This window comes from Oncorhynchus clarkii, chromosome 16 (genome assembly GCF_045791955.1).
Source record: "Oncorhynchus clarkii lewisi isolate Uvic-CL-2024 chromosome 16, UVic_Ocla_1.0, whole genome shotgun sequence".
Classification (NCBI taxonomy): Eukaryota; Metazoa; Chordata; class Actinopteri; order Salmoniformes; family Salmonidae; genus Oncorhynchus; species Oncorhynchus clarkii.
In genome coordinates, this window is record NC_092162.1 from 35,859,264 (window position 1) to 36,147,621 (window position 288,358).

At 41.8% G+C, this 288,358-nt stretch overlaps 5 protein-coding genes across 11 annotated transcripts in view; 3 read left to right on the forward strand and 2 right to left on the reverse strand.

Moving 5' to 3' along the window:
• Positions 1–19,553: 19,553 nt before the first annotated feature.
• Positions 19,554–150,213, forward strand: LOC139368348 (espin-like). Its single transcript, XM_071107112.1, has 15 exons — positions 19,554–20,411; positions 28,419–28,612; positions 41,500–41,686; positions 48,955–49,137; positions 53,348–53,479; positions 60,039–60,288; positions 61,084–61,358; positions 66,183–66,344; positions 74,094–74,313; positions 75,139–75,198; positions 99,702–99,847; positions 113,047–113,400; positions 143,796–143,874; positions 144,227–144,248; positions 149,801–150,213. Exons 1-15 carry the CDS (start codon positions 20,118–20,120, stop codon positions 149,946–149,948), a joined length of 2,706 nt encoding a protein of 901 aa, XP_070963213.1. The 5' UTR covers positions 19,554–20,117; the 3' UTR covers positions 149,949–150,213.
• Positions 150,214–174,882: 24,669 nt separating this feature from the next.
• On the reverse strand, positions 174,883–184,368 carry LOC139368349 (Y-box-binding protein 1-like). Of its 4 annotated transcripts, none has more exons than XM_071107116.1 (8): positions 184,101–184,368; positions 180,005–180,068; positions 179,687–179,720; positions 179,430–179,519; positions 178,854–179,129; positions 177,447–177,532; positions 175,977–176,257; positions 174,883–175,233 (listed from the first exon to the last, which is right to left on the reverse strand). In XM_071107116.1, the coding sequence occupies exons 1-7, from the start codon at positions 184,207–184,209 to the stop codon at positions 176,011–176,013; spliced, it is 906 nt and encodes a 301-aa protein (XP_070963217.1). In that variant the 5' UTR covers positions 184,210–184,368; the 3' UTR covers positions 174,883–175,233; positions 175,977–176,010. The 4 variants fall into 4 exon arrangements, with proteins under 4 accessions (XP_070963217.1, XP_070963215.1, XP_070963218.1 ...); XM_071107114.1 differs by having other exon boundaries at positions 175,977–176,254; positions 178,791–179,129; positions 184,101–184,361; XM_071107117.1 differs by having other exon boundaries at positions 175,977–176,254; positions 184,101–184,360.
• Positions 184,369–226,909: 42,541 nt separating this feature from the next.
• LOC139367578 (probable G-protein coupled receptor 160) lies at positions 226,910–238,736 on the forward strand. The gene is made up of 2 exons (XM_071105833.1): positions 226,910–226,983; positions 237,719–238,736. The coding sequence occupies exon 2, from the start codon at positions 237,768–237,770 to the stop codon at positions 238,734–238,736; it is 969 nt and encodes a 322-aa protein (XP_070961934.1). The 5' UTR covers positions 226,910–226,983; positions 237,719–237,767.
• A 793-nt stretch (positions 238,737–239,529) lies between these two features.
• LOC139368350 (transcription initiation factor TFIID subunit 10-like) lies at positions 239,530–241,510 on the reverse strand. Of its 2 annotated transcripts, none has more exons than XM_071107119.1 (5): positions 241,172–241,510; positions 240,713–240,867; positions 240,386–240,450; positions 240,140–240,254; positions 239,530–239,794 (listed from the first exon to the last, which is right to left on the reverse strand). In XM_071107119.1, the coding sequence occupies exons 1-5, from the start codon at positions 241,299–241,301 to the stop codon at positions 239,705–239,707; spliced, it is 555 nt and encodes a 184-aa protein (XP_070963220.1). In that variant the 5' UTR covers positions 241,302–241,510; the 3' UTR covers positions 239,530–239,704. The 2 variants fall into 2 exon arrangements, with proteins under 2 accessions (XP_070963220.1, XP_070963219.1); XM_071107118.1 differs by having other exon boundaries at positions 239,530–239,797.
• A 13,781-nt stretch (positions 241,511–255,291) lies between these two features.
• Positions 255,292–288,358, forward strand: part of LOC139368351 (ubiquitin conjugation factor E4 B-like) — a 96,603-nt gene continuing 63,536 nt past the window's right edge. The window contains exons 1-4 of one of the 3 annotated variants that reach the window (XM_071107121.1): positions 255,292–255,576; positions 256,401–256,599; positions 260,296–260,425; positions 279,882–279,969. In XM_071107121.1, coding sequence (XP_070963222.1) covers positions 255,556–255,576; positions 256,401–256,599; positions 260,296–260,425; positions 279,882–279,969 — 438 coding nt within the window. In that variant the 5' untranslated portion in view covers positions 255,292–255,555. Of the gene's footprint in view, positions 255,577–256,400; positions 256,600–260,295; positions 260,426–266,531; positions 266,738–279,878; positions 279,970–288,358 lie in introns of those variants that run through there. The other 2 variants (XM_071107120.1, XM_071107122.1) reach the window with 2 other exon arrangements.

A 288,358-nucleotide genomic window follows, 5' to 3' on the forward strand; every position in this document is an offset into this window, starting at 1 on the left:
GTTAAGAGCATCAAATGACTATTTTGCACATTGAAGATCTAAACTATTTAATTTAACCATATTCAATATTTATGAAATTGGCATATTTTCATTATCTAATTCACGTCAATGTGGTACAAGATTACACAATGAAAATATTAGAATTATTGTTCTATTGGCCTATTATGTTGTAAATAAGATCATGCTATGCATCATAAATGGTGAGAATCTGGGTTTGAACGGGTTCGCAGACGCAGTGCACCCCCTCATTGAACTCGTTATGAAAACGGCATGAGACTGACACGAGCCAACCTTTCAAGACAGATGGGGGTCAAGTGAAAATTCAGTGAAGCATAAAATGGAACATCAAGCTTCTATTTGGGGTAGACTAGCCTTGTTGGAACAGTTATTTGAATATTATAAGAATGCCATGGATTTGCCATCATGAAATGTATATTTCAATATTAAATGGATCCAGATGTTAAATATGTATAGGCCTACATCAAAACTGTATTTGCTAGCATAAATGAACTATAGTGGTATGATGGATTCATTGTTGTCCATAACGGATATTGATTGCCTTTCTAGTGGCATATAGAGTTATAGGCTACCCTCCCTATAGGTCTTTAGCAGAACGATGGAGTACTTATCTATATCCAACACCCTCGTGATGACCAGCCAATGAGTACTGTTACATGCACACAATAATGATTTACAAGCTTTACATGCTTTAAAGCATGCTTTACAAGAATGATACATTCCCTAATAATCCTGTTTACGTACACATCTGAAGCCGGGCTACCTGATGGCACTCTGGTAAGTGCAGAAAACCTCAAAATGAACAGCGACCATGTTACTTTTGGGAAGCATATTTGATTCTGAGATGGGACATATAACGTTTTAATGTGAAAACGACTTCTAAGACACATACATTCAGTTGATCTGAAATGACTTCACTCGCCCTAAAGAGGGAGGCTCACTCGGCTGGTGCTGGCACATGCGCAGATTAAATACATTGCTGAAATGCCCAGTAAGGTGTTTACATACCCTAATAATTCTAAAGATTGCTCAGAAAACCAGATGTTTTAATCGGCATATGCTTACTCCGATTTTGACCGTACGCCGATTCAGATAGGTAGAGTAAGGTGTTAACATGACTTTTGCGTAATCTGCCTACTGATACTCAACACGGGGGCCCCTCAGGGCTGCATGCTTAGTCCCCTCCTGTACTCCTTGTTAACCCACGACTGCGTAGCCAAACACCATCAATAAGTTTGCTGATGGCACAACAGTGGTAGGTCTGATCACCGACAATGATGAGACAACAAATAGGAAGGAGGTCAGAGACCTGGTGGTGTGGTGCCAGGACAACAACCTCTCCCTCAATGTGATCAAGTCTAGGGAGCTGATTGTGGACTGCAGGAAAAGGAGCACTGAGCACGCCCCCATTCTCATCGAAGGGGCTGTAGTAGAGCAGGTTGAGCTTCAAGTTCCTTGGCGTCCACATCACCAACAAACTAACATGGACCAAGCACACCAAGACAGTCGTGAAGAGGGCATGACAAAACCTATTCCCCCTCAGCAGACTGAAAATATTTGGCATGGGTCCTTAGATCCTCAAAAGGTTGGTTGCATCTTTGCCTGGTATGGCGACTGCTCGTCCTCTGACCGCAAGGCACTACAGAGGGTAGTGCGTATGGCCCAGTACATCACTGGGGCCAAGCTTCCTGCCATCCAGGATCTCTATACCAGGCGATGTCAGAGGAAGGCCCTAAAAATTGTCAAAGACTCTCTGCTACCACACAGCAAGCGATACCGGAGCGCCAAGTCTAGGTCCAAGAGGATTCTAAACAGCTTCTACCCCCAATCCATAAGGCTACTGAACATCTAATTAAATGGCTACCCAAACTATCTGCATTCCCCCCCTTTGACGCTGCTGCTACTATCTGTTATTATCTATGCATAAGTCACTTTAATAACTCTACCTACATGTACATATTACCTCAATTACCTCGATTAACCGGTGCCCCCGCACATTGACTCTGTACCTGTATCCCCTGCATATAGCCTCGCTATTGTTATTTTATTGCTGCTCTTTAATTATTTGTGACTTTTCTTCCTTTTTTTCTTAAAACTTCATTTTTGGTTAAGGGCTTGAAAGTAAGTATTTCACTGTAAGGTCTACTACACCTGTTGTATTCAGAATTTCACTGTAAGGTCTACTACACCTGTTGTATTCAGCATTTCACTGTAAGGTTGTATTTACCTATTCTATTCTATTTTTCCACCAAAAAGCCAGCCTTTCGGGAGTGCAAGTGGGGACACTTCAGGCTATGGAGTGAGTTTCACAGATCCTCATCTACTACATTTAGTTCCGTCTGACCATCTTTTTTTTATTTTGATCATGAAAAACTCCCCAGACCCTGCCCTTGACAAGCACTCATAACATAATGCAGCCACCACCATGATTGAAAATATGCAGGGTGTTAGTGATAGGATTTGCCTCAAACCTAGGCCAAAAAGTAAATTCCTTTGGCGTTCTTTTTCTTCAGTAACAGTTTTACAAACAGGATGCATGTTTTGGAATGTTTTTTTTTTCAGTACAGGCTTCCTTTTTACTCACACCAGTTTTGTGTAGTGACCAAGACATTTTTCTCCCATCTAAGCCATTGAACGGTTTCCTTCCTCTGGCAGCTCAGTTAGGAAGGACATCTGGATATGTGTAGGGTCTGGGTGGTATGATACACCATCCAATGCTTAATTATTAACTTGACTGTGCTCAAAGGGATATTCAGTGGGTTTGTGTTCATTTCGTCAACAATAACTATGATGAAAAATACTTTGCAATTACCTATTTTTCCTGACAAAAACTATGACGATAACGAGATGCCCTGGGGAAAAAAACGATAACTATTACAAATGACTTTACATTTTAGTAGAAAATATGAGTCGAGACTAATGGACATTTTATTTGACATGAAGCTCCTTTTCATCTGTTTTGTCCAATCCTAAACATGCAGGATATTTCATGCAATTTGCTTGATCTGATCTGCCCGGCTCTCCCACATAGTTTCCAGGCGGTCACTTCAGTCACTCGTCCGTCTTTTTAACTGATGCGAAGCCAGGACACTTGACTTGTAACTAACCTCAACTAGAAACAATGTTTACTCTGACTTTCATGTAGGCTATTTTCCATTGATCACATTATAAGCTCAATTTTCCCATGTGTTCTGTTATTCATTCATCTGTGTTGCTGCTCTCGTACTGCCGTTTTCCTATGGGAAAAACCAATGCTATTTGTTGAATATTACACTGAAGAAATTATTTGAATTTACTTCATTCAAATGTGTACATCGGTTCCACATGAATGAAACATGTTGGCTAAACAGTTTACTTATTTTCTTTTTGTCAAGCCAATATAATTTGTTCAAGTAAATGCACTGTAATGGAATACAATCCATTTAACATGATTTGGTGAAGCACATTTTATTTGAATTAAATGTGTAGCTTCAAATGCATTTTATCATGTTCCCTAAACCTGATCACAACTTGATAATTAACATTTTATTGTTGATTTTAATCATAATCATGTAGAACTTTGTCCATACTTTATATTATAGACAAGGTTCTACATAATTATTCGTGGAAGCACAAGATGAAGTGCTGCCATTTTCTACCTTAGTGTTTGTATTTACAAAAATAAGGAAATAAAAAGCATATGCTAAAGATGTGTAACCAAGGAGCAAGATACCATTTGCATCAGTGACTAAGAAGACATAAGGCATGTGTTTCAAAAATTACTGTTTTTGTAATAGTTCAGCTTTTTGGAATGACAAATGTCCATTCACTGACATTCAGTGTTCAATGAATTGCACAGGTCTAAATCACATTAATGTAGTCTATACAGTGGCAAGAAAAAGTATGTGAACCCTTTGGAATTACCTGGATTTCTGCATAAATTGGTCATCAAATTTGATCTGATCTTCATCTAAGTCACAACAATAGACAAACACAGTGTGCTTATTAAACTAATAACACACAAACAATCATATGTTTTCATGTCTTTATTGAACACACTGTGTAAACATTCACAGTGCAGGGTGGGAAAAGTATAAGTATTTAATAACTGTTTGGCCATCTTTTTGCAGCAATAACCTCAACCAAACTTTTTCTTTTGTTGCGGATCAGACCTATACAACGGTCAGAAGGAATTTTGGACCATTACTCTTTACAAAACTGTTTCAGTTCAACAATATTCTTAGGATGTCTGGTGTGAACCGCTCTCTTGAGGTCATGCCACAGCATCTCAATCAGGTTGAGGTCAGGACTCTGTGTGGGACATTCCAGTAGGCATATTTTCTTCTGTTGAAGGCATTCTGTTGTTGATTTACCTGTGTGTTTTGGGTCGTTGTCCTGTTGCAACACCCAACTTCTGTTGAGTTTCAATTGGCGGACAGATAGCCTTACATTCTACAAAATGTCTTGATAAACTTGGGAATACATTTTTCCGTAGATGATCGCAAGCTGTCCAGGCCCTGAAGCAGCAAAACAGCCCCAATGCTCCACGATGCTCCCTCCACCATACTTTACAGTTGGGATGAGGTTTTGATGTTGGTGTGCTGTGCCTTTTTTTCTCCACACATAGTGTTGTGCATTCTTTCCAAACAACTCAACTTTAGTTGAATCTGTCCACAGAATATTTTGCCAGTAGCACTGTGGAACATCCAGGTGCTCTTTTGCGAATTTCAGACATGCAGCAATGTTTTTTTTTGGACAGCAGTGGCTTTTTCTGTGGTGTCCTCCCATGAACACCATTCTTGTTAAGTGTTTTATGTATCGTTGTCACGCCCTGACCTTGGTATTCTTTGTTTTCTTTATTATTTCGGTTAGGTCAGGGTGTGACATGGGTGATGTATGTGTTTTTTGTTCCTGTCTAGGGGTTTTGTATGTCTATGGGTGTTTACTAGTCTAGGTGTTATGTATGTCTATGGTTGCCTAGATTGGTTCTCAATTAGAGGCAGCTGTTTATCGTTGTCTCTGATTGGGAACCATATTTAGGCAGCCATAGTGTATTTTGTGGGTTATTGTCTATGGTTAGTTGCCTGTGTCTGCACTTGTTTATATATATATATATAGTCACGTTTGTTTTGTATAGTTTGTTTAGTGTTTCTTTGTTAATAAATAGAAGAATGTATTCACATCACGCTGCGCCTTGGTCTCCTCCATTCAACGAACGTGACAATCGTAGACTCGTCAACAGAGATGTTTGCATGTAACAGAGATTTCCGTAAGTCTTTAGCTGACTTTAGCTTTCTTTAAAAGTATTTATTAATGAGACATATGCATTTTGATTTAGTAAATGTTCCATTTCATCTTACAGTGGTTTAAAAAAGTCAAACTCCTATAGGTCCAGGTGCAGAAGAAATTAAGTACCAAACTTCATTACTGTTAAATGTTTTAGTGGTGAAGCATTGACAGAAGTCTCCCCTATCATTCTAGGCATCATAATGGTTCAAATGTATTTCAGGCCAACTTGAATGGTCACTGTCAAGAAATTGTTGATACATGGCACTGCAAACCTAAGAGTATATGTGTTAGTCTGTGTAGCCACTCTAGGAAAGACAATGGTCAAAAAACGAAGTTCAAATGGACTGAGACATGGAATGTTTTTCTCTTTATAGGGAAAAATTGAGTAGTTGTATTATAAATGATCAGTATTGTGGAATCCTATAAACCCAAACAACCATAAAGTAATTCATCCTCTGTAAATATGGGTACTTTACAATATAACTGCATTGCTTTGATCGAAATGTATAGTCCTCTGGATCTGTACAAACTAGTTCCTCTTTATACATAATTATCAGAGTTTCATTAGATTGTAGAAATGACAATACTGTAGTTTGGTGAAATGCTTTTTACACTAATTATCAGATGATAAATCTCAATCAAGTACATTTTATATAGCATTTAAGTAAATTACACCCTAAACAAGCCAGATCTGGTGTGTACAATGTTACACTGCCCTTTGTGGTGCATCATATATTTACCATCTGTTTTTGTGAGTGCAATGTCAATCAGAATATGCCTCTGGAGGTGTTTGAGCTTGCAACAAGAAACTGGTATAAGAATGTATAAATCAGCTTGCCAAGCATAAACCAACGTCATTTTCATGAAGCGTCTGCCACTTAGAAGCGCAAACATAAAGTAACATTTTTACACTGTAGCGAAGGACTCGAGTCAATACGACCAGGTGACGCGTCTCCTGGCCACAAAGCTTCCGCATCATTTCGAGTCCACAGGGGAACAACAAAGCGACACGTGACTAATGTATTACTGTATAGACATGTTTATTTAATAACAAAATAAAACATTATTTATCAACTGCAATGCTGAATAAAATATGATACGAGAGTGGGTGACACTGTAATATCTCATTTGTAGACTGATCAAATCATAATTTGTCTAAATATTTTTTGTTTTGGATTGTGCCATGAATAAACAATAAACGAATTCGAGTGACCTCCTGAAACAACGATTCCTAATTGAACTGACTGTAGTCTAACTGATCGTAGGTTCTTCAGAAATCTATGGTCAGTGTAGGTGAGGACAATTTTAAAACTCCAATTTAACTCGTTCGTATCTATTCTACAGTTGTCCATAGACTAAATTTATCTGAATTGAATGATTGAGCACCAAATGAAGGGTCGTATTGTCTACGTAATGAATGTCACGAGAACTGCACGAGCCGGGTAACTCGGGCACCAGTTGGTTGCGCAAGTGTGTTTTTGACGCACACAATAACCTACAAGATAAATGTAACAAACCCAAAAGACTGTCTCAGTATTTTTTTACATTTAGCCTTTTTGACAACTTTATATTCTTTGTAGTTTGTAGGCTCCGAACTACCTGAAAACATAGCATGCGTAGCATTCATTCTAACGAGACTTAGAAAAACAAGTCAAAATGTTGTATTGTGGATTCATGCATAATATGTTTGGCTTACATGTCACCATCAAGTCAAATAACGTTCACTTCTAAATCATGTAATAGTATAGGCCAAGGCACCCTTTAGTCCCCAAGCGTGGACAGATTGTAAACGCGTCTGAACTTCATCAATGACATGAAATGTAAATACCCAAGCCAAAATCCAAGCTAAAAAGGTACACATCTGGTGCCTCAACTTGAGTTTTCCCTTAAACCATGTCGAATGGCTCTATGGCGTCACATTCGACTCAAACTGTATTCCTAATTTCCTCCAACAGCATTCTCTCTGACGCACCAGCCTGTATCAGACACGAGATCACGGTAGTCTGCATTATTCTAGGTAGTAATAACTACAATTTTACTCGTATGGCCTTTTTATAGCCTATGCTTCTATAACTGAAATTAAAGAGATCATGCAGTATTTCATATTTCAATCCTATGTATTGGACATTGTCTTTCGGTATACAGAATTACAAGTGGGCTAAGCTGCAATCAGACATAGTCAATGTTATTGGACAGACGGCTCGATGGCGCGTTTTTTGAATGCACGATTTCATATGTGCATTGAGGGGTCTTCATTGTGCGGCCCCTGTAGATATGGGGGGCACGAGAACGACACGAGCCTGAGGAACAAAAGGACAGATGGCCCTCCGGTCCATCTAATGAATTATGGAGAATTTGAAGGAAATTGGACCATCAAATAGTTCATGAAGGGTGAAGTATCTTTCTATTTGATAATGTTGCATTATATTGTTATATTAGACCTATAGGCTACTGAAACTAAATGCAATACTCAATGCTATGGGCATCCAACGATATGATCATATTAATGATAGCCATCACATCTTTAAAAGAAGGTCTACCTTATAACATTATTTTACTGAAAATAGTGTGCGAAGGAAAGAACTGGATTAATAAACTATATTGAGCTCATTTTGTAAAATAATCCATCGATATGTATGTTTAACATTAATGTTATATATGTTTAACATTAAACAAATCATAAAACATGTTTTATGTTTTGATATGGTAATATGCATACGGTTAGACTATATTCCAGATATTAACCTTTGATGCTGAGGGCTTAGTCAAGCCTTAGAAGGCGTGGACCAATCGCCTCCGCCCACAAAGAGCACCCCAGCCACACTGGTTCACCAGCCTCGTGCGCTAAAAGGGCGCTCAATACAATCCACTGTTCCAGCCATCCACGCGCAAAGCCACGCTCCTGCTCCATCGAAGCTCCATCAAAGCAAGGAGGCCGATTTCTGGTATGTAATCATCAATAATATCAGAAATAGTATTATCAGAACATGCTGTCTGTCTGTTTTGGGAAAGAGTAACACGCTTTCCTTGAACGAATGTTTGTTTATTATTTGGAGCACTCTCGAATTGGCAGAGCAGGTCCATTATGTTGCACCATATAAACAATAATGTCATTAGCATTTATCAGTACATTTGTAAATGCATTAAAGTAGTTTCGTAATCATATTGGTATGAAAGTAGCCTATTGTATCGATACAATGTAATATTGTGCTTGTGCATGATTAAGTAACACGCATATCGAGAGCGTTTAATGTTACTCTATTGAATGTAGAAGGTCTGTTCTATAATATCTGTTGTTATTAGTCATATTCCTATTGTTCACTCATGTCAAAATGTCATATTATGTCAAGTTAGTGTTAATTCAACCATGGATAAAGTGCTGTTGTTAATGGCATCCGTGAATTGTAAATGGAGGACAAGTGTGTGAGGAAAGTTCGACCATGTAAATTCTCACCAGCAACTCACGGATGACTGCATTGCTGTGGTGTGGCAGAGGAATGGTAAGTTGGTGGTCATTAAGAAAGAATGTGTTGTCTCAAGGTTATATGGATGTTGGAATTGCTTGTATCTACAGTAAATGGGTTACATCTGTCTGCTAAGGTAACATGAAACCCAATTGTAGTTCAATCCATGCAGTGTCAATAAGTGCATTTTGAATTACATAGTTAGCCTTAAGCTACTGACCATACTATAAAGTGTTTAAGTCAAACAGTGGTTTTGTCTTTAACACACTTGGCAAATACATAAAAGCAATGTGGTATCTCAATAAACAGCTCAGATACTTTTGCTTTATGAAATGGTAATATGTCAAAGAAATGCATTATTAGTACAAAAAAATTAGGAAATAAGAGTTAGGTCTACAAGGAGTTTACAACACATTATGCAGATTATTTTAATTGGAATTTGAGATTGCATTGAGATTCAATTAATATACATGTATATATATTTATATTATATTTATAATTGATCTGTAAAAAATCTGCATGAATCATTTACTCACTAACTGTTTTTAAATAATTGGAAAACTGTCAGAATCTCAGTCATTTATAAACCCCATAGTTATTTGGAAAAGTGGTTAATCAAATGTTTCATTAAAGCGGCACTCATATAGTTTTAACCATGTTTAAGGCTACATGGTGTTTGTTTAAATGTACGTTGTTTACAACATTGGAGTAAAACAAGCGTATATTTTGGGTTCTGATGATTGAACTAAGCTCATGAGGCATTTATAAGTAATATTTTTCAAAAATCAATAGGTTGGCATACATATAATTTATTCACAAGTCCACAAATGGTTGTAGCAACAGCAGATTGCCCCTTTATGGATCTTCAAGTGAATTGACTAGTCTTTATGAATATATAATATGCCATTTAGCAAACGATTTTATTCAAAGCGGCTTAGTCATGCGGTCCCGGGAATCAAACCTGCCATCCTGGCATAGCACCAACCTAAACCAACTGAGCTACAGAGAACCACATGAATGTAGATTACAGTGTTACCTTGTCCTTTTAAACCCCATATAGAGAACAAAAACCCATTGTTTCTGGTTGACTAATTCCACTGGGCACACTGGTTGAATCAATGTTGTTTACTTACGGGTCATTTCAATAAAATTACCTTGAAACAATGTGGAATAGACGTTGGATTGACGTCTGCGCCCAGTATACCTGTTAGATATACACAGTTAGGTATTGCTTCACAACGTGTGTGTGTACGCGTCTGTATGTCAAGAGAGAATTCACCATTAAAGTATTCAAGAGGATCAAACCGGACGACCAAATAAAGTGATCTCTTGCCGTTTGTGTCTTATTCAATTGTGACAATTTCACATGATGTAGCTACTCCTCTAAACTGATACGCACATACATGCTGAAATATTAAAGTTTTTGTGTCTGGTCTGGTTATTTATGTATGGTACGCTATGGATTGGGGTTATAAATGCGGCATTTGTAGATTGCAGAAAAGTATGGTGTTGGGATGCATATAAATCCTATTTGTCAATTATCTAAGAACATTTAGTTGTGATTTGCTTGAGAACATGTTTACATTAGATTATTTTATATGTGAAAATTCCAATTGGTCAAGGTATCGGTTTCCTGAGAATAAATCTCTCCTTAGAGACTAGATGATGACGCACAGGACTGTGCCAAAAGACATGTAAAACGGTAGGCGTCTTGGAGGTGGGATAATAATGAGCGTCACAAAGGTTTAAAAAAGAAAAGTGTTGAAAATGGAACCATAAAAAACGACAATAAACACCCAAATTAACTCTGAATAAAAAATAAACAAGAGCACGTGGTGGCCGTTTTATTTGTATTTGATTTCAAAATCGAATTTAAAAGCCATTTATTTGTAGTTTGATTTCAAAATCGAATTTAAGGTGCTATATGAGAGGCTCTTGATTTAAGAAGCGAATCGTCCTCCAATTGCACGCGTGCTGTTTGCTCAACCGAGGTTAATTGATGGCACGCGCCACCCCGCTGAACATTTGGACAGATGGGCCAAGCTCTCTCTGCGGAGGCTGTGTGGAGGCACTGCCATTAGTAAAGGAATTTGGTAACTGCAGAAGACCTACACTGGAAAATGTATTTAATAACATGTTTATATTTAGCCATAAAATGTAAATACGTGTTTTCATTTTAATGTAAAACACAAACATACAATATAGGCCTAGGCCTAATTGCAGGGTATAATATGCAGGGATTTGTTGCTCATGTTATTGTTGTCATTGTTTTTAATTCGAGTCAATTTTGTTATTTTTTTATGTATTTTTTATTTGATCTGTCTTATAGATTTAGCTATTTCCACCCATAATTTTGGTTTAAATTGCCATTAAAATCTATTTGTAATATCCTACATTGTTAATTTTCACAATTTTCAATAGGTTACTAAAATGTTGAAAACAAATAGGCCTATATTGGAAACCAAAACGTCACTGAAGTTCCCCTGGGAGAAGCAGCGTTCCTGATTTGAATGTTCCCGCGCAGGCAAGCAGCAGATGGCCATAACAACGAGCCTTCAGTTTGGCTCTGAATGGAATTGCAACCAATTTGAATAACTGTCACACGTCAGACGCGTGCAAGGAATACCCCCGCGTTCCCAGACGTCGTCGTCAACGTTCACATTGAAAATCCGTTAGAAAGCCTGTTCCAATTCAATCGGGATTTCCAAACATTTGGGGTAATAGGGGCGTTTAAAATGACCATGGAAACAAATACCCATAAAAGACTAGTCTAGCGCTATAGTGCTTCATTTCTCTATATAGCCTTATTACTCGAAATGTTTGTGCTATAAATGGTAGACTATATACAGCAGCTGTTCTCTACAACAATAAAATAAAGCATATAGGTTTAGGTCTCTTTTTTTATAGCCTATGTGTTCTAGACATTTTAGACTAATAATTACGATTGCGCAAAACATATCAATTTATTTCTGGCAATAAAACTATTGTTCCTTATTTGTGCCATCAATTAATTGTCAGTCCCTCATGGGGTTTTAATGGTCCAATGCAGCTTTTTTATTTATTTTTATCTCAATATCAAATCGTTTCTGGGTAACAAGAGGCTGACTACCTTGCCGAGTTTGTTTTCAATTAAAAATATAAAAAAAATAACAAAAATAGTTACTTAACAAAGAGCAATTTCTCAAGCAATAATTTTGCTATGACTGACAGGGATTGGTCTGAGTGGGAAAGGGAAACTGAAAAGTAGCTGTTATTAGCAGAGAGGTTTGTAACTCTTTCTTATTGGTCTATTAACTCATTTACAGCCTCCATCCAACAGGCGGAAACTTCAGGCAGAATTTTCAAACAGCTCTTACACTAAAAGGGCATTATCCTCATTTTCACAATCTCACAGTATTATTCCAAACTCGTAGTGTGGAAATATATAGAAAACACGGGAAATCACGTTTTTGACCGCACTGAGCATTTAATAAGCACCTCCTCTTAGCAAGCAACCGCATGGTGTCTATAACAATTGGGCTTATGGCAACAGATTGTCCCATGAGGTACGAGTGAAGCACGGGGCTCAACCCATAGAGACCCAAACAACAGAGTGTGCTTGAGCAGAAAGTGATAAACCAGATAACATGAGAAGTAAAATAGACATGTATGCGTGCTTATGACGCAGCAACAATGCTCATATTTATGTGCTTAAAACCGTTTGTTAAATCATCTTAAGCGCTGGAATTCCATTAAAGTCCATTACATGATTCTTGCAAGTCTAACTAAACAAAACGAATAGAATATGATTCAAGTCTCTGAAAGAATATCATATATAGCCTACAAATATTATATTAGGCTATAAAAATGTTAGGAACTATAAGACCTCAATAATGCTTTTGGGGTAAAGAGCAGCCTAACATACAAGTCTCACTTAAAGGTCCAATGCAGCCGTTTTATATTAATATCAAATCGTTTTGGGGTAACAGTTAAGTACTTTACTGTAATAGATTTCCATTAAAATCGTTTAAAAAAAGGTTTTTGGCAAGAAAACATCTCTCAGGCAAGAATTTTGATAGGGCTAAGACTGAGTGGGGAGGTGGAAACGGAAAACTAACTGTTATTGGCAGAGAGGTTTGGAACTCTTTGTTATTGGTCTTATTAGCCAATTTCCCCCATGGTGATGTCACCATGGAAACCCTAAACTCATGCAAGCCTGCTGAATTTGAATTTGTTCTTACGAATTTGTTCTTAACTGACTTGTCTAGTTAAATAAAGGTCAAATAAAATTGTATTTTCAACCAGCAACTATCAGGAAATAACACTGATCACATTTTTTCTCCCTTTTACACTTCTAAAACTGAAACTAACAGTGTTAGTTTCCTCAGCTGTTGTACAATATGATATAAAACACAGGAACATCATTTTGACTGCATTGGGGCTTTAAGGCTATATCTTATTCACAGATTGTTGTTTTATCCCATATTGATGCATACCCAGCTAGGTTGCTTGTGTGAGCTGTGGTCCAACATATGATGATTTCCTGTCACCCTCTGGTGATGAAACATATTGCAATTTATCACAGTCAACCATGGAGAGGCATATGCACAGGTATACATGCTATGGAGAATCAAATAAATATATATATATATATATATATATATACACACACACACACACACACACAGTGGGGCAAAAAAGTATTTAGTCAGCCACCAATTGTGCAAGTTCTTCCACTTAAAAAGATGAGAGGCTTGTAATTTTCATCATAGGTACACTTCAACTATGTCAGCCAAAATGAGAGAAAAACAATCCAGAAAATCACATTGCAGGATTTTTAATGAATTTATTTGCAAATTATGGTGGAAAATAAGTATTTGGTCAATAACAAAAGTTTCTCAATACTTTGTTATATACAGTGCCTTGCGAAAGTATTCGGCCCCCTTGAACTTTGCGACCTTTTGCCACATTTCAGGCTTCAAACATAAAGATATAAAACTGTATTTTTTTGTGAAGAATCAACAACAAATGGGACACAATCATGAAGTGGAACGACATTTATTGGATATTTCAAACTTTTTTAACAAATCAAAAACTGAAGAATTGGGCGTGCAAAATTATTCAGCCCCTTTACTTTCAGTGCAGCAAACTCTCTCCAGAAGTTCAGTGAGGATCTCTGAATGATCCAATGTTGACCTAAATGACTAATGATGATAAATACAATCCACCTGTGTGTAATCAAGTCTCCGTATAAATGCACCTGCACTGTGATAGTCTCAGAGGTCCGTCTGGATATATATATTTGTGAGATGCGCCGAATACAACAGCTGTAAACTTGGCTGTGAAATGCTTACTTACAAGCGTTTTCCTAACAAAGCAGAGTTAAAAGGAATAAAAAAAAACACACAAAGTTTCAGAATTGGTCGGGAGCCTGTAAAACAGCAGCTATCCACTGCAGCGCCATCTCCTTATATTGAAAAGGCCTACAAATGCATGAGACGCACGACTCTCCCACGTGTTGCTCCACCCCTACTTCCAATAAATATTATTGCAGGGTCCCTTTACATGATGCAAGTCATACATTTTGTTTCTGGACTACATCAACAATAAGATATGTTTTTTGATATGAGCAAAAATGATTTAAAACGTTTTCTGATATAGCACGGGCTACCTGGCCTACTGGTTAATGTGTGTCCCCTGATGCAAACCTCTAATTATATTGGGTAATCCTAAGTCTATCTCGTATGTAAAAGGATTTCGGAATTAAAATATACATAGGACTAACTGCTTTGAAAGACATTACAACCCCTTATAAGCAGTGGTGTGTAATGATGGATGTCAAGGAAAGCCAGGCGTTCCCAAAAAATTGACCAAGAAAATCAGAAAATTATCACATTTTCGTTTCTCTGTTTCATAATTTTCCTTCAATTCAATAGGCTGAATGTACACTACATTGTCAAAAGTATGTGGACACCCCTTCAAATTAGTGGATTTGGCTATTTCAGCCACACCCATTGCTGACAGGTGTATAAATTCGAACAAACGCAGCCATGCAATCTCTATACACAAAAATTGGAGCTCAGTGACTTTCAACGTGGCACCGTCATAGGATGTCACCTTTCCAACAAGTCTGTTTGTAAAATTTCTGGCCTGCTAGATCTGCCCCAGTCAACTGTAAGTTCTGTTATTGTGAAGTGGTAACGTCTTGGAGCAACAACGGCTCAGCAGGGAAGTGGTAGGCTACATGTAACAGTGCAGCTTCCGTCCCTCTCCTTGTCCCTACCTGGGCTCGAACCAGGGACCCTCTGCACACATCAACAACTGACACCCACGAAGCATCGTTACCCATCGCTTCACAAAAGCCGCTGTCCTTGCAGAGCAAGGGGAAATACTACTTCAAGGTCTCAGAGCGAGTGACGTCACTGATTGAAACGCTATTAGCACGCACCACCGCTAACTAGCTAGCCATTTCACACCGGTTACACTCACCCCCCTTTTGACCTCCTCCTTTTCCGCAGCAACCAGTGATCTGGGTCACGGCACCAATGTAACAGTATAGCTTCTGTCACTCTCCCCTCCCTACCTGGGCTCAAACCAGGGACCCTCTGCACACATCGACAACAGCCACCATCGAAGCATCATTACCCATCGCTCCACAAAAGCCGCGGCCCTTGCAGAGCAAAGGAAACAACTACTTCAAGGTCTCAGAGCGAGTGATGTCACCAATTGAAATGCTATTAGCGTGCACCCGGCTAACTAGCTAGCCATTTCACATTGGTTTCACACACACAAGATCATAGAACAGGACCGCCGAGTGCTGAAGTGCATAGCGCATAAACATCGTCCTCGGTTGCAACACTCACTAGCGAGTTCCAAACTGCCTCTGGAAGCAACATAAGCACAATAACTGTTTGTCAGGAGTTTCATGAAATTAGTTTCCATGGCTGAGCAGCTGGACACAAGCCTAAGATCACCATGCGCAATGCCAAGCATCGGCTGGAGTGGTGTAAAGTTTGCCGCCATTGGACTCTGGAGCAGTGGAAACGCGTTCTCTAGAGTGATGAATCACGCTTCACCATCTGCCAGTCCAATGGAACGTTACTGGGTTTGGTGGATGCCAGGAGAACGCTACCTGTCCGAATGCAAAAATCTAATCACATTTTATTGGTCACATACACTTGCAATAACATATGTTAACCAAGTGTAATGAAATGCTTGTAATATAGTGCCAACTGTAAAGTTTGGTGCAGGAGGAATGGTCTGGGGCTATTTTTCAAAGTTCAGGCTAAGCCCCTTAGTTCCAATGAAGGGAAATCTTAAAGCTACAGCATACAATGACATTCTATACTTCCAACTTTGTGGCAACAGTTTGGGGAAGGCCCTTTTCTGTTTCAGCATGACAATGCCCCCGTGCACTAAGTGAGGTCCATACAGAAATGGTTTGTTGAGATCGGTGTAGAATAACTTGACTGGCCTGCACAGGCCTGCACAGAGCCCTGACATCAACCCCATCAAATACATTTGCGATGAACTGGAACGCCGACTGTGAGCCAGGCCTAATGGCCCAACATCAATTCCCCACCTCACTAATGCTTTTGTGGTTGAATGGAAGCATGTACAGGCAGTAATGTCCCAACATCTAGTGGAAGCCTTCCCAGAAGAGTGGAGGCTGTTATAGCAGCAAAGGAGGGACCAACTCCATATTAATCCCCATGATTTTGGAATGACATGTTCGAAGAGCAGGCATCCACATACTTTTAGCAATGTATCTCACCGGAGAAAGCATCTGAGTGAGCAAAACAGCACCCCTCTGTCTCTGTATGTGTATCCCATCTAGTCCTATATGATGCTGTCTGGTCAAAAATATTATTACATTTTTGCTGCCCGTAGCATTGAATGCAAGGGAAGCTAATAATACCCAATCAGCGTTGAGCTAAACTGAGTGAGCTCAACTGTGAATGGCCCTGGCGCACCCAAAAAATAGTGTCAAGGAAAGCCAGTTTGGATTTGGCTTCACACCAATCACATCAGGAGCAAAACATCAAATGACCGAATAAAATGTAACTGTTGCATCTCATTGTGTTGTTGTCCTCTGGTGGCTAGCTAGCTAAAAGTGTCCCTTTCCTAAATTAGCCATGGATGGATGTAGGGATTTGGACTTGTGGGTTTTACTTAATTCTCTGTACAAGCCAATGATTATGACGGTGATTCTGATCCAACCATTAATTCATACATTGTTGTGCCCCTGGCCTGAGGGGATGGAAGATCAATATCTAGCTAACTGTAGTAGGCTAATGTAAACTAGCTGGGTCCTCGTAGCCCATGAAAGGAAGTTAGGCTATCAAGCAAGCATTTCAGCCAGGTAGCCTATGACAACAAAAACTAAAAGCATACTGTATGACGGAGTCATAGATCATTTTCTCAACATGAAAGAAAGGATGGCATTACACGAACGCATGCACAAACAGAAATCACAACCATGGACAGCCAAATCATATTTAGGTTACGTTGATTGGACTGTATTAGACTAAACATATGTGATTTGATGATGTTGAAATTAGAGGTCGACCGATTATGATTTTTCAACGCCGATACCGATTATTGGAGGACCAAAAAAGCCGATACCGATTAATCGGCCGATTTTTATTTATTTATTTGTAATAATGACAATTACAACAATATTGAATTAACACTTATTTTAACTTAATATAATACATCAATAAAATCAATTTAGCCTCAAGAAAATAATGAAACATGTTCAATTTGGTTTAAATAATGCAAAAACAAAGTGTTGGAGAAGAAAGTAAAAGTATGTGCTATGGAAGAAAGCTAACGTTTCAGTTCCTTGCTCAGAACATATGAAAGCTGGTGGTTCCTTTTAACATGAGTCTTCAATATTCCCAGGTAAGAAGTTTTAGGTTGTAGTTATTATAGGAATTATAGGACTATTTCCCTCTATACCATTTGCATTTCATTAACCTTTGACTATTGGATGTTCTTATAGGCACTTTAGTATTGCCAGTGTAACAGTATAGCTTCCGTCCCTCTCTTCGCTCCTCCCTGGGCTCGAACCAGCAACACAACAACAACAGCCACCATCGAAGCAGCGTTACCCATCCACGTTACCCTATGCAACGCAGGACACGCTAGATAATATCTATATATTATCTATCTATATCATCAACCATGTGTAGTTAACTAGTGATTATGATTGATTGTTTTTTATGAGATAAGTTTAATGCTAGCTAGCAACTTACCTTGGCTTACTGCATTCGCGTAACAGGCAGTCTCCTTGTGGAGTGCAACGAGAGAGACACAGGTCGTTATTGCGTTGGACTAGTTAACTGCAAGGTTGCAAGACTGGATCCCCCGAGCTGACAATGTGAAAATCTGTCGTTCTGCCCCTGAACAAGGCAGTTAACCCACCGCTCACAGGCCGTCATTGAAAATAAGAATGTGTTCTTAACTGACTTGCCTAGTTAAATAAAGGTATAAAAGAAAAAATAAAATAAAAAATTTAAATCGCCAAATCGGCGCCCAAAAATACCGATTTCCGATTGTTATGAAAACTTGAAATAACAATCACTGCCTGGTATGGCAACTGCTCGGCCACCGACTGCAAAGCACTACAGAGGGTTTAATAACTCTACCTACATGTCCATATTACCTCAATTACCTTGACACTGGTGCCCCCACACATTGACACTGTACCAGTAGCCCCTGTATATAGCCTCCACATTGACTCTGTACCAGCACCCCCTGTATATAGCCTCCACATTGACTCTGTACCAGTACCCCCTGTTTATAGCCTCCGCATTGACTCTGTACCAGTAGCCCTGTATATAGCCTCCACATTGACTCTGTACCAGTAGCCCCTGTATATAGCCTCCACATTGACTCTGTACCAGTAGCCACTGTATATAGCCTCCACATTAACTCTGTACAGGTACCCCCTGTATATAGCCTTCACATTGACTCTGTACCGGTAGCCCCTGTATATAGCCTCCACATTGACTCTGTACCAGCACCCCATGTATATAGCATCCACATTGACTCTGTACCAGTACCCCCTGTATATAGCCTCCACATTGACTCTGTACCAGTAGCCCCTGTATAAAGCCTCCACATTGACTCTGTATTGACTCAATAGTTGCTTGACCATGCTGTAGGTCATGTAACTGTTTATTACATGCAATATGCTTTGTGGCAATCACCAGACAAGAAGTTGCTCTCCGGTTTTGTGATGAATAAAGGTGTGGCTGAACTTATTCTGCCGCTGTGTCTCATTATTGTCTCGACCTTATCACGGTCGTAAGGCATATTAACTAACAGGTTATACAGCAAACAATCCAATTATCAATGCCCCATAAGTTGTAATATGGCTTTTTTTTGCTTAGCTTCCCCATTGATTTTACCAAAGCACTGCTACTGCTTATAAGGGTGGATAGATTTTTCTACAATGTTATTTATCGAACACTGAAATAGCACAATCACAAACTAAAAAGTGGTCAAGTCTCCTCCTGCAGACCAGCTGGGGTCTGGAGGTTTTGGTACCAACCCTTTCTCTAACACACCTGATTCTGCTAATCAAGGTGCTGATTAATATTTGATTAGCAGTGTCAGTGTATAAGGTGCAAAAACCTTGAGAAACAAGTATCTCTCCGTGAGGACTGGCCACCCCTGACATTGGCTACTGTCTCCTTAACTACTGATCCGATTTCTAGAGACCAACCTGTTACTGCAGGAGTGATCTTCCCCTGATGGATTATTTAACAGGTGTTGAGTCCCAAATCGCAATCTGCGGCCACAGATACATGAGCCAAAACAGCCGTGCGCAATATTCTCCGTAGCTAATTCAATGGGCTACAACTTCGATAACGTTCTCAAAGCGGAGTAATATCTAAGAAAGAAGGCGATATTAAGACCAGGGAATATCCCTGCAGCGGGTGTTTGAGCTATGGTGTGGAGGCAGCGGAGGACATGGTAGCCATCAGTTGAACATTATCGCCGTGCGCAATTACAAATCACCGGTACGCAATAATGTTTAACTTCATTCGCTCAATTACACGAACACGACTGGTACTTGGTCAAGTCTGTGGATATAAAGCAAAACAATGTTTTTAACTAGAAAAATGACCAAATTCATGCGCACTGAAAGACATGTCCAAAGAAATAGGCTTTTTGTCGTTCTCAAAAAGTAGGCTTACTTAGAGATGCATTTAAATATGTCAATTCAGCAGGATAGGCTTCTAAAGACTGGACATGCATTTGTGTTCCTGTACTGAACACATGATTTATCTGCGAAGAAAATAGTTCTAGAGTTAAATAGAGATTAACCTCATTTAGAGGGTGCGTTTATAAATACTGAGGAGTTGTCGAGCCGCAGTTATGGTGGTGGAAAGGACACTGATTGCCGCAAGGCAGGGGGATGTCCAAACTCTGAAAGTGCAATTAGCGGAGAATGTACTGACCAGCGGAGTAAAGGACCTTTTGGGAGCCTCACCTGTCCACCATGCAGCCCGTACTGGAAAACTGACTTGCCTGCGTTTCCTCGTGGAAGAAGTGGGTCTACCGGGCAACGGTTTGGCGAATAATGGCGCCAGCCCCGCACACGACGCGGCTGCCACTGGTAACCTGGCCTGTTTACAGTGGCTATTGACTCAAGGGGGATGTCATACCGCGGTGAGTCAAGTTATTTTCTCGCCTCAGGCATACAGTACAGTAGCTTTTTAAATGGTCTGATTAGTTCCCTAAAGTCATCACGTAATTCATCACAGGCCTATATCCAGCTGAGATTGTTATTAGTGATTACACTAATTATCACCAAGCCCCATTCAAAGGGAAGTGTAGCATTACTCACCACAGCAGGCACTCCAGTGTGCTAAGTTCCATACTTATAGTGCATAACAATGTCACATATCTGCTGGAATAATTGTATATGAGCTTTACAACAGCTTGAGAAACAGTTATTTGTCTGAACCCTTTCTCTGATTTTGAAGTGTTACGGCCCCAGGCCCCAGGTACCCATGAGAGAGAGAATGAAGTAGACGGTATGTGTCAAAAAGTGATTGATTGAGCTATTCCTGTGTTCTTCCTTTTTAAGGGTGTGCTTATGTGACATGATAGTGCAGCTGTTTCTTCCAAGTAAAGCAAAAGTAATGGCCTGATCGATGTGTAGTGAGTGAGTGACCTTGTTGAACTGAAATAAAATGTGAAACAGTTGAATTTTTGTAGTGAACTTATGAAGCTGTTGGGTAGTGAGCTTGTGACCCCGTGTATAATTAATAAGTAATTTCTGGGGTTGGTCTGCAGTAGAGGTCGACCGATTAGTCGTAATGGCCAATTAATTGGGGCCGATTTCAAGTTTTTATAACAATCGGAAATCGGTATTTTTGGACACCGATTTGACCGATTTAATTTTTTTATTTATTTTTGATTATTTTTTATACCTTTTGTTACGAATCCCTTTTGGCCCGACAGTCTAGGGGGGATGGTAGTGAGACCCGTAACATAACTCATGTAAATTATAATTGTGACAAAGTAAAAGTGTGAACGTAATAACCAGGACAACTGAAATTATACCGTCAAACTCAGGGTTTATTGTAAAACACACGGTAATGGGGGGAGCAGGAAAAAGGGGCTGAGCTGGACCCAAGGAAAGAAACAATAAGTATTCAAAACACCCCTAAGCTAGACTAGCCTATTTCAACAACAGCTAACTAACCAAAATACAGTGGGTGGTCCGCCCAGTTCTAACTAGTGTGTTTTAACAAAGTTTACCTACGGGTAGTGTATGCCCATGGGCGACTTGTCTTGGTTTCCCCTTTTCCCACCAGCAAACACCATAAGCAAAAACAATACTCACAGGAGATGACAAAGTGATATGGAGGTGCTCAAACAAAAGAGAGGTTAATACGGAAAGAGAGAGATCTACATACATGGCATTTCAAAGAGATTGTGCTACTGAAATTTACCAAGAACAGCTATCTACCAACATGGCATTACAAAGATTGAGCTCTTGAACAAACAAATGATGGGGTTTTTAAACCATGGGGAAGGAACTGTGATAGGGTAGGAAACAGGAGGAGGTGTGTCTTCTGATTGATGGGTTGATTGTTGACTGATTGGGGAGTGATGATTTTCACCTGTGAGGGGAGAAGGAGAGAAAAGAAACACACACAGGATACACACAGACACAGGATACCTGTATCCGTAACACCTTTATTTAACTGGGCAAGTCAGTTAAGAACACACTCTTATTTTCAATGACGGCCTAGAAACGGTGGGTTAACTGACTCATTCAGGGGCAGAACGACAGATTTTCACCCTGTCATCTCGGGGGATTCAATCTTGCAACCTTATAGTTAACTAGTCCAATGCTCTAACCACCTGCCTCTCATTGCACTCCACGAGGAGACTGCCTGTTACGCTAATGCAGTAAGCCAAGTTGCTAGCTAGCATTAAACTTATCTTATAAAAAACAATCAATCATAATCACCAGTTAACTATACATGGTTGATGATATTACTAGTTTATCTAGCGTGTCCTGCGTTGCATATAATCGATGCGGTGCGTATCGTTGCTCCAATGTGTACCTAACCATAAACATCAATGCCTTTCTTAAAATCAATACACAGAAGTATATATTTTTAAACCTGCATATTTAGCTAAAAGAAATCCAGGTTAGCAGGCAATATTAACCAGGCAATATTAACTTCTCTTGTGTTCATTGCACGCAGAATCAGGGTATATGCAACAGTTTGGGCTGCCTAATTTGCCAGAATTTTACGCAATTATGACATAACATTGAAGGTTGTGCAATGTTACAGAAATATTTAGACTTATGGATGCCACCCCTTAGATAAAATACGGAACGGTTCACTAGTTAACTGAAAGAATAAACGTCTTGTATTCGAGAAGATAGTTTCCGGATTCGACCATATTAATGACCTAAGGCTCGTATTTCTATGTGTTATTATGTTATAACTAAGTCTATGATTTGATAGAGCAGTCTGACTGAGCGGTGGTAGGCAGCAGCAGGCTCGTAAACATTCATTCAAACAGCACTTTAGTGCGTTTTGCCAGAAGCTCTTCGTTGTGTGTCAAGCATTGCGCTGTTTATGACTTCAAGCCTATCAACTCCCGAGATGAGGCTCATGTAACCAATGTGAAATGGCTAGCTAGTTAGCGGGGTGCGCGCTAATAGCATTTCAAATGTCACTCGCTCTGAGACTTGGAGTGGTTGTTCCCCTTACTCTGCATGGGTAACGCTGCTTCGAGGGTGGCTGTTGTCGTTGTGTTTCTGGTTCGAGCCCAGGGAGGAGCGAGGAGAGGGACGGAAGCTATACTGTTACACTGGCAATACTAAAGTGCCTATAAGAACATCCAATAGTCAAAGGTTAATGAAATACAAATGGTATAGAGGGAAATAGTCCTATAATTCCTATAATAACTACAACCTAAAACTTCTTACCTGGGAATATTGAAGACTCATGTTAAAAGGAACCACCAGCTTTCATATGTTCTCATGTTCTGAGCAAGGAACTGAAACGTTAGCTTTCTTACATAGCACATACTGCACTTTTACTTTCTTCTCCAACACTTTGTTTTTGCATTATTTAGACAAAATTGAACATGTTTCATTATTTATTTGAGGCTAAATTGATTTTATTGATATATTAAGTTAAAATAAGTGTTCATTCAGTATTGTTGTAATTGTCATTATTATAAATAAAAATCGGACGATTAATCGGTATCGGCTATTTTGGTCCTCCATCAATCGGTATCGGCGTTGAAAAATCATAATCGGTCGACTTCTTCTAGCTCAGACACCCATGCATGCCCCAAAAGACATGCCACCAGAGGTCTCTTCATAGTCCCCAAGTCCAGAACAGACTATCCGAGGCACACAGTACTACACAGAGACATGACTACATGGAACTCTATTCCACATCAGGTAACAGTAGAATCAGATTTTTAAAAACGGACACAAATACAACTTATGGAACAGCATGATCTGTGAAGACGCATGAACTGACACTCACACGCAAGCACGCGCACTCTACACACACGTACGTTGTTGTATGGTGGTATTATACAGTTTGTTTTGTAGATGTGTAGTAATGTTATAGGATGTACTGTTTTATGTGTAATCTTAATGTGTTTGGATCCCTAATAAATACAAACCTGGGAGAAGTTGCAACTTAACATTCTGAATGCACTGCAGCCTTACTAGCTAACGTTAGCTTAATTGAGTCTGCAGTACAGTCAGAATATTAAGTAACAGCCTACCTGCTGGGTGTTGGTCGTTGGAACCTATCCTTCTTTAACTTTTGATTCCGTCATTTTAATTCCATTGATTAGATAGATACAGTGCCTTGCGAAAGTATTCGGCCCCCTTGAACTTTGCGACCTTTTGCCACATTTCAGGCTTCAAACATAAAGATATAAAACTGTATTTTTTTGTGAAGAATCAACAACAAGTGGGACACAATCATGAAGTGGAACGACATTTATTAGATATTTCAAACTTTTTTAACAAATCAAAAACTGAAGAATTGGGCGTGCAAAATTATTCAGCCCCCTTAAGTTAATACTTTGTAGCGCCACCTTTTGCTGCGATTACAGCTGTAAGTCGCTTGGGGTATGTCTCTCAGTTTTGCACATTGAGAGACTGAAATTTTTTCCCATTCCTCCTTGCAAAACAGCTCGAGCTCAGTGAGGTTGGATGGAGAGCATTTGTGAACAGCAGTTTTCAGTTCTTTCCACAGATTCTCGATTGGATTCAGGTCTGGACTTTGACTTGGCCATTCTAACACCTGGATATGTTTATTTTTGAACCATTCCATTGTAGATTTTGCTTTATGTTTTGGATCATTGTCTTGTTGGAAGACAAATCTCCGTCCCAGTCTCAGGTCTTTTGCAGACTCCATCAGGTTCTTCCAGAATGGTCCTGTATTTGGCTCCATCCATCTTCCCATCAATTTTAACCATCTTCCCTGTCCCTGCTGAAGAAAAGCAGGCCCAAACCATGATGCTGCCACCACCATGTTTGACAGTGGGGATGGTGTGTTCAACTGTGTTGCTTTTACGCCAAACATAACGTTTTGCATTGTTGCCAAAAAGTTCAATTTTGGTTTCATCTGACCAGAGCACCTTCTTCCACATGTTTGGTGTGTCTCCCAGGTGGCTTGTGGCAAACTTTAACCAACACTTTTTATGGATATCTTTAAGAAATGGCTTTCTTCTTGCCACTTTTCCATAAAGGCCAGATTTGTGCAATATACGACTGATTGTTGTCCTATGGACAGAGTCTCCCACCTCAGCTGTAGATCTCTGCAGTTCATCCAGAGTGATCATGGGCTTCTTGGCTGCATCTCTGATCAGTCTTCTCCTTGTATGAGCTGAAAGTTTAGAGGGACGGCCAGGTCTTGGTAGATTTGCAGTGGTCTGATACTCCTTCCATTTCAATATTATCGCTTGCACAGTGCTCCTTGGGATGTTTAAAGCTTGGGAAATCTTTTTGTATCCAAATCCAGCTTTAAACTTCTTCACAACAGTATCTCGGACCTGCCTGGTGTGTTCCTTGTTCTTCATGATGCTCTCTGCGCTTTTAACGGACCTCTGAGAATATCACAGTGCAGGTGCATTTATACGGAGACTTGATTACACACAGGTGGATTGTATTTATCATCATTAGTCATTTAGGTCAACATTGGATCATTCAGAGATCCTCACTGAACTTCTGGAGAGAGTTTGCTGCACTGAAAGTAAAGGGGCTGAATAATTTTGCACGCCCAATTTTTCAGTTTTTGATTTGTTAAAAAAGTTTGAAATATCCAATAAATGTCGTTCCACTTCATGATTGTGTCCCACTTGTTGTTGATTCTTCACAAAAAATACAGTTTTATATCTTTATGTTTGAAGCCTGAAATGTGGCAAAAGGTCGCAAAGTTCAAGGGGGCCGAATACTTTCGCAAGGCACTGTACCTGTTAACTTTTGCCACACACTGTAGCCTATTGCTGCTTTCACTTATGATTGGCCAACGGCAAAATACACACGCCACGCTCCACTCTTGTGAAAAGCAAGAGCAGCAGCATAAATTATAAAAATGATCTCTTTCGACCAAAGCTGTCACGTTCGGATCTGTATTATTTAAGGTGTACACACCCATGCTCCTTCATTTGAATGGCGGGATTGACGCTAGTACTGAATTTGCATAAATGTCTGAAAAGGAAGTAATGGTACCTCTCTCTCCTCTGGCTGTTCTCCCATGCGTGTCTCAGGCCTTAGAGAGAGGGTACATGGAAAGGAGGGATGAGTGACTCCTCTGGCTGTTCTCCCATGCGTGTCTCAGGCTTTAGAGAGAGGGTACATGGAAAGGAGGGATGAGTGACTCCTCTGGCTGTTCTCCCATGCGTGTCTCAGGCTTTAGAGAGAGGGTACATGGAAAGGAGGGCTGAGTGACTCCTCTGGCTGTCCTCCCATGCGTGTCTCAGGCTTTAGAGAGAGGGTACATGGAAAGGAGGGATGAGTGACTTGTATGCCATCATTCTCACTAATACTATGCATCATCAAGCAACTTTTAATAAACGCAGCTAAATTCTCATGATAGTCTGTCCACCAACATTTTAGGGGGGTTAAATAAGTGGTTACTCTCCCCAAATCAATGGCACGACTACCAGTAGCGGTGCATGGGTAAGATCACTGGGGAAGCCAAACACCCCCCTGAAAAAAAGCCATATTACAACTTGTTGTGATAATTGCATTGTTTGTTCTATTACCCGTTAGTTCATATGCCTTGCGACCGTGATGTATAGGCCGAGACAGTAAGAAAACAGTGGCAGAAGAAATTCAACCATAACTTTTTTGTTTGTTTTATCACAACACTGGATAGCAACCTCTGTCCAGTGAAGTCCACAAAGCATATTGCATGTAACAGACATGACCTACAGCATGGTCAAGCAAGTTCATGTTTCTGACATTTTCGGACCACTAAACAACTATTGCGTTAGAACCACGGAGAGTTACTGCAAAGAAAACAGGAGCTGCCTCCGCTATTCCAGCACTGCAATGTCAATGCCATTCTCCTCTCATGTTAACAGTCTATCACTCTGTTATACAGTACACTCTTATTTATTTATGTTTTTTTGTCCTAGGCTACCTGCCTAAAATGCTTGCTCGCTAGCCTAACTTCCATTCATGGGAAACGTTAGCTAGTTAACTTTAGCCTTCTATATCTAGCTACATATTGAACTTCCATCCTCTCAGGCCAGGGGCACAACAATGTATGAATTAATGTTTGGATCAGAATCACCATCATAATCATTGGCCAGTACAGAGAATTTAAGTTAAACCACAAGTCCAAATCCCTATCTACATCCATGGCTAATTTAGGAAAGAGCCAATTTTAGCTAGCTAGCCACCGGAGTGCAACACAACGAGATGCAACAATTGTAGTTTTTCTGTCAATGCCGTATGTTCTCAATGAGATTTGATAGATGTGCTGCCAAATCCAAGCTGGCTTCCTTGAACATTTTGTTTTTTGGTGCGTCAGGACCATCCCCAGTTTAGCTCAACGCTGATGTGGCTAATTTAGTTATTTTTTTGGTCAAGGGAGGCCAGATGCTCGGTGGTGTCTCATCCCTTCAATGCTACGGGCCGCAACAATGTCATAGTCGTTAGTCGTTTGGCTGTTCTCCCATGCGTGTCTCAGGCTTTAGAGAGAGGGTACATGGAAAGGAGGGATGAGTGACTCCTCTGGCTGTTCTCCCATGCGTGTCTCAGGCTTTAGAGAGAGGGTACATGGAAAGGAGGGCTGAGTGACTCCTCTGGCTGTTCAGACAGCATCAGATAAATGGCCTACATGTAGAGAGACAGAAGGTGGCTGTTTCACTCGCTTGGATGCTTTCTCCTGTAAGATACATTCGGCCTCTTGCGATTTGAAGGAAAATTATGAAACAGAGACATTGCTTCCCTTTGCGTCCATGAAAACACACTGCTGACGACAACTACTACTATTATTTTACCCGTTTTCTGCTCAATAAACTGGTGCTAGTAACAGGAGCAGCCTAATAAGAGCTCCCTTCATTACCGCTACATGTTCACCATTCAATGCTAGGCTTACGTGGTTGACAGACTATACAGCCACCACAAAGTGTGCAAGTGATAAGCAAATTGGCAAACATTTGTATATGGCCTCTCTTACCATTAGTAATGTAGTCTAGATTAAGTTTGACACGGTGGGTCGTCCTTGTTCGTTTCCACTCTGTGTCATTGACACCTCTTGTTTTTGTGAGTGGTTTCAGGCACAGTGTTACCCAATTCAGATAATATCTTTCAAATTATTTCAGGTTCACCCCATCTCTTTTTAATAATGGTTTCATATCTGTTTTTAAATTACTTGAATGCAGAGTAATGATGTCATCTTTTTTAATACTGTATGGAGCTATTTTGTTGTTTTAGAAATAGTACTCTCTTGTTCCTGACATAAAGGTGAAGTGAGTCCAGTGAATTGATTGGACGATACAAGGCATACATTAGCACAAACCAGACATTGAATAGTCCTGTGTACGTACGTGATGTAACACGTGTCCTTGATCTAGGCTACTACTAGGATGTAACTGAACTAACCCTGATAAGCCCTGATGCCTATTTCTGATATTTTCCACGTTTCTCATCTTTTTCAGGACCGTGATAGTTCCGGAGCCACCGTTCTCCACCTCGCCTCCCGGTTCAGCCATCACGAGATCACTGATTGGTTGCTGAAGAGCGGGGAGGCTGATGCCGGGGTGTCCACAGAGACTGGGGCCCTGGCTGTCCACTATGCTGCTGCCAAGGGAGACCTGCCCTCCCTCCGACTCCTGTTGAGACACATCCCAAAGTAAGAGCGCCAATGCTAATACTAAGCTAACCCACTTACCTAGCTATTATCCACAAACAGCGCTAATGTGGCTAACCCTGACAGAATTTTGGGATGTTTAAATATATATTTTTAAAATCATTTCTGGGTAACAATGAAGTACCTTAGCATAATATATTTCCTTTAAAATGCACAAATAGATTTTTATCCAAAAAACATTTCTGAAGTAAGAATTTTGCTAGGACTTTCTTAGTGGTCTGAGTATGAAGCAGAAAACTGAAAACCTAGATGTTCTTGGCAGAGGTTTTTAACTCTGTCAATAAACACATTTTACTGCATGGTGATATCAAAAGTCACAATGTCATTGGATTTAGTTTGCAATTTGGGTGGAAAATAAATACAAAATTATTTTACATGGACTTTTTTCAAATCCAACCAGTTTTCTTCATTGCTTCAATGTCATCACATTTAAAAAACCTCTCCTCTGTTCCTCTGGTGATGTAGGATAAGGGTACAGCTAAAGGCTAACGGAACTGGTCGTCTAGTACGTTCGGAACAGAGTTAAAGGAGCAGGTTTCTGGGCGTGATAGAATAGGTTCAAAGCATAGTGTACAGACAAAGGGATGGTAGGATGTGAGTACATTGGAGACACAGCGATTCAGACAGCTAGCAGAAGGGCCTTAGAAGGACGTCACAACGCAAAGTCGGTTTTAGCCTCTGCGTGTGTTGACATCAATAGACCAGTTGTGATGGATTAGTAGGGTTCCGAGTAGCAGAGGGGTCCAAGTCCAATTGACAAAATATATAGGTATAGTGGCCCAAGAAATTGGCCGATGGATCTATACAGCTAACAGTCGAATATGCTCTAGACAGCTAGCGGGCTGCGGCTAGCAGATGGGCATAAAGGGGACGTTGCGGCGTAGGGGCCAGTTGAGTACCCCCTCGAGCAGGTTACATCGGTAGTCCAGTCGTGAGGGATCCCAGGATCCCAGTTATTGTAGCCCAGGAGTGGCTGATGGGCCTCTTCAGCTAGCCGGGAGAATGGGCCTAGCATGGGCTAGCTCCAGGCTAATTTTGATGCTTGCTTCGGGACAGACGTGGGACACGACAAGACGAAGGACAAAGACATCTGACTGCTACGCCATCTTGGATGAGCCTAGTAGCGAACTAGCGATATGCTAATGACGGAAACTAATATGGGCATGAAGAACTGGACCGCTTTCTAGGTGTCTCTGGCATTGTTTAACCAAAGCTTTTTGCTGTGGGGAGATAGTATTGTTATGTCAGGGTTTATGATGCAACATATTGTAGAACAGAATGTTATCTTATGGATTTCGAAGGGTAATTGGCCTGTTTGACAGAAATCCCAAGGAAGCATGTCTCCTTTATCATGCAACACCGTTCCTTCATTTGTTTTATTGAGCACTAGTTAGCGAAATGTAAAAAGCTTTGCATTCAGCATCATGAGTTTGCTCCTTATAGTTTCCCTTTTTTCCCCAGACTTAGCTAGCTGCACAGTACGTGGTGAGGATTGGATTTGTCTAAAGCATGTTATTTACAGACCGATGGTTTCAAGGCCTTGGAAATCTACATGCTAAACATTTGCTCAATTTACAGTGCAGGAAAAATGTAAGGCCCTATATTCCCACTGAAATCCATTCCACAGATCAAGTGTTTTGACATTTGACTTCAAGGCAAGACATTCATGTGCAATAGTGCTCACATTTTGTTATGATGTTTTTAATTTGTACACATTTGAGTTAGGCTAACCACTATAAAACTTGTACGTTGACATCATCCATCTAATTCACAGTTCTGACAGCACAACATACTGTTCCACTTTTATAAGCCCGTGAATCAGCTTTTCCCCCCCAAAAAGGGTTTGGAACTCCATCTGAGTCTTAACTTACTGTTGAGGATTAGAGTAGTAAAGTACACAAGGTGCAATTTCATTTTTTATATACTGGGTGTGTCACCATTGAGACCAGGGTCTCGTTTGCAAGGGACCGCTGTGAACATGAACATACAATAAATAATATCAATACATTAAGATTTATTAAACCAAACACCACTCTCTCTCATATCACCTCCCTTAAACTCCATCTAAACTGTTCAATGGTAACAAGCAAATCTAATTTCAAGGTGGCCTGAAGGCGATTCCATGAGTTGGGGTCATAACAACTAAAAGCTTTTTTCCCCCGGTCAGTGTGGGACCTCCAGAACCAGCCAGACGAGAGCGGCTCTGAAAATGACTGGATCTCCAGATAATATGTGAGCTCAGGTAGTGAGTCTCTGAATAACTGTTTTCTATACGGTTAAAATCTGCTTCAATAATCCAGACAGATGCCAAAGGAAGCTCAGGCTAGATTTATTCACCACACTGGGTGTTATAGCTTCAAGACATGATATAAAGTCACAAACGCATATATTTATAATCTCTGACTAGGCCCCCCTTCTGTGTCTAGGATGAACAATCAATCTCTGGGCAGATGGAGTTATCGTCCCAGCTTGAGTCAGGTACTCCTCCACATCACAGGTTTTATCAGTCAGGAGAAGCCTTAAGTTACAGGTAGTACACATTCTTGCAGTCTACCGCGGTCCACTAGATAATTCTCATACACAAAGAACTTAAACCTAACACCACTTTCCATCCCTAAGAATGTATTTTCATATTACGAGAATACATAATGGTATAAAACATTGAAGATATGACCGTAATTACGATCTAACTCCAGACACAGTGCTAAGGCTCCTATTCAACCCTTACAGGCTGACTACGTCGCTCGCGTCGCATGCGCGAGTGTTGCAAGATAAATTTAGATATCTATATTATTCAATTATTGCACCCACACGCCAAGAGCGAAAATAGAAGTCAGTTTGTGACGCAGATCGCGCTACAAGTCCTGCCTCTCCCGTCTACTCATTGGTTTATAGAAGCAGGTACCCACGTGTCATCTCATTGGTTATACCCACGTGGGTGACTGAAAGATGAATGAGGTCGGTGGTGGTAATGCACCTAATTTATTTAAGTTGCCAATTCCAATATAAAGTCCAGAGAATAAAAAGCCTAGAAGGAGAAGAGATATCTAGAAACGAGTCGGTTGACAGTTTTATGTGTGGATTAATTGTTGGAGTAGAGGACCGTGTGCGTTTCAGGTAAAATAACACCTTAATGTTTATATCCCAGGACAAATTAGCTAGCAAGTGCAAGCTAGCTAGCTAAAATGCCATATGTTTAATGCTTTTTGACCTGTCCCCAAATTAATGTAATTAGTTCAGAGTTTGTTTTGGTATTTTAACCTGCATGTCGTGATCGCGTTTGGTGTGGAGGGACAAAATAAATGTGTGCACGATGGCGCACACGTGCAGCCGGTTTGGGTTCCGTGTTATGGAATCATTCTTGCCCGTAGAGACGGGCCCACTCTTGTACTTTACCTCTGCCCAAATACAATGCACATAAACCATTCCATCTAACACATAACACAATTACTACTTTTAGAGTAATTATACAATTATATTGAAACGGGCTTAAGTCTGTATCCAACAATACAAAAAGTAGCTTATGCTGGGCCCTTCTGGTAGTCAGACTCCCAGCCAGCAGAACTATACGAAATGCAGTGATGTGTATGAAAATTGTCCCCAGTGAGAAAACACAGTGCTGAAAACACAGTGCTGAATGACAGACTGAATCTAAAGGTTTTAAAACAGAGGCTGTTGCATGCATGTAGATTATATCCCCATATCAAGTACTGGGAGAAGTGTTCTTTCTTTATTTGATTTGTTTTATTTTTCTAGGAGGTGGCTCAGCTTTAATATTGCAACTTTCATCATTGTAATTGTCTGCATCATTTCCAATCCCCCATATATTTTTGGGGTGTAAATATGTGTGTGTGTACGGACATCTATTTTACAATTGTTATATTTTGTTTGTTTTTAGTCCTGGCCTTCCTCTATTTCTGATGTCCATCCAGTTTGATTAATATTTGCCATATTTTTGTAACTGCTATTTCACAAAAGTTCTGAACCTATGTACAGTCGTGGCCAAAAGTTGAAAATGGCACAAATATTAATTTTCACAGTCTGCTGCCTCAGTTTGTATGATGGCAATTTGCATATTCTCCAGAATGTTATGAAGAGGGATCAGATTATTTGCAATTAATAACAAAATCCTTCTTTGCCATGCAAATAAACTGAATCCCCAAAAACATTTCCACTGCATTTCAGCACTGCCACAAAAGGACCAGCTGACATCATGTCAGTGATTATCTTGTTAACACAGGTGTGAGTGTTGACGAGAACAAGGCTGGAGATCACTCTGTCAAGCTGATTGAGTTTGAATAACAGACTGAAAGCTTCAAAAGGAGGGTGGTGCTTGGAATCATTGTTCTTCCTGTCAACCATGGTTACCTGCAAGGAAACACGTGCCATCACCATTGCTTTGCACAAAAAGGGCTTCACAGGCAAGGATATTGCTGCCAGTAAGATTGCACCTAAATCAACCATTTATCGGATCATCAAGAACTTCAAGGAGAGCGGTTCAATTGTTGTGAAGAAGGCTTCAGGGTGACCAAGAAAGTCCAGCAAGCGCCAGAACTGTCTCCTGAAGTTGATTTAGCTGCGGGATCGGGACACCACCAGTACAGAGCTTGCTCAGGAATGGCAGCAGGCAGGTGTGAGTGCATCTGCATGCACAGTGAGGTGAAGACTTTTGGAGGATGGCCTGGTGTCAAGAAGGGTAGCAAAGAATCCACTTCTCGCCAGGAAAAACATCAGGAACAGACTGATATTCTGCAAAAGGTACAGGGATTGGACTGCTGAGTACTGGGGTAAAGTCATTTTCTCTGATGAATCTCCTTCCCGATTGTTTGGGGCATCCGGAAAAAAGCTTGTCCGGAGAAGACGAGGTGAGCGCTACCATCAGTCCCGTGTCATGCCAACAGTAAAGCATCCTGAGACCATTCATGTGTGGGGTTGCTTCTCAGCCAAGGGAGTGGGCTCACTCACAATTTTGCCTAAGAACACAGCCATGAATAAAGAATGGTACCAACACATCCTCCGAGAGCAACTTCTCCCAACCATCCAGGAACAGTTCGGTGACTAACAATGCCTTTTCCAGCATGATGGAGCACCTTGCCATAAGGCAAAAGTGATAACTAAGTGGCTCGGGGAACAAAACATCAATATTTTGGGTCCATGGCCAGGGAACTCCCCAGACCTTAATCTCATTGAGAACTTGTGGTCAATCCTCAATCCTCAGTTCTGAACCTTTTATATTCTCATAGTTTCTACAGATTTTAAATGAAATAATTTTTTGCTGAAATTAATTATATTATTGATCGATTGACTAACTTTTCAAATCACTCAGTATTGCTATCTGCAGCGTTAGATCCAGGTAAATGTTGCAACTCTTCAGCCAATCCTGGACCTGTGACCAAAAAATGAGCTACATATACATGTGGACAGTACCAAAATAAATTATCTAATGATTCTGCCTCCTCGCAGCAAAATCTGCAGAGCTGGGAAGGTTGTGTAGACTATAGAATGATATATATACAGTGGGGAGAACAAGTATTTGATGCACTGCCGATTTTGCAGGTTTTCCTACTTACAGGCCTACAATTTTACCCTGATGTTCTTACACAGCTCTCTGGTCTTGGCCATTGTGGAGAGGTTGGAGTCTGTTTGAGTGTGTGGACAGGTGTCTTTTATACAGGTAACGATTTGATGTTCCAAACATATTTCTCACTATACAGTAGGTCTGCTGCAGAGAGAGACGAGAGGGAGCTTGAGAAAATACAAAAATAACATTTATCTTTTTAAAATGTTTATTTACTTTTTATGGGCTTGGGCTCATAGGGCTGAAATGGTGAATGTGTCCTCCACTGTCATCCTGTCTCTCAACAAAGCTAACAGGATGAGTCTCTGCTGATAGTGCTACTGGAACATAAAAGACGGGGAAAACCGGCAATAAACCTCTGCGAGATGGTCACACACAGAGTGAACATGTTTCACAATCAATTAGAGCAGATTAAGAGCTTTGCCAGAGCTTAATTGCAGAATGTGGTCAAGGGAGCCACAGCGACAGTGCCATAAAATAAACCTTTTAGACTAAGTGACAGTGGGTGAACTTTCAACTGTGTCTCTCGCTCTCTCTGGGTCTAAAGTGTAGGATTTGGATTAGCCTAATGTACTCCCACTTTTCTGTATTGCTTTTTGTTACAACTTCAACTTTCTAACAAGGTGTATTGTTGTCTGGGTTTATCCAAGTCTGTTAACCACTTGATGTTTATCAATACCTTTTCAATCGCTCTGGATAAGATTGTCTGCTGAATGACTGAAATGTAATATACCGTTTTGGCCAAATAGATAGGCACCCTTGCAGTTTTCTCAAATAATAATTACCTAGTTAATCTAAAAATCTTTTGAAATTGAACATTTTGGTCACCACACCTTATTGGATTTTCTACATTGCAGCACAGATTTTATTTTGTAAACATAAGTTTACAATTTTAATAATATTAAGACAGAATTATTGTCATTCTGGAGCTAGTGCCTGGTTGCACAGTCTTTGGCCAAGAGAACTACAGACAAAATGCATCTTGTAGCACCTTTCTACTGACAATTTGTCCCACTTTTCAGCAGCAAACTGCTCTAATTCTTCAACATTTGAGGGGTGCCCTCCAACATCTGGTGTTTTCAGATCTCGACATGAGATCTGAATCACATCCAAAACTTAACTCATTGCTGGCCACTCCAGAACAGTACAGCATCTTTTTTAACCCTTCCTGGGTGCTTTTTGATGTGTGTTTGGGGTCGTTGTCCTGCTGGAAGACCCACAACCTTCAATGGAGCCCCATTTTTAGACACTGGGTTGAACATAGAACTACAAAACACCTGATAATGTGCCGATTTCATGCCCTGCGCATGTTCAATGCCCCCAGTACCAGAGGCAGCAAACCAACACAACTTTATCAAACCTCCCCATCTTTGATTGTAGGGTCTTTTTATGGAATGCTTAATTTGGTTGTCAGTAAACACACCGCTGATCTGTACTGCCAAAGAGCTCAAATGTTTTCAATGGTCCACTGAACATTTCCCCCCCCCAAAATGTAGGCTTGTTTACTGTTGGTGGGATTTTGAGTGTCTCCCTCAGCAGTGGGATCTTCCTATGTTTACCAATGCCCAAATGAAGTGTTCAAATAAAAGAACACCCTCCCTCAAATATGGGGGAGGTTCAATAATGCTGTGGGGTTTCTTTGCTGTCTCTGGTACTGGGGGCCTTGAATGTGTGCAAGACCAAGGTGTTTTGAAGTGCAATTTTCAAACCAGTGTCCAAAAACTGTCTCTGTTGAAGGTTGTGGATCCTCCAAAGGACAACAACCCCAAACACACATCAAAAAGCACCCTGGAATGGTTCAAGTAAAAATGCTGGATTGTTCTGGAGTGAACAGTGAAGAGTCTAGATTTGAGTCACATCCATAACCTATGGTGTGAGATGAAAACAGCAGTTTGTGGTGGGCACACCTCAACATTGAATCAGAGCAGTTTTCTGCTGACGAGTGGTTCAAATTGAAAGTAGAACATTGCAGTAAGCTCATTGATCGCTACAAGAAGAATTTGTTGGCAGTTACAGTTGAAGTCGGAAGTTTACATACACATAGGTTAGTCATTAACTCATTTTCCACTCCACAAATTTCTTGTTAACAAACTATAGTTTTGGCAAAATGGTTAGGACATCTACTTTGTGCGTGACATGTAATTTTTCCAACAATTGTTTACAGACAGATTATTTCACTTATAATTCACTGTATCACAATTCCAGTCAGAAGTTTACATACACTAAGTTGACTGTGCCTTTAAACCGCTTGGAAAATTCCAGAAATGTCATCATGGCTTAAGAAGCTTCTGATTAGGCTAATTGACATAATTTGAGTCAATTGGAGGTGTACCTTTGAATGTATTTCAAGGCCCACCTTCAGACTCAGTGGCAATTTGCTTGACATCATGGGAAAATCAAAAGAAATCAGCCAAGACCTGTAAAAGACATCAGCCAAGCCAAGACCTGTAAGGAATTGTGAAAAACTGAGTTTAAATGTATTTGGCTAAGGTGTATGTAAACTTCCGACTTCAACTGTATCTTGGCAAAAGGCTAAACAACCAAATAGTAGGAGGATGGATTCCACCCAAATATTTAGGGTTTCTAGATCCTTTCACAGCATTATATGGCTGCGTTGAGACACTGACTAATCAAAGCCCGACCATTGTGTTGCTGAATTGTAATAATGATTGTAAATGTACATTATGCCAGGGCTGTTGGTAGACACACAGTAACCTAATTTGATGTCCCTCTAACTGCTCGGAATACCTCTGCTGATCAAACAGCTATTGTATGCAGTTATGTGCTTATGAACCAGAGTTATACTGTTAGCATTGAGGCCTTAGTAGGAAGACCACTGTGTGCAGCTCACCCTGCACTAACATAAATAACATGAGCATGTCTACTTCTGCTAAGTTTCCCAGTTATGCAATGAAAACAATCAAGCATCCCAGAAAAGTGCTAAAAATAGCCCACGTTAACATATGTAGCATAATAAACAAGGTTCATGAAATCACTAACTTGCTAGTAAAAGATGCAGAAGTAGACATGCTCATGTTATTTATGTTAGTGCAGGGTGAGCTGCACACAGTGGTCTTCCTACTAGAGCACACCGGCAGGTTAGAGCATTTGGACTAGTAACCGAAAGGTTGCAAGATTGAATCCCCGAGCCGACCAGGTAAAAATCGGTTCTGCCCCTGAACAAGGCAGTTAACCTACTGTCCCTAGGCTGTCATTGAAAATAAGAATTTGTTCTTAACTGCCTGGTTAAGTAAAGATGTTTTCAAAAATAGTGTCTCCTTCTTTAAAAGTTGGGTGTGGGGGGGGGGGGGGGGGGTTGGAGCACTCATTATGCTTTTGGGTCCCAAGGATTATATACGACCAATCATATAGAGTGGTTCTAATCGCGAATTTGATGCGAGCCACACGTCCCTGGTGACTTTCTCCAACGAAGATGGCTGAAAAAACATTACATTGGAAGCAAATGTAACTAGTTATAACGTCATAACGAGTCAAGCAAAACACTTACAATTGAGAGGAATATGTTAGTTAATGTAGAGACAAACGATTGTACATATTTGTTTGTCATAAAGGTAATTTACAAAAACGCTATTTCATATCCAATACCAGGTGTATCAAACTCCAGTCTTTGAATGATGCTGTGTCTGCATGCATGTATTACAATTATTCACTTCAACAGTGTTTACCACTCCTGGGACATCAATGATTACACATTGTAACTTTGCAATAGACTAGAAACATGATTTAAGGCTATTTTGTAATTCATATATACAGAAAAAAAACAGTACAGCATGCCCACAATCTTGTTAAATGACGTGTGGAAGAGAGCGAGGAACAAGATGAGAGTAACAATCCAGGCTTTGCTCTGAGACCGGCATAACAATGTAATGAAACAACATGGAGCAGGTTTCAAACCCTCAACATTGTATCCCAAAGTCCAGCACGCTATCGACTGTGCCCAAATGTATTAATTGCGGTTGGGGCCAATTATGGGAGTGCCATAGGGTTGGGACCGTGATTGGGAGTGCCATAGGGCGGCGTACAATTGGCCCAGCGTCATCCGGGTTTGGCTGGTTTAGGCCTTCATTGTAAATAGGAATTTGTTTTTACAGTTGTTTCTCATTTAAAAGTTGCAAGCTTACACCGCGGGACTTTCAGGCACCCAGCATCACGGGTTCATTGAAAATAAGAATTTGTTCTTAACTGACTTGCCTGGTTAAATAAAGGTGTTAAAAATAGTGGTTCCTTCTTTAAAAGTTGCGAGCTTACACCGCGTCACGGCTTCACTGGCTTCCAGACCACTGCGAGGGAGGGGGGGGGGGGGGTTGGATCACTCATTATGCATTTGGATCCCAAGGTTTTTATATGACCAATCATATCGAGTGATTCCAATGATGAATTTGACGCGAGCTATCTGTCCCTGGTGACTTTCTTCAGCAACGATGGCTGACAAAACATTACGGTGAAGCAAATGTAAGTAGTTATAACATCATAACGAGTCAGGAAAAACAATTATAATTGAAAGGAATATGTTAGTTAATGTAGAGACAGACGTTTGCATATTTTTTTGGGGCATAAAGTTAATTGACGAAACTTGCTAAACAGCGATTTATCTGACTAGCTAACATTAGCCAGCTAGCTAGCTAGTGTTATGACATGAGTATGAAGTTGTCATTTGTGTTTAATGTTTTAGGGACTCCTGAGAACCAGTAAACCAGGCTGTCGTCTTGTGAAACAGTGGATGTACACAGAGCTGACATTAATAATATGCATGTAAATCTCTCATGGCTCAAAGTGGAGGAGAGATTGACTTCATCAATACTTGTTTTTGTAAGAAGTGTTGACATGCTGAATGTCCATTTTTTATTTTTTTTATTTTTTAAAATACTAGAACAGTGGTAGCATGAGACGGAGTCTACAACCCACACAAGTGGCTCAGGTAGTGCAGCTCATCCAGGATGGCACATCAATGCGAGCTGTGGCAAGAAGGTTTGCTGTGTCTGTCAGCGTAGTGTCCAGAGCATGGAGGCGCTACCAGGAGACAGGCCAGTACATCAGGAGACGTGGAAGAGCCGTAGTAGGGCAACAACCCAGCAGCAGGACCGCTACCTCCGCCTTTGTGCAAGGAGGAGCACTGCCAGAGCCCTGCAAAATGATCTCTAGCAGGTCTCAAATGTGCATGTGTCTGCTCAAACGGTCAGAAACAGACTCCATGAGGGTGGTATGAGGGCCCGACGTCCACAGGTGGGGGTTGTGCTTACAGCCCAACACCGTGCAGGACGTTTGGCATTTGCCAGAGAACACCAAGATTGGCAAATTCGCCACTGGTGCCCTGTGCTCTTCACAGATGAAAGCAGGTTCACACTGAGCACATGTGACAGACGTGACAGTCTGGAGACGCAGTGGAGAACGTTCTGCTGCCTGCAACATCCGCCAGCATGACCGGTTTGGAGGTGGGTCAGTCATGGTGTGGGGTGGCATTTCTTTGGGGGGCCGCACAGCCCTCCATGTGCTTGCCATTAGGTACCGAGATGAGATCCTCAGACCCCTTGTGAGACCATATGCTGGTGCGGTTGGCCCTGGGTTCATCCTAATGCAAGACCATGCTAGACCTCATGTGGCTGGAGTGTGTCAGCAGTTCCTGCAAGAGGAAGGCATTGATGCTATGGACTGGCCCGCCCGTTCCCCAGACCTGAATCCAATTGAGCACATCTGGGACATCATGTCTCGCTCCATCTACCAATGCCACGTTGCACCACAAGACTGTCCAGGAGTTGGAGGATGCTTTAGTCCAGGTCTGGGAGGAGATCCCTCAGGAGTGATTTTTGCATTAGTATGACCATGTAAAGCCATCTTTCTCACACAAAGGTTGATCTGTGTGTGAGATAATCTATGAAATAATGATAAGATTGGCCTTGAAGGGGAGAAGGGTGTGTATTTGTACACTGTACATCCAGTAATAGTGGAGGCAATTTTAAGTTGACTAATTGATAGCTTGAAAAAAATAGATATATATTAGGTGTGTGCATTTGTGGGATGGTGTCATCTATTGTTGCACTTTGTATTGCTACCCTCTCACAAGGACAAGCCCTTTGAAATCTACACCTGTACTCCAAAAGCACTTCCTTTACAGGAGTGCCTGAGTCTGTTTAGGCTAGAACTCAGTCGTCCCCCTTGTCATGAGGCATCTCAAAAGAGCACATGGACATCTTGGTGCATTTTCTCTCCAGTAGTATTTGAGGGGGGTTGTGTGAATGTTAGTATATAAGCACCAGCCCCTTTCCATAAACCTATGTTGTTCTCCCTCTCCAGACCCCGGGATGCAGGAGAGCTCTTTAGTTACACTTTAGTTACACTCCTGAATAATGCAGTTGTCTGCCCACTTCCTGATGACAGAACTGCAGGTCCCTTTCCTGTGGTGAAATATTTAAGGGGTGATTGTTTTGACCTGGAGCATCACCCCAAATCCTAAGGATGCCCTGTCGGTCACACCTACTGTTTGGAGTTTTGTCATGTTTTTGAGACACAAAACAAAGTGGGAGGCTTACTCGGTCAAGTTAGTTGTTGGCTTGGGTTCTATGTTGTTTCTGTCCGGTGAGGTGAAACGGGGTGTCCTTTACCCCTCCCCCTCTTACCCACTCCACCTGTCTCCCGTCCCTCCCTCCATTTCTGGCCTGTCACCACACTGCTGCCTGGTTAATCCTGGGGTAGTGAGGAGCAGAACCAGCGGGGCGGTAAGTCTCTTAACGGGCTCATTGCCTGCTTGTCAGTCAGTGTCCAAATAAAGAAAGGCCTTATGGGATTTAGAGGGGAAGCACTTGTTCACTGCTTGACCTCCCGCTGTGACTAGGAGATCTGGGGCAAGTGTGGGAATTGTCATTGGATGGTATATCCTGTTGGCCTTTGGGGAACTGTGAGAACATTGAGGGTGGAGTTTGGCTCCAGGGGGTGGAGTTGGCTCGATGTGCTAATCAGAATACTCCCCCAGTCTTGGTGACTTGGACTGGAGCCTCATGGAAAGGCTACTTAGGGTTCCAACTTTGACCAAGCCCAATCTGAGGGTGTTATGAAGTTATTGTTGACCTGTCAGTGATTAGATTAGTTTGGGTATTCAGAACCCCCCCCCCCCCCCCACGAATAGCATTAATGCCCAAGTTTTGGCAACCGAATACATGTTTATACACTCTTCTTGTCTTACAACTATTTTGGGTGTTGTTCAAGAATCACAATGTAATTTTACATGGTAATTCATTCAATAAAGTTGAATACAGGTCTGTTAATCCTCTTTTAGCGTTGTCAATTCCCAAACAAAGAATGGTGCCACACCCCTCTACCTGGCCTGCCAGGAGGGCCACCTGGAGGTCGTCCAATACCTGGTGAAGGACTGCGGGGCGGAGCCGAGCATCAGAGCCAATGACGGGATGACACCTCTGCATGCTGCCGCCCAAATGGGCCATAACACTGTCATTGTCTGGCTGGTAGGTCATTGTCCTGATTCATACTGTCTGCTTTTGTCATTTCTTCTACTGTATTTGTTGTACTATTGTATTATGTGTTTGGGTCCTAGACAAGCACTACATTAATCCACTGTGGGTGTACATAGGGCTGTTGCAGTGACTATTACTGCCACAGCGGCAGTCATGAGTCATGACCGCAGTCAAAATCCACGTGACCGTTGAGTCATGGTAATCTCCTCCTATGCACTCTGGACATGTTTTGGTAGTACCCAACTTTCTAAATACCATCAGGTCCTAATGGCCTGGTAGTCAGGGATCTATTATCCGTCCATCAGGTCCTAATGGCCTGGTACTCAGGGATCTACCGTCCCTCCATCAGGTCCTAATGGCCTGGTACTCAGGGATCTACTGTCCCTCCATCAGGTCCAAATGGGCTGGTACTCGGGGATCTACTGTCCCTCCATCAGGTCCTAATGGCCTGGTACTCAGGGATCTACTGTCCCTCCATCAGGTCCTAATGGCCTGGTACTCAGGGATCTACTGTCCCTCCATCAGGTCCAAATGGGCTGGTACTCAGGGATCTACCGTCCCTCCATCAGGTCCTAATGGCCTGGTACTCAGGGCTCTATTGTCCCTCCATCAGGTCCTAATGGCCTGGTACTCAGGGATCTACTGTCCCTCCATCAGATTCTAATGGCCTGGTACTCAGGGCTCTATTTTCCCTCCATCAGGTTCTAATGGGCTGGTACTCAGGGCTCTATTGTCCCTCCATCAGGTCCTAATGGCCAGGTACTCAGGGCTCTATTGTCCCTCCATCAGGTCCTAATGGCCAGGTACTCAGGGCTCTATTGTCCCTCCATCAGGTCCTAATGGCCTGGTACTCAGGGCTCTATTGTCCCTCCATCAGGTCCTAATGGCCTGGTACTCAGGGCTCTATTGTCCCTCCATCAGGTCCTAATGGCCTGGTACTCAGGGCTCTATTGTCCCTCCATCAGGTCCTAATGGCCTGGTACTCAGGGCTCTATTGTCCCTCCATCAGGTCCTAATGGCCTGGTACTCAGGGCTCTATTGTCCCTCCATCAGGTCCTAATGGCCTGGTACTCAGGGCTCTATTGTCCCTCCATCAGGTCCTAATGGCCTGGTGGTCAGGGATCTACTGTCCATCCATCAGGTCCTAATGGCCTGGTAGTCAGGGATCTACTGTCCCTCCATCAGGTCCTAATGGCCAGGTACTCAGGGCTCTACCATCCCTCCATCAGGTCCTAATGGCCTGGTACTCAGGGATCTACTGTCCCTCCATCATGTCCTAATGGCCTGGTACTCAGCGGTCTATTGTCCCTCCATCAGGTCCTAATGGGCTGGTACTCAGGGCTCTATTGTCCCTCCATCAGGTCCAAATGGGCTGGTACTCGGGGATCTACTGTCCCTCCATCAGGTCCTAATGGCCAGGTACTCAGGGCTCTATTGTCCCTCCATCAGGTCCTAATGGCCTGGTACTCAGGGCTCTATTGTCACTCCATCAGGTCCAAATGGGCTGGTACTCGGGGATCTACTGTCCCTCCATCAGGTCCTAATGGCCAGGTACTCAGGGCTCTATTGTCCCTCCATCAGGTCCTAATGGCCTGGTACTCAGGGCTCTATTGTCACTCCATCAGGTCCTAATGGCCTGGTACTCAGGGATCTACTGTCCCTCCATCAGGTCCTAATGGCCTGGTATTCAGGGATCTATTGTCCCTCCATCAGATTCTAATGGCCTGGTACTCAGGGCTCTATTTTCCCTCCATCAGGTTCTAATGGGCTGGTACTCAGGGCTCTATTGTCCCTCCATCAGGTCCTAATGGCCTGGTACTCAGGGCTCTATTGTCCCTCCATCAGGTCCTAATGGCCTGGTAGTCAGGGATCTACTGTCCCTCCATCAGGTCCTAATGGCCTGGTAGTCAGGGATCTACTGTCCCTCCATCAGGTCCTAATGGCCAGGTACTCAGGGCTCTATTGTCCCTCCATCAGGTCCTAATGGCCAGGTACTCAGGGCTCTATTGTCCCTCCATCAGGTCCTAATGGCCTGGTACTCAGGGCTCTATTGTCCCTCCATCAGGTCCTAATGGCCTGCTACTCAGGGCTCTATTGTCCCTCCATCAGGTCCTAATGGCCTGGTACTCAGGGCTCTATTGTCCCTCCATCAGGTCCTAATGGCCTGGTACTCAGGGCTCTATTGTCCCTCCATCAGGTCCTAATGGCCTGGTACTCAGGGCTCTATTGTCCCTCCATCAGGTCCTAATGGCCAGGTACTCAGGGCTCTATTGTCCATCCATCAGGTCCTAATGGCCTGGTACTCAGGGCTCTACCATCCCTCCATCAGGTCCTAATGGCCTGGTACTCAGGGCTCTACCATCCCTCCATCAGGTCCTAATGGCCTGGTACTCAGGGCTCTACCATCCCTCCATCAGGTCCTAATGGCCTGGTACTCAGGGATCTACTGTCCCTCCATCATGTCCTAATGGCCTGGTACTCAGCGGTCTATTGTCCCTCCATCAGGTCCTAATGGCCTGGTGGTCAGGGATCTACTGTCCATCCATCAGGTCCTAATGGCCTGGTGGTCAGGGATCTACTGTCCATCCATCAGGTCCTAATGGCCTGGTACTCAGGGCTCTACCATCCCTCCATCAGGTCCTAATGGCCTGGTACTCAGGGATCTACTGTCCCTCCATCATGTCCTAATGGCCTGGTACTCAGGGATCTACCATCCCTCCCTCCATCAGGTCCTAATGGCCTGGTACTCAGGGATCTACCGTCCCTCCATCAGGTCCTAATGGCCTGGTACTCAGGGATCTACTGTCCCTCCATCGGGACCTAATGGCCTGGTACTCGGGGATCTACTGTCCCTCCATCAGGTTCTAATGGGCTGGTACTCAGGGATCTACTGTCCCTCCATCAGGTCCTAATGGCCTGGTACTCAGGGATCTACTGTCCCTCCATCATGTCCTAATGGCCTGGTACTCAGGGATCTACCATCCCTCCATCAGGTCCTAATGGCCTGGTACTCAGGGATCTACCGTCCCTCCATCAGGTCCAAATGGGCTGGTACTCAGGGATCTACTGTCCCTCCATCAGGTCCTAATGGCCTGGTATTCAGGGCTCTATTTTTCCTCTAACCACTGACATAAATGCAATAGAAAATCACATCAAAAACTGATCATCAAACAGTATCATGCTTTTAAAACTCACCTCACTGATGATCAATTTGAAAAAGTTCAACAGCCGGTTGAAACTGAGTGGAAAACGTGTGGATGTTGTTTCAATGCCTGACACGGAACCCAAACCGGCAGCGTGCGTGTGCGCCATCGTGCGCACATTTATTTTGTCCCCCTACACCAAACACGATCACGACACGCATGTTAAAATATCAAAACAAACTCTGAACCAAACTCTGAATTAATTTGGGGACAGGTCAAAAAGCATTAAACATGTATGGCAATTGAGCTAGTTAGCTTGCACTTGCTAGCTAATTTGTCCTATTTAGCTAGCTTGCTGTTGCTAGCTAATATGTCCTGGGATGTAAACATTAGGTTGTTATTTTACCTGAAATGCACAAGGTCCTCTACTCCGACAATTAATCCACACATAAAACTGTCAACCGACTCATTTCTAGTCATCTCTCCTCCTTCCAGGCTTTTTCATCTTTGAACTTTCATAGTATCACCACGAAGACCGACAAAACAGTTAATCTTTCAATCACCCACGTGGGTATAACCAATGAGGAGATGGCACATTCTTCTATAAACCAATGAGGAGATGGGAGAGGCAGGACTTTCAGCGCAATCTGCGTCAGAAATAGAAAGGAGTTCTATTTTAGCCCTTGGCATCGCAGACGCTCGTGGGCACAAGCGAGCAGTGTGGGTGTAACAATTGAATAACATATCTAAATATCTAAATGTATTTTGCGCGCACGCGAAGTGTCTGGTCAGCATGATAGACAACGAAATGGACAGCGCTTTCTAAGGTCATGATTAATTGAAAACGCTATTTGCAAATTAGAGATTATGCATACCTCAAGCCTGAAAAAAAAAGTTGAATTAAAATAATTGTGCTTTTTTTACAGTACATAGCCTATGCATGGCAGAAAAACATTTTAATTATATTTTAAGATTTCTTTGGTACATAATTGGTCTAGCCTATATTCTAAAATGAACACATTTTAGTAATCACATTAGTGTCGACTGCGTTATTATGTATACTGGATGGACATCAGCGGCTTGTATGAGTGGAGGCTTGGAGACCCTAAACATGTTTATGCTAATTAAGGGTCCGTTTTTTGCATGCCAATAATCAGTTGACAAAATGTCATGATGCCACAGACCTACATGTACTTTAGTACCCTTTTAACCATAAAGGACATACAGTGCCTTCAAAGTAGTCAGACCCCTTGACTTTTTACACATTACATAACAGCTTATTGTCTACTTATTAGTAAAATTAAAGAGATACAGTACCTTCAGAAAGTATTCAGACCTCTTGACTTTATACACATTTTGTTACGTTACAGCCTTATTCTAAAATTGATTAAATTGTTTTTCCCCCTCAGCAACCTACACACAATACCCCATAATGACAAAGCAAAAACTGTTTTTTAGAAATTGTTGCTAATTAAAAAAAGAAATAACATAACTGATCACATTTACATAAGTATTCAGGCCCTTTACTCAGTACTTTGTTGAAGCACATTTGGCAGCAATTACAGCCTTGAGTCTTCTTGGGTATGATGCTACAAGCTTGGCATACCTGTATTTGGTGAGTTCCTTAAATTCTTCTCTGCAGATCCTCTCAAGCTCTGTCAGGTTGGATGTGGAGCGTTGCTGCACAGCTATTTTCAGGTCTCTCCAGAGATGTTTGATCGAGTTCAAATCTGGGCTCTGGCTGGGCTACACAAGGACATTCAGAGACTTGTCCCGAAGCCACTCCTGCGTTGTCTTGGCTGTGTGCTTAGGGTCGTTGTCCTGTTGGAAGGCGAACCTTCACCCCAGTCTGATGTCCTGAGCGCTCTGAAGCAAGTTTTCATCAAGGAACTCTGTACCTTGCTCCATTGATCTTTGCCTCAATCTTGACTAGTCTTCCAGTCCTTGCTGCTGAAAAACATTTCAACAGCATGATCTTAGTTTCATCAAACCAGAGAATCTTGTTTCTCATGGTAAAACTCCAAGCGGGCTGTCATGTGCTTTTTTACTGAGGAGTGCCTTTCGTCTGGCCACGCTACCATAACGGCCTGATTGGTGGAGTGCTGCAGAGATCTTTGTCCTTCAGGAAGGTTTTCCCATCTCCACAGAGGAACTCTAGATCTGTGACAAAGGCCCTTCTCACCCCATTGCTCAGTTTGATTGGGCGGCCAGCTCTAGGAAGAGTCTGAGTGGTTCTAAACTTCTTCCATCTAAGAAAGATGGAGGCCACTGTGTTCTTGGGGACCTTCAACAATGCAGAAATGTGTCGGTGCCCTTCGCCAGATCTGTGCTTAGACACATGCCTGTCTTGGGAACTCTATGGACAATTCCTTCAACCTCATGGCTTGGTTTTTGCTCTGACATGCACTGTCAACTGTGGGACCTTTATACAGTTGAAGTCGGAAGTTTACATACACCTTAGCCAAATACATTTAAACTCAGTTTTTACCAATTCCTGACATTTAATCCTAGTAAAAATTCCCTGTCTTAGGTCAGTTGGGATCACCACTTTATTTTAATGTGAAATATCAGAACAATAGTAGAGATTCATTTCAGGTTTTATTTCTTTCATCACATGCCCAGTGGTGAAGTTTACATACACTCAATTAGTATTTGGTAGCATTGCCTTAAACAATTTAAACTTGGGTCAAACGTTTCGTGTAGCCTTCCACAAGCATCCCACAATAAGTTAGGTGAATTCTGCCCATTCCTCCTGACAGAGCTGGTGTAACTGAGTCAGGTTTGTAGGCCTCCATGCTTCGGATTGATTTCCACTTTTCGCACCAAAGTACGTTTTAATAAAAAATATATATTTCACCTTTTATTTAATTAACCAGGTAGGCTAGTTGAGAACACGTTCTCATTTACAACTGCGACCTGGCCAAGATAAAGCAAAGCAGTGCGACACAAACAACAACACAGAGTTACACATGAAATAAACAAACATACAGTCAACAACATATTAGAAAAAAAGTATATGTTCAGTGTGTGCAAATGAGGTTTCTTACCTTACCTCCCTTATCTTTAGCCATAGTGGCGAAATATTTACAATTTAGCAATTAAACACTGGAGTGATAGATGTACAGAAGATGAATGGGATGATGTTGTTGGATTGGCTATTTACAGATGGGCTATGTACAGGTGCAGTGACCTGTGAGCTGCTCTGACAGCTGGTGCTTAAAGTTAGTGAGGGAGATACAGTGGGGCAAAAAAGTATTTAGTCAGCCACCTATTGTGCAAGTTCTCCCACTTAAAAAGATGAGAGGCCTGTAATTTTCATCATAGTTACACTTCAACTATGACAGACAAAATGAGAAAAAAAATCCAGAAAGTCACATTGTAGTATTTTTTTATGAATTTATTTGCAAATTATGAAAAGTCTCCAGCTTCAGTGATTTTTGCAATTCGTTCCAGTCATTGGCAGCAGAGAACTGGAAGGAAAGGCAGCCAAAGGAGGAATTGGCTTTGGGGGTGACCTGTGAAATATACTGTTTGTATGTATGTATGTATGTGTGTGTGTGTGTGTGTTTGTGTATTAGCAGCTCACCACCAGATACATGCATGCATGCATACACAACAATAACACATTTGATTTACATGACCACATAGACAGTATATTGGATAGGCAATCACTTGAAAAACTACAAACCTCAGATTTCCCACTTCCTGGTTGGATTTTTCTCAGGTTTTCGCCTGCCATATGAGTTCTGTTATACTCACAGACATCATTCAAACAGTTTCAGAAACTTCAGTGTTTTCTATCCAAATCTACTAATAGTATGCATATCCTAGCCTCTGGGCCTGAGTAGCAGGCAGTTTACTCTGGGCACGCTTTTCATCCGGACGTGAAAATACTGCCCCTACACCAAAGAAGTTAAAGCTCTTTAGTCTACAGAGCAACACCCATCCACTACCAATGGTTGATAGAGAATGCTTAATGTTAGGGTTAATGGATACCGATTTGATGGTGGGAAGTTGAACATCTATAAACTAAGGGGAGCCAACTAACAAAGTGTTACCGAACCAAATGGCAGCTGGCGCTACATACTGTTCAGCCTCTACTATTGTCCGTTGCAGATGAGCTTCACAGAGATCAGCCTGTCAGACCGGGACGGTGACGGTGCCACGGCCATGCACTTCGCCGCCAGCCGCGGCCATGCCAAGGTGCTCAGCTGGCTGCTACTGCACGGTGGCGAGATCATCACCGATAGCTGGGGCGGAACGCCGCTACACGATGCTGCCGAGAACGGGGAGCTGGAGGTGTGTGTGTGGTGGGGGGTTGCCAGTTTATAACCGTACATAGAGAGGGATCTGTAGGAGAACACATGACAATGGTTCAATGGGGTTAGACACCGTATAGTGCTGTGTGTGAGGCTAGTCAAGACAGCAAGGGGGATGGGAATTACGAACAGGTAACTTCATACAAATCCAGAAATAGCCAAGGGAGCCATTTACACCATGCATTTGAGTGAGAGCGGAAAGTTGATATCGTCTCCCTAAGGTTAGACGCACAGTTATTTTTTTTTATGAGCTGACATTCGTCTGTGTTCCTGTCTTTGTCACTGTCTCTCTCTTCCTTTCTGACTCTCTCCTTCTCCCCATCTCTCTCTCTCTCTCGTTGACGATGTTGTTAGTTTGTTCGCCTGCTGTTTTTGGTTTCTGTATGTTTGCTATGAGTATGAGCCGCATGCCTGTATTTGTATTCATTAAGGATCCCCAAGTTACTCTTCATGGGGGCCAGCAACATTAAGGCAGTTATATACAATTTAAAATATGACATTACATTTCAAAACCCTTTTTACAACACATTGTGTGTGCCCTCATGCCACTACTATACTACCACATATCTACAATACAAAATCCATGTGTGTGTGTAGATTGCGTGTCTTATCATGTGTATGTGTAAGCGTGTCTCTTCACAGTCCACGCTGTTCTAGAATATGTATTTTTATACTGCTTGCATCAGTTACCTGATATGGAATAGAGTTCCATGTAGACATGGCTCTACGCAATACTGTGCGCCTGTCAATACTTTTCTGCTTGATAACCAGTGCACTTTTCTGTATGTTGTAAAAGCGTTACATCATCGCTGCCCATATCATTGCATAGTGCAGAAAATACACAAGAGTTCAGGGGCCTTGTTTTCACAAAGTTAACCATTTTCACTGTAGTGTCCAAAACATATTTCAAGTTGTCAGGCATTCCCTTGGCAGCAAGAGCCTCTCGGTGGATGCTGCAGTGTACCCACCTGGTGTCGGGAGCAACTGCTTGCATGTGCGTTACCACTCCACTATGTCTCCCTGTCATGGCTTTTGCGCCGTCAGTACAGATACCAACACATCTTGACCACCCAAGTCCATTTGATGTCACAAAGCTGTCCAGTACTTTACAAATATCCTCTCCTGTTGTCCTGGTTTCCAGTGGTTTTCAGAAGAGGATGTCTTCCTTAACTGACCCTGCATAAACGTAACAGACATATACCAGGAGCTGTCCCAGGCCCGCCACGTCTGTTGACTCATCCAGCTGTAACGCATACTCCCAATATAAGTGAACCCCAAATCACTGTAGTTCTCATCATATGTGCGCCTCTTCGATGGTCCAACGTCCCTGTCTGTTCAGTGCTTTCCCGGGTAAGGGGGCAGTAGCTCTTCAGCTGCATCATATTCCCAACTGCCAAGTGTCCATGCTAGCTGGGCTAATAACAAATGTAGAATTACTGATGCTAGCATTGGATGTAGTCAACTTGTGTGTCATCAACAGGTGCAGGTGTAGTACTGCTGGTAGTAGCAGCATGATGTCCTAGTAGCAGTACTACCAGTATAGCTGGTAGTAGCAGTATGATGTCCTAGTAGCAGTACTACCAGTAGAGCTGGTAGTAGCAGTATGATGTCCTAGTAGCAGTACTACCAGTAGAGCTGGTAGTAGAGTATGATGTCCTAGTAGTAGTAGCAGTACTACCAGTAGAGCTGGTCTGTGTCTCTATGGACTCGGGCCGTACTTTTTTTTAACCATTTATCAATTTTCGAGCAAATGGAATGAGCAGCAGCTATGTTTGGATACATACGGACCATTAGTGGAATTCCCCCGAGAGAGTAACGGTTAATGTGATTGGATGTTAATTATTTGACTAGGCTACCTGTATTTGACATTGTTGTTATTTCGCTGAACACTAGATGGTTTAATTTTATTTTTGGCAGTGAAACGAGGCTACTCAAGCCAGGAAAAAAACCTCACCCAAATGTATAGCCTCGTTGGAAAATATAAATGGACTGTTTGAAAATGTGAAAAAAAAACTACAAATCAAATTTTTATTTGGAGTAGCCCCAACGGCATTGCGCGTATCCCAGTTTGGGAACACCTGCGTTAGGAGATTGTCACGTTCTGACCTTTATTTCCTTTGTTTTGTTTTTATTTAGTATGGTCAGGGTGTGAGTTGGGGTGGGCAGTCTATGTGTTTTTCTATGTTGGGGTTTTAAGTTCAGCCTAGTATGATTCTCAATCAGAGGCAGGTGTCGTTAGTTGTCGCTGATTGAGAATCCTACTTAGGTAGCCTGGGTTTCACTTTTGGTTTGTGGGTGTTTGTTTCTGTGTGAGTGTTTGTTGCCACACGGTACTGTTTCGGTTTTCGTTATGTTCACGTTTATTGTTTTATATTTCATAGTGTTCAGTTTATCTTAAAGTAAATGTTATGGACTCTTACCACGCTGCGCATTGGTCCTCCGATCCTTCTCGCTACTCCTCCTCAGAAGAGGAGGAAGAATGCCGTTACAGAGATAAAGCAGACTCTTCATTTCACCTGTCACAGACCGGATCACTCACTGTTGCAGCACTCCAGGAGATCTACATACAGTATGGAATTCACAACTAAAGGTTTGCTAGCCAGATATTACTAAGTTAACCTCTTGCGACGAGCAATCCCGTATCCGGGAGCGTAATCATAGCCTCAAACACATTAGCATAACGCAGCGGACATAAATACCCCTAAACTTTTCCTATTCATGAAAATCGCAAATGAAATGAAATAAATATATTCAAACACAAGCTTAGGCTTTTGTTAACAACACTGCCATCTCAGATTTTCTAAATATGCGTTACGGCCAATGCTAGACAAGCATTTGTGTAAGTTTATCATGACATAATGCTATGCTAGGCTCTGCTGGCAGCAGGCAACATTTTCACGAAAATAAGAAAAGCAACCAAATTAAATAATTTACCTTTGAAGAACTTCAGATGCTTTCACTCAGGAGACTCCCAGTTAGATAGCAAATGTTCCTTTTTTCCAAAAATATTATTTTTGTAGGCGAAATAGCTCCCGTTTCTTCATCATGCTTGGCTGAGAAACAACAACTATAACGCCAAACTTTTTTTCAAAATTTGCTCCATAATATCGACAGAAACATGGCAAACGTTGTTTAGGATCCATCCTCAAGGTGTTTTTAACATATATATTCGATAATATATCCGTCGAGGCAATTGGTTTCTCATAAGAAGCGATTGGAAAAATGGCTACCTCAGTATTTTACGCAAAATTTTCTGCGGGAGACACCATGTGACCACATGCTATATATGGTCCCTTACGGCCATTCTTCAATGGAAATGCCTAAAAAGACTAATGCTGTAGACACCTTGGGGAATACGTGGAAAACGTAAGCTCATTCGTAGCTCATTCACAGCCGTATAAGGAGTCATTGGCATGAGGCGGTTTAAAAAAATGCGGCACTTCCTGGTTGGATTTTTATCTGGGTTTCGCCTGTAACATCAGTTCTGTGGCACTCACAGACAATATCTTTGCAGTTTTGGAAACGTCAGAGTGTTTTCTTTCCAAAGCTGTCAATTATATGCATAGTCGAGCATCTTTTCGTGACAAAATATCTTGTTTAGAACGGGTTTTTCATCCAAAAATTTTAATAGCGCCACCTAGTCGCAAGAAGTTAATGGTATAAAATGTGCAAAATGCTCTGCAGTTGTGCATTTGGTTAGCAAATTTAGTAGCTAATTATCTAGCTAAGTGGTTAGCTTCTTGCAAAAACAAGCTTCTCTAGGTGACAGCAGAGAATCCCCACCTGGATCAAGAACCTTCTGTCAAACATTTATTTTGTATGAGTAGCATTTTTTGTTGTTGTTACTTGTATAACTTTATGAGCTGGGGATGTCTGTCCTGCAAGTGGTTTGCCAGAGACTGTATAAAATGTTTGCAATGTGCTTGTTAGCATTTAGCTAGCATTCACTGTGGGATTTTACATGTACTTGTTAGCATTGCTAACCTTTGGATTCAGTGGGGTTTGAAAATAGTGGCCCTTGTGTTCAGTGCCAGTATTACCGAATATCCCTGGTTAGCAACATGTCGGAATGAAGGTTTGACAATCTGGATAACGGCCAAACCTACCGATGACATTTGGCTTACTCCTAAAAAGAATGGACAAAGTTTTGTCTGTTCAGTGTGTCCCTCTCCTCTCTCTTTCTCTCCTAGTGCTGTCAGATCCTGGTGGTGAATGGGGTGGACCTGGGCATACGGGACCAGGACGGCTTCTCGTCGGCCGACTTGGCAGAGTACAACGGGCACGTCCAGTGTGCCAAGTACCTGTGCACTGTTGAGAACATGGTGAGACACAGGATGCATTAGACAGGACACACTGTAGTGAAATTGTTTCAACTGAAAATTAAATGTAGTCCGTTTTCTTCCACTGGTGCCTAATGAATACAACCCAGGTGAAATTTGTAGGTAGGGGGGATATCTAGATGAGAGGAAGATTAAGTCTATTCCAGCCAGGGCACTAAATTAACTTTTTTCATTGGTAGCACTGTTGCCCCGAACTTCAAAAGTAAGAAGCACCAGACAAAATGTAGATTTTTATGTTATTTTTTACTGCAAATGACTGTCCTATCATTCATTAATTGTCATCAGCTGTTACCTTGATGTAGAACTCACTAGAGTGGGCAAGACAGAATAAAAACAACTTTTTAATAACAGTATTCAAAAGTGCAACATCAAACAATTTTATATAGGTGAATTAAATAACCTTGCAAACTGTTTGACAGGATACCTAATTTCCATATGTTGGGTTGATTTTGTAATCCATAATTTTTCTGCATGAGTGACATGGGTCTGAATTTGGTAAAAGCCATCTCTTCTTTGGCAATGCAGTAAGCAGTGTTCAATTTAATCTGTAGCTGAGTTAGCTGCCTGTTCACCGGCTTGTTCCCTGTCAAATACGGCTGTCTGGTAGTAGACGTAGTGATGTTGTTCCTGCCCCCTTCCCCCAATGGACTTGTCCAGGAAATTGATGTGCTTTTGGCATACGTTATGTTTTAGCAATGACTTGTGTTTTAGGTTGTTGGACCCAGAAGCAAAATAAGTTTTCCCTGCTGCTTTTACCCCACACTTACGACAGTGTGTAGTTTTATCCCTCCTTAGCCACTTGAATTCATGAAGTCACCCCTCTCGAAACATGTAGATCTTTGACTTTTTCTGAGGTGGATCGGTAGCAGCATTTCCAACATTGTCCATCATCTGGTTGTAGTTGATAATTTCATAATTATTTTTTTGCTAAGGAAAGCTTCAATTCTGCCGCATTTTGTTGTTCTTGCTAGCTAGCTAATGCCATTACTTAGCTGACAGAAAGGGGCGGCAAAATTCTGGGGAAAGTATGCTTGAAAAGGGATTGGTTGTGTGCCTGGCATGTGATTTGATTTAATTAGCTACATTTAAACATTTGTAGCGTTATGATTTGTACACAATGTTTCAGCCTGTCTTGTTTGAGCAGTGAAGAGAAGTGTTGCGGTGTAATATTGTTATGCAATTATAAAAATAAATGATTGGATAATTTTTTCCTCGCACAGTGCTCCCAAAATAAAAGATATTAGTTGCACAGCAACATTTTTAGTTACACTGGGGGAGCCCTGATTCCAGCTTGAATGTAAAGATAGTACACTGCTCAAAAAAATAAAGGGAACACTTAAACAACACAATGTAACTCCAAGTCAATCACACTTCTGTGAAATCAAACTGTCCACTTAGGAAGCAACACTGATTGACAATAAATTTCACATGCTGTTGTGCGAATGGAATAGACAACTGGTGGAAATTATAGGCAATTAGCAAGACACCCCCAATAAAGGAGTGGTTCTGCAGGTGATATCCACAGACCACTTCTTAGTTCCTGTGCTTCCTGGCTGATGTTTTGGTCACTTTTGAATGCTGGCGATACTTTCACTCTAGTGGTAGCATGAGACGGAGTCTACAACCCACACAAGTGGCTCAGGTAGTGCAGCTCATCCAGGATGGCACATCAATGCGAGCTGTGGCAAGAAGGTTTGCTGTGTCTGTCAGCGTGGTGTCCAGAGCATGGAGGCGCTACCAGGAGACAGGCCAGTACATCAGGAGACGTGGAGGAGGCCGTAGGAGGGCAACAACCCAGCAGCAGGACCGCTACCTCCGCCTTTGTGCAAGGAGGAGCAGGAAGAGCACTGCCAGAGCCCTGCAAAATGACCTGCAGCAGGCCACAAATGTGCATGTCTGCTCAAACGGTCAGAAACAGACTCCATGAGGGTGGTATGAGGGCCCGACATCCACAGGTGGGGGTTGTGCTTACAGCCCAACACCGTGCAGGACGTTTGGCATTTGCCAGAGAACACCAAGATTGGCAAATTCGCCACTGGCGCCCTGTGCTCTTCACAGATAAAAGCAGGTTCACACTGAGCACATGTGACAGTCTGGAGACGCCGTGGAGAACGTTCTGCTGCCTGCAACATCCTCCAGCATGACCGGTTTGGCGGTGGGTCAGCCATGGTGTGGGGTGGCATTTCTTTGGGGGGTCGCACAGCCCACCATGTGCTCGCCAGAGGTAGCCTGACTGCCATTAGGTACTGAGATTAGATCCTTTCTCATGCCACCCAGTGGGGCTTTGCCCAGGAGGGCCAGGCAGAGGAGAGGGTAAATGGCAGTAATTGTCATTAGTAGAGCGACAGTTGTCAGTTGGGACACATGCTGGCCTCCGTGGCTACATTCTAAGTTGTGTGGCTTGTGCCAGCTGGGAGTAGGCACGCAAATTATTGTCTGTAATTTGTTGTTGTGGTGTTTTACTACTGACCTGGGACCTGTTCAGGAGGGTGCAATGTTACAAGATGTTACACCCCATTCAGACACAGGTTGTACAACGCATTTGACACAATGGTTGTGATACATCTGATACTGATATTGAAGAGTGTTTGTCTGCACAAAAATGTTTACACAACCCTATGGAGACACCGCATGATGGTTGTGTAAACATTTTTGTGCGGGGATAGGCATGCATAGGAACAGAGGTTTCAAAATAAGAGGCACTTTTTCACCTGCAATATCAGTTGTTATACTCAGACAATATTTTGACAGTTTTGGACACTTTAGTGTTTTCTATCCTAATCTGTCAATTACAGTGGGGAGAAAAAGTATTTGATACACTGCGGATTTTGCAGGTTTTCCTAGTTCTGTAATTTTTATCATAGGTACACTTCAACTGTGAGAGACGGAATCCTAAACAAAAATCCAGAAAATCACATTGTATGATTTTATACTAATTAATTTGCATTTTATTGCATGACATAAGTATTTGATACATCAGAAAGCAGAACTTAATATTTGGTACAGAAACCTTTGCTTGCAATTACAGAGATCATACGTTTCCTGTAGTTCTTGACCAGGTTTGCACACACTGCAGCAGGGATTTTGGCCCACTCCTCCATACAGACCTTCTCCAGATCCTTCAGGTTTCGGGGCTGTCGCTGGGCAATACGGACTTTCAGCTCCCTACAAATATTTTCTTTTTTCATCTTCCCCTCAATAAGGTGCAGTCGTCCTGTCCCCTTTGCAGAAAAGCATACCCAAAGAATGATGTTTCCACTTCCATGCTTCACGGTTGGGATGGTGTTCTTGGGGTTGTACTCATCCTTCTTCCTCCAAACACGGCGAGTGGAGTTTAGACCAAAAAGCTCTATTTTTGTCTCATCAGACCACATGACCTTCTCTCATTCCTCCTCTGGATCATCCAGATGGTCATTGGCAAACTTCAGACGGGGCTGGACATGCGCTGGCTTGAGCAGGGGGACCTTGCGTGCGCTGCAGGATTTTAATCCATGGCGGCGTGGTGTTACTAATGTTTTTTTTTTAGGCTGTGGTCCCTGCTCTCTTCAGGTCATTGACCAGGTCCTGCCGTGTAGTTCTGGGCTGATCCCTCACCTTCCTCATGATCATTGATGCCCCACGAGGTGAGACCTTGCATGGAGCCCTAGACCGAGGGTGATTGACCGTCATCTTGAATTTCTTCCATTTTCTAATAATTGCGCCAACAGTTGTTGCCTTCTCACCAAGCTGATTGCCTATTGTCCTGTAGCCCATCACAGCCTTGTGCAGGTCTACAATTTATCCCTGATGTCCTTGCACAGCTCTCTGGTCTTGGCAATTGTGGAGAGGTTGGAGTCTGTTTGAGTGTGTGGACAGGTGTCTTTTATACAGGTAATGAGTGGATAACAGGAGGGCTTCTTAAAGAAAAACTAACAGGTCTGTGAGAGCCGGAATTCTTTCTGGTTGGTAGGTGATCAAATACTTATGTCATGCAATAAAATGCAAATTAATTACTTCAAAATCATACAATGTGATTTTCTGGATTTTTGACGGTTGAAATGTACCTATGATAAAAATTACAGACCTCTACATGCTTTGTAAGTAGGAAACACTGCCGATTTTGCAGGTTATCAAATACTTGTTATCCCCACTGTATATGCATATTCTAGCATCTGGTCCTGAGAAATAGGCCGTTTACTTTGGGAACGTTATTTTTCCAAGCATAAAAATAGTGCCCCCTAGCTTCAAGAGGTTAAATCTCCCCACTGCCTGGTGTTTACACAACCATCATGTGGTGTCTCCATAGGGTTGTGTAATTACTTTTGTAAAGACAAACTCTGTTGCATAACAACCTTTGTGCATTGTAGATACAGTGGTTGCTCCTTTAAAAGTTGCGAGCTTGCATCGCGTCACGGCTTAATTGTTCCAGACCACCACAAGGGGGAGTTAGATAACTCATTATGCATTTGGGTCCCAAGGTTTTCATATGACCAACCATATCGAGTGGTTCCAATGACGAATTTGACGCGAGCCACCCGTCCTTGGGTGAAGATGTCTGACAAAACATTACAGTGGAACCAAAAGTAAGTAGTTGTAACGTCATAATGAGAATGCTGACGCGTGGAAGAGGGAAAGGAATGAGATGGGAACAACAAGAATTTGTTGCAAGTTGGGGAGGGAGGCTAATAGCTGAACAATAGACTATTCAACCTTTACTAAAGAATTGTCTAATAGCTAAGCTAGGTGTGAAAACCCTCATCCTATCACAGACCAGATTTGTCCTAACGACCAAGGGGTAGCTTGCTACTCAATGTAATAAAGACATGACTTTTAAAATAAGTTACCTTACACGTTATGTTGGCTGACAATTTGTTCGCTACGCTGTCCTTACGAATCACATAGGGTATCATTACAGCAGTATGTACCGGTATGTTAGCTAACTACCTAACATTAGTAGTTATACATCAAACTTGCCTGTATATTAACTATAGGCTATCTAAATACCCAACGTCTATTGACATGATTATTCCCGTCATTCTAAGCTTAGCGAAATGGTATAGTTGTTGTGCGTTCCCAATGGACATTCTGGTGCTTTTGTAAATTCGCTATGGCTATCTACACCAATTTCAGAGCGCGCTCGTCTGAGTGTACCAGAACGCAGAATAAATAATTTACGAGCGCTCAACACAGGTTGAATATGGCCAGGGTCAGTAAATGTCAGCAAAAAGAGTAATTAAATTGTTTCCAGCAGCACAGTAACCAACGGTTAACATGAAAACTGCCTTACCAGCTCTGCTAGGGTGAGTAAAATGGTCAGAGTAGTCTCATTTGTGTCTGCAAGTAGCTAGCAAACTTTAGCTTGGGTGCTTGACTGCCGTTGTAAGGCCAGAACGCTCAAATCAACCCTACTCCTCTGCCCGAACGTCCAGTGTGTGCTACGAGAGCGAAACTGTCTGAAGTTACAAACTGACAATCTGATAATGTGCAGCGCCATATTTTCTGTTCCATCCTAACGGAGACCCAGAGGGTTTTTCAATTATCATGGAATTGAAACACCATAATATTAAGCAAATTAATTAAGCAAGTACCAGTCAAAAGTTTGGACACCTACTAATTTCAGGATCACAACTATGAAATAAAACTGGTGTCCCGCGTGCCCCGTATTTTGTAGTACAGACATGGCCTGCTCTCCCTTATGTAAGGGATTAGGCATTTTCCCATGTTTACTGCAGTATGTATTGTAGACTGCACAGTAGCCTAATAAACAAACACATTTCATTAATAAAATAATGATAAAAAATATTATTTCAAATAGCAGATATTGAGTTAGTTATGGACCCATAACGAATTACCATGGGAATAAATATCACTGATTTACAGAAATAATGAAGGCTTAGAATTTTCCAATCCTGTAACCTACGTTGTGCAGCGTCATATTTTCCATTCCATCCTATCTGTCCCCTGAGGGTTTCGTTTTTCGTTTATCTCTGAATAGAAACAACATAATATTAATCAAATTAATTAAGTCAAATTTCTTCAAATCAATCCCATATACTATGTTATTACAAAAAAAGGTTTTAAATTCTCTGGTAATGCCAATACGGAATACTATCAAATGCTTCTCAAAGATGCCCTCTGGTGGTCAAACTTGCAATAATTTGCAGTAACAGAAGAAATGGTTGACAAATCGATAATGTGCCACAGAATGCTGCAGCAGCATGCAAGGTGTCCCGGAGTGTGACACAACTTTTAAAGGAGGAACCATTGTACAGTAAGTTGTACAACTTGAGTATGTAGAGCAAGATAGAAATGTATCATGTGTAAGAGAAGATTATCGTTGTGTAGAATAGGAAGTCGTGTCAACTCTATTTGTTACATTTCGATATATAACATTCAAAATGTTTGACTTCACTGAACACACCCCAAGACAAGCAAGCACACTCATTTTCTTCAGGAAATGTACCTTTTCAGTCCCACTCCCAGGCTAAGTTAGGTTGCCTTTTCCCTTAGGTTCCTGGATGACCTTGTTTTGTTAACCCCTCGTTGTGGTTGTCTTATCCAGAGTGTGGCGCACCGCGTGCTTTCCAGGGACCCATCGGCCGACCTGGAGTACAGCAAGCAGCCCGACATGGGCCTGTCATCCCCCAACAACACGATGTCCCCAGCGGGGTCGCGGCAGACCCAGCAACCGGCCCACTTCGACATGGGCTCGTCCTCCAGCACCCTGTCCAACTATGACTCAGCCAACTCCAGCCAGTGTAGCATGGGAGAAAAGCGGAGCGGCTCACCCCCTTCATCACGAGCCCCCACCGGTTAGTCACGCACCCCACCCCACACGCACCCCACCCCACACACACACACGCACCACACACGCACCCCACCCCACACGCACCCCAGCTTTCACACACACGCACCCCACACACACCCCAGATGTCACACACACGCACCCCACACGCATCCCAGCCCACACCCCAGATTTCACACACATGCACCCCACACTCATGCACACACACACACTCCCTCACACACATTAACTTTCTGAACTAGCTGGATTGAACTATAGGAAAATTGAATTAAGGACAATAGTTAAGATTACACAGGGGGAAAAAATTGTGGGAAAAATTGTGGGAACTACCTCAACTCATCTGACTGGAACAAATTCCATGTAACAATTTGCATTCCTTTTTATGATGCCACAACAGCGCTCCATACTAGTGCGTCCCTCTAGTGGCAGGTAGGATAAATCATCTGTGAGTCAACCACTGCATCCAAACCAAGTGTCTCCAAATGCAATCCTGGAGAGCTACTGGGTGTTCAGGCTTTTGTTCCACACCTGCACTATTATTTGAAAAAGGTAATGGATTTTATAGTGCTTTTCCAGGTGCACAAAGCATGTAGATGAAACAAAATCCTCCAACAGCTATAATGTGCACTACCCAACCAACCTGGGTGTTTCTATGTCCTTAGAAATAGAACTCCTAGAACAGCCGTTAGTCCACCCATCAACCACCCATTGACTTGAATGGTGATGTCTGTTCAAGGAATTCTAGCTATTTCTATAGCTACCTCATCCATCTCACCCCTGACCCATTGTGTCCTTGTCGCAGGCGGAGGCCCAGCGGAGTCGGACATAAATGACATGCATACTTACACGGATATGCTCAACCCTGACGTGGAGCCCGGAGCTCCCAAGTGCAAGGAGCCCGCCGCCACCGCTCAGCCGCCTCCCCCACCCCTGCTGGCCTTGCCAACGCCCCTTCCCCCTGACTCCCCCTCCCAACCGCTCCTGCCTCCCCCCGAATACCCTCTGCCACAGCCCCCCGCGGACTCAGCCGATATCTATCTGAAGGCGAAGAGCAACCTGAGGCACGTGGAGGAGGTGGTGAGCATTCTCTCTTCCTTTACTGGTGAAAAGCAGAAGGGCACAACTCAGGTTCCTCAAGGGACACAGTCCTGTTGTTTTTATTAACCAATCCCTGGTGTAGAGATTAAAATGCGCGCACACACACTGTCAAGCTCTCACTTGCACACACACAAGGCTTCATGTTGTCTCACACACTAACCCTAATCTCTCTCTCTCTCTCTCTCACACACACACACACACTACTAAGTCACTTGTACATGCAGTCCTATTAATTAAGAAGCTTTTTTGAAGACTTCTGTGTCCATTGAGAGAACATGCCGTAATCAGGAATTAAGAAGATCAATTTCCTCTCAACCTAACCATTCGATGCCATTGAGCCCCCAGTCTAAAAATGGCTGTCCTCTTAACAAATCACATAAGTTAGTGGTTAACAGGATTTTTCATGACTACCCAATCTCTATACCCCACACATACAATTATCTATAAGGTCCCTCAATCGAGTAGTGAAATTCAAGCACAGATTAAACCACAAAGACCAGGGAGGTTTTTTGCCTTACAAAGAAGGGTGGATGTGTAAACATTTTACAAGAAGACACTGAATCTCCCTTTGAGCATGGTGAAGTTATTAATTAGGCTTTGGATAGTTTATCAATACACACAGTCACTACAGAGATACAGGCGTCCTTCCTAACTCAGTTGCCGGAGAGAAAGGAAACTGCTCAGGGATTTCACCATGACGCCAATGGGGATTTTAAAGAGTTTAATGGTTGTAATATGAGAACTGAAGATGGGTCAACAACAATGTCGTTAATCCACAATACTAACCTAAATGACAGTGAAAAGAAGGAAGACTGTACAGAATAAAAATATTCCAAAACAAGCATCCTGTTTGCAACAAGCCACTAAAGTAATACTGCAAAAAATGTGGCAAAGAAATGAACTTTTTGTCCTGAATACAAAGCATTAAGTTTGGGGCAAATCCAACACAACGTATCACTGAGTACCACTCTTCAGATTTTAAACCATGGTGATGCCTGCATCATGTAATGGGTATGCTTGTCTTCAGCAAGGACTAGGGAGTTTTTTGGGGATAAAAATAAACAGAATATAGCTATAAGCACAGGTAAAATCCTAGAGGTTCAGTCTGCTTTCCAACAGACACTGGGAGACGAATTCACCTTTCAACAGTACAATAACCTAAAACACAAGGACAAATCTACAATGGACTTGCTTACCAAGACAACATGTAATCTTCCTGAGTGGCCGAGTTAAAGTTGACTTAAATCGTCTTGAACTTGGAAATGGCTGTCTTGGAAATGGCTAGGTTAGGTTTGGATGTGCGTGAAGCGCACACTTCTCCAGCATGCCAGTGGCCATTGAAGGTGAGTATTTGCCCACTGAAGTTGGTTATGACACCGAACTTCAGTTAGGTCAAGACCCTGGTGAGGACAACGAGCACACGGATGAGCTTCCCTGAGACTGTTTCTGACAGTTTGTTCAGAAATTCCTTGGTTGTTCAAACCCACAGTTTAATCAGCTGTCCGAGTGGCAGGTCTCAGACCATCCCATCCCCATCCCGCCTGTTGTGGAGGTCCCTGGCTGGCGTGGTTATACGTGGTCTGCTGTGGTGAGGCCAGTTGGACGTACTGCCAAATTCTCTATAATGACGTTAGAGGTGTTTTATGGTAGAGAAATTAACAAAATTATCTGGCAACAACTTTGGTGGACATTCCTGCAGACAGCATGCCAATTGCACACTTCCTCAACTTGAGACATCTGTGGCATTGTGTTGTGTGACAACTGCACATTTTAGTGGCCTTTTATTGTCACCAGCACAAGGTGCACCTGTGTAATGATCATGCTGTTTAATCCGCTACTTGATATGCCACACCTGTCAGATGGATGTATTATCTTGACAAAGGAGAAATGCTCACTAACAGGGATATAAAGAAATTTGTGCACAAAGTTTGAGAAAATAAGCTTTTTGTGTATGTAACATTTCTTGGATCTTTTATTTCAGCTCATGAAACATGGGACCATACTTGCTCATATCTTTAATATTAAATTATTTACAATGTATGATGGGACACTTAAATGCTCATTGCTTCTGCAACCATGAGAAGCCAACCGTAGATCTAATCTAGTAGTTGCCCATGCAAACTAGATGTACGCCACAGCATGACCACGCTGACCACAGTAAAGACAAAAGACTGAAACAGCTAAATGACCACAGATAACTGGGTCTGTCCATGTGGTGGGAGGGGTTGAGGGTGGTTATAGTCTTGTCCTGGACGCAGAATTGAGCAATTACCCCTTTAGATAGACCAGCTGCAAAGTCCAAATTGGCTATGTTGTAAAAGGTCTTCACCTGAGCTCACAGATCACTGCACCTGTACATAGCTCATCTGTAAATAGCCCATCCAATCTACCTCATCCCCATACTGTATTTATTAATTTATCTTGCTCCTTTGCACCCCAGTATCTCAACTTGCACATTCATCTTCTGCACATCATACCATTCCAGTGTTTAATTGCTATATTGTAATTACTTTGCCACCATGGCCTATTTATTGCCTTACATGCTGTATATAGATTTTTATATTGTGTTATTGACTGTATGTTTGTTTATTCCATGTGTAACTCTGTGTTCTTGTATGTGTCGAACTGCTTTGCTTTATCTTGGCCAGGTCTCAGTTGCAAATGAGAACTTGTTCTCAACTTGCTTACCTGGTTAAATAAAGGTTAAATAAATAAACAATTCAAATTCAAAAATGTCAAAACAAAAATGAGCTTTTTGGTCTTTAGACTTTGTTGGGGTTAGGCATTAGGGTTTGCAGTGTGGTTAGGGTTATGTTTAAAATAAGGTTTTATGACTTTGGCTATGCCAAATAGTGACCACTCTGCAGAGCTGCCCCAGAACAAGATTCATGATGAAAAATGCATTACCCACTGTGTGTATGCACGGGCACACCCACACTTCACAAAGTGCTGCTTGGGGACCTTGTCTTTGACAACAGACGTGAGCCAACAATGCAGAAACACCCATGAAGCCACAAAGGACAAGAGAAAAGAAGAAACAACAGGACAATACAAAGGGAAGAGGTCACTGACGTTGGGGATGTCGGTCAATTATTTCTGCCGGTCTTAGATTTGACAATTTATTGATCTGTTGAATGTCTCTCTAGCTTTTGCCATGGTTCCTTTTGAAAACTAAATGAATGCAATGCCAATTTAAATGGCGACGGCATTTGTGATGCTTTTGTTTTGGTGAGATTTGACGGGAAAAGTGGGTGTCTGAATTGAAGAAGTTGATCCGATGGCTTCTACAATGATCTACTCAACAGCCATTTTTTTAAAATATGTATTTTTTATTTCACCTTTATTTAACCAGGTAGGACAGTTGAGAACAAGTTCTCATGTACAACTGAGACCTGGCCAAGATAAAGCAAAGCAGTGCGACACATTCAACAACACAGAGTTACACATGGAATAAACAAACATACAGTCAATAACACAATATAAAAATCTATATACAGTGTGTGCAAATGTAGAAGCCTAGGGAGGTAAGTCAATAAATAGGCCATAGAGGTGAAAATAATTACAATTTAGCATTAACACTGGAGTGATAGATGTGCAGATGATGATGTGCATAACACTTAGTAATATTGCATAATCCTGTATCTGGTTGGTTATACTCTGTGTGTGTGTGTGTGTGTGTATATATATATATATTACTGTCTATAGTGATAAGTACAGAACCCATAAGAAGAAACTGTTTTTACCTCAAACTGCTGCTCGGGTGCCATGTGGTTGTTTTGTACAGTGCAACATATTTTTGTGTTTTTGTGATCCTAACTTCAGCAATCACCCTTAGGCTCCCCACATTGAGTAAGCCTGGCCAAAAGTGGCTTAACTGAGTTGAGGAGATGGAAAGAAAGTCAGACGTATCCCAGCTTTTGCTAGAGTCAAACTTGCAATGTAAATAGTTTTAATGAAATAGTTTGCATTAGGTAAATACTCTACCCCCAAAAAGACACAGGTGGAAAAGCACTACATTTTTACTTCCTGAACTGATTAAATTGAAATGGAATTGTCCCCAACCCTGGACTACCATAATATCATGAAAAGGCCTAGCTATCTTTGAAACATGGGTCCTTTCGGATAAACTGTTGTCAGGTGTCTGAGCTTTCTTCTCAACAGGTGGCCTAGAGAGTTAGGAATGGGAAAGGGAGCAGCCCGGAGATGCAGTAGAGGGCCATGTTATACTGATCTCTGTCCCCTCCTGTGAGGTCACAAGGGGGCTCTCATACCTCGAACAGGAACTGTGTAAATGTGAATTCTTATTGTCTTTGATCCCAAAGGCTTTTGTGCAATATTAATGGTGATGCTTTAACCCAGAGGCAAAGACGAAACTACTTTTTGTTCCTGGTGCTGTTAAAGCTGCTTCTGCTCTGAATCCTCCAGAGGTGACACAATATCTTTTTTACCCTCAAATGTCGACAAAACACAATGTCGTTTTTGTGGAGATCGGTTTCATGTTAGGCGATGAAGACTTATTTTTATTTTGTGAATGTTCTGTGGTCTACGCTTTGCAACTGTTTGCCTAAACATATATCATATAGAACAAAAGACTATCTGATCACTTAAAATATCTTACTCCTACTTTTGAACTAGCGTAGCTTTTATAGCTCAGTCTTCCTTCCACACAGCTACTAAACCCCACATTTGGCCACACTGTCGGTATTTCAAAAGACCCAAATGGCAAGCCAAAAAAAACAACACGCAAACCCAAACATATTTATTTACTCACTGCTCATTGGCCCCTCCCTTGTTTCTACCCAGCAACTGACTCCAGAAGAGAACCAGGATAGGCTGCACCGGGTGGACTCCAACCGAAAGTCTCGAAACTTCAACAAGCAGCACAGCACGGGGGACTACTACAAAGCCCTGGGTAGCGACACGGTCGACTACCGTGGGGTCCGAACCATGGTGCCTAACAAGGAGGTAAACAGGACCAGACAACCAGGCTTCTCCAACTTCAGTCCTGCAGAGCAAACTGGATGTGCAGGCTTTTGTTCCAGGCCAGCACTATAGACCTGATTAAACTAATTGTTTTCCAGACCTAAGACCATGATTAGTTGATCAACAGGTGTACTGGGCTGGAACACAAGCCTCTCCAGGACCGTAGTGTTTTCACTGTAGAAGAGGGAGACATTTATTTTGGGGGCTGCAGTAAGGGCTTAAAGGCTGCAGTATTGCTATGCTTTGAATTAGGTATGCACCGATATGAAATTTTTGGCCGATACCGATATCCAATATTTTCCTTGCCAAAAAAACCCTGATATTGTTCTTTTACATTTTTGCGGCCTTTTAAGCATTCTAGTACAGTTCTTTAAAAAATAAATGTTTTACCCCTTTTTTGCCCCAATTTTGTGGTATCCAATTGGTAGTTACAGTCTTGTCTCATCGATGCAACTCCCATACGGACTCAGGAGTGGTGAAGGTTGAGAGCCGTGCGTCCTCCAAAACACAACCCAACCAAGCCGCACTGCTTTTTGACACAGAGCACATCCAACACGCCAACAGCCCACTTAACCCGGAAGCCAGCCACACCAATGTGTCGGAGGAAACACCATACACCTGGCAACGGTGTCAGCGTACACTGCGCCCGGCCCACCACAGGAGTCGCTAGTGCGCAATGGGACAAGGATGTCCCTGTCGGCCAAACCCTCCCCTAACCCGGACGACGCTGGGCCAATTGTGCGCCGCCCCATGGGTCTCCCGGTCCTGGCCGGCTGCAACAGAGCCTAAACTCAAACCCAGAATCTCTAGTGGCACAGCTAGCACTGCGATGCACTCTGCCACTCAGAAGGCCACATTTAAATAGTTAACACACACACATACACACACACACACACACACACACACACAGCGGTCCAAGACACTGCATGGTGATTTGAACTTACAGCTGCAGGAGGATGACTGCCCGCTGGCACCTGGTCATCTTCCATAACATCATTGATTTTGAAATATATCAATTTCCAAGATGATAGCATGTCAAGACGTTTGTCTGTGACTAGTACATTTTAACCTACTAATAACCTAATTATTTATGGTTGCGTAACTTCCTTGTTGTGTAGTGCAAACTATTTTGTTTGTGCTGGTGTAAAGATCACGGGTCCTCCAACTCGGCACTTCATTACTTGACGTTTACCAAAGTAACCCTATCTCTGGCTGGCCTGAGTTCCTCCTTCGTCTGCGGAGTGTCTTGTCCAAGCTACTCCTTTTTGCTCTTCGCCTGGCTGTCAGTGGCAGCTCAACAATCTCAACGTTCTCTCTATCGACCTCAACACCCAATCTATTCACATGCGCAAACACTCACATTGACTCATGCATACACGCTGTCTCTCTCTCCCCGTATGGGAGTTGGCCTCTAATTTTTTATTTTTTTTGTCAGAGAAAATGACAATTTTCGTGGTGTTGCTTTGTGCACTAACTTTACTGAACTCTGGAGAAAACGAACATTGCCGCTGGGTGAGGACATCTGACAATGTGCTCTCCCGTCCATTAGACATTTTGTCTGCAGGAACTCGCTCTTTTTCACTCGGTCCACTCGTCCAAGTGCCGATGTATTTGTGGCATGATGTGAACAGTACGAATTTGTGTCACTACCAAGGTCTAATGGTTTTAAATGACTGTTTTGTATTGTCTGGAAACTCACTTGTAGAATTCGCTTGCGGTAGGTCTTAAAAAAGAGAAGCCGTGCAAGGTTATTAAACCCAGGTGCCTAGTTATTCTTCTTTTGTTGATATCAGGTAACTTGCAACCTAACCCTGGCCCTGATATGCAATGTCTCCAAACCCCCTCTGATTTTAAATCAAGATCTGGTTTTGGTATTTTTCATTTAAATGTACGCAGCCTGTTGTCAAAAATTGATGGGGTTAGGATTTGGGCTAAATCAACAGATGCTGATGTAATTGTGTTTTCTGAAACCTGGCTCAGCAAGTCTGTTTTTGATAAGGATATTTGTAGAAGTGGTTACAATGTTTATCGCACTGATCGAGTTAAGAAAGGTGGGGGTGTGGCTATATATGTAAAATCTAAATTCCCTGTAAGTGTTTCAAAGTCTGAAACTATTTGTAAACAGTTGGAATTTCTTGCTTTGAATATTGAGGTTTCAAAGGGCCTCTCTATAACTGTGATTGGCTGTTATAGACCCCCCCCCTCCCCTCCACCTCTGCTCTCGGTGATGCATTTTCTTCTTTGTCGCACCTTATGTCTTAACTTCTTTACAGTGAAATGATCTTGATTGGTGATCTCAACTGGCGTTGGTTAAAGCCGGTGTCTGATGATTTTAAAATGTTTTGTAATTCTATGAATCTTACCCAGTTGATTAACTCACCCACTTTCCCAAATCTTAAATGCCCAGATCATTCTACCCTGATTTATTTGATATTGACAAATGTTCCAAATAAATATTCTGCGGTTGGTGTTTTTTGTAATGATTTAAGTGACCATTGTGCTGTTGTTGCTGTTAGAAATACTAAGGTTCCTAAAACAAACCCATGTTTTATTCGTAAGAGAAATTTGAAGTGTTTTAATGAGCAGGCTTTCTTTCATGATTTGTTTTATTTTGACTGGAGCAGATTGAGTTTATCCCTGATGTGCAAACTGCCTGGAAATTCTTTCATGATGGTTTTTTCCAAATAGTAAACAAACATGCCCCATTCCACAGGTTCTGAGTTAAAGGGCGGGTTAAACCATGGTTTTCTTCTGAGCTGTCTTGTATTATTCACAACCGTAATCTAGCCTGGGCTAAAGCAAGGAAATCATGTTCTGATGCTGATTGGCTTATTTTTAGGCAGTTACGAAACAAGTGTTATTTTCTTCTCAGGAAGGCCAAGTCTGAATATTTTATGTCTGTTACCACTGATAACCTGAATGACCTTAGAAAGTTTTGGAAGGCTATTAAGTCTATGTCTGGTAACAGTAATGTTAATGAATTACCGTCATGTGTTTTGAAGGACTCTGTTGCTATATATGACAAAACTGAAATGCTGAATTGTTTCAATGAGCACTTTGTATCATCTGGTAGGCTGTTTGATTCAGTGTCCTCTGTCTCTGTACAACCCTGTGTGGATGAACCAGTGAGAGCTAGTCAAACGTTTAGCTTTTTGCCATTCTCAGTGCAGGTGGTACATGAAGCCCTGAAATCCTTAGATCAGATAAAGCCTGCAGGTCCTGATCTTTTGGATCCCTGCTTTTTAAATCTGGCAGCTGATTTCATAGCTAAACCACTTACATATCTGTTCAATCTAACCCTGGAATGTAATGAAATTCCAAAGATCTGGAAATCAGCATTTGTCCTAACACTTTTAAAAGGGGGAGATCCAACTCTTTTAAATAATTATAGGCCAATCTCAAAGCTGTCACCCCTGGTGAAAATACTTGAAACTCTTGTAAGTTAACAGCTAAAATAGTTTTTATTTACTAACTCTATTTTATCAATGTACCAATCGGGCTTCAGGAAGAAGCATAGCACAATTACAGCAGCCATGAAGGTTTTAAATTATATCACTGAAGCCATTGACAAAAAACAGCACTGTGTCTCACTTTTTATTGATCTCTCTAAGGCTTTTGATACAGTTGATCATGTTATACTAAGGCAGAGATTGTCGAGTGTAGGTCTTTCAGAGCATGCAGTTGCATGGTTTACCTAACTATCTGTCTGATAGAACTCAGTGCACTCAATTTGATGGGCTTATGTCTGTTAAATTGTCTGTCTTGAATGGTGTTCCCCAAGGCTCTGTACTTGGTCTTCTCTTATTCACTATTTATATAAATTATTTAGACAAAAATGTCCAAAATGCACAACTTCATTTTTATGCTGATGATACTGTTATTTACTGTTGTGCCTTGTCTCTTACAAAAGCTTTCCAGAACATGCAAACTGCTTTTTATACTGTTCAACATACCTTGTGTCAATTGAAGCTTATCCTCAATACTGACAAAACTAAACTAATGGTGTTTTCTAATGCAAGAAATAGACCTATTACTACCTGTCAGGGCAAGGAGATTGAGGTTGTAACCTCATATCTTGGAATTTGAATTGATTGATGGCCTCTCTCTTAAATTGCATAACTTACAAAAAAATAGGAGCTGAAATTTTTTATTTTAGGAATAAGGCCTAAAAAATAATCAGCTACATTTATGCCTTTACTAGACTATGGGGATATTTTATATATGAATGCTTCCGCTCAGTGTTTGAGATCAATTGACACTCTTTACCATGGCACTTTGAGATTTATTTTAAACTGCAAAACCCTTACGCACCACTGCACTTTCTATACCAGGGTTGGCTGGCCTTCTCTAGTCACTCCTAGGCTCAGGCACTGGTATACTTTTATTTACAAAGCCATTTTGGGTTTACTACCTTTTAATTTGGGCATTTTTATTGTTCAGAAATGTGGTGGGTACTCTCTTCGTTCGCTGGACTTTATCCTGCTAACTGTTCCAAATGTCCAAACTGAATTTGGTAAAAGGGCTTTCATGTACTCTGCGCCATCGTCTTGGAACACCTTACAAAATACTTTTAAACTGGAAGAACTTGTCCCGATTGGTGTTTTTAAATCACTGATGAATGATTTTGAGGCTGTTTCCCTGACCTGTCAATGTTTTTAATTTGCTGTTTTATTCTCTTATGAATTCAATGGTTTTTACTAGATTACTTGTAGTTTTTCATGTTGTCTGTCTGTAATTTTTTTATAATGACTTGGTGCTGCCTATCTTGGCCAGTGCCCTTCCTGGTTAAAATTTTAATTTATTTAACCTTTATTATCTCAATGCAACAGGCATCACTACAGTCCCTGGTTCAAATCCAGGCTCTTTCACATCCGGCCGTGATTGGGAGTCCCATTGAGCGGCGCACAATTGGCCCAGCGTCGTACGGGTTTGGCAGAGGGTAGGCCGTCATTGTAAATAAGAATTTGTTCATAACTGATTTGCCTAGTTAAATAAAGGTTACACACACCACACTGACCAAAAAGTTATTTTGTTTGCATTTAGGTATGTCCCCATTACCAGTGAAACATAATCAAAACCTATTTCTTTCACTTACTTGCTGTGCTGTTTCATTGTTCAGTCCTTTCATTCTCAACCAGGATTTCATCATACATGTCAAGTAGTGAAGTTTAAGCTCTGTCTGTCCGTGGCCTCTCTTCCTCTGTGCGCACTGTCACTGTGTCCGTTTCCATCTTGTCCAGCTGTCTATGTAACACTTCACGTTAACCCTGTTTCTTGCCCGCATCGAATTAGCGGTCCTTGTGCCAAGCATTGAGCATGGTGGCGACAGTAAAGAGGCTCAGAGAACACCACTGAATCCCTTGTTCACAGCCTCGTGTACTTTTGTAGGTTTTACCCCCACGGCCTGTGGGCAGTTTTGTTGAGCAGGCGTGTCAATGCCATGACAGAGGGTACCACGTCTGCTGCAGATGCAGTTGATGAGCTTATTTCTCCAGTCAGTTGTTCAAATGGCGCTAGAAGTGTGTTCATGTTTCAAACATGTTCTCAAATGCCATTGAAATGGCAGCAGCGGTATGAGAACCAGCACATTCTTGAGCATGCAATACAATCTTCCTCAGTACGAAATCCTTGTTGACCCACTGTGCTGTCAGACTCAGCATGCTGATGGGGCTGACATCGCTGGTCCAAATGTCATCGTGACGCCCATAGCAAGTAGCATAATGAATTCCATTATCGTGGCGTTAATGGATTTCACCTTTGCGTTTTCTCGCTCAACTCTTTCAAATGACTGCTCAACTTGAACTTGTTTAGTTGTTGGAAGTGTGCGCTCAGTATTTTTCTGCTTTTGTTCTGTGTAGCACTGTATTTTTCGTGGCGTCATTACGTCATCTACTTCATCTACATTATATCAGCTTTGACATCGGCGTTAAACTAGACATTGGGCGGATGTGTTGGATTTTTTGATAATTCCGATATGCTCACCGATATATCGTGCATCCCTAGTTTGAATTGTTCCCTGGCATTTAATGGATGCCTTCGTGTCACTGATAGGCCAGGGGTATAATTTAGTCTCTGATTTGAAAAGGCAAGGAGGACAACTAGTGTACACTTTGGCCATCAAGGACTGGAGTTGTGCACCTGGGGCTATGTGTGACTACGTAGGGCGAGACAGAGTTAGTTGTATTTTGTCTGTGGCCATCGTGTTTCGTTAGCCTTGGGCCACCACCATAGAAATAGAATTGTTATAGAAAGTCATGTTATTTCTATGGTCACCACAGACAGCAGTGTTTGCCTGTGTCTCACTCTGTGTACCCCTGTTTACCATCCGTTGCCTACTCACTAACTGTGCAAAGTCACCTGCAGAACACAGACCCCAAAAAACATAGTACAATTCCATATCATAAAAAGTGAAGCTAACCAGGACTGACTGTGCTGACTGCACTACCAGGGAAAATAAATGCTTTAAATGCAGACTTGAATTTGTATAAACCTGTGCTTTATCTTTTTAAAGGTAATGTCTTGTTTCAGGTCTAATCTATGTTGGCTTTATGGTTTTGTTGTACTCACTAAACCTAAATAATATTGTCTCAAATAAAATAAGCTAAATGTCCATTTTTGCGGTCAACACAGAAGAAACAATTGAGCAGACAAATAGTTCTACAGACACGGATCAATCAGGTCTTGCACGCACAGTCAAAAGGCCCCCCAGGGAGCGGCCCAAAATCTCATGGGTATCAGTTTGGTGTAATCTACATTGAGCCAATTAGGACCTCCGTGGGGATTCCTAACCCCTACGCGTCCCCAAGGACAGGACAGATGGTGCCCCACGTCGCCCCCGGCTAATCATTATCGGCAGCTGGGGCCCGGCACGTGCTGGAGAGCGACCCCCGTGAGACCCCCCCCCCCTCTGGATGACCCCATCCCCTCATTATAAGGGAAGAGGGGCATAATGACAGGCACGCGTGTAAAAAGAGGAGGAGGAAGGGGGTTAAATGGCACGGTCCATTAACTCTGTAACAGCTGTGTTAGTGTCACTGTCAAGCTGTAGTGGGGGGTGGTGCGGAGGGGTGGGGGGTTATTACTCTATTACTCACAGCAACAGATGCCCCCCACACCCCAGAAGGACACTAGATTAACTCAATTATTATTCCCACTGGGTGTAATGTCTTTGTGTAGATTTAAGACAGCAAATGTTTAATTGAGCCGTCATTTCAGAGTCAACTATAGTACCATACATCTGTCACAGTATTACTCCCCCTCTCCTCCCACTATAATAATGTTATTGGTCCAGCAAAGCACAGCTACTGTGGACTGTCTTAGCAGGTATTTCTGCGAAGACAGGAGTGATATGGTTCATTGGCTCCTACCATTATGACAACTTCCTCTCAGCTGTCAAGGAATGAGATCACAATAAGATCCGGATGGGTGATGTTTTGACTATGCAAAAATGGGGAGATGTTATCAAAAGTCACAATTTTAGTTGCATTTATTCTTTTCACAATGTCCATGGCAAGGGATTGATTTGGGTTTAAAGATAACTGTACCGTGTAGGCAATTCGATGGAAAAATGTGCTTTCAATCAAGTATTTGAAACCTCTGCATTTTAACTCTGTCAAAATGGTGCCCTTTATATTTAAGATGGACAGGCAACCCTTATCCTTTTCCTCATGTTATATGTTTTGGCTGGTGGGATATGAACTAACCCTTTTCTATTCTTTATGATCCAATCAGGGTTCTCTGTTATTGGAGGAGTCAGCTGACAGCCCCGGCCCCAGCCCACAGAACAGCACCACCGAAGAGTTGCCCCTCCCTCCTCCCCTGCCCCCACTCCCCATCAGTCATCCCACCCCGGCACCCCCTCCTCCCCCGCCATTGCCCTCAGAAATGCCCACCTTCCAGTACAGCCCTTCCTCAAGCACCAACCAGCGACGCCCCTCGTCCTCTTCAGGAAGTGAGTCATCACTCCTGCTATCTTTCGATTTTTCTTTTTCTTAATTTTTCTTTCCTCGCTTTCACTTTCTCTCTATTTTTTACTACCCCTTCCTTTCTTTCTGGCATTGTGCTTCTTCTCTCCTCTTGTAACTGCAGTCCATTCTGAACATGTTATTTTTCATGTTACATTTACTAGTTTCACAGATGGCAAAACCAGTGTCAATAGACTCCTTCTCCACTACCCCTGATGGTGCACTAATTCCTGGAAAGCTGAGTTGCGGCAGGCGCAAAACTAGAACAATGTTATCTCATTCTGTAGCCCGAGAGATGAGTCTGGCTTTACCGTCCCAGATAACTGATTACAAATGTATGCCCTCGCTCAGGGCTATCATTACCTTGAGAACCGGTTTAGTGTTCAACAATTTCCTTAATTTCCCCCTCTCTCTCTCTTGACTGACTGGCACTACCTGACATGGTTGCACTTTGCCCTGTCTGCTCCTCTGTTCTAGTTACAAAAAATCGTGGTTGTTTTCTATGGTTGGGGGAAATGTGATTTTAGCAGTATGTTCAATTGTTCCATTCCAGAGCATTGGGGCGTTGCGTCAGCACTATGATGTCAGCCGCTCTATAGTCAAAACCATAGAGATAAAACGTTCTCATATTTGATTTGTCCTGTTGAATTTGACACTCATCTGTCTTCTATTACGGTTGTCTACTAACAAGCTCTCTTTTTCCTCCTTCAATTGTGTCAATGGTCCTATCCCTCTGTCCTCTCCTCTCCTGCCCTCCGGAACACCTGCTGTCTGTCCCCTTCTCGCTCTCCTCCTCTTCTCTCTCTCTAAAGGTGTGGAGTTTCTGTCCCCCTCTCCTCAGCCTGAAGGCGGCCCACTTAGGGTGATAAAGAGTAAGTACTAGTGGCTTCAATTCAACTTTATTTATCCCCTCATGGGCAATTAAGGTGCGTCTCAAATCAACATCCTTGTCGTCCCTCTGGGCAGAAGACTTCTCTTTTAACCCATACAAACCATTTCCTTTATTTTCTTCCTCTCTTTTCTTTCACATCCACCTGCCATGGTGCTTCTCTCACCGTCTGCCTGCTAGAGACTGTTTGTCATTGGCGACACAGTCGATTAGGCAGAAAACTACAAAACAAATAAGTGGTCAGCGGCTGTACCCTGGTTGGTTGATGCATGTAATAAATGGGCAATACATGGGTTATAAAGAGGTAATAAGAGTGAATTAAAGCTGTAATTATAGATGGGTGTGGAACAAAGAGACTAGAGAGCTTATTCAAATTAGGTGTGTGCAAAGTTTAGAGCGTCACAGAAAGACATACAATATAGAGCAGACATGATTCTGGTCAATAACATGGCAGAGAAGCATTGAACATACCCTTTCTGCACAACACATTTCTATCTGAATCTTCCGAAGTAGTCCCAATATGCCCAGCAACACACGTTGAAGGGGAATCTCACCCTGGGGAATCTGGACTTGTGGTCATCATGTCTGAGGCATTTCTAGGACCGTGAGATGTTTCACACATAATTACACAGGAGGAAGGCAGGTCAGGGCTTCCCCCGCAGAATGATGCACCCTATGACGGCTTGCGGTGTATTGATGAAGTCCAGCTCTGTGGCATTTGGCGAAGGCTGTTAAACTGTTTGTGGGTTCAGATATGGTTGTCCTTGTTCGATAGAGAGACGTCTTTCAGCGACGTTCCTATCAGCAGATTCATTGTTAAATATACGAGAAGACGTAGTCTTTCAGAGACTGAAAAAAAAAACTTGTCTTGGGCGGTGCTTTGTGCTCTGGCCCCTGTCCCTCTGGGCTTTTTCGAAGAGGCGGATACAGATATACAACAATCCTCTGGGCAAAACTGAATGAACTGACCAGATGCAATGGCTTCAAGTGATTCCTCTCATCAACACGAATTCGAAGATGGCGCATCTATTAGCTACATGGTGACATTCAACCATACATGCTTCAACCTGAATATAGCAAAGATGATTTGAATCAAAGGGTTGGATTTAGCAAACATTAGAAGCTCAGCTATGGCCGATGCCAGCATGAGGGCAGATGACATAATACGATTTCTAGCTAAGTAAAATATTTTTCCTGCAAGCCACCTAGCTAGCTATCTAGCTAACTTTAGTTTATCTACTGAAGCCCATATTGTGTATTGCTGGCTATCTTACTACTTTGTTATTGTGGGAGGGAAATCAAATTATTTTTCTGTTTATTAACTTCGCTAGCTAGGTAGCTAGCTAACTAAGTTAGCTAAACAACTACCGGTAGCCATAGGTATGACCAAAAATAATGTTTTACAATCTGCAATTTTTTTGTCTCTATTGTTTAACCTATTCTCTTTTTAGTCGTAGATATGGCTAGCTACTAAATAGCAAACTACAACGTTACAACCAGCCATCTAAAACTTGGTTTACTAGCAAACATTAGCACATGACTGGAATTGGCAAACTAGTTAGCCTGAAAAAAAAAAGATGAGAGAGGCCTGTAATTTTCATCAGAGGTACACTTCAACTATGACAGACAAAATGAGGGAAAAAAATCCAGAAAATCACATTGTAGGATTTTTAATGAATTTATTTGCAAATTATGGTGAAAAATATGTATTTGGTCAATAACATGAGTTTTTCTCAATACTTTGTTATATACTCTTTGTTGGCAATGACAGAGGTCAAACGTTTTCTGTAATTCTTCACAAGGTTTTCACACACTGTTGCCGGTATTTTGGCCCATTCCTCCATGCAGATCTCCTCTAGAGCAGTGATGTTTTGGGGCTGTTGCTGGGCAACACAGACTTTCAACTCCCTCCAAAGATTTTCGATGAGGTTGAGATCTGGAGACTGGCTAGGCCACTCCAGGACCTTGAAATGCTTCTTACGAAGCCACTCCATCGTTGCCCGGGCGGGTGTGTTTGGGATCAATGTCATGCTGAAAGACCCAGCCACATTTCATCTTCAATGCCCTTGCTGATGGAAGGAGGTTTTCACTATAAATCTCACGATATATGGCCCCATTCATTCTTTCCTTTACACGGATCAGTCGTCCTGTTCCCTTTGCAGGAAAACAGCCCCAAAGCATGATGTTTCCACGCCCATGCTTCACAGTAGGTATGGTGTTCTTTGGATGCAACTCAGCATTCTTTGTCCTCCAAACACGACGAGTTGAGTTTTTATCAAAAAGTTATATTTTGGTTTCATCTGACCATATGACATTCTCCCAATCTTCTTCTGGATCATCCAAATGCTCTCTAGCAAACTTCAGACGGGCCTGGACATGCACTGGCTTAAGCAGGGGGACACGTCTGGCACTGCAGGATTTGAGTCCCTGGCGGCGTAGTGTGTTACTGATGGTAGGCTTTGTTACTTTGGTCCCAGCTCTCTGCAGGTCATTCACTAGGTCCCCCCGTGTGGTTCTGGGACTTTTGCTCACCGTTCTTGTGATCATTTTGACCCCACGGGGTGAGATCTTGCGTGGAGCCCCAGATCGAGCGAGATTATCAGTGGTTTTGTATGTCTTCCATTTCTTAATAATTGCTCCCACAGTTGATTTCTTCAACCAAGCTGCTTACCTATTGCAGATTCAGTCTTCCCAGCCTTGTGCAGGTCTACATTTTTGTTTCTGGTGTCCTTTGACAGCTCTTTGGTCTTGGCCATAGTGGAGTTTGGAGTGTGACTGTTTGAGGTTGTGGACAGGTGTCTTTTATACTGATAACAAGTTCAAACAGGTGCCATTAATACAGGTAACGAGTGGAGGACAGAGGAGCCTCTTAAAGAAGAAGTTACAGGTCTGTGAGAGCCAGAAATCTTGCTTGTTTGTAGGTGACCAAATACTTATTTTCCACCATAATTTGCAAATAAATTCATAAAAAATCCTACAATGTGATTTTCTGTATTTGTTTTCTCATTTTGTCTGTCATAGTTGAAGTGTACCTATGATGAAAATTACAGGCCTCATCTTTTTAAGTGGGAGAACTTGCACAATTGGTGGCTGACTAAATACTTTTTTGCCCCACTGTAGTTCTTGTCAATAGTAGACCTTGGCATGTCTTTTATGTTTTGAGATTCTGCAGAGAGAAGAATGAGGTGGTTGTCATTACTGTTATAGTCTTGTTTTTATATCTTTGTGTCCCTTGCCGGTTTCTGTCCCTCAATCTTCTTGTGCTCCATAACCGCAAGGTGTATTCGATCCCTAATGTTTGTGTACCCAAAATGCCTCCACTTTGGGGTATTTGTCAGCAGATCACTGTGGAATAACTCCAGATAACCTGAGTTTTACAAAAAGAAAAGGTAAAAAGAGAAGAGGGGTAGACTAAATTGATTACATGGTCTGGAAGGTACTGTGTGGTCCTCGGGCTACCTAACCACCTGTAAACACATAACACAAACCATACAAACACTACTGCTTCTTGCTCTGACAGTGCAGTAATATCTAACAAATAATATCTAACAAACTACACAACATATACCCAATACACACAAATCTAAGTAGGAATGAATTAAGACTATATACAGTGCCTTGCGAAAGTATTCGGCCCCCTTGAACTTTGCGACCTTTTGCCACATTTCAGGCTTCAAACATAAACATATTTTTTGTGAAGAATCAACAACAACTGGGACACAATCATGAAGTGGAACAACATTTATTGGATATTTCAAACTTTTCTAACAAATCAAAAGCTGAAAAATTGGGCGTGCAAAATTATTCAGCCGCCTTAAGTTAATACTTTGTAGCGCCACCTTTTGCTGCGATTACAGCTGTAAGTCGCTTGGGGTATGTCTCTATCAGTTTTGCACATCGAGAGACTGAATTTTTTTTCCCATTCCTCCTTGCAAAACAGCTCGAGCTCAGTGAGGTTGGATGGAGAGCATTTGTGAACAGCAGTTTTCAGTTCTTTCCACAGATTTTCGATTGGATTCAGGTCTGGACTTTGACTTGGCCATTCTAACACCTGGATATGTTTATTTTTGAACCATTCCATTGTAGATGTTGCTTTATGTTTTGGATCATTGTCTTGTTGGAAGACAAATCTCCGTCCCAGTCTCAGGTCTTTTGCAGACTCCATCAGGTTTTCTTCCAGAATGGTCCTGTATTTGGCTCCATCCATCTTCCCATCAATTTTAACCATCTTCCCTGTCCCTGCTGAAGAAAAGCAGGCCCAAACCATGATGCTGCCACCACCATGTTTGGCAGTGGGGATGGTGTGTTGCTTTTACGCCAAACATAACGTTTTGCATTGTTGCCAAAAAGTTCAATTTTGGTTTCATCTGACCAGAGCACCTTCTTCCACATGTTTGGTGTGTCTCCCAGGTGGCTTGTGGCAAACTTTAAACGACACTTTTTATGGATATCTTTAAGAAATGGCTTTCTTCTTGCCACTCTTCCATAAAGGCCAGTTTTGTGCAATATACGACTGATTGTTGTCTTATGGACAGAGTCTCCCACCTCAGCTGTAGATCTCTGCAGTTCATCCAGAGTGATCATGGGCCTCTTGGCTGCATCTCTGATCAGTCTTCTCCTTGTATGAGCTGAAAGTTTAGAGGGACTGCCAGGTCTTGGTAGATTTGCAGTGGTCTGATACTCCTTCCATTTCAATATTATCGCTTGCACAGTGCTCCTTGGGATGTTTAAAGATTGGGAAATCTTTTTGTATCCAAATCCGGCTTTAAACTTCTTCACAACAGTATCTCGGACCTGCCTGGTGTGTTCCTTGTTCTTCATGATGCTCTCTGCGCTTTTGACGGACCTCTGAGACTATCACAGTGCAGGTGCATTTATACGGAGACTTGATTACACACAGGTGGATTGTATTTATCATCATTAGTCATTTAGGTCAACATTGGATCATTCAGAGATCCTCACTGAACTTCTGGAGAGAGTTTGCTGCACTGAAAGTAAAGGGGCTGAATAATTTTGCACGCCCAATTTTTCAGTTTTTGATTTGTTAAAAAAGTTTGAAATATCCAATAAATGTCGTTCCACTTCATGATTGTGTCCCACTTGTTGTTGATTCTTCACAAAAAAATACAGTTTTATATCTTTATGTTTGAAGCCTGAAATGTGGCAAAAGGTCGCAAAGTTCAAGGGGGCCGAATACTTTCGCAAGGCACTGTACATATGGACGAGCGATGTCAGAGCGGGACAGACTAATATGCATTAGAATAATATAGAAAAACTGTATATACATATGAGATGAGTAATGCCTAGATATGTAAACATTATTAAGTGACTAATACCGTAGAATAGTATAGAAAACAGTATATGCACATGAGATGAGTAATGCAAGATATGTAAACATTACGTGACTAAGATACTGTCACGTAGAAATGTCCTTGTTTTTGAAAGAAAAACACAATTTTTTTGTCCATTAAAATAACATCAAGTTGATCAGAAATACAGTGTAGGTATTGTTAATATTGTAAATGACTATTGTAGCTGGAAACGTCTGATTTTTAATTAAATATCTACATAGGCGTACAGAGGCCCATTATCAGCAACCATTACTCCTGTGTTCCAGTGGCACGTTGTGTTAGCTAATCCAAGTTGATCATTTTAAAAGGCTAATTGATCATTAGAAAACCTTTTTGCAATTATGTTAGTACAGCTGAAAAATGTTGTCCTCATTTTAAAGAAGCAATAAAACTGGCCTTCAGACTAGTTGAGTATCTGGAGCACCAGCATTTGTGGGCTCGATTACAGGATCAAAATGGCCAGAAACAAAGAGCTTTCTTCTGAAACTATTCTTGTTCTGAGAAATGAAGGCAATTCCATGTGAGAAATTGCCAAGAAACTGAAGATCTCGTACAACGCTGTGTACTACTCCCTTCACAGAACAGCACAAACAGGCTCTAACAAGCATAGAAAGAGTGGGAGGCCCCGGTGCATAACTGAGCAAGTATATTAGTGTCTAGTTTGAGACACCTTACAAAACCTCAACTGGCAACTTCATTAAATAATACCCGCCAAACACCAGTCTCAACATCAACAGTGAAGAGGCTACTCCGGGATGCTGGCCTTCTAGGCAGAGTTGCAAAGAAGCCATGTCTCAGACTGGCCAATAAAAAGAAAAGATTAAGATGGGAAAAAGAACACAGAGGAACTCTGACTAGTACACAGCATTGTACGAGATCTTCAGTTTCTTGGCAATTTCTCACATGGAATAACCTTCATTTCTCAGAACAAGAATATAGTAATATAGTAATGACTATATGTTGTGGCAGAGCCCGGGTGAAATTCCCCTTTAATGTGGGGGGGGGTGTCAACGAGACTAAAGACTGTTAAATCACCACCCCCAGATGCAGTCTGCAGCAATAACCCTTAGAAATTAACCCTAAACCTGGTGCCATTGGTCCCCATTGCCGACCCATTGTGATCATATTGCTGTTACATTGTGGTCCCATTACCGTTCCATTGTGGACGGCTATTTACTGAGTAGTGCACCTGTCAGTAGTTATTTCACCTACTTATTGCCTTTCTGGCAAACGTCCTATGTCCACACCCTCAGCCTAAACACAACCATGCACATAGTGCTCGCACACACACACCAATCCACACCCGTCGTTCTTGCCTCTAGAGAAAATACCACACCATGCAAACCTAAGCCTGTCTGCATTTGTGAACTGCTAAAGTTTGTGCTCCTCAATGAAGATTTACTAGGACCAATTAGAAGAAAGTAGGCCCAGAGTAATACCATCAGTTGTCAGGGGTTTCTATTTTATGGATATTTTGTCTATGGTCTTTGAGGATTTATATGTAAATAATGTATGAAACATAGTTAATCAGTCCAATTTAAAGAAATTCGGTGAATGTGACGTGTAACTTTTAGTTTTTGAATGGATGATGGTCCGGGTGATGTCTAAGAGCTGAAAGGTGCCTGCTTCTTGATCTCGCCTTATATCAATGGTCAGACTGGCTCTGTGCGCCTGCGCCGGGGTAGGCGGGTGGTCATGTTGCTCATTAGCTTGACTGACTGAGATCACTCTCTCCCTCCCACTAATCCACCCTCAGAGCCTCTTTGAGCATGTGGTGTTGCTGGACCAGGCAGTGTAAGGCAAACGGGAGAAGGGGAAGGGGGGGGGTGAGGCTGGATCTTAAATCCAGGCCCAGTTTGGCAAGCCGCTCGCTGTCAGCGCCAATTACCACTGATTCCTTTATATTTCTCCCTGGTCTTTTATAGATGGCTGCTCTCTTTTCTCTGAGGATAGAGATGGAGAGAGCGCAGGAGGGAGAGAGAACGAGGGGGAGGAGAGGGAGTAAGAAGGGGTGGGTGATTGCATGAAGCTTTGCCCCGGTTGCTCAGTCAGCCTGTTGCCGTTGCCTCCTGTTTCTGTTGCCTCGCAGCAAGTCTTGTTTTTGCCTCAGTCGGGTAGGAATGAATGGTCTAAAGTGAACTGGGTCGTCAAATTCAAAGGAGTTCCATACATAAATTCAGGTAATGTATCTATCCTACTGTTTTATTTATTTGTGTCAAGACTTATGCTTTGTCTGTCATTGGGATATTAAAGATTTTACCTTTTGGTGTCTTAGAAAAGGTATGATGAGTCTGTAGTTATTTGCTCGTGTTCATTTTATCATACAGGTAAGAGTTTCACCTGCTGATTGAGCTGTCAGTCTGAGGCATTTAGCAGGTGATTTTGTTGTGAGGGTTCAGGCAGCCCTGTTGAATGTACCTTTTTAATTGTTAATGTTATTTGAATACGTTTGTGGTATCTGATCAAATTGAGTTGTTTGCGCTTCATTTCTTTACATTGACTTTACGAAGTGCATTTTCCATTTTTATAAATCACTTTAGTTGTTCAATATGGCAGGCATTGCATAAGTATCTTTCCCAGGTCACATAACAATTGTTTTATAACTGTTATTGTGGTAATAGACATTGTCACCTGTTGGCATCGCAGGTTGTGTTCATTACTTCATTACTTTTCATTCATTACTTTACCAGATGGAAACCCCCTGTTGTTTCTCTACTGTCCTTTACACTGTTACAATTTCCAAACAAAGTGCTTTTGTTCCCGGATTTAACAATAAAGACCGCAATTATTAGCAGACCCTATTTTAGGGCACTGTTCTGTTGTAAGGGGATTAGGGCTCGTGGCAGCCTTTTGTTTTAACTAAGATTCCACTTTTATGTCTGAATCTTAGTTTTACACAATGAGCTGTGCCAGAGCATCCCTAACCTGTGCATTTTGATTGTGTTCTGAATTCGTAATGTGAAATAATTTGCTGCCCCTTTCTCTCAATAGCAGCAAATTGGCGGTGTGTAAATCTTATCTCTCCATTGGTTCTAGAGTGGTGCAAAGTCTTGTTTTTTCCCTTGATGCTGCACTCACAGATTATTTGCAGATTTGCTGAAATGTATAATTCGGTGCACATGACCCATCTGCCCAAAATTGTTTTGTTTTAGTTTCTAAACCATATGGCGATTAGTTAAATGGAAAGTGGAGGCCCCACTATAGTCCTTTCACGAGAGTGTCATTTTACTACAAGTGCAGCCAGGCAGGTACTCTAAAAAGACAATAAAACCCACATCAAAAGATTCCTCTCTGCACTCGTCTCCAATTTTGCGTTTCACACATGCCTTACGTCAGTATTATCTGCTGACGAAGAGAAAATATTCAACAGCCAGGTGTCTACCAGTGTCAGGGTCCTTAATTTCAAGGTTCTTAATTTAGAGTATTCTGAACATTAGACCTATCAGAAAGTTGGTGTTCCTATCTCTACCAGTGTAAGAGCAGTGGGCTTCTAAGAATTGCAAAGAGCCTGTGGTATTAGTGGAATGAGGGAGTAGTCTTCAATCTACTATATGTAAATAAACCTTAACCCAACAGTAATTGTAATTTATATATTTAAAAAGGTATGATAATTATTTTGCCACAAGCAGGACTGAAACCCTGGTATATAGGGGTGGAAGCCATTGTCGTTACCATTAAGCCACAGAGACTTGGAGTGTTGGCAGTCTTAAATGGTGGATTTAGAGAGCAACAGGCAAAATGGTGTGTTTTTACATTGTGTCACAGTGAAAACGTAGTTGATTATTTCTGGCTTGCTAGTTACCTTGCTAGCTACATTTCCAGATTAGATTGAAGGATGGCATGCTAGCAAGTTAGTCTATATTTGTTAACACAGTGCTAGCTAGCTAGAGAAATAAGAATGTCATTGTGTGATCAGTAGCCGAGTTAGGGTCAGTAGTTGTGTGGTTGTGGTCATTAGTTATGGTCAGTGGTTGTGTTGCGGGTTCTTTGGGTCCTATAGAATGGACTTGTTCAGTGGTTGTGGTCAGTAGTCATGGTCAGTACTTGTGTGGTTGTGTTGCAGGTTCTTTGGGCCATATAGTATGGACTTGTTCAGTGGGTGTGGTCAGTAGTTATGGTCAGTAGTTCTGTGGTTGAGGTCAGTACTTGTGTGGTTGTGTTGCAGGTTCTTTGGGCCCTATAGTATGGACTTGTTCAGTGGTTGTGGTCAGTAGTTGTGTGGTTGTGGTCAGTACTTGTGTGGTTGTGTTGCAGGTTCTTTGGGCCCTATAGTATGGACTTGTTCAGTAGCTGTGGTCAGTAGTTGTGTGGTTGTGGTCAGTAGATGTGGAAGTCATTAACATTAAGCCACAGAAACTTGAGTGTTGGCAGTCTAAAATGGTGGATTTAGACAGCAACGGGCGAAATTGTGCGTTTTTACATTGTCCCACAGTGAAAATGTAGTTGGTATTCCCGTCAGTAATAACAGTAATTATATTGATAACTAGAAAAGGTAGTCTCAGCTGCCTGAAAGTGTTGTTATTATTATTATTATTATTATTATTATTATTATTATTGTTAGTGGAAGAAGTTTGCAGGTGAAAAGTCTCTGTGCCCTTGAGCAACGCATTTAATCATCATCAATTGCTTCTCTAAGTCACTCTGGTTGAAACACCATGTTAAAACTAATGGGAGTTATTGGAGTTAAAAAGTTGGAGTGTTTAATTTAAAGTTGGTTTGGAGTGTGTATCTTAAAAGGTGTACAGCGGTGTTCCAAAAATTGCAGATTTTGTTCAAAATTAGCATTTTGCTATTAATTTTGTGTGCTTTTTACCCCTTTTTTCTCCACAATTTCGTGATATCCAATTGGTTGTTAGTCTTCTCCCATCGCTGCAACTCCCGTACGGACTCGGGAAAGGCAAATGTTGAGAGCCATACATCTTTCAAAACACGACCCTGCCAAGCTGCACAGCTTTTTGACATACTGCTCACTACCCGGAAGCCAGTCACACCAATGTGTCGGAGGAAACAACTGGCGACACGAGTCAGCGTGTATGCGCCCAGCCCGCAACAAGGAGTCGCTAGAGCGCAATGGGACAGTCATTTTTGTAATTTCTTAGAAGAATTACTCTTGCTGAATAATATTTTTTGCAATGGATTAGGAAGTGCACTGTTTTTTGTCTACCTTTTCAATAGCCAATTGGTGGTCACTAAGCCTGTATTTGGTCAGGATCCGTCTCTGTTTTGTATCTCTGACAGAGTAGAGATATTCTGCCAATTTGTATGATCTTTTTAGAGCCAAATAGCAAATTTTGTGTTTTTGTTTCATTTTCCCAATTTAAAATAGGAAGTTTTCATTTCTGTAACAATCTAATTAATGTTCCTGTGTGTTTGATTGTTTAGTGTTTTTAACAACTGACATAGGGGACTCTTTTCAAGATTCAGCTCTTGGCTTTCCAGTGCTTTGAATTGAAGGGATGTTTTGGGGCTTCATTTTAAATAGTGCCAAAATGTTAGTGTCCTTTTCTTTATATTATCAATTAGAGCAAATATTCCGTCTTCCGCTCTGCACGCATTATTTGGTACTTTCTCTATTGTTTTCTTTCCCTCCCAATGCTTATAATCATAATTGCAGGTTGATCCCTAAACCTCACTTCAATATAGTGAAATTGGTAAAATGACACAATTGAGTATTTTGCACCAGATTTAGATTGGAATATTTATTTTGGAGAATTGTATTTTTATGGAATAAAATGTTTTGCCAGACCAGAGGCACCGATTTTTAGTCCCCGGTAGTTGTAGATTGGTCCAACATCGGTAGTTTGTTGTATGTAGATGTTGAACAGGGTTGGACTGCAAGGCTGTCTCACCCACACCCCTGGCCCCTCTTGTGAAAAAAACTCTGTTCTCTTATAGTTTAATGCAACATTTGTTATTCACATAAATGGATTTAATGACGTTGTGTAGTCTACCCCCAATGATGCTTTATAGGGTTTTGTAATCAGACCTTCCTCACAAAACATAACGCTCTAAGCAAAAAAAATGGTCTTTCTACCCAAACACAGAACATTCACATGCTAATAAACCAGCATGTTCACCAGAACAACAGAGGGAAAGTATTTGCACATTTTGTTGATTTTAAGAATGCTTTTGTTTCATGCCAAATGGAATCAAAAGCATTCTTAAAATGCAATTTGCTTTTACCTCATATGACTTCCATGATATTGATAAAATGAAGCCTGGTTTGTTCTAAGGTAACTTTAATACGGTAGCTAGTGTGTGGCGAAATCTGCACGGAGCCTTCACCGTGCACTGCCACTTTAAGAGCGCATGAGCAGTAAGGAAGGAGAAAATAAAGAGAGCTCGTTCAGCTCTTTGGGGAGGGGCTCTTTGGTGGCGCGACAGTTTGATTGTGTGTGCTGTGCTGCAGAAGTTTTGTTTGTTTTCAGCGTGTGTAGTTTATAGAGTGTTTAACTCAATCATCGGTGTAATCGCTCTAGGTCGTGGTTGTTTTCGTTTGGGACCGCGCCCGTTATGGATCGCATGGATTAGTAGCAACATTGTTGCGAAGCTTTAACATACAAACCATCGGACAGTCAGACAGTACACCTGCACGCCTGAAGACCACAGCTAAGATCTCTCTTTTTCTCTTCCCTCTATCGTTCCAGTGCTTTACCCTGCTACAGACTCTCTATTTTTCCAATGCACTTCCTATTGAAGTTCATTAGAGCTGGACTATTATTGCCCTGCCAGAAGTATTTGGACATTTCAGTTAAAAGGGAGGTTGCTTGCAAATTGTGTATTGTTATGTGAACTGTATTGAGATGTACTAATGACATGTGGCCGAGAAGACTGGACATTTTTAAGGCCTTTGTTGTGTCGATGAACACCCCCCCACATTCATACCCTCTGCACTCATCCACTAGAAAATAATACAGATTATTGCAAATCCTATGTTGATGACTGGGTTCGTTCTTGTATGAAGTTGCTGTTGAATTGCTATGCCATTATTAGTATTAGTATTATTGTATGAGGTATTCTTGTTTGGGTTACCCCTGTGCTGTGATGTGGGTTTTATATGGTGTGTATTCTCTTTTCTCTCCACTGGCTATCTGGTAAACAGGCTACACTCTAGGCAGTCTCTTCTGCTGATGTGTGTGGGTCTGGTAGTGGTTCTCTCTATTCTACTCTTTTCCTTTCGGCATGGTTAATACTTGCCTGGCGCCCGAACAAAAGCTTTCTTTACCCCTCTCTAATAAATACCGCTACAAGTGTAAGCCTAAGAGCGCCTTTCAGCTAAACCAGGGCTCTCCAACCCTGTTCCTGGAGAGCTACCCTCCTGTAGTTTTTCACTCCAACCCCAGTTGTAACTAACCTGATTCAGATTATCCACCAGCTAATTATTAGAATCTGGTGCGCTAGATTAGGGTTGGCGCAAAAGCCTACAGGACGGTAGCTCTTCAGGAACAGGGTTGGTGTGCCCTGAGCTAAACATCAGCATTTACGTAGCTACAGTCAGCACATTTATGTGAGGATGCAGGAATTATTTTGTTTACCAAGTTGTCAAATCAAATTTTATTTGTCACATACACATGGTTAGCAGACGTTAATGCGAGTGTAGTGAAATGCTTGTGCTTCTAGTTCCGACAATGCAGTAATAACAAGTAATCTAACTAACAATTCCAAAACTACTGTCTTGTACACAGTGTAAGGGGATAAAGAATATGTACATAAGGATATATGAATGAGTGATGGTACAGAGCAGCATAGGCAAGATACAGTAGATGGTATCGAGTACAGTATGTACAAATGAGATGAGTATGTAAACAAAGTGGCATAGTTTAAAGTGGCTAGTGATACATGTATTACATAAGGATACAGTTGATGATATAGAGTACAGTATATACGTATGCATATGAGATGAATAATGTAGGGTACGTAACATTATATAAGGTAGCATTGTTTAAAGTGGCTAGTGATATATTTACATCATTTCCCATCAATTCCCATTATTAAAGTGGCTGGAGTTGAGTCAGTGTCAGTGTGTTGGCAGCAGCCACTCAGTGTTAGTGGTGGCTGTTTAACAGTCTGATGGCCTTGAGATAGAAGCTGTTTTTCAGTCTCTCGGTCCCAGCTTTGATGCACCTGTACTGACCTCGCCTTCTGGATGATAGCGGGGTGAACAGGCAGTGGCTCGGGTGGTTGATGTCCTTGATGATCTTTATGGCCTTCCTGTGACATCGGGTGGTGTAGGTGTCCTGGAGGGCAGGTAGTTTGCCCCCGGTGATGCGTTGTGCAGACCTCACTACCCTCTGGAGAGCCTTACGGTTGAGGGAGGTGCAGTTGCCATACCAGGCGGTGATACAGCCCGCCAGGATGCTCTCGATTGTGCATCTGTAGAAGTTTGTGAGTGCTTTTGGTGACAAGCCGAATTTCTTCAGCCTCCTGAGGTTGAAGAGGCGCTGCTGCGCCTTCTTCACGATGCTGTCTGTGTGAGTGGACCAATTCAGTTTGTCTGTGATGTGTATGCCGAGGAACTTAAAACTTGCTACCCTCTCCACTACTGTTCCATCGATGTGGATAGGGGGGTGTTCCCTCTGCTGTTTCCTGAAGTCCACAATCATCTCCTTAGTTCTGTTGACGTTGAGTGTGAGGTTATTTTCCTGACACCACACTCCGAGGGCCCTCACCTCCTCCCTGTAGGCCGTCTCGTCGTTGTTGGTAATCAAGCCTACCACTGTTGTGTCGTCCGCAAACTTGATGATTGAGTTGGAGGCGTGCGTGGCCACGCAGTCGTGGGTGAACAGGGAGTACAGGAGAGGGCTCAGAACGCACCCTTGTGGGGCCCCAGTGTTGAGGATCAGCGGGGAGGAGATGTTGTTGCCTACCCTCACCACCTGGGGGCGGCCCGTCAGGAAGTCCAGTACCCAGTTGCACAGGGCGGGGTCGAGACCCAGGGTCTCGAGCTTGATGACGAGCTTGGAGGGTACTATGGTGTTGAATGCCGAGCTGTAGTCGATGAACAGCATTCTCACATAGGTATTCCTCTTGTCCAGATGGGTTAGGGCAGTGTGCAGTGTGGTTGAGATTGCATCGTCTGTGGACCTATTTGGGCGGTAAGCAAATTGGAGTGGGTCTAGGGTGTCAGGTAGGGTGGAGGTGATATGGTCCTTGACTAGTCTCTCAAAGCACTTCATGATGACGGATGTGAGTGCTACGGGGCGGTAGTCGTTTAGCTCAGTTACCTTAGCTTTCTTGGGAACAGGAACAATGGTGGCCCTCTTGAAGCATGTGGGAACAGCAGACTGGTATAGGGATTGATTGAATATGTCCGTAAACACACCGGCCAGCTGGTCTGCGCATGCTCTGAGGGCGCGGCTGGGGATGCCGTCTGGGCCTGCAGCCTTGCGAGGGTTAACACGTTTAAATGTCTTACTCACCTCGGCTGCAGTGAAGGAGAGACCGCATGTTTTCGTTGCAGGCCGTGTCAGTGGCACTGTATTGTCCTCAAAGCGGGCAAAAAAGTTATTTAGTCTGCCTGGGAGCAAGACATCCTGGTCCGTGACTGGGCTGGATTTCTTCCTGTAGTCCGTGATTGACTGTAGACCCTGCCACATGCCTCTTGTGTCTGAGCCGTTGAATTGAGATTCTACTTTGTCTCTGTACTGGCGCTTAGCTTGTTTGATAGCCTTGCGGAGGGAATAGCTGCACTGTTTGTATTCGGTCATGTTACCAGACACCTTGCCCTGATTAAAAGCAGTGGTTCGCGCTTTCAGTTTCACACGAATGCTGCCATCAATCCACGGTTTCTGGTTAGGGAATGTTTTAATCGTTGCTATGGGAACGACATCTTCAACGCACGTTCTAATGAACTCGCACACCGAATCAGCGTATTCGTCAATGTTGTTATCTGACGCAATACGAAACATCTCCCAGTCCACGTGATGGAAGCAGTCTTGGAGTGTGGAGTCAGCTTGGTCGGACCAGCGTTGGACAGACCTCAGCGTGGGAGCCTCTTGTTTTAGTTTCTGTCTGTAGGCAGGGATCAACAAAATGGAGTCGTGGTCAGCTTTTCTGAAAGGGGGGCGGGGCAGGGCCTTATATGCGTCGCGGAAGTTAGAGTAACAATGATCCAAGGTCTTTCCTCCCCTGGTTGCGCAATCAATATGCTGATAAAATTTGGGGAGTCTTGTTTTCAGATTAGCCTTGTTATTAAAATCCCCAGCTACAATGAATGCAGCCTCCGGATAAATTGTTTCCTGTTTGCAGAGAGTTAAATAAAGTTCGTTCAGAGCCATCGATGTGTCTGCTTGGGGGGGGATATATACGGCTGTGATTATAATCGAAGAGAATTCTCTTGGTAGATAATGCGGTCTACATTTGATTGTGAGGAATTCTAAATCAGGTGAACAGAAGGATTTTGAGTTCCTGTATGTTTCTTTCATCACACCATGTCACGTTGGCCATGAGGCATACGCCCCCGCCCCTCTTCTTACCAGAAAGATGTTTGTTTCTGTCAGCGCGATGAATGGAGAAACCCGTTGGCTGCACCGCTTCGGATAGAGTCTCTCCAGTGAGCCATGTTTCAGTGAAGCAAAGGACGTTACAGTCTCTGATGTCCCTCTGGAATGCTACCCTTGCTCGGATTTCATCAACCTTGTTGTCAAGAGACTGGACATTGGCAAGAAGAATGCTAGGGAGTGGTGTGCGCTGTGCCCGTCTCCGGAGTCTGACCAGAAGACCGCCTCGTTTCCCTCTCTTTCGGAGTCGTTTTTTTGGGTCGCTGCATAGGATCCACTCCGTTGTCCTGTTTGTAAGGCAGAACACAGGGTCCGCGTCGCGAAAAACATATTCTTGGTCGTACTGATGGTGAGTTGACGCTGATCTTATATTCAGTAGTTCTTCTCGACTGTATGTAATGAAACCTAAGATGACCTGGGGTACTAATGTAAGAAATAACACGTAAAAAAACAAAAAACTGCATAGTTTCCTAGGAACGCGAAGCGAGGCGGCCATCTCTGTCGGCGCCGGAAGTAGCCTAATTTATGCAGTAGCCTAATTTATGCAGTAATATGCGGCAGCATATGTGACAAGTCAGAAAGGTTAGTGCAGATAGTCCAGGTAGCTATTTGGTTAACTATTTAGCAGTTTTGTGGCTTGGTGGTAGAAGCTGTTCAGCGTCCTGTTGGTACCAGACTTGGTGCTTGCCGTGCGGTAGTAGAGAGAACAGTTTGGATTGGGTGGCTGGACTCTTTGACAATTTTTAGGGCCTTCTTCTGACACCGCCTGGTATAGAGCTCCTGGATAGCAGGGAGCTTGGCCCCAGTGATGTACTGGGCCATACGCAGTACCCTCTGTAGCACCTTGAGATTGGATGCCAAGCAGTTGCCATACCAAGCAGTGACGCAGCCTGCTACCAATGGTGCAGCTGTAGACAATTTTGAGGATCTGAGGGCCCATACTAAATCTTTTCAGCCTCCTTAGGGGGAAGAGGCGTTGTCTTGCCTTCTTCATGAGTGTGTTGGTGTGTGTGGACCATGTTAATTCCTTAGTGATGTGGACACAGAGAAACTTGATGCTCTCGACCCGTTCCACTACAGCCCTGGATGGGTGTGTGCTCAGCCTTCCATATCTTGCAGTACATGATCAGCTCCTTTGTCTTGCTGACATTGAGGGAAATATTATTGTCCTGGCATCACATTGCCAGGTCACTGACCTCCTCTCTATAGCCTGTCTCGTCATCAGTGATCAGGCCTTCCACCATCGTGACATCAGCAAGCTTAATGATGATGTTGGAGACGTGTGAGGCCACGCAGTCATGGGTGAATAGGGAGTACAGGAGGGGACGAAGCACGCACCCGAGGGTCTCCCGTGTTGAAGATCAGTGTGGCCACCTGGGGGAAGCCGTCAGGAAGTCCAGGATCCAGTTGAAGAGGCATGTGCTCAGTCCCAGGGTCCTGAGCTTAGTGATGAGCTTGGAGGGCACTATGGTGTTGAGTACTGAGCTGTAGTGATGGAACACCATTCTCACATACATAAATATAGTGCCTTCAGAAAGTATTGAATTGGGGCGGCAGGTAGCCTAGTGGTTAGACTGTTGGGCCAGTAACCGAAAGGTTGCTAGATTGAATTCCCGAGTTGACAAAGTAAAACTCTGCCCATGTCATTCTGCCCCTGAACAAGGAGATTAACCCACTGTTCCTAGGCCATCATTGTAAATTAGAATTTGTTCTTAACTGACTTGCCTAGTAAAATAAAGTTTAAATAAAAAATGAAAATGTATTCAATTGCAATTTTTAAAAAATGTTGTCACTGGTCTACACATTACCACAATGTCAGTGTAATTTTTACAAATGAATATAAAACATTAGGCTAGCTAACATTAGGCTCTAACTAGAAAAGCAAACGGCTCTGGGAAACCTATAACGTCAGCTAGGCAGCCAGCTAATGTTAGCTAACAGTACACTAGCTTGAAATGAAATCAAATCAAATGTATTTATGTAGCCCTTCGTACATCAGCTGATATCTCAAAGTGCTGTACAGAAACCCAGCCTAAAACCCCAAACAGCAAGCAATGCAGGTGTAGAAGCACGGTGGCTAGGAAAAACTCCCTAGAAAGGCCAAAACCTAGGAAGAAACCTAGAGAGTAACCAGGCTATGTGGGGTGGCCAGTCCTCTTCTGGCTGTGCCGGGTGGAGATTATAACAGAACATGGTCAAGATGTTCAAATGTTCATAAATGACCAGCATGGTCGAATAATAATAATAATAATAATAATAATAATAATAATAATAATAAGGCAGAACAGTTGAGACTGGAGCAGCAGCACAGTCAGGTGGACTGGGGACAGCAAGGAGTCATCATGTCAGGTATTCCTGGGGCATGGTCCTAGGGCTCAGGTCCTCCGAGAGAGAGGAAGAGAGAAGGAGAGAATTAGAGAACGCACACTTAGATTCACACAGGACACCGAATAGGACAGGAGAAGGACTCCAGATATAACAAACTGACCCTAGCCCCCCGACACAAACTACTGCAGCATAAATACTGGAGGCTGAGACAGGAGGGGTCAGGAGACACTGTGGCCCCATCCGAGGACACCCCCGGACAGGGCCAAACAGGAAGGATATAACCCCACCCACTTTGCCAAAGCACAGCCCCCACACCACTAGAGGGATATCTTCAACCACCAACTTACCATCCTGAGACAAGGCTGAGTATAGCCCACAAAGACCTCCGCCACGGCACAACCCAAGGGGGGGGGGGGGCAACCCAGAGAGGATGACCACATCAGTGAATCAACCCACTCAGGTGACGCACCCCCTCCAGGGACGGCATGAGAGAGCCCCAGTAAGCCAGTGACTCAACCCCTGTAATAGGGTTAGAGGCAGAGAATCCCAGTGGAAAGAGGGGAACCGGCCAGGCAGAGACAGCAAGGGGGGTTCGTTGCTCCAGAGCCTTTCCGTTCACCCTCCCACTCCTGGGCCAGACTACACTCAATCATATGACCCACTGAAGAGATGAGTCTTCAGTAGAGACTTAAAGGTTGAGACCGAGTTTGCGTCTCTGACATGGGTAGGCAGACCGTTTCATAAAAATAGAGCTCTATAGGAGAAAGCCCTGCCTCCAGCTGTTTGCTTAGACATTCTAGGGACAATTAGGAGGCGTACGTGTAGGTATGTACGGCAGGACCAAATCAGAGAGATAGGTAGGAGCAAGCCCATGTAATGCTTTGTAGGTTAGCAGTAAAACCTTGAAATCAGCCCTTGCTTTGACAGGAAGCCAGTGTAGAGAGGCTAGCACTGGAGTAATATGATCAAATTTTTTGGTTCTAGTCAGGATTCTAGCAGCCGTATTTAGCACTAACTGAAGTTTATTTAGTGCTTTATCCGGGTAGCCGGAAAGTAGAGCATTGCAGTAGTCTAACCTAGAAGTGACAAAAGCATGGATTAATTTTTCTGCATCATTTTTGGATAGAAAGTTTCTGATTTTTGCAATGTTACGTAGATGGAAAAAAGCTGTCCTTGAAATGGTCTTGATATGTTCTTCAAAAGAGAGATCAGGGTCCAGAGTAACGCCGAGGTCCTTCAGTTTTATTTGAGACGACTGTACAACCATTAAGATTAATTGTCAGATTCAACAGAAGATCTCTTTGTTTCTTGGGACCTAGAACAAGCATCTCTGTTTTGTCCGAGTTTAAAAGTAGAAAGTTTGCAGCCATCCACTTCCTTATGTCTGAAACACATTCTTCTAGCAACGGCAATTTTGGGGCTTCACCATGTTTCATTGAAATGTACAGCTGTGTGTCATCCGCATAGCAGTGAAAGTTAACATTATGTTTTCGAATAACATCCCCAAGAGGTAAAATATATAGTGAAAACAATAGTGGTCCTAAAACGGAACCTTGAGGAACACCGAAATTTACAGTTGATTTGTCAGAGGACAAACCATTCACATAGACAAACTGATATCTTTCCGACAGATAAGATCTAAACCAGGCCAGAACTTGTCCGTGTAGACCAATTTGGGTTTCCAATCTCTCCAAAAGAATGTGGTGATCGATGGTATCAAAAGCAGCACTAAGGTCTAGGAGCACGAGGACAGATGCAGAGCCTCGTTCCGATGCCATTAAAATGTCATTTACCACCTTCACAAGTGCCGTCTCAGTGCTATGATGGGGTCTAAAACCAGACTGAAGCATTTCGTATACATTGTTTGTCTTCAGGAAGGCAGTGAGTTGTTGCGCAACAGCCTTTTCTAAAATTTTGGAGAGGAATGGAAGATTCGATATAGGCAGATAGTTTTTTATATTTTCTGGGTCAAGGTTTGGCTTTTTCAAGAGAGGCTTTATTACTGCCACTTTTAGTGAGTTTGGTACACATCCGGTGGATAGAGAGCCGTTTATTATGTTCAACATAGGAGGGCCAAGCACAGGAAGCAGCTCTTTCAGTAGTTTAGTTGGAATAGGGTCCAGTATGCAGCTTGAAGGTTTAGAGGCCATGATTATTTTCATCATTGTGTCAAGAGATATAGTACTAAAACACTTGAGCGTCTCTCTTGATCCTAGGTCCTGGCAGAGTTGTGCAGACTCAGGACAACTGAGCTTTGAAGGAATACGCAGATTTAAGGAGGAGTCTGAAATTTGCTTTCTAATAATCATAATCTTTTCCTCAAAGAAGTTCATGAATTTATCACTGCTAAAGTGAAAGTCATCCTCTCTTGGGGAATGCTGCTTTTTAGTTAGCTTTGCGACAGTATCAAAAAGGAATTTCGGATTGTTCTTATTTTCCTCAATTAAGTTAGAAAAATAGGATGATCGAGCAGCAGTAAGGGCTCTTCGGTACTGCACAGTACTGTCTTTCCAAGCTAGTCGGAAGACTTCCACTTTGGTGTGGCGCCATTTCCGTTCCAATTTTCTGGAAGCTTGCTTCAGAGCTCAGGTATTTTCTGTGTACCAGGGAGCTAGTTTCTTATGAGAAATGTTTTTTTAGTTTTTAGGGGTGCAACTGCATCTAGGGTATTGTGCAAGGTTAAATTGAGTTCCTCAGTTAGGTGGTTAACTGATTTTTGTCCTCTGGCGTCCTTGGATAGACAGAGGGGATCTGGAAGGACATCAAGGAATTTTTGTGTTGTCTGTGAATTTATAGCACGACTTTTGATGATCCTTGGTTGTGGTCTGAGCAGATTATTTGTTGCAATTGCAAACGTAATAAAATGGTGGTCCGATAGTCCAGGATTATGAGGAAAAACATTAAGATCCACAACATTTATTCCATGGGACAAAACTAGGTCCAGCGTATGACTGTGACAGTGAGTGGGTCCAGAGACATGTTGGACAAAACCCACTGAGTCGATGATGGCTCCGAAAGCCTTTTGGAGTGGGTCTGTGGACTTTTCCATGTGAATATTAAAGTCACCAAAGATTAGAATATTATCCGCTATGACTACAAGGTCCGATAGGAATTCAGGGAACTCAGTGAGGAACGCTGTATATGGCCCAGGAGGCCTGTATACAGTAGCTATAAAAAGTGATTGAGTAGGCTGCATAGATTTCATGACTAGAAGGTCAAAAGACAAACGTCTTTTTTTTTTTGTAAATTGAAATTTGCTATCGTAAATGTTAGCAACACCTCCGCCTTTGCGGGATGCACGGGGGATATGGTCACTAGTGTAGCCAGGAGGTGAGGCCTCATTTAACACAGTAAATTCATCAGGCTTAAGCCATGTTTCAGTCAGGCCAATCACATCAAGATTATGATCAGTGATTAGTTCATTGACTATAATTGCCTTTGAAGTAAGGGATCTAACATTAAGTAGCCCTATTTTGAGATGTGAGGTATCATGATCTCTTTCAGGAATGGAGGTGGTCTTCATCCTAGTGAGATTGCTAAGGCGAACACCGCCATGTTTAGTTTTGCCCAACCTAGGTCGAGGCACAGACACGGTCTCAATGGTGATAGCTGAGCTGACTACACTGACTGTGCTAGTGGCAGACTCCAGTATGCTGGCAGGCTGGATAACAGCCTGCTGCCTGGCCTGCACCCTATTTCATTGTGGAGCTAGAGGAGTTAGAGCCCTGTCTATGTTGGTAGATAAAATGAGAGCACCCCTCCAGCTAGGATGGAGTCCGTCACTCCTCAGCAGGTCAGGCTTGGTCCTGTTTGTGGGTGAGTCCCAGAAAGAGGGCCAATTATCTACAAATTCTATCTTTTGGGAGGGGCAGAAAACAGTTTTCAACCAGCGATTGAGTTGTGAGACTCTGCTGTAGAGCTCATCACTCCCCCTAACTGGGAGGGGGCCAGAGACAATTACTCGATGCCGACACATCTTTCTAGCTGATTTACACGCAGAAGCTATGTTGCGCTTGGTGATCTCTGACTGTTTCAGCCTAACATCGTTGGTGCCGACGTTTTGAAATGAAACCACTTTGTCAAATTTAGAAACGTGTAATATCTGAAAATGTAGTTAGACTATCTTACCTGTTTACATCAACATGCATCATGGACGCGTTGCCCTGTCAGGAATCCCATTCCACGGTTGCCCTTAGTTTGAAGATGTAATCCGGAGACAGGTGTTTTCTCCATCTCTTTAACTATCATACTCTAAAAAATGTGATCCTCCAGAAAGTGGAGAGCAACACTTATGTAGCTCCACTACGCAATATTTTTTTTTTATAAAGCCACGTTTTAACAGGATTACCAACAGACCGACGAGCTCAAATAGACAGATGTCTTCAATATGGCAGACCAATCCGAACTTGTCTCTTGACATGTCCAGCCCACTCATTATCTCAGCCAATCATGGCTACTGGGAAGATTCACCCCTTTTTCTGTGGCTTAACCAACAAGGCTCGTAATGTAACAATTGTATTCGTATTTACAGATGGCATACAAGTTTGTTATTAAGGCACATGAAATTTCACATGTTCGAGAAGGCATTGCTGCCAAAAAACGCATTTTGCAAAAAAAAATGTTTACGTTCAAACGTCTCTTTTGTGAAGTCGTGACTTGCGACATATGCCTAGTTTCCTGACTCGGGTCACAAATGTGGAAAAAGTCAAGGGGTGTGAATACTTTCTGAAGGCACTGTTAGTGCTCCAGGGTGTCTGGGATGATGGTGTTGTGAGCCATGTAATCTCTGGCCCCGCCTTGTGAATGTTAACCTGTTTAAAGGTTTTACTCAAATCGAACATTTAAGAGCGAGATTAGATGTCCAGAGCAGCTGGTGCTCTCACGCATGGTTCAGTGTTGCTTGTCTTAAAGCAAGCAGAGAAGGCATGAAGGCTTTTGGGTTTCCCTTTGTAACCTGTGATAGTTTGCAAGCCCTGCCACATCCGAGGAGCGTCAGAGCCTGCGTAGTAGGAGTCGATCTTAGATGTTTGACTTGTCATAGGTTGTTTCCTTATAAGAGTCCCAATTGGTGTCCCGCTCCTTGAAAGACGCTGCCTTAGCCTTTAGATCAATGCGGATGCTGCCTGTAATCCACGGCTTCTGGTTGGGATATGTACGTACTATCACTGTGGGGAGGACTTTGTTGATGCTCTTATTAATGAAGCCAGTGCTCAAACTGAGGTTAGTGATTGCTGATGTCGTCATAGGAAATGATGGCAGAGACATTATGCACAAAAATAGTTCAGATAATTAAGATAGATAAAGATTTAAAAAATCACACAAAATAGCAGAATTGGTCAGGAGCCCATAAACTACCGCTATCCACTGCAGCACCGACCTTAACTCAGACTTCTCCGTTAGTGTAAAGGAAAAGGCTCTCCCACACCACATGTCCCTGCAAGAACAACCTTAATTACCTTAATACCAGTAGACAGCATTTTTGCTCTGTTAGCCAAATAAAAAATGAAAGGCTTTTAAAATATCCACACATTTGTGAATCATTACATTAATCAAGTGTGTAACGCTATGTACAATATGGTTTAGATGAGAAGCTCCTGTATAGTTTGAATTGTTATCCTTATTTGTTAGTATATAGACAATGTTATTTATGGTATGCTAATAGCTGCACTCATGAAGCAAGGATGTGGCTTTGGCCACACCACCTCCAAGGCTAGTGTAAACAGAAAAGTAGAACTCACTAGATCTCACTAGATGTGTTTTACTCATGTAAATCCACCCTAAGGCTTTGTAATTTATTTGAAAATTCAGCTTGTGTAATTTGATAGTCAATTGGAAGTGTGTAATTGTGTTTTCTAGGGAGCTGAGTTTTACTGGATATTTATTTGGTTTAAATTCAGATGTTATTATTCCATAGAGATGATCTTTCCAAATGTAGCCATTTTGAATTATCATTCTTCTATTCTCCATTCAGACCATTTCTCCCAGAACTGGTTTCTATCAATAGTTTCAGTGTTTTCAAAATGTTTCCATTTCTTCCATCTAAGGTTATGTTTGTATTCTTTCAATGTGTCACAATTATTCTTGCCGAACATCTGTATCTTGTGGTTGGTAATGTTTTGTCTTGGATAAATATCTAACATTTTTCCCTTGAGCTTACAATTACCATCCAACCATTTCTCTTTTTGAGGTTTCCAATTAGAATTGTTTATTTTTTTGTCTATTGCATAAATGTACTTTTGTGGCTGCTTTATGATAAATCTAATGAATGTATTTCTCGCTTGCTCTCTCTCTCACTTTGTCCTCCCCAGGCAACAAATCCTTCAACATGATGTCCCACACCGGAGACAACACGGAGTTGCTGGCTGAAATAAAAGCAGGGAAGAACCTGAAGCCCACCCTACACAGTAAAGGCTACACAACAGTCTTCTCCAACAGCGGCCTGCCGGGCAATAATGTATGTGGCTTCTAAACTGTCATAACGTGACTATTATTAAATGTGAAGTCTGTTATGTGATCATTTCTGTGTATAATCACGGAATAGTGATTAACTAGGAAGTCGGGGCACCACGGGAAAATGTTTAAAGAGCCTCTATTTCCCAAATGTAACTTCAGATATTTTCATATATAATCGATTAGTCACTTATTAATGTATTATTACCTCATCAGTCATATTCTGAATGTCGCAAACCCTTGGATATCTGCACGAACCCTAACATAGATCATGAATCAGGGATAAACTTTTTTTAAATGTATTTTATTTCACCTTTATTTAAAATTGGCTTATTTATTTACTAACTAAATAAACACACACACTCTATGTCATACGTTGTTTACTAACATGATACAAAGAAAAGTCCCTAGTAGACGAAACCGATATGACAGCTTGGTAGACTAAGGAAAGGGGTGGGGACAGCTCAAGAGCGGGAAACTCAGTGGACCCACGTACATACAATTGATAACTACACTCGCTAATACTTTGAACAAGCACAGCCACTCATTCTAAAAGAAATTGCAATTGACATATTTATGAGTGTATGCCTTTGTTGTACCTCTCTTTAATCGCCGGTCCGTCTGCTAGAGAGGTTTGTCTGGTTTCTCTGGTTTGTCCATCAGAGATCAGTCTTTTGTAGTTGTAGCTTGTTATAATGGATACGTCAGGCGTACCATTCGGTCGTTCGATCGGTTGTGTTTACCAGTCTAAAGTACAGTGCCTTGTGAAAGTATTCGGCCCCCTTGAACTTTGCGACCTTTTGCCACATTTCAGGCTTCAAACATAAAGATATAAAACTGTATTTTTTTGTGAAGAATCAACAACAAGTGGGACACAATCATGAAGTGGAACGACATTTATTGGATATTTCAAACTTTTTTAACAAATCAAAAACTGAAAAATTGGGCGTGCAAAATTATTCAGCCCCCTTAAGTTAATACTTTGTAGCGCCACCTTTTGTTGCGATTACAGCTGTAAGTCGCTTGGGGTATGTCTATCAGTTTTGCACATCGAGAGACTGACATTTTTTCCCATTCCTCCTTGCAAAACAGCTCGAGCTCAGTGAGGTTGGATGGAGAGCATTTGTGAACAGCAGTTTTCAGTTCTTTCCACAGATTCTCGATTGGATTCAGGTCTGGACTTTGACTTGGCCATTCTAACACCTGGATATGTTTATTTTTGAACCATTCCATTGTAGATTTTGCTTTATGTTTTGGATCATTGTCTTGTTGGAAGACAAATCTCCGTCCCAGTCTCAGGTCTTTTGCAGACTCCATCAGGTTTTCTTCCAGAATGGTCCTGTATTTGGCTCCATCCATCTTCCCATCAATTTGAACCATCTTCCCTGTCCATGCTGAAGAAAAGCAGGCCCAAACCATGATGCTTCCACCACCATGTTTGACAGTGGGTATGGTGTGTTCAGGGTAATGAGCTGTGTTGCTTTTACGCCAAACATAACGTTTTGCATTGTTGCCAAAAAGTTCAATTTTGGTTTCATCTGACCAGAGCACCTTCTTCCACATGTTTGGTGTGTCTCCCAGATGGCTTGTGGCAAACTTTAAACGACACTTTTTATGGATATCTTTAAGAAATGTATTTCTTCTTGCCACTCTTCCATAAAGGCCAGATTTGTGCAATATACGACTGATTGTTGTCCTATGGACAGAGTCTCCCACCTCAGCTGTAGATCTCTGCAGTTCATCCAGAGTGATCATGGGCCTCTTGGCTGCATCTCTGATCAGTCTTCTCCTTGTATGAGCTGAAAGTTTAGAGGGACGGCCAGGTCTTGGTAGATTTGCAGTGGTCTGATACTCCTTCCATTTCAATATTATCGCTTGCACAGTGCTCCTTGGGATGTTTAAAGCTTGGGAAATCTTTTTGTATCCAAATCCGGCTTTAAACTTCTTCACAACAGTATCTCGGACCTGCCTGGTGTGTTCCTTGTTCTTCATGATGCTCTCTGCGCTTTTAACGGACCTCAGACTATCACAGTGCAGGTGCATTTATACGGAGACTTGATTACACACAGGTGGATTGTATTTATCATCATTAGTCATTTAGGTCAACATTGGATCATTCAGAGATCCTCACTGAACTTCTGGAGAGAGTTTGCTGCACTGAAAGTAAAGGGGCTGAATAATTTTGCACGCCCAATTTTTCAGTTTTTGATTTGTTAAATTTTTTTGAAATATCCAATAAATGTCGTTCCACTTCATGATTGTGTCCCACTTGTTGTTGATTCTTCACAAAAAAAATACAGTTTTATATCTTTATGTTTGAAGCCTGAAATGTGGCAAAAAGTCGCAAAGTTCAAGGGGGCCGAATACTTTCGCAAGGCACTGTAATTAAACAGCTGCAGACTGAATAATTGTTCTTTAGTTTGTAGATTTCAGCATGGGGATGATCCCTATGTTCTTTGGTCTTGTCCTTAGGTAGAGTTGTAGTTTAAACCATTTTGCAACATCCGGCTCATGCCTTAGTCTGCTTGGTCAATAGAGTAGTAGCCATTTCAACGTGGGGACCCCGTCCCTGCGTTCTCTTGACTAAATGTACATTTTTGTCACAAGTCCTTTTATTAACTCTGTGGAAAGGGGCGTTCCATGACGTTTGGGTACAATGTCTGTGCTTATAGGGGCGTGGCCACTGACTGATCATACGTTACTATGAAAAACCATTCTCATTTAGAAGACTAAGATCACATTATCATCTTTCCAAAAGTATTCTTATACTTAATCATGTATTTCATACAACATTGATACAAACCCAATAATTAGGAAGTGTATACAAACAAAGATACAGTAATGTGGGTCTCTTGTCGTTCATGAGGTCACCAAATGAAACAAATTGAACATGGTCATTCTTTGCTTCCCCACCGACCGGTTCCACATTCTCAAAAATAGACGTTTTGATGGCTTCTCTGTTCCACTGTGAAATCCTCTCTCCCCATACTGCATGTCCAAAGGGGGAGAGGGTCTCTTCAAGGAATTTACGACCTGTCGTTAAGTCATATAACTGTGGAGAGAGAGTGATAGGGGGGGGCACCTATGATCCTCCCCCAAGGGCAGTCATGACAACACCAACACTAGATAGATAAATAGATATGGTCATTGTAGCAGACACTTTTATCCACACACCACAGAATATGCAATCATATTGAATGGGTCAAATCCTAACTCCAATTTAAGTAGAATTTTCACTTAGTCATGCTTTGGTGTCAATAGGAGACAAAGTGAAAATTTGACTTAGGTGCGAATCATAACTTCCACTGAAGTACATATTCAAGGAAAACTGGTGCTGTTCTAAGCTGCAGCAGGCTCCAACCAACGGCTCCAGCCATCAGTCATACACACTTTGAAAAAAGGGTTATTCTCCTGTCACCATAGTAGAACCCTTTCTGGTTCCAGATAGGACCCTGGTTCCATGTAAAAAGGACTCTACCTGAAACCAAAAAGGGTTCTTCAAAGGGTTTGCCTATGGGGACATCCGAAGAACCCTTTTAGGTTGTAGATAGTACCCTTTTTTTCTAAGAGTGTAGATGCAAAGTCCTGTTTTGGTTGGTGATATAGAGACGTTTTTTTGATATATGTTGCTGAGTATTAGCAAAGCAGTTTGACTCATTCACTAATATGTGTTGGAGGTCATATGGGATCACCGGTCCTTCTTAACCTGTTGCGACGACCAAACCCGGATCCGGGATTCTATTTATAGACCTAAGCTCATTACCATAACGCAACGTTAACTATTCATGAAAATCGCAAATGAAATGAAATAAATATGCTATCTCTCAAGCTTAGCCTTTTGTTAACAACACTGTCATCTCAGATTTTCAAAATATGCTTTTCAACCATAGGAAAACAATCATTTGTGTAACAGTAGCTAGCTAGCGTAGCATTTAGCGTTAGCATTAGCGTTAGCATTTAGCAGGCAACTATCACAAAAACAAGTAAAGCCTTCAAATAAAATAACTTGCCTTTGAAGAACTTCTGATGTTTTCAATGAGGAGACTCTCAGTTAGATAGCAGATGCTCAGTTTTTCCAAAAAGATTCTTTGTGTATTAGAAATAGCTCCGTTTTGTACATCACATTTGGCTACCAAAAAAAAAAAAAAAAAACGAAAATTCAGCCCTCAAAACGCGAACTTTTTTCCAAATTAACTCCATAATATCGACTGAAACATGGCAAACGTGGTTTAGAATCAATCCTCAAGGTGTTTTTCCACATATCTCTTCAATGATATATCCTTCGTGGAAGCCTGGTTTCTCCTTGCTCTCAAATGGAAAAATAATTGCACCTGGCTTTACGCTCCAATTTCGACGCAGGGACACCAGGCGGACACTTGGAAAATGTAGTCTCTTATGGTCAATCTTCCAATGATATGCCTACAAATACGTCACAATGCTGCTAACACGTTGGGGGAACGACAGAAAGTGTAGGCTCATTCCTTGCGCAATCACAGCCATATAAGGAGACAATGGAAAACAGAGCTTCAGAAATTCTGCTCATTTCCTGGTTGACGCATCATCTTGGTTTCGCCTGTAGAATGAGTTCTGGGGCACTTACAGACAATATCTTTGCAGATTCTGAAACTTCAGAGTGTTTTCTTTCAAAAACTGTCAAGAATATGCATAGTCGAGCATCTTTTCGTGACAAAATATCGCGCTTAAAACGGGAACGTTTTTTATCCAACAATGAAATGGCGCCCCTAGAGATCAAAGAGGTTAAAGAGGCATTACAACAACATTCTATTATTTGGTCTGTTGACCATAAGACATTTTCAAACAAACTGTGCCATGCTACTGTATCTACTTGCCAAAGCAGGAGTTAGCAGATGTAGAACAGTGGTACACACCCCCTTTGACATTGCCCAATAGTTCTCCTCTTACTACTGACTGTGGGAATCCATGGCAGAGGACAGAAATATTAATATCTGTGACATTTCACCTCATAGACAGTAGTAGAAGTAGTCAGACCTGAGTTTTAGGAGAGACTACCTTTGTAGACATTTCTACAGTGTCATCAAAAGTATTTATCCCCCTTGGCGTCTTTACTATTTTGTTGCATTACAACCTGTAATTTGAATGGATTTTTATTTGGATTTCATGTAATGGACATCACCAATTTGAACTATTTTGGGTAAGTGAAATGAAAAAAATTACTTATTTCAATAAATTCAAAAAATATATATAATGGTAAAGTGGTGAGTGCAGATGTATTCACCCCCTTTGCTATGAAGCCCCTAAATAAGATCTGGTGCAACCAATTACTTTCTGATGTCACATAATTAGTTAGATTGCACACAGGTGGACTATAAGTGTCACATGATCTGTCACATGATCTCAGTGTATATATACACCTGTTCTGAAAGATCCCAGAGTCTGCAACACCACTAAGCAAGTGGCACCATGAAGACCAAGGAGCTCTCCAAACAGATCAGGGACAAAGTTGTGGAGAAGTACAGATTAGAGTTGGGTTATAAAAAAATATCCAAAACTTTGAACAGCCCACTGAGCACCATTTTTAAATCCATTATTAAGAAATGGAAAGAATATGGCACCACAACAAAACTGTCAACTGAGGGCCACCCACCAAAACTGAAAGCTGAAAAGCTCCACACTGTCCATAGAAGTATTAGGCACCATTTTAAAGATAAAATTCTCGTTAATCCAGCCAAAGTGTCTGATTTCAAAAAGGCCTTACAGCGAAAGCTCCACAAACGATTGTTAGGTCACCACCAAGTCACAGAAAACACAGCCATTTTTCCAGCCAAAGAGAGGAGTCACAAAAAAACAGAAATATAGATCAAATTAATCACTAACCTTTGATCTTCATCAGATGACACTCATAGGACTTCATGTTATACAATACATGTATGTTTTGTTCGATAAAGTGCATATTTATATCGGCGTATATTGACATTGGCGTGTTATGTTCAGTAGCTCCAAAACATCTGGTGATTTTCACAGAAATACTTAACATTGATAATAGATACAACTATAATACATGGAACTTTAGATAAACTTCTCCTTAATGCAGCCCGCTGTGTCAGATTTTTTTTTTTACTTTACGGAAAAAGCATACCATGCAATAATCTGAGTATGGCGCTCAGAGCCCAAACCAGCCAAAGAAATATCCGCCTTGTTGTATAGTCAACATTAGTCAGAAATAGCATTATAAATATTAACTTACCTTTGATCTTCTTCAGAATGCACTCCCAGGATTCCCAGTTCCACAAAATGTTTGATTTGTTCGATAAAGTTCATTATCATTTATGTCCATATACCTCCTTTTTTTAGGGCGTTTGGTAAACAAATCCAAACGCGCGTGCAAGACCAGCGGGTCGGACGAAAAGTCCAAAAAGTTATATTACTGGTCGTAGAAACATATCAAACAAAGTATAGAATCAATCTTTAGGATGTTTAACATAAATCTTTCCAAACCAGAGAATTCCTTTGTCTGTTGTAAAGCAATGGAACGCAAGCTAATTCTCACATGACCGCGCGTCACGAGCCCGTGGCTCTCTACCAGACCTCTGACTCATTCCCCTCTAATTCAGCCCCCCTTCACAGTAGAAGCCTGAAACAACGTTCTAAAGACTGTTGACATCTAGTAGAAGCCGTAGGAAGTGCAAGATGACCAATATCCCAGTATCTTCAATATGGGCTGGTCTGAAAAACAACAAACCTCAGATTTCCCACTTCCTGGTTGGATTTTTTTCTCAGGGTTTTGCCTGGCATATGAGTTCTGTTATACTCACAGACATCATTCAAACAGTTTTAGAAACTTCAGTGTTTTCTATCCAATACTACTAATAATATGCATATATTAGCATCTGAGACTGAGTAGCAGGCTGTTTACTCTGGGCACGCTTTTCATCCAAAAGTGAAAATGCTGCCCCTATCCCAATGAAGTTAAAGACAAAAATAAGCAAACACGTTTGGTGTTCGCCAAAAGTCATGTGGGAGACTCCCCAAACATAGGGAAGAAGGTACTCTGGTCAGATGAAACTAAAATTGAGCTTTTTGGCCATCAAGGAAAACGCAATATCTGGCACAAACCCAACCCCCCTCATCAACCCGAGAACATCGTCCCCACAGTGAAGCATGGTGGTGGCAGCATCATGCTGTGGGGATGTTTTTCATCGCCAGGAACTAGGAAACTGGTCAGAATTTAAGGAATGATGGATGGCGCTAAATACAGGGAAATTCTTTAGGGGAAACCTGTTTCAGACTTCCAGAGATTTGAGACTGGGATGGGAGGTTCACCTTCCAGCAGGACAATAACCCTAAACATACTGCTAAAGTAACACTCAAGTGGTTTAAGGGGAACATTTAAATGTCTTGGGATGGGCTAGTGAGAGCCCAGACCTCAATCCAATTGAGAATCTGTGGTATGACTTAAAGATTGCTGTACACAAGCAGAGCCCATCCAACTTGAAGGAGCTGGAGCAGTTTTGCCTTGAAGAATGGGCAAAATTCCAGTGGCTAGATGTGCCAGGGTTATAGAGACATACCCCAAGAGACTTGTAGCTGTAATGGCTGCAAAAGGTACCTCTACAAAGTATTGACTTTACGGTGTGTTTTTTTTGATGGTCGTATTTCTTGCTTGTTTCACAATATAAAATATTTTGCATCTTTAAAGTGGTAGGCATGTTGTGTAAATAAAAGTATGCAAACCCACCAAAACATATTTTAATTCCAGGTTGTAAGGCAACAAAATAGGAAAAATGTGAAGGGGGTGAATACTTTTGCAAGCCACAACTAAGACTAGAGGTTAGTGGCACAAAGGTTCCTCATCTGAAATTGTAAAGGCTGCTGTGTTGGCAAGTATTTGTATCCCCTTCTGGGTTTCAATGAGAAACAATACGCCTATGATATCGTTCATTGCTTCTGTGGCGATGAGTTTTATATTGCTATTACAGTGGGGCAAAAAAGTATTTAGTCAGCCACCAATTGTGCAAGTTCTCCCACTTAATAAGATGAGAGAGGCCTGTAATTTTCATCATAGGTACACTTCAACTATGACAGACAAAATGAGGAAAAAACATCCAGAAAATCACATTGTAGGATTTTAAATGTATTTATTTGCAAATTATGGTGGAAAATAAGTATTTGGTCACCTACAAACAGGCAAGATTTTTGGCTCTCACAGACCTGTAACTTCTTTAAGAGGCTCCTCTGTCCTCCACTCGTTACCTGTATTAATGGCACCTGTTTGAACTTGTTATCAGTATAAAAGACACCTGTCCACAACCTCAAACAGTCACACTCAAAACCCCACTATGGCCAAGACCAAAGAGCTGTCAAAGGACACCAGAAACAAAATTGTAGACCTGCACCAGGCTGGAAAGAGTGAATCTGCAATAGGTAAGCAGCTTGGTTTGAAGAAATCAACTGTGGGAGCAATTATTAAGAAATGGAAGACATCCCTCGATCTGGGGCTACACGCCCCCCATCTAGCTTCAGAGTTTGTTCTGTTAGGTGACCTAAACTGGGATATGCTTAACACCCCGGCAGTCCTACAATCTAAGCTAGATGCCCTCAATCTCACACAAATCATCAAGGAACCCACCAGGTACAACCCTAAATCTGTAAACAAGGGCACCCTCATAGACGTCATCCTGACCAACTGGCCCTCCAAATACACCGCCGTCTTCAACCAGGATCTCAGCGATCACTGCCTCATTGCCTGTATCCGCCACGGAGCCGCAGTCAAACGACCACCCCTCATCACTGTCAAACGCTCCCTAAAACACTTCTGTGAGCAGGCCTTTCTAATCGACCTGGCCCGGGTATCCTGGAAGGACATTGACCTCATCCCGTCAGTTGAGGATGCCTGATCATTCTTTAAAAGTAACTTCCTCACCATTTTAGATAAGCATGCTCCGTTCAAAAAATGCAGAACTAAGACCAGATATAGCCCTTGGTTCACTCCAGACCTGACTGCCCTCGACCAGCACAAAAACAACCTGTGGCGGACTGCAATAGCATAAAATAGTCCCCGCGATATGCAACTGTTCAGGGAAGTCAGGAACCAATACACGCAGTCAGTCAGGAAAGCCAAGGCCAGCTTCTTCAGGCAGAAATTTGCATCCTGTAGCTCCAACTCCAAAAAGTTCTGGGACACTGAAGTCCATGGAGAACAAGAGCACCACCTCCCAGCTGCCCACTGCACTGAGGCTAGGTAACACGGTCACCACCGATAAATCCATGATTATCGAAAACTTCAACAAGCATTTCTCAACGGCTGGCCATGCCTTCCGCCTGGCTACTCCAACCTCGGCCAACAGCTCCGCCCCCCCGGCCAGCTACTCGCCCAAGCCTCTCTAGGTTCTCCTTTACCCAAATCCAGATAGCAGATGTTCTGAAAGAGCTGCAAAACCTGGACCCGTACAAATCAGCTGGGCTTGACAATCTGGACCCTCTATTTCTGAAACTATCCGCCGCCATTGTCGCAACCCCTATTACCAGCCTGTTCAACCTCTCTTTCATATCATCTGAGATCCCCAAGGATTGGAAAGCTGCCGCAGTCATCCCCCTCTTCAAAGGGGGAGACACCCTGGACCCAAACTGTTACAGACCTATATCCATCCTGCCCTGCCTATCTAAGGTCTTCGAAAGCCAAGTCAACAAACAGGTCACTGACCATCTCGAATCACACCGTACCTTCTCCGCTGTGCAATCTGGTTTCCGAGCCGGTCACGGGTGCACCTCAGCCACGCTCAAGGTACTAAACGATATCATAACGGCCATCGATAAAAGACAGTACTGTGCAGCCGTCTTCATCGACCTTGCCAAGGCTTTCGACTCTGCCGATAAGAATATGGTGATTGACAGACTCAGTAGCCTCGGTTTTTCTGATGACTGCCTTGCCTGGTTCACCAACTACTTTGCAGACAGAGTTCAGTGTGTCAAATCGGTGGGCATGCTGTCCGGTCCTCTGGCAGTCTCTATGTGGGTGCCACAGGGTTCAATTCTCGGGCCAACTCTTTTCTCTGTATATATCAATGATGTTGCTCTTGCTGCGGGCGATTCCCTGATCCACCTCTACGCAGACGACACCATTCTATATACTTCCGGCCCGTCCTTGGACACTGTGCTATCTAACCTCCAAACAAGTCCATGCTAGGTAAAGCTCTGCCTTATCTCAGTTCACTGGTCACGATGGCAACACCCACCCGTAGCACGCGCTCCAGCAGGTGTATCTCACTGATCATCCCTAAAGCCAACACCTCATTTGGCCACCTTTCGTTCCAGTTCTCTGCTGCCTGTGACTGGTACGAATTGCAAAAATCGCTGAAGTTGGAGACTTTTATCTCCTTCACCAACTTCAAACATCTGCTATCTGAGCAGCTAACCGATCGCTGCAGCTGTACATAGTCTATCGGTAAATAGCCCACCCAATTTTACCTACCTCATCCCCATACTGTTTTTATTTATTTACTTTTCTGCTCTTTTGCACACCAATATCTCTACCTGTACATGACCATCTGATCATTTATCACTCCAGTGTTAATCTGCAAAAATGTTATTTGCCTACCTCATGCCTTTTGCACACAATGTATATAGACTCTCTTTTTTTCTACTGTGTTATTGACTTGTTAATTGTTTACTCCATGTGTAACTCTGTTGTCTGTTCTCACTGCTATGCTTTATCTTGGCCAGGTTGCAGTTGCAAATGATAACTTGTTCTCAACTAGCCTACCTGGTTAAATAAAGGTGAAATAAAAAAATATAAAAAAATCTCACCCCGTGGGGTCAAAATCATCACAAGAACGGTGAGCAAAAGTCCCAGAACCACACGGGGGGACCTAGTGAATGTTCTGCAGAGAGCTGGGCTTCGTAAGAAGCATTTCAAGGTCCTGGAGTGGCCTAGCCAGTCTCCAGATCTCAACCCCATAGAAAATCTTTGGAGGGAGTTGAAAGTCCGTGTTGCCCAGCAACAGCCCCAAAACATCACTGCTCTAGAGGAGATCTGCATGGAGGAATGGGCCAAAATACCAGCAACAGTGTGTGAAAACCTTGTGAAGACTTACAGAAAACGTTTGACCTCTGTCATTGCCAACCAAGGGTATATAACAAAGTATTGAGGTAAACTTTTGTTATTGACCAAATACTTATTTTCCACCATAATTTGCAAATAAATTTATAAAAAATCCTACAATGTGATTTTCTGGATTCCTTTTTCTCATTTTGTCTGTCATAGTTGAAGTATACCTATGATGAAAATTGCAGGCCTCTCTCATATTTTTAAGTGGGAGAACTTGCACAATTGGTGGCTGACTAAATACTTTTTTGCCCCACTGTATGTAATGTCAGTCCGTGGCCTCTGATAAAAAGATTGTATTCTGGAACAAAGGGTTTTTCAGGCATCAGAAGGATCCCAGATTGAGTGCTAACAGTGCATTTACCTGTGAAACCTCATTGAAGTGACGAGACACACTCGGCAACATGAGACTTTCATTCCACATGATCAACATACACTATGTCAGGGATCATCAACTAGATTCAGCCGTTGGCTGATTTTTCTTCTTGAGCAGATAATTATGTAATTATGTTCTCAATCTGGGAACACAATTACAAATAATTTGTAGACTGTAAATTCACCACAAGAAACCCAAACAGATATGTTGGAATATACTTTTTTTTTAAAATAAAACCAAGCTTACATCTGGTATATGATCAGGTCTCTTTATTATGTGGAAGAATACTCGGGAACAGATTTTCTTAAATTAAAATCACTTGGAGCTGATTTCCTGGTGTTTTTACAGTATTTTATGCCCAACAAAGAAAAACATTTAAAAGTACAAAGGTTTTGCACAGCCATTTGCACCATTTAACAACAAACAAACATGTCACTCCATGGTGGTTTTTAATGCTTTTGACTGTTCACTCTGTCATCGTGGAGAAGAAGTGAGGAGTGCTAACTTGATGACTCAACCCATTGTTCTCCCCCTCAGAGCTGGCATGGCCTTCACCGCCACACTTGGTTGCATTACACTGAATTAGCCCAAAGCTTCCACTCAGTGAAACCAATGAGTAAGCAATTCAATATGAGTGGTGATCTGTGCGGTTGTTGTTTGCAACGTGTGACACACCAAAGCAACTTGTTAGGTTCTCCTTTTATTCTATAGGCAGTCAGTCTTGTTTCAAATACATACGTACATAAGCAAAAGTATATGGACACCTGCTCGTAAAACATCTCATTCCAAAATCATGGGCATTAATAAGGAGTTGGTCCATCCTTTGCTGCTATAACAGCCTCCACTCTGGGAAGGCTTTCCACCAGTTAAATTTCTGCAGGGACTTGCTTCCATTCAGACACGAGCATTAGTTGGGCACTGATGTTGGACAATTAGACCTGGCTCGCACTCGAACCATGAAAAACAGATCATTATTCCTCCTCCACCAAACTTTACATTTGACACTATACATTTGGGGCAGGTAGCGTTCTCCTGGCAGCCAGATAGTGAAGCATGATTCAGGCGTTTCCACTGCTCCATAGTCCAATGGCAGCAATCTTTACACCACTCCAGCCGACACTTGGCATTGCACATGGTGATCTTAGGTTTGTGTGCGGCTGCTCGGCCATGGACACCCATTTCATAAAGCTTGCGACAAACACTAATTGTGCTGACGTTGCTTCCACAGGCAGTTTGAAACTCGGTAGTGAGTGTTGCAACCGAGGAAAGGCGAGTTTTACGTGCTTCAGCACTCGGCGGTCCCGTTCTGTGAGATTGTGGGGCCTACCACTTCACAGCTGAGCCGTCGTTGCGCCTAGAGGTTTCCACTTCATCATTACAGCACTTACCGTTGATTTGACAAACTGACTTGTTGGACGGCCTCCTATGGCGGTGCCACGTTGAAAGCGACTGAGCTCTTCAGTAAAGGCCATTCTACTGCCAATGTTTGTCTATGGCGATTGTATGGCTGTGTGCTCGATTTTATACATCTGTCAACAACGGGTGTGGCTGAAATAGCTGAATCCACATACTTTTGTATATATAGTGTGTCTTGGTTTCTGTCATTCCTCAATGTTGCACATCCTGTGTAGTTCATGTATATTGCAACTGAGCCTATTTAGTTAAAGCCAAAAACATTCCTGTTTGACCTTAATGAACAATGAAGCTTTTGAACTTTATTCCCCTCTTTCTGCCACCCCCCAAGGGAGAGAGCCCCATGTCACCGCCCCAGACCCACACGGTCAGCCCGTCGTCAGCCAAGCCCACGTCTCCGCCCTCCGCCGCCAGCGCCACCTCCCCATCCGCTGCCCCCAGCCCTGTGGGCACCAGCACGCCCCGGACCCTCTCCACCTCCAAGAGCAGCGAGCAGCACCTCAATAAGAACGTCAGCGGGACAGCAAGCCTGATGGGACAGACCCGGAAGGGTAGCCTGGCGGACGTGGAGGCCCTAGTGCCCACACACGACGAGCAGGGCCGAGCCATCCCTGAATGGAAAAGGCAGGTGATGGTGCGCAAGCTCCAGGTGAAGATGCAGGAGGAGGATGAACACAAGCGCAAGGTAGGCGTGAATGGAGAAGGTGTGAGAGAAAGGAGTGTGATGATAAACATTTACAATTTCAGCTCTTTTTTTTGTGCTGCTGTCACAGAACGGGCACTGAGGGGAAAACAAGGGGGCTGAAATGTGGGTTGGTGGGTTTGTTTTGTGTTTTAAACGGGTTTACTTAGCTAACATATGGAATTGTTTTAAGATGGTCATACCTTTTTTTTATTTAGCTATTTTATTTTGAATTTAAGTACCCTAAAAGGGATCCCCCCCATTTGATAAACACAATAACACATTCAAAATTGGCAAATTAAGTTTCTGTCCTAATCTAGGAGAAATAAGAAAGCTCAGGGAGTAATTTAGTTTTTTGGGACACAAAAATACCTTGCGAAAGTATTCGGCCCCCTTGAACTTTGCGACCTTTTGCCACATTTCAGGCTTCAAACATAAAGATATAAAACTGTATTTTTTTGTGAAGAATCAACAACAAGTGGTACACAATCATGAAGTGGAACGACATTTATTGGATATTTCAAACTTTTTTAACAAATAAAAAACTGAAGAATTGGGCGTGCAAAATTATTCAGCCCCTTTACTTTCAGTGCAGCAAACTCTCTCCAGAAGTTCAGTGAGGATCTCTGAATGATCCAATGTTGACCTAAATGACTAATGATGATAAATACAATCCACCTGTGTGTAATCAAGTCTCCGTATAAATGCACCTGCACTGTGATAGTCTCAGAGGTCCGTTAAAAGCGCAGAGAGCATCATGAAGAACAAGGAACACACCAGGCAGGTCCGAGATACTGTTGTGAAGAAGTTTAAAGCCGGATTTGGATACAAAAAGATTTCCCAAGCTTTAAACATCCCAAGGAGCACTGTGCAAGCGATAATATTGAAATGGAAGGAGTATCAGACCACTGCAAATCTACCAAGACCTGGCCGTCCCTCTAAACTTTCAGCTCATACAAGGAGAAGACTGATCAGAGATGCAGCCAAGAGGCCCATGATCACTCTGGATGAACTGCAGAGATCTACAGCTGAGGTGGGAGACTCTGTCCATAGGACAACAATCAGTCGTATATTGCACAAATCTGGCCTTTATGGAAGAGTGGCAAGAAGAAAGACATTTCTTAAAGATATCCATAAAAAGTGTTGTTTAAAGTTTGCCACAAGCCACCTGGGAGACACACCAAACATGTGGAAGAAGGTGCTCTGGTCAGATGAAACCAAAATTGAACTTTTTGGCAACAATGCAAAACGTTATATTTGGCGTAAAAGAACACACCATCCCCACTGTCAAACATGGTGGTGGCAGCATCATGGTTTGGGCCTGCTTTTCTTCAGCAGGGACAGGGAAGATGGTTAAAATTGATGGGAAGATGGATGGAGCCAAATACAGGACCATTCTGGAAGAAAACCTGATGGAGTCTGCAAAAGACCTGAGACTGGGACAGAGATTTGTCTTCCAACAAGACAATGATCCAAAACATAAAGCAAAATCTACAATGAAATGGTTCAAAAATAAACATATCCAGGTGTTAGAATGGCCAAGTCAAAGTCCAGACCTGAATCCAATCGAGAATCTGTGGAAAGAACTGAAAACTGCTGTTCACAAATGCTCTCCATCCAACCTCACTGAGCTCGAGCTGTTTTGCAAGGAGGAATGGGAAAAAATGTCAGTCTCTCGATGTGCAAAACTGATAGAGACATACCTCAAGCGACTTACAGCTGTAATCGCAGCAAAAGGTGGCGCTACAAAGTATTAACTTAAGGGGGCTGAATCATTTTGCACGCCCAATTTTTCAGTTTTTGATTTGTTAAAAAAGTTTGAAATATCCAATAAATGTCATTCCACTTCATGATTGTGTCCCACTTGTTGTTGATTCTTCACAAAAAAATACAGTTTTATATCTTTATGTTTGAAGCCTGAAATGTGGCAAAGTTCAAGGGGGCCGAATACTTTCGCAAGGCACTGTATTTAACCTCTTATTTTTGTTGGCACAAAACTACCTCGATCCTTCCATTCGTTGTATGGGTTACCTTCAGACGAGTCCCATGGCACTAATGGAGTTCGCAGAGTAAAACATCATTGTGTTCGTGAGAGTCTCCCCTTTCCATTGAGTGGTCATAATAGTTTGTAAACTATTCGGAAGTTAGATGTTTTTGTGAGAGGACCACATTTTGGGAAGTCTCATGGTCTGAAAAACACCGCTGTAGCTTGGCCACCTTCCACCGCAGATGATGAAAGGCCAACATAGGCAGATGCAGTGGATTGAAATGCAACCTGATACCTGATGGAATTTTTTTTATTATGCCTGGGTTTGGTTTGAGTAAGAACATTGTAGTTGTAGTGCTTTTCATGTTTTATTGGTGTTGCAATATCTGACTGTTGATTTGATCTATTTCTGGCTCTCATAAGAAGTCGGCCTACGGGTTGTAGTCAGATTGGTTGGTTTTGAGGACTTTTACGCGAGCAGTCTTTTAATTTTTCACTTTTAAGCACTTTTATATCCATGTTTTGTGATTAGAATTAATGATGTATTTTTTTGATGATCATTAGGTTGGTATGTAAAGTTGAACTCTGATCTGCCTGGCTGCTAGCTACTAGTATCTGTGCCCTTATCTGAAACTATTACCTGTAGGAGCTTGAACATAAAGGATGCTGTACATTGGCAGCAGTTATATCATAAAACAAGTAACACACTTGCGTCTTTGTCACGTAGAGTAGGCCAGAAGGCTATACTGGAAAACTTAACCTCTATCAAAATAAAAAAGATGGCGGAGCCGCAAATAGGCTTCTGTGCTTCTGGGTGTTTATTTACAAAGTGATTCTGTAACAAAAACAACAGTACTGCCATCAAACATATACCTTAAGGGACAGCTAAAAACAATGCTGCCCCATTCACATCTCAATCCAAAATGGCCTCTCTATGAACTGAAAGAGAGGCTCCTTTTGTAGGGCTAGCCTCTCCACTCAGAACAATTAACCCTAATTAATTAAGCAATTAACTAGTCAAACCGACATTTTCCATTAACTAAACATACTAAAGGATATACATTGCAACACCTGTTTTTAAACAATATCCCCACATAACATTTACAAAATTACATCACTACTGACAGTGTCTTTTAATATGCCCATTTACATTAATGAGCCATTTGGGACAGGCACTACAAAGTCAGCCCAATTCCCTTTGCTCTGGTCCTTATCCAGCATGCCCGGAAGCTGCAGAGATGGAGAGAGGGGGGAACAGAACAAACAAACAACGCACTCATCCACAACATCTAAGTAAAATACATATTGCTTATATTAAAAATGAAAATTGACAAGTGTGAAATGTATGTACTAAGACAGAGAAGTTAACTTGTGTGTCGACCCACATTGTTACCTTATTGTTACCTGATAATGGAGCAGGGAGGAGTGATGAATGTGTGTGTGCGTTAAAGAACCAAATGCTGCCCTCGGCCAGTGACGGACTTCTACGTCAGAGTCTTGAACAATAAACATGATTGACAGGTTAAAACCCTGAAGCCTATGTATTCCACAGGGAAAATGCCCCTTAAGCAGTTTGAGAGCTTCTTTGCCATTGCCCTTCTTTAAGTGCTATTACTAAGGTAGTCCTATCAGAAATTTGCAATGTGTTTATATAATCTATATTTGATGTAAACGTGTTGCTTTGTTTTGACTGGAATGTTAAATAAGATTTCAGAGTCTTAACAGTCAGTACTTGTTCCATCCAAGATGGTAGACATTGGCTACTATAATATAATAGTGACAGTGATAGTGACAGATGCCTTAATTAAGCCCATGAAGGACCCATACATGTTATGTTGATGTAACAATTTCCTCATTTATCAATGAGTACATTCTAAAAGTGTTTCCCAACTCAAGTCCTCGATTATCCCCAACAGCACACATTTTTGTTTTGTTCTTGCCATAATTGATTTTTACATACACGTGTATTTACTAATATTGATAAATAATTATTTGTTAGCAGTTTATAAGCAGACCTCCAAAAAAGTGTATCTCATAAACCCACATAGCCATGTTCAGGCAGCAGTTGTGTGCTGGTGATTTTGCCACCCTGCTTTCATAAAGGAGAAGGCTGTGCCCTGAATCTCAGCTAATCTAGGAGTTATGAAGTGTGTACTGAGGCAGTGCACCACTAAATCCATGTAAATCATTTGTGATGAAGTTAAACCATGCGCTGTGTGTGTACAGTACACCAGGAAGTGCAAGCTGAAGGAACCTCCCCCTTCCCTCCTCTTTTATGTTATTCTTTGCTGTCCCTTGACCTCTGTTCTAGTTTGCGGCCAGTGGACAGGAGTCACACTACTCTCACGTCCACAATGCCATCCTGAGCCCTTTTGGAGAGCTGATGATGGAGGACGACCTCATCCGCATTGAGAAGCAAATTGAGAACCTGCAGGTCATGCACAAGATGACCGAGGGGGAGAAGGAGCTGGAAGAGCTGGAGCGAGAGCTTCAACACTCCTTTCTGTGTCTGCCGCCCTCAACCAGGAGTACTTCTCCATTAACCCCAAAGTCCACGAGCAGGTGGAAGATCTACCAGCCTGGTGCAGCAAAATCTCAGCCATGCTCTTGAGCAGCGTTATCCTCCTATCCACTCTCGGAGGAAAGACAATAGACCTCTTGGTTTTGATATCTCCCGGATAAGTTCAGTAGGAAGTGAGTAATAATAGGATGGGCCAGAGGGTCCGCTGGTGTCATTGGTAAATCCCAGTCGTTCTCCACCAGGGAGGAGGTGGAGAAGGAGATCAAGCAGTGTGATGTCTCTGTGAAAGAACTGAAGGCCAACTATGAGATTTAGAAACTGTCCTAGTTTGCCTACGACAAAACAAACCGGGTATACATGCGCAAGAGGTTCCTCCCTGTGGTGATTAAGTCCAGTTATCACCCAGAGACTATTCAGAAGGACTGGATTCTGTGCTCCAGTCTCCTAACAACAAAGTCTTTCCTCCAGTCCAGGAATCTCTACCTCTCTAGTGGAGGAAACTGTAATCACACCATCTCATGCTCCTCTTACATACCAGTCTTACAAAGTGATCCCTTAGTCAGATCAGTTCAACCAGGTTCTGTCTACAGACCTTATACTGACCAACGAGCAGCTGATCCGGAGCCTGGAGGTGCAGACAGACATGAGCTACGTCCGGGAGTGCATAGAGATGAAGAATGAGCTTATCGTCTTCCTGTTGCTGGAACACTGGAGAAAGTACACCCTCTGAGTCCTACAGGCCAAAGTACACAGACGGGGGAAGTCTAGGGGTTGGTCTGGATGACGATAACTGGTTTACCCCTGAGAGGGACAGAGACATGCAGAGACAAGATGACAAAACACTCCTCTTCCTGAAGTCCAGGCAAGTGGTGGTGAAGCTGATTGGCCACTGGAGGACAATCATGAGCCAGGTGCCCACACGCCAGATCCGCCAGCTCAGCCAGTCCCAGATGATCTACTGGTCAGAACACTTCCTTCCACACACGAATAAAGCATCGGTCAGTTACGAAACCCAGACCTTAGACCTCTTTATGCTGGTTTACTTCCAGCTCCTAGAGATAACCATGTCACGCAGCGAGCGCAAGTTCCGACACCTGCTGTGCTGCGAGATGTTCGACCGCATCGGACAGCTACAGCTGGGAGCTGAAACGCCAGTTCCACCGCAAGGTCCTGGACATTGAGTGAGGGAAGCGGGACTGGGTGGACAGCTTCGAAGACATTAAGAAAAATACTGTTCATAAAGCTGTGCAAGACTCGGTAGTACAGGTTGTGACAGTAGAGACAACAATACATAGTGTAGGGCAGGGTGTGACAGTAGAGACAACAATACAGAGTGTAGTACAGGGTGTGACAGTAGAGACAACAATACATAGTGTAGTACAGGGAGTGACAGTAAAGACAACAATACATAGTGTAGGGCAGGGTGTGACAGTAGAGGAGACAATACATAGTGTAGTACAGGGTGTGAGAGTAGAGACAACAATACAGTGTTGTACAGGGTGTGAGAGTAGAGACAACAATACAGAGTGTAGTACAGGGTGTGACAGTAGAGACAACAATACAGAGTATAGGGCAGGGAGTGACAGTAGAGACAACAATACAGAGTGTAGTATAGGGAGTGACAGTAGAGACAACAATACATAGTGTAGGGCAGGGTGTGACAGTAGAGACAACAATACATAGTGTAGGGCAGGGTGTGACAGTAGAGACAACAATACATAGTGTAGGGCAGGGTGTGACAGTAGAGACAACAAAACCGAGTTTAGTACAGGGTGTGACAGTAGAGACAACAATACAGAGTGTAGTACAGGGTGTGACAGTAGAGACAACAATAGAGTGTAGGGCAGGGAGTGACAGTAGAGACAACAATACAGAGTGTAGTACAGGGTGTGACAGTAGAGACAACAATACATAGTGTAGTACAGGGTGTGACAGTAGAGACAACAATACAGAGTATAGGGCAGGGTGTGACAGTAGAGACAACAATACTGAGTGTAGTACAGGGAGTGACAGTAGAGACAACAATACAGAGTATAGGGCAGGTTGTGACAGTAGAGGAGACAATACAGAGTATAGGGCAGTGAGTGACAGTAGAGACAACAATACAGAGTATAGGGCAGTGAGTGACAGTAGAGACAACAATACATAGTATAGGGCAGGGTGTGACAGTAGAGACATCAATACAGAGTGTAGGTTAGGGAGTGACAGTAGAGGAGACAATACAGAGTATAGGGCAGTGAGTGACAGTAGAGACAACAATACAGAGTGTAGTACAGGGTGTGACAGTAGAGACAACAATACAGAGTGTAGTACAGGGTGTGACAGTAGAGACAACAATACAGAGTATAGGGCAGGGAGTGACAGTAGAGGAGACAATACAGAGTATAGGGCAGTGAGTGACAGTAGAGACAACAATACAGAGTATAGGGCAGTGAGTGACAGTAGAGACAACAATACATAGTATAGGGCAGGGTGTGACAGTAGAGACATCAATACAGAGTGTAGGTTAGGGAGTGACGCAGGACATTCTACCTGATCCAATTCAAGTCACCATAGTCACATTAATGTCTACCCATAGAAGAGCCCAATGAGGACTCAAGTCAAACTGATCTATGAACTGAGAGTCACTTCCTGTTGAACGCGACATGAGGGAGAGCTCGGTTTGTTGTTTAGAAAGTATATTGGGAAGTTTCTTAGTAGCTAGCTAACTTCTTTGTTTGGATTCCACGTTGCAGTTGGCATCAGTTGCTGGGACTGATAGTATCTGTCCAGTGGTACCCCTCCCTTCTCCAGACGATTTCTGGTGATATGGAGAGGATCTGTGTCTGCAGCAAGTATCTTACGAATCGTGTCCCCAGGTGCTCGGTTCTAGACCCTCTCCTCTTCTCTCTATACACCAAGTCACTCGGCGCTGTCATATCCTCACATGGTCTAACCTATCATTGCAATGCTGATGACACTCAACTACTTTTCTCCTTCCCCCATTCTGACACCCAGGTGGCGACACACATCTCTACGTGCCTGGCAGATATCTCCACTTGGATGTCGGCCCACCACCTCAAGCTCAATCTCGACAAGACAGAACTGCTCTTCCTCCAGGGTAAGGCCTGCCCGCTCAAAGACCTCTCCATCACGGTTGACAACACCACGGTGTCCATATCCCGGAGTGCAAAGAACCTTGGCGTGACCCTGGACAACACCCTGTTCTCTGCAAACATCAAAGCAGTGAGTCACTCCTGCAGGTTTATGCTCTACAACATCTGTAGAGTACAACCCTACCTCACACAGGAAGCGGCGCAGGTCCAAATCCAGGCATTTGTCATCTCTACTGCAACACTCTGTTGGCTGGGCTCCCCACTTGTGCCATCAAAACCCTGCAACTTATCTAGAACGCTGCAGGATGCCTGGTGTTCAACCTAGCCACTTTCTCCCATGTCACCCTGCTCCTCCGCACACTCCATTGGTTTCCAGTCAAAGCTCTTCTCTGTCTTGGCACACCAATGGTGGAACCAGCTTCCCCCTGAAGCTAAGACAGCAGAGTCCCTGCCCATCTTCCAATAACATCTGAAACCCTACCTACTCAAAGAGTATCTTAAATAATCACACAGCACCCCCTCACATCCCCTTCTCACCCCGGACGGGCACAGGCCTATTCGAGTCCAACAAATGGGCTTGTGCAGGATCCTGTGAAAGCTGAAAGTGTAGCACAGGAGAGTGTTCCCAAAGACACAGTTCAGACTTCTGTGCAGGATTTGGCGTAGAACATTGGGCAGGATACTGTTCATGAAGCTGTGCAAGACTCCGTAGTCCAGGCTGTGAAAGCGGAGACCACAGTACAGAGTGTAGGGAAGGGTGTGATGCAGGACATTGCTCCAGTTCAATTTACCATAGTCACACCGGTACATGAATTTCCACCCAGAGAAGAGCACAATTAATACTCAATCAAACTGATCTATGAACTGAAAAAGTTCAGCAATGAGGAGATCAACAGATACATTAAGCTCATCTTTGCCTTCTGGAAGGAAAAGGCTGAACTCTTTATCTGACCATCAGAGTTGGATAAGCTAAAGATATGTGGAATACTCTTTACACAAAAGTGTTAGGCTAAAAGCAGGCAGCAATGCCACGAAGGACGTGGTCAAGGAAACTAACTTCAGTGGCGTATGCTAGGGAGAGAAAGCTAATCTGGGTTGTAGCTTTGAGGTCTCAGGTAACACGTGGTTTTAGTAAGGAAAGGAGCATCCAGTGTGTGATTGGATGTGCGGCTGTCAATGCACTTTTTTATTTGCATATCAGTGGTCGACAAGACAATCTAATGTAATGATAGAAGAGGGCTCTAAATGTGCTTCCAGTAATGATTCCCTGAATTCTGAAGCAGTTGCTTCATCAATTGTTGGGCTGTTAAATAAATGTTATTGCCGTTGATTCTTGAAGAATAAAGCTTGTAAATTTTGGCTTAAATGGTCGAACCCCATCAGAACCCAAACTTTCAGCCTGTTTTACTCCAATGTTTGTAAACAAAGTAAATTCAAACAAACACTATACTGTGGCTTCAAAACATGATGGTCAGTCCTTGCATCCATAGCTTTGTCTATGAATTTGAGTGGTTCAATTTGAGTGGTATTTCTCAAGCCCCATCCCTCAGCTGTTTACCAAAGCAAGTGGTAGGTTGACTGCTTTGTTTAAGTTTCTTATGTGTTATTGGTTTGTATTTCTTTGAAATCCAAAGACCGACCCTAATGTTGGAGAATGTAGTGTAGGAGGTGGTTTGTCATTAAAAACATTATAGAACACATTGTACTTAGGCAATGCAAGCTATGTAACATAATTTGATCAAACCGGAGTATTGCGGAAAATGTTTAAAACTTCTTAGGGATAGGGGATAAATAGCGTGCCCAAATTCAACTTCCTGCTGCTCATCCCCAGAATATAAGATATGCATATTATTAGTAGATTTGGATAAAAAACATTCTGAAGTTTCTAAAACTGTTTGAATCATGTCTGTGAGTATAACAGAACTTATGTAGCAGGCAAAACCCTTAGGACAAAGCATTCAGATTTCTTTTTTTTGAGGTCACTGTCTATTCAATGAGGTTTCATTCGGAAACTAGATTTCGAAGGGACTTGTTTGCAGTTCCTACTGCTTCCACTGGATATCACCAGTCTTTAGAAATTGGTTGAGGTTATTCCTTTGTGTAATGAAGTACGGCCATTTTGAATGCGTGTCATTTGAAGTGAACTTTTTGAGAAGGCGCATGACTAGAAAAGTAGCGTGAGTTTGTTGTCTTCCTGTATTGAACACAGATTGTCCCGTCTACAATTTGATCGATTATTAATGTTTTACAAAAGTAGTTTGAAATGTTTTGGCAAAGTTTACAGGTAACTTTTGAGATATTTTGTAGTGACGTTTCGCAAGTTGGAACCGGTGTTTTTCTGGATCAAACGCGCCAAATAAATTGATATTTTGTATATATATCGACGGAATCCATTTGTGATGTTTATGGGACATATTTGAGTGCCAACAAAAGAATCTCGTCAAAGGCAAGGCGTGATTTATATTTCATTTCTGCGTTTTGTGTGGTGCCTGCAGGGTTGAAATATGCTACTCTCTTTTTGTTTACTGTTGTGCTATCATCAGATAATAGCATCTTATGCTTTCGCCGAAAAGCCTTTTTGGAAATCTGACATGTTGGCTGGATTCACAACGAGTGTAGCTTTAATTTGGTATCTTACATGTGTGATTTAATGAAAGTTAGATTTTTCTAGCATTTTATTTGAATTTGGCGCTCTGCATTTTCCTTGGCAATTGGCCAAGTGGGACGCGACTGTCCCGCCTATCCCAGAGAGGTTTTAAACTTTGAAAATGTAAAATATTGTAGAGAACAGTTGGGTGCAGACAAGGGCCAGGAACATACCAGTATCGCAATATTTTTTCCATGGCAAAAATAAATGTTAAGCAGACCAAAAGTCTTCGGTCCTTTAACTTCTTCGATATAGGGGGCGCTCTTTTAATTTTTGTTATTCACCCTGTCATCTTAGATTTTCAAAATATGCTTTACAGCCAAAGCTAGACAAGCATTTGTGTAAGTTTAACGATAGCCTAGCATAGCATTATGCCTTGCTAGCAGCAGGCAACCTTGTCACGAAAATCAGAAAAGCAATCAAATTAAATAGTTTACCTTTGAACTTCGGATGTTTTCACTCACGAGACTCCCAGGTAAGCGTTGCTTAGAATCAATCCTCAAGGTGTTTTTCAAATATCTATTTGATAATATATCCACCGGGACAATTGGTTTCTCAGTAAAAGCGATTGGAATAATGGCTACCTCTGTACTCTACGCAAGATTTTCTCTCCGGGAGCATCATGTGACCACTTGCGCAATGTAGCCCCCTACGGGTATTCTTCAACATAAATGCATAAAACTACGTCCCAATGCTTGAGACACCTTGGGGAATACGTAGAAAGCATAAGCTGGTTCATAGCACATTCACAGCTCAATGGGGACTCATTGGCACGCAGCGCATTCAAAACCTGGGGCACAGGCCTCCCGGGTGGCGCAGACGAGGAGATCCCTACCGACCAATCCCTCCCTAACCCTGACGACGCTAGGCCAATTGTGCGTCGCCCCACGGACCTCCCGGTCGCGGCCGGTTACAACAGAGCCTGGGCGCGAACCCAGGGACTCTGATGCGCCAGCTGTGCCATCAGAGTCCCTGGGTTCGCGCCCAGGCTCTGTTGTAACCGGCCGCGACCGTGAGGTCCGTGGGGCGACGCACAATTGGCCTAGCGTCGTCCGGGTTAGGGAGGGATTGGTCGGTAGGGATCTCCTTGTCTCATCGCGCACCAGCGACTCCTGTGGCGGCCCGGGCGCAGTGCGCGCTAGCCAAGGTTGCCAGGTGCACGGTGTAGCCTCCGACACATTGGTGCGGCTGGCTTCCGGGTTGGATGCGCGCTGTGTTAAGAAGCAGTACGCCTGGTTGGGTTGTGTATCGGAGGACGCATGACATTCAGCCTTCGTCTCTCCCGAGCCCGTACGGGAGTTGTAGCAATGAGACAAGATAGTAGCTACTACAACAATTGGATACCACGAAAAAGGGGGTAAAAAATATATATACATACATACATACATACATACATACATACATACATACATACATACATACATACATACATACATACATACATACATACATACATACATACAAACATACATACAAACATACATACATACATACATACAAACAAACATACATACATACAAACAAACAAACAAACATACATACAAACAAACAAACAAACAAACAAACAAACATACATACAAACAAACAAACAAATAAAAACCTGGGGCACTTCCGGATTGGATTTTTCTCAGGCTTTCGCCTGCAACATCAGTTCTGTTATACTCACAGACAATATCTTTACAGTTTTGGAAACGTTAGTGTTTTTTATCCAAAGCTGTCAATTATATGCATATTCTAGCATCTTGTCCTGACAAAATATCCTGTTTAAAACGGGAAAGTTTTTTTTCCAAAAATGAAAATACTGCCCCTAGAGTCTCAACAGGTTAAAAATCTGCTCTATATTGTATAGCTTGGAAAATAAATAATAAAGATTTTCCTAAAGTTAAAATCTGCTTTGTGTTTTGTTTCCTTGCAACGATAGTAACGAGTATCGCAATACTGATATCATCCTGGCCCTAAGCCTGACCCCCAAGAAACTGCACCCTTGAAATGCTGGAGTAACATTCTAATGACATTTATACTGATATCATCCTGGCCCTACGCCTGACCCCCCCCCCCCCCCCCCCAAGAAACTTCACCCTTGGCATGCTAAGAGTAACATTCTAATGACATTTATACTGATATCATCCTGGCCCTACGCCTGACCCCCAAGAAACTGCACCCTTGGCATGCTGGAGTAACATTCTAATGACATTTATACTGATATCATCCTGGCCCTATGCCTGACCCCCCAAGACACTGCACCCGTGGCATGCTGGAGTAACATTCTAATGACATTTATACTAGTGTATTTTTAGGGTGTTTCACCTCTGTATGAGTTCAACGTCTACATGAAATGCACTGTGCTGTCATTAGTCAGATATGCATACAGTAACATCACATAGGTTTGACAAATATTCCCCTGATACTCACAATGGACTATCAAACCAATTGCTCCTTACATATACAATTATTGACTATGAAGATGGCTTTATTATCAAGAACGATGATCACTTTGCCGTCTACAAAATTTTAACCAGAACAGAGCCATATTTTCCTCGGTCTCACATGGTGCTGGTTGTTGCATGAGCTCTACGATGAGGAAAGTAGGTCTCCAGTGTTAGTTTCAACTGGGTTATGCAATGGCTTACACGCTATCATTTTTACCCAGTCTGTGACCTTATCAGGATGTAAACAATGCACACCTTTCAGAACAGATTAGGAGCTTGTTGAATAATGATAGCGGGGATTGTATTCAATGGAAATGAATCATGGTTTTTGTTACTGTGTTTTGCATCTACACTTTCACATGTTCATATATTCACATTATCAAATAAACCTTTAGATTGTTGATAATACATACAGTTATATATATCTCATCACACTTTTGAAATGTTTTAATATACTACATAACCAAAAACATGTGGACACCTCGTCGAACATCTCATTACAAAATCATGGACATTAATATGGAGTTGGTCCTCCCCTTTGCTGCTACAACAGCCTCCACTCTTCTGGGAAGGCTTTCCACTAGATGTTGGAACATTGCTGTGGGGACTTGCTTCCATTCAGCCACGAGCATTAGTGAGGTCAGGCACTGATGTTGGGCAATTAGACCTGGCTAGCAGTCGGTGTTCCAATTCATCACAAAGGTGTTCAATGGGGTTGAGGTCAGGGCTCTGTGCAGGCCAGTCAAGTTCTTCCACACCATTCTCGACAAACCATTTCTGTATGGACCTCGCTTTGTGCACGGGGTATTGTCATGCTGAAACAGGAAAGGGCCTTCCCCAAACTGTTGCCAGAAAGTTGGAAGAACAGAATCGTGTAGAATGTCATTGTATGCTATAGTGTTGACATTTCCCTTCACTGGAACGAAGGGGCTTAGCCCGTATCCTGAAAAACTGCCCCTAGACATTTCCATTTCACAATAACAGCACTTACAGTTGACTGGGGCAGCTCTAGCAGGGCTGAAATTTGACTAACTGACTTGTTGGAAAGGTGGCATCCTATAACGGTGCCACGTTGAAGGTCACTGAGCTTTTCAGTAAGGCCATTCTACTGACAAGGTTTGTCTATGGAGATTGCATTGTCTGAACAATGTGTAAACATGGGGCACCCTCCTGAATTACCCCCAGATGTAGCCAATCTTGACATTGGATTGCTTTCGTCATTAGATATCAACAGTGTTAACTTTCTGCCTGTAGCATAAAACGTGTTCTTCAAGAATCTCCTTTAGAGCCTGACATTAGTTCAAGGGTTATTTTTCTTTTTAATTGGACGTTTTGGGAATACATTTTTATAAAAGTGAAGCCGCTCCGAATACCCCAATCAAAAACAACAACCCTCTGTTTGTACTCTGCACTGTCTCCATCCCTCCAACATACCCACCTACTTGCCAGCACATCTACAGACCTGCCTACCCACCACACTTAACCTATTCACCTGATGTGAGTCCAAAACAACAATAGGAAGCAAACATGACACACAAGACAATTATTCAACAGGTACTGGTAGGGACAGGCAGACAGCATTTCATAACAAATTTGACATTGGTCTTTGAGGGAAGTAATTGGTTAATTACTTCCCCCAATAATTGGTTATGTCAACCTGATTAGACACAGATACCATTGTTTTATGATAATAATAATGAGCAAATAAATAGTACTAACAAGTTAGAGGAAACACTAAGATGGCGATCAGCTCATCGGGAGTTGAGTACTGGGGTGCAGTTTGTTGAATGATTTTAATCTTGTCTTTGGTGGATGCTGTAATTTATTCCTTTATGACGTGGCCATTGAAAAACAGAAAATTGGTTTCTGTTTTTCCAGTTGAGTAATATAGTTTTTTTGCTGATTGCTAAGGCGATTAAAAAGGACTGATGATGTTTGGGAGGTAGGTCGGCTGATGAGACATCTCCAAGAAGGTAGAGGGATGCTGTGACCCGAAAGGGTGTTATTTCTTTCCAGAACTGAAGGGTGGTTGGACAGAGCCAGGAAAGTAGTTCTCTGGAGTGTTGTGACTAGTGTGAACAGATGTCTGTGTCAATGCATCCAATTGTGTCCAATTGTTGGGAGTTATGTGCTCTGTGATTTTTGTGTTGAGGGTAATGTGCTCTGTGAATTTTGTGTTGAGGGTTGCATTGAGGGAAAAAAGTATTTGATCTCCTGGTGATTTTGTAAGTTTGCCCACTGACAAAGAAATAATCAGTCTATAATTTTAATGGTAGGTTTATTTGAACAGTGAGAAACAGAATAACAACAACAAAATCCAGAAAAACGCATGTCAAATGTTATAAATTGATTTGCATTTTAAAGAGAGAAATAAGTATTTGACCCCCTCTCAATCAGAAAGATTTCTGGCTCCCAGGTGTCTTTTATACAGGTAACGAGCTGAGATTAGGAGCACACTCTTAAAGGGAGTGCTCCTAATCTCCGTTTGTTACCTGTATAAAAGACACCTGTCCACAGAAGCAATAAATCCATCAGATTCCAAACTCTCCACCATGGCCAAGACCAAAGAGCTCTCCAAGGATGTCAGGGACAAGATTGTAGACCTACACAAGGCTGGAATGGGCTACAAGACCATCGCCAAGCAGCTTGGTGAGAAGGTGACAACAGTTGGTGGAATGGAAGAAACACAAAATAACTGTCAATCTCCCTCGGCCTGGGGCCCCATGCAAGATCTCACCTTGTGGAGTTGCAATGATCATGAGAACGGTGAGGAATCAGCCCAGAACTACACGGGAGGATCTTGTCAATAATCTCAAGGCAGCTGGGACCATAGTCACCAAGAAAACAATTGGTAACACTCTACGCCGTGAAGGACTGAAATCCTGCAGCGCCCGCAAGTTCCCCCTGCTCAAAAAAGCACATATACATGCCCGTCTGAAGTTTGCCAATGAACATCTGAATGATTCAGAGGACAACTGGGTGAAAGTGTTGTGGTCAGATGAGACCAAAATGGAGCTCTTTGGCATCAACTCGCCGTGTTTGGAGGAGGAGGAATGCTGCATATGACTGCAAGAACACCATCGCTACCGTCAAACATGGAGGTGGAAACATCATGCTTTGAGGGTGTTTTTCTGCTAAGGGAACAGGACAACTTCACTGCATCAAAGGGACGATGGACGGGGCCATGTACCGTCAAATCTTGGGTGAGAACCTCCTTCCCTCGTGTCGCGGAGTGGTAGTGGATTTCTCCTTCCCCGATGTATGCGCCGAACCCTCTTAGCGCCGTCTGTGGATAGGAGCCAGTTAGCGCTGTCTGTGGATAGTTGGTCTGCAGTGGGATGAGAAAGCCATGAGAAGTAGTTTAGATCAGTCATGGAATTAAGTGCTGAAAACAAATTGGCTCCCTATTTAAAAAGAAGATGGAGAACAGGCTATGAAGGAAAAATACTGGACTTTTGGTGGAGATACAGCCAACTACCTCATAAATAATAATGTGATATTGTTAAAACGATACAATATATCGGCCAAAATAATATTGTAACTATCAATTTTTTCCCACATCACTACTGTTCATGATTGGCGCTCTACGGTTTTGTAAAAGGTCAAAGGTCATGCAAGGCTCCCCATACCCAATTAGCCCTTTAATTCAAGCTACAGCATAATTTGATCCATGCAGTAAGACAGGAGTATAGTACACTTTATTTTTTTTGCTTTGTCGCACTACTAAAGTACCACACCACAAAAAGCCAGTCAGTCGATGTGGGTATTAACATTCGTCAACCAACATTCCTCTACTGCAACAGACACCCATGACAGCAAAGATACATTTTGTCATAGCGTTTTCTCTTCTTCCCTCATGTCCAGATTACATTTTTCCCCCCTAAACTATTAACCCTCTTACTGTCAAATCAAAAGTCACAGTCAGTATCTGGTGTGACCACCAGCTGCATTAAGTACTGCAGTGCATCTCCTCCTCATGGACTGCACCAGATGTGTCAGTTCTTGCTGTGAGATGTTACCCCACTCTTCCACCAAAGCACCTGCAAGTTCCCAGACATTTCTGGGGGGAATGGCCCTAGCCCTCACAACAGGTCCCAGTCGTGCTCAATAAGATTGAGATCCGGCCTCGTCGCTGGCCATGGCAGAACACTGACATTCCTGTCTTGCAGGAAATCACGCAGAGAACGAGCAGTATGGCTGGTGGCATTGTCATGCTGGAGGGTTATGTCAGGATGAGCCTGCAGGAAGGGTACCACATGAGGGAGGAGGATGTCTTCGCTGTAACACACAGCGTTGAGATTTCCTGCAATGACAACAAGCTCAGTCCAATGATGCTGTGACACACCGCCCCAGACCATGACGGACCCTCCACCTCCAAATCGATCCCGCTCCAGAGTACAGGCTTCGGTGTAACGCTCATTCCTTTGACGATAAACGCGAATCCGACCATCACCCCTGGTGAGACAAAACCGCGACTCGTAAGTGAAGAGCACTTTTTGCCAGTCCTGTCTGGTCCAGCGACGGTGGGTTTGTGCCCATAGAAAACGTTGTTGCCGGTGATGTCTGGTGAGGACCTGCCTTACAATAGGCCTACAAGCCCTCAGTCCAGCCTCTCTCAGCCTACTGCGGACAGTCTGAGCACTGATGGAGGGATTGTGTGTTCCTGGTGTAACTCAGGCAGTTGTTGTTGCCATCCTGTACCTGTCCCGCAGGTGTGATGTTTGGATGTACCGATCCTGTGCTGTTGTTACGTGGTCTGCCACTGCGAGGACAATCAGCTGTCCATCCTGTCTCCCTGTAGCGCTGTCTTAGGCGTCTCACAGTACAGACATTGCAATTTATTGCCCTGGCCTCATCTGCAGTCCTCATGCCTCCTTGCAGCATCCCTAAGGCACATTCACACAGATGAGCAGGGACCCTGGGCATCTTTATTTTGGTGTTTTTCAGAGTCAGTAGAAAGGTCTCTTCAGTGTCCTAAGTTTTCATAACTGTGACCTTAATTGCCTACTGTCTGTAAGCTGTTATTGTCTTAATGGCCGTTCCACAGGTGCATGTTCATTAATTGTTTATGGTTCATTGAACATGCATGGGAAACAGTGTTAAAAACCCTTTACAATGAAGATCTGTGAAGTTATTTGGATTTTTACAAATTATCATTGAAAGGCAGGGTCCTGAAAAAGGGATGTCTTTTTTTGTTGAGTTTATGTAAAAATAGCCTACATACTAGATAACAATAAATATCCTAGAAATCATATTGGCTACACATGGCCTGTCTGCAACAAACTTTAAATATTATATCAACTATTAACTTGGCTCCGGCCTGAAGCTTGCGCTAGCAAACTTGCAACATTGTATAAAATATTCTGCTCTGGTGAACTTGGGACAGACACAGCTGTAGGCTATTTGCGCAAGGGATAAGAACCAGTGCTTGACTTGAACAGGAGCTCACCGGAGCAGAGTACCTGCACCTCAAATTTTCTCCCGCTTGAGCCCCCGTTCCTCTTATAGAATATTAGCTCAAAAGTATTGTGGAGCTCCTGCACCTAAATATAAACAGTACCAGCACCCAAAATGATTACCAAAACCTATTTCAGTCCAAGTCAAGCACTGATAAGAAGCCTATTTTATGACGTATCCACTGTATCGGAGCATGACATTTCCCTCTTTCATTTACCCTTTCACGCTGAGTGGTTATTGAAAGTGAGAGAGCTGGAAAGATATTTCAAATACATTGAGGAACTATTGTCATTCTCAATGGATGTAAAAACAGACCTTGTTTGCTTGCTGTTTGAGGTGAAGAAAACATTACTTTGAGAAGCTCCACAGGTCATTAGTGGTGATGAGTTAAGCCAATCAGAAATACTATCAGCCCCAAATGGGGACATTTTTATGCCTACATTTGCGCACAGGCCAGGTAGCCTATAGGCCTACTTCTATGCGTGCCTGTGTAGCAGTGTGATTCAATTCCTGCATAAAATGGTTGTTATGCCACCTCCTGGTGTATTAGTGTGTTTACAATGTCTAACACAGTGATAAAAGTATGGAATTCTGGGTAATCCACAGCAGATTTATGGATGAGTTGAAAATTGAATGGTCCCGGGATAGAAATGTATAAAGTTGACATTACATCATAAAATCCACATTTTACATAATACATTAGCAATTTATGTTATTCATAACTAATGTTGTTGGTTTGGTGTCAAATAAGCCATCCTTTAAATGTTATTTGCCATGTGGGTTTTATGCTAGCTAAAGTTCCCTCTGAAGTTGGTAGCTATCTCGAGAATGCATCTTTAGGAGTGCTGTTTATATCCCGTCGCACCACTCATCCATACTGTGTGTGGGCCATGATTGCAGGTATTTTGACAAATGTGTAAAGTATATGTGTAAATGTATGAGCACCAGCTAGCAGTGTATTAGCCTGGTTTTGTTAGCTTAGGAAAATGTGGTACTTTCTAGGTGTATTATATTTCTTCACCACAAGAGAGTGACATTGAGTCATTTTTCAGTTAAATTTGATATCTTTTGAATACTAAAATGGATGATAGTTTATTCTGTTGTGAATGAGATTACATGGAAACAATATATATTTTTATTATAGTAAATTAGGAATGATTAGATATTATTAAATCCACTATACGATGACAATGTTCTTTTGTCAATTGCTGTGGGAGTGCTGTTTATATCCCGTCTACTACTAATCATTCATCCATACAGTGTGTCCCATGATTGCAGCTTTAAAAATAAAATAACTATCCATCCATTACTCCTTCCTGTGTTGACTCACGGACTTGAAGGACAGTACCAGGAAGTTTATACAGGATGTACCGCCCCCACCTACTGCCAACCAGTCATGTCAAGCTATACACACCCTTCCGCATTGTTACAACATTTGGGAGGCGCATGGTGATGCGGTAGGTACAGTTGCGTCCATACCCTCCATATGGAGCCTCCGACCACATTTTAGATTCAAGCATAAATTGACTTTTAGTCTAGGCCTCCAGAATGGATTAGTCTAGGCCTCCAGAATGGATTAGTTCACTAAGTTCAATAAGAAATGAGGTAAGATAAGGGCGTTAAGGCAATAAATAGGCCATGGTGGCGAAGTAATTACAATATAGCAATTAAACACTGGAATGGTAGATGTGCAGAAGATGAATGTGAAAGTAGAGATACTGGGGTAAGATACTTGCAAAGGAGCAAGACAAATAAATAAATACAGTATGGGGATGAGGTAGCTAGATGGGCTGTTTACATATGGGCTATGTACAGGTGCAGTTATCTGTGAGCTGCTCTGACAGCTGGTGCTTAAAGCTAGTGAGGGAGTTATGAGTCTCCAGCTTCAGAGATTTTTGCAGTTTGTTCCAGTCATTGGCAGCAGAGAACTGGAAGGAAAGACGACCAAAGGAGGAATTGGCTTTGGGGGTGACCAGTGAGATATACCTGCTGGAGCGCGTGCTACGAATGGGTGCTGCTATGGTGACCAGTGAGCTGAGATAAGGCGGGGCTTTACCTAGCAGAGACTTGTAGATAACCTGTAACCAGTGGATTTGGCGGTGAGTATGAAGCGAGGGCCAACCAACGAGAGAGTACAGGTCGCAATGGTGGGTAGTGTATGGGGCCTTGGTGACAAAACGGAATGCACTGGGATAGACTGCATCCAGTTTGTTGAGTAGAGTGTTGGAGGCTATTTTATAGATGACATCACTGAAGTCGAGGATCGTAAGGATGGTCAGTTTTACGAGGGTATGTTTGGCAACTTGAGTGAAGGATGCTTTGTTGCGATAAAGGAAGCCGATTCTAGATTTAATTTTGGACTGGAGATGTGAGTTTGGAAGGAGAGTTTACAGTCTAACCAGACCCATAGGTATTTGTAGTTGTCCACGCATCCAGAGTAGTGATGCTGGACGGGTTAGCAGGTGCGGGCAGGGATCGGTTGAATAGCATGCATTTAGTTTTCCCTGCGTTTAAGAGTAGTTGGAGGCCACGGAAGGAGAGTTGTATGGCATTGAAGCTTGTCTGGAGGTTAGTTAACACAGTGTCCAAAGAGGGGCCAGAAGTATACAGAATGGTGTCGTCTGCGTAGAGGTGTACCAGAGAATCACCAGCAGCAAGCGCAACAACATTGATGTATACAGAGAAGAGTGTCGGCCCTAGGATTGAACCCTGTGGCACCCCCATAGACTGACAGAGGTCCGGACAACAGGCCCTCCGATTTGACACACTGAACTCTATCAGAGAAGTACTTGGTAAACCAGGCGAGGGAATCATTTGAGAAACCAAGGCTGTTGAGTCTGCCAATAAGAATGTGGTGATTGACAGAGTCGAAAGCCTTGGCCAGGTTGATGAATATGGCTGCACAATAATGTCTCTTATCGATGGTGGTTATGATGTCGTTTAGGATCTTGAGCGTGGCTGAGGTGCACCCATGACCAGCTTTGAAACCAGATTGCATAGTGGAGAAGGTATGGTGGGATTCGAAATGGTCTGCAATCTGTTTGTTAACTTGGCTTTCGAAGACCTTAGAAAGACAGGGTAGGATAGATATAAGTCGGTAGCAGTTTGGGTCTAGAGTGTCACCCCCTTTAAAGAGGGGGATGACCGCGGCAGCTTTCCAATCTTTGGGAATCTCAAACGATACGAAAGAGGTTGAACAGGCTAGTAATAGGGGTTGCAACAATTTCGGCAGATAATTTTAGAAAGAGAGGATCCAGATTGTCTAGCCCGGCTGATTTGTAGGGGTCCAGACTTTGCAGCTCTTTCAGAATATCAGCTATCTGGATTTGGTTAAGGAGAAATGGTGGGGGCTTTGGCGGGTTGCTGTGGAGGGTGCCGGGCAGTTGACCGGGGTAGGGGTAGCCAGGTGGAAAGCATGGCCAGCCGTAGAGAAATGCTTATTGAATTTCTCAATTATAGTGGATTTATCGGTGGTGACAGTGTTTCCTAGCCTCAGGGCAGCTGGGAGGAGGTGCTCTTTTTCTCCATGGACTTTACAGTGTCCCAGAACCTTTTTGAGTTAGTACTAAAGGATACAAATTTCTGTTTGAAAAATCTAGCCTTAGTTTTCCTAACTGCCTGTGTGTATTTGTTCCTAACTTCCCTGAAAAGTTGCATATCACAGGGGCTATTCGATGCTAATGCAGAATGGCACAGGATGTTTTTGTGCTGGTCAAGGGCAGACAGGTCTGGAGTGAACCAAGGACCATATATATTCCTAGTTCTACATTTTTTGAATGAGGCATGCTTATTTAAGATGGTGAGGAAGGCACTTTTAAAGAATAGCTAGGCATCATCTACTGACGGGATGAGGTCAATGTCAATCCAGGATACCCCGGCCAGGTCAATTAGAAAGGCCTGCTTGCAGAAGTGTTTTAGGGAGCGTTTGACAGTGATGAGGGGTGGTCGTTTGGTCGCAGACCCATTACGGATGCAGGCAATGTGGCAGTGATCGCTGAGATCTTGATTGAAAACAGCAGAGGTGTATTTGGAGGGTGAGTTAGTTAGGATGACATCTATGAGGGTGCCCGTGTTTACGGATTTGGAGTTGTACCTGGTACGTTCATTGATAATTTGTTTGAGATTGAGGGCATCAAGCTTTGATTGTAGGATGGCCGGGGTGTTAAGCATGTCCTAGTTTAGGTCACCTAGTAGCACGAGCTCAGAAGATAGATGGGGGGCAATCAATTCACATATGGTATCGAGGGCACAGCTGGGGGCAGAGGGAGGTCTGTAGCAAGCGGCAACAGTGAGAGACTTGTTTCTGGAAAGGTGAATTTTTAGTAGAAGCTTGAATTGTTTGGTTACAGACTTGGATAGTAATACAGAACTCTGCAGGCTATTTTTGCAGTAGATTGCAACACTGCCCCAAATCTACTTGGAGTTAACCAACCAGGTTCAATGTAAGCTAGCTAACATTAGCCTCTAACTAGCAAAGCAAACAGCTCTAGGATACGAATAATAACGTCATACACGTAACGTTAGCTAACAAGCCAGCCAGCTAACGTTAGCTAGTTAAACAACAATGAACAATAAGCCAAATCATGTTCTTACTACTCTGCGTGAATCTGCTGGGAGCTAACCAACCAGGTTCAACGTTAACTGGCTAACAATTAAGCTCTAACTAGCAAAGCAAGCGGTTCTGGCTAGGGAGCCAGCCAGTAACATAGCTAGCTAGCGAACCATACACTTCCGCTTGAAATGAAACCACTTTGTCAAAATTAGAATTGTGTAATATCTATCTTACCCATATACATCATGCATGATGGACACCTCACCCTGTCAGGAATGCCATGCCACGGTTGCCCTTTGTTTGAAGATGTAATCCGGAGACAGGTGTTTTTTCCATCTCTTTGGCTATCATACTCTAATTCCACTGATTTCAAAAAACTCGATCCTCCAGAAAGTGGAGAGCAACACTTATGCAGCTCCACTACACAACACATTTTTAAAGCTGCGTTCGACAGGATTACCAGCAGAGTGACCAGCTCAAATAGACAGAAGTTCTCTATATGGCAGACCAATCTGAACTCCTCTCTCGGCATGTGCAGCCAACTGTTCCTAGGCCGTCATTGAAAATAAGAATTTGTTCTTAACTGACTTGACTAGTTAAATAAAGGTTAAAATAAAAAATAAACTCATTATCTCAGCCAATCATGGCTAGTGGAAAGGTTGATTCTTTCTCTGTGGCTAAACCAACTAGGCTTGTAATTTAACCATTTTATTTGTATTTACAGATGGTATACATGTTTGTTATTATGAAAGTTCACATGTTTCACAAGGAATTTCTGCCAAAAAAATGCATTTTGATAAAATTTCAAAAATGGTTACGTTAAAAAGGCTCTCCTGTGAAGTCGTGACTTGCGACATACGCCTAGTTTCCTGAAGCACACCTGTTAATTGAAATGCATTCCAGGTGACTTCCTCATGAAGCTGATTGAGAGAATGCCAAATGTGTGCAAAGCTGTCATCAAGACAAAGGATTGCTCAAATATAAAATGTATTTTGGTTTGTTTAACACTTTTTTGGTTACTACATGATTCCATATATGTTATTTCATAGTTTTGATGTCTTCACTATTATTATACAATGTAGAAAATAGTAAAAATAAAGGAAAACCCTGGAATGAGTAGGTGTGTCCAAACTTTTGATTGGTACTGTATATATTTTTGTTACTGCTCGACTAAAACAATCTCGGTCGACCAACAGCCTAACAATCAACCAGTCGACTAATTGTGGTCATCCCTACCTCCCACTCACAAGGCAGGCAGTACGCTTGACCTAATCTTCACTACAGGCTGTTCACCTACTATTCTCACTGCAACCCCCCTCCAGGTCTCTGATCACTACTTTGTTTCCTTTTCTCTCCCCCAACCCTACCCACTCAGCCCCTACCCAGATGGTCATGTGCCACCGTAATCTTTGCTCTCTCTCATCCAGTTCTCTCTCCTCTCCTATCCTATCCTCTCTCCCGTCTGCTAAATCCTTCTGTCTCCTGACTCCAGCTCTTCAACCGTACTCTCTTCACTTTCCACATCCTTTGTTTCTCACGGTCCACTTTCGTCCGCGACCTTCCCCTCCCACTCCGTGGCTGATCGACTGCGTGCTAACAGTAGGGCTGCGGGCAGCTGAGCTGAAACTTAACTTCTGGAGGGCCTATTATCCTTCCACTCCCTATCCACCTTCTCTTCATCTGTATCTGCTGCTCTAACCCCCATCCCTGGGAAACCATTCTCCACTTTCCCATACCTCATTAACCATCCACCACCTCCCTCTCTGCTGACGACTTTGTTAACCACTTTGAAAAAAAGGTTGACGACCTCATTCACTCTGCCTACTGAACCCACTGATCCAACTCAAACAGAACTACCCTACACCTTGACCTCTTTCTCCCCTCTTTCTCCAGACGACATCCTGTGACTAGTGATGTTCAGCCGCCCAACAACCTGCCAACTTAACCCCATCCTCCCTTCTCCAGACCATCTCTGGAGACCTCACTTCCCTCATCAACTCATCCCTGACCACTGGCTGCGTCCCCTCTGACTTCAAGATGGCCAGTCGCTCCCCTTGTCAAGAAACTAACACTCGACCGCTCTGACGTTAAACTACAGACCCATGTCCCTTTCTTTTGTTTCCAAAACACTTTAGCGTGTTGTCTCTGACCAACTCTCTCATTATCTCTCTAAGAACGATCTTCTTGACCCTAACCAGTCAGGCTTCAGGGCGGCTCACTCAACTGAGACCGCTCTCCTCTGTGTCACAGATGCTCTGCAAAGCTGACTCTCTCTCCTCTGTTCTCATCCTCCAACATCTTTCCGCTGCCTTCGACACAATTAGATCCTCCTCTCCACCCTCTCACGCTCTGCACACTCCAGGATTGCACACTACCTGGAAGGTTGCTCCTAACAGGTGGTGTGGAGAGGATCTGTGTCTTCATGTGCTCTCACTACTGGTGTCCACTAAGGGCTTGGTTCTAGGCCCTTTTCTCTTCACACCAAGTCACTCTGCTCTGTCATATCCTCACATGGTCTCTCCTATCATTACTATTTGGATGACACTCAACTATTCTTCTCCTTCCCCCCCCTTCTGACACACAAGGTGGCAACATGCAACTCTGCGTGCCTGGCAGACATCTCGGCTTGGATATCGGCCCACCACCTTTTGCGCAACCTCGACCAAACAGCTGCTCTGCCTCCCGGGGAAGGCATGTCTGCTCCAAGACCTCTTCATCACGGTTGACAACTCCACAGTGGTCCCCTCCCAGAGTGCAAAGAACCTTGTCGTGACCCTGGACAACACCCTATTGTTCTCTGCAAACATCAAAGCAGTGACTCATTCCTGCAGGTTCATGCTCTACGACATCCGTAGAGTACGACTTTTCAATGCTAGCATGACTAGGTTTTGTCAATTTAACTCACCCAGTGCATCGTTTGGCCATGTTTTTCACTTTTGGGTCCGTTCCATCAGTCCTAATGTACCAACCCGTATGGTAAAGAATTGTGAAAATCTGATAAGAATCTTGTATGGCAGAAGATGAGTACAAAAATCGATGAAATAATCTAATTATCTGGCAAGTTTTTCCTTATGTCAGTGGCGTATATGTGTTAACTTATTTGCCATATATGACAGGCATGATTTAATTTCCTACATATATATGGTATGACATATGAGACAAAATATGAGTCATCTATAAATATTACAGAAAAGGTATATGTTCTGACAATATAACCTATACAAAATAAATGCTTTCCTTTATAAGTTTCACATTCAATATATAAGGGCGCAGTGGTCTAAGGCAGTGCTAGATGTGCCGCTAGAGATCCTGGTTCCAGGCCGCGACCAGGAGACCCATGGGGCGGCACACAATTGGCCCAGCGTCGTCTTGGTTAGGGGAGGGTTTGGCCGACAGGGACATCCTTGTCCTGGGCGCAATGCATGCCGACACTATCGCCAGGTGTACGGTGTTTCCTCCGACACATTGGTGCGGCTGGATTCCGGGTTAAGTGGGCATTGCAGCTTGTCTGGGTTGTGTTTCAGGGGCCGCACGGCTCTCAACCTTTGCCTCTCCCGAGTCCGTACAGGAGTTGCAGCGATGGGACAAGACTGCTTTCCCTCTTCTTCACCTCCTGATTTCCCCCTTCCTCTTGCTCCTTCTGCTTTTCTCCTCCCTCTCCCTCCTTTTCCCCTTCCTCCTGCTCCGCCCTCTCCCGTGTTCTCCCTCCTTTTCCCCTTCCTCCTCCTGCTGCTCCGCCCTCTCCCCTGTTCTCCCTCCTTTTTCCCTTCCTCCTGCTGCTCCGCCCTCTCCCCTGTTCTCCCTCCTTTTCCCCTTCCTCCTCCTGCTGCTCCGCCCTCTCCCCTGTTCTCCCTCCTTTTCCCCTTCCTCCTCCTGCTGCTCCGCCTTCTCCTGTTCCCCTTCCTCCTCCTGCTGCTCCGCCCTCTCCTGTTCTCCCTCCTTCGGCATTCCAGCTCCTGCTCGTCCTCACGGCGGACTTTGCTTCTTTTTTCAACAAGGGTGACATTTTGTGCGTCAATGTCAGACAGTGCAAGTGCTTTGAAATGTGTATGTCCCATGTATATGAGACCTTGTAAGCTAAGCCTTCTATGTCTTGTATGTTTTTTTTTATACGATACATTTCTGTTCTGTCTAAATGTTACCCACCCATACAAGTCAGATATTACAAGAATATTTTATGAAACTTAATTACAAGTTCCAGGTAGAACATATAGAATAATTTAACAGAATTCTTATCTTTTCCATATGGGAATCCCGCCCACCTGGTGTGCCGGGTGAGCTAAATCTGGTGTGCTGGGTGAGCTAAATCTGGAGTGCTGGGTGAGCTACATCTGGTGTGCTGGGTGAGCTACATCTGGTGTGCTGGGTGAGCTACATCTGGTGTGCTGGGTGAGCTACATCTGGTGTGCTGGGTGAGCTACATCTGGTGTGCTGGGTGAGCTACATCTGGTGTGCTGGGTGAGCTACATCTGGTGTGCTGGGTGAGCTAAATCGAGTCCACCTGCTTTATCTTTACCAACCCAGAGATTCAATGGGAGGAAAATTATGTGTAGTGAGTAGACTCCGCCAAATCATGGGAAAACAAAAATATAATTACTTGACCCCCTGGAAAGAATTTAAAAAACTGAGCAAACTAAAATGCTATTTGGCCCTTAACAGAGAATACACATTGGCAGAAACACTGTGACTGACCCAAAATTAAAGAAAGCTTTGACTATGCACAGCCTTGCTATTCAGAAAGTTCGCCGTAGGCAGACCTGGCTCTCGAGCGGACCAGCTATGTGCTCACTGCCCACAAAATGAGGCGGAAACTGAGCTGCACTTCCTGACCTCCTGCCAAATGTATAACCATATTAGAAACACATATTTCCCTCAGATTACACAGATCCACAAAGAATTTGAAAACAAATCCAATTTTGATAAACTCCCATATCTATTGGGTGAAATACCACAGTGTGCAATCACAGGAGCAAGGTGTGACCTGTTGCCACAAGAAAAGGGCAACCAGTGAAGAACAAACACCATTGTAAATACATATTTACTTATTTTTACTTTTTTACTTTAACTATTTGCACAACGTTACAACACTGTATATAGACATAATGACATTTGAAATGTCTTTATTCTTTTGGATCTGTGTAATATTTACTGTTCATTTTACATGCCAATAAAGCCCCTTGAATGAATTGAATGAGTAGGTCTGAGGCTCTAGGAGAATCTTAATTGAATACTCCTCACGTCCTCTCTCATCTCCTCCTTCTCAAACCCATTGGAGGAGAAGGTCACAGGGGTGGGACCTCTGGCTTTCTCATCCAATGGGTTTTGAGAAGGAATCTTAAGAGAGCTGACACGAGAAATTCTCCCTCTGAGTGGATTTCATCAATTGGGTTTTTGTATCACCTCTAATCTAAATGTCCATATTGTATCATGGCAAGAAAGGGCACCATGTTCAGAGGACCATTTAACAATCCATATTTCAATTTCTTACCAAGTTCAGCTCACACGTGTATATACAATAAGACACAGTATTGGTCTTTGCCTATCAGTTTATAGTATATTAGCTCAAGAGTACTGCCTTGCAACATGAAGACTTCAAGGAATTTCCATGCATTCCCTAAACAGCAACCGTTCTTGTTACTCGTCCAGGTATGAATGGATGCCTTCCGACTGCGGCCTTTTATATGATGCAATTAGCATGCAACCATGTAAATCTACAATGGCTGCTGTGCTGTTGTATAGGTAGCATTAAACTGGCTTTGTCTCACTTTCTTTGCATGTCTATCAAATTACATCACATATTTTTACTCCCATTCTAGAATTCCCAGGGGAACCATAAGAAATGCAATGTGTAGAGAGCTAAGCTTACACGGATACTTTTGGCTAGGGCCAGTGAAACGCTGTGGGGTGAGAGGGATGCGAGGGATAATGGATCTGTAGCCAGGTGAAAATGAGAAATCCAAGATGGCTCCCATCCTCTAATTAGGACCTGAAAGAGACGGGTTTCAGGCAGTGTGTGTGCACTGTCCACAACCTGTCTGCAATGAGCTGGGTTTCAGTCACTTAAAACTGGCTCTCCAAATCTCATTTGATTTGTCACATGCGCCGAATACAACAGGTGTAGACCTTACTGTGTAATGCTTACTTACGAGCCCTTAACTAACAATGCAGTTCAAGAAATGGAGTTAAGAAAAGATTTACAAAATAAACTGAAGTCAAAAATAAAAAGCAACACAATAATGAAGCTATATTCAGGGGGTTCAGGTTAGTTGAAAGTAGGGGTAAAGTGACTGCATAAACAGCAAGTAGCAGCAGTGTAAAAACAAGGGGGGGGGGGGTGTCAATGTAAATAGTCTGGGTGGCCATTTGTTTAATTGTTCAGCAGTCTTATGGCTTGGGGGGTAGAATCTGTTAAGGAGCCTTTTGTACCTAGACTTGGCTCTCCGGTATCGCTTGCCGTGCGGTAGCCGAGAGAACAGTCTATGACTTGGGTGACTGGAGCCTTTAACAATTTTTTGCCTTCCTCTGACCCAGCCTGGTATATAGGTCCTGGATGGCAGGAAGCTTGGCCCCAGTGATGTACTGGGCCATACGTATTACCCTCTGTAGCGCCTTACGGTCAGATGCCGAGTAGTTGTCATACCAGGCGGTGATGCAACCAGTCAGGATGCTCTCAATGGTGCAGCTGTAGAACTTTTTGAGGATCTGGGGACCCATGCCAAATCTTTTCAATCTCCCAATGGGGAAACGTTTTTGTCGTGCCCTCTTCATGACTGTCTTGGTCTGCTTGGACCACGATAGTTTGTTGGTGATGTGGATGCCAAAGATCTTGAAACTCTCGACCCGCTCCACTACAGGCCCACCTTTTCCTGTAGTCCACGATCAGCTCCTTTGTCTTGTTTACATTGAGGGAGAAGTTGTTGTCCTGGCACCACATGGTCAGGTCTCTGACCTCTCCCCTATAGGCGGTCTGTAGTCAATGAACAGCATTCTCACATAGGTGTTATTTTTGTCCAGGTAGGAAAGGGCTGTGTGGAGTGCAATTGCATCATCTGTGGATATGTTGGTGTGGTATTCAAATTGGAGTGGGTCTGGTGTTGATGTGAGCCATGACCAGCCTTTCGAAGCACTTCATGGCTACCGAGGGTGGTAGTCATTTAGGCAGGTTACCTTCACTTTCTTGGGCCCCAGAGTCAGCTGATAAGGTGGGCCTGCTTTTCTTCAGCAGAGACAGGGAAGATGGTTAAAATTGATGGGAAGATGGATGGAGCCAAATACAGGACCACTCTGGAAGAAAACCTGATGGAGTCTGCAAAAGACCTGAGACTGGGACGGAGATTTAGACCTGGGTTCAAATTTTATTAGAAATTGCTTTAGCTTGGCTGGAATGCCAGATGGGCGAGGTTTGCAGTTTTGTGACTACTCTATTTTATACCTTGCAAGCTCAACAAAGCAACAGATAATGTATTTGAAATGTTTTTTAAATGGTATTCGATGCCAGCACTTTACAGTGTATTAACACAGCATTATAAAGGGTCCATAATCAGGTGCTTCACCTTTGTGAGCTACATTATTGGAGAAACAACAAAGGATGGGAAAAGTCTGAGTTCCTTGGAGGCTAATGGGAAGACTGTAGTAGTGGAGTTGGGCAGGGACAGTGTTTAAAGTGTGGGCCCCATTGTGACGGGCTCTTGTGCGTTTGGTCCTCTGCAGGTGGATGAGGAGGTGGCGCGCCTGGCGTCCATGCCAGGATGGCGAAGGGACATCATCAAGAAAAAGCTTGATGAAGAGAAGTGAGTGAGAGGCGGTGCTACCCATCCCATTACTCCAATCAGGAGCTTACACTGTTGCTCCATTATCTCTTCAATGGTCTCTGATTTGTCCTCCCTTCTGTCAATTTCTCCGGTTGTTTGTCTGTTTGCCTTGGTTAATGTTTTTTTTTTTTTATCTTCTCTTTTCCCACCTCAAGTTGTGTTGTGTGGGTTGATAAAAAAAAGTCATGTAGATCCTGAAATATTTAGAGCATATAGCTAGCTACCTACTGTATAACCACTATACACATTATTTCCTGTAGTCGTTAAGTAACGTTTTGAATGTATTAATACTGTATTTCCTTAAATTCCTTTTTGTGCCTAACTTCTCCGGGTCGGACAGGGGGCAAAAAAGGTAAGAAAACATTCTATAAAATGTTCATTTATAATATGCCACAAACTATTATCATGATCTTGGTTTCCATCCAATTTGCAACAGATTTTAAATGCAAATATTCTAAAATCCACATAAAAACAATATGTGCATTTTCCCACAACCTACAAAAGGTTGTGTGTATTGCGGGAAAAAAACTACTTTGGCAGTTAAATTCCAACGTACCGAATAACAATGTGTTAAATAGAGAATGTGCACTGTATTTTTGGATCAAAATTCAAAATACATTTAATCTTGATGTTCTGATGCAGTTTGGGCATTTTATAGTATTGCTTTTTTTGTGGAGTAATGCAGCTGTTTTTCTGTGTGACTTTTGTTTTATTTGTGCTTCCCAGACTGTGTTTTTGTGTGTGTGTATGTATGTATATATATATATATATATACAGTGCCTTGCGAAAGTATTCGGCCCCCTTGAACTTTGCGACCTTTTGCCACATTTCAGGCTTCAAACATAAAGATATAAAACTGTATTTTTTTGTGAAGAATCAACAACAAGTGGGACACAATCATGAAGTGGAACGACATTTATTGGATATTTCAAACTTTTTTAACAAATCAAAAACTGAAAAATTGGGCGTGCAAAATTATTCAGCCCCCTTAAGTTAATACTTTGTAGCGCCACCTTTTGCTGCGATTACAGCTGTAAGTCGCTTGGGGTATGTCTATCAGTTTTGCACATCGAGAGACTGAATTTTTTTCCCATTCCTCCTTGCAAAACAGCTCGAGCTCAGTGAGGTTGGATGGAGAGCATTTGTGAACAGCAGTTTTCAGTTCTTTCCACAGATTCTCGATTGGATTCAGGTCTGGACTTTGACTTGGCCATTCTAACACCTGGATATGTTTATTTTTGAACCATTCCATTGTAGATTTTGCTTTATGTTTTGGATCATTGTCTTGTTGGAAGACAAATCTCTGTCCCAGTCTCAGGTCTTTTGCAGACTCCATCAGGTTTTCTTCCAGAATGGTCCTGTATTTGGCTCCATCCATCTTCCCATCAATTTTAACCATCTTCCCTGTCTCTGCTGAAGAAAAGCAGGCCCAAACCATGATGCTGCCACCACCATGTTTGACAGTGGGGATGGTGTGTTCAGCTGTGTTGCTTTTACGCCAAACATAACGTTTTGCATTGTTGCCAAAAAGTTCAATTTTGGTTTCATCTGACCAGAGCACCTTCTTCCACATGTTTGGTGTGTCTCCCAGGTGGCTTGTGGCAAACTTTAAACGACACTTTTTATGGATATCTTTAAGAAATGGCTTTCTTCTTGCCACCCTTCCATAAAGGCCAGATTTGTGCAAAATACGACTGATTGTTGTCCTATGGACAGAGTCTCCCACCTCAGCTGTAGATCTCTTCAGTTCATCCAGAATGATCATGGGCCTCTTGGCTGCATCTCTGATCAGTCTTCTCCTTGTATGAGCTGAAAGTTTAGAGGGACAGCCAGGTCTTGGTAGATTTGCAGTGGTCTGATACTCCTTCCATTTCAATATTATCGCTTGCACAGTGCTCCTTGGGATGTTTAAAGCTTGGGAAATCTTTTTGTATCCAAATCCGGCTTTAAACTTCTTCACAACAGTATCTCGGACCTGCCTGGTGTGTTCCTTGTTCTTCATGATGCTCTCTGCGCTTTTAACGGACCTCTGAGACTATCACAGTGCAGGTGCATTTATAAGGAGACTTGATTACACACAGGTGGATTGTATTTATCATCATTAGTCATTTAGGTCAACATTGGATCATTCAGAGATCCTCACTGAACTTCTGGAGAGAGTTTGCTGCACTGAAAGTAAAGGGGCTGAATAATTTTGCATGCCCAATTTTTCAGTTTTTGATTTGTTAAAATAGTTTGAAATATCCAATAAATGTCGTTCCACTTCATGATTGTGTCCCACTTGTTGTTGATTCTTCACAAAAAAATACAGTTTTTTATCTTTATGTTTGAAGCCTGAAATGTGGCAAAAGGTCGCAAAGTTCAAGGGGGCCGAATACTTTCGCAAGGCACTGTATATATATATATATATTCCCCAGATGAAGAAGTATTTGGACAAATTCACTTACTGTATTAGTCAAAAGCGTAGTATTTGGTCCCATACTCCTTGCTTGTGACTACAAACTCGGATGCATTTGCGGTTTGGGTTATGTATTGCCCTAGTAACAATGGTGAATTGAGTCATTTTCTTTATACAGTGGGGCAAAAAAAGTATTTAGTCAGCCACCAATTGTGCAAGTTCTCCCACTTAAAAAGATGAGAGACGCCTGTAATTTTCATCATAGGTACACTTCAACTATGTCCAGAAAATCAGAAAAGATTTTTAATGAATTTATTTGCAAATTATGGTATAAAATAAGTATTGTATATATATATACACACACACACGAGTCAAAAGTTTGGACACACACTCATTCAAGGGTTTGTCTTTATTTTTACTATTTTCTACATCCAAACTATGAAACATATAGAATCATGAAGTGACCAAAAAAAGTGTGAAACAAATCTAAATATATTTTAGATTCTTTAAAGTAGCCACCCTTTGCCTTGATAACAGCTTTGCTCACTCTTGGCATTCTCTCAACCAGCTTCATGAGGTAGTCACCTGGACTGCATTTCAATTAACAGGTGTGCCTTGTTAAGTTAATTTGTGGAATTTATTTCCTTCTTAATGCGTTTGAACCCATCAGTTGTGTTGTGACAAGGTTGGGGGGGGGGGGGCATACAGAAGGTGGCCCTATTTGGTCAAAGATCAAGTCCATATTATGGTAAGAACAGGTCAAATAAGAGAAATGACAGTCCATCATTACTTTAAGACATGAAGGTCAGTGAATATGGAACATTTCAAGAACTTAGAAAGTTTCTTCAATTGCAGTCACTTAAACCATCAAGTACTATGATGAACCTGGCTTTCATGAGGACCGGCACAGGAAAGGAAGACCCAGAATTACCTCTGCTGCAGAGGATAAGGTCACAGAGTTCAAGTAACAGACATCTCATTCCCACCGTGAAGCATGGAGGAGGTTGTGTGTTGGTGTGGAGATGCTTTGCTGGTGACACTGTCAGTGATTTATTTCGAAATCAAGCTACACTTAACCAGCATGGCTACCACAGCATTCTACAAAGATACGTCATCGCATCTGGGGTTAGTGGGACTATCATTTGTTTTCAACAGGACACTGACCCAACACACCTCCAGGCTGTGTAAGGGCTATTTTTACCAAGAAGGAGAGCGATGGAGTGCTGCATCAGATGACCTGGCCTCCACAATCACCCAACCTCAACCCAATTGAGATGGTTTGGGATGAGTTGGACCACAGAGTGAAGGAAAAGCAGCCAACAAGTGCTCAGCATATGTGGGAACTCCTTCAAGACTGTTGGAAAAGCATTCTAGCTGAAGCTGGTTGAGAGAATGCCAAGAGTGTGCCAAGCTTTCATAAATATTTTGATTTGTTAAACACTTTTTGGGTTACTACATGATTCCATGTGTTATTTCATAATTTTGACATCTTCACTGTTATTCTACAATGTAAAAAAATAGTAAAAATAACATCCCTGGAATGAGTATTCAGACCCCTTAACTTTTTTTTTTTACATTACAGCCTTATTCTAAAATTGATTCAATTGTTTGATTCTCTCATCAATCTCTGCACAATACCACATAATGACAGACATTTTTTTAAATTTCAGAATAATTTTTACTGAAATATCACATTTAAATAATTATTCAGACCCTTTACTCAGTACTTTGTTGAAGCACGTTTGGCAGCGATTACAGCCTCGAATCTTCTTGGGTGTGACGCTACAAGCTTGGCACACCTGTATTTGGGGAGTTTCTCTCATTCTTCTCTGCAGATCCTCTCAAGCTCCGTCAGGTTGGATGGGGAGTGTCACTGCACAGCTATTTTCAGATCTCTCCAGAGATGTTAGATTGGGTTCAAGGCTTCCATCTGTTCACTCTACTATAAAGGCCGGATTTGGTGGATTGCTGCAGAGATGGTTGTGCTTCTGGAAGGTTCTCTCATATCCACAGAATAACTCTGGAGCTCTGTCAGAGTGACCATCAGGTTCTTGGTCACCTCCCTAACCAAGTCCCTTCTCCCCCTATTGCTCAGTTTGGCCGAGCGGCCAACTCTAGGAAGAGTCTTGGTGGTTCCAAACTTCTTCCGTTTAAGAATAATGGAGGCCACTGTGTTCTTGGGGACCTTCAATGCTGCAAAAATGTTTTGGTACCCTTCCACAGATCTGTGACTCGACACAATCCTGTTTCGGAACTCTACAGAGTTCAATAATAAAATACAAATGATTGAATCCGTAGCCCAATAAACAGCATGCTTTCCCGAGTCGTAGTGGGAGGACCACACAACATATCATTGCGTGACTCCATGTTTACTTCGATATGATGGTTATTATATCAATATTTGCGCATTTACACCACCATTTCTCTCATAATACATTTTACCTAGACAAAAAGATCCCACATTGTCTAGCGTGTTTTGCTTTGTCAACATTTGGAAAGTTTACCAAAAAATGTGCTGTTTTCCATTATCCCTGTTGTGACATTCTTTATCCGACACGTACTTTACTCACATAAAAAGGTTGCATGGGAATCCTGGTCAGTAGTGATGCCATATAGCATGCAGATTTTTGGTTTCACATGGACTGAAAAGATCAAGGTTTCCAACTACTGGTCAGTAATATTAGAATAACACCCATCATTTCATACATCCCCCTGCAGAGTTATAATGAAGCAGTCAAACTCTCATATAATAAATATTCGTAAGACATCACATAAAATGGATAAACTAGAGGCAAGCATGGCATTATATTGACGTATCAGCCCTCAAATGTTGCTGCCTTTTTGATACAATAGGACTCGGTCATTAACAATCAGCAATCAGCGTTAGGTGACTAACTCATTGATCCTGCTCATTGTAATACAACACGTTTAAAAGTGAGTTAAATCCTCCATAAGGCAGAAGTCTCTTTACCTGGTATGTATTTAGAAATGACACCGTAATGTATGTTTACCAGGTGGTAACCAGTTATAGGAGGTACCAAAAGTATTCATTGTGACCAGACCAGGGTCAAATACTTGAGCTTTGGTTTGCCCGGTACAGTGGAACCAATAGAATTGTCCCAAAAGTAAACTCCCATCTAATTTAAGCCCATCTCAAACATTTACATTTGACTGTGGTGACCTAGCCTAAAATCCAGAATCTGTTTTGTGCTTACATTCCACTCATTGTACTGCGTGTCATGACAGACAAGGAGAGGTGAGCTAAACAGACTGGTGCCCAGGGTAATAGTGACCTTTTTAATTTACCCAACAGGGCCAAACCGAGCGAGCTATACTGGTAACACATGCACCATAGTTACCATGTAAAAATAACATATCAGAGACAGCACAGTAGAGTTCGGGTTGGCCCAGAATCAGGCAATTGTTTCTTAATAAAAGCTGAAACAGTCACACATTGAATCACACTGACACCTTGTATTCACCTTCCCTCTTATTGGTGCACTCAGAAAAGAAGAGGAGCTTGCAAACAAGGCAAAGGAGAGCGGGGAGAAGAAAGAGCAGGAGCGACTACGGACCATGGGTTACAATGAGAGCAAGTTGGCGCCATGGCAACGGCAGATCATCCTGAAGAAAGGAGACATAGCGAAACAGTAGATAGAGCCTCCCCATCCAACCCCCTTCCCCTTCAATGTCAACCAACCAACCCCCAACCCAACTACTACCAAAATCCCCTCCCATACCCAACCCTCATCGCACCCCACCCCAATCAGGTTTCCACTAGATAACACAGCCACAAAGTCAGGTTCCAGAGCTACCAAGGCAAAATTAGCTACAAAAATGTGAATTTTGGTGTTAATTTAAGGTTATTAGGGTTAGGTTGAAAATAAACGTGAAATTATAGAAATAGGCAGAGTTTAGCCATATGCCAGCAGCATACCACTGCTGGCTTGCTTCTGAAGCTAAGCAGGGTTGGTCCTGGTCAGTCCCTGGATGGGAGATCAGATGCTGCTGGAAGTGGTGTTGGAGGGCCAGTAGGAGGCACTCTTTCCTCTGGTCTAAAAAATATCCCAATGCCCCAGGGCAGTGATTGGGGACACTGCCCTGTGTTGGGTGCCGTCTTTAGGATGGGACGTTAAACGGGTGTCCTGACTCTCTGAGGTCATTAAAGAGCCCATGGCACTTATTGTAAGAGTAGGGGTGTTAACCCCGGTGTCCTGGCTAAATTCCCAATCTGGCCCTCAAACCATCACGGTCACCTAATAATCCCAGTTTACAATTGGCTCATTTATCCCCCTCCTCTCCCCTGCAACTATTCCCCAGGTCGTTGCTGCAAATGAGAACGTGTTCTCAGTCAACTTACCTGGTAAAATAACGGATAAATAAAAAAATAATTATGACTTTGTGGCTGTGTTAACTAGTGACGACCCACCGAACAGGACCATGCCACCTCCCAACATGCTTTGCAGCTCTGCCATCCTGAAATTGTGTGGCCGCACCAAGGTCCCGTGGACAAAAACTGTACGTATCGCAACGTTAGCGGTGTCTGATTCAAAGGACAACATGAGCACATTAGATGCTCCTACCCCTTTTTGTCCTGTCAAAAAACATTTGGCTAAATTACTGTACGTATCGCAACTGTATGAGACCCTTAGACTTGAATCATATACACTAGCTTTACTTTACATTATTTAACATGACTCTGTAGGAATTTCCCATACAATTCCACACACTTGAACAACCTTTCTCAATGTTGATCTGTTGGTCTGTCTTGTTGGCCATTGTGGGAAAAGTTGTCATTGCTATAGGTTGAGCAGTTTGTCATAAATAGAAAAACTGTCCACGATCTGTTTTCTCTGCATTTGATTCACCCACACTTACATTGATAATTGAGCTCTAAAACTAGACTGTTGTATTCTACTGTAGGTTTGCTTTTAGGATGGAAAATGTTAACATAATAAGCAATGGCATTTTGATACTGTATATATCATCTCCATGTATTGCACAAAGACCTATATAGAACCAGACCATTCTATTTAATGATGCTATTTTTCATTGAGCCCATCTGAACTTCCAGAGATATTGTTGAAACAGGAAATAGATAAAGTCCCTCCTGTATCTGTTATTTTGTACATTAATATCATATGGGTAACTGCAACCATAAGTCATTTAAAATGGGTTTATTAATATTGTTAGTTGTGGATAACGTAATTAAAGTTTAAAAAATAACACTGAACAAAAATATAAAAGCAACATGTAATGATTTCAATGATGTTACTGAGTTACAGTTCATATCAGGAAATCAGTCAATTGAAATGAATTCATTAGGCCCTAATCTTTGGATTTCACATGACCGAGAATACAGACTGGTCACAGATACCTTTTTTTAAAAGTAGTGGATCAGAAAAGCTGTCCGTATCTGGTGTGACCACCATTTGCATTGTGACACATCTCCTTCACGCTGTTGATTGTGGCCTGTGGAATGTCCCACTCCTCTTCAATGGCGGTGCGAAGTTACTGGATATTGGCGGAAACAAACCGCTGTACACGCCAATCCAGAGCATCCCAAACATGCTCATTGAGGTGACATGTCTGAGTATGCAGGCCATGGAACTGGGACATTTTCAACTTCCAGGAATTGTGTATAGATCCTTGTGACATGTGGCCGTGCATTATCATGCTGAAACATGAGGTGATGGAGGAGGATAAATGGCACGACAATGGGCCTCAGGATCTCGTCACGGTATCTAAAATGCAATTGTGTTCGTTGTCCATAGCTTATGCCTGCCTATACCATAACCCCACCGCCACCATGGGGCAGTCTGTTCACAACGTTGACACAACGGAGACATCTGTGGCGTTGTGACAAAATAGCACATTTTAGATTGGCCTTTTATTGTCCCCAGCACAAGGTGCACCTGTGTAATGACCATGATGTTTAATCAGCTTCTTGCCACACCTGTCAGGTGGATGGATTGTCTTGGCAAACTTTTGCATTTAACTTTTTTTTTTACTTTTCAACGCCCTTATTGTGATCATGGTGAATTGTTTGTGTTGCATGTGTCTTATGGATGTCAAAATTGACTGTGTTGTCCAACCAAAAGCACATCTCTTGTTATCTAAGAGGATTGAACACTCCACAATCATGTTAATTAAAAAACACATCATATTTAGCAAATCGCTATGAGTTCAACGGGCAAACATGTTTTCTTTTATCGATGTATAAAATATTAGGAGCACAATCATAACAGAAGTCTCATCAGCACACTGAATATTGCAAAAGTCCCACAAATATATCAGTGTCCTTTATCTGGCTTTCACCAGTAAACCTTGGAATGTAATATTTTATGAGCAGGTCCTTTTACTAGAGGAGAGTTCTCTCTCTCTCACTTACTATATTTTCAATCCACCTACTGGTTTTTTTTCTAGGTAAATGTTGTAGGTTGTTTTTGGTCAGGGGACCAAACTATACGTAACTCGGGCATTCTCTTTTTTTTTTTAAATGACCGTTGACACATTGTTGGTTTCGTAGGAAGATGTGCACTAATGCTGTGGCTGGAGTTGTTGGTCCTCAGAAATGTGCCAGATGTGTCTTTCTGAATGTGTATATAAAACATACAGTATATGGGCATCCCCAATGTCAGAAAATGTGCTACAGGTTTACTTCATATGTATTGGGTGTACATTTTTGCAAGTGTATCAAACATAATATATAATGAAATGCATGGTCCTTGTTGAGAAACTATTTGGAAATATTCAATTCATTGGATGGCATATTGATGTGAAAATGTAAAACTAAGTAAATGTCATTGCCATTCGAAGATTTTCTATACATTTATTACAGTATATAGTAACCCTCAATACTTTGTCGTTTCATTGTTCCCATATTACAGTTCTCAGCCTTGCTTACATAGATTGTTGGTTCATGAATGTAAAACTATATTTTCAGATTGTCAAATGGAATCTTTGACCTTTTGTAAATTGATTTATCTACTGCTTATCGGGTCTGGCAAAATTAAGGCAGCAATACAATTTTAAAAACATTACAATGTAATGTGTTATACAAATCAAAATATATTTTATATTTGAGATTCAAATAGCCACCCTTTGCATTTATGACAGCTTTGCACACTTGGAATTCTCTCAACCAGCTTCATGCATTTAAATTAACAGGTGTGCCTTAAGGGTTAAAAGGCTGACTACACCATTCGCGTGTGCGAGCGTTGCAAAATACATTTAGAAATCTGTTATTCAATTATTGCGCCAACGAGCGTCTGCGTTGCCAAGGGCTAAAATAGAAATCAGTTCTATTTCTGACGCAGATTGCGCTGCAAGTCCTGCCTCTCCCAGCTCCTCATTGGTTTACAGAAGCAGGTACCCACGTGCCATCTCCTCATTGGTTATACCCACGTGGGTGACTGAAAGACGAACGAGCTCAGTGGCGGTAATGTACCTAATTTATGAAAGTTGCCAATTGCAATATAGTCAAGAGAAGAAAAAGCCTGGAAAGAAGAGAGATGACTCGAAACGATTCGGTTGACCGTTTTATGTATGGATTAATTGGCGGAGTAAAGGACCTTGTGCATTTCAGGTAAAAAAACAACTCAATGTTTATATCCCAGGACAAATTAGCTAGCAACAGCAAGCTAGCTAAATAGGACAAATTAGTTAGCAAGTGCAAGCTAACTAGCTAAATTGCCATAAATGTTCAAGGCTTTTTTTTTCAACGCAGGCGCTTGTTGGCGCAATAATTGAATAACAGATTTCTAAATTTATTTTGCAACACTCACGAGCGGTGTGGTCAGCCTGTGAGCCTACAATTTCTCTGAAATTCTGCTGGACAATTGCCGAACAACTGAACGTTATGTCACACTAAGTTGTTTGCAAGAGAATCTCTTTCTTCGAGTTGGACAGGTACTGTACTTTTATGAATAGTTTTTAATTACGTTTTGTCAAGAGGGAATAACACAGCAGTCGTCGACCGTGGGGCGCTACACTCACACCCCTTTCTAATTGATTTAATGGTGGCGTTTTCAGTGTGGGTATATGCAATTGTTTTGTTTAGAGGTGGCACCACTGGTTTCAAAGTGGTGTTGCAAAATTCATACATGTATTTTCTGGGGCCTCATTTATAAACCTTGCATAAATTTCACACAATTTCTGCCTGCGCCATTTCTGAAAGTCTGCCCACGCCATACAAGCTCAAGTTTCCTTATAAAAACCAGACCTTGTCATAAAACTGCGTGAAGGAGCATTAGAACTCTGCCTGAAAAACACCTTCCATTCACTTTTTATGGTGACAATAATGCCCTTATTTGCTATCTAATGTGGAGCTATTGGCATTAGGCCATGGCATGCAGAAGACTAATTGTTGTTTAATATTTAGTTTATCAATATATTATTGGGTTTCTATACCCTGGCTTGGTATAGGCTCAGATTAAATATGCAACTATCTCACACCAATACTGTAGCATACCCATACTGTCAAACATTTCCCATAAACTGCCGGTCTATTTTGTTGACAGGATGATAAATCTTTAGCAGTAATTTATGCTGTATCTGGAAAAGGACCTGCAGGAAGTACGGGGTGCTGCAGCAGCCTCTGATGAATCAGAATTAGCTTTTTTTTAAGGTTGTCATCCATATATTTATTTACAAAGCTAGGAGACTGAATTTCAATATCCACCCTCCGGGAAGACAATCTGTTCCTGTATTGAGTATTTGTGCCACCATAGAAACGGCCCCTCTCAACACATATTGATCTCCAATATAGGCAATGAAAGCCAAGGATCTGGTATCATGTACCACCTCACGACGCCAAATGTGGAAAAGATACAACCAAGAGCAGCACAGTCTAAACTAGCAACAGTCACAGCAAATGACCATTCTTATTTCATCAATACTATCAAGTACAAGTATATTAAGGTTATAATATTGTGGAGAACAATCTAATGAATAATTATATAAATGGAGGATCTTCAGAGGAGAAAGGGGAGGACCATCCTCAGTGAATTTCAGAACAAAATCTAAATAGTGAAACATTAAAGTTATGTTAAATATATTCACGTCACCAACTAATGTATTAAAATACAGTTTTGCAGTGAAGGTCTACAGTAACCTCAACAGCACTCGATAAGGTGGCACACCATGGTGTAGCTTCCGTCCTCCTCTGGGTACATTGACTTCAATACAAAACCAAGGAGGCTCATGGTTCTCACCCCCTTCCATAGACTTACACAGTAATTATGACAATTTACGGAGGACATCCTCCAACCGATCAGAACTCTTGCAGCATGAACTGACATGCTCATAAAAAAAAATATCGTCCTCCCTCATCTTAAACGGCACCAACCGACACTGAATTCAATGTAATTTATGACATAGGGCAAAGAAAAATGGACAAATTGTACCCTCTTGAATTGCTCTGTTTTCTCTACATTGTACATCAGTGTGAAACGCTTTTTTTTTTTTTAAATCTCACAAAATTAGTGCCTTTTTTACTCCTGTATGAAAAGGACTGTCAGTTATTGTATGACTTCTTCGGGAATATGAACTAGAGGTCGACCGATTAATTGGAATGGCTGATTTAATTAGGGTTGATTTCAGGTTTTCATAACAATCGGCAATCCGCATTTTGGGACACCGATTATGGCCGATTACATTGCACTCCATGAGGAGACTGCGTGGCAGGCTGACTACCTGTTATGCGAGTGCAGCAAGGAGCCAAGGTAAGGTGCTAGCTAGCATTAAACGTATCTTGTAAAAAACAATCAATCTTAACATAATCACTAGTTAACTACGCATGGTTGATGATATTACTAGTTTATCGAGCTTGTCCTGCGTTGCATATAATTGGTGCGGTGCCTGTAAATTTATCATTCAATCACAGCGGGTGATTTAACAAGCGCATTCGCGAAAAAAGCACTGTCGTTGCACCAATGTGCCTAACCATAAACATCAACGCCTTTCTTAAAATCAATATACAAGTATATATTTTTAAACATGCATATTTAGTTCATATTGCCTGCTAACATGAATTTCTTATAACTAGGGAAATTGTTTCACTTCTCTTGCGTTCCATGCAAGCAGTCAGGGTATATGCAGCAGTTTGGGCAGCCTGGCTCGTTGCGAACTGTGTGTCCATTTAAGTCCATTTATTACTAACAAAGGCCGTAATAAATTTGCCAGAATTGTACATAATTATGACATAACATTGAAGGTTGTGCAATGTAACAGAAATATTTTGACTTAGGGATGCCACCCGTTAGATAAAATATGGAACGGTTCCGCATTTCACTGAAGAATATGTTTTGCTTTCGAAATGATAGTTTCCGGATTTGACTTTATTAATGACCTAAGGCTCGTATTTCTGTGTGTTATTGTATTATAATAAAGTCTATGATTTGATAGAGCAGTCTGACTGAGTGGTGGTAGGCAGCAGCAGGCTCGTAAGCATTCATTCAAACAGCACTTTCCTGCATTTGCCAGCAGCTCTTCGCTGTGCTTCAAGCATTGTGCTGTTTGACTTCAAGCCTATCAACTCCCGAGATTAGGCTGGCAATACTAAAGTACCTAAAAGAACATCCAATAGTCAAAGGTCTATGAAGTACAAATGGTATAGAGAGAAACATTCCTATAATAACTACAACCTAAAATGTTTTACCTGGGAATATTGAAGACTCATGTTAAAAGGAACCACCAGCTTTCATATGTTCTCATGTTCTGAGCAAGGAACTGAAACGTTAGCTTTCTTACATAGCACATACTGTACTTTTACTTTCTTCTCCAACACTTTGTTTTTGCATTATTTAAACCAAATTGAACATGTTTCATTATTATTTGAGACTAAATTGATTTTATTGATGTATTATATTAAGTTAAAATAAGTGTTCATTCAGTATTGTCATTATTACAAATACATTTGTATAAATCGGCATCAGCTTTTTTTTGTCCTCCAATAATCGGTCTCAGCGTTGAAAAATCATAATCGGTCGACCTCTAATATGAGCCCATCACAGCCAGAAAAGGTGAGGAGTTTGTTATACAAAATAGGAAAAAGATTCCTATGTCGAATTATTTTAGATTCTAAAAATAAATAAAAAATTCGCTCTTCTCCCTAACAGCAAATGGGTGCATTCTTGTTCATATGTTTTCCAGTTTTAAAAAAATAACCTTTTCATCATATCCTCGATTAGCACAAAATACTTACTTGCCAGCTTGCAACAGAATATTTCAGCCACTAGCAGATGTGCGTACGCATGGTCTAAAGTTTGCAGGGAGGTGAGCACATTCTCACGCCAAGTTACTTTTTTATACATTGATAAATTCCTGTTTGCGTGAACTGGCGCACACACATTTTGGGGTATATTTTGTATGTACACACGTAAATGAGGCCCCTGGACATTACACCTGACTGCACTGATCTCATGACCTGGTCATACTCTGGATCCTATTCGTAAGCTATGAGCCTAGGGCTAGGGCTTTTATTGTCGGGTAATGTGAATTGGAAACACTCTTGGCCTAAGGTGTATCAAACCCTTTCAAACCTAGTTATTATTCATCCTGAATCTGATATCAAAGCACCTAGAGACAACTTCAATGGACAACATACTCTGTCGTTTAGTGGACTTATTTTCCTTTGCAAAATGCTTTTCTATGACGTGAAAGAGTGAATGTCTTGTAAACGCATTCCTCTGACAAAGACCATTTGATACTGATGTCTGAATTGGGAAAGACCTTGTACTCAACATTACAATTAAACAAGACACATATTACTTTTTATTGTATTTTATAACTGAATCAAATGGTACTAGTTATTTTACTGTAGTTATTGTATTCTGCCTGCTGGACCCGTGAGACAAACTGTCATATCCAGGATGGATGTACTCCACCCCTCCTGCCCGCTGACTGCACATGTTCATAACCTGTAATACATTACACAGATGGAAGCGGTTTCATCACCCACTGGAGACTTGAACACAGAACTTCACTCAGAGAGCTGTGCATGCCAGTGTGTCAGACAGCCACATCTTTAGATTTGGGCAAATAGACTATAGAAATGCCACTGGTTAGGCAGCTGAAGTTGTACACTAAACAGAACAGATTTTGATTTGTTAGGTAAAGTGTAGGCATGCTGTCTTTAGAAGCACATCAATATGATATGTACAGCAGAAAATGTATCAAGCTGGGCGGCATTTGTGCAATGTCCACATGTAGCCTACACCTCAACAGATAAGTTATAGCCAGTTATACAATATTGTTCTAGGACAGCTGAGCTGACTGAAGACCACGGGCATTCAACTCGCAGTAGTTGATATCGGTTCCACGGTAACATGTATTTGTGCCTAACTGTTTTCTTGCCTGGAAACGGTATATTGATGATATTTTTGTTCTATGGAGGGTGATGCAGAACAGCTCCAGGCGTTCCATGCTTTTCTTAACTCCTGTTCTGATCATTTGAGATTTACTATGCAATCTGATACACGTCAAATCAGTTTTCTTGATCTTCTGATCTTGTGTGAAGATAATGTTCTATACACTGATCTTTACAGGAAGCCTACTGATCGTAACAGTTTGTTGAGGGCTGATAGTTGTCACCCACTTCCCTTGAAAAATAGTTTGCCCTACAGCCAATTCTGTCAAATCAAAAGAATTTGCAAAAAACAATCAGATTTCAACAGAAATATGGCTGAGACACAAAGAAAGTTCAAGGAGAAGGGCTACAAAAATTATTAGATTAATATTGCTTTTGAGAAAATTCAAAACAAAACATGACCTTTTTCAAGGTCAGTCTCGCAAAAAGACGCATTCTTGTGTTCTAACTACCCGCTATTCAAAGCGTTCTGAACAAATTAATGGAATCGTTCACAAACATTGGCACATTCTAAAATCCGATAATAGTCTCGGTAATGTGTTTTCGGACCTTCCCTTGGTCGTATACTCGTGGGGCAGAAATCTGAGACCAATTGGTACGCTCTGATTTACCACCCCAAGATATTCCTGAACAATGTGCTCAATGTAATGGCACTTATAAATGTAGATCCTTCAAACACCCACAAACAGGGAAATCGATCCCAATCAAAGGTGTTATTACGTGCTCCACTAAGGCAGTTATTTATCTTATAACTTGTCCTTGTGGTAACAAATTGTGGGTAAAACAAAGCTTGAATTAAAAGTACGTATCTCAGAGCATCGTAGCACCATTAGGTGTAAAAACTGTACTTACCCAGTTGCGGCCCACTTCTTGGAGGAAGGCCACTTGATTTCGTCTCTGCGTTATATTGGCATCGAACATGTCACCATCCCTAGGAGAGGGGGTGACCTTGATCATTTATTGTTAAAACGAGAGGCTGCCTGGATCTTTAACTTAAAGACCCTTGCTCCCTTCGGTCTCAACGTAGACTTTGATCTGAAGCCATTCTTGTGATTATTGTGACTGCCATTGTAATTGTTTGTAAGCTTGTGTAGTCAAAAATGAATTTATGATCGTATTCTATCCATTTGTTTTTTGTATGGTGTTCTTTATATGCCATTTTAATATTTGAGAATTAACCAATGATATTAGGCCACTCTTGGCCATGATTACAGACGCCTGTGTCTTTTGACACTATATAAACGAGTCATCCCGCAGTGTTTGTGATTATACCCTGACGAAGACAGCTTGGCTGTTGAAACGTTGGTAATTAAATGTTTGCATCCAAGCTCCAAGCTCTGCAGTCGCCCTTCATGCGTAGTACAGAGAATTTTAATTGTCGATACTTCCTCAATTCCCAACTTGGAAGTCATCTAGTCTTCTAAACTTCAATGTCTAGTTTCTGGGGGTTCATTTGAATTTAGAAAGTGCTCCATTATTAAATAAAATAATTGTTTTGCTCCATGAAGTAATTCAACAATGTGTACGCTGAAATCTTGTCTATTTCAAATCTTCTCTCATTGATTGAGACAGGCGGGTGTCCACCCTAAACTGCCGCATGTCATGACACTCACCTGTCTCGATCCACAAGATAATATTTTAAAAAGACAAGATGGCGGCTTACACATTGTTGGATTATTTCTTGGACCAAAACGTTTATTTCATAATGGAGCATTTTCTAAATTCAAACGAACCCCCTGCAACTAGACATGGCATTTTGGAAGACATGTTGTCTTCCAAGTCGGGAATTGAGGAAGTACTGACAATTTAAAAGTTTGGTTAAATTGTCTGTGCTGAGCTTAACATTATCTTCCTAATATATCACAGCGTTGCTGAATACTCATTTCTAATTGGCTAGAAGGACATTCTAGAATGGACATTAAAACCAGATAACAGGACACTTGCAATCATAAGGCAATATGTGCCTACACACGCAGACCGTACTTGCTGCAAAGTTACAGAAAGCTAAACCAACAACCACACAAACTGAATACATTGTAAGTTCAGATCGAATTAAGAAAAAATGTAACTAGTAAGCATTGATTTGTTTTTGCAGAATGCATTTGTCTGGTCCCCTTCCGCTGCTATGCTGTCAAATCATGTTTCTAGTTTCACCAGCTGTTTTCAGCTATTCATATTTTGAATTTAGTTGTCATATTGGCAGGTTCACCAGCAACATACTACTTAGCTAGCTTCTAGTCTAGTGTTTGATATGCAATCTCCTCTTAGTTAACAGTCAGTGTTGACGAGCGTCCTGACGAAGACAAACTTTTCTAGCTATGCCAGGCAATATCGGGGATCATCAGCTCATTGTTATGGATGTATCGAAATGTCTGTCAATAAAACGATACATAAAGGATGAACGACTGGGTTGCATCTATAGCAACCAAAAGATGAGAAAGTATGAATTTGCTTATAAAATATAAACATTTTATTTATTTTTTGGTAACGGCAAATGTTTGCTTTAGTATTGTTTTCTTTGGCAACTGTGGTATAAGCGGGATAAACGACTCCGTTCTGTACACTCGGCTCCGCCGTCCTGCCAACATGATTTTTAATGACTACCCATCTCTGTACCCTACACATACAGATAATTGTAAGGTCCCTCAGTCGGGCAGTGAATTTCAAGCACAGATTCAACGACAAATACCAGGGAGGTTTTCCAATGCTGCACGTAGAAGGGCCCCTATCGGTAAAACACCCAGTCACTACAAAGATACAGGTGTCCTTCCTAACTCAATTGATGGAGAGGAAGGTAACCGCTCAGGGATTTTACCATGAAGCCAATGGTGATTTTAAACCAGTTAGAGTTTAATGGCTGTGATAGGAAAAAACTGAAGATTAGATCAACAACATTGTATTTACTCCACAATACTAACCTAAATAACAGAGTGAAAAGGTGGAAGACTGTACAGAATAAAAATATTCCAAAACATGTATCCTGTTTGCAATAAGGCACTAAAGTAATGCTGCAAAAAATGTGCCAAAGATATTAACTTTGTGTCCTGAATACAAAGTATTTGTTTAGAGCAAATCCAACACATCTCTGAGTACCACTCTTCATATTTTCAAGAATGGTTGTGGCTGCATCATGTTATGGGTATGCTTGTCATCGACACGGACAAGGAAGTTTTTAAGGATAAAAATAAAATGGCGCTAAGCACAGGCAAATTCTTAGAGGAAAACCTGGTTCAGTCTGCTTTCCAGACACTGGGAGAGACACAGGGAGAAAATGCAGGGCTAAATATACACAAGTTACTTTCCAAGACGACATTGAATGTTCCTGAGTGGCGTAGTTAGTTTTGGCTTAAATCGGCTTAAATCTATGGTAAGACTTGAAAATTAACAACCAACTTGACAGAGCTTGAAGAATTGTACAATCCAGGTTTGCAAAGATCTTTAAAAAAAAAGGCCATGGATCAGAAAACCAGTCAGTATCTGGTGTGACCACCATTTGCCGCCAGCGGGACACTTCTCCACATAGAGTTGATCAGGCTGCTTATTGTGGCCTGTGGAATGTTGTCTCACTCAATGGCTGTACGAAGTTGCTGGATATTGGCGTTAACTGGAACACGCTGTCATACACGTCGATCCCAAACAGGCTCAATGTCTGGTGAGTAAGTAGGCCATGGAAAAACTGGTTTCAGATGCCACAAATTGTTTAGAGATCCTTGCGACATAGTGCTGTGACAGCAGTGGATGATGGTGGCGGATGAATGGCACGACGATGGGCCTCAGGATTTCGTCACGGTATCTCTGTGCAATCAAATTGCCATCGATAAAATGCAATTGGGTTCATTGTCTGTAGCTTATGCCTACCCATACCATAACCCCACCGCCACATAGGCATTCACAAGGTTGACATCAGCAAACCACTTGCCCACACGATGCCATACGTCTGTGGTTGTGAGGCCGGTTGGACCTACAGCTAAATTCTCTAAAACTATGTTGGAGGCGGTTTATGGTAGAGAAATTAACATTAAATTCTCTGTCAACAACTCTGGGGGACATTCCTGCAGTCAGCATGCCAATTGCACGCTCCCTCAAGACTTGATATCTGTGGCATTGTGTTGTGTGACACAACTGCACATTTTAGTGGCCTTTTATTGTCCCCAGCACAAGGTGCACCTGTGTAATGATCATCCTGTTTAATCAGCTTCTTGATATGCCACACCTGTCAGTTGCATAGATTCTCTTAGCAAAGGAGAAATGCTCACTACCAGGGATGTTTTGGGGTTTTTGTGAGTGGGAAATTTCGGGGATCTTTTTTTTCAGCTCATGAAACATATCACCAACACTTTAATGTCAAAGTGGAATTTTAATTCATGGAAATTAAAACACTAATATACAGTGAACAAAAATATAAACGCAGCATGTAAAGTATTTTGTGTTGGTAAAAAAAGGCAGGGAAAGTGGAGAGAAAATAGGGAAGTGAGGAGAGTGATGGAGAGGGGAGAGGGTAGAGGGAAATGAGAAAATGTGAAAAGCCAAGGGGTGTGAATACTTTCTGAAAGCACTGTACCTACCATCTCTCTAAAAAGTCAGGTAAACAATACTTTCTGAAAGCACTGTACCTACCATCTCTCTAAAAAGTCAGGTAAATAATACTTTCTGAAAGCACTGTACCTACCATCTCTCTAAAAAGTCAGGTAAATAATACATTCTGAAAGCACTGTACCTACCATCTATCTAAAAAGTCAGGTAAACAATACTTTCAATCCCGCACAAAACAAGGGCGGGTTTACTAGCCTTAAATAAGGAAGCACATCAGGAAAACACAATTAGACACAGGTGCAACTAATAAGACAAAACAAACAGAAAAAGGAAAAGGGATCGGTGGCGGCTAGTAGGCCGGTGACGACGAGCACCGCCCGAACAGGCAGGGGAGCCAACTTCGGGGGGAGTCGTGACACTGTCCCTAAAAATAAACAACAAAAAACTGTAAGAAATAACTATAGAGTTGAAAAATACCTCGGGGCACCACGGAAAATCTTCAAATTACAAAGTTATAATCTTTTAATTTTCCTGATCAAGTAGTCTTCTAATTAATTATTTATTCTTTACCTCACATCAGTCTCATCTGAACGTCGTAAATTGTTGATTATCTGAACGAACCCAGCCTTTACTATAAATCATCCATACACCAATTGGCTCAATTATTTATTCACTAACTAACTACATAATCACAGAAATTCATAAACAAACAAACAGTAGATAATGGTTACTAACAATGGAAGGGAAGATTCCCTAGTGGACTAAACAAAAACAGTTTGGCTATAACACGATAGATTCAGAGAGAAGAGAAGGGGGTTTTGGAAGGAAGAATAAAGAACATTTGTCTTTATCGGAGCTGAGAAGCTATTCTTACATAAATACATATGCCGCTAGGCTCATTTGGAAAAGCAATGCACTGTATTTACGTGAAGCTGTTGATGTGAGGCTCTGGTTTGCTCTGTTCTTTGTGGAATCTTCTGGGTCGTCATGTGGTCTGAGGTTCATCTCGCGCTGGAGATTCGTCCATGTCAGTCAGTGTTCTCCTACTAGATTTGCACATATATTCAGCTACAGTCTGATATATGCTAGTTTAGTATGCACTTCTTCTTTAGGTGATCAATAGTTCAGAGTTCATACCATTTCAAGTGTGGCTTAATCTCTCACGCTTCCTAGCCTGTAGGGTTAAAAAAGTTTAATCTTTACTCATTTATTTTATACAAGAATTAGATGCAAACCTCAACTGAGGCACCTATATAAACAGAGTTAGGGTAATGTGGCTGTATTGTCTTTCATGAGGTCACAAACATGAAACAAAACGGACGTAGCTGGCTTCTCCACCGACCGTTTACACATTCTCCAAATTATGAATATTGTTCCATTCTCAAATTCTGGGATGTAGTAGAATTGGGCCAGAGAATCCCTTCGTCTTATGTCATGGAAATATTCAGTCAATCATATTTCTCAAGTACCGGAGCCTGTGAGTTTAAATAGACTTTTATTACAATATAATACAAGCCGAGCTGGTTCATGAAATCAACTATCTTTCCAGTCTTGGCACATACTTCTTATACATTTTTCCTCCTGACGTCACACAGTAACTCCTCTTAATGACTCATCCCTTCTGGCATTTATCCACAGTTATCCTATTGCCTTGCACTAATTTTTGTTTGGTTTCACATTAGGGCATGGAACCTGTAGAGCCACACCAATAGTTCAAAAATACAGACATGTTCTCAACTAAGACATGTTCATGCATGTAGGACCATAGCAATAGTCCTTGGCACTTTACAGAAATAACCATGTCATCCTGCTAACTCCTCTGAAAGGGACACCCATGTTCTGGAAAACACCCAAGAGACGTAACCATAGCAACAGTACATATTAGGCCATAACACAGTTACAGGAATAACCAGTCGTGTTCACTTCCCAGACATGTCTAATGGTGTCTAATGACCCAGAGCACCCATAGAGAGCACTCGTTTTGCTGACTATCCTGAAATGTATAATGGCCACACATGTTCTGGAAAATTCTCAATACTTACTGTGAAACTCTCTCTCCATACTGCATGGCCAGGGAGAGTCTCTTTACGGAATGTATGACGTGGGTGTTAAGTTGTAAAACTGCCCCTCCTCCCCTCCTAACAGGAGAGGGGGTTTGGTTGTTCACATCTCTGCTAGCCAATTCACTGAAAGAGCTAGCATCATGTCAACCACCTCTTCCAGGGCAATAGAACGTCTCTCTATACTCAGCCAGGGGGCGCTAAGAATCATGTCTAAACCAATTTAAGATGGGATGAGATTGCCTGAAAAGATCTGTACACAATTCCTGGAAGCTGAATGGCCTGCATACTCACCAGACATGTCAACCATTGAGCATGTTAGGGATGCTCTGGATCGACATGTACGACAGCTTCTTCCAGCTCCCGCCAATATTCAGTAACTTTGCACAGCCATTGAAAAGAAGTGGGACAACATTCTACAGGCCACAATCAACAGCCTGATCAACTCTATGCGAAGGAGATGTGCCACGCTGCATGAGGTAAATTTGGTGGTCACACCAAATAGTGACTGGTTTTCTGATCCACCCCCCTACCTTTTTTAAAGGTATCTGTGACCAACAGATACATATCTGTATTCCCAGTCATATGAAATCCATAGAATAGGGCCTAGTGCATTTATTTATATTGACTGATTTCCTGTAACACAGTAAAATCAGATTAATTGTTGAATGTTGCATTTCATATTTTTGTTCAGTGTAGTTGAATAAGGAGTGTTATGATGGAGCAAAAGCCTGCACACCCAGTAGTTTATTGGTCTAGAACAGTGTTTCCCAACAGGGGGTATGTGTACCCCTAGGGGTATGTGGGATGTCCCCAGAGGATACATGGGAATATATATTTTTTTTATGTGAAAAACGAATATTCAGAAAATATATCACCTCCTGATGATTATGATGACTGACCGTGTTAGAATAAAAAAACAAGGCTTAATCATGCTCTCTCTATCGGTCTCTCGTCTGCAGGTATGTTTTGATGTGAGAGACGGTGCCAGTCCCCTTAGCGCCACCTCACCCGCTCTTAAGATAACCTTCGGGCCGACTAGGAGCCTGGTTAGGAGACACCACAAGAGACACTATAATTGTGATGAACTGAGAGAGTATTAGGTAGCATTGGAATTCATTAATCTTATGCTGTCTTCCCTGCTCCTCTGTTCTTACCTCTTTCCTTTTGTCTTCTATACCTCTCCCCACCTTTCTTCCTCTTTTTATAATGCAAACCATATGTGCATTGAAGTACAGATTGAACTTGTATTCATAATAGAATATTGCAATTATAATATTTATAACACCTGGATAATGAACTTTCAATAAAGCGTTTCACATTCTCCGCTGGTTGAAATTAAGTATATCATTGAAATACTATCCTGTGTCCTCAGATTAATGCAGATGAAGGGAGTTAGATATGCATAGGAAGTGTGGTGTACTGTTTTTTTCTGTATATTACAAATCAGCCTTCACTTAAATCATGTTTCTAGTCTATTGATGTCCAATGAGCAGGAGTGGTAAACACTGTTGGTGTATAATTGTAATACCTACATGCAGACACAGCATCATTCAAAGAATGGAGTTTGATACACCTGGTATTGGATATGACTGAAAAAGAATGTCTCAGAGATTCATACCTGAACCACAACTTATTTACCAAGGTAGAGTACATGATCAGTGAATATATTCAATGTGCAGGCTGCAATGTGGGGATCTCATGCTTGGTAATAGCTACAGTACATGTATATAGGACATGGCCCAATAAAGTTATTATATTCTACTCTATCCATAGGCTTCATTAATGCCATTCAGACTTGAAGTTGATACTACAACTATGATAGCTGAGGTTCATAGGTTCTGAACTAATATTCATACTAAGCGTTTCAGGGTCCATACACAGATCGGGTACACAGTTATTTTTATCCTCCACTACACAATAAGCAAATAAATAGTTAGCTATGTTACTTCAACTGTATTGCAAGGCAAGCTTACACAATTGTACGTATAGTTTACAGTAAATGCTTTAGCTAGCTAGATTCTTTACATCCACTGTTTGATGGTTTTCTCAGGAGTCCCTAAAACATTAAACCACACAAATTAAAATTCCATACTCAATGTCATAACACCAGCTCGCTAGCTGGCTAAATAGTGATTTTCGTAAATTAACTTCATGACAAAAAAGTATGCACAAACGTTTGTCTCTAACTATTCCTCTCAATTATAAATGTTTTGATTGACTCGTTATGACATTATAACTACTTTCATTTGGTTCCACCGTAATGTTTTGTCAGCCATCTTTGTTGGAGAAAGTCACCAGGGATAGGTGGCTCGTGTCAAATTCGTCATTGGAACCACTCGATATGATTGGTCATATAAAAACCTTGGGACTCAAATGCATAATCGGTGGACTGGAGCAATGAAGCTGGGTACCTCTAAGTCCCGCAGTTTTAAGCTTGCAACTATTAAATGAGGAACCACTGTACCGATAGTAGTGGTGGCGCTTGGCTTGCACGTGCAAATTCAGCACAGACAACATTATATAATACAATTGTGTTATTTGACATGTAAAATTAAAAGCTTATCTACCTCGTCAAATAGTATTATATGACACCGAGGTAAAGACAATTTCAGGTTGGATATTCGCGCTTTCAAACCTCAATACCCCTTAACCAACAGTACAGTTTTAAAAAAGTAAATAAAGAGCATCAGTAAAATAACAATAGCGAGGCTATATACAGGGGAGAGTCAATGTGGAGGCTACATACAGGGGCTACTGGTACAGAGTCAATGTGGAGGCTATATACAGGGTATTACGGTACAGAGTCAATGTGGAGGCTATATACAGTAAGGTACCAGTACAGAGTCAATGTGGAGGCTATATACAGGGGCTACTGGTACAGAGTCAATGTGGAGGCTACATACAGGGGCTACTGGTACAGAGTCAATGTGGAGGCTCTATACAGGGTATTACGGTACAGAGTCAATGTGGAGGCTATATACAGGGGGTACCAGTACAGAGTCAATGTGGAGGCTATATACAGGGGGTACTGGTACAGAGTCAATGTGGAGGCTATATACAGGGGGTACCAGTACAGGGTCAATGTGGAGGCTATATACAGGGGGTACTGGTACAGAGTCAATGTGGAGGCTATATACAGGGGGTACTGGTACAGAGTCAATGTGGAGGCTATATACAGGGGCTACTGGTACAGAGTCAATGTGGAGGCTATATACATGGGGTACCGGTACAGCGAATGTGGAGGCTATATAGGCGAGCTTCAATGCCATACAACTCTCCTTCCGTGGCCTCCAATTGCTCTTAAATACAAGTAAAACTAAATGCATGCTCTTCAACCGATCGCTGTCTGCACCTGCACGCCTGTCCAACATCACTACTCTGGATGGCTCTGACTTAGAATTTGTGGACAACTACAAATACCTAGGTGTCTGGTTAGACTGTAAACTCTCCTTCCAGACTCACATCAAACATCTCCAAACCAAAGTTAAATCTAGAATTGGCTTCCTATTTCGCAACAAAGCATCCTTCACTCATGCTGCCAAACACACCCTTGTAAAACTGACCATCCTACCAATCCTCGACTTCGGCGATGTCATTTACAAAATAGCCTCCAATACCCTACTCAATAAACTGGATGCAGTCTATCACAGTGCCAACCGTTTTGTCACCAAAGCCCTATATTCTACCCACCACTGCGACCTGTATGCTCTCGTTGGCTGGCCCTTGCTTCATACTTGTCGCCAAACCCTCTGGCTCCAGGTCATCTACAAGACCCTGCTAGGTAAAGTCCCCCCTTATCTCAGCTCGCTGGTCACCATAGCAGCACCAACCTGTAGCACGCGCTCCAGCAGGTATCTCTCTCTGGTCACCCCCAAAATCAATTCTTACTTTGGCCGCCTCTCCTTCCAGTTCTCTGCTGCCAATGAACTACAAAAATCTCTGAAACTGGAAACACTTATCTCCCTCACTAGCTTTAAGCACCAGCTGTCAGAGCAGCTCACAGATTACTGCACCTGTACATCTATAATTTAGCCCAAACAACTACCTCTTCCCCTACTGTATTTATTTATTTAGCTCCTTTGCACCCCATTATGTTTGTTTCTACTTTGCACATTCTTCCACTGCAAATCTACCATTCCAGTATTTTACTTGTTATATTGTATTTACTTTGCCACCATGGCCTTCTTTTGCCTTTACCTCCCTTATCTCACCTAATTTGCTCACATTGTATATAGACTTATTTTTTCTACTATATTATTGACTGTATGTTTGTTTTACTCCATGTGTAACTCTGTGTCGTTGTATGTGTCGAACTGCTTTGCTTTATCTTGGCCAGGTCGCAGTTGTAAATGAGAACTTGTTCTCAACTTGCCTACCTGGTTAAATAAAGGTGAAATAAATAAAAATAAATGTAAAAAAATATATACAGGGGATACCGGTACAGAGAATGTGGAAGCTATATACAGGGGATACCGGTAGAGAGAATGTGCGGGGGCACTGGTTAGTCGGGTTAATATATACATGTAGGTAGAGATATTAAAGTGACATGCATAGATAGAGTAGCAGCAAATAGTCTGGGTAGCCATTTGATTAGATGTTCAGGAGTCTTATGGCTTGGGGGTAGAATCTGTTTAGAAGCCTCTTGGACCTAGACTTGGCGCTCCGGTACTGCTTGCTGTGAGGTAGCAGAGAGAGCTGTGACTCCACTGGCAAGCCCAGCCTCGGAATGCTGAAGCCCCCGAAGTGAAAACCTTCTCCGTGGTTGAAGAGAATGTGTTCCCCACTGAAAAAAGGAAAGGGGGGGACATTCAAGTCCATAAGTAACACTAGTTGGAGAACACAATCCTCTTAAGTGGTGATGTTTTACTGATGTGGGCCGTGTTACTTCGATGATCATGGTTTTGCATCTAACCTTCCACCTCCAGAAGTCAGTCCCTCCAGAAACATATGACTCTTCTCTCTATTGCTCTTTGATTGGTACCAGGTGGGGAGAGCTCTGCTTTGAAGAGAGAAGCTATGTCTGGCCAAAAGAGGTTTCTCAGCATAGATGAAAACCTCTCTGAAGAGGCTTGAGTGTCTATTCATGTAAGGCAGGAGACCTAGACACTCCAGACCCTCTTTGAATCTATAAAGTAAAAAAAGTCAATGAATTTGCCCTGAAGAATTGAACTAAACTTGAGATTCCTTAGATATATGGAAACTCACTGCTCAGAGCATCCCGTGTCCTGCTTTCTAAGTAGAACTTAGTGGCTGACTCCACCAGGGCCTCTCCAATGTACGAATGTATCACACTGGACCCAACATAACCACTTCCTGTGCCTCATCAACAGCTTGTGCTAACTGGATCTTAGATTGTTTATTGAACTGTGTTTGGGGGAAAATTAGCAAAACAAACTGATTATCACTACCCTTAAAGATTGACTGCCAGGAAAAGGAAACCAGATCCATGTGGAAAAGTTCTCATGAACTACAATCCTAATGGTTTTCAAACTTAGTGCAAATTAACTGTAGCATAACATCCATCACAGTATAAAGTCACTTACCTTCTCCAACTTCTCTCTGAAGTCATATTCCACAATTTCTTTCAGTTCTGGCACAGGAGGTTGTAGGCCACACTGTAGAGCCTCTCAGACAAAATGTGGCTCTACACCCCCATGTACCAGACAGACAGCAGTCATGTGGCCCACCTGCTTGTATACGCCATCATAGAGTGATGTCACATAGAAGACAAACCGTAAATAAAGGACACATTACATACAAAAATCAAATGTCTTACTCAAGTCATACATAATGCCATAAACAAACGTGTCTTTGTTGGTGTAAAGTTTAACTTACCTTGAGTTGCAAGAAAGGCATTTTTCCCAATCAGGCCCCTCAAATATTGCAGAGGAATGGATGGCTCTCATTAGCAGCCGGGGAAAATCTTGAGGGACCACCCTCATCAGCTGCCCCTTTTCCGTCAGCATCCCTAAAAAAGCATCCCTAAAAAACGTTAAAGCAGGCTCTCTGAAAGCCTCTCATTGCACATAAACGTTGTCTCTCATCACGTTAATTCTGTTGGCATCTCATTAATTTCAGCAGTGTTTGGACGTCAACACTAAAAGAGACATTCAGAATAACAAAGCTCAGATACTTCCTACAATTCATCTGTAATAACAAGACATTTCATTATTTACAGGGATGACTTACTCATTGTCATCACCAACATCAACAGAAGAGTGAGGTGAAGGAGAACGATAAGCCTCAGGGAAAGGTGGAGGGGAGGCCACAGGAAGTGGTATAGGTGGACGGGGGCCACAAGAAGTGGTGCAGAAGATGAGTGGCCACAGGAAGTGGTATAGGTGGAGGGGGGCCACAAGAAGTGGTGCAGAAGATGGGGGGCCACAAGAAGTGGTGCAGAATATGGGGGGCAACAGGAAGTGGTATAGGTGGAGGGGGGCCACAAGAAGTGGTATAGGTGGAGGGGGGCCACAAGAAGTGGTGCAGAATATGGGGGGCCACAGGAAGTGGTATAGGTGGAGGGGGGCCACAAGAAGTGGTGCAGAAGATGGGGGGCCACAAGAAGTAGTGCAGAAGATGGGGGGCCACAGGAAGTGGTGCAGAAGATGGGGGGCCACAAGAAGTGGTGCAGAAGATGGAGGGCCACAAGAAGTGGTGCAGAAGATGGAGGGCCACAAGAAGTGGTGCAGAAGATGGAGGGCCACAGGAATAGGTGCTGCCACAAGTGTAGCCTTATTTGTAGATGTACTCTGTAAAAGGTCATTTAAAGGCTTATACATTTAAAAAACATGGAGATAACAAAGCAGCAGACCAAATATTAAATTAACATCCAAAATGTGGAACAATGTTAATGAACAGTCTACCGCGGATCACAACTATAAGTTCTTCCGTTAGCCCTCTAAAGGCTACAACAAGGGTTTGTTCTAGACTGTTTCCTGCAGCGGAAGATGTGTGATTACAATATCTACTTCAATTGGAAAAATAACCACGTTTATCTTGGTGAGTCAAGAGGACAGACTCTCCTGTTGTTCACACTTAGGCACAAATAGTTTGCTCCAACTGTTTTTGCCTCCGTGGGTCCTCAATATAAGCATGTTTGTTAATTTCACGATGCATATATTCTATCAATCACAGAAGTAGCAGAAACACAATAAACCAAATATTATCCACATGAGTGACATATGGTATCAAGGGCCATTGCTTACTGAACTGTTAGTTGTTGGTGAACAAGTTGTTGATGAACAATTTGAGATGTTACAATGTACAACTTCTCACCAGTGATGTATCTTTGTGATAGACACAATTATCTACATCTACCTTATCAGTTTGTGGTTTCCATCAAGGTGCCATTACGAGTTTGGTCCAGCAACACGGTATGACCTTCTATGCAGCCTCTGCGACATGGCTGTGAGGGCAGTCACCCTCGGGTTAACACGAAGCATGCTGTCCCTCACTCTGCATCTCTGCACCCAGAGCCCTTAATGGTGATCGAACAGCCTCCGGCCCACGTTTGTCGTTCCCAGCCACCAAGTCCTTAATCTTTTCATCCAGAGCCAAGTCTGACATGTCAGAATATAACAGGTCATGTGACAGATTGAAGTGTCTGGGGAAAAAAGTACCAATGGACAGGGATGAGGTCATGCATATCATCATAGTCCTTTTAAAGTTGTGTCTTGATTGACGTCATTCTAAATTGTTTGATTGGTAAGAAACTGGAAACCATGCATCTAAAGTCTGTAGTTTATAGCATTACTCCCAATAACTGGAAACCATGCATCTAAAGTCTGTAGTTTATAGCATTACTCCCAATAACTGGAAACCATGCATCTAAAGTCTGTAGTTTATAGCATTACTCCCAATAACTGGAAACCATGCATCTAAAGTCTGTAGTTTATAGCATTACTCCCAATAACAACTGAAAACCATGCATCTAAACTCTGTAGTTTATTGCATTACACCCAAGAACAACTGGAAACAAGACGGTGCCGTTGACTGTGGCTACGGCCGGGGTGTGCGGCTAAGGAACGTTATCAAGCAAACTAGTAACTAATTTAGCAATCCAGCCATTTACATACCAGCATTCATTACAACAAAATATATATTCTACATACACTAGCTAAATATAAAAAACTCCCTTGGTCTAATCAGACTTACAACATTAGCGACACATAGGCCTAAGTTACTTGCACTGCGGTCTCTGTCTGGGCCTCCAACATAGCTGCATAGCCAATCACAGACCAGTCCTCTGTGTTAGCTAGCAGATCAACTTTATGATTAAGCAATAAAAGTATTTCAAAAGAATCAACCTTGTTAACGTGGAACGAAGGGCATCAAGTCCAGGATTATCGGCGAGCGCAGCCATTTAGGGTCTGTTTGCAGCGGATATGGAAGTTCCTTCTCGCCATCTTCAATTGTGATGTTGTTGAATCAAACTGACTGTACACAGATTTAATGAGAGGAGCTAAAATTATAAAATTTGCATATTAAAGAACGTGTTAAGTTAGCGTGTGTTTACGTATATTTAGCAGCTGTGGCCGTTAATTTGATGTGTGCAGTACTGCTTACAGCCGTTTATTTAGCATGTTAATTAGCATGTTAGTTAATTTAGCATGTTATTTAGATGTTAATTTAACACCTGCACCTGTTTACTTTACACACGTAGCATTAAAAAGATTGCGTTTTGACCACTTGCTTTAATACCCCAAACGGCGTTCCAGGTAGCTACGTCGAATAACGATGTATTAATCTCCCTGTCTGTTGACACAAACTCCGTACATGTCTGTGTGTTGCAGCTCGAGAATCGGGATGTTAGATTCACTCAGTGAATTTTTTATTAAAATGTAAAAATATAACTTAATCAGACCCTATTCATTTCTGCGTATTTTTAACTCGGATCTCGTACATGGACAGAGAATTGTGTAGTTGGTATGCAAAATGCGTGCATGTTGGAAGGTCTGGGACTATTAGATGCAATCTACCTTGATTGCAGTGAAGCATGATAATTGTTCATCTTTTGGCTATTCAGTATAGCTCAGTTTCCAAGCTTTTCTGAACTGCAGCACACCTGGATCTGATAAACATAATATTTCATACAGCATGTGAACAAAATTAATGTAAAAAATGGATGTTTCAGATTACAGGATTCCATGGTCATATTTTTCCATATTCTGTTCCTTAGTTCAGATTCTCTTAGATAGACATGACCTTTTTAATGGCTAGCTCAGAATGAGCATTCCAAAAGTTGTGTACATATTGTTGAGATGAGTTCTTTCTGGAACCCAGATGGAACCCCAATGTTAATATTATTAGAATTTCTATAGCACATTTTCATGTCAGTTATGACTTCCCCATCAACACTTAAGTTATGGGTCAATTGGATCATGCGAGTGACAAATAAATGAATATTCAAACTTAACTACAATTTTATACCAAACCATTAAGTCCCTCTAAATCAGTGAAGGAATATTATTTCTGTAGTTATTTGTACAGTTTATTGCCATGTATCTGGAATGAAGAAACTATTAGTGGGGTCTTGGGGTGAAAGAACACATTGTAATACATCAGCCAATTTATGTCAATTAATGATTAAATTTAGCAGGCAAAAAAAAAGTTGAGTCGCCAGTTCTTCTTTGACTTTTATTTGAGCTTGCATTTTGTTCAAATTCATGTTTGAATACATAAAAAGTTTTTTAAAAATGTCAAACTGACCAGATATCAAATTACTTTTCTTTTAAAAACCATTGTGTAAAAACTTAGGACCGATTTAGAAAAAAAACATCTTCCGTTTCCTCAAAACTATTTTTTTTTTTTTATAGCTGTCACATAAAAATAATGGAACAAAACAGGTCTGCATAGATTCTGCAGGCAAATCGGTGGTAATCCGGTCAAATGCATGGTACAAGCTTAAGACGATCGTCAAGTCAAATCTGTTTCTTATTGCTCAGATCTTTGATGTTTCTTCTTGATGACATTACTGTAGAGAGGAAAAGAGAGATTGTTAGAAGATACAGTAGAGGGATTTGACCAGTCAAATCAGACTGTGCAGTAGCATCAAGACAGACAGGAGGACCAACAGATATGGCACAGACAATGGCAGGAGGCCCGCCTTTAGCGGTTCCAGACAGTTTGCTTGATCAAATCCATGGCATCACCATGGCCCCCGCCTTGGGTGATGAGCGCAGCGGCAATGTAAAGTGCAGACAGATGCTAGCTTTAGAACTCAAGAGTGAACTGGCCCGAGACACTACACCAAGACCTACTGCCATCTGATGGACTTTTCCCACTGATATGTTGTAAATTGGGGGTCTCAAACTGGGGGCATGCAGGCCAGATGCGTCTTGCAAGCAGATTTAATGCAGCCCGTGGTAGAAAATGTAGATTGTATATTGAGAAGTGCTGTGAATGACTACAGCTAATCAACTGATCATACAATGCATACTGAGGACTCAACCAAACCCTATTTAACCAGGTTTCTGGGATAAGTTATCATTTGGCCAAATTCCAAGTTTTTTTTTATATATATTTTTTTTACATTAACCATGAATAAGCCAGCACAGTCCACTATGAACAAAAACAAAGCTTGACTCTATGAAATACTACAATTCAGCATGTTTTCTAACAAGGAAATAAATAATTGTTTACCCATATCCCAGAAATTAGGTATGCAGATTTGATTAGAACACCAAATAGCAATACTTGTGTGTGTTGGGGACCCACCCGGACGATGGTAGAGATGGTATGCCGGTAGTTTCTACTCAGCCCCGCCCTGCTCGGCTGCGGGAGCGGACGTTTTCTCAAGGGATGGTTCACCGTCGGCCTTGGCCTCCTTGCCATCCTGGGGCTTGCCACCGGTCTGTGGGCGTCTGCGGCGGTAGTTGAAGTTTCGGCGGTAGCGGCGCTGGCGGGGCTCCTGGTTCTCGCCGTCACCACCCTGGTTCTCCTTGTTTTCCCCCTCGCCGTCCCGTACTGGTCTGGGACGGGGTGGACCACCACCTCTGCTGTAGGACGGGACACACACTTTAACACCTGAGTAAACTTAAAACAGCCCCTGGCACCCATACAACTTCAAATTATGACAGTGAATTCCATTTAAAAAAATATCTTACTGAAATCCCAACTCAGAAACATCCGAGTCAAATTTCAGATGATAACCTAAATTGAAATGGAATTGACCCAAACCCAAGGTTTTGCAGATTTGATGGAATTGGAGGTGTCCAAAAGCAATTATGGGGATTTGATCCACCCAGCCTTCTAATGGGCTTAGGGGTGGTTGTGCATCACATGGCTGCAAGGACACATGGACCAAGCATCTTGTGCACCGTGTGTGTAATATGTGCCATGTACAGTATGCAATGTGCTGCCTTGTCATTATATTTCATGAATGGGCTTCTGTCAATTCTGCCATATACTCAAACAAGCTAAGAATTGAACGTGGCCTAACAGTGTGGGGGCGCTCACTCCTGTCATGTGTGTGAACCTGTGTCTGTGCCCTGAACAACTTCTGATCAAGTACCAATTTAAATACCATGACCCCCATACAAGCTCATCGGTGCCTACCAGAAGAGAGTAAAAGCAGTGCCATAACAACCACAGGTTTGATGGGCCATAACACAGCCAAAATAGGAACAGGAATAACCTGAGAAAGTAATGGGCCATATACAGGGTGGTTGAGGGGGAATGAGAGTAGAGGTTAACTATGTATCTGCTGAGATCAGAGGTATTTATGCTCTCGCCATTATTATTGTCAGAGAAGAGACATTACAAACTCATCACTTCAACAGCATTGATATTCATAGATTGTTTAGTTCAGGAATTAATCAAGATAGTTTGGCCAATTCGCCATGTTCACATATTTCATAATACTTCCACAAATAAAAACAATCAGGACTAAAGAGACATGAAGTCATTGTCATTTCTGAAGGAGTACCCATAGAGTACATTTAAATGCAAAGTAAAATATACTTTCGGAAAGCAGTTGCCATTCAATGTTAGGCTGCAATAAGGGGAACATGCAGTCAGCAAACTGCCCAATGGTAACATCGCAGATAAATAGATTCCGAATCACATACCTGTGTGACAAATTCACCTAACCTTTAGTTGACAGATTAGATATGGTTTTCTGCTGTTATATAACCCCTTTTTGCAGCCTTGTGTCAATGAACTCAACACGCAAACCTTGGTCTGAACCTTGGTCGGAAGCCTCTGTAGTAGTTCTGCCTCATTGGTTTGTTGCCCTGGTCTGGACCGCCCTGGTTCTCGTCACCTTCTCCACCCTAAAAACAAACAAGAGTTAGACACACACATTCAATCACTGACTCAATACCCTAGATCCAGGTCTGAAACTCACCTTTTGGATAGAACGAGTCTTGAAAAACAGGAAAAGATATACTTTGATGAAGGTCAACTGACCGAAAGTTTAGTTACTATTAAAATGAATGCGCAGGTGTGCAGATACTTTTTCCTGTTTTGCATTTTGCCTCCAGCACCTACAGTAATTACCAGCCACTGATTCAGTGAGGAAATCAGTGACTGGTTTCTTCAAAATCAGTATTTGTCTGTTTGCAGCCAACTTCAAGTGCTGTCAGTATATTATATGAACCTACGCGTTTTCCACTAGCACCAACTACTCATTTTTCAGCCGGACACTTTTCCCACTTAAATGATCAAAGCTACTAATTAGCTAGTCATAAAATAATTCTGCTGAGCCCTCTTCTGTTAGAATGAAGATTATTCATCTTCTAGCGATCTATTGATAGGACAGGCGTCTGTCAGTCACAAAATCAGCAATGACAGGGAAACAATGCTGGTTTGACAGTCCGTCCTACCTCTCATTACCTGGGTGTGTTGTGTGCGCTGTGGTTGCAGCCACATCTCTTTACACAGAGGGTGAGAGCATGAATTTGCACATCCCATGTGTGGTAATGATGAGTCGAAATCCAATTAGCCTATTGTTTTCTGGCACATACATATCCTTTTGCATGCAGGGTCCGACATTAAAGATGGCCCAGGAAGAGTAAAAACATGTGTCAGCCCAGTGGATCTTGTCAGTAACTTTTCAGCGCATTTTTGCATTCCAGTTCAACATTTACCTGCAAAAATGGCTTAACCCTGGGGGACAAGCCACTCCAGACCCCAGACCAGGAGAGCCTAGCTGGCTTTTCCAATTTGGCTGGCTACTCCATGTGATTGTGAAAAACATAGCTATATATAGATTGAAGCACTGCACGGGTGGCGATCAGCAGTAGGTGTAACATCTTGGGTTTGTGTGAAAGTTTGATTCACCTATTTTGGTCAACCTGAGGTTTGATTTTGGTCCGCTGACCAGTGGTTTGGAGCCAACCTTAAGTACTGTCAATATATAGACCTTTATGTAGACCTATTTTGGTCAACCTGTATTGGTCTGTTGACAAATACATGTGAGGTTTTGATTTGTCCGGCCATAACCAATTGTGGCACGCATGTTTGACGAGAGTGTGTATGACATCACTGGAACGGGGCCGGACTGCTTCAGGAGTGCCTGTGACAGCGTACCTCAGTCATCTCTCCGCGAGGTGCGTTGGTGTACGGGGGCCGACGGCCGTAGCGTCTACGTACAAAGTATGGGGGGTAGCGCCGTCTCCCAGGGAAGGAGGGCCTGCGCTGCTGGGTCTGCATCTCTCCCTCTGGGGCACTCTCGGCGCCCTCACGGCTCTTGCGGGGGGGCCGTTCTCCTTCGCCCTCACCGTCGCTCTGATAGTTGTCTGGGTATTCGCCGTCACGGGCTGGGCCCCTCCTGCGGGGGTACCGCCTATAGCGGTTCCGGTCAGCGGCATACTTGCTCCCCTGGACTGGGACACCCGCTGGGCCGGTGACATTGGCTGCCTCTGCTCCCTGGGAAGAGATACATACATAACCACTGGGGTGCAAACTACCCTTCTGGAGTATGAAGTTGTTTTAGCTGTGTATCGTTGCATGATATTGTGTTGACTGGTCAAATCCAAGATTGGGCACATTAGAATCACCGATAATCATAACTTAGAGGTACGTGAAGTTAAAGTCTAGATTTGGTTGCCTTAAATATTGCTAAACATATTAAACAAGTCGTATGAAATCATTTGTGAGCCTGCAAGAGTGGTGCCAATGACAGTTAATAATAAAGCTCTCTGTTGTGTAAATAAAAGTTGTAACTACCTTCTCCCCTTCAACCACATCAAACTCCACAATTTCTCCATCTCCAACACTGCGAAGGTATTTCCTTGGGTTGTTTTTCTTTATGGCAGTCTAAAAAAAAAAAATTACAAAAAAATAGTTATTAAAAAAAATTGTCTAGAACATTTCATTACAAACTTGTCTTTGTGGTGCCAACTACAATCCAATTGTAATAACTGGAAAAGGTTCCATGTTGGGCAATAAATGACTTGACCATTGGAGAACTGGGGAGTTTTTACCTGGTGGACAAAGACGTCATCTTTTGTGTCGTTCCTGGTGGGTGAAGGGAGAAAACGGTGTAGTTAAATATTGGACAATTAAAACCCATTGGATTAAAAATGTCTATTGTAACATTGAGGCTAACAGATTTTAACAGAACTGGCTTAATGGTGCATTCATTGAGTCTTTACACAACAAGAGCATGCCGTGGACAGTCAAATACACTTCCCAGCTTTGTAAGCAAATCCAAGCCATATTAGGATTGGGAATGTTCCCTCACAAACACCCTCATCATATTAGTGTCTTTAGGAGAAACCCGGGAGTTTGGGGCAACTTGCCTGTTGATGAAACCGTAGCCATTTCTGACGTTGAACCATTTGACTGTGCCCAAGACCTTAGTTGCTGAAAAAGAAAAATACGTACACACAATTTAGATGATTCACTTTTATCCCCTATATTTTTTTGCATTCAAATTAATAACGTGGCACAGCCCCAAAAAATTACATGCACATTAGCAGTTTCTCATTGACATATTGCACATCAAAGGGGGGAAATTGTGAAGTGCACTTCCAAGTGGGTAATCTAATGGCAAGACTGATTAAGACCACAGACAAGGACCAGAGAAGATACTAGGGAAGCAAGCTATAATTATCCCCCAACTGTTGGGCTTTTTATAGATTCTGATGCTAAACCCTTGGTGTTTGCTTCCACCTGCCATGGCATGGTCCAATGCATATCAACATTAGTGGCGCAACTTTCACTGGGGACAGGGAGGTCATGATCCCCATTCTGAAATTTCATTTCGTCCCTCCCAGTTTTATCATTGCACTGTGATAAAAAAACAACCGCAGTGTGCTTGAGGACCATGCGGACACCTCAGAGCGGTCGGGTAGGCTGTTGGGAGGTTAGCCGGCTGGATTTAGGACCTGTCCGAGCAGGCTAACAGGCTGTTTGAAGGCAACGCTTATGAAAGACTGTTCAAGCCTTTGGTGCAGGCCAGAGGCAGCTGCTGTCAGTGTATGTGTTGCAATCTTTCACCGAATTGTAAAAGCAGAGCAGAAACTGGCTACTCTTTAGTTGACTGATGTAGCTGGCAAGGTAACTGCTGTTTAACAAAACAGAAGAAAAAAAGTGTTTATTCCCAGTGCTGAGCTGGTAGTGTAACAGATGTAACATTAGCTAATGTTTCATCTCCACTGGGGTGAATGAATTAGCCAGCTAGTAGCTACCACAACCAGCTCTAGCTATTGGTCAGATGGATATCGATATGCAGTGGCTATTATTACTAACAGCTTTTTGTATGAAATGTTTTGCCCCGTTTCAACAGAAGTAAATTAACTTGGCTAGCTTTCGCCAGTTGATGTACCATTCGAGTTGGCTAGCGTTACCGATTTGTTTTGCTTCAATAACACCAGACCTGAATCAAACGATGAAATCAGCAGCCAAACGATTGAAGGTCAATGGTTTGATGTTTTCAGTGCAATGTGAATTATAATTAGAGTCGGTATAGCATTGTAACGTGAAACATCAGTCAGTTTCCCTAACTAATTCCCTACTTTTCACACTGCCAGTAATAAACAGCTCTACGGGCGTTACTGTCATCGTACAGTCAGTACACAACATTATGCTCATCAAGTTAACAGGATCAGATGGTGACAGGTGTCCCAGCAGGGTCAGACAGCCAGGAAAGACCAGTCTACAGAGCTCAGGTGAATCTTGCAGTATATTCATATCGGTGAATGATACAAAGTTCCATCTTGAGTTGATGGGTAGACCTACAGTAGCTACAGGACAGCAGTTTAAAGAAACAGTCTGGGATCTGGGAATAACGGTAATTGCAATTATTGAACAATTGATTGTATTCTTGGTTAATATAATGTATAAATGGACACAAAGGTCATTCTTTGTCATCCCTCATCTTATGAGGATCAGATGGTGACAGGGTTTCAGCAGGGTTAAGCATCCAGGAAAAAAAAAGTCTGACAGAGCAGAGGTAAGTTCTTGCAGATAACACTATTCTCTCTGTGCAGTAAGATGGACAAGCCAGATGCATCAAAGATTTAAACTATTTTAAGGGGGAAACCTGGTAGAAGCTGTTGATGAATTGATACAGATATGATTGAATGCCAAGTCGTGTTCATATAAGCTCAGACAAATTGCTGCCGTGTAAAACCACCCATAGAAAGTCATATGCCAGCGAATCAATAACATGGAATCAAAAGTCAGTCCTCTGCTGGAGGTAAATTAACAAAAGGGGACCCATTTGCATATGTTATGGTCTTGTGAAGGCTGGCCGAATTCTGGCAAAGAGTAAGTTCTTTTATCTCAGCATGTCTTCAGATTCTCCATTCTCCCAGTTTTTGTTTGCTTGGAAATGTTGACACTGGAGACTTATCACAAGAAACTATAACTATTAATTGGAAGGTTTGTTATCCTTCAACAATGTCTCAAAGGATGGACAAAATGTCAATTTAGGTGTCACTATATTTGATTACAAGATTAAGGATATATTGTGGGGGGCGTTGCAGGGTGGTGGACCCCTTGGGACAGGACGACCCAGCTCTACAGTGTGCAAGTAAAAATGCATCTACAGTGTACTATTAGAGATCAATTATATGGAGTATGTGCTGTTTGTGTGTAAATCTATGTTATTTTTAGTTTATATTACTTGTTTCCAAACGTTACTCTTAGCAATAGATTTGATTTGATTTTTTTAGGATGGGAAGGAAATTGGATAGGAGAGTAGTGTTATTGACTAGACTGGTGGGGGTCAGGCGTGCAGGTGGATGGCTAAAACCAAAGTTGCACCTCTGCATCATTAGCTCCAAAAACACCCATCCTACGTGTTATGAGACCAGAACATAACAGTACTAGCCTAGACATTCAATGTGGCCTACCAGCATTCCACCAAACTGATCAGAACGAGTGCCTGCCCTGGAGGTAGCATAGCTAGCTAATGTCGTGTGTAAGCTGGACTGCTAATTATTTTCCGAGCGGAACTGTCTGGGCATCAGTTATGAATACTAGGTAACTAGCTAGACAACCATTAACCCAGTTCAAAAGAGCAAGTATTGAATCTTCGCACGTGGCGTCGCGCCCCATGATGATAGCTTGCTATTTTGCTAGCTAACGTTAGCACATTATATTTTGGTCTCAACCGTGTGGTTGGACATGAGCCAGAATGTCGTTCATAACGTCAAATTAATACTCATGTGCACAGAGGTAGAAATATAGTGTTGGGTACGGTTTCATGCTTAATAAAAGTAAAATTGTCTGCCAAAGCGGGACAAAAGAAATTCGTAGAATCCGAATATCAAGGCGGACATTTTGGGGGTCCCTATAGCTATCACCTCTACCGAACGGAAAGCTAGCTAGCTGACTAGCTTAGCCATCTGCAATTTTAAACGAAATAATCATTTGGGGGCTATGCTTTTTCATCATACACTGGGTTATATAGTTATCGAACGTTAGCAATGTTTTAGCGAGCTATTTAGCATGATCGCTAGCAAGCAAGTTACTCAGTATGTGCCATAGCTGCGAACAAAGGGATACGAACGCAATCGAGCCTCTGCAGTCAGTCAGTCATGGGCATCAATGAATTGTTTGTTACAAGTCCGTCCCTATTATAACTTTAGAAAATAAAATGCAAGCAAAACTGTCGTATACACTACCAATGTATTGAAAACAGTGTTATTTATGTGTAACCAGTGCGTTACGGAACCGGGAACCGGTCACGACCAAGGCCAACATCCACTTCTACTGTTTTGACAGGCTAACGTTAGCTGCTGGCTAAATCACTGCTAGATGCAGGAGACTGCGGACAAGAAGGTCCGTCTAACGTTGGTTACAATTACAACATGTGCCAAACCACATGCATTTCAGTATTAATTAACGTTTGCAAAGCTCTAACCTTGTCTCACAGGTCAGGTGTGTGGTCAGACTGAGGGTGCGTTACCAGTTAGGCTAGGTAAAGTTTTTTTTTAAAAAGGTAGAAACCAGTGAGGCTAGGTAAAGGTGAATTTTTTTTTTTTAAAGTAGAAACCAGTGAGGCTAGGTAAAGGGGAAATAAAAAAAAGGTAGAAAACTGTTGTAGACCTACTGACATTTGAATTGGCCAATGTACCGTCACAGTTGAGACGAATTATCAACGATATCTAACGTTAAACGGTTTCAAACTAGCAAACTAAGGAAACGGAACACTATTTAGCGGTTGCTATCTAACTAGTTAGCCAATATATATTACCTAGATTTAGGCAGCTAGTTTGGTAACTAACGTTACCTGTTTTAGTAATCAGCTGACGTTGTGAACTAGTTAACGAACATAGTTTATAGCTAATCCAATTGTAGGTAAATTAGTAAGCGTTTTGTGAGTAACGTTACCGTGCCAATAAACCCACATTTGCATTGAACGGATCACCTGGCCAGCTTGCTTACCGATGACCTTCTTATCCCCCGCGGAAACGGCGGCTGCCGCCGGGCTGGATGGGCTCTCCGCGTCGACGACAGCAGGCTCCGGCGGTTGTGTCTCGGCCTCGCTGCTCATGTTTTCTGGTTGGTTATGGCTTTTGCCGGCGGTGGCTTTCTAGTGTGTTTCCCGGTTCTAGATGGTAACCTGGGCCGGCGGTGGTAGGGGCTGCTGCCTTCGGACTCTCAACTTTCCTCTCCGCTCCCGTTGCCGATCGAACTGGGAGGAATGACAAACAACGCAAAGGAATATCCCTATCCATAGTCCCTCCCACTCTGTAATATAATTGGTCGAATTCTCTCCTCTCCATAACCGTCACGAATCATTTTCGTTACTATTGGTTATATTGGTTGCCAGTTATTTAAAAAAAATACTCCGTGAAAATTGGTGGAAGAGAAATGTCGAAAACCAATACCGACTACACGACAGAGCCACACAGACGATCACGACACATTGTAGCTAGCTAACCCATTTTGTTACATTGTACAGTACACCTAGATTATGGAGGACCAGAACTGCCGTAATTAGAATTAAATGCATTAATAAATTCACACAAATAGATAAATACATTAATACATCCATATAAATGTATACATAAATGCATAGCCGGATGAATGATTGCATACAAATATATTAATATTTAAATAATTAATCCCACTTTTATTTTATTCATATATATAATCTCCCGATTTGTGTATTTCTTCCTCCAATAATGACAATGAGGGGGTGTCAAGCAAAGGTATGTGGGTGGTGTCTAACACACCATTGGTTGATCAATTCCACAGCGCGTTGATCGATTGCATTTGCCTGGGCTGCGTTCGGTATGACAAAGTGTCAAAAGCTTTTTGGTCATGTTTCACAATAATATATAATGAATTAACATTTTGTTGCTTTGCTGCACGTGCACAATACAAACTCACGGCACATTTCCCTTGCTTGACGTAGAAACAGGTGAACAGTTTTGGATCACTGTACCAGGTCTGTGTTACACGTGGGTTGCCATTGACAATAAGGCACCGGACTACAGTCGTATAGTTTTCAACCTAGAAGAAGACCAATAGACGAGAGAAGGCAAGAAGGAGTCTACCGGGATGGGCGAGAGGAATGTCCAGTTGTCCATAAAAGCATGGTAATCTACCTCAGTTTTACACTTCGCTAGCTAGCTAGATAATGAACTAAAGTGCAGTCAAGTAAGGAGGAGCATGTTGTCATGATGGAATAAATCACCTATGTGAAGCTAGCCACAATACGGATTAGCCACAATAGTGGAATTTACTGTTTGGTTTAGCAATTGTTAGTGAGATGAGACATGGCGTCATAAAATAAATAATATTTTAGCAAGTTATAAATTCACAGGTATGCCATGTACTGTAATTTGTCATAGCTGTTATCAACACAATGGCATGCATACTTTTACTTAGATCTATTGTTATTTACAGACAGGAATGTGAAATTGACATACTGATACATACATCCTAAAGCCATTTTCTTGTTAACCTCTGCAGGTTTGTCATCTGATTTCTTTGAGCCTGGTGGAGATGGATGCAACCATACTACAAGGCTGGACATTTCGCTGCATCCAAGTTGAGGCTTGCTACCAGCAGGAACTTGGAGCACTCTGTCAGTAAGTCATGATATTATTGTTATATATTGCATGATAGATACTAGGCTAGAGGCCCTGGGTGAGGGTTTATTTCCTTCTTAATGCGTTTGAGCCAATCAGTTGTGTTGTGACAATGTAGGGGTGGGTATACAGAAGATGGCCTATTTGGTAAAATACCAAGTCCATATTATGGCAAGAACAGCTCAAATAAGCAAAGAGAAATGACAGTCCATCATTATTTTAAGACATGAAGGCCAGTCAATGCGGAAAATTTCAAGAACTTTGAAAACCTTATACTTCTTTGACCCAGTAACCAAAACAGTGTTAAACAAATCAAAATATATTTTATATTTGAGATTCTTCAAAGTTCCCTTTGCCTTCATGACAGCTTTGCACACTCTTGGCATTCTCTCAACCAAAAATCTCACATTTGGACTAATCAGACCGAAGGACAGATTTCCACTGGTCTAATGTCCATTGCTCGTGCTTCTTGGCCCAAGCAAGTCTCTTCTTCTTATTGGTGTCCTTTAGTAGTGGTTTCTTTGCAGCAGACCTGATTCATGCAGTCTCCTCTGAAAAGTTGATGTTGAGATGTGTCTGTTACTTGAACTCTGCAGCGTTTATTTAGGCTGCAATCTGAGGTGCAGTTAACTCTAATAAAGTTATCCTCTGCAGCAGAGGTTACTCTGGGTCTTCCTTTCCTGTGGCGGTCTTCATGAGAGCCAGTTTCATCATAGTGCTTGATGGATTTTGCGAACGCACTTGAAGAAACTTTCAAAGTAGCAAAAAAATAAAACTGCAATTCCAATTACCTAAAATGCTTTTTTATGGTCATTGGGGTGTCACCTATACCACATTTTTGATGTGTCACAGCTACATCTCAACATTTGTTGAAGGTTTATTTAAAAAACTTCCTACCTTACACTGAATAAAATGCTAAAATCTATGAAAATATCTTTCACTTCATCCTTTGAGATTTGTTTTTGTCTCTCTGAGTCAACAAAACAAAGTTATATTAAAATACAATAAAATACTGGTGTTATACTGTATGACAATATTTGTTACCCTGAATGACATATCACTACGGCCCACAAATATTGGTTAAATCTGATTTCTTCAGCAATAACAATGATGATCCTATGAACTATTAATAGTAGCAGCAATTGTATTTTTCTTTTAGCAAATCTTTTTTCTTCGGCTCTGTAATGTAAAATGGCCGCAGTCGTAAAAACGGTCTGTATGACAGCGAAATTGTCCCATCCACCTCTGAATTGTACTCTGCATGGAGTTCTTTTAGAGATTTCATGAGCATGTGCCTCTGAACCACCTTTTGCGTGACAGTGTCTTTCTTCCCTGAGAGAAGGTGACTATTTTCATATCTACTGAGAAATGAAATGACCTGTGTTTTCCTCACTAAAGACATTTTCTTTTTCCATCATATTTTTCACTTGGATTGCATTTTAATTTATTTGACCTTTGCATGCCCTTTCGTAATTTGTTGCTTTTCAGTTGTGATTATTTTAGTTGCATTTCCAATTGGAGAATTTTCTTCTTGAGTTCTCGTTTTTTCTTGTAATGTTTTGATACCCTTTTCACTTTTTCTGGAGTGGAGGAAGAAAGTGGTTGCTCCAGTGTTTCAGATTGAGGCTCAAGGGATTGCTCTAATTTTGGAGTCAAGGACCCAGATGGTTGCTCCAGCTCTGGAGGGCAGGTTCATGTTGTACTTGTAGTCCTTTAATAGTTTTCAAACCCTGCCACCTCTGATGAGCGTGTAGTAGGATTCAATCTTAATCCTGTGTAGGCGCTTTGCTTGTTTGATGGTTCGTCTGAGGGCAGACCGGGATTTCTTATAAGCGTCCGGATTAGTGTTCCACTTCTTGAAAGCGGCAGCTCTAGCCTTTAGCTCTATGCGTATGTTGCCTGTAATCCATGGCTTCTGGTTGGGATATGTACGTACGGTCACGTGGGGACGACGTCATCAATGCACTTATTGATGAAGCCGATGACTGAGGTGGTATACTCCGCAATGCCATTTGATAAACCCCGGAACATATTCCAGTCTGTGCTAGCAAAACAGTATAGGGTGTAATCATGAGTCCAACAGTTGCAAATGACAGTTTGTATTAGACAAATTCAGGTATGTTTATCTCCTTTCATTTTGCTTCCATTTTTAAGAAGTTTTTCAACAGAATCGACAGAAGAAATACACCCATGATCACGCGCAAGCACAGTTCACTTTCATAGCAGCCACATACCACATACAAACAGCATCATCACTTTGCTCGCTGTAAAGACCTTTCCAAGCCAAACCTCATATCATAACCTCTACACACAGCCTACATCCTTGTCACAAAATTAGTTGACATCATAGTCAACATAGCTACTAGAACTAACGGGCTAGTAAACCCGCTACAATCATGCAGTACAGTGCCCCAGTGGCAAAAAAAAAAAAATACAATACCAAAAGCTTACCTTGACTTGGAGGCGTTCCAGTGTTGGGTAGCCATAGCCAGCTAGCTAGCATAGCACCCCTCTCTGTTTGAGGCGGATGTTTGAGTAGGCTAAACTAGCTAGCGGCATTCGCTAGCTAAGTAAGTGAAGGGGAAAAAACTAACTATAGCTCTCTCTCTCTTGCTACACTTGCTACTCCTTCAACTATTGTCTCTTTCTTGGAGTCAACTACTCAACACATTTTGCAGTGCTAGCTAGCTGTAGCTTGTGGTTTCAGTTCTAGATTATTTCTATGATCCTTTGATTAGGTGGACAAGATGTTGTTTCATGCAGCAAGAGCTCTGATAGGTTGGAGGATGTCCTCTGTAAAGTTGTCATAATTACTGTGTAAGTCTATGGAAGGGGGTGAGAACCATGAGCCTCATAGGTTTTGTATTGAAGTCAATGTACCCAGAGGAGGATGGAAGCAAGCTGTCCTCCGGGTACACCAACAGAGTGCTGTTGAGGTTGCAGTGCTGTTGAGGTTGGGTATTTTAATCAATTATTTGGTGAAGTGAATATATTTAGTATAGTTTTATCTAAAAAGGATACCTTTTTTTGTTTCACTATTTAGATTTTTCTGAAATTCACTGAGGAGTATGGCCCCTTCCTCCTATGAGGAGCCTCCACTGGTACAGCCTTACCTGTTGTAAAAATGCCTAGCTAGAGCCGTTTGAGCGTTCGGCTGTGAATGCCTTCACCCGCTAATACTTAATGTGATATAATTGGTTCTGACTCGCTATAGACTGTCCGGGAAGAACAGTACAGATGCTTCTTAGTCCAGGACTTATTTTCATCACCACCACACACTATAGTATACTACTATACTATAGTCTATGCCGCTCTGACATTGCGCAACCATATATTTATATATTCTTAATTCCATTCCTTACTTAGATTTGTATGTATTGGGTATATGTTGGGACATTTTTAGATATTACTGCACTGTTGGCGCTAGAAACACAAGCAATTCGCTACACCCGCAATAACATCTGCTAAACACGTGGATATGACCAATACAATTTGATTTAGTATTCAAACACACAGAAATCTTTCAGGTAAGAACAAATATACAAGATGCAATAGGAATATCTACACAGGAATGAATGGCATAGCATCTATACAAGGATTTTCAAATAACAGCATACACATTTACAGCAGTATATATAAGAGAGAGAGAGAGAGAGAGAGCTAATTACAGGCAATATTTTATATCCCTCTCTCAGGACTGGTGGATATCTGATATGTCTGGTACCACAGTCATAAATCTTATTGCGCATGCGCTAAACATCTAGAATCTCTCGCCATGGTTTAAGAGTAGCACAAACCATGAAAACGCAGAGATAAAGTATTCTCACTAATGTTCAGTCCCTGGACAATAAAGTAGACGAGCTCAGGGGCGGATCTCCTTCCAGATAGACATCAGGGACTGAAACATATTCTGTTTCACGGAGTCATGGTTCTCTCCGGATATACTGTCCCCGTCCATACAGCCAGCTGGGTTCTCAGTACATCGCACAGACAGGAATAAAGAACTCTCCGGGAAGAAGAATGGCAGAGGGTGTATGTTTCATGATTAACTACTCATGGTGTGATTTATGATATCATAAACAGGAACTCAAGTCCTTTTGTTCACCCGACCTAGAATACTTCACAATCAAATGCCAACCGTATTATCTCCTATGAGAATTCTCTTCGGTTATAGTCACAGCTGTGTATATTCCTCCTCAAGCCGATACCACGACGGCCATCAAGGAATTACGCTGGACTTTGTGCAAACTGGAAACCACATTGTAGCTGGGGATTTTAACAAAGCAAATTTGAGAAAAACGCTACCGAAGTTCTATCAACACATTGCCTGTAGTATTCAGCTTCAAAAACTCTGGGCCATTGTTACTCCCCCTTCCGAGATGGCAACAAGGCCCTCCCTTCGGCAAATCAGACTACGACTCCATTCTGCTCCTTCCATCCTATAGGCAGAAACTCAAACAAAAAGTACCCGTGCTAAGGTCTATTCAACGCTGGTGTGACCAATTGGAATCCATGCTAAAAGATTGTTTTGATCACGCGGACTGGGATATGTTCCGGATATGTTCTGGGTTGCCTCTGAGAATAACATTGACGTATACACAGACACGGTGACTGAGTTGATCAGGAAGTGTATAGGGGATGTTGTTCCCACTGTTACTATTACAACCTACCCAAACCACAAACCGTAGATAGATGGCATAATTTGTGCAAAACTGAAAGTGCAAACCACCACATTTAACCATGGCAAGGTGACTGGGAATATGGTTGAATACCAACAGTGTAGTTATTCCCTCCGTAAGTCAATCAAACAGGCAAATGTCAGTACAGAGATAAAGTGGAGTGATAGTATAACAGCTCAGACACGAGACATATGTGGCAGGATCTACAGATAATCACAGATTACAAAGGGAAAACCAGCCACGTCGCGGACACCGACATCTTGCTCCCGGGCAAGCTAAACAGACATATTCAATCTCTCCCTATCCCAGTCTGCTGTCCCCACTTCCTTCAAGATATCAACCATTGTTCCTGTACCCAAGAAAGCAAAGGTAACTAAATGGCTATCGCCCCGTAGCACTCACTTCTGTCATCATGAAGTGCTTTGAGAGGCGAGTTAAGGATCATATCGCCGACACCCACTCCACCGACACCCACTTTAATTTGCATATCGCCCCAATATATCTGCAGACGATGCCATCGCACTGCACACTGTCCTATCCCATCTGGACAAGAGGAATACCTATGTAAGAATGCTGTTCATTGACCACAGCTCAGCCTTCCACACAATAGTACCCTCCAAACTCATCATTAAGCTCGAGGCCCTGGGTCTGAACCTCACCATGTGCAACTGGGTCCTGGACTTCCAGACAAGCTGCCCCCAGGTGGTGAAGGTAGGAAACAATACCTCCACTACGCTGATTCTCAACATTGGGGCCCCACAAGGGTGCGTGCTCAGCCCCCTCCTGTACTCCCTGTTCACCCGTGACTGCGTGGCCACGCAGATGACACAACAATAGTAGACCTGATTACCAACAATGACAAGACAGCCTACAGGGAGGAGGTGAGGTCCCTGGTGGTGGCAGGAAAATAACCTCTCCCTCAACGTCAACAAAACGAAGGAGCTGACCACGTACTCCAGGAGACAGCAGAAGGAGCACTCCCCTATCCACATTGATATCAACACATGCTCCACCGTTTCCAGTAAACACTCATCACACAGACAACTTGCGTGTTTATCTGCCAAAAACGATAGCCACTCTGACCTGGAGTGTGAGGGATCTGTGTCCAAATGTGCATTTGTGCATTCTGATTGGTGGAAACCAGGAAGCTGTAGACAGCTGAGAAGGGGAGAAATCACACTTACACAAGGTTGCCATGACCTCGGTTTTCAGTGAAATTGGTCTGCTTTGAAAATTGTCACAGGCGATCCTAGTGGGTTGCTGGTTTTTCGGCTACTTCTAAATTGCACCACGGCCGCCATTGCGTATATATTTTCACTGTGGTCTGCTGCTGCTAACAATCAGGCAGTAAGCAGGCTGTTACTGAGTGAAGGCAATTTTTTACTCAGTAATGTAATCAGATTATTTTCAGTTACTTTTGGATTACGTCATCCGTAAAACACATAAGAAAAAAATGTTTGAGCCACGAAGTAGAGCCACATTATAACACATCAACATGCACAGTGTAATGACACATTTCGTCCACTAAGTACTTTTTTTAAGTTTAAGCAAAGCATTATTATTACCAATTTAACAACATTTATTGCAGGATGTTTGAGCCACTAAGCAAAGCCACATTAGAACACATCACAACATTGTGACAAAAATGTATTTAGGCCCTGTATACCTTGCCTCTAACGTGTCTTTCGTCCTGATCTTGTCCATTTACACCTATATGATCTGATCACAGTCAGATCACAATGCATCTTTTAATAATGTACACCTGTCTAAAAATGTGGGCTTAAACACAATGTGCAGGACAAAGGATACATGTTAAAACCAGGTATAAGTAAGGGTTTAAGTATCACCGCAACATGGATGGTGCTAAACACTTATCCCACGGGACACCAGTACAAAATAGTATGAAAATGTATGCACTCACTACTGTATATCGCTCTGGATAAGGGCGTCTGCTAAATGGTTAAAATGAGAAATAGAAATATGAAGAAAACATTTTTTTTTTTACAACATGCACAGTGTAATGACACATTTAGTCCACAAAGTGTTTTTAAAAAAAAAAGTTAAAGCAAAAAAAGTGCAGCTAGGTGCAATAACCCCACATATCTGACATGGCATTACAGTAGGCCTATTCTGAGTCTAGCCTACTCAAATGATTGAAGGCAGAAATTGCTGGTGTATCACAGCAAATCAAATCAAATTGTATTTGTCACATGCGTCGAATAGAACAGTGAAATGCTTACTTACTAGCCCTAAACCAACAATGCAGTTTTAAGAAAATAGCCCCTCCCCTCAAAAAAAGATAAGAATAACAAATAATTAAAGAGCAGAAATAAATAACAGTAGTGGGGCTATATACAGGGGGTGCCGGTACAGAGTCGAAGTGTGGGGGCACTGGTGTCGAGGTAATATGTACATGCATGTAGAGTTATTAAAGTGACTATGCATAGATAATAACAGAGAGTAGCAGCAACGTAGAAGGGGGGGCAATGCAAATAGTCTGGGTAGCCATTTAATTAGATGTTCAGTAGTCTTATGGCTTGGGGGTAGAAGCTGTTTAAAAGCCTCTTGGATGTAGACTTGGCGCTCCGGTATCGCTTGCTGTGCGGTAGCAGAGAGAACAGTCTATGACTAGGGTGGCTGGAGTCTTTGACAATTTTTAGGGCCTTCCTCTGACACCGCCTGGTATAGAGGTCATGGTTGGCAGGAAGCCCCAGTGATGTACTGGGCCGTACGTACTACCTTCTGTAGTGCCTTGCGGTTGGAGGCCGAGCAGTTGCCATACCAGGCAGTGATGCAAGCAGTCAGGATGCTCTCGATGGTGCAGCTGTAGAACCTTTTGAGGATCTGAGGACCCATGCCAAATATTTTCTGTCTCCTGAGGAGGAATAGGTTTTGTCGTGCCCTCTTCACGACTGTCTTGGTGTGCTTGGACCATGTTAGTTTGTTGGTGATGTGGACGCCAAGGAACTTGAAGCTCTCAACCTGCTCCACTTGAGAGCTTCAAGTTGAGACTTCCTTAGATATCGTGCACCGGCTGTTGTGCTCGGTCCTCCTTTTCCAGTAGTCCACAATCAATTCCTTTGTCTTGATCAGGTTGAGGGAGAGGTGTTAATGATGGTGTTGGAGTCGTGCCTGGCCGTGCAGTCATGAGTGAACAGGGAGTACAGGAGGGGACTGAGCATGCACCCCTGAGGGGCCCCGTGTTGAGGATCAGTGTGGCAGATGTGTTGTTACCTACCCTTACCACCTGGGGGCGGAGCCAGTTGCAGAGTGAGGTGTTTAGTATCACTTACTGATGAAGCCAGTGACTGATGTGGTGTCCTCAATGCCATCGGAAGAATTCCGGAACATGTTCCCGTCTGTGCTACACACTCAGACATGAGTGAAAAACAATCACGTAGGTTAGCATCTGCTTCATCTGACTACTTGTTTTTAGAGACCGAGTCACTGGTGCTTCCTGCTTTAATTTTTGGTTGTTAACAGGAATCAGGAGGATAGACTTATGGTCAGATTTGCCAAATGGAGGGCGAGGGAGAGCTTTGTATGCATCTCTGTGTGTGTAGTAAAGGTGGTCTAGAGTTTTTTTCTCCCTCTGGTTGCACATTTAACATGCTGATAAAAATGAGGTAAAACTGATTTAAGTTTCCCTGCATTAAAGTCCCCGGCCACTAGGAGCTCCACCTCTGGATGAGTGTTTTCCTGTTTGCTTAGAGCAGTATACAGGTCATTGAGTGTTGTTTTAGTGCCAGCTTCGGTCTGTGGTGGTATGTAGACAGCTACAAAAAATACAGATAAACTCTCTCGGGTAGATAGTGTGGTGTACAGCTTATCATGAGATACTCTACCTCAGGCGGGCGAGCAAAACCTTGAGACTTCCTTAGATATCGTGCACCAGCTGTTGTTTACAAATATGCATAGGCTCCCGCCCTGTGTCCTACCAGAGGCTGCTGTTCTATCCTGCCGAAACAGTGTATAACCCACCAGCTGTATGTTATTAATGTTGTCGTTCAGCCACGACTCAGGGAAACATAAGATGTTACAGTTTTTAATGTCCCATTGGTAGGATATACAGTTGAAGTCGGAGGTTTACATACACTTACAGTGAGGGAAAAAAGTATTTGTTCCCCTGCTGATTTTGTACATTTGCCCACCGACAAAGAAAGGATCAGTCTATAATTTTAATGGTAGGTTTATTTGAACAGTGAGAGACAGAATAACAACAAAAAAGGGCCTCCCAGGTGGCGCAGTGGTCTAGGGCCAGAGACTCTGGGTTCGCCACCAGACTCTGTCGCAGCCGGCCACGACCGGGAGGTCGTTACGATGGCAACACCCATCCGTAGCACGCGCTCCAGCAGGTGTATCTCACTGATCATCCCTAAAGCCAACACCTCATTTGGCCGCCTTTCGTTCCAGTTCTCTGCTGCCTGTGATTGGAACGAATTGCAAAAATCACTGAAGTTGGAGACTTTTATCTCCCTCACCAACTTCAAACATCTGCTATCTGAGCAGCTAACCGATCGCTGCAGCTGTACATAGTCTATTGGTAAATAGCCCACCCATTTTCACCTACCTCATCCCCATACTGTTTTTATTTATTTATTTTTCTGCTCTTTTGCACACCAATATCTCTACCTTTACATAACCATCTGATCATTTATCACTCCAGTGTTAATCTGCATAATTGTAATTATTTGCCTACCTTCTCATGCCTTTTGCACACAATGTATATATAGACTCCCCTTTTTTCTACTGTGTTATTGACTTGTTAATTGTTTACTCCATGTGTAACTCTGTGTTGTCTGTTCACACTGCTATGCCTTATCTTGGCCAGGTCGCAGTTGCAAATGAGAACTTGTTCTCAACTAGCCTACCTGGTTAAATAAAGGTGAAATAAAAAAATAAAAAAAAAATAAAAACATGGGGCGATGTACAATTGGCCTAGCGTTGTCCGGGTTTGGCCGGTAGGGATATCCTTGTCTCAACGCGCACTAGCGACTCCTGTGGCGGGCCGGGCGCAGTGCACGCTAACCAGGTCGCCAGGTGCACAATGTTTCCTCCTACGCATTGGTGCGGCTGGCTTCCGGGTTGGATGCGCACTGTGTTAAGAAGCAGTTCGGCTTGGCTGGGTTGTGTTTCGGAGGACGCATGGCTTTCGACCTTCGTCTCTCCCGAGCCCGTACGGGAGTTGTAGCGATGAGACAAGATAGTAACTACTAACAATTGGATACCACGAAATTGGGGAGAAAGGGGGTAAACATTTTTTTAAAGAATAACAACAAAAACATCCAGAAAAACGCATGTAAAAAATTTTATAAATTGATTTGCATTTTAATGGGGGAAATACAGAGGTCAGACGTTTCTTGTAGTTGGCCACCAGGTTTGCACACATTTGAGGAGGGATTTTGTCACACTCCTCTTTGCAGATCTTCTCCAAGTCATTAAGGTTTCGAGGCTGATGTTTGGCAACTCGAAACTTCAGCTCCCTCCACAGATTTTCTATGGGATTAAGGTCTCGAGACTGGCTAGGCCACTCCAGGACTTTAATGTGCTTCTTCTTGAGCCACTCCTTTGTTGCCTTGGCCGTGTGTTTTGGGTCATTGTCATGCTGGAATACCCATCCACAACCCATTTCAATGCCCTGACTGAGGGAAGGAGGTTCTCACCCAAGATTTGACGGTACATGGCCCCGTCCATCATCCCTTTGATGTGGTGAAGTTGTCATGTCCCCTTAGCAGAAAAACACCCACAAAGCATAATGTTTCCACCTCCATGTTTGACGGTGGGGATGGTGTTCTTGGGGTCATAGGCAGCATTCCTCCTCCTCCAAACATGGCGAGTTGAGTTGATGCCAAATGATAACAATAGCGTAATATGGGATAAGGGAACACAAATGTCCCACTTGGCCAAATGCCAGGGAAAATGCAGAGCGCCAGATTCAAATAAAATACTATAAAATTCAAACTTTCATCAAATCACACATGCAAGATAGCAAATTAAAGCTACACTCGTTGTGAATCCAGCCAACATGTCATATTTCAAAAAAGCTTTTCGGCAAAAGCATAAGAAGCTATTATTTGATGATAGCACAGCAGTAAACAAAGAGTAGCATATTTCAACCCTGCAGGTGCTACACAAAACGCAGAAATAAAATATAAAACATGCCTTACCTTTGACAAGCTTCTTTTGTTGGCACTCCAATATGTCCCATAAACATCACAAATGGTCCTTTTGTTCGATTAATTCCGTCCATATATATCCAAAATGTCCATTTATTTGGCGCGTTTGATCCAGAAAAAAACAGCTTCCAATTTGCGCAAAGTCTCTAGAAAATATTGAAAAAGTTACCTGTAGGGCCTCCCGGGTGGCGCAGTGATAAGGGCGCTGTACTGCAGCGCCAGCTGTGCCACCAGAGACTCGTCGTCCGGGTTAGGGAGGGGTTGGCCGGTAGGGATATGCTTGTCTCATCGCGCACCAGCGACTCCTGTGGCGGGCCGGGCACAGTACGCGCTAACCAAGGTTGCCAGGTGCACGGTGTTTCTGTTTTCAATAGAGGACGAGAGGAAACTGACGCTACTTTTCAAGTCTTGGCCAACTCTCAACAGCGTTACCCTTTTTCCAGGATGGCCGTACTTCTTCATTGCACAAAGGAATAACCTCAACCAAATTCCAAAGACTGGTGACATCCAGTGGAAGTGGTAGGAACTGCAAACAAGTGCCTAAGATATATCGTCTCCCCATGAGAACCAATTGAACAGACAAACTTCTAAATAAATAATTCTGAATGGTTAGTCCTCTGGGTTTTGCCTGCTACGTAAGTTCTATTATACTCACAGACATGATTCAAACATATTTAGAAACGTCAGAGTGTTTTCTATCCAAATCACTAATAATATGCATATCTTATATTCTTGGCACGAGTAGCAGGATGTTGAAATTGGGCACGCTATTTATCCAGAAGTGAAAATGCTGCCCCTTATACCTTAAGAAGTTAATCATTATGACACACCCCTCACTACTGTCAATGGTTACACTAATTGCACTGTGTGTCTACATAACCTGGTTCAAGTATTCATGACATTACCCTGAGGAAGGCACAGTGATGCCGAAACGTTGTTAAATACCCATTTAATTGCTGGGAGATTGCACATGGAGTGTGGGATGTGGAACTAAAGGGTTAACTAAGGCGTATTGAGCAGGGCTAGATGCTCTACAGTGAAATAAGGCAATGGTTACTAACCAAAACAGCAATGGACAAGGCATATTGACATTAGGGAGAGGCATGCATAGCCGAGTGATCATAGGGGTCCAGTGAGTGGCTCAGGCGGGCCGGAGACAAGGCGATTTAGGCAGCTAGCGGGCCGGGGCTAGCAAGCTAGCTGAAGGGCCTTAGAGGGACGTCGCGACGGAAGAAGTCAGTTGTAGCCCCCTCGTGCTGTTACGTCGGCAGACCAGTCGCCGTGGATCAGCAGGGCTCCGTGTGGTAAAAGGGTCCAGGCCAATTGGCAAAATAGGTATGGTGGCCAAAGAATTTGTCTGATGGGCCTCTTAAGCTAACAGTCCGATATGCTCTAGACAGCTAGCGGGCCACGGCTAGCAGGCTAGCAGATGGGCATTCAGGGGACATCACGACGGAGAAGCCAGTTGAAAAACCCCCTCGGGCGAATTATGTCAGTTGTCCAGTCGTGATGGGTCGGCGGGGATCCAGGCCAATTGGCAAAATAGGTATTGTAGCCCAATGAGTGGCTGATAGACCTCTTCGGCTAGCCGGGAGATGGGCTTAGCAAAGGCTAGTTGGTTCTTGCTTCAGAGACGTTGGCCAGGAGTGGTTTACCAGGCACCCGCATGTTTTGGAACATATCCTGCCGAGTGTCCCAAGTAGCGGACACCATGATACTGAATAGATTGGAGGCCATCAAAAAATCCCTGCTCTTCAGTAACAATGAAGAGAGACAGGAGGAAAATGAGGATCCACTCCACAAGATCCGACCACTGGTCACTCATCTAACCTCAAAACTGACATCAATCCCAATGGGTGAGAAGCTGGCTGTTGATGAGCAAATGGCCCCATTCAAGGGAAGTAATAGATTGAAGCAATACCTGCCATCAAAACCAAAGAAATGGGGCTACAAGATACTCGTCTTGGCTGGCTCTGATGGTGTCCCGCACAACTTATAAAACTACACAGGGAGAGTTGTACAACCCCCTGAGCTAACAGATGTGGGAGCAAGTGGCAACGTTGTACTCTGCCTGGCCCAGCCTATACCCAAGCAAGAGAACTACAACCTCTTCTTCAACAACTGGTTTACGAGTGTCCCTCTTGTGTTCACACTGGCTCAGCAGGGAATTCACTGCACTGGTACTGTTCGTGGCAACAGACTACCAGGCGTCAACTTGATGTACGATGCTGAGCTGAAGAGAGCAGCACGTGGATCTTTTCAACAGAAGATGGCCATGGTTGAAGAAACCACTTTCCACATTGTGAAGTGGTACGATGTGACCCTTCTGAGTGATTACACTGGAGCCCACCCAGTCAGGTTGACAGGTGGGATCACCAAAGTCCCCTGCCCTGCTGTATATGGGTGGGGTGGATCTGCTTGACTTACTGATTGCACTATACCAGAACAAAATCAGATCAAAGAAGTGGCACCACCAGCTGTTGTTCCACTTCCTGGATAGGATCATTGTGACCACCTGGCTGCTCTATCGAAGAGATTGTGAAGGCACTGGCATGAGAAAGAAGGAACAAATGTTTACCTTCAAGTCATACATCGCTGAAGGCCTATGCAAAAGTGGAAAGAGTCTGGAGCACAAGAAAGGTCGTCCCAGTTCCACAATTGCTGGTATGAGGAGAAAAGGACCCGCTGCTCCAATGCCAGTCCCTGATGTGCACCTGGATGTCACAGCCCATTGGATGATTATGGCTGAAGAAAAGAGGAGTTGCAAGGTACCAGGGTGCACAGGTACACCAAAAGCCAAGTGCCGGAAATGTCCACCTCTGTTTCACATCCACCAGCAACTGCTTCCTGAGGTTCTACACAGAATAGGAAGTCAGAGTTTGCTTTGTCAAAAAGAGAAACACTGATTCAAACAACAAACCACACACGTTCAGACACACTGAAACACACACTCACACATATAAACATAGAAACACACAGGCTAACCCCTCCACACACACACACACACACAAACAGTCATTTGGATGTTGGTTTATATGTTGATATGAAATGTGAGAAACATTTATACATGAGGTGTTAGTTGTAATTAGTATTAGTTTGTTTATTTGATTGTTTGCTGTTTTGACTTTAAAGCTTCTAATTGTGATTGGTTGGAACTATTTGTGGTTGATGTTTTGTCAAAATTAAACTTTTTCTAATGCATATTTTGCTTGTTTTCCTTATTCCACTTATCATATGTACTCTAGAAAACCTTGGTGTTTCAGTTCCCTCGTAGCACATTGTTGCCTTGAGGCAACAAACCAGTATCTGGTTGGGGGAGCGACAAATTTTATGATGGATGTATTAACAAAAAAATTGGGTGAAATATATTTTTTCTCCCACAAAAAATAAAAATTCATGCCATAGAGGGTTAAGTTCTGCAATAAGAGCTACGTCACTAATATTTGTGTTAACTCTTCACAGTTATGAACATTTAATTGACCTAAGACCCATAGGCAAGGCTGTACAGTATGCCCCCAATGCAATTCTGAAGTCTAATACATCCATCCACAGTGTGATTTCAACTGATCATTTCTTTTGTTGGTCAAATTAACAAATCGTCTTTTGTTGAATTTATATAACAACAGTTCCAACTTGTTAAGCATTATACAGTTCAAATATGTAAAGATTCCACTATTTGTAACTTTTTACGTCAGTTTCAATGCAGGACTACTATTTCTACTATTGTTGCTAATGGCTATTGTGGCTAATTTCACATAGGTGGTGACAAATCAGTCGAGCAACATGCTGTGATATTGATCAACCAATGGTGTGCTAGATACCACCCACAGACTTTTGATTGACACCCCCTCATCATATTGGAGGAAGAAAATTCATGAGTATATAAATTAAGAAAATTAACTTGTTTGAATAATTACATAATGCGTAGATACATACAGATATGTAGAGAATTTATTAATTGTAGTCATTTTTTTTTAAATTTCCTTTTTCATCTATTTAATTGTGTGGGGAAACATTTTATCCATTTATATGTGCATTTATTTATTAAATTCTAATTACGGTATTTTTGGTCCTTTAGGTAAAAGTTACTTAGAACACATGCTGAGTAATTCTCATTCTGGTCCAGACACTATTGATTTTTATGTTTTAAATTGTTTTTTTGGACATACCTTATTTGTAGTATCAAATGTAGGGCCTCCTGTCATTTTAAACAAACAAAGATTTATAAAGGGTTTATAGAGCATTCATATAGTCTTCATAAGCACTACATATGCTACGTCTTTCACAAATCACGAATAAGGCCTAAGCAAAGTCATATGAATGATATAAAATGTCCTTCTGGTGATTTGACAAATATGACAGTGGCACATGCCTTTTTGTGACCCTTTTATACCATAAACAATTGCCTATGAATGATTTCTGAAGCCTCTATATAGGCCTAATTTTAAATAGTTTGATTTTTATTCTTTGTAAATTACTTTTCTACTTTGTCATAGAGAGCAAGGACAACTAACACCATCGATCATAGTTAACGAGTTTTAATGTTATTCCGCCTTTGCCACACATTTACCACAGGTGTCATAAAAGAGTGTCGTAAACCATCACTCAGAACCCCATCAATACATCTTCCTTTTTTTATATATATATTATTTTTTATACAAATGTACACATTTCATCAACAAGCAATGTCAATTCACAAATATCAATTCATCTCTGTTTTCAAATAGTCAATCATTAACATATCAAAACAAAACCCAACAACTCAATGAGTCAGTGTTTGGTCCATTAAACATCACCACTGAATATTCAATCTTTTCTGGAGGCCTGCTGGCCCTCTCAGACCTGCGCAGGGTCTGAAGCACTGTGTCCGAAGCTTCTGTCCCAGTACCTTCTGTCATACTCTGTCATACTCCCAGTACCTTCTGTCACATCCCCACTTATTCTTGTTTCTTTTTCCTGTGTGTCCAGTGGAAGTATGCTGGTGTCCTCAAACCTCTCCTGTGTTCTCAAAAGATTTTGTCTACTGCGCCGATACACAGCCCCATCTTCTGTCCTGACTGTATATGACCGAGGCGCAACCTCCAATACCGTAGCCTTTATCCCATGAATCTGGACCCCGAATTCGAACCACATCCTGAGCTGCAACGATAATGATAACTCTAGCAGTTTTGTCATAGTATCATTTTGTCTTGCCTTCAGCTGTATAATTTTTGTCTTGCCTTCACAGCATAAAGGGCAGTCATTCAGGTAGGCAACCTGGAACGCAACTTGCGTCCCATTTTTAAGACTTCAGCAGGTGACCGGCCACATTCCAAGGGCGCTGCTCTTTAAGACAAAGTCAAGTATGGATCAGTCCCACTGTGTGCTGCCTTTTTAACAGTCTTCATGATTTAAACACCCTTTTCAGCCTTTCCATTACTTTTAGGATATAGCAGACTAGAGGTTATATGTCTGAACTCATAATGCTCTGCTAACACCTTAAACCCAGGTGCAATATCAGGTGCATTATCAGAAACCACCACTAGGGGAATCCCATGCAAAAAGTGCAAAATGACCGTCTTTGCTGTTGTGCTGGACAAGAGTGGAATTTCAGGGTAATTTGACAAGTAGTCGATAGTCAACAAACAGTCCTTACCATTGCAGTGAAACAAGTTGACTCCAACCTTCTCCCAGGCTGTGATGGGTACCTCTCCCATAACCATGGGCTCATTGGGCTGCCTATAATGATGTGTTCCAAATCCTGTGAACACATCAGAATATATTTGAGCAATCTCCTCACCATTTTGTTTACTTGTCACCCGTTGAACCCTGTGCAGCCAGTCAGTCATTAATGGTGTACACTCTCTTAACCAGTCCCAACGACTCACATGCTGTATCCCCCAAAAGAGAATCATGCACCTCTGGTACAATCACAAACATAAGTGTGTGGCTTCTTGTTTTCCCCTTTACAGTTAGCCGACACAAACCTTTAGTCTCAATTGCTTGGCCATTGTACGCTTTGAGAGCCACAGCCTTTTGCATGATGACTGATTTGTGCTTTAACTCATGACAATCCCTCATTCATTAGGTTGGCTTTAGCTCCTGTATCCAGCTTTAAGGTCAAAATTGTACCATTGACCACTAGTGGTACAACCCAGTGGTCACTAGCTACAGTATGGACCTGTGATGGTTCTTGCCCATCCTCCATGCAATCCACAGTGTACACAAACAAATCAGTTTGTTCATTCTCCTCCATTTCAATGATGTGAACATTTTGTCTTCAATACTTGTCCTCTGCAAAACACATTTTTCCAAAATGATTTTTTCCCTTGCACTTGTAGCAACATTTCCCAAACCAGTACACTTCCTGGTCTGGTGCCACACCTGATACAATCATGTTGCTTGTGAATCCTTTGATGAAAGTCATATTGCTTGGGGCTCCTTTGCTCATAGCGCCCCCTAGTGTCCTTCTCTACAAAATCCACTGCTGCTCTTTCCACCTCCATAGCAGTACTTGCTGGTGTGGAGCTAAAGGTTTTAGGTGAACAATATGCATCCAGTACCTCCGCAAACTCATCTTTATCGTCCTCATTTGCCGTACCACGCCATACCAGGGACCTTTTTACACACAAAGTGAAGATTCACCTTTTTAGTTTGGCTTGTAATTAGTCTGGCTAGCTTTTGTCTTTCTTTTTAACATCTTTGTCACTCCCGTGTTTGTGCTTGTCTCCACCCCTCTACAGCTGTCGCCCATCTTCCCCGTTATCCATTCTACCTGCCTTGACCCTGAGCCTGCCTGCCGTTCTGTACCTTGTTATACCACCCTGGATTACTGACCTCTGCCTGCCCTGAGCCTGCCTGCCGTTCTGTACCTTTTGACTCTGATCTGGATTACTGACCTCTGCCTGCCCTGAGCCTGCCTGCCGTTCTGTACCTTTTGACTCTGATCTGGATTACTGACCTCTGCCTGCCCTTGACCTGTCGTTTGCCTGCCCCCCTGTTTTTGTAATAAACTTTTGTTACTTCGAAACTGTCTGCATCTGGGTCTTCTCCTGAGGCTTGACAGTCTTATTCCTATGTGTTTGTGTTTATTTTTGTCATTCTATGCTGCTTTTGTTTGACATTTCTTTGTAATTTTATATATTCTTATAACTATTTATAATAATAGTTGTGGTCTGTATGACATTTTACAAATAAAGTGTATTATTCAATAGCAAATGTACGTTAAGGCACATCTCTATCATATTCAAGCTTTTCTATATCTCTTTTGGCTGATGTGTATGTCAATTGTTTTATCTTTAGTCTGTAGCAGCACCAAGAGGCATTTCTACCCAACAATGCAGAGAGAAACAACAGGTGTAGACTAACAGTGAAATGCTTCCTTACGGGCCCTCCCCAACAATGTAGAGAGAAACAACAGGTGTAGACTAACAGTGAAATGCTTCCTTACGGGCCGGGCCCTCCCCAACAATGTAGAGAGAAACAACAGGTGTAGACTAACAGTGAAATGCTTCCTTACGGGCCCTCCACAACAATGCAGAGAGAAAGAAAGTAGATAAATAATAAAGTAACAACACAAAAGTAATAATAAATACACAATGAGTATTGGTAACTTGGCTATATACACAGTGTACCAGTACCGAGTCCATGTACAGGGGTACGGGGGGTAATTGAGGTAAATATGTACTTATAACTAATAATAAAGTGACTAGACAACAGGATAGATAATAAACAGTAGCAGCAGTGTGTGAGGAGTCATAGTTAGTGCAAAAAGGGTCAAGGCAGAAACCAAATCGCTACCCGGACTAACTATTTAGAAGTCTTATGGGGGTAGAAGCTGTTCAGGCTCCTGTTGGTTCCAGACTTGGTGAATCAGTACCTCTTGTCGTGCGGTAGCAAAGAGAACAATCTATGACTTGAGTGGTCTTTGAGAATTTGTAGAGCCTTGCACTGATACCGCCTGGTATAGAGGTCCTGGATGGCAGGGAGCTCGGCTACAGCGTCGTGTCGTCAGCAAACTTAACGATGGTGTTGGAGTCAAAAATGGCCACGCAGTCGTAGGGTGAACAGGAGGGGAGTAAGCACGCATGCCTGAAAGATATATAAGATATACAGTGGGGCAAAAAAGTATTTAGTCAGCCACCAATTGTGCAAGTTCTCCCACTTAAAAAGATGAGGCCTGTAATTTTCATCATAGGTACACTTCAACTATGACAGACAAAATGAGGGGGAAAAAATCCAGAAAATCACATTGTAGGATTTTTTTATGAATTTATTTGCAAATTATGGTGGAAAATAAGTATTTGGTCACCTACAAACAAGCAAGATTTCTGGCTCTCACAGACCTGTAACTTCTTCTTTAAGAGGCTCCTCTGTCCTCCACTCGTTACCTGTATTAATGGCACCTGTTTGAACTTGTTATCAGTATAAAAGACACCTGCCCACAACCTCAAACAGTCACACTCCAAACTCCACTATGGCCAAGACCAAAGAGCTGTCAAAGGACACCAGAAACAAAATTGTAGACCTGCACCAGGCTGGGAAGACTGAATCTGCAATAGGTAAGCAGCTTGGTTTGAAGAAATCAACTGTGGGAGCAATTATTAGGAAATGGAAGACATACAAGACCACTGATAATCTCCCTCGATCTGGGGCTCCACGCAAGATCTCACCCCGTGGGTTCAAAATGATCACAAGAACGGTGAGCAAAAATCCCAGAACCACACGGGGGGACCTAGTGAATGACCTGCAGAGAGCTGGGACCAAAGTAACAAAGCCTACCATCAGTAACACACTACGCCGCGAGGGACTCAAATCCTGCAGTGCCAGACGTGTCCCCCTGCTTAAGCCAGTACATGTCCAGGCCCGTCTGAAGTTTGCTAGAGAGCATTTGGATGATCCAGAAGAAGATTGGGAGAATGTCATATGGTCAGATGAAACCAAAATATAACTTTTTGGTAAAAACTCAACTCGTCGTGTTTGGAGGACAAAGAATGCTGAATTGCATCCAAAGAACACCATACCTACTGTGAAGCATGGGGGTGGAAACATCATGCTTTGGGGCTGTTTTTCTGCAAAGGGACCAGAACGACTGATCCATGTAAAGGAAAGAATGAATGGGGCCATGTATCATGAGATTTTGAGTGAAAACCTCCTTCCATCAGCAAGGGCATTGAAGATGAAACGTGGCTGGGTCTTTCAGCATGACAATGATCCCAAACACACCGCCCGGGCAACGAAGGAGTGGCTTCGTAAGAAGCATTTCAAGGTCCTGGAGTGGCCTAGCCAGTCTCCAGATCTCAACCCCATAGAAAATCTTTGGAGGGAGTTGAAAGTCCGTGTTGCCCAGCAGCAGCCCCAAAACATCCCTGCTCTAGAGGAGATCTGCATGGAGGAATGGGCCAAAATACCAGCAACAGTGAGTGAAAACCTTGTGAAGACTTACAGAAAACGTTTGACCTCTGTCATTGCCAACAAAGGGTATATAACAAAGTATTGAGAAACTTTTGTTCTTGACCAAATACTTATTTTCCACCATAATTTGCTAAATAAATTCATTAAAAATCCTACAATGTGATTTTCTGGATTTTTTTCCTCTAATTTTGTCTGTCATAGTTGAAGTGTACCTATGATGAAAATGACTGACTAAATACTTTTTTGCCCCACTGTAGTTTATTAGTCGATACAGGATAGAAATTTGGCTTCTGCTTTTAATCCAACCCCCCCCCCCCAAATATAGCCACACATTAGGTTTGAGAGGCTGGAGCAGAGAACACCTACAGTGCCCAATGAGCTGATTAGGGGTTAAGTTCCTTGCTTAAGGGAACGTCGGCAGTAGGTGGCACCCTGGACATTCACCAAGATTTTTGCCCCCTTCGACAGTGGGATTTAAACCAGCAACCCTCAGCCTGCTTCCTTAACCTTGAAGTTACCACCGCCCCTGCCCTTTTGTCCAGGTGGGAGATGGAAGTGTGGAGTGCAATAGAGATTGCATCATTTGTTGGGGCGGTATACGAATTGGAATGGGTCCAGGGTGTCTGGGATGATGGCGTTGATAATGACCAGCCTTTCAAAGCATTTCATGGCTACAGATCTGAATGCTACGGGGTGATAGTCATTTAAAACAGGTCACCTTTGCATTCTTGGGATTATGGTGGTCTGCTTGAAAGATTTAGGTATTACAGACTGGGTCAGGGAGAGGCTGAAAATGTCAGTGAAGACACTTGCCAGCTGGTCAGTGCATGCTCACAGTATGCGTCCTGGTAATCCGTCTGCAGCCTTGTGAATGTTAACCTATTTAAAGGTCTTACTCATATCGGCTACGGAGAACGTGATTACACAGTCGTCCAGAACAGCTCTCATGCATGGTTCAGTGTTGCTTGCCATTTAGCTTGTCCGATAGGCTCATGTCACTGGGCAGCTCGCGGCTGGGTTTCCCTTTTGTTATCCATGATTGTTTGCAAGCCCTGCCACATCCGTTGAGTGTCAGAGCCAGCGTAGTAGAATTCAGTCTTAGTCCTGTATTGTGACTAATGTGGTAAACTCCTCAATGCCATCGGATGAAGCCTGAGTGCGAGAGCCCCAAACTACCCCAATCCTTTGTCATGTTAATGCCCTGCTGGCACTGTTTGAGTACTGGTTGATGTGTGAAGAGCTTGTTGTTAATGGCCAGGCCCTGTTGTCCCACACAAAGAAAGGCTTTAAAGTGACACTCCAGTCTCATTTTCACCTAATTTAAAATCTGATTTACTTTGCAAAGGCACATCTCAATAGGTGGTCCAGGTAAGTCATGACATAGCACAAGTGGGGTGTGGGACTTTCCTCTTTTGTTCTCTATTGTGCCTCAATTGTTAATTAAGCAAGGGAGAGGCCAATGAGCTCACGGATTCCAAACAGACCAACTCCTTGAATGCCCTAATCCTTGAAGTCTGCAGTCTGTCAGGGTGAATGGGGAGCGAAACATGACTATTTTCAGGTCTCTCTAAAGATGTTCGATTGGGTTCAAGTCCAGGCTCTGGCTGGGCCACTCAAGGATATTCAGAGACTTGTCCCGAAGCCACTCCTGCGTTGTCTTGGCTGTATGCTTAGGGTCGTTGTCCTGTTGGAAGGTGAACCTTCGCCCCAGTCTGAGGTCCTGAGTGCTCTGGAGCAGGTTTTCATCAAGGATCTCTCTGTACTTTGCTCTGTCTAGGGCTGTTACGGTGACCGTATTACCGCCACAGAGGTGGTCACAGAGTCATGACGGCAGTCAAATTCCACCTGACCGTTTAGTCATGACAGTAATTAGGCTTCTCCAAGCTCTGATGCTGCTAGTCATTAGTAGCCTACCAACCTGCCAACTGCCTGGTACTCAGCACTCTATTGTCTCTCTAATCACTCTGACATCAATGCAAATCATAGTCGCACACCTCATCTATCCTAGAATAGGTCAACTTTTGTACTATGGGGAGAATGACATAAGCTAGTGCTTTTGCTGTTCGTTAGGCCTACTCATCTTATTGGCTGACAAAAAGTAGGCTAAATGTGGACAGTTCTTACATCTCCAATATGCGCCTTGGAATTCAATAAGAGGGACGGCACAGTTGCGTCCCCGATGTGTCTGTCTTCATTCACTTGTAGCCTACTTCTTAGCTGAAATGCCTGTGAGAAGGACCGATCACTTGAAGGCATTGGCTACATCTGAGAGAGCCATGTGAGTTAGAGGTGCTTCGGCAGCAGGGAGAAGGGGAATTATAATTAGCCTATTATATTCAGCCCAAGGGCACAACGGCCACTTTGGCCGCAAAACACATGGATTTTTTAGGGGGCATTACGGCCACACAAGGGGGATGACACCGGGAAATTCAATGCCTGGTAAGAATATTATCAAGTGCTTGTCAGATTGTGAATGAGACTGAAGAAGTGTGTGCAGCTTGCAACCTTTTTTCAAATCATCGTTAGAGTCCCATCATGCAGCCTTAGAATGTATTAAAAATCAAAACATAGCCCAACGTTTGTATCACAACTAGTTAAGTGATAATGCCCTCGAAGCCGGTGTTTGGAGGATATATTGGCATGCCAATATATCCTCCAAACACCGGCTTCGAGGGCATTATCACTTTTATACAACGGGTTATCAACATATTCAAATAACGATTGACATATTTTTATACATATTATTTTGATGAATTTATTAATACTATTTCATTATTCCACAAGATATGGGACTATATCTTGTGGAAGAATGAAATAGTATTAATACATTCATCAAAATAATATGTATAAATAATATATGTATATATATATATATATATATATATATTATTTGGATACATCCATAACAATGAGCTAATGAGGCGCGAGTTCGCCTGGCATGGAAAATCTCCACTACTGTCCCGTCGATGTGGATAGGGGGGTGCTCCCTCTGCTGTTTCCTGAAGTCCACAATCATCTCCTTTGTTTTGTTGACGTTGAGTGTGAGGTTATTTTCCTGACACCACACTCCGAGGGCCCTCACCTCCTCCCTGTAGGCCGTCTCATCGTTGTTTGTAATCAAGCCTACCACTGTAGTGTCGTCCGCAAACTTGATGATTGAGTTGGAGGTGTACATGGCCACGCAGTAGTGGGTGAACAGGGAGTACAGGAGAGGGCTCAGAACGCACCCTTATGGGGCCCCAGTGTTGAGGATCAGCGGGGTGGAGATGTTGTTACCTACCCTCACCACCTGGGGGTGGCCCGTCAGGAAGTCCAGTACCCAGTTGCACAGGGTGGGGTCGAGACCTAGGGTCTCGAGCTTTGATGAGTTTGGAGGGTACTATGGTGTTAAATGCTGAGCTGTAGTCGATGCTGGCTGGGTGGAAGACAGAACACAGGATCCGCTTCGGGAAAGTCATATTCCTGGTCGTAATGATGGTGAGTTCACGTTGCTCTTATATTCAGTAGTTCCTCCCGACTGTATGTAATAAAACCTCAGATACCTGGGGTACCAATGAAAGAAATAACACGTAAAAAAACAAAATACTGCATAGTTTCCAAGGAACGCGAAGTGAGGCGGCCATCTCTGTCGGCGCCGGAAGTTAAATCCATTAGTTTAAAAATGGAAAGAATATGGCACCACAACAAACCTGCCAAGAGAGGGCCACTCACCAAAACTCACATACCAGGCAAGGAGGGCATTAATCAGAGAGGCAACAAAGAGACCGAAGATAACCCTGAAGGAGCTGCAAAGCTCCACAGCGGAGATTGTAGTATCTGTCCATAGGACCACTTTAAGCCATACACTCCTGCCATTGGCCAGCCATTGCCATTACCATTGCTTAAAGAAAAAAATAAGCAAACACTTTTGGTGTTCGCCAAAAGGCATGTAGGAGACTCCCCAAACATATGGAAGAAGGTACTCTGGTTAGATGAGACTAAAATTGAGCTTTTGGGCCATCAAGGAAAACACTATGTCTGGCACAAACCCAACACCTCTCATCACCCTAAGAACACCAGAGGAGATAAAATACGAGCTAGCAGCCCGGGAGTTAACGTTGTACATCGATTCCCTATTTGCCCTTACTCTTAAGATTGATGAGCGTCTACGGGAACGCAGGAGTGAGAGGTCTGGTCTTGGGCACACTCGTTCATCCGCTGCTGCTCGTTCATCTCCGAAGGAATCCAGATGTCCCCGAAGGCTGTATTTCCGAGAAGACCCGATGACACCATCATCAGTGAATGGTGAATCAGATACACCGGAGCATGCAATTGGACAGAGCTAGATGATCACCTAGGGAACGTTCACATAGGCTACGTTCCAACAGTTGTCTGTACTGGGGGGCTGTGGGACATTATATAGCTACCTGCCTGGTTAAGAGACCTCTTTCTTTAGTAGGTACAAGCACTCTGGTGAGCCAGACTGGGATTCCTCTAATTCCCATCAACCACACTCTCTTTTTTCATGATACTGCTGTGGGGAGACCAGTCTAAATCTCTCCGGGTGCTCATTGACTCTGGAGAGGATGAGAGTTTTACAGACGCTACCCTAGTTTCTTAATTAGGTATCCCATCACAATTCCTCTCTGTTCCCATGGACGCTAGAGCACTGGACGGCCGCTCTATTGGTAGAGTTACCCACAGCACTGCTCCTGTTAATCTGCAGGTTTCAGGAAATCAGTGAGGCTATACAGCTTCTCCTCATTGAATTCCCCGTTATTGACTGGACCACAAGTTCATTCCTGGGTTGGAGTCTGTTCTGCCATTCCCATTGCCCCAAAGCAGTGCAGCCTTCCCCGAGACGGCCTCCTTAGGGCTTAAGTCAAGCCTTGGATTTCTCTGCCATCCCCACAGAGTACCATGACCTCCTGGAGGTCTTCAGCAAGGCGCGGTCTACTTCTCTTCCCCCGCATCATCCCTACGATTGTGCCATTGACCTTTTCCCAGGCACCACGCTGCCTCGTGGTTGGCTATATTCCCTATCCGGCCCAGAGACCAAGGCCATGGAAGAGTACATTGAGGACTCTCTGGCTGCTGGAGGCATCCGTCCTTCTGCATCCCCTGCCGGCTCTGGGTTTTTCTTTGTGGAAAAGGACAAGACCCTGCATCCGTGCATTGACTACCGGGTCCTTAATGACATAATGACCAAGACTCGTTACCCCCTACCACTCCTCTCCTTAGCTTTCAAACCTCTCCATGGGGCTACCATCATCTCCAAGCTGGACTTTCAGAATGACAACCACCTGGTTCGGATACAGGAAGGGGATGAGTGAAAGACAGCCTTCAACACTGCCAGTGGACATTATGAGTACCTGGTCATGCTGTTTGGACTCACCACCGCCCCCGCGGTTTTCCAGGCCCTAGGAAACGATGTGCTCCGGGACATGTTCAATTATTTTGTGTTTGTCTACCTCAATAACATCCTGTTTTTTCCCCGTTCTGCCCAAGAACACGTTCTCGATGTTCGACAAGTCCTTCAGCGCCTCTTGGAGAACCAGTTATTTGTGAAAGCAGAGAAATGCGAAGAAGAAAAAAGACAAAAGGGAATTATTATTCATTGGAGGGGCAAGATTGCCTCTACCAAATCTTTGATAATCACTTATTTAATCTGTGTTGTGTGCAATCACAAGTACTAAACGTTGCAGATAGAAGTGTCAGAGTAGACCAGTGGAAGCTACTCAGAGGAGGAAGGGGAGGATCATCATCCTCAGTGAATTTCATAAAAAGTGATCCTTTTTAGATAGAACTATACTAAATATATTCACGTCACCAAATAATTGATTAAAATACGTTGATTATAATGCACTGTTTTGCACATTTTTACAATGAAAGTCTACAGTAGCCTCAACAGAACTCTGTAAGGTAGCACCATGGTTTAGCTGGAGGACAGCTAGCTTCCTCTGCGTACCTTGACTTCAATACAAAACATAGGAGGCTCATGGTTCTCAGCCTTTCCATAGACTCACACAGTAATTATGATAGTTTGGAGGATGTCCTCCGGAAGTTATCAGAGCACTTGCAGCATAAACTGACATGTTGTCCACCCAATCAAAGGATCAGAGAATTAATCTAGTAGTGAGGCATAAACTACAGATGCCTATATGTAGCACTGCAGTGCATAACGGGGTGAGTAGTTGACTCAAAGACAATAGTTGAACAGTTTTGAACAAATACATTTCTTCCAAAATGAAGGGGAAGCTCGAGAGAGGAGAGTGTCATTTTTTAAAACTTTCAGTGTCGCTAGTTTAGCCTATTCAAACACCCTGCTCAAACATAGTGATGCTATGTTAGCTAGCTGACTATGACTATCCAACACTGGATCTCTTCCAAGTCAAGGTCATCTTTTGGTTTTACTAATTTATTGCCACTGGGGCCCGCCGACGTAAGTGCTAAACTTCCTACTGACAGTACACTGTAAAGTTACTGCATGATTGTTGCGGATTTACAAATGAGCTGTTTCCATTATCTATGTTGACTAATGCTACTTTAGCTAATATGGTGACAACGATGTAGGCTGTGTGTAGTGGTTATGATATGGTTTGGCTTGGAAAGGTTTTTTTTCCTGGTCACAGACAGCTGATGTGTTGTGCATTGAAGTCCACTGAATGAAACGGGGATAAACATACCTGAACATACCTTGCTCTGAGACCTTGAAGAAGTGGTTCCCCTTGCTCTGCAAGGGCTGCGGCTTTTGTGGAGCGATGGGTAACGATGCTTCGTGGGTGACTGTTGTTGATGTGTGCAGAGGGTCCCTGGTTCGCGCCCAGGTATGGGCAAGGGGACGGTCTAAGGTTATACTGTTACAGTAGCTTAACCTGTCGCTGTTACATTGAACTGGGTGAATGGAATATAAAGACAGTCATCCGATATGCTGTAATAGAAATAAGGCCATGCTCATTAAAGAAATGTAATCACCCTAAATGGCACCAACTGCCTCTGGAATAGACATGAGGCATGTCTCTTCTACACAATATATTTCTATCTGACATTCTACAACATTATGCCATACTAAATGTTGCCCTGAAGGCGTGATTTTACACTAAGAAAGAATTACATGTTTAGGTAGGTAATCTCTTAGTGTTATACATACTATAAGAGTACTATAAGTACTATAAGAGTAAGGCTATAATGTGAGATGTCCAAATAAATAATAAATGCCAATTTACATGGTTGAGTGTCTATGTGTGTAACATGTAGTGCGTATAGCCTTAATATTCATGATGATAATTGTAATCCATATCTTATCACCATCATAGTTGCATCATAATTACCTTTAACATAATTGAAAAACACATCCCAGGATTTCCAGACATCGTACACACTCTTGCTATATCACATCCAATATCATACACATCAACCTACTCAGATTTGCTACACACATAATATCTTGTGGAAAATAGGCAAGGGAATATACCAAATATCGCTAGAACCTATTTCTTGAATTCTAAATATCAGACATTTGGAAGCTCTAGTTTTGACCTTCATAATACCTCTGATGGCAGGAACTTTACAAGCACTAATTATGGTAAATTTAGACTGAGAATAGTATCTAGTTATGGTAAGGGGTGAAATAAGTATAGCCAGTTATAATTGTAACGGTTTAGCAGATTATAAAAAAAGATCAGTCTTTACATGGCTAAAAGAAAAGGAATACAACATATACTGTTTACAGGAAACTCAATCTACAGGACATCCTTAGATTAAGTTGTGTGGAAAAATGAATGGGGTGGTGTAATAATTTTCTGTCATGGACAAAGGGACTCAAAGGGTGTGATGATATTAATTACTAAAAATGTTGATCTGAATGTGCAAATAGTCAGGAATGATTTGCAAGGAAGGTGGATCCTTTTGAATATGAAAGTGGACGAAAAATACATTTTGCTCATTAATCTATATGGTCCAAATCAGGAGGTCCACACTTCTTCGAAAACATTTATACCAATTTCTTGAACTTAACCTACAGGCAACAAATAATCGAATCATTATGGTAGGAGACTATAACACAGTGTTAAGTACCTCAATGGACCGTGAAGGTAATCACTCTACAAACTATTATTACCGTGCCCTTAAGGAAATCACAAATATTATGGACACATTAGAAATAGTGGATATTTGGAGACTAAAAAACCTTGACCTTGTGAGTTATACGTGGAGGAGACTTAATCAAGCTAGTCGTCTTGACCTCTTTCTTGTCTCTTTCTCTCTTGCATCAAAGGTTTAAAAAGTTTTAATAAGAGACAGAATGGGATTGGATCGTCATCTAATTGGCATTCACATATCTCTTAGATTTTCCACGTGGACGGGGATATTGGAAATTTAATCAAAGTTTACTGGAGGACAACTTATTTTTAACTAAGAGAAAATAGTTTAACTTTTTCCAGTATAATATAGGTTCAGCAAATCCCCTTATTGTTTGGGATACATTTAAATGTACCTTCAGGGGTCATTCAATTCAATATTCATCAATAATTTAAAAAAAGCAGTTTCTGGCTAAAGAGAGAAGACTAACAAGGAAAATCCAGGAACTAAAAGTAGACAGGTAGACAGCAATAAAAACGATACTACAGAGAAACAAAATAAGATAGAGGAAAAACAAAAAGAAGAACTTATTCAAGAACAATCTAATGTAATCTATTACAAAAATAAAGCAAACTGGATGGAATATGGAGAAAAATGCACCACATTCTTCCTGAATCTCCAACACAGGAACGCTAACAAAAATAATTTGCAGAAACTCGCTACTGAAGACGGAGTCATCTATGATTCTCCAAATTATATTTTAAAAGAGGAAGCTAATTATTTTAGGCAGATGTTCTCTTCTCCGTCTCATCATCTCCCACTGAATGAAGATTATGGTAAGGAATTCTTTCCAAATAATATAAAAAATGGAAAATTAACAAATATACAGAAAGATCCGTTTGAGGCTACTAAATCCTTTCAGTCTGGAAAAACCCCACGGCTTGATAGCATACCAGTAGAGGTATATCAATTATTTTTGTATATACTAAAAGCTCAATTGTTAGATTGTTTTAACTATTCCTATAGAAATGGTAGTCTGTCAGGTACTCAGCAGGAAGGTCTGATTTCTCTATTATTAAAACAAGACCCAGATGGCAAATATAAAGACCCAGTCTATCTAAAAAACTGGACGCCCCTTACACTTCAATGTTGTGATGCAAAAATACTAGCATAGCACTCAGAATTAAAAGGGTTTTACCAGGTATTGTTCATCCTGATCAGATATTTTTTTTTACATGGACAATACATTGGAGATAATATACAACAACTACTAGAAATAATAGAACATCATGAAACATATAAGAAGTCAGGAATGGTATTTATGGCGGATTTTGAAAAGGCATTTGATAAAGTAAGACTGGATTTTATTTATAAATGTATTTTTTCAATTTTGGTAATTATCTCATTAAATGGGTAAAAATAATGTATAGCAACCAGGTGTACAATTGTAAATAACGGCTACTTCTCATAGTTTTGAATTGTCAAGAGGAGTTAAACAAGGGTGTCCACTGTCACCATATCTATTCGTTATGGCCATCAAAATGATAGCTATTAAAATCAGATCCAATAACAACATTAGAGGATTAGAAATCCAAGGCTAAAAATGTATGCCGATGACTCAAGTTTTATATTAAGTCCGCAAGCTAGATCCCTGCAATGTCTCATTGAAGATCTAGATAACTTTTCTGTACTCTCTGGACTAAAACCTAATTATGATAAGTGTACACTATTACATATTGGATCCTTAAAAAATACAACTTTTACATTACCCTGCAGTTTACCTATAAAATGGGCTGATGGTGAAGTAGACATACTCGGTATTCATATCACAAAATATATAAATAAGCTCTCCACAATGAATTTCAATAGAAAACTAAAACTAAATAAAAATAGACAAGATCTTGCAACCATGGAGAGGTAAATCTACCTGTCTATTTATGGAAATATTGCCCTGATTAACTCCTTAGTCATATCGCAGATAACACACTTACTTATGGCACTGCTTACTCTTGATGATTTGTTTTTGAAACCATATGAGCAAAAACTATTTCGCTTTATCTGGGACGCTAAACCAGACAAAATAAAACGTGCCTATCTATATAATGAATGTGAATTGGGTGGGTTGAGATTATTAAATATAAAAGCACTAAACCTCTCTCTGAAAGCTTCACTCATTCAAAAGTTTTATTTGAACCCTAAATGGTTCTCAAGTAGATTAATAAGAAAAGCTCATCCATTGTTTAAAAATGGCCTTTTTGCCTTTGTGCAGATTGTCATGTCTCGTTTTCGATTAATTGAAAATGATTATTTTTTCAAAGTATCTCTCTTTTTCAAACAAGCATTGCAGAGCTGGCTACAATTTCAATTTCATCCCCCTGAAAAGATAGAACAAATATTACAACAAATATTATGGCTGAACTCAAATGCGCTGGTTGATAAAATACCTGTATTTATGGGAAAGATGTTTGAAAAGGGTATTTTGTTCTTCAATGATATTGTAAATTGGAATGGTAGTTATGTCCTTCATTGAGTTATCAGAATTGTCTGCTCATTCCAAGAGTACAACTAATTGATTACAGCATTGCCCCAAAAATGGAGAAGGCTGGTGGCAGCATGAGGAGGTAGGGAACTGGTCTGTCTGCCCAATATAAAGGATCAAAACTGGCGGAGGAATAAAAATAGCATAAATAGGAAAGTATACCAGTTTCATTTGAGGACCAGGATGTTGACAACTGTGCCATACAGATTGCAAAATAGTTGGGATGATAGTTGGGATTTTTGATGTACCGATTCCATGGTACAGTGTGTATGAGTTGATATATATATATATATGAGTTGATATATAAAACAACGCAAGATTCAAGACTTCGTGCTTTTCAGCTAAAATTATTATATAGAATTCTTGCCACCAACAAAATGTTGAATATTTGGGGCATAAAATCATCGAAGCTCTGCAGATTTTGTTGTGAGGATACAGAATTAATAGACCGTTTATTTTGGTATTGCCCACAGGTAGCCTGTTTCTGGTCTCAGGTTCAGGAATGGCTGAAAATGCATAGCATTGATCTAAAATTGACCCTAGAAATAGTACTGTTAGGAGATCTGGAGAGACTGGATGAGTCAATTAGTAATATACTAATACTCTTAGTAAAAATATTTATCTTCACCTCACAATCTGTGGATTCTATTCGATTAGATAGATTGAAATTGTACGTTAAACATCACAGCATAGTTGAAAGATATGTGTTGCGTAGAAAACCGAAGTGGATGGCCAGCAGAGATAGATGGGATGGGCTGAGGGGGTTGGTATGTGGAATTGGAAACAAGTGGGAGTGGAGTTGCTGTGTGGGAGATAGAATGATGGTCAAAGATAAAAGTAAAAATAAAACAAGATAAAATGTACATTTGGATGACACTAAGTGGCAGTGTTTTTACATCTAAGGCTGCCTGAGGCTGATGTCGTGCAGGTGTCTGTACACATGCATATACACACACTCTCATTCAAATAAACACATACAAGAACACACACATACATGTAACAGTGCCAGACATGTACACAAACATATACAGTAGGTATTGCTGTTATGATTTCAGTTGTCCTTGATGTCCTTTGTTTTAAATGTTTTTTTATTGCATTGTTTGCTGTTTTCTTCTGTCTTTTCCTTTTTTCTCTTTAGTTCATTCTCTTGGTTGTTGGTGCATTGGGGGGGTTTTGGGGAATGGATTTAATTGTGTTTTTTATTTTTATTTTTTCTTCCTGGGGAGTGTGGGAGGGGTCTCGAATGGTTGAGGGACAGCTATTGGGGAACTGTGGGGGGGATCTTGGAGGGTTCGGGTTCACGTTTTTTGGCCTGGTGGTAGATCGGTCAACATGCCCTTGAGCAGGGCATTGACCCTGGATGCTTCTGTGTGTCGCTCTGAATGGGAGTCTGTTGGATGACTGGTATGATGTAGTTACTGAGCGGCTTCACTGAAAGTATATTGTATGTTTTGAATATTCAATAAATAAATAAGAACATCTCTTGGTGCTTTATATTACCTAAAGTTATCTGCCCTCTTGGGAACCACAACCTGCAAAGAGCTCTATCTTCATTCTCCCAAAGTCAAAGGCTGGTCGTTTGAAAAGGGTTGATGACTGTGTTAACACTCCACATGCAAACATGGACAGGAGAGAGACCACAGTGGTCATACAATGAAAGCATCACCTAGCATCACAATCTGGTTTTGAAAGCCATTTTTGCCCTCAGTCATATTTCCCCCATGCTTAGCTATTAGTATTTCTAAGCTACACTCATGGTTTTATATGAGGAATTATTCTATAAGCTTTACAGACATTTTAGTAAGGGGTGTCATCACTATAAAATGCCATTTCTACAAAATCAACCTATCTCAAAGATTGTGGTGGTGTCAGGGGACATCCAAGTGTCCTTTCAACCTCTCCAAAGTGTCCGAATGTGTCACACCCTGACCATAGTTTGCTTTGTATGTTTCTTTGTTTTGTTTGGTCAGGGTGTGATCTGAGTGGGCATTCTATGTTGTGTGTCTAGTTTGTCTGTTTCTGTGTTTGGCATGATATGGTTCTCAATGAGAGGCAGGTGTTAGTCATTGTCTCTGATTGGGAACCATATTTAGGTAGCCTGTTTGGTGTTGGGTTTTGTGGGTGACTGTTCCTGTCTCTGTGTTTGCACCAGATAGGGCTGTTTTGGTTTTTTCACATTTCTTGTTTTGTTTTTTTAACATTTCTTGTTTTGTTAGTCTATTCATGTATAGTTTCTTTATTAAAGAACCATGAATAGTAACCACGCTGCGTTTTGGTCCGCCTCTCCTTCGACTCAAGAAAACCGTTACAGAATGGGGTAATTCCACTACTATTACACATTGAATAAGCATAAAAGATCCCACATTAATTACAAATATTTAAAATAAAAATTATGAAAACAGATATACATTATAAATGTAACCAGGCCTGACTCTTGTGATACAATCATACCCTGCAGTCCCCTTCATTCTCCTCATCCTTCTGTGGGTCACTCATGAAGAGTACGGTTGATGGTAAAGAAAAGGTTTTCACTCATGATGGAGGTGGGGAACTTGAATCGGTAGGGCGGAGACTTGCTCCACTAGTCAACTATATATACCTTCGCCAGTCCCATGTACATCGCCAGGGAAATGTATGATAGCATGTCGCCCATCGTGACGTTTACAGTGCATCTTCTTTCACACAGGATGTAGGCCACACAGGACAGGACACTGCTATACTGTAAATACAAAACAAAAAGAAGCAGACTATAACTATATGTCACGACTTCTACCGAAGGTAACTCCTCTCCCTGTTCGGGCGGCGCTCGGCGTCGCCGGTTTACTAGCCGCTACCGATCCCTTTTTCTTTTTCTGGTTGTTTTGTCTGTGTTCCTTTCTGTGGGTATATAGGGCACCTGTTACCTGCCGTAATTCGTGCAGGATTAAGCTTGTGAGTATTAGCGTTCAGTATTCTATGCGGTTTATTGTTTTCGCATTGACGTATGTAGTGTCGGAACTGTGGTTGTTCCTCCGTGTACTGACACGAGTTTGTTTTCCTTCGAGCGCGTTGTTTGGACATTCATCTGGGCCAATTTTGTATTGGTGTGTACAGAGCTCTACATTAAACACGCTTCTCAAAGAAAATCCCTGCTCTCCTGCGCCTGACTCCTACACCTCTCACCGAGACGCACTATATCACAATATAAAAAGAAATACTAAATACATAGTAAACTATAGAATGTAAAAAAAAAAAATGATTAGATGATGATAGAAGGAATCCAATCCTTCTAGAAAACTTTTTTCTCTGCCCATGTCATAGGTCGCTCCCAAAATGTTTTAAATGTATTTATTTAACTAGGCAAGTCAGTTAAAAACAAATTCTTATTTACAATGACGGCCAAACCCAGACGACGCTGGGCCAATTGTGTGCCGCCCTATGGGACTCCCAATCACAGCCGGATGTGATGCAGCCTGGATTCTAACCAGGTACTGCAGTGACGCCTCTTGCACTGAGATGCAGCGTTTTAGACCACTGCCCCACTCGAGATCCCATCTGTGTCTGACTCACTAATAATTTCCTTCAAAGCCTCTTTCTCAGTATACCTGGTTTTAAAAAATGACAAAAACAACACACTGTTGATGTGCAAAGATGTAGTCACTGAGTGGACATATGATGTTCTAATTCAGCCATACATCATTGGAGAACATTGACAATAGGCTACTTTTGTTTGTAAGAACCTAACGATTCATGTAGCTCTAGTTTAAACACAGACCAAATTGAGACTTACCTTGTAAAATGTTTGTCGTTTAGTGAAAACAAAGTATAAAATGAACTCATTGACTCTCTGGGCTGTGAATCGATAATAAGTCACAGGCCAACAGATAACATATCCTTATCATCTGTGGAGTCTACACTTTCACCACATACCAACGTTGTTCAAGATTTGTATAATTTTAGCTGTATAGTTTTAGCTTCTCCACACCAACAGATCATCAGTCTCAGCCATCTTGAAATGGGCCCGTGAGTGTGGCTTGCCCTTTTATGTTTGTATGCCCATATATGGTACTAAGTCGCACCAAAGATTGTATGGTTTATCTAGAAATCTAAGATCCCCAGATTTCAGGAAACACCCTGTATTCACGGATAGGGGCTACTGTTCTCACTTTGGCGACATTGAATAAAATAAAAATATATCAAGGTCCCCTATTTAGGGAACCCTACATTTGAAGAAGTTTTTAATGAATACACGTGGGTTCCCTTGAATAACTAAAGCCCCCATGCAGTGTTTGTAATTTCATTTTCAAAATCATCAATGTCTAATAAATGAGTGTTTATTAGATGAAAATAACTCCAAAATATATTCTGTATCATTTATTTCCCTGAGCCTACTTTGGCCATTGAAATGCTCAGTTGCATCGTGCGGGCTTTAGGAAAAAAATATGGAGATTTACATACAAAGCCCTGATTGGCTGATAGGATGGTTTAGAGCACAACCTCTTACCCAGATGGTAATTTATTGGTCTATTTTAATCAGATCATATTGTGAAATCATGATGTGGGCCAAAAGTTCCATCCCACTTTAAAAGGCTGAAATTCCAGGCATTTTTTTAAATGCTCTTACACAAAAAGGGCATTACCATCATTTCCACAATGTCAGTGTTATTTCGACCTCATAGTGTAAAACAAATAAAATAATTAATAAAGAAAAACACTTTTCATTGCACTGCCCCTTTAAGTAGTACTAACTGTACGGTTGTCACCATACTCGATTTTCCATGGCTCTTTGAAAACCTGCTTTATGTCAAATGTGGTACAGCTTGGAAAATAAACAAATGTGACTCCATAAGGCTGACAACATAAGGCTGTTTGTTTTTAACATTAGCCTACAGTTCTCAATAAATTAAGTCTGCCTCACGTTTTGTTTGCCTGATTTGATACTTCTGAGTATCACGATACTGGTATATGGTTACAACCCTAGTACCAAGTCCCCTTTTGTTCCAGTCAGGGGTGTAGGAGGGACATTTTGCTACAGGGATCCTGATTTAATGTTGTTGAAAAACAGCTTTTAAAGGCTAATTTCTAGTGATTTTTTTGAAAAGGATACAAACTAATTTGAACTTACATATGGACAAATTTAAATTGATATATGGGCAAACTGATATTGCCAACTACTTTAATTATTTTGTTCATTGGCATGATTAGCAAACTTAGGCATGCCAGCAACAAATGCTGACACTACACATCCAAGTATATCTGTCCAAATTATGAAAGACAAGCATTGTCATTTTGAAATCAGTAAAGTGAGTTTGGTAGAGGTGAAAAAATGGTTGTCTATCATCAATGACAAGCCACCTGGGTCTGACAACTTGGATGGAAAATTACTGAGGATAATAGCGGATGATATTGCCACTCCTATATGTCATAACTTAAATGTAAGCCTACTAGAAAGTGTGTGCCCTCAGGCCTGGAGGCAAAAGTAATTCCACTACCTAAGAATAGTAATGTCCCCTTTACTGGCTCAAATAGCCGACCAATCAGCCTGTTACCAACCCGTAGTTAAGTTTTGGAAAAAATTGTGTTTGACCAGATACAATGCTATTTTACAGTAAACAAATTGACAAACTTTCAGCATGCTTATAGGGAAGGACATTCAACAAGCACAGCACTTACACAAATGACTGATGATTGGCTGAGAGAAATTGATGATAAAAAGATTGTGGGGGCTGTTTTGTTAGGCTTCAGTGCGGTCATAGTCTGCTGCTGTGTATTGGGTACAGTTTGCTGCTCCTTTACATTTTCAACCATCTCAGTAATGCACCTTTCAACAGTTCTGGCAGACACAGGCATGTCTTTTATCTTTGAGATTATTGTGTCTGTTAGGCAATCCATCTAATAAGGCCTGCGAACTACTGAGGAAAGCCTCCTTGATATATTCCCCATCAGCAAATGGTTTTCCATGTTTAGCAATGCACTGTGCAACTTTGTAGCTCACCTATAGGGGCGGGCTCCTGAGTGGTGCAGCGGTCTACGGCACTGCATCTCACTGCTAGAGGCGTCACTACAGACCCTGGTTCAATTCCAAGCTGTATCACAACGGGCCGTGATTGGGAGTCCCATAGGGCAGCGCACAATTGGCCCAGCGTTGTTAGGGTTTGTCCAGGGTAGGCTGTCATTGTAAATAAGAATTTGTTCTTAACTCACTTGCCTAGTTAAATAAAGGTTAAATAAAATAAATTTAAAATAAAAACCTCTGTAGCTTTTATCATACCTGGACACTGCCTTATTGATTCCTTCAGCCTTGTCCTCATCCTTGAAGTTTTTCTCATGTCTCGTTTCAAAATAATGCTGTACACTTCATGTCCGACAAACAACAGTTGTACAACAGAGAGCGCAAACAGACCAGTCCTTCAGCAAAACAAACCCATATTCCTTTGTCCAAGAGGCAATAAATGAGCGGACACCTGCCTTATTTTTCTTTGCCGATTACATTTTGCTCCCTGAACTTTTTTAAATAACAAAAGAAGGCTTACTAGCTGTTAGCCATGTGAAAATTAATCTCTCATCTTCAGTGCTGCCTTGGTTTTGAATTTGGCGGGAGAGGCGAGGTGGGGGTTGTCTTGCGCTGAACTAATAATATGAAACTCCTGCAAAATCATGAAAGCCCATTGGCTAATCGGGATTGATATACCTTGGGAACTACAACGTTGCAGTGAATACCAATGCAATTTCGAAAACAATGCATGCAATTTCAATTATTTTCTCCGGTTTAAAAAAAGTATATTTATTGGCCAAAAAAAGTGAGATAATAAACGTCCAGCAAATGCAAATGCACGCCACACAAAAAATAATAAAAATAATAAAAAACATTTTCACTCTGATGAATTTAAAGACAGCTAGTTTGCCAGGGGTGGTGTGCAGGCAGTTGCAGAGAACGTACTTACAGTCCTTAGCACTACAGAGAAAATGAATGTGATACATTTTTAGAGACATCTAAGCTTTCAAAGTCCTTTACACTACTTTGAAAAAACTGTCTATTTTATTTTCTCTCTTCTTGACTGGAGGCACATCCATTGCACACTTGCTGCCCCTATGATGAAGACTAAGACAGTGATTGTGCAAGTAATTCTGAAGCTAGCAAGTATTCTTGGCGTCAAAACATTCACTATTAGTTTTTCACACAGCCAGAACTACCCAGCTTTAGCTATTTATATAAAAACATGTAAAGCCAACTAGCCTGTCTGGGAACGGGGTTCCGCTAGCGGATGAAACAGCCAATGAAATTGCAGGGTGCCAAATACAAATCAACAGAAATCTCCTAAATCAAATTACTCAAACATACAAGTATTAGGCACCCTTTTAAAGATAAAATTCTCGTTAATCCAGCCACAGTGTCTGATTTCAAAAATGCTCCACAAACGATTGTTAGGTCACCACCAAGTCACAGAAGAACCCAGCCATTTTTCCAGCCAAAGAGAGGATTCACAAAAAGCACAAATAGAGATCAAATTCATCACTAACCTTTGATGATCTTCATCAGATGACACTCATAGGACTTCATGTTACACAATACATGTATGTTTTGTTTGATAAAGTGCATATTTATATCCAAAAATCTCATTTTACATTGGCGTGTTATGTTCAGTAGTTCCAAAACATGCGGTGATTTTGCAGAGAGCCACATCAATTCACAGAAATACTCATTATAAATTTTGATTAAAATAAAAGTGTTATACATGGAACTTTAGATAAACTAATCCTTAATGCAACCGCTGTGTCAGATTTCATTTTTTTTAACGGAAAAAGCATAATCTGAGTACGGCGCTCAGAGCCCAAAACAGCCAAAATAAATATCTGCCATGTTGCGCAGTCAACATTAGTCAGAAATAGCATTATAAATATTCACTTACCTTAGATGATCTTCAGGAGAATGCACTCCCAGGAATCCCAGTTCCACAATAAATGTTTGATTTGTTCGATGAAGTTCATCACCTTTTGTTAGGGCGTTTGGTAAACAAATCCAAACGCGCGTGCAAGTCCAGCGGAAAGGTCGGACAAAAATTCCCAAAAGTTATATTACTGGTCATGAAAACATATCAAACTATGTATAGAATAAATCTTTAGGATGTTTTTATCATAAATGTTCAATAATGTTCCAACTGGAGAATTCCATTGTCTGTAGAAAAACAATGGAACAAGAGCTACCTCTCATGTGAAATGTTCGTGACCAGCGCATGACTGCTGGCAGACCTCTGACTTATTCCCCTCTTTCAGCCCCCCTTCATAGTAGAAGCCTCAAACAACGTTATGAAGACGGTTGACATCTAGCGGAAACCATAGGAAGTGCAACATAACCAATATCCACTGTGTATTTGATAGAGGCTGAGTTCAAAAGCGACAAACCTCAGATTTCCCACTTCCTGTTTGGATTTTTTCTCAGGTTTTTGCCTGCCATGTGAGTTCTGTTATACTCACAGACATCATTCAAACAGTTTTAGAAACGTCAGTGTTTTCTATCCAATACTAATAATAATATGCATATATTAGCATCTGGGACTGAGTAGGAGGCAGTTTACTCTCGGCACGCTTTTCATCCAAAAGTGAGTTGGCGCCCCCCCTTGGGTTGTGCCGTGGCGGAGATCTTTGTGGGCTATACTCGGCCTTGTCTCAGGATGGTAAGTTGGTGGTTGAAGATATCCCTCTAGTGGTGTTGGGGCTGTGCTTTGGCAAAGTGGGTGGGGTTATATCCTTCCTGTTTGGCCCTGTCTGGGGGTGTCATCAGATGGGGCCACAGTGTCTCCTGTCCCCTCCTGTCTCAGCCTCCAGTATTTATGCTGCAGTAGTTTATGCTAGGGTCAGTTTGTTATATCTGGAGTACTTCTCCTGTCCTATCCGGTGTCCTGTGTGAATTTAAGTATGCTCTCTCTAATTCTCTCTTTCTCTCTTTATTCCGCTCTCTCTGAGGACCTGAGCCCTAGGACCATGCCTCAGGACTACCGGGCATGATGACTCCTTGCTGTCCCCAGTCCACCTGGCCGTGCTGCTGCTCCAGTTTCAACTGTTCTGCCTGTGATTATTATTATTTGACCATGCTGGTCATTTATGAACATTTGAACATCTTGACCATGTTCTGTTATAATCTCCACCCGGCACAGCCAGATGAGGACTGGCCACCCCACATAACCTGGTTCCTCTCTAGGTTTCTTCCTAGGTTTTGGCCTTTCTAGGGAGTCTTTCCTAGCCACCGTGCTTCTATACCTGCATTGCTTGCTGTTTGGGGTTTTAGGCTGGGTTTCTGTACAGCACTTTGAGATATCAGCTGATGTACAAAGGGCTATATAAATTGATTTGATTTGATTTGAAAATGCTGCCCCCTATCCCAAAGAAGCTAGCTACTAGCCAAGAGAAAGTTTTAGTTGCTCACGTTCGTTCTAACATATCAAAGTTTATTCTCACTCATACAGGTTTTACTTAAACTTACTTTGTTGTTACCAACAACAATTACTTTACCCGGTGCAGTGAGTAATGATGGTGGTGCTACACACACTGCCAGACTGCTTGTAACAACTGAGAGTGACAATGAAGCATTCAGTGGGGGTGTGAAAAAGTGACACGTTCCAGCAGCGGAGGCCTTTTCAAAATAAAAGTCCCTCAATGAATCTGGGGATTCATTTTTCTAAATAACATTCTTGCAGATTATTATTTTTATTATTGGGGGGGAACCATTTTACCTGGTTTTAACATTGGGGAGGGGGCATGTCTACCCTTTCCCCCCCGGCTCCTACGCCCTTGTTTCTGGTCAGACCTTGAAGTTACCACTTACCAGCTGGTATATGGGCGTAAAACAAATGGGCCTACATTTCCCTACTTACAGGAACTTATTCAAATACCATATATAGCATCTAGCCTAACCGGTATGGAGACGTGAGGAGAATCATTGTTGTACTGTAATTCATGGTAATCTATCGCATAATTTCATGAGTGTGTGTGGATTGTGCTGGGCTAGGTCTCTATCTGCTGACACGCCTCAGTGTGGTGCTGGTGGATGAAACGTACACATACCGGACTGTCACGGCGCTGTGGGGGTGGAGGATGGGGGGGGGGGGGGGGGGGGGGGGTGGAGAGGGAGGACATTCAGACCTTCTGAAAGAGCTGTTTGTACCCAAGACATCCCTGGAGAAACTCCTTCTCCCACCCAATAGTACTGGCCATCAGAGTCAGTCCACCCCATGTATGTCCAGAGTCTCCTGTGTGTGGGCAGTGAACACGCTGCCCATCTTTGAGGGGGGAAGAAAAGAAAGCTTGTTATGGCCACACAACCACAGCTCATTGTGATCTGGTTGAGAGCTCCTGCTTCAATACTGAGAAGCACAAGTTAAGGTCCAGAATTGTGTCCAACCCCAGGTAAGATTACTGCATTAAACTTGCTTGAAAATAACATGATTAATAATGTCAATGATAAACAAAATGATGAGACATGCAGTCAGGACAGTGCTTTGAGATTGACTGTCATTTTAAAGATACATTATGTTTCCAGTGATACGTACATAGGGCTTATGCTATTATAGGGGTTCCCAATTTTTTGGGGCCTGCGACCCTGTTTTGATATTTTTTTTAATTGCCACCCTACCATGTTTTAAAAGGGGTGTAATCAATGGCCAATGTTAACTTTTTCAATTGGGGCTATGACAGTCTATTACAAATCAGTCTGACAGTACTTCAATCTAAAGGAAGTATGGCTTGAAGTGACTGAAATTCATGTATTGGGAAGTTCACAAGGTCATAGGCAATAATTTTATATGATATTCTGTGTGTAGAAAATAAAATCATCATTAACCAGGTTTCCACCCAACCTTTATATGTGAGTAAAGTGCATGTCAAATAAAAAATGTCAAGTCATGCTCAATGGAAACAACATTTATCAGTAACCTTTCCATATGTCGACCCAAAAAAATATGCTGGACAAGGTGCAATGTTTTTGTGTTAGTGAAGCTAATTATGCGAGAAATGTTGGTGGAAACGCTTTTATGCACAAATATTGATATAATAACCATGATATGAAAGTTGACTTGCAGTGGTGTAAAGTACCTAAGTAAAAATACTTTAAAGTACTACTTAAGTAGTTTTTGGTGGTATCTGTACTTTACTATTTAAATTGTAACTACTTTTACTTCACTACATTCCTAAAGAAAATAATGTACTTTTTACTCCATTCATTTTCCCTGACACCCAAAAGTACTCATTACCTTTTGAATGCTTAGCAGGACAGGAACATAGTCAAATTCATGCACTTATCAAGAGAACATCCCTGGTCATCCTACTACCTCTGATCTGGTGGACTCACTAAACACACATGCTTCCTTTGTAAATTATGTCTGAGTGTTGGAGTGTGGCCCTGGCTATCCGTAAAAAAAAGAAAAAGAAAGGAAAATGGTGCCGTCTGGTTTTCTTAAAATAAGGAATTTGAAATTATTCATACTTTTACTTTGACACTTCAGTATATTTTAGCAATTACATTTACTTTTATACTTTAAGAATATTTAAAACCAAATACTTTTAGACTTTTACTCAAGTAGTATTTTACTGGGTGACTTTCACTTTTTCTCGAGACATTTTATATTAAGGTATCTTAACTTTCACTTGAGTACTTTTCCACCACTGTTAACTTGGAGTCACGCGATGACTTTGTATGGTCGTCCCACTACAACTTGTCTGGAAAGCATGCAGTTTATTAGGCTAAATTATGATGAACTTCACAGGGTGATGAAACTGCAGGGTGATGAGCTTGATGTTCCTTTCCAATAAATATTGAGGGCCTTATTCTGGTGACATGATCATCAATGCTTGGCTGCTGTCTGACAAAAACAATCTTGCTCTTTTGTCCATAATAGTTTCATAATGTTGGCTATACCCGCACTGTATCTGCGAGCTGTTGGCTCACGTGCCAATACCAGAGTGTGTACACTCGATATATAACATTTTCATGTGAGAAATGTTATACTCATTTAACAGTATTTATTATTCGGTACATGGGAATTTAACAGCAAAAGGTATTTGTATGTGCACTACGTCATCACGCACAGCTTTTTATCCACAATAGTCAATGTGTTTGTTGCGGATTTAGTGCCTGACCTTGTCCACACTGTTCTAATGAATCCTGCGTGGCATGTGAACATTCCTGTGAGTCTTATCTTTCAGTGATGGGGTCATAATATCTTTTAGCTTAAACTGTTCAAAAGTTAGTCATATTTGTAGGAAGAAAACAGAAACCACTATTTTTATTACAGCCGCATCTAGCGGCTACCAGAGGTTACTGATGTAACCCCGGTTCTATGAACCAAGTGCATTTTTTTTTGTTTCAGAGTTTCTCTTGCGACTCCATTTTCAAAGACACACCTATTTGATATTTTATATGTAAAAAAAACATGTAATATAACAGAATAAATAGAGCATTAAATATTTCCAAATGAAAAGAGTTGTGATGCGCATCTCGCATCTGGAACAGTTGTTCTCAAAGAGGGATTATTTGAAACAGTGCTCAGTTTGGTGAATTGAAAGACAAATTCTTCAGGGTTACAAAACAACATCTGTTTTATTTTTGATAAACAGACGTTTTATTTAGTTTATTCTGCCTTTTCTTTCAAATTTTCAAAATGGAATAACAATTCCACATTGAACAGATGACCTGGCCTCCATAATCTCCCGACCTCAACCAAATTGAGATGGTTTGGGATGAGTCAGACCGCAGAGTGAAGGAAAAGCAGTCAACAGGTGCTCAGCATATGTAGGAATAGCTTCAAGACTGTTGGAAAATCATTCCAGGTGAAGCTGGTTGAGAGAATGCCAAGTGTTTGCAAAGCTGTCATCAAGGCAAAGGGTGGCTATTTGAAGAATCACAAATATAAAATATTTTGATTTGTGTAACACTTTTTTGGTTACTACATGATTGCATATGTATTATTTCATAGTTTATGTCTTCACTATTATTCTACAATGTAGAATAATGGTAAAAAATAAATAAATTGGTATGTGTTCTAAAACTTTTGACCGGTAGTGTACATAGTTATAAACATACTAAAACATGCTCAAGTCAATTGTATTGTATCATCCAGAAAGCCATATATTGATGTGCTTTAACATTAGAATTCTAATAACATGGTCAAATAAAACCCCAACTATCAATAATATTCAACACAAATTTAGTGCCTCACATTGAGTCTATCACTCAAATTCAAGACACTCAACTTAGCACACACCAATACAGTTAGAATATACATTTACAAACGGGATGATATATAAACAGTTTGTACTACTTATTACCACTTAACTTTTTATCATTACAGCTCACGTTTATACTCACTGTCGTGAGTGTGACAGATCGATATCTCAATGTATTCTTAGTGTCACGTTCGTTCGTAGAAACGGACCAAGGCGCAGCGTACAGTGAGTTCCACATCATTTATTAAAGAAGTGAAACTTTAGCAAAGACAAAACAATAAACAATAAACTAACAAACAGCGAACCGTGACTACAACACTAACTCAAAACATAAACAATATCCCATAACCAACTGGTGGAAAAAATGCTACTTAAGTATGATCCCCAATCAGAGACAACGATTACTAGCTGCCTCTAATTGGGGATCATACAAATCACCAACATAGAAAATAAAACTTTGAACCCCACATAGAAATAATAAACCAGAGTAAAACCCCTAGTCACACCCTGACCTACTCTACCATAGAAAATATATATTTTTATTTTATTTCACCTTTTATTTAACCAGGTAGGCAAGTTGAGAACAAGTTCTCAATTGCGACCTGGCCAAGATAAAGCAAAGCAGTTCGACACATAAAACAACAACACAGAGTTACACATGGAGTAAAACAAACATACAGTCAATAATACAGTATAAACAAGTCTATATACGATGTGAGCAAATGAGTTGAGATAAGGGAGGTAAAGGCAACAAAAAAAAAGGCCACGGTGGCGAAGTAAATACAATATAGCACAGTAAAACACTGGAATGGTAGATTTGCAGTGGAAGAATGTGCAAAGTAGAAATAAAAATAATGGGTGCAAAGGAGCAAAATAAATAAATACAGTAGGGGAAGAGGTAGTTGTTTGGGCTAAATTAAAGATGGGCTATGTACAGGTGCAGTAATCTGTGAGCTGCTTTGACAGCTGGTGCTTAAAGCTAGTGAGGGAGATAAGTGTTTCCAGTTTCAGAGATTTTTGTAGTTCGTTCCAGTCATTGGCAGCAGAGAACTGGAAGGAGAGATATACCAAAGGAAGAATTGGTTTTGGGGGTGACCAGAGAGATATACCTGCTGGAGCGTGTTCTACAGGTGGGTGCTGCTATGGTGACCAGCGAGCTGAGATAAGGGGGGACCTGGAGCCAGTGGGTTTGCGACGAGTATGAAGCAAGGGCCAGCCAACGAGAGCGTACAGGTTGCAGTGGTGGGTAGTATATGGGGCTTTGGTGACAAAACGGATGGCACTGTGATAGACTGCATCCAATTTATTGAGTAGAGTGTTGGAGGCTATTTTGTAAATTACATCGCCGAAGTCGAGGATCGGTAGGATGGTCAGTTTTACGAGGGTATGTTTGGCAGCGTGAGTGAAGGATGCTTTGTTGTGAAATAGGAAGCCAATTCTAGATTTAACTTTGGATTGGAGATGTTTGATGTGAGTCTGGAAGGAAATTTTACAGTCTAACCAGACACCTAGGTATTTGTAGTTGTCCATGTATTCTAAGTCAGAACCGTCCAGAGAAGTGATGCTGGATGGGCGGGCAGGTGCAGGCAGCGATCGGTTGAAAGTTGTACTTTTATTTAAGAGCAGTTGGAGGCCACGGAAGGAGAGTTGTATGGCATTGAAGCTCGTCTGGAGGGTTGTTAACACAGTGTCCAAAGAAGGGCCAGAAGTATACAGAATGGTGTCCTCTGCGTAGAGGTGGATCCGAGACTCACCAGCAGCAAGAGCGACATCATTGATGTATACAGATAAGAGAGTTGGCCCAAGAATTTAACCCTGTGGCACCCCCATAGAGACTGCCAGAGGCCCCGACAACAGGCCCTCAGATTTGACATACTGAACTCTGTCAGAGAAGAAGTTGGTGAACCAGGCGAGGCAGTCATTTGAGAAACCAATGTTGTCGAGTCTGCCGATGAGGATGTGGTTATTGTCAGAGTCGAAAGCCTTGGCCAGGTCGATGAATACGGCTGCACAGTATTGTTTCTTATCGATGGAGGTTAAGATATCGTTTAGGACCTTGAGCGTGGCTGAGATGCACCCATGACCAGCTCTGAAACCAGATTGCATAGCAGAGAAGGTGCGGTGGGATTCGAAATGGTCGGTAATCTGTTTGTTGACTTGGCTTTCAAATACCTTAGAAAGGCAGGGTAGGATAGATATCGGTCTGTAGCAGTTTAGGTCAAGATTGTAGCCCCCTTTAAAGAGGGGGATGACCGCAGATGCTTTCCAATCTTTGGGAATCTCAGACGACACAAAAGAGAGGTTGAACAGGCTAGTAATAGAGGTTGCAACAATTTCGGCAGATATTTTTAGAAAGAAAGGGTCCAGATTGTCTAGCCTGGCTGATTTGTAGGGGTCCAGATTTTGCAGCTCTTTCAGAACATCAGCTGACTGGATTTGGGAGGAGACATGTGGAAGGCTTGGGAGAGTTGCTGTGGGGGGTACAGTGCAGTCGATCGGGGTAGGGGTAGCCAGGTGGAAAGCATGGCCAGCAATAGAAAAATGCTTATTGAAATTCTCAATTATAGTGGATTTATCGGTGGTGACAGAGTTTCCTATCCTCAGTGCAATGGGCAGCTGGGAGGAGGTGTTCTTATTCTCCATGGACTTCACAGTGTCCCAGAACTTTTTTGAGTTTGTGTTGCAGGAAGCAAATTTCTGCTTGAAAAAGCTAGCCTTTGTCACGGTCGTCGAAAGAAGTGGACCAAAGTATAGCGTATTGAGCATACATTTTCTTTTTATTTAAAATGTCGCCAACAAACGAAGAAAACAACCGTGAAGCTTACAGGGCTATAGTGACTATAGTCAACTACCCACACTGAAAGGAGGGAAAAAGGGCTACCTAAGTATGATTCCCAATCAGAGACAACGATAGACAGCTGTCCCTGATTGAGAACGATACCCGGCCAAAACATTGAAATAAAGAAACATAGAAAACAAAACATGGAATGCCCACCCCACATCACATCACTAACCAAATAGATAAATAAAAAGTCTCTCTAAGGTCAGGGCGTGACAGCCTTGGCTTTTCTAACTGCCTGTGTATATTGGTTTCTAACTTCCCTGAAAAGTTGCATATCACAAGGGCTGTTCGATGCTAATGCAGAACGCCATAGGATGTTTTTGTGTTGGTTAAGGGCAGTAAGGTCTGGAGAGAACCAAGGGCTATATCTGTTCCTGGTTCTAAATTTCTCTGGGAGCAGGCACAGGACGTACCGAACTGGGTAGGCGCACTGGAGGCCTAGTGTGTGTAGCCGGCACAGGTGGCTACACACACTAGGTCCAACATAGAAATAAAACAACCTAGATTAACCACCCTAGTCACACCCCGACCTAACCAAAACAGAGAATAAAAAGGCTCTCTATGGTCAGGGCGTGACATAGCCTAGTGGTTAGAGCGTTGGACTAGTAACCGGAAGGTTGCAAGTTCAAACCCCCGAGCTGACAAGGTACAAATCTGTCGTTCTGCCCCTGAACAGGCAGAACCCACTGTTCCCAGGCTGTCATTGAAAATAAGAATTTGTTCTTAACTGACTTGCCTGGTTAAATAAAGGTAAAATAAAAATTACTATTTTATTATGTTATTACTATGTTCTTTTTCTGTTCTTTTTAAAAAATATATTTTTTAAATGTACCTGTAGGAATATTTGTATTTTTTTCTCAGGATTGTGCCCTGGAATCACATAGCTTGTAACTGTGTCATATCATCCCATGGCTCTGCTTCAACAGAGAAACACAACCCCTGTCTCTAAACAGGATACTTCTGCTTCAACAAAAAGATGCCAACAGGATGTTTGCCCTATAATTACTTCTAGGACTTTCCCTATTCAGCAATAACTCTGCTACAACAAAGTTTCTAACTCGGGGTGTCTTTGCTACAACAAATACATAATGTGCACAACCTGTTCTTAGAACAGGATTTTCTATTATGTTTAAAAGAAAATCAGTCTCACCCTGAATTTCTTTTATCTGTCCGGAATGATATATCTACTCACTGACACTTCCGTCAGGTCCAAGGTGGGTCCCCCTCTGCTCCGTTTTAGTCAGAGTGTGTGGTACCTTTAGCCACATCTAACTGAGCCCCTGCGCGCAGTTTAACCTCGGTCTCTGGGGAGCAATCTACAAGCAGAGTTAGCATCCCACCACTGTCACCAATTTGTTGTGGAATATCAAATCCAAGAGAAGAGAGACTGCAGATTCTTTCAAACACTTTATCATGGGATTTTCAGAAATTGAGAATCAACTACCCACTCAACAGCTCATAGTTGAAAAGCTCTACAAACAGTGCCGGTTTAATGCTTTTATAGAGAAAATATATACAACCCCTTTCTGTATTCGTGGCAGTCAGAAGATAGTGTATAAAAGGTAATTCGTTGTCTGTGTAAACTTAAGATAGACGGTTGAGCCCTTGGGCTAACTGCATTCACAACAATAAACACTATATTGTACTCCGTTCTGCAAGGTTCCATACATGTGACTTTCTGTAGAAAGTAAAATCACTGCATTTCACATGCTGCGGTTGCACCCAAACATCTCTTAGCTGTCTTATGACTGTGACACCAAGACAAGTTTGTATCAGGTTCGAAAAAACACTAGCATATAACAAGAGACTACTCTTTAAGTGGTAAAACACGGGATAGCATGACTAATTATGTAATTTTCCACGACAGCACCCACTTTTATAAAATAAGATGCAAACGAAAGATGCCCAACGATTGAACAGAGCAGTAGCTGAGTTTAAGTGCCATTCTGGGACTTTGACTAATACAGCTTTTTTTAAATGTTGTGGTAACATTTTGATATCGAGTATCATGATGGTATCGAGTATCATGATATTAAACCTGGTATCGAAATCAGAATTTTGGTATCGTGACTACACTACAAGTACGATCATCAACATCACCCAATAGTTATACCTACAGTCACCCTGCAGAGTAATACACAATGGACACTTCACTGATTTTTATTTTTTTATTTCACCTTTATTTAACCAGGTAGGCTAGTTGAGAACAAGTTCTCATTTATAACTGCAACCTGGCCAAGATAAAGCAAAGCAGTGCGACACAGATGGAATAAACTGATAGCTTCCCCGTAAACACAGAAGATTGAAATGGCTGCCTGTGGTTCCCACTTCTCTTTCCAATGGCAGTCAACTGGATAATGAAGGACACCACCACAGGAGAAAACCATGGACCCTCTGGTCCCAACTAGCAGACCTACACTTTGTTGACAACACAGTACACATAAAACATTTGCAGAACAAGATGTACTGGAGGAAGTGACACATTCACTTATCTGGGAAGTGTCATCAGGAAAGATGGAGGAAGTGACAAAGATCTACAAACAAGAATAGGAAAGGCAAGAACTGCATTTCTAATGCTTAAGCTAATATGGATCTCAAAACAAATGAACACTAAACAATTTATGCATCTTCAATACCAACGTCAAATCAGTTTTACTATATGGAAAACCACAAGTCACAAGCAACAAACTACAAACATTCATAAACAAATGGCTAAGAATACAGTGGCCATATGGAATGAAGATCTCTGGGAAATTACACAGCAAGAACAAATTGTCACAAATAAAATGCAGGAAATAGGGCTGTGTCAGGAACACCTTGAGGAAACCACCCACCACCCACAACCAGACAAGCTCTAACCTTGAACCCACAGGGGAAAAGGAAACCAGGAACACCCAGAAACAGCTTGAGAAGGTCTGTGGAGACAGAATTTAAAGATGCAGGATTATCCTTGAAAGAAGCAGACAAAACCACCCAACGCCGAGCCCACTTGAGGAAGTTTGTGAAAGGGTGTAAGTCAAGGAAGTATGCCCCATATGGGCATTGTCATGTCTGTGACTATCATTAAAGCTGACAACTGTATATTATCAAATCAATTCTCTATGTGTAATTTAATTATGCGATTAAACTAATCATGTAACTTGAATTAATTAGGAAGACGGGGCACCACAGAAAATATGTTTATAGAGTGTCAATTTCCCGAATATAACTCCACAGATATTTTCAAAACAGTGCTTATTAATGTATTATTATTACCTCATCAGTTCTCATGACTGAATGTCGCAAACCCTTGGATATCAGCACGAACCCTAGCATAAATTATGAATCAGTGATATACATATTGGCTTAATTATTTATTTACTAACTAACTAACCAAATCACAGAAACACGTGAAAACACACACAATTAGTTCATATGACATGATACAAAGAAAAAGTCCCTAGCGGACGAAACCAATATGATTGCTTGGTAGACAACGGAAAGGGGGTGTGGACTGCTCAACAGCGGGAAACTCATAGCTAATAACTACACTCGTAGAAAATGCTAATAGTTTACATTAACGACCGCTCATTCGAAAATAAATTGCAATTGACATATTTACAAGTATATGTCTTGTTGTCTCTCTGTGGTTGCCGGTCCGTCTGCTGGAGAGAGTCGACAGAAAGTCTCTGGTCATAAGGGCACAGGGCGAGACCCAGATGCAGACACGGGAGGCAGATGGTTCGAGTCTCTGATATTTATTATAATCCAAGGGGCAGGCAAGAGAATGGTCGTGGACAGACAAAAATGGCAGTACTGAGTGGCAGGAAGGCTCGAGGTCAGGGCAGGCAGTATGGTCAGGCAGGCGAGTTCAGAGTCAAGGCAGGCAAGGGTCAAAACTGGGAGGACTAGCAAAAACAGAGAAAGGGGAAAAGCCTAATAAACTGCATGCTTTCCTGAGTTGTAGTGGGACGATCATACAACATATCGCGTGACCAACAAAAAGAAAGGAGGACCAAGGCACTCTTCATATAATTAATTCAAATGCCTTTATTAGAATGGCATGTTCAATAGAAACAACGTTTTCTCCCTGACGAAGGCCATGCAGCCGAAACGCATCGTTTAAAAATAACTTTGTTTCTATTGAACATGCCATACTAATAAAGGCATTTTAATTAATTAAATGAAGAGTGCCTTGGTCCTCCTTTCTTTTTGATGACCAATTTACCCCTTTTACCAAAGAGCACCTTCTATCTACCAAAATTTACTATTGTGTACCTTAATGGCGCTTCCATTCCTCCTCTTTCGACGAGATCGCGTGACCAAGTTTACTTCGATATGATGGTTATTATATCAATATTTATGCATAAAAGCACTTCCACCACCATTTCACGTATAATACATTTTACAGACACAAAAAGATCCCACCTTGTCTCGCATGTTTTGTTTTGTCGACATCTGGAAAGCTTACGGACAAATCAGCGGTTTCCATCAGGCCTGTTGTGACATTTTTTTATCCAACGTATTTTACTTGCAATAAAAAGGTTGGATGGAAACCTTGTTATTGTAAAACAACTATTTGTTTAAAAAAGTGAATAAGTCAAAGGCAGCCCTGTCGCTTGGTTTGAAATTCAATCATGCTCAAATTCATAGATGAAGCTATAAATGCAATAACACTTGATTTTGGTGGAATCCAAACAAAGAGTGTTGAGGCATGATACATCCATTAAAGGGAAAGTTCACCCAAAATACTAAATGACATGACACCCTGTAAGCAGTCCATGGACAAGATATGACAGCAAACCATGCTTTGGTTTAGTTTCCTGGCACTGTTTCCAAACGTTTTAGCATTTGTGGCACAAATCCCAATCAAGTCATAGTACAATATTAGCATTCTTTACAGGGTAAGGAAGCCTGTGTCATTTTGGAAATTGGGTGAACTATCCCTTTACAGGGAGAGTTGAAGTTTCTTATTGTTTCTGTAAACAAGTCACAAGAGACCAGGTAGTACTGATAACACAAGAAAAATGTTTCATTGCTTGGTAGAAGCTGTTTGTAGATTGCTGCTAACTATTCCATATGTCACTCTCTCTTCAACAGCTTTTCCCTGAGCATGGTGACATCGGGTGGAACGTCACAGACCCAGTAGATGACTTCTGGAGCTGGGCTCAGTCCTCACGGCAAAAGCTTCAACATGCTGGCCATCATTGAGTCCTGGGAAGAGGAGGGGAGCTACTATGAGGACAGCACCGGTCAGTTTCTGTTCATCTTGCTGTTAAAGGTGGGCCTGGACTGTCTGGTCCTGTCGATGTGCTTGCGCTGGCTGCACACCTCCTTCATGGGCGTCTGTGGCCTCTCCGTCTTCCTGGTCGATGTGGTGTTGTTGTGCGCTGTGGCGGCTGTGTGGTTCCTCGGACCCGCCCGCTCCCCGGTGTCCATCTGCTTCCTCTTGGCGCATGCCTCAGCCGTGTTCAACGCGCTGCCTCTGCCTATGCTGGGCCTGGGGCTGCTGGACTACGCCTCCGAGCCACGTAACACCACGTGCCACGACGCTCCCTGTAGGGACCTATGGAACTATTCCCTGACGCTGCTGGTGTGGGTGCTGGCCGGTGTGCACTCCTGCTGCTCAGCAGTCACCAACCTCCTAGAGGTTGAGTACGAGGGAGGGAGGAACACTTTAGGGTGCACTGTGCAGGAGTCTGTGTTTGTGGTACATTTCTCAGTGGGGATCTCCGTGGCCATCTGCTGTGTAATGCTGCTCCACTACAAACAGATGCCTTTGTGGCTGAAGGAGGCCAACAGGCTGTCAGAGCAGAGGGATAATGTTAACCTAATGCTGCAGAGCCACTTGAGATTCAGTTATGCCAAGTTACAGCAGCTAGGGGGTGACGAGGACGAGCAGAAAGCACTGGCAGTGGAGACCGAATGGCAGAGGCCCCCCCTTTACCTCAGCCTGACTTTGGACTTTGGCACAACGTGGGCATCTTACCTGGTCTTGTGCATCGCCTGTGAGCTTTTGGGCCTTGCAGTCCCTGCCTACATCAGCATCAACCTCCTATGGTTGGAGTGTGCCAACAGCGTATTGGTGGGGCTGGTGTTTTGGCTCAAGAGCGACTGACAGGCCCTTAAAGTAAAGATTCACCTTTTTTTTTTTTTCAAATATTTTATTTTACAATTTTCCATACAGACAAAAATAATAATAACACACATAAAATGATATGTATATATATATATATATATATATATATATATATTATTATATTGTGTTTGTGCATGTAGGCTACGCCGGGCGGCAGGGTAGCCTAGTGGTTAGAGCGTTGGACTAGTAACCGAAAGGTTGCAAGATCGAATCCCTGAGCTGTCGTTCTGTCCCTGAACAAGGCAGTTAACCCACTGTTTCTAGGCCGTCATTGAAAATAAGAATTTGTTCTTAACTGACTTGCCTAGAAAAATAAATAAAATCTCTGAACAAAGTTTTATCGATTCCCTAAGTTAATTCATGTTTTCATGTGTAGCTGAGCTATTACTGTTCAAGCAGGCAGAAATAAGTCGTTTTTTTATTATTACATAAATTCTTCAATTCACAAAATGTGATGTTAGCCAATTAAGATTCTCATTAAACAAAATGTATAAAATCTCCTAAACCTGTGTATACCACAGACCTTATTTTCAGCATTTATCCAAAAACACCATTCATTTTCTTCATAGGCTTTGTCCAACGAACCATGGCGGAGTTAGTGCCTACAAAAAGACACTCTTTCTATTATCGACTGCCCCCACTCAACCTAAGGTTAAATACTATTTTTAGTACTGTTACACCATCCTGATAAATATTTTAGCAACAACTCTTCCCCTTGTTATCACCAGACTACATAAACGAAAAGGCAACAAAGCACAAAGTCAGAAATAAGTCATTGTTTAACATTTTATTTGTATCAATAAAATAGTACAAGACCAAAATTCCACATGAAGCAAAGTATGCCCTACTTAAAAAAAAAAAAAAAAACAGAACAGTGACTGCAATTAATATTCTACTGACATCTGAACCATGATCATAGGGGGTTGCGACAGTGTAAGACCAATTTCCTATGTGAAGTAATGAGGTTTCTTTACGTTGATGCCATACTCAGAAAGGGCAGGGGAGAGGTCCTCCATGGTCAGTGTGTACTTCTTGTCCTGCTTTGGGAGGAAAGAGGTGGGAGGACAGAGTGAGAAACCAATCAAAAAGATACAAACAGCATTCATACTTGTGCATGAATCATTCTGTGCATCTCACATTGACAACAGTTCATGTGTTCATTTCATGGGAAATGGAAAAAGAGCCTGTGGTGAGACTTTTTTGGGGGAGACGTTAACCAAGGCGACACTCCATCTTAACTTCTTTACATTTACTGGATTGGCTGAACAGGGCAGAAGAGAACCTCCCCCGACCGTTTTTCTCTCTCGTATGGACCAGTAAGAAAGAAACGCTGCTCATGTGTTTATTTTACGCCTGCAACGTTAGGTTAGAAATGTACTAACCTTTGTCTTGTTCCTGGAGCTCCCCGAGGCAGTTCCCTTCATTTTACAGTGCTGCAGGGCATCGTTAGCTATGTCTGAGATGAACTTCTGAGCCGCGAGGGAGACTAGACGGATTCTGAAAATGATGGACATAAATAATGTTCACGTTTGGCGCTCACGTGAGTTAATATTGAATTGAACTGGTGTAAAAGCTGAAATAGATGGGAGAGGACTCTTGGCAGTTAAGGAGCTAAGAGGCATGCTTACATTCGCGGATCAGATGCCTCAAAGCCGGCCCGGTTGAGATAGTAGCCTGTCACTGCATCAGGGATCTGGCAAAAACATGGTAGAGGTTGAACTGAAGTCATTGCAATTATTATTTTTTTTTTTGGTACACTAGCATCTCACAATAGACACCAGAGGACATTTACATGCTAAGTGAATCAGAGGCACCTGTTAACTACATAACCCAAATACGCTTTATGTATATGGACCAAGCGACTGTTGACGTCAGCCTAGGTATGTGAAAAAAGTCATGTACATTTGTATTTTTTTTTTAACAAAGATTACTCCAATTAAGGGGGTCTGACTCACTGTAGGAGTGTAGTCCTCCAATTGCATAAGAAAGTCAGCCAGTGGTGTGGTTGTGATTACAGGCTTCACATCGCCGTTGGCAATGCCACTAGGCACATACACGCCGTTGGACACGGATGTGCCAGATGGTGTGGCCATGGCAGCGGTGGTTGGGGCTGAAACAAATAAAGAGAAATGCATGGTTTAATATCTTTCTAAATGTAGCTAAGATGTTGATAGCCAAGGTCCAGCAGTGGTCTAAGACGGTGTTTCACAAAGTAGCAAGCAATGAACAGGACTATCTCTAAGATGGTTCTCCAGTTCTGCACAGTGCTATATGGTGTGGGCTACTGTACTTAAACAATTTCAACAAAAGTTCTAACCTAGCTACAGTAGATAGCAGACCATTAATTGGTGTAACCATGTATTAAGCCAGCTCATAAAGCGGTTCATAACCTCTAAACTCGTCTGAATACTTACAATTACTTATGGCAACCGAGGGTATGCTGCTGACGTTAATTGCTGCATTGTTGTTAGAGAGGCAATTATTGGATGTCGAGGAATTTGAAGAGCCCCCTGTCATGACTGGCTGTGGAGTATCAACGCTCATGTTTGTCGCTGGCTGCACCGCAGTTCGCTTGGTAAAATTGCCAAAGTAACACAATTAAATGTGCTTGCTGAAGTGAAAGGATTCAATTGAGTGCCAAAAATAACATTTTACGATAGTTTATGGGCAAATAAAGAAAAGTAAGATCCTTCATCCACTATTACCGTGTTAGCCTGCGAAACTGTTTGTCTTATTTTTTTCGCGTTCCGTGTGCTTCGATTTCAAAGTCCGGCGTAAACATCTCTTGTGCTTCTAATGGTTCCCCCCAGGAAAATATGCGCAGATTTTCATCCACCATGGCGAATCGATTGGACACACTGAAGAAGACACCACCACATGTGTGAGGTGGTTTAGTTTATCTACTGTAGTTTATATTGTATGCAAACGTTTCTAGAATAAATATATAGATTAAGATCTTTCTGATTTTCACGTTTTATGATCACAGTCATGTATAGCCCAAAGGCCGGTAGGTGGCGATATTGAGTCGTACGATGAAACGACTTACTAGAGCTCGACAGTTACTAGTCCTTTAAAATTATGTACCTCTCAAATCACATTTTATTTGTCACATGCGCCGAATCCAACAGGTGTAGACATTGCCGTTAAATGCTTACTTGTGAGTTAGAATAGTAGCAATAAAGTAAATACTAAACTCTTGAGAAGTTTGTCTCTTTATTTAACCTTCATTTAACAAGTCAGTTAAGAACACATTGTTATTTACACTGACTGCCTACCCCGGCCCTATGGACGGTCGGATGTGATACAGGTTTCCTCAGTGGGTCGTGGCAGATAGGTTGCCAGCATCCTCCTTTATATGGCCTCACAGGTCCCCATAATACACTGAGACACTGTCTGGAATCCAAGACGATAGGTAAAGGCCAGGTTGCAAATAGAGTCTCCAGATGCCAAGTACCTGTAATGACAAAATAAATGTTTTGCTATTGGTTAGCATTCATGTATATTTTACTCTTCATAGATGTTGAATTGCGCAAAACCAGATGGAAGTCCCTCTGTGACACTTTAAGGCATCTACGGAAGGCCCCATTTATTAAAAAAGATTGCAGTCAGAGTGTAGTATAACAGCAGTACACTGCAATATAACTGCAGTACTTTTTTAATACAGTAATTTTGCAGTGTAACTGCAGTATAACTGTAGTTCACTGTAGTTATTCTGCAATTGCTTTGTCCAAAATACCACAGTCGACTGCAGCTACTTCACTTTTACTGCTGTTTCAAAACTGCAATCTTTTTTTGTAAGGGCCAACCTATTGGTTCTGGGGAACCAATCAGAAAGAATGGAGATAAATGAAAATGTTATCATTCTTGATACCTTACGTCCAGCCAATAAGGTAAGTTATAATATACCTTTGAATTGATTGCACTGAATTCCAAACCTAAAGGTCTGCAGTATTGCTGGCCTTATTTCCTACCTACAAGTAACTACTTGATTGATTAATGTCAACTGGTGTCCCATTTCTGAATGAGTGATTATATAGGCCTATAGATTATGAATCAGTTCCTTATTATGGAGGAATTCTGAAAACAAGCAGTGTTAGACATTGTGGCCCAGATTTGAGAAATATTATTAATTGAGACCGATCTGAGGGTTCTAAAGTTTACTTAAACACATTTGACTTTTTATGCTGACCTATTTTCCACTTGAGGCAACCACGGTCTTGCAAATGCTGATACGCCTCAATCCCAACTTGTGGAGCCTGATGACACTGAGGACGACGTGGGCTCCCCGAGCCATGACCCTGTGCTTCAGATGCCTGAACAACAGTCAAGACCAACCACTACAGACACGGCTCAAGACGAGGCATTTGTGCACAGCCTTGTACCAGGGCTGAAGAAAATAGGATGAAACAAGGGACGTCTGAAGGTGCAACTACTATCATTGATTGTAAAGTGGGATGACCAGCAGACAACACCTCTGCCACATCCTCCACCATGGCTCTTCAGTGCTCTACATGGAAGAGGTGGACTGCAGCCTATGATGTATGGCCAGCCCAGGGATCAATACTCACTACAACCTAGGTCTCCAACACATAACTTGGATGATGGCTTCAGTACATTCTCTCAAGAGAGCTGGGACAGAGATTCACAGTCACATCAATATTCCCCTCCCAAAACACAGATCCCAGTTTGCGTATACAGGATTGTTTTAGAGGAATGATAATCTCATACTCGGCAAAAGTCAAATCTGAATTCGAAATGTATATAAATTCCTATTTTAGAAAAAGCCCATAATACATATTTACAAAGTAAAGAAGAAAATAAAATGTCTGAACTTAAGCAAGGATATTATATTTTACTTTTGAAGAGAGCCAACAGATTAAACTCAAATAAAGGATACTATTCAATGTAAAATAAACCTGATAGCTTGCAGCCCTCACAAAATGAATAGACTCAATAACGCCAAACCAGTTTATTTTAAAAGGTTACAAATGCTTTAATTAGAAACAACAATTAATGCCATTTTTAAAAGCTTCTATGAAAATGTATATAAATCAAAAGTAAACAGTTGTACAGATCCTACAGCCTTCTTAGACTCAATAACCCTAAAACAACTATCAGCAGACAAAAAAGAATCACACAAAATAGAAATAGAATATTGTACACTGTTATAACATTTGCGCGGAGAAAAGCAGCATGTATGGATGGCTTTCCCATAAAATTTTATTTGACAGTCTGGGACAAAGTATCACCCCTATTTACTGAAATGATGACACACATGTCACTCAATTCAGTCCTTCCGAGTTCCATGTATCAAAGAGTTATTTAAGTTATATTAAAACCAAGAAAATCGGGAGAGTCCCCTGCAGAACCGCACATTTAATCAATTGTACAATAAAACAACAACAAAACTCATAAGCAACAGAATGGCAACAGTCCTACCAGACTTGATGCATATTAATCAAACAAGATTTATAAAAAAGACACTTACAAACAAATACAAGAACTTAGTAAATTCAGTCTGACCATCTACTCTGATTTCAGAGCACTCTCATCTGAGTGCCAGAGCGCAGAATAACTGATGAATTTACAAACGCTCAACATCTGTGGCGGCGACACAAGGTCCGGTTCCTCTTGCGACGATCCCCGCACCAGAGCCGCCATGGAGGAAGACGTTATATCTGCGAGCGGAGTGGGTACTTCGCCCCTCACCTGAGCCACCCCCGATGATAGATGCCCACCCGGACCTTCCCCTATTGAGTCAGGTTTTGCGGTCGGAGTCCGCACCTTTGGGGGGGGGGGGGGGGGGCGAAGTACCCACTCCGCTCACAGATATAACGTCTTCCTCCATGGCGGCTCTGGTGCGGGGATTGTCGCAAGAGGAAACGGACCTTGTGTCGCCGCCGGAGGAACCGGACCGTAGATCGTTGCAGGAGACTCTGGACTGAGAACCCCTGCTGAAGGCTCTGGACTGCAGACCGTCGCTGGAGGTGCCGGACCACCCACCGTCTCAGGAGGTTCCGGACTATATACCGTCTCAGGAGGTTCCAGACTGTATACCGTCTCAGGAGGTTCCGGACTGTAGACCATCTCAGGAGGTTCCGGACTGTATACCGTCTCAGGAGGTTCCGGACTGTAGACCGTCTCAGGAGGTTCCGGACTGTATACCGTCTCAGGAAATTCCGGACTGTATACCGTATCAGGACGTTCCGGACTGTAGACCGTCTCAGGAGGTTCCAGACTGTAGACCGACGTTGGAGGTTCCGGACTGTAGACCATGTCAGGAGGTTCCGGACTGTGGACTGTCGTTGGAGGTTCCGGACTGTGAAACATCATTGGAGATTCCGGACTGAACTGTCGCCGGAAGCTCTGAACTGGGAACTCGCCGGTAGCTGTGGACTGGGAAGTGTCACCGGAAGCTGTGGACTGGGAACTGTCGCCGGAAGCTCTGGACTGGGAACTGTCGCCGGAAGCTCTGGACTGTGGAGGCGCACTGGAGGCCTGATGCGTGGGACCAGTACAGGTGGCACCGGGCTGATGACACGCACCTCAGGGCAAGTGAGGGGAGGAGGCACAGGACGTACTGGACTGTGGAGGCGCACTGGAGGCCTGATGCGGGACCGGTACAGGTGGCACCGGGCTGGTGACACGCACCTCAGGGCGAGTGCGAGGAGCAGGAACAGGACGGACCTGACTGGGGACACGCACTTGAGGGAGAGTGCGAGGAGCAGGAACAGGAAACACCTGACTGGGAAAGCACAGTTGGCACAGGACGCAGTGGGTTGTGAAGGTGCACTGGAGACCAAGTGTGTATAGCCGGCATCAATTGTTCCGGAACTTTAACAAACTTCTCAGGATGAGTACAGGGAGCTGACTCAGGTGGCAACAAACTGACAACACGTTCCTTTATTCCAAATCTGTGCATCCTCCACCAACTCAACAACTCTCCCATTTCTCTCTCCTCCAAATTCTCCTTCTTCTCCCAGACTGGCTCTGGTTCACTTCTTGGCACTGCCGACTGCTCCAAGTGGCCCCCCCCAAAAAACAATTATTGGAGTTTCTGTGGCTTACCTCCCTGACTTCGTCACTGTCCCTCCTTCGCTGCCTCCACCTCTTCTCTCCTGCTATTATGTCGTCCCAAGTCCAGGATGTTCTATCCCTAATCTCCTCCACAGACCAGGATGCCATTATCTACCAGGCCCGCTGCTTGGTCCGTTGTTGGTGGGATCTAATGTCATGATCGTCATAAAGGGTAGACCAAGCCGCAACGATAAACAGCTGTCTCTGATTGGGAACCATACCAGGCCAACATAAACCATTAATCACCTAGATGACCCACCCTAGTCACTATCACGCCCCAACCAACAGAGAATAAACAGCTCTCTATGGTCAGGGTGTGACAATGACACAAGTAATTTTTCCAACAATTGTTTACAAATAGATTATTTCACTTAAAAGTCACTGTATCAGAATTCCAGTGGGTCAGAAGTTTACATACACTAAGTTGACTGGGCCTTTAAACAGCTTGGAAAATTCCAGAAAAAGATGTCATGGCTTTAGAAGCTTCTGATAGGCTAATTGACATAATTTGAGTCAATTGGAGGGGTACCTGTGGATGTATTTCAAGGCATACCTTCAAACTCAGTGGCTCTTTGCTTGACATCATTGGAAAATCAAACGAAATCAGCCAAGACCTCAGAAAAAAATTGTCGACCTCCACAAGTCTGGTTCATCCTTGCGAGCAATTTCCAAATGCCTGAAGGTACCACATTCATCTGTTCAAACAATAGTACACAAGTATAAACACCATGGGCCACGCAGTCGTCATACCGCTCAGGAAGGAGATGCGTTGTGTCTCCTAGAGATTAACGTACTTTGGTGCAAAAAGTGCAAATCAATCCCAGAACAACAGCAAAGGACCTTGTGAAGATGCTGGAGGAAACAGGTACAAAATTATGTATATCCACAGTAAAACGAGTCCTATATCGACATAACCTGAAAGGCAACTCAGCAAGGAAGAAGCCACTTCTCCAAAACCTCCATAAAAAAGCCAGACTATGGTTTGCAACCACACATGGGGACAAAGATCGTACTTTTTGGAGAAATGTATTCTGGTCTGATGAAACAAAAATATAATTGTTTGGCCATAATGACCATCGTTATGTTTGGAGGAAAAAGGGGGAGGCTTGCAAGCCGAAGAACACCATCCCAAACGTGAAGCACGGGGGTGGCAGCATCATGCTGTGGGGGTGCTTTGCTGCAGGAGGGACTGGTGCACTTCACAAAATAGATGGCATCATAAGGACAATTATGTGGATACATTGAAGCAACATCTCAAGACATCAGTCAGGAAGTTAAAGCTTGGTCGAAAATGGGTCTTCCAAATGGACAATGACGCTCAGCATACTTCCACATTTGTGGCAAAATGGCTTAAGGACAACAAAGTCAAGGTATTGGAGTAGCCATCACAAAGCCTTGGCCTCAATCCTATAGAAAATGTGTGGGCAGAACTAAAAAAGCGTGTGCGAGCAAAGAGGTCTACAAACCTGACTCAGTTACACTAGCTCTGTCAGGAGGACTGGGCCAAAATTCAACCAACTTATTGTGGGAAGCTTGTGGAAGGCTACCCGAAACGTTTGACCCAAGATAAACAATTTAAAGGCAATACTACCAAATACTAATTGAGTGATGAAAGAGATAAAAGCTGAAATAAATCATTCTCTCTACTATTATTCTGACATTTCTTTATCTTAAAATAAGGTGGTGATCCTAACTGACTGAAGACAGGATTTTTTTTATTGGATTAAATGTCAGGAATTGTGAAAAACTGAGTTTAAATGTATTTGGCTAAGATGTATCTAAACTTCCGACTTCAACTGCAATTTACAATTTCTTCTTCTTTTTGTTGAGTTTAGTCACATTATTTCAAAATTTTCAGTAAGACAGCCGGTCTGATGTGCAGCCAGACTTATTAGCCACTCCTTTTGCCCCAACTCTTTCAACCATACAGTTTTTAAATTCCTCATCAATCTATGGGGCCTTAACAGTTCTAACAGCCAGTTTCTTAACAGGTGCATGTTTATCAATAATTTGAAGAAGCAATTTCATAAATTCACCAAGTGCAGTGTCTGGATGCTCCTTATTAATCACATCAGACCAACAAATATTTTTTACATGATCCACATAAGAGTCACAGCAAAATCTTTTGTATATTCTCTGATACGCTATTTTAGGTCCAGCTGTTGGAACTTTGTATTTCCTGGATATAGCCACTATATTGTGATCACTGCATCCAATGGGTACGGATACAGCTTTAGAACAAAGTTCTGCAGTATTAGTAAAAATGTGATCAATACATGTGGATGATCTTGTTCTTGTAGTGTTTGTAAACAGCGTGGTAGGTTGATTAATAACCTAGCTTCCTTTTTGAGTGGACAGTTTAATGAAAACTAGTATATATTCAGGTCTCCAAGAAAGTAGACTAATCTCTTTGCATCACATACACTATTAAGCATTTTACACATATTATTTAGATACTGACTGTTAGCACTTGGTGGCCTATAGCAACACCCCAAAAGAAAAGGCTTTAGATGTGCCAAGTGAATGAAATCAATAAATTTCTAACATCAGATAACGTTCATATATTAGCCATTTCTGAGACTCACTTAGATAATTAATTTGATGATACAGCAGTAGCAATACAAGGATATAACATCTATGGAAGAGACAGAAATTCTTATGGGGAAGTGTTGCTTATTTCTAACCTTATTTATATTAACCTTATTTCTAACCTTATTTCTATTAACCTTATTTCTATTAACCTTATTTCTATTAACCTTATTTCTAACCTTATTTCTATTAACCGTATTTCTATTAACCTTATTTCTAACGTTATTTCTATTAACCTTATTTCTATTAACCTTATTTCCAACCCAATTTCTATTAACCTTATTTCTATTAACCTTATTTCCAACCCTATTTCTATTAACCTTATTTCTAACCGTATTTCTATTAACCTTATTTCTATTAATTTTATTTCTATTAACCTTATTTCTATTAACCTTATTTCATACCTTATTTTTATTAACCTTATTTCTAACCTTATTTCCTGAACCTTATTTCTAACTTTATTTCTATTAACCTTATTTCTAACCTTATTTCTATTAACCTTTTTTCTATTAACCTTCTTTCTAACCTTATTTCTATTAACCTTATTTCTAACCTTATTTCTATTAACCTTATTTCTATTAACCTTATTTCTAACCGTATTTCTATTAACCTTATTTCTATTAACGTTATTTATATTAACCTTATTTCTATTAACCTTATTTCATACCTTATTTTTATTAACCTTATTTCTAACCTTATTTCCTGAACCTTATTTCTAACTTTATTTCTATTAACCTTATTTCTATGAACCTTTTTTCTATTAACCTTATTTCTAACCTTATTTCTATTAACCTTATTTCTAACCTTATTTATATTAACCTTATTTCTATTAACCTTATTTCTAACCTTATTTCTATTTACCTTATTTCTATTAACCTTATTTCTATTAACCTTATTTCTAACCTTATTTCTATTAACCTTATTTCTATTAACCTTATTTCTATTAACCTCATTTCTATTAACCTTATTTCTAACCGTATTTCTGATAACCTTATTTCTATTAACGTTATTTCTATTAACCTTATTTCTATTAACCTTATTTCATACCTTATTTCTATTAACCTTATTTCTAACCTTATTTCTATTAACCTTATTTCTATTAACCTTATTTCTATTAACCTTATTTCTAACCGTATTTCTATTAACCTTATTTATATTAACATTATTTCTATTGACCTTATTTACATTAACCTTATTTCTAACCTTGTTTCTATTAACGTGTTTTCTATTAACCTTATTTCTAACCTTATTTCCTGAACCTTATTTCTAACCTTATTTCTATTAACCTTATTTCTAACCTTATTTCTATTAACCTTATTTCTAACCTTATTTCCATTAACCTTATTTCTATTAACCTTATTTCTAACCTTATTTATATTAACCTTATTTCTAACCTTTTTCTAACCTTATTTCTATTAACCTTATTTCTAACCTTATTGCCATTAACCTTATTTCTATTAACCTTATTTCTAACCTTATTTATATTAACCTTATTTCTAACCTTTTTCTAACCTTATTTCTATTAACCGTATTTCTAACATTATTTCTATTAACCTTATTTCTATTAACCTTATTTCTATTAACCTTATTTCTATTAACCTTATTTCTATTAACTTTATCTCTAACCGTATTTCTATTAACCTTATTTCTATTAACGTTATTTCTATTAACCTTATTTCTAACATTATTTCTATTAACCTTATTTCTATTAACCTTATTTCCAACCCAATTTCTATTAACCTTATTTCTAACCTTATTTCTATTAACCTTATTTATATTAACCTTTTTCTATTAACCTTATTTCTAACCGTATTTCTATTAACCTTATTTATATTAACATTATTTCTATTGACCTTATTTACATTAACCTTATTTCTAACCTTGTTTCTATTAACCTTATTTCTATTAACGTTTTTTCTATTAACCTTATTTCTAACCTTATTTCCTGAACCTTATTTCTAACCTTATTTCTATTAACCTTATTTCTATTAACCTTATTTCTAACCTTATTTCTATTTACCTTATTTCTATTAACCTTATTTCTATTAACCTTATTTCTAACCTTATTTCTATTAACCTTATTTCTAACCTTATTTCTATTAACCTTATTTCTATTAACCTCATTTCTATTAACCTTATTTCTAACCGTAACCTTATTTCTATTAACCTTATTATCTATTAACCTTATTTCATAACCTTATTTCTATTAACCTTATTTCTATTAACCTTATTTCCATTAACCTATTTCTATTAACCTTATTTATATTAACATTATTTCTATTGATTCTATTAACCTTATTTCTAACCTTATTTATTTTAACCTTATTTCTAACCTTTTTCTAACCTTATTTATATTAACCTTATTTCTAACCTTATTTCTATTAACCTTATTTCTATTAACCTTATTTCTAACCTTATTTCTATTAACCGTATTTCTAACATTATTTCTATTAACCTTATTTCTATTAACCTTATTTCTATTAACTTTATCTCTAACCGTATTTCTAACCTTATTTCTATTAACGTTATTTCTATTAACCTTATTTCTAACATTATTTCTATTAACCTTATTTCTATTAACCTTATTTCTATTAACGTTTTTTCTTAACCTTATTTCTAACCTTATTTCCTGAACCTTATTTCTATTAACCTTATTTCTAACCTTATTTCTATTAACCTTATTTCTAACCTTATTTCCATTAACCTTATTTCTAAACCTTATTTCTAACCTTATTTCCATTAACCTTGATTCTATTAACCTTATTTCTAACCTTATTTATTTTAACCTTATTTCTAACCTTTTTCTAACCTTATTTATATTAACCTTATTTCTAACCTTATTTCTATTAACCTTATTTCTATTAACCTTATTTCTAACCTTATTTCTATTAACCGTATTTCTAACATTATTTCTATTAACCTTATTTCTATTAACCTTATTTCTATTAACCGTATTTCTAACATTATTTCTATTAACCTTATTTCTAACATTATTTATATTAACCTTATTTCTATTAACCTTATTTCCAACCCAATTTATATTAACCTTATTTCTATTAACCTTATTTCTATTAACCTTATTTCTATTAACCTTATTTCCAACCCTATTTCTATTAACCTTATTTCTAACCTTATTTCTATTAACCTTATTTCTATCAACCTTATTTCTAACCTTATTTCTATTAACCTTATTTCTATTAACCTTATTTCTATTAACCTTATTTCTAACCCAATTTCTATTAACCTTATTTCTATTAACCTTATTTCTATTAACCTCATTTCTATTAACGTTATTTCTATTAACCTTATTTCCAACCCTATTTCTACACGGCTAGACCAGCTGCAGGGAGTGAACGTGGAAGAGATGAACAATCCTTTCTCAGGAGCACAGCATTGGCACTAAAGAAACGTCTTTACTATTGTTAATGAAGCATATTAATTGTTAACTATTACTATTAAACAAAACAGGTAAATACATAATTTTTTCCTTCACATCAGATTGTGGAGAAGAAGAATCGTGGTTGGACACACTGGATAGAGGAGGATAAATGACATATGGTAATCAGTGTGCATTTCATTTTCCCCATTAGTTGGAGGCAAAGACCTTCTTTGGACATTAGCCCAGTCTTTCATTATTTACATTTCCCTGTGCTGTAAAGACTACTTCTCCATGTTTTCTATTTGATCTACTAAGAGTAGTTTTGTTATTCTTATGTATCTTTTTTCTCAGGTGTTATTCTGTGAAGGCCAAGTTTTCAAACTAATGTGTGAAGGATGCACTTCAAGCTGCTTTAGCAGTAGCTAATGGGGATCCTAATAAAATACTAAATAGTAAGGGCTCTATTAAATCTGTAAAGCTAAACTGTTACAGGTTCTGCGCTAGAAATGTAAAGGTAATTCCTGATTAAGCCGAAGTATGCAACGTTTAGCGGGTATGCGCTCTCACCTGAAATGGGAAAATTGCCTTTAAATGTAAATCACCCTGTAAAGCTGAACTTCCGTGATGTGGATTGAATAGAGCCCTGAGATTTGTTTCTCTTGAGAAGAAGATAAGATGCTCCATGATGTACACCAATTGTGTTTACTGCCACTCTGAACCCTAAGCATGGGTAAATAAATCCAGGTCCAAGAGCTGTTAGTTGTCTGGGATAATATGACTTGACTCTTTATTTTCCAGTGAAGGTTCTCGAGTGGCGCAGTGGTCTAAGGCACTGAAATGAAGTGCTAGAGGCATCACTACAGACCCTGGTTTGATCCCAGGCTGTATCACAACCGGCCGTGATTGGGAGTCCCATAGGGCGGTGCACAATTGGCCCAGCGTCGTCCGGGTTAGAGGAGGGTTTGGCCCGGGGTAGGCCGTCATTGTAAATAAGAATTTGTTCTTAACTGACTTGCCTAGTTACATGTATTGTTTTGTTATGTGTGCTCATAAACATAAGGGTATTGGTTAAATAAATACAATTTTCCAAATGAAAAACGATATATTTTACTTCCATTAGAAGGTACCATTGGATTACTGTTATCAAATTGTGTACAGTAAATACTGTGAAGAGACAAACACTGCAGAGCTTGGTTGACATTAAGATGAGAATTCTCACCTGAATTAATAATTGTAAATAATTTGGATGTTTGAGTAAATTAAATTCCGCATTTTACAGGTTTAGGAAATCTCAGCAGATATCAGTCAATAGCTGAAGTGGACTGCTGCAGTGTTACCGGTACACTTGGACTCCTCTAAATCCTATTGTGTTCTTTTTTGTCCTCTGTCCTGTGTCTTGCCATGAGGCAACATGGGGTTGCCACGAGGCATTGTGTGGATCTAACGTATACACAACTGGATTTGATTTGCCCGAAGTCATTTGTCTTGCTGCAAAAATCAGTTCTAACTTGTGAATTAAAAATCAGTTCCAACAAATCGTCTATATAATATGGAGTATGATTTTTTACATTACGAAAAATAAAATACAAACGTGAAAATTGATCAGTGCCAATTAGTTTTGACTCTCCATAAATCACACCCCACTAAGCATTTTTTTACGTCAGGCGAAGTCTTTGGGACGTCTTTCTTTGGTCCGGACCAGATCTGAACTAATCATAGACGTCCAGAGACATCGGGTCCGGACCAGCCTATATTTGGCACAATCATAGACGTTCAGATTTGGTCCGGACCGGACTTGATTTAGACAATGCAAAGATGTCTATAATTGAATCGGCTTTGATTTAGCCCAGACATAGACATCTATAGTTGTTTCAGATTGGGTCCAGACCGGATTTGGTCATTGACATCTATGTTTCACAAGTTTGGACAGCACAGTACAGCACAGTATACTACAGTAGAGCACATCAGAGTACATTACAGTACAGTAAAAGAAAAGTAGAGTATAGTACAGTAGAGTACCAGTACAATACAGTAGAGCACACTAGAGTACAGTAAAGTGTACTGTATTGTACCCTACTTTACTCTATTGTACTGTACTCTATTGTACTGTACTCTACTGAATTAAACTCTACTGTACCATACTATACCGTACTCTACTGAATTAAACTATACTTTACTGTACACTACTGTACTGTACTTTACTGTACTCTACTTTAATGAATTAAAGGCTATGTACTGTACTGTACCATACTGTACTGGAATGTACTTACTGTACTCTACTGAATAAAACTCTACTGTCCTGTCCTGTACCATACCGTACCATATTGTACTGTATTGTACTCTTCTATGTTATACTGTGCTCTACTGTACTAAACTGTGCCATACTGTACTGTGATGTTCACACCTATGATTCGTTTGTATCTGGTCCGCACCCACCAAGTGTGTACTTGTTTGGGGCAGAGCTCATTAGCATAATACCCAGCATGCTTGGCAAGTGTGTATTTTTCAACATTTACATTTTGTTCATTCAGCAGACGCTCTTATCGAGAGTGACTTACAGTCAGTGCATTCAACTAAGTTAGATAAACAACAACAACATATCACAGTCAAATAGAAAAAAAAATCTGTATCCTTTACTCAGGATGTTGTTGAAGTCGAAGTGGTCTGTTGGTGTCCTCTAAAAAGAAAGAAAGAAAAGTTGTTTTGCTAAATGGGAGCAATAATACATATTTTGTTGTAATTTTCAGTTCACTCTTCTATCCAATTAACGTAATTTAGAATATGTAGCAGGGCATGATTTCAAGATTAGAGGAAGATTGCTTTATTTTCCAACGTACACAAATGGAAACTTGTGTTGTGCTTTGTCCCATCCCCCCGAAAATAAATGCATAGGCCTTACAGAGAGGTTGAAGCAAGGGCGCACATGGAGCAATTGTAGGGGAGAACTGAAGCGCCTTAGGCATTTGAACCGGCGACCCGGAACACTGACCCGCCTCTCTAACCTCTAGGCTACCAAGTCGACCAAATACAATTTGCAAAATATAATTCAACCCCCATAATTACAGTTTTCACAATTCAGTGTAACAGTGATTATTCAGTGTGACCAAAGATTATTTATTATATTGACAAGATATTCGGGTAACCACTCTAACCATAAAAAAACGTCCTCAAAGATAGAAGGCAAGCGGGAGTAGGCGAGATCAGGTGGGACCGTTCTTGCCAATGAGCGGGCAGATTCTCACAGTGAAGAACAGGTGAACAACTCCGATACAAAGTCGTTTTTTAATGTTTCCGAAATGCCACGTGCGTCCACTTATATCAGTGCATTCATAACAACCTAAACATTACGAAACTTATATTCGGTCAAATAAGCCTCAGTGCCTCACGTAGAAAATGTGAAGTAAAAAAACTCATTGATTCCTCACTTCGTGGTCTTATTTTAGTGTACAGCTTTTGGGCGGAGTACACCCTCTTGCTTTGTTCCTCTCTGTCCCCAGTCACGTGACACCTGATAAAAAATGGCCACCTTCGTGTTTTGATTAATAATACTTTTATGTTTGTGTCATTCTCCGTAGAATTTGAATAGATAACACACATTTTGTAGGAAACTCTGTCTTTCCCCTTTAAATTTATGACAATCAATACAAATTGCTATTTGTTAGACTATGCACATTTGTGTATATTAAACGGAAAGCTAGCTAGTTGGCTGGCACAATAGGTAAGCTAAAGCTAGCTGAAAGTAAAGGAACAACGATGGAGTTGAGTGCCGACGAGGTAAGGTAACGTCTAAATGTTGGTAAAACTACAATTCGTTTTATCCAATATGTGTCAACTAAAGTTACTGCTTGTGGTCGGGATTATCTGTGCAAGTCCATATTATCTTTTCAAACCTAACGTTAGCTAACTAGCTGAGTCTGTAACGTTACGCATTAAGGAGCCGCAGATGTAATTGTTAGCTAACAACAACAATACGGGTTTGGATACCTAGACGTATATTAATGGGACATACCATCGTAATAATGAATATTTAGCTAGTTAGCCCACCCAATCTAGCTAGAAAACATATTAACTAACACAGAAGGCCACCATGTGCAAGCCAGTTTAGCTGCGTGCCGATTAGGTATCTAACTAGTTCTGTAACTAGCTAGATGCCATTTTATTCTTCCAACAGATATTGTAGACCAACAATACCAAAATAAATGTTATCGTCAATATCAGTGGTGGCTAGATTTATATGACCGTTTCACCTGCTTGCCGGTGTTATAGCCAGTTAGCTATACGTTCTTGTTTGCTGTAATGGTAACGTTAGTGAAGATAAGTTAGCATAAACCGTATTCAATTCAATCTAGCTGGCTAGATAGTTATGTACGATCTAAAAACGTCAATATTACAATTGCCTAACCAGCTAGCTATTCGTTAGTATTAATACTGTAACGTTAACCATGATTTAGTCAACATGTTTTATGTATACTAAATATGTATCACACTGATTTAATCATTATGGTTTCTAAAAAAAGCCCTGCGTGTCTCGTATTTGGTCTGTTATACCGGTAGATAGTTAATGATGATTCAGTCTAACTTTCTTCTGTTCATTGCAGATCCGCAGGAGGAGACTGGCAAGACTGGCAGGAGGACAAACATCCCAGCCCAGCACTCCCCTGACGTCCCCACAGAGAGAGACCCCCCCTGGGCCCCTTCCTGGGACCTCAGGGGCCACACCCCAGCCCTTTCCACCAGCTGCCTCACACGCACTGGGACTCAATGTCCAGGGTGTCATCCCTCCTATGGGCGCCTCAGGTATGAGCAGATAATGTTTAAAGGGATAGTGTGAGATTTTGGCAATTATTCCCTTTTTCTACTTACCCAAAGTCCAATATTTTTTTATATTATTTAACTTTTATTTAGAAGTGAACAGGAACACACAATTCAACATCAATACAATAAATACAAAAGATGACTCAAAACAGACTATTACATCCCTCAATATTGCTCAATTTGGTCACCTTTTAATGTGCAAATGCGTATGTCCTCGGGCTAAAATCGACCCCAGCGGCATACCTTTCATAATATTGAGGAAGCTGTCCGTTAGTTCTTGAACCAATTGCAAGATGCCTGATCTAGGCCCATTTCAGACAATACCAACTGTATCAAACTCCTTCAACAGGTCAATAAATAAGGCAGCACAATGTTCTTTATGGTCTAAACAATGTAGCACATCCAAGACAAGTGTAGCTGCTGAAGCGGTTAGAATTGTATGAGTTAAATTTCTACATTTCGAAACATTTTGGCAAGGCAAGATTGCTTGTAAATTGGACAGTAGTTATTCAAGCCGGAAGGATCGCCGCCTTTGTGTAGAGGGAGGACTTGTGCCGTTTACCAGATCTTAGGGATAACCCCAGAAACACTTGTCATGCACCCATGGATACCATTTGTTTGTCTCTGCGTGTAGCTTGAAGGAAGTTGAAGGTTGTTTCATGAGCCATTGCTAACTATCTAGCTGTCTAACTGTCTAACTATCTAGCTGTTCCCATGGACTAAGTCATTGCACACAAGTTGCTTCAAACTGCACACAGAGACATGAAGATGTTATTCATGAGTTCATCTGACTCTGGGGAAGTAGAAAAAAGGGCTTAATTGCCAGGACAGCGCTATCCCTTTTAAAGACGACTACACTTTTGGCTGAATTTTTATAGTGCATTATTTAGCTAGCTTTCACACAGTCTCCTACGTTGGAAGCCAAGCAAGTTTTGTCAGACTGCTATTTCTTGGTATAATCGCATTGGTGTTTGCTAAATAGTGAATTAAATGGACAGCACACATGAGGCTAAACTTCAATAAAATCCCTTTATTTGCCCTGTATGGATGTTTCAGCCTCAGCCTTCTACATGCAGAGAATGCCTGTGTTTTTGTTGTCAGCCATAATTAGGAGAATAGGTCAAGTTCACAGACGTCACTGGCTAGTAAAAAGCACCACTTAGGACAAAATACTTCACTTCTTAGCCGTGTTGTATTGAGTGAACATGCTTATTTACAAATGTGTACTTTCCACTAGTGTTGCACGTTATACCGGCACCACAGTAATATCACGGTACCAAAACATTATGATACTTTTAATACCAACATTTTAGAACACCGTTGTACCGTTTCATATGATACTATCCATTTTGTTTTTGTTTTCTGCCCTACCAAACTGCCCTAGTCAGTTTTGTTTATAAATTCAGTTGAATTGAAGCAACAGCCATGAGTCTCTTGAATGTGCCGGTCCAATAATATCCACTTCAATTTCATGCGCATATCACATGTGGCAGCTGTAATCAACCAGCTGGCGGCATACTGGCGGCAGGTATGCAGACCCTGATGAGCCTTCTATTGTTATATTTGTTACATTGGAGCAGAGCGAGCAAAGTTGATACATTGTATCCATCGCCTGTTATAACCAGTCTGAGTAGACAAGGGGGGGGGGGGGGGAAATGGAGCAAAGGCTTGCAGCTTTACAGCAAAAACAGCTTAAACATAAACATTACTAATTACTTAAAAAATAAAATAAATAATAATAATCCCGGTTTGCTAATTATTGGTTTGATAACAAACGTTGTTCAGTCATGTTACTTAGCTAGCTAACAACCTGTTAACTTGACTGTAGGCTAGGCTTGGGCGGTATCCAGATTGTCATACCTTCATACCGACCTCGTGCCATGCTGGGATATTCAGTAATACCGGCACTGAACACAAGGGGTGCTATTGTAATCTAAAGGTTAGTAATGCTAACAAGTACATGTCAAATCCCATAGAGAATGCTAATGAGTGCATTGCAAACATTTTATAGAATCTGACCGAAAGTATTTGCAGGACAGACATCCCAGCTCATACTTATACTAGTATCACAAAAAATGCTACTCAGTTTGCTGTTTACATAAAGCAAATATTAGACATCAAGGCTCTAAATCCAGGAGGGGATTCTCTGCTGTTACCAAGCAAAACTTGGTTTGGAAGAAGCTAACCACTTAGCTAGATAGCTAACTAGTTTCTAAATGAGCAACCCAAATGCACAACTGCACAGCATTTAGCACATTTTTGACAGTTAACTTACTAGTTATACAATATCTAGCTGGGAGCTCGGGTACATCCTGTTTCCATTGATCATCCTTGAGATGTTTCTACAACTTGATTTGGAGTTCACCTGTGGTAAATTAAATTGATTGGACATGATTTGGAAAGGCACACACCTGTTTATATAAGATCCCACACTTGACAGTGCTTTTAGAGCAAAAACCAAGCCATGAGGTCGAAGGACTTGTCCGTAGAGCTCAGAGACACCGTGGCCTCCATTCTTAAATGGAAGAAGTTTCGAACCACCAAGACTCTTCCTAATAGCTGTCTTTGATCAGGGAGGTGACCAAGAACCCGATGGCCACTCTGACTGTGCTCCAGAATTCGTCTGTGGAGATGGGAGAACCTTCCAGAAGGACAACCCTCTCTGCAGCACTCCACCAATCAGGCCTTTATGGTAGAGTAGCCAGACAGAAGCCACTCCCCAGTAAAAGGCACATGACAGCCAGCTTGGAGTTTGACAAAAGGCACCTAAATGATTCTCAGACCATGACAAGACTCTCTTGTCTGATGAAACCAAGATTGAACTCTTTGGCCTGAATGCAAACATCACATCTGGAAGAAACCTGGCTCCATCCCTACGGTGAAGCATGGTGGTGGCAGCATTTTGCTGTGGAGATTTTTTTCAGCGGCAGCAACTGGGAGACTAGTCAGGATCGAGGGAAAGGTGAACAGCAGAAAGTACAGCGATATCCTTGATGAAGACCTGCTCCACTACGCTCAGGACCTCTGACTGGGGCAAAAGTTCACCTTTCAACAGGACAACGACCTTAAGCACACTGCCAAGACAATGCTGGAGTGGCTTAAGGACAAGTCTCTGAATGTCCTTGAGTCGCCCAGCCAGGCCCCAGACTTGAACCCGATCTAACATCTCTGGAGAGACCTCAATATAGCCGTGAAGCGACACTCCCCATCTAACCGGACCGAGCTTGAGAGAGATCTGCAGAGAATAATGGGAGAAACTCCCCAAATACAGGTGTGCCAAGGTTGTAGGGTCATACCCAAAAAGAGTCGAGGCTGTAATCGCTGCCAAAGGTGCTTCAACAAAGGACTGACTGAAGGGTCTGAATCCTTATCTAAATGTAATAAGTCAGTTTTTTTATTTAATAAATTTGCTGACATTTCTAAACCTGTTTTTGCTTTGTCATTGTGTGTTAATATATATATAAACACACAATGACATATATATATAAAAAAAATAAATAATAATAATTATAACATGGTTGTACTGTAACAAATTGGAAAAAGTGAAGAGCTTTGAATGCACTGTAGTGTGCCACTTTTGACCACGGCCTATATTATACAGGGAATTGGGTGCCATTTGAAAAAAATAATCTCATCCCTTGCTTATTTGTTTTTTTCCCCTTGTCGTTCCTGTCTCAGGTGTGGCGTACCGCAGTCAGAGCAGCGAGGGTGTGAGCTCCCTCTCCAGCTCTCCCTCCAACAGCCTGGAGACCCAGAGTCTGTCCAGATCTCAGAGCATGGACATCGACACTGCCTCCTGTGAAAAGAGGTGAGCAACTCGGTTCGATCTTTTCAAAACCGACCCTTAGCCCCTATACTGCCAAGCCGTTCAGTTCTGAGTGGATCAGGTAGGATGTGGAAGAAATGTAGACTCAAAAATATATCATGCTATTGCCAATCATACAGAAAGTTTATTTTATTTATCAGGTAAGTTGACTGAGAACACATTCTCATTTGCAGCAACGACCTGGGGAATAGTTACAGGGGAGAGGGGGAGGAATGAGCCAATTGTAAACTGGGGATTATTAGGTGACCGTGACGGTTTGAGGTCCAGATTGGGAATTTAGCCAGGACACCGGGGTTAACACCCCTACTCTTACGATAAGTGCCATGGGTCTTTAATGACCTCAGAGAGTCAGGACACCCGTTTAACGTCCCTTCAGAAAGACGGCACCCTACACAGGGCAGTGTAGGGGCATTGGGATATTTTTTTAGACCAGAGGAAAGAGTGCCTCCTACTGGCCCTCCAACACCACTTCCAGCAGCATCTTGTCTCCCATCCAGGGACTGACCAGGACCAACCCTGCTTAGCTTCAGAAGCAAACCAGCAGTGGTATGCAGGGTGGTATGATGCTGGCGTGTGAGGGATCGATGTCCACCTCATGTTTGAAATGTTTTTTTAGTCACACTGCATACTGTAATTTCCGGACTATAAGCCGCTACTTTATTCCCACACTTTGAACCTTGCGGTTTATACAATGACGCGGCTAATTTATTGATTTTTTCCGCTTTCACAAGATTCATGCCGCCAAAAAACTGAGCACCGTCACATAATTTGACGTAAATCGACGCCCTCAAACTTCCCATCATTCTGATTACGGTAGTAATTTTGTCACCCTCATCATGGCAAAGACACGGAGAAATGCATATGATGCAGCTTTCAAGTTGAAGGCGATAAATCTGGCTGTTGGAAAAGGAAATAGAGCTGCTGCATGGGAGCTTGGCCTTAATGAGTCGATGATAAGACGTTGGAAACAGCAGCGTGAGGAACTGACTCAGTGCAGAAAGACAACAAAAGCTTTCAGAGGGAAGAAAAGCAGATGGCCCAAAGTATTTGCAGCCACTCGACATCAGTGTAAATCGTGCATTGAAGGTGGCGCTCCTTGTTCAGTGGGAGGCTTGGATGACAAGTGGGGAGAAATCCTTCACTAAAACGGGTCGCAGGCGAAGAGCATCTTATGGTCAAGTCTGCCAGTGGGTCCTGATAGCGTGGAGCATTGTCAAAAAATCCACTATCATCAACGGTTTTTGAAAGGCTGGACTGCTGCGTGTTGAAGGGGCAGCATGAGCTCAGCGGGGTATTTGCCTCCGGATGAAAGTGACGAGAGCGACAATGAAAACGATCCAACATCGGATGAAGCAATTCTGAGGCTATTCAACTCCGACAACGAAGGAGATGACTTCAGCGGTTTCAGTGCACAGGAGGAGGAAAATAGTGACCAATGACTTTCTTGGTAGGCTTCTGTTTTAATTTTTGTTACAAGCCGTGTTTCGTTAAAGCCTATTTATTTTTGTTACAAGCCGTGTTTCGTTTAAAAGCAGTGTAAAGTTCATTTGTTTCAATGTACCGGTAGGCACCTGCGGCTTATAGACATGTGCGGCTTATTTATGTACAAAATACATATTTTTTAATAATTCAGTGGGTGCGGTTTATATTCAGGTGCGCTTAATAGTCCAGCAATTACGGTACTTCATGGCTTTGATACCAATGAATTGTACAAATGTTGTGGAATACTCAATACTCACATTTTCTATGGATATACAAACAACATGCACCTTCACTGGTACTGCACCTTCGGGATAATGCGGCAAGAAGCCGGGTGAGAGGGATTACAGCTGGTATGGGCAGACAGAGGAAAATACTGACAATAGAAGGTAACAGACCTAAAATACATCAAAAACACAATCTCTCACGTGAATACAGAGTTCTAACGGAATTATGTGATGTCACAAATACGTCCAGAAATGCGTCACTGAAACTTGGGCCCACGAAAATATCCCAGATTAATCTCTTTTCATACAAGACAGTCAGATGTTCAGAATTGACAGGTCCAGAGGGGATGAGAGGAGCACGTGAGACTATGTATGTGAACCACAGTATGCAGGCAGAGAGAAGAACTGACCTAGAGAAAGTGAACCACAGTATGCAGGCAGAGAGAACTGACCTAGAGAAAGAGGTGTCAACCACAGTATGCAGGCAGAGAGAAGAACTGACCTAGAGAAAGAGTGTGAACCACATTATGCAGGCAGAGAGAAGAACTGACCTAGAGAAAGAGGTGTGCACCACAGTATGCAGGCAGAGAGAAGAACTGACCTAGAGAAGGAGGTGTGAACCACAGTATGTATGCAGGCAGAGAGAAGAACTAACCTAGAGAAGGAGTGAACCACAGTATGCAGGCAGAGAGAAGAACTGACCTAGAGAAAGAGTGAACCACAGTATGCAGGCAGAGAGAAGAACTGACCTAGAGAAAGAGGTGTGAACCACAGTATGCAGGCAGAGAGAAGAACTGACCTAGAGAAAGAGGTGTGAACCACAGTATGCAGGCAGAGAGAAGAACTGACATAGAGAAAGAGTTGTGAACCACAGTATGCAGGCAGAGAACTGACCTAGAGAAAGAGGTGTGAACCACAGTATGCAGGCAGAGAGAAGAACTGACCTAGAGAAAGAGGTGTGAACCACAGTATGCAGGCAGAGAGAACTGACCTAGAGAAAGAGTGTGAACCACAGTATGCAGGCAGAGAGAAGAACTGACCTAGAGAAAGAGGTGTGAACCACAGTATGTATGCAGGCAGAGAGAAGAACTAACCTAGAGAAGGAGTGTGAACCACAGTATGCAGGCAGAGGGAAGAACTGACCTAGAGAGAGAGGTGTGAACCACAGTATGCAGGCAGAGAGAAGAACTGACCTAGAGAAAGAGGTGTGAACCACAGTATGCAGGCAGAGAGAAGAACTGACCTAGAGAAAGAGGTGTGAACCACAGTATGCAGGCAGAGAGAACTGACCTAGAGAAAGAGGTGTGAACCACAGTGAACCCACAGTATGCAGGCAGAGAGAAGAACTGACCTAGAGAAAGTGAACCACAGTATGCAGGCAGAGAGAACTGACCGAGAGAGAGAGTCTGAACCACAGTATGCAGGCAGAGAGAAGAACTGACCTAGAGAAAATGAACCACAGTATGCAGGCAGAGAGAACTGACCTAGAGAAAGAGGTGTGAACCACAGTATGCAGGCAGAGAGAAGAACTAACCGAGAGAAAGTGTGAACCACAGTATGCAGGCAGAGAGAACTGACCGAGAGAGAGAGTCTGAACCACAGTATGCAGGCAGAGAGAAGAACTGACCTAGAGAAAATGAACCACAGTATGCAGGCAGAGAGAACTGACCTAGAGAAAGAGGTGTGAACCACAGTATGCAGGCAGAGAGAAGAACTGACCTAGAGAAAGAGTGTGAACCACAGTATGCAGGCAGAGAGAAGAACTGACCTAGAGAAGGAGTGTGAACCACAGTATGCAGGCAGAGAACTGACCTAGAGAAAGAGGTGTGAACCACAGTATGCAGGCAGAGAGAAGAACTGACCTAGAGAAAGAGGTGTGAACCACAGTATGCAGGCAGAGAGAACTGACCTAGAGAAAGAGGTGTGAACCACAGTATGCAGGCAGAGAGAAGAACTGACATAGAGAAAGAGGAATTTGAGTGTGTGGCTTCAGCTCTGTCCTAAATGACTCCCCAGCTCAGTTTCAGCTCTGGTAGTGGGAGTACTCTGCAATCAACCAGGGGCAAGTAAGAAAACACTATAGCAGAACACTGGATTATCTCATCAACACTTGATGTGATCAGGATGTCCTATCCCCAAATGGGTCTCATCCTGTGTGGAGACTTTAATTTGCCCATCAAGATGCTGACAAACTCCCTGCCAGACATGAAACAAGTGGTCAAAGACGAGACCAGAGTGGACTCCATCCTAGATCTGATCATTACAAATATCTCTACAACACCCTCACTGTACTTGCTCCTCTTGGATCCAGTGATCACTAGTGTCTGCTGTTCTCCCCAAACATCACATCAGGAGGGAGAAGCGAGGTGCAGAGGAAAAAAAGGATGTCTGGTAACCCAGAACAGAAAGGAGGCCTTTGCATGATGTAGTTTCAGTACTGACTGGTCTGCCTTATGCGGTGTGGAGAGCATCGACGCAAAGGTGGAGACGTTCGACTCTTGCATTCAGACTGCACTTGACGTTTGCATGCCAATAACAAAACAACAACCTTAGACGAGCCCTGGATGACTGAATGAATAAAGGCTGCCATTCGGGAAAAGACAAGCTTTTCAAAAGCTAAAAAGGTGTTTTAAGATCTCCATTTAAATATGTCCAGTTTGCCCCCCTCAGGTTCTCTGGCAGACTTTTCCAGAGGCTGGGGGCTTAGTAAGGCTTGCCTCTCCATGCTTCTTGGTCCTAGGCTTTGGGATAGTTAAAATGCCAGAGGATCTGCAGGACAAACTGGGTACATAACTCAGAAGCATGTCTGACATGTTTTGTAGTGATTCTTATGTGGATCATGTAAAACATATTTACTGGTCTGTGGTGTGTAATGAGGAACAACCAGATGCTGCACTTGACACATTTCTAAAATTGTATATTCCAATGACTAACCACGTACCCATTAAGAAAATGACTGTGGTAAAACCCCTTGGATTGATGAGGAATTTAACAATTGTATGGTGGAGAGGAATGAAGTAAAATATATGGCAAATAAAGCCTGCAGCACAACCCATTGGCAAACGTATTGCAAATTGAGAAATCATGTGTCTAAAATAAATAAAATGACTATACTATGAAACAAAAATAAATCCTTTAAAGAATGATAGCAACAAGCTTTAAATCACCTTTTTAAATGACATTTTGGGGAAAAACGCAAACTTTGCTCCATTCATTGAATCAGATGGCTCATTCATCACACAATCCACTGATATTGCCAACTACCTTAATTATATATTAAGGAATGACATGCCAGGAATACATGCTGACACTACACATCCATGTACAGTAGCAGTCACAACTTTGGACAGACATCTTTATTTTTACTATTTTCTACATTTGTAGAATAATAGTGAAGACCTCAACTATGAAATAACACACCTGGAATCATGTAATAACCAAAAAAGTGTTAATCAAATCAAGATATATTTGAGATTCTTTAAAGTAGCCACCCTTTGCCTTTAACAGCTTTGCGCACTCTTGGCATTCTTTCAACCAGCTTCATGAGGAATGCATTTCAATTAACAGGTGTGCCTTGTTAAAAGTACATTTTGTGCAATTTATTTCCTTAATGCATTTGAGCCAATACTTTGTGAAAAGGTAGCGGTTGTATGCAGAAGATGGCCCTATTTGTTTTTTTAAATACCAAGAACAGCTCAAATAAGCAAAGAGAAATGACAGTCCATTACTTTAAGACATGAAGGTCAGTATGAATACGGAACATTTCAACAACTTTGAAAGTTTCTTCAATTGCAGTCGCAAAAACCATCAAGCGCTATGATGAAACTGGCTCTCATGAGGACTGCCACAGGAAAGGAAGACCCAGAGTTACCTCTGCTGCAGAGTATACGTTCATTAGAGTTACCAGCCTCAGAAATCGCAGCCCAAATAAATGCTTTACAGTAACACACATCTCAACATCAACTGTTCAGAGGAGGCTGGTGAATCAGGCCTTCATGGTCAAATTGCTGCAAAGAAACCACTGCTAAAGGACACCAATAATTAGAGACTTGCTTGGGCTAAGAAAGAGGAGCAATGGACATTAAACCGATAGAAATCTGTCATTTGGTCTGAGTCTAAATGTAAGATTTTTGATTCTAACCGCCATGTCTTTGAGACGCAGAGTAGGTGAATGGATGATCTCTGCATGTGTGGTTCCCATCATGGGGGAGGAGGTGTGATGGTGTGGGGGAGCTTTGCTGGTGACACTGTCTCTGATTTATTTAGAATTCAAGGCACACTTAACCAGCATGGCTACCACAGCATTCCGCAGCGATACGCCATCCCATCTGATTTGCACTTAGTCCCACTATCGTTTTGTTTTTCAACAGGACAATGACCCAACACACTTCCAGCCTGTGTAAGGGCTATTTGACCAAGAAGGAGAGTGATGGAGTGCTGCATCAGATGACCTGACATACACAATCACTCGACCTCAACCCAATTGAGATGGTATGAGATGAGTTGGACCGTAGATTGAAGTAAAAGCAGGCAACAAGTGCTCAGCATATGTGGGAACTCCTTCAAGACATTTGGAAAAGCATTCCAGGTGAAGTTGCTTGAGCGAAAGCTGTCAAGGCGAAGGGTGGCTGCTTTGAAGAAATGTAAAATATATATTTTGATGTAACACTTTTTTTTGCCTACTACATGATTCTGTATGTGTTATTTCATAGTTGTGACGTCTTCACTATTATTCTACAATGTAGGATATAAAGAGTAGGTGTGTCAATTTGACTGGTACTGTTAATCTGACCAAATTATGAAAGACAAGCATTGTACTTTTGAATTTTGTAAAGTGAGTGTGGAAGAGTTGAAACTATTATTGTTTATCAACAATGACAAGCCACTGGGGCCTGACAATCTGAATGGAAAATTACTGAGGATAATGGTGAACGATATTGCCCCTCCTATTTGCCATTTCTTCAGTTTAAGCCTACTAGAAAGTGTGCACCCTCAGGCCTGGAGGGAAGCAAAAGTCATTCCTCTACCAAATAATAGTGAAGCCCCCTTTACTGGCTTAAATAGCCGACCCAACAGCCTGTTACAACCCTTAGTTTGATACTATGCTATTTTTAGAGTAAACAAATTGACAAGCCTTTCAGCACGCTTGTAGAGGACATTCATTCTGAGAAATGGATAACATTGGGGGGGGCTTTTGTTAGACTTTGTTTTACATGTAATGTAAGTGCCTTAATGTGTTTGCACCCCAGGAAGACTAGCTGCTAATGGCGATCCCTAATAAATACACATCTATTGGGGTGTACAATCGTGGATTGCTTTAAAAACAAAATATTAAAATCAATTCTAAAACTCACAGGCAGCCAGTGCAGAGACTTTAAAAACGGTGTAATGTGTGCGGTCTGGTCAAAGTCATTATCCGTGCTGCAGCATTCTGTATGTTTTGTAGTTGACCAATGGCTTTCTGCGGTAGACCAGACAGAAGAGCATTACAGTAGTCAAGCCTGCTTGTAATAAAAGCATGGATGAGTCTTTCAGCCTGAGATAGAAACGGCCGCACCGTGGCAATGTTCCTCAGGTGCTAAAAGGCTATTTTGTTCACATTCCTGTGTGAAGATTCTTTCTCTGTCCTTTGGATCCAATAATAAGTACCATGGTCTTGTCTTGATTTAGCTGGAGGAAGTTGTGAGCCATTCATGTATTTAAATCACTAATAGTCTTATTTGTGGAGCTAAAATCCTCTGGTGACACAAATGCAAAGTTGTGTATAATCTGCGTAGCAGTGAAAATCAATGCCGTGCTTTCTGATAATGCTGCAATGGGTAACCTACTGAACTGTACCGAACCATGTGGAACGCAATGTGTTATGTATTTTCTGAGTTATGGACACTAATGGTGGAAAAACTCTTGACCGGTTAAATGGGTCCTAAACCAATTTAGAACTGGACTGGAGAAGTCAACCCACCTCTCCAGCCTGTCCAGAAGGACATAATGGTCAACAGTGTCGAATACCTTTTAAGACTAGGGGGCAGTATTTTCATTTTTGGGAGAAGAAAAAAACGTTCCCGTTTTAAACGGGATATTTTATCAGGACAAGATGCTAGAATATTCATATAATTGACAGCTTAGGATAGAAAACACTCTAAAGTTTCCAAAACTGTAAAAATATTGTCTGTGAGTATAACAGAACTGATGTTACAGGCGAAAGCCTGAGAAAAATCCAATCCGGAAGTGCTTCCTGTTTTGAAAGCGCTGCATTCCAATGAGTCCCTATTGAGCAGTGAATGGGCTATCAACCAGATTACTCTTTCTCCGTATTCCCCAAAGTGTCTACAGCATTGTGATGTAGTTTTACGCATTTATGTTGAAGAATACCCGTAAGTGGCTACATTGCGCAAGTGGTCACCTGATGGCTCCCAGGGTGACTCTCGCATAAAATACAGAGTTAGCCATTACTCCAATCGGTCCTACTGAAAAACGAATTGTCCCGATGGATATATTATCGAATAGATATTTGAAAAACACCTTGAAGATTAATTATAAACAACGTTTGCCATGCTTCTGTCGATATTATGGAGCTAATTTTGAATATTTTCGTGACTGCAATTTCCAGGCGATTTCTCAGCCAAACGTGAAGAACAAACGGAGCTATTTCGCCTACAAAAATAATATTTTTGGAAAAAAGCAACATTTGCTATCTAACTGGGAGTCTCGTGAGTGAAAACATCCGAAGCTCATCAAAGGTAAACTATTTAATTTGATTGCTTTTCTGATTTCCGTGACCAAGTTACCTGCTGCTAGCTGGACAAAATGCTATGCTTGGCTATCGATAAACTTACACAAATGCTTGTCTAGCTTTGGCTGTAAAGCATATTTTGAAAATTCATTTGTGATTTTCATAAATAGGAATATTTTCTAGGGATATTTATATCTGTAGCATTATGCTAATTAGTGTCAGATGATGACAACGGTCCCGTTCACGGGATGGGGTGTCACTAGAGATTAAATCCAAGAGAAGAAGGACAGAGAGCTGTTTGGCATCTGTTGGCTCTAAGGTCATTTACAACTTTAACTAAGGCTGTGGTGGGCACAATTTAAAACTTAAAAAATATATATACATTTGGCTGTTTGAAAACCAATTTCTCCATAATTTAGTTTAAGAATGGAAGTTTGGAGATTGGCTGACACTTGCTAAGAGCTGAATAATCCATTTAACTTTTCTTCAGAAGGGGTTTCACCATAGCAGTTTTTAGTGCAGTGAGTGCCTGTGAGCAGGGAGTGCTTAACAATAGCTTGCAATTCTTCAAATATGCAATTTAAAGCTGTTCTGAAGGTGGTGGTGATAGGATCGAGAAGGCAGGTCGAAGGTTTAAGTTGTGATATCACTTTCCTGAGCATGTTTCAAACAGGGAAAGTAACTCCATAGTGCCTTTGTGTGGTAGGCTAGGTCACATAACATCAAACTTCTCATCAGGTCTTGCTTCACTGGCACCCAGCCTAATGTTTTATCTTATCTCTGAAATATGCAGCAAACTCATCACATTTGGATGTGGAGTAAAGTTCAGGCTTGTGGGGGTAGGATTTATCAGGCCATCTGTGGTTGAATAGCACTCTCAAATGATTCAGATTTATTAATGATCAAGTTAGAAAAATGTGCCCATCTGGCATTTCTAATTGCCTTATATGCCAAGTTGCCTTGCTCAGAATATCATAATGGACCTGCAACACTGACGTTCTGCCTTTCTGAAATGTGTTTTTAGTTGATTTTGTTTACTCACTCATCTGTGATTTTGTCATAGTTCTCAAGGACAATGTACAATAGTTCTGAGAAATCAGTTAAGGCAGTGCGTTGGTGTCCTATACAGGGCTCTCTGTTTGGATGTGTCCTTTTCAACCTTACTGGAGCTATGGCATCAATGGTTGCCCTTAATTTGATATTGAAGTTATCAACTAAATCATCATGGGGAAGGTAGAACAGGTGATGGTGTATTATTTATACACACACAAAAAGCTCTTTAGCAACTTCAGAGGTAAGATAGCGTTTCTAAATAGTTTGTTCAGTGTTACCTTGGGCTGTGGGCAACAATGTAGTAAATAAAGCGTGGTGATCAGCTAAACTAACATCAACAGTAGAGGATATGTCAATAGAAAGCTCCTTGGTAATAACCAGGTCCAGAGTATGGCTGAAGTTAGGGTTGGGCCCAGTAACATGTTGGATAAAGTCCATAGTGCTCAAAAGATTCATAAAATCAATGGCCTTGGAGTCAGTCTCTTTGTCAACATGAATATTAAAATCACCCAACAGAATAATTTTATCCTAGTTCTCAAGGACAATTGTTCAGAGAAATGTGGTGGAATATTCTATTCAAGTGAGAGAGACTTTGTCATTTCTTCAAACAATCATCTTTATTCAATATCGATTAATTATTGCAATAATGAAACTGTCGACGTTGAGCCTAGAGCCTAACTGATAATGGAAAAAACAGATGTTGTATAGGACCTAAAAATGCTGAGTCAGACTTAGTTCCAACTCTCTTAAGCCACCTTGGTTATCTACAAAGGATGGTGTTTTACCCCCAACCTGGCTTAGTTTCCCAGATGCCAGGAAGATGAGGCATTGTTCTAAACTCTTCCAGGCTATCTCTCTCGGGTCACACAAACCACATCTTGTCTATGGAATGCCAACTTTAGGTTTTTATCACCAAGCCACTGTCAGCTCAAGCTGTCTGTAGAAAAACCCATTTCCCTTGACGCCCAGACTATCTGCAGGAAGCTAGAGTGGAAACCACCTATTTGACAGATGCCAGCCCACGCTTCAAAAGACTCCTCTCAGTTAACTCAAAGGGAGAGAGTGGGTCCTAAGAACCTTTCTCTATTTCATAAAACAACATTGATATAACAATATGCAACCACCACTGCTTTGGTGGCCTATACAGGGATAGAGCCAGCACTGGTGGCTGACTTGTAAACAGTATGGCATGATGGTCAAAAGACCCACAGTTGCCAAATGAGATGGTCTTATAGCGGAGTGGATTAGTAAAACAGAAAGGCTTTTCCTTTTTTCTGATACAGTAGAGTGAAAAGCTAGTTATCCCATGGGGAGGCTTCAATAAGAGCGGCACTACAGTCTAACAGCCATGTTTCAGTGAGAAACATGCAATCGACTTTGCACTCAGTAATGAGGTCATTCACAAGAATGGATTTATGAGTGATTGCTCTAACAACCTTTAAAAGTGCCTTATTCAATGAGGGCCAAATTGTGGGCCAAATTCTTAACAACCGTAACAACCATAACAATATATTGATGTTATTAATGTTACAACCACTTTTTCTGACACTCTTATCTATCAGAATGGTAGGATGTTGTATAAACTCACTAGAAGGCAGAGTTAGAAGAACATAAATTAGTTTACTCACGATAACCATAGTTCCATTTCTACAGGAGTTGATATGCTTTCCTCTGTTGCTTATTCTGACAGGGAGAACTGGAGCACTACCAGACCCTGTCCTTCAGTCTCTAAAACAGTTTGATGTTGCTGGGACTGGAGCACTACCAGACCCTGTTCTTCAGTCTCTAAAACAGTTTGATGTTGCTGGGACTGGAGCACTTCCAGACCCTGTCTATCAGTCTCTAAAACAGGTTGATGTTGCTGGGACTGGAGCACTACCAGACCCTGTCCTTCAGTCTCTAAAACAGTTTGATGTTGCTGGAAAAATGTTCCGAACCCTTTCAATAACACGAGGGGGCCAACAAGAATTATTCTCTTCCCTCTGCAAACAAGGGTGCCAAATTTTTAAAATTATTTCCACAGACCATAGGCAGGCCAAAATCTCTCACCATCGATCTACCCACAATGATGGTGGTCGTGATGGAATCTGATGAGGGAGGAAGAGGGGGAGTGGAATGGGACTGCCTCAGGCAGGGGGGATGGTGGGTTTGAGGCAGGCTAGCCTGACTCTTTGCACCTGCAACAGCGTATGGCTTCGGAAACCCCAGGAAGGTGGAAGATGGCCTGAGACCCTTCTGTCTTGAGTCACCTGCTGAACTGTGGTGGCTGTGGGGGAAGGTGCCACTGGGCGTGCACTGTCTAGTAGTATACTTCCAGTGCTGACTCCTGGGTCTGGTACGCCCGTCTCAAGCGGGGCAAAGCTATTTGATAGCTGGATTGGATCTTATCTGTGTTGAGCTGAACATCTGTTGGATTGGGACAGATCAATGCTGCCTTACTCATCAACAGCTTTGCTATAACTGAGATTTGGTTTTTCTGGGCTATAGCAAGGTCGGTGAACTTACAAAGAAGGTTATGCTTTTCTCGCAGCCGAGCGAGCAGCTGGAGGATCTCTTCCCTAAGGTGGTGCGTTTATGACAGACAAATCCCTGTTCGATCATCTTGCGATTATGTGGAAATCGGCTTGCACCTTTTGTGCCCAGCTGTGGATACCAACACAGGTGGGCTTGCACAGCTAGCATTAGCCTGCTCCATTTTCATGACGGCTAGCAGCTAACTCCTACTTAACAGGGATCCGGAACACAAACTTGCAGTCCCAGCTGTGAAGGCTAACCGCATCACGGAATCTGTAGCAATAAAAACTTTAGCTATAATGAAAAGCATTTAATGAAAACTATTTCATAAAACAACAAACCGAGTGTAGACGGTACACTGTTCTGTTGCGTGCTCTGATGACGTCTGTTGCGCGATGACGTCAAAGCTAATCCCGAAAGCTATATACTGTGTGTGTAAAATGAGCAGAATGGCACAAAACATGAAAGCATTTAAATGCAAAAAAGCGGCCTAAGGATTTGTTTTCCTGAACATTCCAGTAATAGCAGGTCTTAAGGACAAAACATAGCAGATAAACAGTTAAAAGCAGTAGAAGGCAAGCAATCAACTGCTGGGTGTCGCCGAATGGTGGCAATTCAACATGTAGATTCGTCCGTGCATAAATCAAGTAACATCATTTAAAAAATCCCTATCAAAATCTGTCAGTTTAAGCTACGTGTGTTATTTTTATTACGTTCATCATTAGCTCACGCAAATGGCAATAGCTAGTTTACGGTGGTCCGACGCAATGGAAGAAAACATTATAGACAAAATACTTTACTCTTAGTGCATTCGGAAAGTATTCAGACCCTATGAATTTTTTTCACATTCTTTTACGTTAGTCTTATTCTCAAATGTATTAAATAGTTTTTTTCCTCAGTCTACACACAATGCCCCCTAATGACAAAGTCAAAACAGGTTTTTAAAAATTGTGGCAAATTTATTAAAAAGAACAAACTGAAATATCACACTTACATAAGTATTCAGACCCTCGGTACTTTGTGAAGACTCTTCGGCAGCGAGTCTTCTTGTGTATGACGCTACAAGCTTTGCACACCTGTATTTGTGGAGTTTCTCCCATTCTTCTCTGCAGATCTTCTCATGCTGTGACAGGTTGAATGGGTAGCGTTGCTGCGCAGCTATTTTCAAGTCTCCAGAGATGTTAGACTTGGTTCAAGTCTGGTCTCTGGCTGGACCACTCAAGGACATTCAGAGACTTGTTCCGAAGCCACTCCTGCGTTGTCTTGTTGTGTGCTTAGGGTCATTGTCCTGTTGGAAGGTGAACTTTCGCACCGGTCTGAGGTCCTGACCTGCTCCAGAGCGCTTTTCATCAAGGATCTCTGTACTTTGCTCTGTTCATCTTTCCCTTGATCCTGACTAGTCTCCCAGTCCCTGCCACTAAAAAACATCCCCACAGCATGATGCTGCCACCACAATGCTTCACCGTAGGGATGGTGCCAGGTTTCCTCCAGACGTGACGCTTGGCTTTCGGCCAAAGAGTTCAATCTTGGTTTCATCAGACCAGAGTCTTGTTTATCATGGTCTGGGAGTCTTTAGGTGTCTTTTGGCAAACTCCAAGTTGGCTGTCATGTTCCTTTTACTGAGGAGTGGCTTTCGTCTGGCCACTCTACCATAAAGACCTGATTGGTGGAGTGCTGCAGAGATGATTGTCCTTCTGGAAGGTTCTCCCATCTCCACAGAGGAATTCTGGATCTCTGCCTGAGTGACCATCGGGTTCTTGGTCACTTTGCTGACCAAGACCCTTCTCCCCTAATTGCTCAGTTTGCCCAGGCGGTCAGCACTAGGAAGTGTCTTGGTGGTTCCATGCTTCTTCCATTTAAGATTGAGGGAGGCCCCTGTGTTCTTGGACCTTCAATGCTGCCGAAAATCCTGTCTCAGAGCTCTACAGACAATTCCTTCAACCTCATGGCTTGGTTTTTGCTCTGACATGGACTGTCAACTATGGGACCTTATATAGACAGGTGTGTGCCTTTCCGAATAATGTCCAATCAATTGAATTTACCACAGGTGGACTTCAGTCAAGTTGTCGAAACATCTAAAGGATGATCAATGGAAACAGGATGCACCTGAGCTCAATTTCGAGTCTCATAGCAAAGGGTCTGAATACTTATGTAAATGAGGTACTTCTGTTTAATTTGAACACATTTGCAAACATTTCTAGAAACCTGTTTTTTGCTTTGTCATTATGGGGCATTGTGTTCAATAAGGCTGTAACAATGTGGAAAAAGGGAAGGGGTCTGATTACTTTCCCACTGCACATTTAAAAACATGTGTGTGTGCATCTATCAGTTACACATGCATGTCAGTACCTACACACAACATGTAGGTCGCATGTCAGTACCTACACACAACAACTAGGTCGCATGTCAGTACCTACACACAACAACTAGGTCGCATGTCAATACCTACACACAACAACTAGGTCGCATGTCAGTACCTACACACAACACCTAGGTCGCATGTCAGTACCTACACACAACACCTAGGTCGCATGTCAGTACCTACACACAACAACTAGGTCGCATGTCAGTACCTACACACAACAACTAGGTCGCATGTCAGTACCTACACACAACACCTAGGTCGCATGTCAGTACCTACACACAACACCTAGGTCGCATGTCAGTACCTACACACAACAACCTAGGTCATGTCATACACACAACAACTAGGTCGCATGTCGGTACCTACACACAACAACTAGGTCGCATGTCGGTACCTACACACAACAACTAGGTCGCATGTCAGTACCTACACACAACAACTAGGTCGCATGTCAGTACCTACACACAACAACTAGGTCGCATGTCAGTACCTACACACAACAACTAGGTCGCATGTCGGTACACACACACAACAACTAGGTCGCATGTCGGTACACACACACAACAACTAGGTCGCATGTCGGTACACACACACAACAACTAGGTCGCATGTCGGTACACACACACAACAACTAGGTCGCATGTCGGTACACACACACAACAACTAGGTCGCATGTCAGTACACACACACAACCACGTAGGTCGCATGTCAGTACACACACACAACCACGTAGGTCGCATGTCAGTACACACACACAACCACGTAGGTCGCATGTCAGTACACACACACAACCACGTAGGTCGCATGTCAGTACACACACACAACCACGTAGGTCGCATGTCAGTACACACACACAACCACGTAGGTCGCATGTCAGTACACACACACAACCACGTAGGTCGCATGTCAGTACACACACACAACCACGTAGGTCGCATGTCAGTACACACACACAACCACTAGGTCGCATGTCAGTACACACACACAACCACTAGGTCGCATGTCAGTACACACACACAACCACTAGGTCGCATGTCAGTACACACACACAACCACTAGGTCGCATGTCAGTACACACACACAACCACTAGGTCGCATGTCAGTACACACACACAACCACTAGGTCGCATGTCAGTACACACACACAACCACTAGGTCGCATGTCAGTACACACACACAACCACTAGGTCGCATGTCAGTACACACACACAACCACTAGGTCGCATGTCAGTACACACACAACCACTAGGTCGCATGTCAGTACACACACACACAACCACTAGGTCGCATGTCAGTACACACACACAACCACTAGGTCGCATGTCAGTACACACACACAACCACTAGGTCGCATGTCAGTACACACACACAACCACTAGGTCGCATGTCAGTACACACTGTTGGATCCTAGCTTGAAATATAGTAATTCATGTTACCAGACTAGAATTGACTGATTACTGTATAAGGAATGTGTATTTTGGGGTCAATGGAGTATGGCTATGAACTAGGTGTATGGAAAGTTACTGACTGAGACGAGGGAGTGCAGAAATGTTACATTCTGTCAAACATGAATGTTAACCTTTGTTAAATATCATGACTCTTGATGGATGCAGAAGGCAACATTCTGCTTTTAGTCACCTGAAGGTAGGACAGCCATGGATTAAAAAGAAGTGGGGAATTCGGCCGAGGTCAGGTCATATGAAGTGAGAAGGAACTGTCCTATTACACAAACACATACTTCCATGCCCACGAAGGTTCTAGCATCAGGCAGGGCTGTGACTATACCAGTGAGAGGAATCAAATTGTAATTGTCACGTGCTGAATATAGCAGGTGTTGATCTTAGCGAACCATTTACTTACAAGCCCTTAACCAATAATGCATTTTTTTGAAAAATACCTGAAATAAAGTAACAATTAATTAGAGCAGCAGTAAAATAACAATAGCGATGCTAAATACAGGGGGTACCAGTTCGTCAAGGTAATTGAGGTAATGTATACATGTGGGTAGAGTTATTAAAGTGACTTATGCATGGATAATAATAACAGTAGCAGCGGTGTAAGAGGGGGACAATGCAAGTGGTCTGGGTGGCCATTTGATTAGATGTTCAGTAGTCTTATGGCTTGGGGGTAGAAACAGTTTAGAAGCCTCTTGGACCTAGACATGGCGCTCTGGTACCACTTGCCCCTTCCTCTGACACCGCCTGGTACAGAGGTCCTGGATGGCAGGAAGCTTGGCCCCAGTGATGCACTGGGCCGTATGCACTACCCTCTAGTGCCTTGCGGTCGGAGGCCGGGCAGTTGCCATACCAGGCAGTGATGCAACCAGTGCAGCTGTAGAACCTTTTTGAGGATCTGGGGACCCATGCCAAATCTTTTCTGTCTCCTGAGGGGGAATAGGTTTTGTCGTACCCTCTTCACAACTCTTGGTGTGCTTGGACCATGTTAGTTTGTTGGCGATGTGGACACCAAGGAACTTGAAGCTCTCAACCTGCTCCACTACAGCCCTGTCGATGACAATGGGGGCATGCTTGGGTCTCCTTTTCCTGTAGTCCACAATCATCTCCTTAGTCTTGATCGCGTTGAGGGAGAGGTTGTTGTCCTGGCACCACACGGCCAGGTCTCTGACTACCTGCCTATATGCTGTCTCGTCATTGTCGGTAATCAGGCCTACCACTGTTGTGTCATCGGGCAAACTTAATGATGGTGTTGGAGTCTTGCCTGGCCGTGCAGTCATTAGTGAACAGGGAGTACAGGAGGGGACTGGGCCATGACCAGTTTTTCAAAGCACTTCATGGCTACAGATGTGAGTGTTACGGGTCAGTAGTCATTTAGGCAGGTTTCCTTAGTGTTCTTGGACACAGGGACTATGGTGGTCTGCTTGAAACATGTTGATATTACAGACTCAGACAGGGCGAGGTTGAACAATGTCAGTGAAGACTCTTTCCAGTTGTTCAGCGCATGCTGGGACTACACGTCCAGGTAATCCCTCTGGCCCTGTGGCCTTGTTAATGATGACCTGTTTAAAGATCTTACTGACATCGGCTGCGGAGAGCGTGATCACACAGTCATCTGGAACAGCTGGTGCTCTCATGCATTTTTCATTGTTACTTGCCTCGAAGCGAGCATAGAAGTGACTTAGCTCGTCTGGTAGGCTCGTTTCACTGGGCAGCAAGCGATTCGGTCTTAGTCTTGTATTGACGCTTTGCCTGATTGATGATTCGCCGGAGGACAAAGCGGGATTTCTTATAAACTTCCGGGTCAGAGTCCAAGTCCTTGAAAGTGGCAGCTCTTCCCTTTAGCTCAGTGCGGATTTTGTGTGGACGACGTAGGTAATGTGTGGACGACGTAATCATTGAGGAAGCCAGTAACTGATGTGGTGTTCTCAATTTAATCGGAGGAATCCCGGAACATATTCCAGTCTGTACTAGCAATTCAGTCCTGTAGCTTAGGATCTGCTTCATCTGGCCACTTTTTTTTTATTTTTTAGACCAAGTCCTGCTTTAATTTTTGCTTGTAAGCAGGAATCAGGAGGATATAATTATGGTCCGAGTTGCCAAATGTAAGGCGAGGGAGAGCTTTGTACGCATCTCTGTGTGAAGAGTAAATGTGGTCAAAATATATATATATATATATATTTCCCTTCTGGTATGAACATTTTAACCTACTTATCGGAATTTGGTAAAACAGATTTAAGTTTCCCTGCATTAAAGTCCCCGGCGCCGCCTCTGGATGAGCATTTTCCTGTTTGCTTAGAGCTCATTGAGTGCGGTCTTAGTGCCCACATCGGTCTGTGGTGGTATGCAGACGGCTACTCTCTCGGTAGATAGTGTGGTCTACAGCTTATCATAAGATATTCTTCCTCATGTGATCAAAACCTCGACACTTCCTTAGATATCGTGCAACAGCTGTTTACAAATATACATAGACCGCCACCCTTTGTCTTACCAGAGGCTGCTGTTCTATCCTGCCGATGCAGTGTGTAACAAGCCAGCTGTGAGTTGATCACGTCGTCGTTCAGCCACCACTCGGTAAAACACAATATATTACGGTATTGTCCAGATGGTAGGATATACTTGCATTAAGCTCGTCCAATTTATTTTCCAGCGATTGTGCGTTGGCAAGTAGTACGGATGGCAAGGGAAAATTAGCCACTCATCGGCGGGTCCTCACAAGGCACCCCGATCTCTTTCCGCGATTTATTTTCCGTCTCTTTCTCCAGCGAATGACTGGGATGAGGGCCTCTTTGGGTGTCTGAAGTAAATCGCTCTCGTCCAACTCATTTAAAGAGATTCTTCATCCGGTTCAAGGTGAGTAATCGCTGTTCTGATTTCCAGAAGCCCTTTGCGGTCATCAGAGACAGTAGCAGCAGCATTATGTACAAAATAAGTTGTAAAAAATGCGATAACACAATAACACGGTTGGTCAAGAACCCATGAAATGACAGCAATCCTCTCCGGCGCCATTTAATACTCAGGAACAACAGATGTATTGTCTGTCTAGATGTGCAAGGAGTTGACTCCGCCTCCTTGGAGGGGGGTATAAATATTCAGTACCAGTCAAGATTGGACAATCTAGTTGGTTATCCCTGGATTAGGGCGTTCGTCATTGGTGCTGGTGGACCTGATTCAAGAGCCAACAAGGGAATCACCCAACTCTCACATACTTAGGAAAATACACTACAGGTCAAAAGTTTTAGAACACCTACTCATTAAAGGGCTTTTCTTTATTTTTGACTATTTTCTACATTGAAGAGTAATAGTGAAGACATTAAAACTATGAAATATGGAATCATGAAGTAACAAAAAAAAGTGTTATAAAATATTTATTTATTTATTTGAGATTCTTGTGGAAAAAGTCAAGGGGTGTGAATACTTTGCACAGTATATAACCTCTAAATGTAACATAAAATGACGGCAAGTGTTGCGATAAGACGGCCACCCGCTGCATTTAACTGTTCTTCACCACTGTGTGTGTCCTTTTGTGTTGATAGCCTGTTACTGTGATTTGATGCAGGGATGAATTCATTGACCATGTTGCTCCCCCCCCCCTCTCTCTGTGGCCCAGCAGCATATCCCAAGTGGATGTGGACTCAGGGATAGAGAACATGGAGGTGGAGGACAATGACCGCAGGGAGAGGAGGAACCTGGCTGAAAAGGTAGGCAGGGCTCCCAATCCACCCTCTTCCTTCCGGTATGTACTTTGATCAGTCGCTCTTTGGCTGTATTCAAAATGGCACCCTCTATTCCCTATATTGCGCATTACTTTTGACCAGAGCCTTCAGACGCAGCCTCTATCATGAAAAGGGTCTGCCAAATGAATGGGAGATAACAGAACTCTTTTTCTCTTTTGGTGCGAGTTGCTATATCAATACTTTGGACCAAATGAGCTGGGGATTCATGTACTCCAAATCAAATACATGTTGTGTTTGTCACATGTCAATACAACAGATGTAGGCTTTACCGTAAATGCTTACTTATGAGCCCTTTACCAACAGTGTAAAGTTAAGAAAATGTGCAAATAAAAGTAGAAAGTAGTGACACAATAGATAACAATAACGAGGCTAAATCACATCAAGCAGTATTTATACAGCACATTTCCAACATGTAATCTAACACAATGTTCACAGGAAAAAAACAATAATTAAAGCTGAAGTATTTACTGCACAACAAAAATACGATAAAAAAAAAATATAAAATGACAAACTGAAAGACTTAAAAGCACCCCAAGGAAAGCAAAGCTAAAAAGGTTTTAAGATCTCTTTTTTTAAATGTGTCCACAGTTTTGGTCCCATCAACTTCTCTGGCAGGCTATTCCAGACGCTGCCTCCATGCCTCTTGGTCCTAGGCTTTGGGATAGTTAAAAGGACAATGCCAGAGGACCTGAGTGACCTACTGGGTACATAACTTAAAAGCATGTCTGACATATATTGGGGTGCACAGTCTAGGATTTCTTTAAGAACAATAGAAAATCTGGCAGCCAGTGTGGAGACCATAAAACCAGTGTAATGTGTGCTCTTCATCTGGTCTTGGTCAGTACCTGTGCTGCAGCATTCTGTATGGTTTGCAGTTGACCAATGGCTTTCTTGGCGTCCATCCATGTAAGAGACTAGCTAGCAAAATTTTCAGATATTACAAGTTTCTAATTTAGTCTGTCATTTTCATTTCAAGTTAAAGCATACGGTTAGCTATCTCGGAGTGGAAATGCAAATAGTCTGGATAGCCATTTGAATATCTGTTCATGAGTCTTATGGCTTGGGGGTAGAAGCTGTATAAGCCTCTTGAACCTCGACTTGGCGCTCCGGTTACGCTTTCCGTGCGGTAGCAGAGAGAACAGTCTGACTAGGGTGGCTGGAGTCTCTGACAATTTTAGGGCTTTCCTCTGACACTGCCTGGTATAGAGGTCCTGGATGGCAAGAAGCTTGGCCCCGAAGATGTACTGGGCCGTACGCACTACCCTCTGTGGTGCCTTGCGGTCGGAGGCCGAGCAGTGGTCATACCAGGCAGTGATGCAACCCGTCAGGATGCTGTGGTGGTTAATTTCTTCACTATCAAATGAGGAGAGGCAAACTTATCACACAAGTCAGAGTTATACTTAAACTAAATCTTTAATCACTTATTAATAAGGGAGCAGGTCAATACAACGCACACATATAAAGTGAATCAATTGAGTGCTCTACAATAATTCTGGTTGACGTTTCACGCTCAGATGATTCATTGCACCAGTCCCTCCTGCAGCAAAGCACCCGCACAATATGATGCTGCCACCCCTGTGTTTCACGGTTGGGATGGCGTTCTTCGGCTTGCAAGCATCCCCCTTTTTCCTCCAAACATAATGATGGTCATTATGGCCAAACCGTTCTATTTTTGTTTCATCAGACCAGAGGACATTTCTCCAAAAAGTACGATTTTCGTCCCCATGTGCAGTTGCAAACCGTGGTCTGGCTTTTTTTGTGGCGGTTTTGGAGGAGTGGCTTCTTCCTTGCTGAGCGGCCTTTCAGGTTTTGTCGACATAGGACTCGTTTTACTGTGGATATAGATACTTTTGTACCTCTTTCCTCCAGCATCTTCAGGTCCTTTGCTGCTGTTCTGGGATTGATTTGCACATTTTGCACCAAAGTACGTTCATCTATAGGAGTCAGAACGCGTCTCCTTCCTGAGTGGTATGACGGCTGCGTGGTCCCATGGTGTTTATACTTGCGTACTATTGTTTGTACAGATGAACGTGATACCTTCAAGCATTTAGAAATTGCTCCCAAGGATGAACCAGACTTGTGGAGGTCTAGATTTGTTTTCTGAGGTCTTGGCTGATTTATTTTGATTTTCCCATGATGTCAAGCAAAGAGGTACTGAGTTTGAAGGTAGGCCTTGAAATACATCCACAGGTACAACTCCAAATAATTTGGGAATTGTGAACTTTGTATTTTCGAAAAAAATATTTAGATGTAGCTTGTCTTGGATTATGTGGCATGGTAACAGTCGAATAAAATAGGACTGACCTCACACTGCTTTTAATAGTGTCACTGCTCTTTATTAAGCTTTAAGTATTGGCCTCACGGCCTTCGTTAGAGCTTTTGAGTTATTTAAAAATTAGCACCCTTATGTAGACCAAGCCCCACCACGTCCGTTCCACTCATCGAATGGGGTTGGAGTCGAGGAAAAACACATTTTCTACCATATATCACAATATGCATTTCATAAATATTAGAATAAAGTGTGTACATAACCTATTAAACACATCTGTAAAACCACAATGAGGACATCGACCTACCAAGAAAGTTTTCATAAATCATTGTGTTCAGCAAAAGAAAAACGTAGATTAATCTGAAATAGGGACAAATTTCACGTTCACAACATAACATACATAGGCATTTCATCATTAAGACCTTTAGGAACTAATGTCTGGAGGGTGAAAATCCCAAGACATTCTCTTTTACTAGTATTATTAATATCACTCCCCTGTCTGATATCTTAACTTTCTCTATGCCACAAAATCTAAAGGTAGAAATGTCATGCTTCAGGTCATTCAAATGTACTGCGACTGGATAATCCCAGTTCTCTGTTTGAGAGAGCGAGAGGTTTTACCAACATAGCACAGCCCACATGGACATTTAATGATGTCGATAACATGGGTGTTGGAGCACGTAATAATGTCATTTATTTGGAACTGTTTTCCTGTGTGTGGGTGGCAGAAATATTCAAACTGCACGCTACCTCTGCATTTATAGCTACCATTCGGAAGAGAGCGTAAAAAAGCCTGGCTGATTTTATTTTGTGGCTGGCAGTTGGCATGACCCTATTTATCGCGTAAATTGCGACCTCCTATATACAATAAGTGCTGAATTTTTTAATTCAGCCAGCTGGATCCGATGATGAAATATGCCAGTGTTTCTTGACAGCATCTCAAACTTTTCGTGAGTTCAAAGTATATGTAGTTGTGAACATTAAGGATTGTTCTTTAGCTTTTAGCAGGTCTTTTTTGTTGCAGTTCATCTTGTGTTTCCCCCAATGCCAAATTAAGAGCTTCATCCACACATTGTGGAGAGTAGCCTCTTCTTAGAATCCTAGTGTGCATGCATCTCCGCTGCTTTTTCTAGATAGTCCTCTATGGAGTGGTGTGTATACGGCGCAGTCTGAAAAACTGGCTTCTTGGAAGTCCTCTCTTTAATGGCTCCGGATGGAAGCTGTCCCCCTGTAATAGAGTATTTCTGTCCATTTTTTTTCTATATAGAGTTGTAAACAGGGTTCCATTTGATTTCTCAATCCACATATTGAGGTAATGAACACGTTTAGTGTCACATTCAATAGTGAATTTGAGATTGGGGTTAATGTCATTGAGTAATGCCATAAAGTCTGACAGCTCTTTTTCTGTTCCTTCCCATATGCAAAAAATGTTGTCAATATATCGATACCACTTCAAGACTTTATTCAAAAATTGATTTTAGTTTTCATTATTAACAAAAAGTTCCTCAAAATGACCCACATAAAGGTTAGCATAGCTTGGAGCGAATGTGGAGCCCATCGACGTTCCATTCGTTTGGAGGTAGAATTCATCATCAAACCTGAAGGAGTTATACGTCAAAACATATTCATCCAGCTGTAGAATAAAGTTTTTGGGTGGGTATTTGTTAGTATGTCAGTCTCTCAAATAGTGAGCTAGGACTGCCAGCTGGTGTATAGACTCGACATCTGTGACCAAACAAGTCTTCTGTTAAACCCGTTATTGGTGAGATCTTGTTTAGATCTTGATCTTGTTTAAGTCGATAGTCTTTCACACATGTCAATGCTTGCACATGAGATTTAATTAGAATCTACGAAGTTCGACAATGGCTCTAGCATTGTGCATATAGCAACCTCTGGTCTGCCTGGATAATTGCCTTGTGTTTTAGGTTTGTGTAATTTTGGTAAAATGTACAGGCATGGACGTATGCCACATTTGCAGCAAATGTATTCAGGTTTTGAGATCAGGTTGTTTAATAGGGCTCCAGATTAGAGCATATATCTGAGCTTCTCAACCGGACCTTGATCAACTGGCTCTGTGTTTGAGCATGGCTTGATCAATGTCTTTTTATTTAACCTTTATTTCATCAAGGAGTCATACTGAGACCAAGGTCTCTTTTTACAGATGAGTTACAGAACAAAATATAAAAATAAAAAGTCATAAACAGACATTTATCAGTAAAAAGGTCCTCAATCAGTGTTCTGAATTGGCCTGGAGGCACCAAAACATCACATTTCACTACATTTTGAAGAGTGTTCCACAAATAAGGTGCAAAAAAACTAAAAGCTGATTTACCTCAAATTCAGTAGGGACCAAAGGAATTTCCAGAGTTAGCCATCCCTGAGACCAGGTGTGATAACTCCTATGTCTAAAGTTTAGTAGTGATGTTAGGTAAAGTGGGACTTTTTGTAAAAGGGATTTATAAAAAAATTATAAATAGCGATGTATCAACCTACGTGACCTCAGAGGGCAAACCAACTTTCTGGTAGCGAATGCGAAATGAGTGCTAAAACTGTCACCCGTAATTAAGCGCAGTGCCCTATGATAAACGGCATCTAACGGCTTTAATGAAGTAGAAGCTGCGTTCATATAGAGGATGTAGCCATAATCTAGGACCGATAGGAACGCCGACATTCCTAATCTGCTTTCTACTATTTATTGAGAGGCAGGACCTATTTCTATAGAAGAAGCCTGTTTTTATTCTCAGCTTAACTCCTCAATAGGCTTTTTAAAAGACACCTTTTCATCTGTCCAGTTGCTCAGATACTTGAAAGCAGGGACACGATCAATATGGACACCAACCAAAGTACATATGCTTAAATCATGAGTTATTTTTATGCGCTCTAGAGAACATGTACTTAGTTTTACCTGCATTCAATACTAATTTCAGGTCAATAGAATTATTTTGTTGTACAATGAAGACCGACTGTAGTTCAGATGGAGCCTGGTCAACCGGTGGGGAAATAGCATACACAACAGTATCATTAGCATACAATTGCGAGCTACAATTTTTTTTTACAGACAAGATAATATTGTTAATGTAAACAGTAAAAAAAAATACAGGACCCAAAATTGACCCCTGGGGGACACCTATCATAATATCCAAGAATCCTGATTTAACACCATCAGTAGATCCACATTGAGTTATATGTCATCAAATTTTTTAACCAGTTTTTTAACCAGTTTTTTAACCACATGCAGCCTGGTCTAGGCCAATTGAGGAAAGCCTCTGAATTAGCAGTGTGTGATCAACCATATCGAAAGGTCCATGAAGAGGGCAGCACAATGTTGCTTTTTATCCATACAAGTAACCACATTTGTACTAGGGATGCCGCAGAGATAGTGCTATGACCTTGTCTAAACTCGACTGATGTACATTTAGAATACATTTCAAAGATCAGAAAGATCTTAGCTGAGAATTAATCAAGGATTCTAATATTTTAGCTAGGAATGTTAGGGTGATTTTAATTATTATTATTTTTAAATGTATTTGGGTCACAATGGTCACCACTTTTGTGATGGGGTAGTGGGCCGGCTTCCAAACCTGGGGATAGTACTAGATATAATCGTCAGCTCAAAAATATGGGTTAATGATTCAGCAGTCGGGGGGAAATTGGATCAAGCATTTCATCTAGCACAGCAGATGGTGAATCTGTTTTCATTTCAGCAATTTACTATGAGTTGACGTGTTAACCGTTGAGAGGCTGGTAGATGGAAGAGCAGTCGATTTGACTGTCAAAAGCCGCTGTTTCTCTCAAATTAAAAGCCGGCAGAGATAAAATTATTTTTAAACGTCACTTATCCCCTTCTCAGTTATGCCAGTGTCAGACAACTTGCTTAAGCAGGTAAGAAGAGGATCACCAGCAGTCCAAGAGATCTTAAACAGTAGTTTTTTTTCTTCTTTTTTTTTAGATAGTACATATGTTTCTCAATTGTCTGAAAATGTTTTCCTTGCTTGCCCCAGGCCTGATTTCTCATCTGAACGAGCTCAGATCTAACCCTTGGCATTCTTTGGAGCTATCATTCACTCTGAATTCTTTAAAAGGGTGGTGTTTTTCTGTCAAAAATATTTCCTAAATTCACCAAACTTGCTTTGCAGAAACAGGCTCATTCATCGAGGGAGTTTTACTTCTAATTAATTCAAAGGCATTATATTTCCATGCTTTCAATTGTGTAAGATGGTTGAACTCATTAATTGGATCATATCTTACTGGTAAATATACAGTGCATTCAGAAAGTATTCAGACCTCTTGACTTTTGCCTCATTTTGTTACGTTACAGCCTTATTCTAAAATGAATGAATTTTCACATTTACATAAGTATTCAGACCCTTTAATCAGTACTTTGTTGAAGCACCTTTGGCAGCGATTACAGCATCAAGTCTTCTTCGGTATGACGCTACAAGCTTGACACCTGTATTTGGGGAGTTTCTCCCATTCTTCTCTGCATATCCCCTCAAGCTCTGTCAGGTTGGATGCGGAGCGTAGCTGCACCGCTCGTTTCAGGTCTCTCCAGAGATGTTTGATCGGGTTCAAGTCTGGGGTCTGGCTGGGCCACTCGAGGACATTCAGGACTTTGCTCTGTTCATCTTTCCCTCGATCCGGACTTGTCTCCCAGTCCCTTGTTTCCCAGTCCCCAGAGCATGATGCTGTCACCACAATGCTTCACCATAGGGAGGGTGCCAGGTTTCCTCCAAATGTGACGCTTGGCATTCAGGCCAAATAGTTTAATCTTGGTTTCATCAGACCAGAGACTTTTTTTTCATGGTTGGAGAGTCCTTTAGGTGTCTTTTGGCAAACTCAAAGAGGACTGTCACATGCCTTTTTACTGAGGAGTGGCTTCCTTCTGGCCACTCTACCATAAAGGCCTGATTTGGTGGAGTGCTGCCGAGATGGTTATCCTTCTGGAAAGTTCTCCCATCTCCACAGAGGAACTCTGGATCTCTGTCAGAGTGACAATCGGAAGAGTCTTGGTGGTTCAAAACTTCTTCCATTTAAGAATGTTGAAGGCCACTGTGTTCTTGGAAATGTTTTGGTACCCTTCCCCAGATCTGTTCCTCAACAAAATCCTGTCTCAGCTCTACGGATAATTCCTTCAACCTCATGGCTTGGTTTCTGATCTGACTTGCACTGTCAACTGTGGGACCTTATATTGACAGGTGTCCCCCTTTCCCAATCAATTTAATTTACCACAGGTGAACTCCAATCAAGTTGTAGAAATATCTCAAGGATAATCAAAGGAAACAGGATGCACCTGATCTCAATGTCAAGTCTGATAGCGAAGGGTCTGATTACTTTTTGTTAACATTTCTAAAAAACTGTTTTTGCTTTGTCATTATGGTTTATTGTGTGTAGATTGAGGAACATTTTTTATTTAACCCATTGTAGAATAAGGCTGTAACGTAACAAAATGTGGAAATGGTGAAGATCTATGAAAAAGTTAACGACATGTTTAAATGAAGTCTATTTCTCTGTCCAAGGTCCTTAACGTGAACATTGATAGGCCCTGCCCTACTGTGATCTCCAGACAACAGCTCTGTCCAGTGTGCTAACCCCAATAGTTTGATTTAAGATGAATGGACTGTCACTTGGTTGATGTAAATCCAAATTAGTTGTCTGATTGTTAGTGCTACCTTATTGAATGTCGGATTTATATTCCATAATGAAATTTAATTAGAATCTCTTAACGTTGATAGAGAAATATAATGCTTCGACTGTTAGGTCGATTACAGTTTTTTTTGTAATTAGTCATATTTGTTATTACTACCTTTTATTGAATGTAGACCTTATTTTTCTAAATGAATTTGAATTGAATCTCAGAAGAAAAAATAAACTCACTGCTGTTGTTCATCACTTTGTTTTTTCAAGTTCACATGTCGACCTCGTGGCCTTCATTTCACACATTGAACCCTGATCCCCCTGCATTTACCCAAGGGCATGTAAATGTCGATTAAAAAAATATATATATATTTTTATTTTTTTTCCCTCCTATCAATACACTCAACATGACCGCAGGTCCACCTGTCACTTGAGCAGCATTGTCCGCTC

Bases quoted from the DNA above. Each gene is read 5' to 3' on its own strand.
- LOC139367578 (XM_071105833.1), top strand. From the start codon at position 237,768: ATGACTTCTGGAGCTGGGCTCAGTCCTCACGGCAAAAGCTTCAACATG.
- LOC139368350 (XM_071107118.1), bottom strand. From the start codon at position 241,301: ATGAGCGTTGATACTCCACAGCCAGTCATGACAGGGGGCTCTTCAAAT. The intron at 240,451-240,712 runs GTGAGTCAGACC...TGTTTTTGCCAG, and splicing joins TGGAGGACTACACTCCTACA to ATCCCTGATGCAGTGACAGG. The intron at 240,255-240,385 runs GTAAGCATGCCT...CATCATTTTCAG, and splicing joins GAGGCATCTGATCCGCGAAT to AATCCGTCTAGTCTCCCTCG.
- LOC139368348 (XM_071107112.1), top strand. From the start codon at position 20,118: ATGGTGGTGGAAAGGACACTGATTGCCGCAAGGCAGGGGGATGTCCAA. The intron at 113,401-143,795 runs GTAGGCGTGAAT...GGTCCTCTGCAG, and splicing joins AGGATGAACACAAGCGCAAG to GTGGATGAGGAGGTGGCGCG. The intron at 143,875-144,226 runs AGTGAGTGAGAG...CTAACTTCTCCG, and splicing joins GAAAAAGCTTGATGAAGAGA to GGTCGGACAGGGGGCAAAAA.
- LOC139368349 (XM_071107113.1), bottom strand. From the start codon at position 184,209: ATGAGCAGCGAGGCCGAGACACAACCGCCGGAGCCTGCTGTCGTCGAC. The intron at 179,520-179,686 runs GTAAAAACTCCC...TTTTTTTTTTAG, and splicing joins ATGACGTCTTTGTCCACCAG to ACTGCCATAAAGAAAAACAA. The intron at 179,130-179,429 runs GTAGTTACAACT...ATCTCTTCCCAG, and splicing joins ATGTGGTTGAAGGGGAGAAG to GGAGCAGAGGCAGCCAATGT.